General features: G+C 43.9%; 5 protein-coding genes and 2 long non-coding RNA genes across 22 annotated transcripts; 3 read left to right on the top strand and 4 right to left on the bottom strand.

Annotated features, from left to right (window-relative positions):
- The first annotated feature begins 14,778 nt into the window (after positions 1 to 14,778).
- On the top strand, positions 14,779 to 15,386 carry LOC143366247 (uncharacterized). Its single transcript, XR_013084710.1, has 2 exons — positions 14,779 to 15,124; positions 15,209 to 15,386. It is a non-coding gene; the product is annotated as an uncharacterized LOC143366247 (long non-coding RNA).
- Positions 15,387 to 18,163: 2,777 nt separating this feature from the next.
- Positions 18,164 to 18,855, top strand: LOC143378237 (uncharacterized). Its single transcript, XR_013087922.1, has 2 exons — positions 18,164 to 18,481; positions 18,545 to 18,855. It is a non-coding gene; the product is annotated as an uncharacterized LOC143378237 (long non-coding RNA).
- On the bottom strand, positions 18,592 to 21,539 carry Yeti (yeti). 5 transcript variants are annotated; one of them, XM_076829959.1, is made up of 3 exons: positions 21,221 to 21,539; positions 20,481 to 20,862; positions 18,592 to 20,409 (listed from the first exon to the last, which is right to left on the bottom strand). In XM_076829959.1, exons 2-3 carry the CDS (start codon positions 20,830 to 20,832, stop codon positions 19,892 to 19,894), a joined length of 870 nt encoding a protein of 289 aa, XP_076686074.1. In that variant the 5' UTR covers positions 20,833 to 20,862; positions 21,221 to 21,539; the 3' UTR covers positions 18,592 to 19,891. The 5 variants fall into 5 exon arrangements, with proteins under 5 accessions (XP_076686074.1, XP_076686005.1, XP_076686031.1 ...); XM_076829890.1 differs by having other exon boundaries at positions 20,481 to 20,844; XM_076829916.1 differs by having other exon boundaries at positions 20,481 to 20,844; positions 21,225 to 21,539.
- A 1,363-nt stretch (positions 21,540 to 22,902) lies between these two features.
- Positions 22,903 to 24,777, bottom strand: LOC143371085 (uncharacterized). The gene has a single exon (XM_076815952.1). The coding sequence runs from the start codon at positions 24,775 to 24,777 to the stop codon at positions 22,903 to 22,905; it is 1,875 nt and encodes a 624-aa protein (XP_076672067.1).
- Positions 24,778 to 29,719: 4,942 nt separating this feature from the next.
- On the top strand, positions 29,720 to 35,613 carry Hlh54f (basic helix-loop-helix domain-containing transcription factor HLH54F). Its single transcript, XM_076821755.1, has 3 exons — positions 29,720 to 32,703; positions 33,001 to 33,333; positions 35,154 to 35,613. Exons 2-3 carry the CDS (start codon positions 33,010 to 33,012, stop codon positions 35,349 to 35,351), a joined length of 522 nt encoding a protein of 173 aa, XP_076677870.1. The 5' UTR covers positions 29,720 to 32,703; positions 33,001 to 33,009; the 3' UTR covers positions 35,352 to 35,613.
- Positions 35,614 to 37,239: 1,626 nt separating this feature from the next.
- Positions 37,240 to 38,474, bottom strand: LOC143377429 (trafficking protein particle complex subunit 2-like protein). The gene is made up of 5 exons (XM_076828647.1): positions 38,114 to 38,474; positions 37,809 to 37,981; positions 37,642 to 37,729; positions 37,492 to 37,571; positions 37,240 to 37,412 (listed from the first exon to the last, which is right to left on the bottom strand). Exons 1-5 carry the CDS (start codon positions 38,144 to 38,146, stop codon positions 37,370 to 37,372), a joined length of 417 nt encoding a protein of 138 aa, XP_076684762.1. The 5' UTR covers positions 38,147 to 38,474; the 3' UTR covers positions 37,240 to 37,369.
- A 5,882-nt stretch (positions 38,475 to 44,356) lies between these two features.
- Positions 44,357 to 191,332, bottom strand: LOC143373994 (uncharacterized). Of its 12 annotated transcripts, none has more exons than XR_013086593.1 (5): positions 191,061 to 191,332; positions 168,497 to 168,638; positions 139,066 to 139,137; positions 49,800 to 50,006; positions 44,357 to 44,627 (listed from the first exon to the last, which is right to left on the bottom strand). XR_013086593.1 is itself a non-coding variant. In XM_076821776.1 (5 exons), exons 1-4 carry the CDS (start codon positions 189,803 to 189,805, stop codon positions 49,811 to 49,813), a joined length of 432 nt encoding a protein of 143 aa, XP_076677891.1. In that variant the 5' UTR covers positions 189,806 to 189,874; the 3' UTR covers positions 44,357 to 44,627; positions 49,788 to 49,810. The 12 variants fall into 12 exon arrangements, 7 of the variants coding, with proteins under 7 accessions (XP_076677891.1, XP_076677884.1, XP_076677928.1 ...); XR_013086592.1 differs by lacking the exon at positions 191,061 to 191,332 and adding an exon at positions 189,779 to 189,874; XM_076821776.1 differs by lacking the exon at positions 191,061 to 191,332 and adding an exon at positions 189,784 to 189,874 and having other exon boundaries at positions 49,788 to 50,006.
- Between the last annotated feature and the right edge of the window lie 93,980 nt (positions 191,333 to 285,312).

Genomic DNA, 285,312 nt, shown 5'->3' with positions numbered 1-285,312 from the left:
GTTTTTGTATGGTCTTAATTTTCAGTTATTATCAATGATTGTGGAATTCGCGTTAAAATAAAACATCTTGTGTAAGTACCTATTAAGTCTTTTATTTTAAAAATATTCAATGGAAAACAAAAGTAGGCATAAAAGTACAATCATTGGCACCCTAAAATTTGACGCTATATAGAAACACATATGTAGTTAAAAACGAAGTTTAAAGTATTTATACAGACTATTTCATTCGCAATTAAATACCTACGACACTTAGTAAATCTGCATTTCATTCCATTACTTAGTTATAAAGCGACATAATATACATACCTACCCCTTATCATAATTTTAAGAAAACGCCTAAAACTCAGTCCTTTGTCCCACTTTGTGGTGCTGCCAGATGTAAAATGTGTAATTCAACTACTGGGCTTCGCAGTGTTGTAGCGAAAGAAAAATAAGAAATTGTAAAAAACATACTTTCTAAGCTTTTACTTCTTAATATTTGGCTTTTTAATCAGGAGTGCTAATGATTAGTGCAGTACCAGCATTAGTGCAGTTTACCCTGCTAACAAGGAGAGTATTTTAGGTGTTCGCCTCCGATCATATTGATTTTTGGATATGTTATAGAGGACCGAAAAATAAGAAATACGTGTTTTTTCCCCCCGTTTTCATATTTAGGGGGTGACAACTACGTTCAAAGTTAGGGTTGAAAAATCATTTTTGTGGAATATCTCGAGAACTATTAGAGATAGGGGAATAGTGTCAATGGACGAATTTTGTGTCTTTGAATGCGAAATATGTCTGACTCACCAGATTTTCAGAAATCCACAAAAATGATTTTTCAACCCTAAGTTTGAACGCAGTTTTCACCCCCCCCAAATATGAAAACGGAGAAAAATAAAAAAACACGTATTTCTTATTCTTCGGACCTCTATAACATATCCAAAAACAAAATGATCGGAGGCGGACACCTAAAATACTCTCCTTGTAAGTAGCATTAAACGTCGAGTTATGCAAAAATTCTAATTCTTCGAGCGGTTCAATATATTTTTGCTCTGGTAAGTTTCTGCACTGGTAAGCCAAAAATCTATCAAACTTTTTATCCTGGCACACCTGTTTAATGCTGACGATAAGAGCGATTACATCACGGGGCGTGAGTCACTCGACCGATTCTCATCGGTGCCGGTGAATATATCGTGGATCGATGTCACTAAATGAGTCTTTCACGATGGGTAATATACCGGGGACGAACGACCACGGCTTTTGCCGAAAATGGCTCGCACGAATATCGTATCAGGTCGTTAAATTATGACAACTCATTCGACATTAACTTAACTGACTTTCCACTACATCATTAACGGCCACATTATCGTTGCGAAGCAGGCACTGCAGCAATCTGCTACACACGTGTAACACCACCGCGTAATTGCAAGAAATACGCTGCTACAACCATAACAGTTTTACGACAAAGTGCAACTTTAGTGCACCGAATGAATGGCACAACGATGACTAAAAATTCAATGAAAACGTTAGGTACTATTTTATATAACGAGGTCAGTAACGGATTTAACAGGGCGGCTGGTGAGCAGTTGGCCGCCTAGGCCCCTGCACAGAAGGGGAAAAAATTATTATTATGAATTAAGGAGCATTAAAGCAGCAAGTGGAAGATTCGATCTTGATGTAGAAATTAAAAAGAATGTGTTTCGTTTTACCAATAAACTGATGCTCTTGCAGTTCCAGCTTTTAGTAGGTACCCTGCATATGCAGGCACTAGAAGTTTTTTTATTAGCAGATTGCCATTTACTAGGAGCTCGTACACTCGACCAAGCTTACCCCTAGGGCCATATCTTAACAAAATTATGAATTTAACCAAACACTACATTTATTTTCGTACTACTACACTCGGCCCATTTTCAGTAAACTACCTCTTCATTCTCCCGGAATAATGGGCCCCTGCCCAGGACACCCCCAGGGGCCCCATCTTCAAAACAAAATTATATTTTTAACCAAACACTATATTTTTTTCTGTACTTCTACACTTGGCCTGTTTTTACTAAACTTCTTCATTTTTCTTTCAAAATGGACCCCTCAGAACGTTTGCCACCTGGGCCTTCTTTCTTAAATCCGCCACTGAACGAAGTACATTTTTCTTCCTTGGTGTTAGGTTTCAAAATCTGACCTCCAAATTTCAAGAATTATTCCATGACTACCACAGTTACTGTGGCGAGCGAGACACGCTATAGCAGTTTCGTGGAAAGAGCGCGGACCACAACAAACGGTCGCGAAGCGTGACCTCCCCCCGTCCTTAGGAGAGCCGTTGGAATTGCGAGGTGGTGGAGTCATGCGTGGCCCAGGCAGTTCGACGCGAGCTGGCAACGGCGAGTGACAGCGAGCGACTAACGAAATAAACGCATATATAGTATTTTATCTAAGAGCACAGTGCTATTATTAATTTCCTACTGCACCCCTACAGTTATCGTTTAATACCACAAGTAATACTTTCATATGTACAAACTCATTTATCTCTTAATAATTCCCCACACAGGGATGCACTACCATCAAGGACCCAGTTCCTGATCACTTAAGAGTAACTACCGCGGATTTTTAAACGTGTAAAGGGAAACCTTAACCAAATTTAAAAGATTTCTTGCTACTTCGGTAAATCTATGTTTTATCTTTAATTTGGTATTAAAAAAAGTGCACACATATTAATAATTATTTTACAATTTAACTTCGAAAGTGAAAAATGCAAAGGGAGCAGCTTCTGATCACTTTCACACGTTTTACTATGAGCTGTCAAATTTTCCGTATAAATTCCAAAACACCTCATAATTATTTAGTAATTTGTTAGAATAAATTTGCATCATAATAAGCTGAATATTTGGTTTATTTTCCTAAACTGATCAGGAATTGGGTTCTGATCAGGAACTGGGCCCTTGACGGTAGTATTTTTCGCACGACGAAAACCCAACCAGGCGCCTCGAAAAACCACTTTACGCAAACGGCAGCTAGACAAAAGCTAAATTAATTACGGAATCCGTTCGAATTCGCGTCTCCTTCCGTAACTTTCTACGACCTACATTTTATCCTCCGACAGAGAACGAGGGAGGGGTGGTTCTACGCGCATCATTGGCTTCCGGAATAATTCCCCGTCGAATTCCGCCCGCAGGGGGAGAGAATGGGGGGTATCGCCTCCTAATTCCAATATCTCATTTACGTTTACGTTCTTGGCTTGCTGGTAACAGCGGAGACGGAGGTGTACAGTAAGTGGCCGGTATATCCACGGAAGAGCTGGCGCCGCGAAACCTCTAGAAGGCCATCCATAAAACATGCCCGCTCGAACGAGCCGAACGAGGAGGGACGAGAGAAGACGGCGCCGCGGGAAGAAAAGGGGTGAACAGAGAGACCAAACATCTTCCCGCCACTTGTCTTCCGTAGCCACCGAGGAACGCTTAGGCGAAGGGAGCTCGTTTGCACGGAGGGTGTAACCGAGGGCCCGGCGAAACACCGGGGGAAGGAAAATGTTGAAAAATGACGACCAACGAGGGGCTTTTCCGCTCAGCTGGCTGGCGACAGTGACGGCACAGCGCTGTGCTAGGCTGTTTCTCAATGTAGCTCGGTGCATGTAGATTTTCGCTTCGAGCTTCGAGCGATACAGATCGGCTCTGTGAAGATACAGGGAGTAAAGGCAAGCAACCAACTGGGGTGCAGGAAGTATTTATTTTATTTATTTAGCGCGCACAATTTTCGCAGGAATATAACAAGAGGGGTATAAATGGGGTATAAAGGGTTTATTCGAGAGAGGAAATAAATATTTTCGATGCTGTATGTACACTGCGTTCCACATTAGAGCGTACTCGTTTCGCGCAGGGATACACTGTCGATTGGTAGTAAACCGGCAGGGTAAGTGCTAGGACCAATCGCGAAAGTGCTACGACCAATCGCGTCTGTCAGATCCGTGGGAGCTGCGCAAGTCGGTCGCAAATCGGTAGGGGCGTTGGTACGCTCTTATATGGAACGCAGTATAGTGCAAAGGGGGTTCGGGTAACGAAATTTAGGGACTCGTGCTAAGAAAGTGTTTAGTAAAGGCACGAATTGCGTCAGTCGCATGAAACCGCTTTGTACACGAGGTGCGAAGCGGAGGAAATGAAGAAGGAAGATAAATGATAGCGTTACATTAGGATAACGAGTTTCTTCCTACGAGAATGAAAAGTACGCGGCGAGCTGACGTCGCGTAATTGGCGCCATTCTATTACGCCGTAATTACAAGAGGAGCATCGGAACACAGAAAGGTAAACAATTTCAATAGCCTTTTACTCCGTCAAGTTCGTCGAAGAGGAGCGAAACGGATGCGGATTATGCATACAAAGTTGAAATGGAGATAAATTATACGGTACCTCGCGTAGCAAGGCAATTGGAGCCCGTTCCCTTTTAAAATCCACGCTCGACGACTTCTTGCGGGCCTTTCGCGCCGCGAAATAGATTCACGGAGTAGCAATCTTCCTTCCATCGAATGTCCCATTCATAAAACATGGCCTCTCGAACTCGTAAACGGAGACCAGACACTGCGGTGGCGGCGGGAGAGAAAAAGGGGGAAGCGTGGCAGGGAACGCGGAAAAGAGTAGTAACGCGCAAGAGATGCTTGTCGGAATATCTACCAGAATTCTTTTCTCTCCTTCGACAGTATATATACATCTTGCGGTATCTCTGTACACTCATCCCGCATATGCCAATAAAATTAAAAGCCATACAATTGGGAAGCTAGAATGCAAGACGAAGGAATATAGATAGATCCACAACTCCCGCGTAATAAATGCCCAATTACCCTTCCCAAAATGTAATCATTCGATTATTTATCCAGACGACGTCCACCGATTAGTTTCCGCGATCAAGGTTCCCCCCTGCGCAGCCCGGTTGACTGGGCGCAAGGGGCTGTCTCGACGTTCCTTTTCCCCGAGATCGAGTAGCACGAGTCTGAAGGTTAATTTTACCGTAAGGCGAACGGGGAAAATAAGAGAAGGCGGCACGAAGCAGGGAAAGAGGATATTGAGAAATGTCTGACAGGAAGGAGACTTTCCGTGAGTTAATCGAAAGCTGGAAATGCGCGGTTGGGCCCAGAGCAACGGCGACCGATGGTCCGGGGGTCGTTAACCGATATGATTGCTTGGTTGTTTCGTTGGAGGAAACGTGGAAATACAGAGCCATGCGTGTCTGTTGCGTGGACGGGGATCGAGCACTAAAGGACATCGCGCAAAAACTAGAGGAATGCCTCCACTTCGGATCCTCTTTTTCCCTGGGCCCTACCGTAGGCCCCTTGCTCGCATTAATTCGCGCCACGTTTCTTTCATATAATTGATCCACATACCGATCCAAGTGCTTTTAGGCACGAGTGGCCTCTGGGCTTTCGAGTGGACGTCTTCTTTTTACTTAGCGCCCTGAATGGGCCAGCCCGCCATCCGCTCTTCGATCCCTACGTTCGCCCTATTCGAACGGCAAAAACGTCCCTTCCCGAGATAAACGGCTGCGCTCGGGGGGAGGCGTTTTTAGCGTATTATGATTTTCATCCGCTCGAAACTTAACGCTCCGGACTGTGTAGCTTGTTTTCGTTCCGTGTCACTGTTCCAGGTTCCGTCGGCACGGATCGATGGAGGTGATTGAACAAGGGCAAGGTGACTTTGACGGAAGATGAGTATAAATAAAAATCCAGCGAGCAATTAATATTATTTCGATTATCGGCGAAACGATACACCTCGCTATTGTCGGGTAATCGATGATCTGTGAATTTTTTAAGCATTACAAGAGCTTAAGGATTCAAGTGACTGGTTTTTGATAAGATTGTAACTGGGAATTATAAGGCAGTCAGGGTAGGCGTTCGAAAGTCTTTTTATACTTTAGGAAAATGTAGACAATGGTACCTACAGTGGATAAAAAAAGTATTGACGCACCCTCTTTTTTTTAAATATCTTGGTATATTGAAATGATATATTGATACAAAATATGTCTTTTAATGTCTTCTAACATACAGAAGTAATGTATTTTTTTAGAACTCTGAATAATGTAATTTATGGGAATAACAAAAGAAAAACGAGAATTCCGTACTCAAAAAAGTATTGGCACACTTTAGACATAATTATTAGAGACACAGTTATTTGAATTGTTAAGTAGGATGCAAGTGTTTAATATTTTGTATGCATGCCTTCGGTATTAATTATAGCTTGCAATCGATTTGGCATCGATTCGACAAGTTTTTTGGTAGTTTCTTGAGGAATTTTTGACCACTCTTCTAATAGTGCCTTCTTTAAGTCATTTTTATTTCTTATTTTCCTTTTTCGAATTTCTAGATCTAATATATGCCAAAGGTTTTCTATGGGGTTAACATCCGGTGATTGGGGTGGTGTTGGAAGCTGTTTAGGTACATTATAAAGAAGCCATTCTCGTGTTCCGTGGGCCGTGTGCTTTGGGTCATTATCTTGCTGGAACCGAAATGTTTCTTTTATGCCTAATTTTGTTGCACTCTCTAATAAATTGTTCCGCAATATACCGATATACATCAGAGCATTCATTGCTAAATTTCCCACCCCATTATGTGACATGCAACCCCAAATCATTAGATGCCCGCCGCCATATTTCACGGTTGGCCGAATATTTTGCTTTTCCAGTTCGGTGTCTGGTCTCCTCCACACAAACTTCTTCCCATCGGAGCCGAAAATATTGAATTCACTCTCATCCGAGAATATAACATTTTTCCAAAATTCCATTGGCTTATTTATATACGCTTTAGCAAAGCCGAGCCGTTTCCGTCTATTAGTGACATTTATGAACGGCTTTTTTCTCGCCGCTCTGCCGTAAATTGTAGCAGAGTGTAGAACATTTCGTACAGTTCGAGCAGTAACTGTCTTTCCCGAAGATGTTGCAATATCGACAGACAAATTCTGAGCACTCACGCACGGGTTTCTTACGACTTTTCTTATGATATGTCGTCGCTCTCTTACTGTTAATACTTTCGGCCGCCCCGATCGTGGCCTGTTTTCCGTAGTAGCAGTCTCTTCATACTTTTTTTATCACATGTCTCACTGTAGAGATACTTAATTTTAACGCTTTACCGATTTTCCGATAACTCTCGCCACGTTTACGCAGGAAAATAATTTCAGGTCGCACGAAAGTAGACAATTCGCTTTTCTAAGCAACCATGGTTTCTTTACTAAGTGTAAACACAGACTAACTGGATCAATTGAGCGAAGTGCATCATGCAAACAATGTGTGCTTACATTCGTGCTCTTACAATTGTGTTTAAGATAAGCAAAAACAAGTAATCGTGGACTTTCTATTACAGTCGTAGGTGTGCCAATACTTTTTTCAGTAAGAAATTTTAGTTTTTCTTTTTTTAATTGTTTAAACTACATTATTCAGAGTTCTGAAAAAATACACTACTTCTGTATGCTAGGAGACATTAAACGACACATTTTGTATTAATATATTACTTAAATATATCAGGATATTAAAAAAAAAGTGGGTGTGCCAATACTTTTTCGAGTAACAAATTTTAGTTTTTCTTTTTTTACTTGTTTAAACTACATTATTCAGAGTTCTGAAAAAATACACTACTTCTGTATGCTAGGAGACATTAAACGACACATTTTGTATTAATATATTACTTAAATATATCAGGATATTAAAAAAAAAGTGGGTGTGCCAATACTTTTTCGAGTAAGAAATTTTAGTTTTTCTTTTTTTACTTGTTTAAACTACATTATTCAGAGTTCTGAAAAAATACACTACTTCTGTATGCTAGAAAACATTGAAGGACACATTTTGTATTAATATATTACTTAAATATATCAGGATATTAAAAAAAAAGTGGGTGTGCCAATACTTTTTTTACCCACTGTACCTAGTAATGAGTGATGACTTCCTAAACACTTGTCAATGCAGTTTCAACAGTAACACAGTAGTTACCGGACGAAACTTTAATCCTGAATCGTTGGCACGCAAGATGAAGCCAGACGGTGGAATCCTGGTAGCGCGAATCAATCTTATTGCTAGTCTCGTCTAGCCTGCTTCTGGCAAAAGGAATTCTTGGAATTTTATCAGTGGTGTATTCAAGGGGCGTAGTCGCGTGTAACGGCACCCCTCAAAGAGTACAACAAGAATGTGTTTACACTCGTAAAAAAAAAACATTGTTTTATGTTTCCTTTCGTGTTCACGTCATTCCACAACGTAGACATGAAATGAAGCACAGCTTGTCTCTATTTATAAAATTGAACGTGGAACTGAATATTTCTGTTTCGAATTCGCATTCGAAGATCGTTGGCAAGTTGGGCCTAGTTTGGATAGAAAAGAATGCAGATAATCATTTCCAGCGCCTTCAATAAAATTCCTTCTCGAATTCCTAATCGCTTCTCATTTCATTCGCACGCTCATTTCTTTCGGTCCTTGCTCGAATTTCATTTTTCCTTCACCGTTACTTTTACATGCTTCGATGACGCATCGCCCGATTCCTGCGTATACGCCACTGCAATTCCATTCCGCTGCAACGCGGGGGAAAAACCTTGGAAACCAGAGCGAAATTCCCGATCGCGAAGGCGGGACCACGATGAAAATAGAGCCCCTTGGTTTTGCCTTGTAGATTCCTTCAGGTGCACCGAAATTACATTTACCGAGAGGGAAGCGTCTCGAACGAATATAGCATCGATTATCCTACCGTTTGGCGTGCTGCTGGACAGACTCGTCCTGCAAAAAACGGCGCACCTCCAATTATGTAAATTAACAGCGGACCATGCAACGATGTCATCCCGTTTGCATATGCATGACCGAATAGAGTATAGAGGACCGGAAGAAACTGCAATTCAGTTAAACCCGACTAATTGTAAGAGCTTTGCTCCTATCCCCAGTGAAATAATACAACCCCTGGCAATAAGTTTGGAACCAAACGCAAAAATACGAAATTAACGAGAGACACCAATATTTTTTACGTATAATATGCAACGGTATATATATGAGACGCGTGGTAATGTTAAATTGGTCTATTTTAAAGTAAAAGCACCAAAAGTAATTAAGAATTTTCTTTATTATATAATACAAAATATGGAAGAAACAAAATGTGTCGGGGAAATAAGTATGGAACGGACCGATGTTCTGGAAAAAAAAGTATGTAACATTATGAATTTGCAAAGAAATTAACACATGACAGATTTATCGAGAAAATTAAGTGTCTTGTTCCAGTGCAGAGTGGAAATTACCTTTAACGTTATCTTACTGGGGCATTTGAACTTTATAACCCTTTGTGATTCGACAGCACAGTAATCCCAGTTGTCACGAGCAAAATATGGTATAACTCGCAAAATCACGAAAAATGGGCATTCCTCGTTTTTCCCCTTACCCTTCATTTACAGTGTCATCATGTTTAAACAATATTACCATTTTTAATGAGGCCTCGAAGATGTTTTACCTAACCCAGACCTCAAAATCAAATTGCGGGCCATTTGGACCCAGTGTGATCACCGACGGTGAAAGGACTAGAGACACTAATTTGTAAAAAATTCATAAATGGTTTAATTATAGTTCAAGAATTCCTACAGCAATTCCTACAATTTCAACACAATCCTTGTAAATATTATAACGACAAGCTATTACAGTGCATCAAGTTAGATCTATAATGGAATATAACGTACCAATAATCCCATATCTTCGAGGACCGATCCAATCTACTCTCTCTACAATCTACATCCCAGTCCCAGAAGAATTGAAAATCGAACAAGCCACGCGGTGTACGCCCTCCCTCCCCCATGTCCACTCATTATAATTTCATAGCAAGCCTTAAGAACCCCTTTTACACACAAAATAATAGTCCCCGGCGATTCGTTCCCATACATTTGCTCCTAGATTAACCGCGTAATCGAATACACGTAATTTCTCTTAAAGTCGGTGCTTCTATCGGTCCGCTTTCATAATTCATATCCGATGGAAACACTGGCGCAGAAGGGGCGTTCCCTTCGTGCGCCCTATGGCCCTCGATGAAAACTGGAAAGTTCCTTCTGCCGTAATTATCTTTGTTAAAGCCTCCGGTCGTAGACGCGGGCTTCCGTTTCTACAATTTCGCCGAAGAAGGACAAGAACGTTCTCACAATGCGTTTATAAAGTAGAGGATACAAACGGCGACCCGTTGCCGCTCGTTACGGCCTGTCCGACAGAAGGACACAAAGGGTCCATTTTCACGCGGGCCCATTATCGCGGCGGGCGCTGAAGTTCTTGTTTCGCGACGTTTAAAATAGGTGGTAATGATTTCGCGTACAACCGGGGGCGGCTCTTAATTATTAACACCCCGCGACAATGCGGAGCGATAAAATGCACTCGTGCGTGCGCTCGTCGCCGGGACAAGACCGTGCGAGTGAAATATCCTGGAGGAATTACGGGGGGCATGAAATGGGTTTAAATTTAAACGGTGACGACTCGAATGTCTCGCCTCGCGGACGGCGACATCGGGAAATTCTGCCGTAATTTCTGGTGGGCACTGGAAGCAACCGTGTGGAGGGTGGGTCACACGGAGAATACCACTGTACATCTACTTCCGTAGCTGTTCAAGTTACAAACAGTGAGGAGAACAAGCTCTCTTGACTTATAGCGATGGATCGCTTCTCTCCAGATTATGGCTCCCAAGTTTTGATCCAAACGTTGATCGATCTTCTTTATTAATGGAACAGTTTGTTATATATATATATATATATATTGTTTATCTATTATTAATCGTCTCTATTACTTGGTAAATATACGAATAACAGTAGTGCATAGAGCATAGAAGTAAAAGGCGAGGCTGCGGTACAAGACTGTTAGAAGCCTAACCGTAACTAAATAATTAAAACTGAAACTAAAGCTAGGAAAGGAAAGGAAAAAAAAGGAGAAAAGTTAAGAGGAACAATTTATGACGCATAAGCAAAATAAAAAGCATAGACGTAAATGGATAGACATGGACGAGACAAGAAAAAGAAAGAATATAGAGGTGGGTTAGGAGTAGTGTAGAGATGTATATCGTCGAGCTTTACATTTAAAATCAGGAAAGGAATTTAACCCTTGAATATCAGGAGGAAGGGAATTATAATAGTAAGCAGAAATATAGGCGAAGGAGGATTCGAATTTAGATGTAGAATGCATGTGTAAAGACGAATAATAATAATAATAATAATAATAATAATAATAATAATAATAATAATAATATTAACGTTCAAGTCACAGAGAAGTTAAGCACAACCTCAACTACACTCATATCTCCATCTACACTCTACACTCAAGTGTTAATTTGCCAATTTTAAAACTAACAGTTTTATAAAAAAAAAATATTTCAACCGAATGTTGATCTGTATCGAAGTTTTTGTTCTTCTTTTCATCTCTTCCTCTGTAACTTGTGTAACTTCCTCTGTAAAACCATCCCGTCACCAAATTCCAGTCAATACCTACAGGGAATTCTGAAATCTTCGCCGAGGATTCTCTGTATTCCACCTATGCCCTGTTCTCTGATAGATACGTGCCACTTCAGTACTCGTGTACCACCACTCCTCTGCTGGATCTAAGATCCTGCTCCGCCGGACCATTCTCTTATCAGCACCGACAAAGAGCCGCCTCCAAAAACTTCGCCGCCACGCGGTTCCGCGGGCGCGTTTGGGATTCAGCTAGCCAAGGTAATTGGATGGTCAAGGCGTGAGTCGTTAGCCCGATCATCGAGCTAATCTCGGCATGTACATCGGTCGCGTCGTGTCTTGAGCAACTGGGAAAGTAACGAATGCACTCCCTGCCAGAGGGTCTTGCTGCTCTGGAACGGACGGAGGTTGCCGAACGAACGAATGCCTCGGGAGATATTCAGGTTTGCGAATAAATTGCCGGTGGCAAGGCCACAACTAACGGCCGCCAGTCTGGCGTCGATATTCTTGCTGCCGTTTCGCGCACACATCGAACACGGGCTCGATAGGTGCACACGAACCGTTCCTCCGGTTCGCCCGTCTTCCTTCATTCCTCTTTTCCACCGAGCGCCCCTTTATCTTCGCCGCGGCTTTACAACGCTCGTGACACTTTCGCGATCCCGATCGCGCCACGGAAAAATGCGTACCCTTGCATCTGATAGCTCGTGCTCCCTGTCCCGGCAACGCTGATCACTTTTATTTGGCAGATTACGCTGCGACATGCTGCTTAATTAGTTCGGTATCTTGGTTAGTCGGGCTTGATTTATCTTCCTTTGATTTTGCCCGTGATCGAGAAGTGGGTGATTTGGTTTTTATGGCTTCTGCGGGGTACTTAATGTCGCGATCACTTCAAGGAGAGATGAATATTCTTGCACAGGATAGCTTCTGTTCCCTGTGCCCGTGATGTTGGTGAATTTTATTTGGGAGATCACGCTGCGACCTGCTGCTTAATTAATTTCACATTCGGTTAGTAGGGTGCGATTTATCTTTCTTTGATTTCGTCGTGATCGATCGGGAAGTGGATCTCTAAATCACTAGATCTATTCTAAATCTACTTACAAGGAGAGTATTTTAGGTGTCCGCCTCCGATCATTTTGATTTTTGGATATGTTATAGAGGTCCGAAAAATAAGAAATACGTGTTTTTTTATTTTTCCCCGTTTTCATGTTTGAGGGGTGAAAACTGCGTTCAAAGTTAGGGTTGAAAAATCATTTTTGTGGATTTTTGAAAATCTGGCGAGTCAGACATATTTCGCATTCAAAGACACAAAATTCGTCCATTGACACTATTCCCCTATCTCTAATAGTTCTCGAGATATTCCACAAAAATGATTTTTCAACCCTAACTTTGAACGCAGTTTTCACCCTCCCAAATATGAAAACGGGGAAAAATAAAAAAACACGTATTTCTTACTTTTCGATCCTCTATAACATATCCAAAAATCAAAATGATCGGAGGCGGACACCTAAAATACTCTCCTTGTTAGTCTCTAAATTATGATTCTTATTTGGGAGATTATGGTGCAACCAGTTGGTTAATTGAGATTTCTTCGTTTAATTTCATCGTGCTTGATCACTAAGTGAACTGTGATTTAATTTTACAATGACTGTGATATCCTTATGACTGTGATTACGAGCGGATAAGAAACAATTGTATTATTTTTTAAGCTAAAATACCTATGCCACGTTAATTGAAGGGTCGGATGCAATAAGGGGACTAGCGCTCGAAAATGGGAAAAATTATTGTCCAAACGCTAAGGATGATTGGAAAATTAAATGTTGTTAAACTGAATTTTAAAAAATATAGTGTTGTAAAGCTAAAAATTATTCGAGCATAAATTATAAACAAAAAATTGTTCATCGTCCAAAATCATTATTTCGTTAAACATAAATTGCGGTAACTCGAGTAAATATTACCGGATCCTTATGAGGCTTGAAACATAAAACTCAGAAACCTCTAGCGAAGCTGTAAAATGTATGCACAAAATCCTTATATTAAAAAATGTAATAATATTTAATTAAAAAGTAATACTGGACATAACCCATGTTTTTCAACGTACAGATAACTTGCAGCGACAATGTTTTTCCTTAAAATACAAGAAAGATTTTCACCATTTTTCACACTGGTTAATAAATAATTGTAGAAGATATGACGATATATATAAAGCTCGCGCGCCACCAGCAGTCAGCAGCTGCGTATAATGTGCTACTTAGCAGTCTTAGCACTCGCGTTGACTATTGGTGCCGCGCGGAATTTATATATATCGTCATATCTTCTACAATTATTTATTAATCAGTGTGAAAATTGGGGAAAATATTTCTTGTATATTAAGGATAAACTTTATCGCTGCAAGTTATATGTACCTCAAAATTGCCTCGATACTTTTCAACGGCGAACGTTGAAAAGCATGATTTATGTCCAGTATTACTTTTTAATTAAATATTATTATATTTGTTAACATAAGGGTTTTGCGCATACATTTTACGGCTTCGCTAGAGTTTCTTACAGTTATGTTTTAAGTTTCATAAGGATTCGTTAATATTTACTCAAGTTACCGCAATTTATATTTAACGAAATAATGATTTTGGACGATGAAGAATTTTTTGTTTATAATTTTTAGCTCGAATAGTAATGATTGGATGAACAAACTGTAAATAGAAAAAAATGTGTGTCGTGGCGAGCTTTACAATACTATATTTTTTAAAATTCAGTTTAACAACATTTAATTTCCCAATCTTTCTTAGCGTTTGGACAATTATTTTTCCCATTTTCGAGCGCTAAGTCCCGTTATTGCATCCGACCCTTCAATTGCACGCGATAGAGCAACCCTCTATGTCTTCCTCTATTCTCTGACCACTCATCTTATCATTATCAGTAAGTAGTAACAATTCAATGCCACAGAGATTGTGCAATTTTCCTTGCAATTTATAATTTTAAGTCGTCATGCAAGTACAGCTACTTATACGAACAATAATTAAATCTTTAATCGTCTACAATGACCCACATACCATCCTACCTACGTTGCATAAAAATTAATCTCCTTCGAGATAAGAATATGTTGTCTCTCCTTATATTATTCACAGCGACATTGTTTACGTCGCTATAAAAATTATTTATAGCATCACAAAGCGAAATCTCGTAATACCGTTACAATACAACGATACTCGGTTATCGCGAAGACTATATCGATCAGAATTATAAAAGTCTGCAATCACAAGAAGCGCAGCAACATCTCAGCCGCTTGTGTTTCAAAGGAAACTTCTTCCCAACCCCCCGATCACGGCGAACCAGATATTTAATAAAGCCGATTAGTTAACGCTGATACGTCAAGATAGTCATGTTGACGCGGGTCTTATTCCAGGTACATTTAACGCGAATGTGTCGCGCAAACGACATTATAATCGAACGTTCCCGCGATAATTGAACTCGAATCTTTCGAAGCAAGCTCTGAATCGGATCGCCTGTCACTGTAATGCATAATTAAAATCAATAGGTTACACGCAACTACACCTTAGAATAGACAGAATAAAATAATTCGCGCGCCGATCCATCATTATAAATTAGCAATGACAATGAACTCCAACGATTACTAAAATGAGCAAATATTTGGAGGAAGATGTACGAAAAACTAGAAGGAGAAGAAAATGTTGAGGCACGCGTATCCCCCTTGGTACCGGGAGGTTAATCAACGCCACTAGGTAATTATAAACTATATACAAAGTTTACCGTTCCCTTCCGAGATATTCGATCTCGATTATACGCGATGCCTATATTTCTTACAGATCAGAATTCCGTATAAAGTAACAGAAAATGCCCAAGAAATGTAACGATCCAATATGCCCGGCGAATAAGTATCTTGCGAGGTATAGAATAATTATTTTAAATCTGCTCGCACATACTTCAGTCCCTTCACCCATTCGTGTACAGCGCCAGCAAACCACGAAAGACTAAAACGAAGAAGACAAAGAAGCCCTCGCGGAAGATTTCAGCCACCACTTCGAGGGCACCAAAATCGGAAAGGAGAAGGTCCAAGTGCTCGAGGTCGAAAAAGAGATCACAAAATCGGGCGGAGAGATCGAGGACACCGAGTCGCATAAAGATTTGTAAAAAGTATTCAACCGTTCTTCAGTACATACTCCGAGGTCATTTCGCCTCCAGTAAAACGGCGAAAATGAAAATAAAGATATGCAGGAAGGTAAATGACCTCGTTAACGACCACGCACCCCTTATCGACCAACGCTTCCAAACACAAAGAGCTCGATGAAAAGAAGAAAAATTTCCATGTACTTTTCGGTATAATTCTGTTAGAAGAGTTCAATGTAATTTGAAAAGTGGAAGGCGGCAACGTTCTCGATAATCCTTCCTGTTAATTTCCCCTGTACGTTGGCACAAATTATTTGTCTCTGAAAGCCTGTATTGACACTTTCAGTTTAAGGGGACCTTCCGGTCTAGAGCCCCGAAAAATAGGTGATCTTTAGGAATTAATTAAAGGAAAACTACTTTATATAATTTAATGGGACTTTTTGCATTGCATTAAGGATGTCTTATATTATAGAAATATATTTTTTGTTTTATAAGTAATCATTGCAGACGGCACTGGGGAGTCATTAAAGTCAAGGCGTCAAAAAATTGATCCAAATCGGTGGGACCTGTATCTCCCAAAAGTTATTATCCGATTCGACTGAAACTTTTTTTATTTTGGAGAATATACTTCCGGCTAGGGGGGGGGGAGCCAGAAAAAATACAAAAATCACTTTTTTTTAGAAAATAACGACACTTGAAGTTTGAAATCACTTTTTCCCTATAGTTTTCATCCTTTCGACGCCTTAGAAAATTATAAATTTTCAATTTGTTGTATTTTTTTCTTGCATCCCCCCTAGCTAGAAGTATATTCTTCAAAATAAAAAAAGTTTCAGTTCAATCGGATAATAACTTTTGGGAATACAGGTCCCACCGTTTTGAGAACACTGTTTCGAGAAAAACGCTTTTAAAGTTTTACCTGGGCGCCGAGTGGCCGGTTGTAGCCCATGCATTCGCCGCTACTCAAATGCCTATAACTTCGGGAATTTTACGAATTCCAACAAATCCTTTTAAACACGTATTCCTAAAAGGTTGAACATTCGCAAAATGAAATAAAAAAAATCGACTTTTAGATCGGAAGGTCTCCTTAATATCCACAAGCGCGAATTTGAAATGAATTTTCAAAGGAAAAAAAAACAATTTGCGCGTTAATGGGTCGAGGCCATTTGCCTTGTATCCTCGGCAAAGTATTTTCCACGTTCAAAAATTGTCAGCTTTTTTTCAGCAAGAAATGCCAGGCCTCGAAGCCGGCGACAGAATATTCCACGTCGACGAACACGCAGCAGACGATACGGTGAGAGGCTAATAGCGAAATAAATAAATTACTGTCTTTGTTGCATACTCCCGTGAGAAGCACCAACAGACGCAACAGATCCTTTTCGACCTTGCATTCTCTAGGATCCTCATTCCCATGGCATTTCAATGAATCAACAGATAACCACCGATACCGAGCCTAGACATACCACTGGACACATTACCTAATCCTAACGCGATAAGCGAGCATTAACGAAATACAGGATGTCCCGAAATATGTACAATACCGGCGAAAAGTTTTGGAAGCACTTGAAATCACGTTGTATGATAAATATCTTTCTAATTAGAAGGATTTTAGTGGCGATTGCAGTGCTCCCGATTCCCATACATTTTCATTAGGGGTGGGTTCGAACCTAATTTTCAAATTCTCGAAACCCGAAAGTCTGTAAAGCTGCAAAACTCGAAACTCTGGAAATTTGCAAGTGCTAATTCTCTATTGTAAGTGTATAATATCTTGCTTTAGGAACTGAAGTGAACAAAACTTTCGCGCAAATCTCTATGGACCATAGTTAAGGAAAATAGAAAGAAAAATATAATATACAAATTCTCGAAGCACGCTGCAAACAATTTTATACATTTCCTTATCTGGTTTTCGAGAGTTTCGAATCACGAAGAAAAGTGCAAACTTTCGAATTCTCGAAAATTTCTTGGCGTTCGATGGCTCATCCCTAGTTTTAATATCTTACCACGCAAAGGGATTACTTACATTAGTTTTTTCAGGATAAAAACCTTGTTTCCTTCAATTCATAGGGTGCTTCCAAACTTTTCGCCGGTAGTGTACAGTGATTCCAGATAAAAAGAAGGTGGAAATTGCGACGTAAATTTTGTTCATAGAGTACTTGAGTTCTCAGGAGAACTCCGACGATGTTTCGTTTACAGTGTAAAGAGTAAGCGGTCTATGAAGTCAAGCAAATCCGGCCCAAGTTTCCTAGAACCACGGCCAGGTAAAAGGACCATTTGCCATTGCAAGAGGGAAGTGCCACGAAAACCTCGAAGCACGGCGACAAGGAGAAGGAAAAAGAAATCCTGTTCATGGTGTAAGAAGTCACGGGGAAGAGGAAGCGATCGGGACAACAAGCTCCTGAAATCACTTTGTATATGCGCCACAAGGTCCACTTCGAGGGGATGCAAGCGTCCCTCGTCTTGCGCCCTTCTATCGAAGTACAGCGAGTGTTGTTGCACGAAAAATACAGTAAAGAATCAAGTTTTACAGTAGTGACTTTCAATTCTTTTATTACATACAACGGACTTGTATTTTGTATCGCTATTCTCACTTTCAGGGGAAGCGAAACGCGAAGAGGAGCAAAAGGCGCTCGGATAAATCGGAAAGTATACTTTCGAGAGGAAGACTGCGTCCAGAAAAATGCCAATGCACACCCCCCACCGCAAAGTTAGAATTACTTAAATAATAACGCGTCCTGCTTGCGAAATGAAATGACTTTACCGGCGATTGAAACTTAGGAGACTTCAAAATATAATCAGACGCGGATGGTCCAGCGTGTGTCAGAGGATACAGAAACTGAGGAACTCTTTTTCCCGGCCTCAAACGTCAGTGCGTGGGAATTAAGGTTGAGTAGATATGCTTGCGAATATTTTTAAATTCACCTTATTTTAGGTGCGAATGTAGGCTGTGCTCCTCCAAAATTTCTGGAAACAGATCCGTAAGTGCTTATATAGCGTATAATAATTATACGAGTAAACTAAACCACTACCTTGCATTTCAGGGAAGGAGTGTGAAGTTCTGCAGATAGAGGTAATAATTCATCACTGCTCCTAGTAAGTGTCCTGTTTGTATTTGCTTACAAAATCAATTATAATCGCTCGCAGAAACATCATCGATTCGCGAACCAGCGTCCTGTATACTTAAGTATTAAGTAACACGAACATAACTCGATACTGCGTAAAGGTATTTAAGCAGTGTCCACAGGGTCAATCTCCTTACAGACCATTCGATCACGCAAAGATCTGTTTTCTGGTAAAAAAAAAGAAAGAAAGTACATAACCAAGCGAAGAAACGCCACATATACGACAAAAACGATAATAAACATACTACTCAATATTACTTTTGGCCACGTATCTGTAGACCTTGTCATAGTTATACGATCCTAAGAAGCCAAGACGCGATATATAACGACGAACATGAAGTAGTTGTTAAGTATCCATTATCTTTTATTTCACGATATTAAATAGCCCGCAAGCATGGCCTAGCCCTCGTACGTATCTGTGGGGATGCATTTTACACGTATCCTAGAAACTATAAACCTGAGTCAAGATTTGCAGAATTCAGATTAATTTCGATATCGTTGGAAAAGCAAAACGTTAGTCTGCAAGTAGCCTGCAAGCAACGATCAAAGTACATGGTTGGTTGCTACTATCGCTACGGAAATATAAAACGACTACTTTTAACTGTTGATCTTTAACGACGGTCCGTGCTCTCGGTTTCGTGTGGCTTGTTCGTAAATACGGTGTAACATGTTTCGCGTGACTCGCCAAAGGCAGTGATCGTAAATGAAACTAAAATGTCATGATTATTTCTACGACGCGTACTCGTATGTATTCATTCACCATTCAAACGAACTCTTATTAAATACCTAGACTATCTATACTGAGTCAACCATCCTTCTCCCTCCACTGAAACGGAATAAAAACGTTTCTGGAGCTCTGTATCGTTAGAATATACGGTGGTTTCCGAAGCATCAAGCTTCAAACAGCCTGCTTCGATGCGAAGTTCGGCGTTATAATGGACCGAGGCGAAGGCTCGCTGATGGTAAATTAAACTATTACACAGCATACTGTATTATCGTCAAATACATTGGAATGATCAGTCTCTTCTCACAGAGTTGGCCGTCGGGCCGCTTCTTCGTAAACAGATCCAGCCAATTGTCAAGCCAAGCGGGGGCGATCGTATCTCCGTACGTGTTACGAAATATTTAACGAGAGTTTCAGGAAATCGGATCAAACGGATGCTATAAGCGCCGGTAAATGGCACGTCTAGTGGGATACTTCTTTTAACGCAACCCTCGACTCTCGCCGCTAGGGAAGAGACACGTGTAAATCTTAAGATACAAAATTCACCGTGCACTGCGTCTGTTAGCGTTACGTAACTGTTTCTCAATCTCAAATTGCCGTAGATCCGCCCTTTGCAGAAAGTCCTGACGCTCTAAATACCCGTCTTTCCCTTTGTTATGAGTGCTAATCTCTTCCTCCAAGTTCTCTTCCTTCTTATAACTATCCCAATCCAATTTCGATTTCTCTAGCGTGCTAATCTTTGCCTTCTTCCCTAACTGACCAAGAACAGAGGAAATACCTCCTAAACCAGCCCGCTTAAAACCTTTCCCTCTCCCCGTGCCTCTGCCCGCAGGCGAAGCAGAATTCCCCGTCTTCTCAGAGTTCTCGGCGGAGGAGAGCGACAGTCTAGCTTCCGCCGAATCTGCTGACACTTCCTGTTCAACCTTCACTTCTTCGCCGGCAAATTCAAAGACCTTGGTTATCTTCACTTTCTCCTCCACCCTCGGTTTCTCCAATGGCGGCGACTTCTCTTTCAGTTTATTCGTCGAGTCTTGTGGGCTAGCTTTAGATACGACACCTGCTGCAGGAACACAAAAATATCAGTCGCAGAAGGAACAAACTTAATACGTACGATGAATTTAAATTGCTCGCCTGTGTCTTTCATGAAATCAGCCCAGAGAGAATCAGCTCGTTTCTTTTCTTCCTCTTCGGTGAGCTTCTTCTTCTCCGCAGACTCCTCCTTTTCCTCTTTCTCTTCGCGTTCGTCTTTAACATTCTTCCCTGATTTCCTACGCTTTTTTACTTTTGATCTTGCACCTTTGCCGCTCTGTCTTCCTCTCTTCTTGGTAGTTTCCCTCTTGTTTTCATCGTTCTCATCTTCGGGACCACTTTCCGCGTCGCCTTCGGACTCTACTTCCGAGACAGGCTCGCTATCAGCGCCGTCAGGAACATAATCTTCATCGTCTTCATCGGAATCGGAAGGCAGCTGATGTTCCTCGGTCATATTCAGTTAAAACTTAAATGATAAAAATTTCTACGATGAAATGTACCTCTCTTACAATAAGATTTAAATGCATTGACAAACGTTCATTTTCACTATTTCCTGATACTACCAAACAATCATAAAAGAACTTAATTACACCCACTATTGGCAACGAAATATAAAATACACCACAAATTGCAAGATTCTCCGAGTAACTTCATATCATATACATTAAATCAAAAGGAATTGTTTAATCTGCATAAAAAATGAGCAAAAACCTTCATCGAAATTGTAAACTTCTGTTTCGTTGCGTATACAAATATACACGCTAACCTCTTTGACGCACGCAATGCCCAGATAACCGCGAGCTAATAATTCAGTTATTGATCCACGCTACTTTGAAACTTACGTACTTTCTGTGAAAACACGGCCCGTCGTACGAAGAAATTCGGTTACACGACGAACCACCTTCCGGAACTTTCGTCAGAGTATTATGAACGTTCCTCTGGCTTCTTCGTTTATCACTTAATTTCTGCGCGCTAAACTAGAGATGAAAATTGTCCGTGTTTCACAGGTATGTAAAAGAAAAGGACACACTACTACACGTGGAAAAATCACGAAAAATTAACGACCGGAGACCAGGAATTGGCAGGAATCGACCGACGATTCGCAAGTGCGTTCAATGTTCATCGTCGAACATTTTCATTTGTGCCTCCGGCGCCGTCATTAGAGAAATTGCGAACTACAATGCAATATTTATGCAAAGCTGCATTACTGGTGTACACTAAACGTGCATAAGTATTCACTTGATGAAAGCTGTATTGCATATTTTTCAATGTAATAATATTGAGAGGAGAAATTATATTTTCTTAAATAAACAACATTTTTTAATATCGTGAATACAGGCACAGACGAGGTATAGAATATACCTCATTGAGCTATAAGAATACCTGCAGAGGGAAGCAGTGGGAAAAAGTAGAGGCGACAGCGGTCCGAGGGAAATAGAAGATAACGGGTGAACCTATCCCTCTCTATCTGTACTATATATGTTATGTATGTACTTTGTGTTCGCAGTAACTTCACTCGCACGCACTATACATTCATAGCCTGTTGTAAGACAGAGATAGATTCACCCGTTACTTCCCTCTTTCTCGAACCGGCCGCCATTGCTCTGTTCTCTCTCCAGGTATTCTTAGGGCGTTATTCTCAGTCGCTACTTAGGCTGTGTTTCGAATCACGCATACTGCGTATGAACCGCAGTAACGAAGCGGAACGGTTTTCTATGCGTTTGATGCTCGTGAGCTTGCGCGGGAATGTTCAAACTTACTTACAATTAGCTATACAGTTGGATAGATTACGATAAATTTAATTCGAGACATTTGGACGGTGGTCGAAGCACGCTTCCTAACTACATCGGTTACTTCGTCCTAAGGATCGGGGACCGACTCTTAACGAAATTTGATGGATTTATTGGTTTCTGGATTTTCTCAATCCGAGATTTTCTATTCTTCTTGAACAGCGATTCCATATTATTGAAAGCGAAGACCATATTTTATGAGTTTTACAGGACGAACTGTTGCTTACCCAGCGAGATTTGGTAAGCAGATGTGTAAATGAAAAATGAATTTATTTATTATCCGCGCCCGGGTTAAATTGAAGGTTAAGGTTAAGGTTAAGGTTAAGGTTAAGGTTAAGGTATTTATTCTCTTTCAGGCTACATAGTTCCCTACTAGATGGCACTTCAAGTTCTCTACTTATATAGCCCAACGAACAATAATCTCATCATTCAAATATCCCATTCTACATCCATTACTTATTCTAAACATCACATTGTTTTTAGTGTGCTTATCCTATTTAGCTTATACTACATTACATGTCATTTTCTCTTATATTATTGCATATTACATTCAATTTACGTGTACTTATGTTTCTATATCTATAACTTAATATAATATAATCTAATATAGTAATCAGTCTTTTGCTCCTTAAGAGCCCCTGTTTCGTCCTTTACCCGTGTTATGTTTCATTTACCTTAACGTATCTATCAATCACTAGGCACATTTTTTGTACTTATCCAGTTCCTATATTGCGTTATATGTCTTTTTTTATTTTATTTAAAAAACCTACCACTAATCTAGCTATACTAGGTTCAGTCTCATTTATTCTCTCCATAATTTCATCTCCCTCTTTGACGCCTTTTGGCGTCATTTTGTCTATCAGTTCCCCTCTCATTTCCTCATATTTATTGCACTTCCATAGTACATGGTTAATATCTTCGATTCCCTCCCCGCATTCACACTCTGGAGATTCTATTATCCCTTTCCTGTGCAGGGATTCCGCCAGGTTGTAGTGGTTTGCTCTCAGCCTATTAAGTGTGGTTATAGTTTTTCTTTCTATATTCTCTATCTTCCTAAACCAAGGTTTCCTTTTTCCAGTATTATTTATCCTTAAATTAAAATATTTGACTCCTTTCTCCTTTCCTTCTTCCCTCATATCCTTGGTTGACTTATCCCATGCCTTCTCCATTAGTGCTGTTCTAATGTCCTCCATCGGTATTTTCCACTGGTGTTCTGCATTTCCAGCCATTTGCTCTTTTGCTTTTTTATCCGCTCTTTCGTTTCCCTCTATACCTGTATGCGCAGGGACCCATGCTATTCTGATTTTCCCAATGTACCGTTCCGTACCGTTTCTTTCTCTCTTGTGTTGTCTCTCTCTCTCCAGCAGAAGTTTCCTTATTCTTCCAGTCCTATTATCTTGTTTTTCCCTGTTTCTGTGTATCTCGTAGTTACTAACTCCCTTGATCACGCTCATTGAGTCCGTTAATATCAGAACGTCTTTTTCCCTCCATTCTTCATTCGCATATTCAATAGCTTTTTCGATGGCTATTGCTTCCGTCGTATATATTGTCGCATTCTTATTGATTCCAAAGCCTCTGTCCTGCCATATTATATTTCCGTCATTTCTTTCCGCAATTACTATTCCCACTCCATTAGAATTTGCATTCTTCATTTTCGATCCGTCTGTATAGATTTCAACCTCTGTGCCCATATTGATGCCCATTTTCTCTTTGATCTCTTGGATCAATACGTTACCATCTTGTCTCGTTACTTCATCCCTCAGACCTCCCGCGTCCCATTCGATGAGGTCATCGATGTCGATATCCTCTTCCCCTTCCGATTCATCTTCTCGTAGTGTATCTATATTGTCCTCTTCCCTTTCCATTATTTCCTCCAGAAAGAGAGTGTCTTTCCACGCTTGTAATATATTGATCTGTGTGTCGTTGTCTCTCTCGTTCATGGTTTCTGCTAGGTGTTTAATAGCTCCTAGTGGTTCACTTTCCCTCTTATACCTTTGGTTGGTTATATATCTTTGAGTTATAAGCTTGCTTCTGTTCATTATGTCCATTACACCCGCTTCCACTGTCATCACATTGGTCGGAGTGGACATCCTATAGCCCATAGCCGTTCTAATTCCGGCATTATGTATTTTTTTCACTATATCTTCTATCTTGTTGTTCCTATTGGTATTATTGAAATAAATAGGCATCCCATATTCTATCACTGATCTAACCAGTGACTTGTACAATAGTATCATCGTTTCAGGATCGGCACCCTTTTTTACATGACTTATATATCTTAACATGGCTAGTCTCCTTTTGGCTTTCAGAGCCATTAGTTCTGTGTGTGTTTCAAAATTCAGTTTTCGGTCCAACGTGATTCCCAGGAATTTAATATTCTCCTCTTCTTTAATTTCCCGTCCCTTCACCACAATCCTAGCTTTTTCTCTCCTAGATGATTTATTCTTTTTAGAAAAGTTAATTAGGTTGGTCTTATCTTCAGCAATATCTAGTTTAATATTGTTTAAATTTTTGATTATTATCTCCATTGTGTCTTCAAGTACGCTTCTGTTTAGATCTCTCGCGTTGCTCGTGGTGTATACCACGATGTCATCCGCATATTGTAACATATTAACCTGCTGTAGGTTTATATTGTTTGCGATGTCTGCCGTATATATATTATACAAGATCGGGCTTAGTATTGCCCCCTGTGGGGCCATCGATCTCCCTGTACATGAAGCCTACTAAACCAAAGAGATGGATGGAAACAAAGTTCCATCGATCCCTTCGGTTTAGATATAGAATCTAGTGAACTGCCAAGCAATCACTCGATTAAAAAAAATTCAGGAAAGAAGGAAAGGCGAAGGGTAAGCGTGAAACAAGTATTGGACGGCGCAGTTCCTACCACCCTGCTGTCCAAGTCGAAAGGGAAAAGCGCTCGGCGCCTCCCAGACGATTCCTGTTGCTCCGATGCGACTCGTCAGGAGCAAACACTTGACCTGACTCAAGCCGTTCAACACGGAGATTGGGTAATCGAACCGGGTGACTTACGCAGGCAGTGTACCAAAAGGTGCACCCCCTACGCCCGAAACTTTTCCCTTTGGACAAGAACACCAAGGGATGAAACTGATCCACCCATACCGATTCCATGCTCAGTCACTTGCTTCCGCAAACGGAAGCAGCGGTAACCTCCTCATCACAGATGAGGAGCCAATAAACGAACAACAAAGTTAAGGATTTAGTGACTGCTTGGCAATTTTACATGGGACCTTAAATACTTCATACTATAATAAATTAGCCTAGGCTTCCTTAGATGTCTTCTTTCACTGTCACTTTGCACGATCACTTTTCACTAGTATCTTTTTAAATATATCGTGTTATTAACTCCATTCCCCGAGTAACGGTGAACCTGAAAAGCTGAAACAATCAACTACTATATGTTAGTAACGGTGTGGTCGGCCTGGAAAGAAATTAAGGAAAAGCTTATTGAGTTGGAGACGATCGAGATAATTTCGACCAACAGCAGAGCACGCACGAGCATGCAAAACCACCGCAGAGATAAGTACTTGAAGGAAAGAGCAGAGAATGTAGACCCATCGATGAGATGCATGACAGAGTGACAGAAGTCACAAAAAACCATCGAAGACATCGACGAGATGAAATAAATCAGGAAAAACCATCGAAGAAATTCACGAAAATGAAATAAATCATTTAAACCTATCGAAGAAATGCATCAAATAAAATAAATCATGCAAACCCATCGAAGAAATACACAAAATAGAACGACTCGCGCAAAATTCTCGAAAGTATGCATGGAAATAGGACAGATGATGGAAAACGACCGAAGAAATCAGATTTGACATTCGCAAAACAATAAAATTTTAAATGACTTACCGAACCCCAAAATTTCATCAGCACCAAGCGAATAAACGAACCCAGGCCAGAGGGGCGAGAGGCTGGCGGAAGAAGCAGGGTTGAAATCCTGACCAGGTCCCCAGCAAGTTCAGCAGTTCCGAATGGTCCAGGTGGCTCGGCAGCTCCGGGGGGAGGGGGAGGAAGAACCAGGTCCCCAGGAAGTCCAGTGGATCCATGTGGCTCGGCAGCTCCAGGGTTCGCGGAGGTCCTTCAAGCCCGGAGGACCGACGACGACTGAGTACATGAAGATCTGTGAGCTCCTTATGTAGACTTCGAGGAATGATGTCCCCCGATCAAAACAAGGTCGACGGTTAGTTACAATTGCGAAACCCAGCGAATTCTTCGGCAAAAATGGATTTTCGGCTAAAATATCCATTCCAGTGGCTAGTGCTGTGACAAATAATGTTAACAACATTTACACTAACCGCCCAGTATAAATTATTATTAACTATAATCGATAGAACTCGAGATATCAAGCAATTTGTAACATTTGGCCTTGGATTTGCAAATGATTTTCTGCGCGTTACTTTGTGCGATCTCTTTCAACGGCATGTTCTCCTGTTACAAAGCCCAATTTTGTGCATTCTGAAAATTTTCGCCAGATTTTGGCCAATATATCAGGAGAACATGAAGTGGAAACAGGTATTCTGAATTTCAGCTTCGAAGGCATCCTCGATTCTCTCTCCGAAGACGTTACTTTGTGCCATCTCTTTCGACGGCATGTTCTCCTGTTACAAAGCCCAATTTTGTGCATTCTGAAAATTTTCGCCAGATTTTGGCCCAGGTATCAGGAGAACACGAAGCGAAAGGAGGTACCCTGAATTTCAGCTTCGAAGGCATCCTCGATTCTCTCTCCGAAGACGTTACTTTGTGCCATCTCTTTCGACGGCATGTTCTCCTGTTACAAAGCCCAATTTTGTGCATTCTGAAAATTTTCGCCAGATTTTGGCCAATATATCAGGAGAACATGAAGTGGAAAGAGGTATTCTGAATTTCAGCTTCGAAGGCATCCTCGATTCTCTCTCCGAAGACGTTACTTTGTGCCATCTCTTTCGACGGCATGTTCTCCTGTTACAAAGCCCAATTTTGTGCATTCTGAAAATTTTCGCCAGATTTTGGCCAATATATCAGGAGAACATGAAGTGGAAAGAGGTATTCTGAATTTCAGCTTCGAAGGCATCCTCGATTCTCTCTCCGAAGACGTTACTTAGTGCCACCTCTTTCGACATCATGTTCTCCTGTTACAAAGCCCAATTTTGTGCATTCTGAAAATTTTCGCCAGATTTTGGCCAATATATCAGGAGAACGTGAAGTGGAAAAAGGTATACTAAAGGGTGTAGCCGGTTAAGATGGTAAAATGTGCCCTTGAACCGAATTCGACTCTCGATGAATCATTCGAAAGCTTATTAAAAAAGAAACATTTGTGGCAATTTTCAACTTCGTATCTCCACCCGGACGGTAGTAAAGGGCAAAAATAGGAAATCAGGTTTTTGTTGAATTTCTCCTATACTAGGGGATGAAAAATTTTGAAAAAAATCAGAGACATTTCTGTTATCGGGGCACATATTAGAGAATTGTTTCAGATTTTTAAATTGAAAAACCAAGCCGTGAAAACTAAAAAACGCCAAAAAATGCTGAAAAATGCCGATTGTGTATCGAAGCAGACTTGGCACTATAATTATATTTTTACTGAAAGTACGTATGATTGTTACTATTGTCCTGATTTTTTTTCAGATTTTTCAATTGAAAAACCAAGCCGTGAAAACTAAAAAACGCCAAAAAATGCTGAAAAATGCCGATTGTGCATCGAAGCAGGCTTGGCACTATAATTATATTTTTACTGAAAGTACGTATGATTGTTACTATTGTCCTGAATTTTTTTCAGATTTTTCAATTGAAAAACCAAGCTGTGAAAAATAAAAAACGCCAAAAAATGCTGAAAAATGCCGATTGTGCATCGAAGCAGGCATGGCACTATAATTATATTTTTACTGTAAGTACGTATGATTGTTACTATTGTCCTGAATTTTTTTCAGATTTTTAAATTGAAAAACCAAGCTGTGAAAAATAAAAAACGCCAAAAAATGCTGAAAAATGCCGATTGTGTATCGAAGCAGGCTTGGCACTATAATTATATTTTTACTGTAAGTACGTATGATTGTTACTATTGTCCTGAATTTTTTTCAGATTTTTCAATTCGGTGCGCCGCAGTTAAAAAAATTAAAAACCGATGTTTTCGTCGTTTTTTCCGTGTCAGAGTAACTTATACGTCGAATTGCTTCATGAAATAAGTGTTTTATGCGATCTTCAATGTTTATGCGTACAGCAAAACATCATAGGAATTAAAGAAACTGAAAAAACCGAATAATTTGAAACTGTTATACCCCTGACATTACTCTGACACGGAAAAAGCGACGAAAAATCGGTTTTTAATTTTTTTAACTGCGGCGCAACAAATTGAAAAATCTGAAAAAAATTCAGGACAATAGTAACAATCATACGTACTTACAGTAAAAATATAATTATAGTGCCAAGCCTGCTTCGATAGACAATCGACATTTTTCAGCATTTTTTGGTGTTTTTTATTTTTCACAGCTTCGTTTTTCAATTTAAAAATCTGAAACAATTCTCTAATATGTGCCCCGATAACAGAAATGCCTCTGATTTTTTTCAAAATTTTTCATCCCCTAGTATAGGAGAAATTCGGCAAAAACCTGATTTCCTATTTTTGCCCTTTACTACCCTCCGGGTGGAGATACGAAGTTGAAAATTGCCACAAATGTTTCTTTTTTAATAAGCTTTCGAATGATTCATCGTGAGTCGAATTCGGTTCAAGGACACATTTGACCATCTTAACCGGCTACACCCTTTCAGCTTCAAAGGCATCGCCTTATAGTTGCAAATAAGAGGCGTTCGAAAATTCTGCGTCTCTTCGTTAAACAGTCACTGTCTCGAAACATCTGCGCCACTTCTCGCTCTTTGATTTGCTCCCCGGAGACGTTACTTTGTGCCATCTCTTTCGACGGTGAAGCTATCGACAGCTATCGCTTCAGTTTTGCTATGAATCCACGTTGGCAGTCCTCCCGAGTAGGCGCCATCTCGTATCTACTACCTCAACTAAATTTGTCACGTGACTTGCTATGTATTATCGCCAATATAACAATAATATTTTGGAAGGATGTTAAGTTATAAAAAGTTGACAAATGTAGCGTAAAAAAAACGAAATATCTAATAAACATTTATTGTCATGTAGCATATATGTAGGTTACATTTTCTGTCACTTTGAGGAGAGGACCATAATTTGGTGCATGTTTTTCAAAGCGTGCGTAAAGTGGCATAAAGAAACAAATACGCATGCGCGCATAAGCTGCACGCTTCATGCGCTAGAAGTGGGAGAATTCTAGGGAATCCTATGTGCCACCAACGACACCAATGCGCGCATAGACTGAAACGGAACGGTTTTCTCTGCAGTCTATGCGCAGTATGAGTGATTCGGAACACAGCCTTATTCTTAAGCAAATGCTGCATCCGGCATCATTTACTAGCTACTAGGTTAGTACAGGATGCCGCATGCTTAAGCATTTGCTTAAGAATAAGTAGCGACTATGAATACCGGGAATATAGCTCTATGAATAAACCTAACATCTTATGGATTTTCGCGGTTCAACCACAGACTAGGTATAGGATAGACCTATCACGCAATGTAATTTTCTTACAATTTTCGTGTCACGTGCAGCGTTACCGGTGAAGTCTCGAAACAGATTGTAACGCTACGTGTGGTAGGAATTAGAATCCAAGAAGTGTAAAATTAGGTCATTCGAAACCCGCGATTTACAAATGATTTTCTTAGAGTAACAATTTTAAGATCGTTTTACAAATGTATTCCGTGCAACGACCGAGAAAGATGGATCACAACAAAACATGAACACACACGCCTTTTAACTTTGCTGTCCTATTCGGGTTAATTTAAGGCAAAACAAATTTATTTAACATACAAATTTATATAAACAACAACATTATTTGTGGAAGACATGCTTTCAAGATCTAACGTGGAAATTCCTCGCCAAGGAATTGTAACTTGGTATATTCTTTTTTTTGTTACCAAATGGATTTTATCCGTACAAGTGAAACAAACAAACAAACAAACAAGCAAACAAAAAAACACACAAACACGCAAACAAAGAAACAAAGAAACAAACAACAAACAACAAACAACAAACAACAAACAACAAACAACAAACAACAAACAACAAACAACAAACAACAAACAACAAACAACAAACAACAAACAAACAAACAAACAAATAAACAAACAAACAAACAACAAAGAAACAAATAAAAATATAAACAAATAAAAATATAAACAAATAAACAAATAAACAAATAAACAAATAAACAAATAAACAAATAAACAAATAAACAAATAAACAAATAAACAAATAAACAAATAAGCAAATAAACAAATAAACAAATAAACAAATAAACAAATAAACAAATAAACAAATAAACAAATAAACAAATAAACAAATAAACAAATAAACAAATATTTCAATAAAGTGCCGAAGCAGAGAGAACCTTAAAAATGGTCAAAAAGTTACATATTTTATTCATACATTCTACCATAGTATTGCAAGTTAAAGAAATTCTTACATCCGCCTAGAATATTTGACAATCACAGCTATCGGCTCGGTTCTCACCGATTACCAGGTCTCACCAGGAAGAGGTTGCTGCGCTTCGAGATCCGTAGAAAGATAGATGGAATCAACGCTCCATCGATCTCCCTGTACATGAAGCCCTTAGCCGACCAAACCAAAGAGAGGGATCGAAACAAAATTCAATCGATCTCTTCGGTTTAGATATAGAATCTAGGGAACTGCCAAGCGATCACTCGATTAAAAGAAATACTTCGTCGATGAGAAACGGTACTTATCTGTGGTCGGTAAATGTACGTATCGACATCTGGATGAAAAGACTGGAGATAGCTTGTGAAACTTTGGCTTTTGCGCTAAATTTTAAAAATATTCTACAATATTGGGCTTATTTAATAGAAAGAATCCTGGGATTAATTTTACATATTGATTGAAGCAGAATGAGAATATTTATACTTTCTACAGTTTCTATTAATACTAAAGTTCAAGTCCAATGTTGTCATCCTTTACAGTAAGGTATAGCAGGCAGAAACATATAGGTAACTTAATTTCTTGGTCAAATATGTCGCTTCGCTAAATCTTTTATGGAGTGCAATTTCCTCTTCTACAGTTTCTTAAACGTGGATTTTTATTACTTTAAAAATAGAAGAAAGAGGAACTTTTTCGATGCCGAAACAAAAGCATAATAATATAAATATGTAAATGAATATATTGTGAAAATCGACTTTGTGCTACGTAAGTCATTCGTTTCGAGAATTCTACTGTACGCAGATACCCATTAATGGGCATACCGAGAAGGGAGCGTAGCCAATTACATGGAAGGGTGTCGAATTGCTGTGGAACTTTCACGAATTTGTCGAGCAATAAGTCAGCTCCTTCTTCGGGATGTTAAGTAGGATCACCGGGGTCACCGCGAACCTCGTATTACAGGATCCATTTCGAGGTCCTCCTTTCAACGAAATGGATGGCAGCCCGTTCACAAGGATTTTAACCGGATTAATAGATCAAACGGTCGTTTCCTCCTAGACAACTGCCTCCGCGGAGAAAGTGCCAGAGGGAGGGAAACAGAAGTGGAAAGTGAAAAATTATTCCCCAATCCACTGTAAAATCGTTGCTCAAAAACGAAATATTTGAAAGCAATAGAAAATATGAAAGCAGCTTACAAATAACTAAAATAAACAAAGAGGATTAAAGTAACAGAATTAGATCCGATCCATTATCTCTTCATTTCTTATCACCTTCCTATCTGTAAAACACATTTTTCTGTTTGACGTATGTTAATAAATAAATACATATATGTCCTAATAAATTCACTCCTAAGTAACTAAATAACTAAAAGCACCCAACAAATACCTCTATAATCAGTTCACACTTCTCTCTCGCTAACGAAAGCTACTTCTTTTAAGAGTTTCCTCAATTATGTTCTATCATAAAACAACTAGCAAATCCATTTCACCTAAAGAGCGGCTAATAAGAACCAGCTCTTAATTACGTTCGACTCACTTGAAGAGAGGAGGAATCTGTAAATCAGTGGTTCGGTGGAACGTCGCGTATATCCGGAAGAGGAGCACCCAGGGTAAAGGTCAATTCCTCCCAAAGAAGAAGCATTGCCCGTGGCCGTGTGTGTTTCAGAGGAAGATGAGAGAGAAAAGGATGGGCCAGGTGGCTGCAGATGACGCAGAACAGAACGATTGGGCGAGAAGCTCCAGGAAAAGCGAAAGAGGAGGACGTGGCCAAGCCGATGGAAGATGCTTTTCGTATTCGTAAAGCTCCGCCCGATTTTCAGGGCGTCCCAAGCCTCCCTCTTCTCCACCTCCTCTTCTCCTTTCCTCTCTCTCATCTCTCCTCTCAGAGCATCCTCCTCTTCGCCCTCCTCTTCATCGTCGGGAGTTTTGACTTACGATTAGTTTCGCGCGAGCATCGCGGCCTATCGTGGCATTCCAATCACACGAGCCTCCGAAAAAAATCGAGCACTTCGAAAAGTGAAAGCAGGTGAGGAAATCGTGCCCTTCTGTCTTCGCCTTCCACCCTCGGGACCTTCAATGCTTCAAAAATAATAGACATCCCCCGCTCGACCCCCTTGCGTCTGCCAGATAAGTGTAGATTGATATACCTGAAGAGAGCTTGCCATCCTTTCCCTTGTTATTGGACCTCGGTCACTTAAAAGAAGCTCCCTCGCGAACCTTTCTTTCCTACCCTCCGACGAATACTTTCCTACTTTCCGAGGTGCTGAAGCTGGATAGTCCGAAGGGAATGGATCAGTGTTCGTAACGTGGTGTGGTTCAACAGTTGCAGAAGATGCCACGTAAGCGACGCGCCTCGACGCCGTCCCTCGAGGGCGACGAAGAAGAGTTCGCTTCGGAAGAGAAGTACAGTAAGGACGAATTAGAGAGCCGGGCGCCGAGGAACGCCGCGAACGCGAGGGAACGCGCTAGGATGAGGGTACTCAGCAAGGCCTTCTGCAGATTAAAGACCACTCTGCCCTGGGTACCAGCTGATACGAAGCTCAGCAAGCTGGATACGCTTCGCCTTGCCGCTACTTACATCGCTCATCTCCGAGCGGTCCTCAGGGACGACGGCGACGCGCACTCGGAGACCACCAGGTCGTTGTCCTTGGCACTGGTAGGTTTTAATTAAACAATGTAACAAAGTTCATGGAGAGGCTGGAGACGTCTGATTTCACTCTGTTCGTAATTTCGTTATTTATGAAGGTATTTGGCCTCGTTCGTTGCTTGATGAGGTGGACTTCACTGGTTTTAATTATTCCTGATTTAAGCGCGTCACTCGTTTTGGCATTTGTGATGGTTTGAATACTATTCGGACGAGTTTAACGGTCCTTCTCTTCTGTTTCGTGATTTACTCCTATTATTCTTATTTCTTTCTTCCTCTTTTGCTTGAAGTTCTCAAATATTTGAACTTACTACTTGGAACGCATCTACTGTGCTTATTATCGCTGTAGGTAGCTTAAGTATTGAGAAAATCGCGAAGGAATAAAGAAAATGCCTAGGTATGCAAGCTCTTCAAGTGTATTAGATTGTTGTTTGGATGTTGAATGAATATCTTGTTTCGGGATATCTTATTTGAGTACTTGGCATTGATATTACTGCTATAGATATTGTGTATTAGTGTTATTAGTTAGTTTATCTTAGAGTGGAATGCTTTGAAACTCTGCAAAGCGTAAGACTTGTTATGTTAAAAGTTGCTATTGGTTTAAAATTAATGAGTTTTTAAGTAGCTAGAGGAATATATTCTAGTCTAAACCCTTTCTTCTCGGCGCAATCGCGATTTTTGGTATCACGATTATGCCTTCGTAAAATAACAAAGGATCCAGGTGGATCCATTCGGCGCCGCAACGGCGAGCGTCGTCCTCGCAGACGCGTTCTCTGTTTACGTCTCTCCAGGTGGACCAAATCACTCTCAAAGCTTCCACCCACCCTTTCCACCATTAATTCTAAGTTAGTTCCGTTATTTGAAGAGCGACGTTTTATTCCTCTTGCGCTCAAAGATAATTGAGCTCTTATTTCTGTCCGCGTTTTCGTGATCACCGAGAACTAGTATGTAATAAAAGCACAAAATACTGTATAAAGGGAAACGGTTAAAATACTTCACAGATCAATGGTCATAGTTTTTAATTTTGGGAAATAGTAATAATGAAACGGGTCGGTGAGTAGTAATTGATCTGCTAGGTTCCTTTGCTAGAAGATCACTTTTTTTAAATAAATTCCTATAGTTCCGGTTAAGTCTAAAGTAAGATGAAATGCAAATTAATGAATTTCATTTCAAAGTTCTATATCGATCTAATTATAACGACTTACCTTTCTCAAACGACTACTCTGCGTGTTAAGGAGGAAGACTACTCTTCCTCGAGTTATAGAAGAAGTCTTGAATACTCTTCTCTTAGTTATAGAAGTCTTGAATACTCTTCTTCTAGTTATAGAAGAAGTCTTGAATACTCTTCTCTTAGTTATAGAAGTCTTGAATACTCTTCTTCTAGTTATAGAAGAAGTCTTGAATACTCTTCTTCTGGTTATAGAAGAAATCTTGAATACTCTTCTTCCAGTTATAGAAGAAGTCTTGAATACTCTTCTTTTAGTTATAGAAGTCTTGAATACTCTTCTTCTAGTTATAGAAGAAGTCTTGAATACTCTTCTTCTGGTTATAAAAGAAATCTTGAATACTCTTCTTCCAGTTATAGAAGAAATCTTGAATACTTTTCTTTTAGTTACAGAAGAAGTCTCGAACACTCTTCCTTTTAGCCAAAGAAAGAAGTCTTGAATACTATTCCTGTTAGTTGAAGAAAGAAGTCTTGAATAGTCCTTTTTTTACTTATACAAGAAGTCTTGAATACTCATTTTTTTACTTAAAGAAAGAGCCTCCTTTCGCTATCAAAAAGGTATCAATTTCTAGGAGAACCCTTAACGAAGTTTTTTAATACTTTTTAGTCATGGCCATTCGCTCTCCAAGGCGGCAACGGCTCGATGTTGATGAACAACAGTTGCAACGTGTCATCGTCAACGTCGCCGACTTCTAATCAGTACCGTGGTCAGCAGGGGACCCACGAAATCCAGAATTTCCATCACCCTGCACATCAGAACATGTCAATGCGTCACAATCACGAGTCTCAGCTCTCCTATTTCTGATACCTAATCCGAACCAAGGGATTAGAATTTTCCTTCTTATTATCGGCGAACGATGAACGTTCCATTGATGAACGAAAACTCCTATCGCTCGGGATCATACCAAATTGATGATATCGAAAACTATGTATATTTATTTCAGAGTGCCTTATATTGTTCTACTATTTATTGATCCGCTGACTAATACTTTAAGAAAGATTATTACGACAACTTCATTGTAATCATTATTGTAGCCAAAGCGTAAAAACTAGTCCAATAAAGTATTTCTACAATTATCTCACTTGAGGTTTTGCCGCACTCCAGAATAAAGCAGTGAGAGCAGTTGCCTCGAATTCATATAACACGGGCCAGCTCGGAAATACAAGAATTTCTTATTATATACATTACTGATAGGGAATTAAGAAATCAATGAACCCATACAGTTGATTCAGTAAATCTTAAGAATCAAAGTCAAGATAAAATTAGGCTCTGCAGATCGACAACTTAATTTTTCAGAGTTGAAAATATCAATGACAACATGTATTCGGTTTCCTGTACTCTGATTTAATTTAAAATTCCTGTTATAATATATACATATAGGCAATGAAGAATCCACACAGTAAAAAGTTCGAAAAATCAAGATCAATGTTTCCTCCGTTCCAGCGAATGCCAGAAATATTAATTTCACGGAAACAACGTAAACGGGAATCATGAGAGTGTTGGAAAAGCTGTTGCGCGACTTCCGGAAGGGAAACAGGAAGGACGCGGTAAGACAAGAAGGATAAAGAACGCCAAGTTAAATAAACAGCGCGAAGGGCCTTTTGTGTAAACCTGAAACTAAAATAATATATCTCGTTCCATCTACAAATCGGTCGAGGTCGGACACGTCGTTTGGGATCCTCGTGTGTCAATACAAACCATCTTTCGGGATTTATGAATCATATGTTTTCTCACATTTTCTGGTCGCTTGTGAAATTTTTTTTTTCAAACATACTTTCGTCTTTCTAAACCAATAATAATCACTTGACTTCTATGTACGCGATTTTTCTTATTATGGAAGTTTCATTGACTGTCATTATTATGGCAGAAAAATATTTCGAAGTCAATAAAGATAGTTAAATAACATTAGGGTTGTGTTTAAGGGGTTACCTACCGTCAGGAGGTAAAAAAAGAATCGATTCTTTGGGAATTTATTTCAGAAAGTACATGCATATTTTTATGCAATGGTTTTTGTATTCGGATGAGGAACACTTTAACAGCTTATTATACTATGTTTTGGTATAAAAATACTTAGTTATTGCAAAATTACAACTGATTTCCCGGAAGCTGTTTTTAGACCTGTGACCACGATTTCTTCAAAATCGCTTCACCAACCTTTCTGAAACTTTGTAGGTTTCTTCTAGACATTCAAATCTAGTCTTTAATCGAAGCATTTGTTTTTCCAATGCATAGTTTTTATTTTATGGATGAAAAATTAAGTTTTTTCTACGAAAGTCGATCATTTCACTTTAAACATCAGCCATTTTATCCCAGATTAATATTTTATAAAACGGAACGATTAAACACTAGATAAACTATTGTAGTAACTAAATCATCTTCGTTTCTTTATTTCAGATAACCCAGTTCTAAATAATGTTGGTCACCGCAAAACGTGTTTCTAAAAACCTAACCTGTTTAAGTGTTTCTCGCCTGAACACAAAAACCATTACATAAAAATATGCATGTACTTTCTGAAATAAATTCCCAAAGAATTGATTCTTTTTCTACCCCCTGACGGTAGGTAACCCCTTAATTGGGAAAAAGGGTGGAAACTGTTTGATAAAGTGAAATTGGAAGCAACTACATTATAATTACACTAAAAGGAATAAGGATGAACTTATTGAAGTATATTAACTCTTCAGTCTTTCGACCATCCATTAAATATTAATATATTTGTGGTATTTCACCTTAACTTTTATACAATTTGTTTGCGTTACTCTTCTTCCACACATAACTCCCTCAAATTCACATCTCCCTTTATACGTAGCACATTAGGAAGGAGGCTATATAATACCCATTATTTCCATTACTGATAAATCAAAGGACCTAAAAATTCGTACATATAAATTCCACTGTATCAAAGTCTCCTGTGCGATATAATGATTTACAGAATTGACGAGCTTACTTAGAATTGATTTGATCGCCTGGAATGTAAAATGGATTGCACACTGCATTGCAATAAGCAGCGTGTAATTTCTTAAAGATCTGTCGAAAGAACATTATCATTATACTGGCAATTGTACTCTTAACATCAAAGTATTTCCAAAACTATTACCATTTTTATATCGTTCTCTCGCTGTGCTACATTGGATGACGGTAATACAATAATGAATTTAATTTTTGTATTGGTAGCATAGCCGTATCTAAAATTGAAAGGCGCAACACTTAAATTTCCTTTCGACAAAATAAATACGTGTAAAAGAGAATATATACAGCACATACATTTTATATTCTTCAGTAGTGTACAGTAAACCTAAATACAAGTCTCGTATATCAACAGCTGTTTTATTACCAACATTCAGCTTCTCCTCTATTACATCTATAGATGTGTGAACTTTACAATGAAATTGCAGTGCCAATGACTCATCGGCGCATTTAATGTATTTCGGAGAATTCTGTATCAAGACATCTGATTTATTAAATATATCAGTAGTACTTTAAGAGTGAACAGTCATTATTGTTCCGCGAAATTTAGTTGTTCCTTCAGATTCCATTATAACCTCAAAACTATAAAAATCTCTACTTACATCCTTCCCGATTACTGCGATGCATACTGCCATATTTATATTCTTATAAACTTATATTCTCACGATATTATAATCCATAACAATGTTTGACAGATAAATCTAAGAATCTCAGTCAAAAGAAATGTTGCGAAATGCACTCTTGGTAATCATTACCAACAACAGTGCCTTCGCTTATTCAAATAGTAAATTCAATGCCCACACACTCGTGACGTTGCACGAAATTTTCTTAATTAAGTGATCCATTTTGAGAACATTCTCTTTATCTACAATAAAGATTAAACAAAGTTTTCTTTTTGAATGCTATTCGTTTATACAGTTTTCTACAAACGATTAAGTTCCTCGCAGTGTACCATCCATCCATAATGTCGCATTCTATTATATTAGCAAAATCTCCATGAACTATATACGATAAATTCCATTTCTAAAATCGTTTTATAGATGTCACTGCTAAAAACTCAAAAGTAGTGATCCTCTAGTAGGGAGTGATCGGTAGAACCGCAGCCATTTTGGAGCAAAACCGGAAATAACATAACCTAAACGTTTATCAATCTCTTTCTATTAGTATCACAGACGATGTATAGAGCTCGGCAGCTCCAGGGTCCTCCGAGGTCCTCCAGGCCAGGAAGACCGACGACGACTGAGCTCCGTGACCTCTCCACCTAGACTTCGAGAAACGATGTCCCCCGATCAAAACAAGGTCGACGGTTAATAACAATAGCGAAATCCAACGAATTCTTCGGCAAAAATGGATTTTCCGCTGAAATATCCACTAAAGTGGCTATTGCTTTGACAAATAATATTAACAACATTTACACTAACCGCCCAGTATAAATTATTATCAACTATGATCGATAGAACTCGAGATATCAAGCAATTAGTAACATTTGGCCATGGATTTGCAAATGATTTTGGGAGAGAAATCCGCGTGAGTCGTTGACAAACCGAGCCAAAGCATAGCGTAACAAGAGCCTACCCTCTTATGTCAAACTCTCTCTAAATAAGTCACACGTATACAAGTAAGCACACACCTTTCAGCATTTCAACACATTTCAGAGTAGTTGCTGAGTTGGACGCTGTTCATGAACAGAGGTCGCTAAATTCAGTCCTCAAATTATGGGTCGGTAACACAGATTGGGTGGCGACACGAAGTCCCATAAGGTGATGGGTCTATTCTATACCTCGTCTGTGCCACTACCTTCAGACCTAAAATTATGGATCGGTAATACAGTTTGGGTGGCGACATGAGCATCCATAAGGTGATAGGTCTATCCTATACCTCGTCTGGTTGATAATTTTTCACGTAGTAATGTATCATAGAACGATAAGTTATTTACATAAGTTAAAAGACACTGAGGACTGTATGTGCCCACGCAAGGTGATTCTACAACCCCTTCACAGATGTCAGTCTGTATTTTTGATATTCCTGTACCCTACATACTACTACCTTCTGCTTTCAAGCCGTGCTATACTTAATTAAGGTATAAAATACTTTTATTGCGTTCCACTAAGAGCACATTTTCATTACGCACAAGATTTGCAAGTACGGCTCTATGTTCTTTCACTGGGAAGATTTCAAACATGGGAAAAGGAACATTCTATACTAAACACGGTACTCATTTCTAGTATAATCGCATTTCACCACAATCGTTCGCGCAAAATTCTTCCTCTTAAGCATTACCTCTGTCCTCCCGAGGGTGTGTCGTTTGTCTCTCGATCCCGCGGGCTCCTTTTCAGTATTCGCCGCACACATACACAGAGCGAACAGGGACAGACGTCAGTTTAATTCGTATTACTTTCCTCATAAATCCGTCGGGATTCGCGGCCGTTGGAGGGATAGGGGGATGAGTGAAGTCCACGGGGGTAAGCGATATAATGTCGCATATAACGCGATAGAGGTATACAGGGTGTCACAGAAACAAGTGACCAAAGCTTGAGAACTTATTTGGTTTTCCTTCAGAGTTAATAAGGTACACACATTCGAGGACACTTTCTTTAGAGCCCCACCTATACTAAAGCTGGTACAGTTAGAAAGGGTACCTTTCTCCATCATTCTTTTGACTTCATATTGCCAGACCTCTGAGTTAGCATAACTCGAACAGAAAGCGTTCCAGAATACTAAGTAAATCATTCGACCTTCTTTCAACTCCAAGGCGAGTAGGGTATTCTCACAAACTTTGTCCACTTATTTCTGAGACACCCCGTGTGTACGCGATATGTACGGTTAGCTGCACCAGTCCACGTGAGAGGGGACCTCAGTCAGAAACTGGTGGTATAACTCCTCTTCTTCCCCTGGCCCGTTACAGCCACCCCCTTTTCCTCGGTTCTCCTTGAGCCGTGGCTGTACCGATTCCAGACAGTTTTTGCTGAAACATCGCGCCGTTGATCCGGCATTTTCCAGGCCGCTTGGTTTATCGCTCGGCCTGATCCCTCTGTTCGTACCGCGGTGTTACAAGCCCCTGCAATCGATGTTTTCATCCCATCTTCCTTACCCGACTCCCTCCGGTACCCCTGGCCCCGCCCCCACCGCCCCTTCTCGCCCGCTTTCCCAGCGATTCCAGTCTTCTACCGTATTTCTCTTTATCTTTCCCCTCCGCGCCCCGTCCCAGCCCCAAACGTTCCTTCGAGATAACCGCCGCCATTTGTCTCCCGGCGGCGGCGTGTACCGTAGCTACACGCGGCGATGTAAAGCTACCTACGATCTCCTGACCGTACACCGGAGACCTGGATCCGCTTGCGCCCGAGGAAAAAGAGGTCGATTCCCTGCGGCGACGGAGTCGGCAGCGGGAGCGCTCTGTCGAGGATTTCTGTTCCATGGGGTCCCGAGGAGCTTCGGAGGAGGGAACCGTGGCGCTTATCGATCTCCGTGTAGCATCGTCTCCTTCGATGTCACGGTACCCCTGGTGCCTACTGGCGAACGCAATGAGTTTTGGGCGATTAGTTCTCTGCGGATTTAAACCACTGGAGTGACCAAATTTGCAATTAGAGTGATTGATCCGGAGTGTCCAATTTTTATTTCAAGGTTTAAATCTAAGACTATTAGCTAAGAGTGTACTGCTTTCTTTAAATGTAGTTAACAGTCTCTGTAGTGCTGTTAGAATAATATAATTCCAAGTACATACTAAGAATAAGCTTGAAAGGCAAGAAGTTATAAGTTATCGCAGCTGTCGCTAACTGGATCATTTCACTTGCACAACTCTCCCCTAATCAATAAAGTCAGAATTCCATCCTCCCTTGTAACCCCGTATAGAAGCATGTAGAATGGCCCCGCCGTACAAAGACAACGAGATGCAAGAGCGCGGTTTCGGCCACCCCTGGGTCGCGGAGGGTGCTGAAACGGTCGTCGAATTTATACATCTATTTCCAATCACGTTCGGCCACGATAAAGGACTTTTCTCCGCGCGCGCGATCGTGTACCACCCCCTTCAGGCACAGGATTTTGTTTCCTGTGCCGTTCTCGCGTGCGCGCGCGCGCGCGACCGAATAAACACGCCAGGGACACGCGATCTGATATTCAATATCCTCGGCTTTCCCCTCGGGAGAGTTTGCCAGGATCTCCAGCTAGCATACGTCGTATCCAGTTTCCGCGTGTTTCGAGCCCGTCGGATATAATAGATACATTTCTCCATCTTCCAATATCACTGGCATATTGGTGCCGCGAACACTTTTCCGTCCAGCAATTATTCCAAGGAAATTTCCCTCTGTTAGTTTCTTCGTTTTCAGTGGAACGAGATGGTTGATACCCTTGGTAAATAAGCGAGACCATGATTCGCATTTTAATTACATGTTCGCGATTTACAATTAATTGGACATAAAAATGGGAGAAGAGAGGAGGAAAATAGGAAAACAACGAAACAGCCTCCCGGGGGGAAATCTGAAGTTCAAGGACTCATCTTCGTAGCTTCTAATCTTCTTGTCATATCAGAAGTAGTGTTCCTTCTCGAGAATGCTTTCCCGAGAATTTCTCGAGAAATTTTATAATTGCTTCTTTCTTATTTCTCGAGAAATACTATAATTTCTCGAGAAACTTAAGTCTAGGAAAAATATTATAAATCTCATTTATTTTCGTAAATGAATGTATTACTAGTTAATCGCGTACGTATAAACACATCTACAATTTATAATACATCTTATTAATAACATTAGAATCTATATAAATTCCAATAGAAAATCACGGTACAGAAGATTCGATATTATTAACTGCTGAAGGTGCTCTTAAATTCTTATTTAAAAATTTAGAAAAGTTGTATACTGAATTAAGTACCTAATGAGTTTTATTGTGGCTATTAAAGAATAAATATAGAAAGGAGGAGATAAGACTATTGTATCCCGTATAAAATTTTTGCATGATCCAGAATTTCTCCTCAAAGGGCCAAAAGATGGGTAAAAGATTTTGCCACAAAAAAAGAAATAGATTCGCTGACACTACATTAGACACATTGTGCTATTTAAAAATAAATTTTAAAACCAAAAAGTAATGTTTCGCTTTGTACAAATTTTGTATTAAATAAATTTACCAATTAGATTTAATATCTATTTTTCATCTACACAAGTTTTGTATAATTTAGTCAGGAATAATCATTTAGTTAAAGTTTTCTTGTATTTTGATAAATATTATCAACATTATTCCAAAAATACAATTTTTCCAATATTTTTTTTTTTCAATTTCTCGAGAATTCTCAAGAAATACGATCTCATTTCTGATTTCTCGAGAAACAAAAAATATGGAGAATTCAGGAACACTAATCAGAAGGAACCCGTTTCCGAGGGAGCGATGGTTGGGGTATAGCCAATAGTAGCGCAAAACAGGTCTATGCGCAGGTTCCTTCTTATATGACAGAGTATATAGCAGGATTTATTGTAAATCTCACAGATCACTCCATCTCCAAATACAACCCTCCACTCCAAAAACAGACCAGTTACACAGCACCGACGTTCCCTCTAATAACTAAGAACCGAAGTTCACAAAACTACATCTTCCTCGTCACAGATGAGACCCGAAACATTTCTCTGTTCAAATAAAAGAAATCCCCTATCGAATCACTCCCTCCACCCGACCCGCGACAAGTGTCCATCATCCGCTGTCAGCCGATTTCCTTGCGGGGTACGTATTTTGACAATTCCTTCGGGAACGAGGAGCACTCGGTCCCCGAACTCGCCGCGCCGTCCAGTGGATCCCGGTTGTCCATTAACTCGACGCCCTTTAATGCATCGTCCCGACGATGCCAGCAAACTGGCTCCACGGTGTTTTGACACTCGCCGATGCGTGACGCCTCGTCCGCTCCATACGTCGCCCGATCCATTTTGCACCGCGATTTATTCGCGTCAGCCCTCTCTCTCGGACACCCCCCTGGCTTTTCTCGCCGGTCGCAACCGCGAGAATCGTCGTCCGGAGCGACAGAGACACCGCCCTCGATATTTCATTCGAAAGGGGTGGGGGATGGGGAAGACAGGGAGAAAGATGTCATCTAGCGGTTCCGGAAGTGGACGAAGTGCTGCAATCCCGCAAGATGTGTGGCCCAGGCCGGAAGCGGGCCGCTGGAGGGTATAAATTGAATCGGGCCATCCGACGCGTAAAAGCGACTTCGCACGCCCTTTAAATTCCCGATGCGCGATTCTTTCCGTTCCACGGTGCACCGTGGCCGGCGACAACCATTACGAGCCGGAAAACGCCAATAATTCTGGCTGACAACGCGAGCTTATCTTCGCACTGTGCTGACCCCCCGCGGGAGCTCTTGCGGCTTCGGATTCGCGGAGTCCGATCTTCGAGGATGCTACGCGTGGCGATCTTGGCTGCAAGTATGTAGTTGCCCTCTTCTTTTATTTGTCTTTTTCCTGTTTCCAATGATATATGACCGGTTGAGGATTACGGAGGGTAACTGAGTGGCTGGATCGACTTTCGAATTTGGACAGTTCAGTTGAGGGGACTATGAGCATTCTAGGTTGATGGACTTATTCTAGTTTGGGTTTATTATCAAACTACCTATGGTATAATCTCTTTTGTGTGTTTGGAACAATAATATATTTGTTGAACTTAATTAAATACAATACTGGAAGGCTTTATATTACGTCACGTATAGTTATTAAGAAAAAGAATAAATAAAAGCAGAGCCTGCAACTACAAGCCTGAAGATTAAACTCATATCGAACCAACATCTTTGACAGGGCTCTCTATCTGAACTTAAGGTATCACTCTGAATTTCTTTGCACGAGTGCCTACTGGAGGGGATTGGAAATTGATAGCAGGTGGAATTAGCGAGACTCCATTTACTCGTCGAAGTTGCATTTAATTAAGCCTTCCTTACAAACGATGTCTTCATACCCTTACGTAATCAAACGTGGTTTAGTTGTTCATGCTGAGCTGCGTGCCTCTTCTAACAATCTCCTTCGAGGGTTGCTGACTAGTGTGCTCTTGAAGAAGGATATCAGAGGGTCGATCAGGCAGAGATCCGTGTCCTTCTAGGCCGACTAGGTCCATAATCCCGGATGACCATTATTTCGCAGAGCACATTCACGTCTACAAAGGGAAATATCCAAGTCTGATAAAATGAGCCTTCCAAACGTGCAGCTTTCATACAAATATTATAGCGATACAATATCACTATACTCCAAATTGTTCCTCGTTCAGGTATGAGATTACCTATACCCCGATATCCGAAGCTTTCTTCACAGATCGTACTCTATTCCCAGTTGTCGGGACTCGACCCAAGTTCACGAGTTTCCTTCCAATAGAACCATTGGAATTCTCTCGTGAAACTGGAGCCTGTGTTAGGTAAGAATGACCCAGAAAATCGCGCGGAGCAAAAGCCACGACCAGACGGACATTTATCGGACACGGTGGTCCACGGGATCAGGCTGGAATATTCTCGTCCGGGTTGCGGTAACCTGTGGCTAGCTCTCGGCTTAGATACACGGAGCTTAGATCCGCCTTGGGTTTGGTTTAGGACCCTCGCGGAGGCGATACGTCAACGTCATAATGGGGGCCATAAATCCGGCTCGCACGCGCCTAAACCTCGCTCGCGGAGACCGCACGCGGACCACGGTCCGCAACCGTTAATAATCCGCCCCCGTCGCTATGCCCCCAACTTAGTTTGCACGCTGACTTTGTTAGATATTGCTGCGTTCATCCATCACCACCGACGCGATCGCTCGGATCCTCGGGGCGCGGAATGCATCGTGGGAATGTAAATCACCCCCTCAGTGTCTTGGACATTAGAATCTTTGCAAGGAACAGGTTTGTGATTTCACTCTGTTGTTGCTGATTTTGGGGGTGGGAAACTGGGGAGGTAAGAGGGACACCTATGTGATTAATCTCCTCTGTTATTACATAGGCACCCTTGTGTACTATAGATGAATTGAAAATAGATTAAAGATAATAGTAAAGTTTCTACGCAGGAGCTAAGAAAGGGACCTTTATCACCCTTAGTTGTACCTTTAATATCTCCTCCATAATATCGATATTCCTTCAAAATTTGGGTCCCCATATATTTTCCTAAAAATACCACTACTTCCCTAAATAATTCAGTCTCCCGATACCCTTACAAAAACGTCAGCCACTTCCCCCCGCAAGCTCCACCACTTAAGCAACTCGACCCTCTTTTTTCTTGCAACAACCACTCGAAGAGCCTCGGCGCACGCACAAGCGTCGTATATTATCCTTGTGCCGGGTATCGCGATTCATTACATCGTGTTTAGATAATTAATAAAGCGCGGTCTACGTAAATAACGCGGCCCGGGTATCGCCCGTGATCGCGCGCGGCCCGGCGAGTAATTTTACTCGGCGTTTCCTTTTCCCTTTATCGTCGCACGGGCGAGCGTGTCCCGTGTTTCATTCGCAATCAGCGGAGCAGTAGCCCAGAAGGCTTGAACGGTGTGTCGTTCATGGCGGGGCGTAAGTGGTGGCAGTAACCTGAAAGTTATCGCGCGGCCAACAGGGTCGTAACGAGCACACCGCGTAGAATGCAGGTTACCGGTCGAAGGGAACGGCATTCTGCCTCGCTGTTATGGCCACTAAGGCTTGTTTACACTGACGTTGTGTCCACCCCGCGATAATAGCCCGCAGGCCGCGATCGCGCAGCTGGATACTGGATACTGGTCCCCCTGCACTTATCCCCGGACCCCTTTTTAATTTCCCGATAATCCACGATCGAGTGGGTGCAAATTAAGAGGTTATATACGAGTCGGTCGCCTCGTTATCATCGTTTCTTATACCGAGTAACGGCTCGGAGCGTCCGCCTGTACCGCTGCTGCGATCTCTTGGGACGTGCTTCACGATTTCTGTGTAACTTCTGTGACTTGGATTTATACAGCATGGGTGGAATCTTCGTGGAATTTCGCTGAAATAAAGGAGAGAATTTGGAGAAACGAGTATCATTCCCAGCGGCGGATTTGTATACATGGGGGTGGCAAGTTTACGGCGAAAGAAATTGAAAAAGGTAGCAAAATGTTTTTATTTTAGCTGCTTTGACCGGATGAGTTCACTTTGTTTTCGTATAGCAAATTAGCAATAACTCACTTGCCAGTTGTCATATTGAGTTAATTTTAAAATTGTCACAACTCTAAATTAAAATACTTGATGGTATATCACGAAACTGGCAGCAGACACTAGTCAGCCTAGGGGCGCCAAATCTCCAAATCTTCCCCTGATCATTTCCTCATTGTTCGTTGAGTAAAGGAGAGTAATACAGGCATGACGGAATTCCAAAGAATACAATTTTAAGAAGTAAGGGATGGAAGTTGTAGTAGCGTTTCCTCTGATCTTTGTGATCATTGTTTGGTAAATGCTTCAAATGCATCAGAACCCGGCAACAGGGTAACGTATCTGAACATCTATCCAAATGTATCTGAAAGAGCTTTGTATTTGTCAGCGTCGAAGAGGAGAATAGTTAGCGGTTGGGGTATCCAGGGGTAAGTGGTGTCTATGGAGGAAATTAATTCCAATTTTCGCCAGCATTGCAACCAACTCCACCTAGAGACCTGAGGATACGCTGATATATCGTATCGGTACATACAATTTCATCCTGTTCCGCTAGCTAACTACAGTGTTTCTGTTCATATTGTAAGTATCTACAACGAAGCTAAAAACATACAAATCAATTATCACTCTCGAGAATTTCAGTCTCTTCAATTCTTTCTATTTAATTATTTAATGTCCCATCCCCCGTTAGGGTATTAGTGACCACGACTTAAACATACACATTACAACTTCAATTCTTATTTACCTTCGTATTATTTAATGCAATTTGCTCGAAATTAACTTCATCAAGTTTCCATCTCCCACAGAGCAGCGTTGATGCCCACTTCGAGATAATTTCGCGTCTGAAATTATTATCTTCTTAACACGACTACCAATTACTCTCCAGATCGATGCTAAAGATCCTCCATGAGAAGTGAAGCGCGGGTGTCGGTGGGCAAAGTGTATTTTTAAGCGGCGCAGACTGCTCTCGACACGTCAGCTTGGAATGATCAGGGATGCCATAGGCGTCGCTCGTAACCGTGCGAATATTATTTCTGTCCCGGGAGGTTTTAAACCTTTTTAGTATGCAAACAGACGGTTCTCGGGGCAATATAACAGTGGCGTTAAGGGTTGAAAGTCACGGAGAATGTAGATGCGGGCCGGGAACACAGCTACACGGGGCGCGCCTTTTTACACGCGGCCGTTTAAATAATATCGCATTAGTCACGACGCCCGCAATTTCCATCCGTCGGCGCAATTTCTTTCCGCCGCTCCCGCGAATCACGTAATCGCACGCAACCGCTACTAATTCCATCGTTTGTTTCACATCAAATGAAATTGATTCCTAGGGGTGTATTATGTACTTGACGAAGGGGGGGTGCAGAGTTCTGGCAAATTTTAATTCAAACAGACTTCAGTTCGGTAAGACAATTCTACAAAATTCGAAACTACATTCGCTAAGAATTATGTGCAAATTAAACTTTCACGAGATTATCACTGACCCAAGGGATTCTCCGTTAAACTATTAATATAATACTAAAATCAGATTTCTTAATGTCTCCGTCGTTGCGTTAGAATTCAGTGAAAGGGAACGCAAACAGAGGAGATTGTAAGGACGCAGATTTTTCGTCCAGCCACCATTATCGTCGCGTTAGCGGACCAAAACCTGAAGTAAAACGTACGCGTCCGAGCTGACAGATGCATAGAATTTTTCTCGAGTCCTTCCGAGTCACCTCGACGCGAGTAACGGATGCCATGATTTCCCAGGGGTCGCGGGGTTACCGTATATTTTCATGCGAATGCTTGGCCCGCCCCCGCCCTCCTGTCATATAACGATGTAACCAGGCGACTGACCGTGGAATTTAAATGCCATTATGAATATTTTTCACCGAGCGAGCTAGTGCTTTACCGAACGTGCACGTAGAAATTGAATGGCACGTCGGTGAGAGTGTTCAAACATAACGCCCGTTCATTTGTATACGCTAGCTTTGTGAGTGGTATCACAACTGTCACATTATGCGCCCTTCAGCTCCTGTGTGAATTCTGCCTTACGGATACACACGCTCTGCGAAAGTAGAATGCGCAAGCAACGACAAACTGGACTCAAAGTCCCTTTGTGGCTATAAATCGTACGAATAAAGTGTGTAGAGGTGGGATGGTATACAGAGTGGGGAAAAAAGTCGCGAGAGTCAGCGAGAGAGAATAAATTTAATTTCCTTGAAAGCTACGGTCCAAGAAAAACCATCACGCGCAGGGGAGACTGGGGTGGGGGGCTGTCAATCTCCAAACGAATCGAAAAATTAATCTCACTGAACGAGCGAAATTCTTTGAAAAATTCTCGTCCCTCCTATGCGAAGCAAGGGTTGAGCGAACGAACTGTTATTGAGGATCGACAATTCATTCTCCACCGAGGCGTCTCCTTTCGCGCGAACTCTTTCATCACCGAGTGCCATACGAGTCCATAGTTTACATCCCTCGATGTCGATTACACAATATCCACTAACCCCCAATTACGCTCATACCAGGACCATTCCAAGCATACTACCGATCGCTGGGTGCTCGAGATCAATCAGAAGCTACAAACGAGTAAGGTGGGGGTGAGTCCTGCTGGTAGCGGACCGCTGCAGGGTAGTGTCGTCTGCTCAAAGACGACGACAACGTCGACGACGAGGACGACACTTGCTGGTCGCCAAGAGCAACGTAGCAACAACCCCGTTTAGTACTCTCGGCGTGTCTGCGCCGTAGAGGGTACAGAGGGACGCCGAGATGGTAACGCGACGTTCGTCGTAGTCGGCGGTGGTGGTGGTAGCGGTGGTGGTGGTGGAGGAAGAAGAACAGGGATAGCGGTGTGGTGGTGGTGGCCGCGATGGTGGTGGACGGGGAGATCCAGCTAGAGGCGTTGGGGGTGCGTGGGGTGAGAATAAGGGTGGCTGGAAGGCGAAGAGTGGGGTGGCAGGATGCGGGACGGCTGGTTACGGTGGTGTTGCGGGGTGTCGCGGGGGTGGTCGAAGCAGAGAGGCGCAGGAGGCAGACACGGAGGCTGGCAGGGACGGAAGGAGGGCCCGCTGCGGGGAAGAAGGCGGAGGAGGGTGGCCTGGGTGGTTGGTTGGTGATGCATTGCGCGAACTCCCCGCGGCGAGGTCACGTGACTCGTACCCCCGGCCTATCATTGATCGCTCCCCGGAGAAACGTCGGACACACTGTGCCCACCAAGCATTGTACCTTGCACCTTACCGCCGGCTTTCCTAGCGCATCCTCTGGCCAGAGGGTGGCGGAGGGGGTGGCCGAGGCGTTCCATCAGAAGCGCCCTCCGGGGCATCCAGCCGCTCCTCGTGATCTTTCGCGCTTTGTCCTCCCACGACGTTTCTCCTGGCCCTCTCCGTGCTCCTTCTTTTTCGGATCGACGCTCCCGTGTTGCGGCGACGTGTTTTCCAGTCCGACCTGTCGCGGCAGAAAAAGAGGAGAGGGAATGATTTGTACCTTTTCCTTGGACGCGCGTTTGACAGCGTTTTTGGGGATGTCGGACTTCCGTCGTTCCTTTTTGGGTCTTTTATGCTTGGAATGTGGGGAGGGGGCGAGATTGGTGGGCAGGATCCTTCGAAAATTGGACAGAGGTGGTTCAAGAAACAGCATCGTTAGGTGTACAGTTTCTAAAATATCTGGCTTTTTCGCTTTCACGAATTTCCCAAGTCCCCACGCGTAACACCGCCAACTACGACACTGTATAGTGTAGAGACTCCATGAAGCTTGGTAGCTGACAACGCGGCCGCAAAAAGGGAATTACTGCTGCTAGTAGTTCGCAGTAGTATACTGCTACCAGGGACAGCCAGCAAGAAGCACGCCATATTATATAATTCCTGCGTCCTTACACCGGGCTTCTCGTGTCCGATCGTGTTCATTAGACAAAAAGGTCTTGCACGTACGATTGATCTGCGTGCCAGGGCGATGCTCGTTCACCTGCAAAACCCTCGAAGCGCGTTCCTTTTAATTGATCCGCGAATTCGAGGAAGCGTGCCTTTCCAAGGAAGACGCTCGCTGGAACCGGCTGCGAGGGCACGGGAATTTCTCGGTTACAGGATCGTCGTAAGAACGGACGTCGTGGAAGTAGTTTCTCGTGTCTCTTCTCGTTAACAAATAGTATCTCTCACTTTCACAATTTCGCCTCTCGGAGAGCTGCTCCGGGTTACTCCTCGTGCACTGTCAACCGAGGCGTACGAATTATACGAAATTTCACTGTCACGACAAAATTACTAACTGCTGTCGAAAGAAATGCTCGAGAACCACAAGTGTCTCTGGGTCTGTTTATTAATTGGCAACCGTGTTGGTTAACGAGCCCGGCATCGGCAGTTTCCTTAGTGAGATAACATCGTCGAGGATGACTTTCTATTGAAATGTAGGACGGCGGTACAAGTTGCAGCTGAACTTTGGGAACAGCTACTATTCACCAGAATGAACAACCAAGTCTCAATTAATGTGGGTCTGAGAGTTATATAAGAGTGACCCTTGAAACGTCTAAATTACCGATTTTCAGGAATAATGGGGCCTAAGTAGTTATGCGAAAAGCTACCAACCCTTAAAACGACCAAATTCAGTTGAACACAGTACGGATTCCAAAATTTACAAAAAAACGAAAGCTACATTTAAAGCAATATTAATTATACTATCTACTCGCTATTAAATAACACATTAAAAAACATTGTAAAACAATAGCAAGAAATAAAATATACCCAACAGAAATAAAGCTACCCTTCATTAAAAATTAAAATCTTCAAACAACATTTTCACTCCAGTTCCAGATCATTAAGGGTTGGTAGCATTCGACTAACTAAAGCCATTAGTGGAGGCATTGGAATTAGATTTTTGCTGTCTGCAGTAGCAACTGTAAGGATTGCAGACCAGAGAAAATGTTTAAGCAACCAGCTTTCTCTTACAAGAATCAGAATTAGTGCCTAAAGAGCAAGGATGACGGAAGCTTCCTATGCAATAGAATTCAAACATAATCTCCATTAACAGTCTCTAATCACATCTACCTTCAAACAAGACACTCGTCTCACTCAGTTCCTCCCGAAAGCAGTTCCGCGCACACCCTCGTACTCCGCATTCGAAAACTTCGTCCCCAATTGTCTTCGGCACCCAACGTAACATCGAGAGCGTATCCGTGCACCATTCTCGATCGTCCACGTCCTGTTCGCAGTGGAGGCTCGCCGGCTGCCGTTGCCGTCCAAGCGGCGGCGCTAATTAGTAAACGATATTTAACGTGGCGTAATAACGATCTCGCGTGTCCGCCCTGGCGGCGCGCGTTTCCGCGTTTGTCCAACGTGTAATTATGAAAATTGCGTTTGCTTTACGAGCCGACGGTGATCGTTACACGTGTGAACGCCGCGACCAGATATTCCAGCGGTGATTGTGCCGCGCGTTTCATCGACGTTAACGCGATAACGGTCGAGCAGCTTATTAAGCGACTTGGAGCCGCGGAAACTCGCTCTGCTTGCGATCGGGGACGCGATCAGAGGAATGGAAAGGGACGAGGTCTGGCTAGGACGAGGTTGCCCAGCGCGCAGATTTTATTGCCCCGTCGCGTTTTTCTCGCGTCTCCGCGTCCAGATTTATTCGCCTGCCCCTCTGCTAGCGCGGGCCTGCGAATTCACTCAGCTCTGCAAAGTGGTCGGTGTGCGTGCACGTGGAAAGCAGAAGTCACGCGATTCCATCGAACCAGCGGGATAATTAAATCTGTCAGATAATTAATAGATTCTCCGCGGGAGCGAACGGCCGTGCTCTTCCAGCGAGCGATGAAAATTTATAAAGAGGCGATCTCCTATCGCGTTCCTCGACATTCCACCGTGACGGCAGTAGCGAAATCCCAGTCGAGACCGCCGTGCCTCGTTGCGCACCGAATGCTCGTTGTCCAACCAGACCAACGTATCAATTAAGGTAATAAATTGTACGCTGCGGAAGATTATTGCTCTTATCTAAGGGGCGGCTATCGAGCCGGTAGAACAAACACTGTGTTCTTTGCGAGCGAGTTTTCTAGTAGTCAAGCGCCGTGTAGGGTCTGGCGGACTGGTTGCTGCTGCAGGGGTTCGAGGGTGCTTCGAATTTAATCAACACGAATAGAAACGATTTTTAACGTAAAACGTGAGTGTTGTGTAGGAATGATTAATCTACGAGTGCATTAAAGCTCGACATTTATTCTTTAAGGGTACTCCTAAATCATCCCAAAATTATTTCTTATTATCTTCAAGGATGTCCAAATAAAGCCGAAGAAGTTTTGTAACTCTATGACGTTTACTTTTTTTTTTAAAATAAAATCCTAAAAATTATGTATTGTTGGAGTGATTCGATGAGGGGTGTTTTTAACCCGGGAGTAGGCGCATGTCGGTCTTTTCGACCGACGATTTCGTATGTTTTGAAACATGATCCATAGCGTTCGACTGTTTACTTTTTCCGTGGAGCTGTTCCTCTTTGAAGGAGTTCTTGACTTATTTACGTTACGGAGCGACACTTAGTGCACTCGTGTAGGTTTTAAATCGTACATATTTACGCGTCGGTCTTTTCGACCATAGCGCGCCTGCTAACGTTAGCCTCGTTCCATCTGTCGCGTACGACGCGTACTGTGTGGCAATCATGGCTAATACTAATTTCCGAGATTTCTTATGGATTGAAAACATTGAAGACGAGATCAGTGATTCCGCAGAAGATTCCGATTATGTTATATAATCCGATCACGATACAGATTCGGAAATTGATTCTGCGGATATAGAGATGTCAGATGTAGAGGAGGCGTGTACTTTGAGCGAAGGAAACGTCAGTATTTATTCTTTATTCTCAAGATGCAGTTCCTAATCCGAGGAAAATATAAATATTTAATACGTTTACGAAACCATAAATTTATAAGTATATTTTTTGAAAAACAAATATAAATATAAAATATATTAGATAATTGCTATTATTGAAAATTAAAAATCAAGTGATAAATTCAAATTGATAAATAGACAATGTAATTTTATATTTTGCATTCGCGCAACTTTTTGTATATAACATTTTATTTTTAAAATCAATTACAATGCATCATTTGTATAAAAATAAATTTTCCAGAACTCATAATATTATAATACGATTAATCACTTTATCATAAAAAAATGAAGATTATTTACGTATAACGATTCTGAAGTAAGTAAAATACAGTGTTATGCATTATTTATATTATTTTAGTCATTTTATTAAGTTATTTCTGATTACATTACCATCGGTCGAAATGAACGACGTGCGCCTACTAACGTAAATTATTTGGCGCGCCTACCCTCGGGTTAATGAGTGGATGCCAATCTTATAGGAAATCTTTAAGGATGGAAATACGGGAATAAAGTTAGAAATGAGATTGGGAAGAAGAATCGATTATTAGGTATTGATAAATCATTGCAGCTTTATTTAGCACCAACATTCGAATAAAGATTCTTGTTAGAAGTAATAGGAGAAGCTTCTGGGTGATCCTGTGACGTGGTTGGCCGGGAATCAGGGATTTCCTGCGGTCCTTTTGTGATGCAAAGGAAAGGAGGGATAAAAAGAGGCCAGGGAAATCGAGGCGTCGCGGTGTCTTTCGGAATTAAGTAGTTAGGCCGCCCTCAAAGGGTGCGCCTCTCTGACCCGTTCAGCTCGCAGCTTGCTTCTTTCCCGCGAAAACTCTTTAAATCGTGCCTTCTGCCTGCGGCAGGAGTTTATTAAAAGGGTGAAGTTCGGGGTGGAGCGCCGTGGAACGGACACCCCAGAGGCGGGCCCTGCTTTAATATATTTTGATTGATAGGATTAGCAGCCACTTAACGCGGGACGCCTCGGAAACTATGTTCGAAGGCAGAAAGAAAGAAAGAGGGATGAGGATTCTTTCGCGAGAGGGTGGCTGGCCGTGAGGGATGATCGACGGTGTCCAATTGAATTACTCGCGCCCTCTTCGAACTTCAATTAAGATATTCTCATCTCTACGTATTCTTCAATTTACAACTAAACTGTATCGATAGAATATCCCTACAGGCAGCACGTCTGCTCAGATATCTTAATACTTCACACATTCATTACTTATCTACGGAGAGGGACACGATTCGATCGATTTTAACGAAGCGATAAACGATTACTCCACTGCCAAACAGTGGCGTAGCTGGGATTTCATTCAGGGAGGGTGAATAAATAGTGAAACTGAATTTCGAATTCATGAACGCGGTTAGAAATCAATATAATCGGTATCGCGTAATGCAGAATTACTTCACTATTTAATTCATCCTTATTTTGTAATAAATTTATTTATTTTCTGACGAACGGCTAATTATCTTTTAGTGCCCACTCCTTTCCCACCTTCGCTATGCCCATGCTGCCCAAACACGTTGCGTCGCGATCTTTCAAATCGCAATCCCATTACCTCGGTTCCGCATAGGAATTCTCTTCACCTCCGACAACTGACGGCCCAATTACCACGATCTCGCTGCAAAGTGTCATCCGCGTCGGTTTACCCCAAACACATATACAACGGGAGAATATACGTATAAGTATATCCGCGGGTTTTTCAGGGATGCAAATGAATTCCCCGGCCTTGCCGTTCGTAATTCCATAAATTCGCTGTTCGTCTCAACCGGCTGACAGACGGAAAGACGGCGAAAGAGGCGGGCGAGGGCGAGCCGGATGGTGGCGACGCGGTAAAGCCGTGTTAGAGAGAACGAAAGAGGGAGGAAGAGGCGGCAGGCACCGAGGGGGATGGGGGTACAAGAATAATTGAAGACGAGTTTCCTTCGGTTCGGTGGATAGGGATGGTTGCGCGGCGTCAGGGGTGGGTTGTTGATGGAGGCAGCACCAGATGTTATCTTCCTCCTTGGGGTGACGCCATCAACTTTTAGACAATGCGAGGACTTTTCGGCGAAATATCAAACTTCGGTCGCGTCTTGTCGTTGCCAGCCACCCGGCCGCCACCCCCTCCGCCTGCTGCTCGTCGCCTAGCAGCTCGTGGAAGTCGGTGGCGGCCGATTGTTATTAAAATGTAAATTTCGCGGGAAATTTGTCCGGAGCGACGAAGCCGGCCTCCGCTTCTCGCTCGGATTGCGCGGACACGCTGACTACGCGTTCGCCTTCCAACTTTTCCAAGATGGATACACGCTTTCGGTTGGGGGTAGGGATTGCAATATCGGGAAACCGGTAAATCGCGAGAAATACCCTAAAATTTTTACCGGTAATTCGCCAAATTTTTACCGGTAATTCGATAAATTACATATAGCAATATAGCCCATATATGCGTTCATTAATTCCATCGACATTTACAACGTTATCAGTAAAAAAGAACACTTCATTTACTAATAAAGACGAAAACCGAAGTATCTCATGAAGAACCAACTCTGATCCAAAAGAAAACTAAGAATCTGAATCAGTCATGAAAACATGGACGTATTTTCAAGTAGAAAAAGTAAGGGGAAAATATATACTATGAATGGCATATGATTTCTTAATGCCTACCCGGCCAACAAGTGTAGAATCTGAGAGCGCTTTATCCGTGGCTGGATTATTTTGTACAAAAATTAGGTAGCGATCAGGACACCAAAGTTTAGACGAATTAGCTATGCTTTTGCGTGCTTATTTAATAAAAAGAATTGTTAAATAAAGAATATTTAATTATGTATGTAAGTTAAGATTCTTTTCATTGTTTTCGTGGTGACGATCCATATTAATAAGGATTGTCAATAGTTATACAAATATATCTATTTTGTGCTATATCATTTTATATTTTATGTTCAGAATAGTTTTATTTTCATATAATTTTTTATAATGCTCGATTAGAGTTAATAAAAAGTTTTCTTGTAATGTTTACTCTTATATTTTCAATACCTTAAAAAATACCGGTAAATTATCGGTAAACCGGTTTTGATTAAAAAATTTTACCGAATCACCGGTAATCGAAAAATTCGGTAATTTTGCAATCCCTAGTGGGGGGATGTGCTGACGGAGGTGAAAATTGTTAAATCGATTTTCAAAGAAATATATACCGGGTTATAGGTCCGCGGTCATGTTTGGCGGCATGTTCTGTATGTCGAATTAATCAGATAGGGTTGATTTAATTTAGCCACGGGGTTGTTAAGTGTATGTTTAGGTATTTGCAGTTGAAGTTTGCTGATATTTATACGGTGCTTCGGTTAAACTGTGTCAATCTTGTAGGATTCGACGGGTAAGTAGAATTGGAGGGTGATAGACAGACACGCCAGCCAAATCGTGTGCTCTATGAATCTTCAGAATCGATTTCCGAGGAAACGAGATACCCTTTCGCCCTACATCCTTGACTTGCTTCTACGCACAGCATCGCCTCTTTTTCAAGTGTTCCTCGAACCATTTCCTACCTCGCATGCAGACTCGTTCAACTTGAACACAAGGTTTTGGTACCCACCTAGCACCCCTAACAAATATTTCCAATATAAAAATAGTTTCGATTCTAATATTCTTCCTAATCTTGATTTCATATATATCCTTATCTTCTATTCTTTCCCCCTCCTCTTCGAAATTAAACCGTAGCGATATCAAAAGCTCCCCACCCGCGCTTCACTTCTCTCTCGCATCGTCCTTTCTCCATCTTCCACCTCGATTCAACAAATACCAGCTCGCCTGTTACAAGCTCATTATTCACCCAGTATTCGCCGTCAACGACTCGATTGCCGCGCTACGTCTACGCGATCTTCTGGTGGCCGCTCTGGAGCTAAAAGAGCCATCCGGTGCAGGGTGGAGGAGGAAGAGCACGGAGATAGGGCCGGGCGACCCTCTTTTACTCCGTGGATGTAGCAGCTCGGCGATTATGGCCGTTCGAGTCGTGGAAAGGAATCGAATGATTTGATCTCGGCGCGATAAGGGTCCCTAAGGTAAGCCTGCACGGCGGACCAGACGGAGAAAGAGAAACGAGGGGGTGAGGGTCCGGGCAGCGGGAGGAAGGTTAAAACACGACCGCCTTCCAGGGCGAGGGGTGAAGACCAGGTACCCCGAGGTTGGAAAAGGAGGCACGGACATTTCCGATGCAGAGCTGAAAGAGCTGGTGGTCGAGGAAACGACGCACAGTGGTCTAATTCGCCAAAAAGCTGGCCAAAATGCAACTTTCAAAGTATAAAACAGCGTTTTGCTACTATGGCACATTTGTTATATACATTGCAATGTAACAAATACTGTTTGAAAAAATCAAATACAGTAATCAGTTATTATTATATAAACCTTCAAAGTTGGCTTAATTTCTTGGTCCTTAATGTCTTGATATTTCTATCATTTTTAATGTATCACGCAAAGTTTCATTGAAGGAATTCATTTGTGAAATGTTTCACCATTAAAATATGTGTTATAAACATTAAATTTGCATAGCAGCAGTGCAAAATATTTGTACATTTACCCGTGTATTTCCCTTCCCAATATATCCTACATCTTAGTCCTCCCTTAATAAAGAACGAGGAAAAAAGTAATGTTATACGCTTTTATACGCAAAGAGAAGAAATTCTTTATTTCAAGTACACTGCCTAGAAGGATATGCAACTGAAAAATTTTGCTATAATTTGCTACCCTATGAGATATTTACATTTAAAGTGCTTAAGAGGGTCTTCTACAGTTATAGACAATTTTTTGCATTCTCCGGAATTTTTTTATAACGAAACTATGAAACTTCTTCCATTGACGTTTTTTTACATGTATTTGTTCATTTTTCAACAATACTTACAAATTTTTACAATGAGAAATAATGAAAATTGGTGGCAGTACACAGCCTCGTACGCAAAAGGGTGTACCGAAAGAATATTCTCATTGCTCTCATAAAATCTCAAGATCTACTTAACCGATTTCATTCAAATTTGGTGTGCATCTTCGATACACATGTTGCTATAGCCCGTACTAGAATGAAGTCAAGATTATTATTTTTTTCTACTTTTCCTTACTCTGGAAATGTTAACAAAAATTTCGAAAATTGGTATTTCAACTTCAAAATACCACTTTTTCTAATTGTCAATGTTTAACGAAAACAATTATTCTAAGCTAAAAATATGCCATTCATCGCCTATTGAACGAATAAATAATTAAACGTTCCATTGATTCTCGCAACATTAACACGTTTTACGAAAAAAACACGTAAAAGACAATATTTATGCAAGCGGTATTACATCCTCCATTATGAATATTACATTTTCGATGACACATTTGATATCAGCGACCACGAAAACTCTAAAGTACTAGGTGTCTGTTAAATTTGATATTTTTTCAGGTACTCAACCACCATTTCTTTTCTTTTTGCAACTTTCACTTCGGATTGTGAATCAGCGACCTCGGAAACCCTTGTATACCAGTTTTTCTACACCTCGGAAGATGCCTTCATATTTTGGCCAGCTTTTTGGCGAATCAGACCACTGTGCGACGACGGGGTGGGTGGGCTCGGCGTAGGGGCAGGCGGGTCAGGGGTTCGAGCACCTTTATCGACGCCGTTCTACTCGTAAATTGAATCAAAAGGAGCGAAATGAGCAAGGCAGAAGGCCGTGGAAGGGGGTGGGGTGGGTGGACGAGGATCGAGCGCGACTCAGTAGTATTTTAGCCGGAGTTAAAATGGCCCTTTAATCAATGTCCCTTCTTAACTACAAGCCATGAGATAAACGACCGGAAATGACGGCCCGATAAGAAAATTGCTTACCCGACGTCTCCCTGGGAATTGCCTCGATTTCCCAGGATCCCAGCGCCGCGAGTCTCCTGCTCTATCGCCCGGCTCCTTCGCGAATCGTTATCAAAATGGATGTCCTTCTCGGTGTCCTGTCGCCACTTGGCTCGTCGGCGATCCGCGCGGGTGCAGAGGGGACGGTTGGTCGGTAGTCGCCATTTCATCGCACGCAAACGAGATTTCCACGGGTTGCCTGCCTGCGCTCTATCGAACGGCCGTCGTTACTCTCGCGTTCTCCTTCGGATCGCTCGCCGACCTTTCCCCCCTCGAGTTTCCGTGCTTTCTCCTTTTTCTCCGTCCCTCTGTCTTTTTCTCCCCGCTTCCGCGGGGAGACGCGGCCGAGTTTAACCTCGACGCTTTACGAGAAAGCGTATTCCCGCGACGGGGACGGCTTGTTAACCGTGCAGCAGGTTACACCCTCGTTTACCGCGGCGACTTATTGCAGATATCAATCTCTGGTATGCGACCGCGGGGCTGTTGCATTTGCATGCACGGGCCGCGCTCGCCGGCGACAGGTGCACCCCGCTCGCAGATAAGTTGGCATTTTTGCGCCAATTATTGGCATTTCGCGGGGTCCCAGCCGCGGCGGATAAGCGGCGGCCTTAACGAGCATCGTGGCATAATGCGCTCGCCTCCTCTTTGTTCCGCGGGCTCTTCACTTTTCGAGCGTGACGCAGGTGCTGGCCGTTCGGTCGGAGTGGTAACGCCGCCGCTTGGAAATCGGCGGACTGGCGATTTCTCATCGGCGGAAACAATGTGGCTTTATTAACGGCCTGTAACGAACAGGATATTGTAGATTACTGTTCATGTTTCGTTACTAAGAACGAGCACCCGGGGCACGGTCTGGAATAATACACTATCTCTATAGTTATTTTTAGATCGGATCCGAAGGAAGATCTGTTCGGTTTGTGGTAGAATTCGCGCGGGGATTCCGAGCGAAAGGTTCTTGTCCCCTTTTACGAATCGAGCACGGTACATTTTTGCGTTAACCCTCGCATTGTTCGATGACCGAGCTCCTTTATCGTTAAAGGGATTCAGCGGATTAGCGCTGCAAACTGCATCGACCAAATATGTTCTGTTTTCCTGTAGGGGAGACCGGGGCTAGTTGATACGTTGTTCTGTTTTCAATTTTTTTTTCATTTTCGTTTGAATTAATTACTTGATAACAAATATGCTAAAATATACTTTGGTCCTTCCTCTTTAATATATTGCAAATGAAAAGTTGAGAAAATTCATGCGAAATGAATGAAAAAATGTTATTTGGACGAAGGTACAGTGTATCAATTTACCCCATTGCGGGGCTAATTGGTACGTTATTCTGTTATCAATTTTTTCATTATTTATTTGAATTAATTACTTAATAACAAATATGCCAAAATATGCTTCGGTCCTTCCTCTTTAATACATAGTAAGCGAAAACTTGAGAAAATACATACAAAACGAATGAAAAAATGTTATTTGGACGATCAATTTGGATGTATCAAAACTATTTACTTGTTCTCTGTATAAACGAAAACAGTTAAGCAACGATTTTTAACGTCAATGTACACAGGGATTCAATCCAAGCCTTCAAATTATTTTCAGATCTTTGGATAACACAATATAAGTGTTGAAAATCTGGATTAATTCTTTGCGATCGGTCTAACCTCGCATGACCATAAACATTTGCGAGTCTATAAGATCTTTGTATTAAAACATTTAACATTAAAATTGGTGACATTTGATACTGGTATTAGTTCTTCAATTGACATTTGCATTTATTTCGTCGAAATCAAAAATTTATTTTTGTGGTTTCGGCCATAAAATCGCGAAATTTCTCCACTGTGCGACGCTGCGTTGCTCGTCTGAATTGACTGTAAAAGTGGACATACCTGCAATATTTGTGCACTAAACCATCGATAAAATAACAGATTTTACATCGTAACAGATCAAAATCGACCCAGCGTCAGTCGCGGAGTCGAATTATGCACCGTCCGAGGCTTAAATCCAGCTCATCTTCTCCGCCCCCAGTCCCAAACCCTCCCGCCGTCACCCAGCCACCACCGAAATCACCTTCAAGGGTCCTCATTCAACACGATAGCCCCACGAAACGCAGCCGTTACAATATCAATTCATCGCGAGATCTGCGATCGCGGAGAACGATCAGGCAACATCCATTCGCGTCCCCACGAGGGGGCGAGCGCGCGGTACCCGCGCAAAATGTCTCCATAACACACGTAACGTACCCCCATAAATCGTGGCCGTGAAACGGGACAATAAGTGCCCCGACGCCTCGAACACGGTATCCACGAGATACGCGCGCTCGACATCGACCTCGAGAAATTGAAACAACAAGGGTCTGCCGGCGCCCGGCGAGCGAACCGTATCGTTTGATATTCATCCGTTCCTCGCGGAGGGCCTATCGATAAACGCATCGGGAACGGCGGACCGTGAGAAAGGCGCGCGCGTCTGTCCACTATACACCCAGCGAACGATGGAGACGTCGTCACCGCGTATCTGGAGCACCGCGGTTCGGCCGATTCGCGCGGCAATTATCATGCAAATAGCCTGGTCGTTCCGTAACCGCGGAATCGCGAGGAATTGAAACTGGCCGCGAGCCGTGGCAGACGCGGACGCCGGAACGGCCGCGAGGGTTGTCGGCATTTGAATGTCCTCCTTGGTCTCGGAGAGGCAGGGAGGGGAGAAGTGGATAGCTGTAAGTCAGTTTGTTGAAAGGGGTGGAGGAGCGAGAACGGGGAAAGGGGGAGAAAAGGAGCGAACGTGAGGAAGAGGAAGAGCCTGGATGCGAGAGGGAGCGAGGGGGGCAGGTTCGGACGTCGGGGCGAAGGGGGACGTCGTGCTGGAGGAACGAGCGGCTCGACACGCTGTTAAGTATGGGTTTACGGCAGATACATATCGCGACGTATATATCGCGTCTCGGCCGAGGAACTATGCGCCGGTGTCGGGGAGGTGTCGGCAGCCGACCGGCCACCGCGTCCAGAGATGCTTTCGATCGGCTGCGCCGCGATCATTTCATTAATTACTGGTTGAACAGAGGAGAGTATCGGTATCGCGGTGTTACCGACTTTGGTAGCATGTGGGGGTGCTGTTTCAAGGGAGCGCGAATGGGGAGGGATATAGAAACGTGCATTTTGACTATGTAGCGGTACCTCCGGCTCCACCGCAAGAGGGCGTTTCGACCGATCCCGCTTTCTCGCAAGTTCTCGCTCATCTACTCATTCGTATGTAAACCAGTTTCGCCGTACCTCCTAACATTACTACTCTTAACCCATTGGCGAAGCTATTTAAACTGCTCGGTCTGACCCCTGGAATCCAATTAATTAAATTGTCAAAAACTTAGCAGTGTTCTTGTGTAACATTTTATTTTGTGTAGAATAAATTACGATACCTACTGACAATTAAAACGGCATTGAAACGGTTGTTACGGAAACGTTCCGTAATGGATTGTTTTGTCCCTGTGGCGCCACTACCGAACTATTCTATAGCAACTGATTAATTGTCCTAGTGTTTTTGAAATTAAAATAACCGGTTTTATATGCTAGAGTTAATATGTAAAAATGGATTAATTATTTAATTCAAAACGATAACATTTTGATTTGAAATCGCCTCGGACATACACATATTGCAGTAGGTGGCAGTTTACTGTAAAACTAATCTACATGTGTTCACATTTTCGGAAGAAAAATACTAAATGAGAGAAAAATTTATATTTTGTACGGATTTTAGTTATTTTAGTTTTTTTTTTTTCATTTGCTTTGTATGGTGTGTATTTTATTGTGTTATATTCTTTGTTGATCCATAAATATTAAATGAACTCAAAAATTCTACGGATTTGTACGGATTTTAGTTAATTTAATTTTGTTTATTTATTTGGTTTTGTACAGATAGAATATATTTTATTTTGTTATATAAAAATATATTACAACAGTAATTTCATAAATATTAAAATAAAATAAATTAATTTTAAAATAAGTACAAATATTTATTTCCTATTTTAATTACATTTCTTGTGAAAAATCGAAAACTGGTTCTTTGGGAATAGTGGAATTCGGGAACTGGTTTGTTCAAAAGTCAGTTTATGTATAAACCCTCCACAGAATTCAAAACATAGTATTTTAATATATAAAAAACACTCGTTAACATCCCCGCGCTTAAGGCACGGCCGACTAGGGATAAGCCTTATCGATGAGTGCACTAGCCCCAGGTCCCCAGGCCCTTCAACTGTTCATCATCCCACGTCAAGACTATAAAGGTGTGTATCGACTTTGCGAGGCTTGCCGGAGCACATAACTATGTTATGTAAATAATAATTTAAATATTGCTTTAAAAAAAAACATTTCATTAAAGGAAACAGCTAAAATGGACTTCAAATTCGGTAATGGAGGTGTTATTTGTTTACAAAAAAAAAATATATAACACGTAAACTATTCATATGTACGAAAAGAGATTATCCAGAGGTATTTCAGCATACAATTACAAAATACAAAAACTTAATTTTAAGGGTTGGTGATGGAGGTAACTTGAAGAATATGGATTCTTCGAGAATTATTTTCACGCGGTTTTGTAGATATAAAAAAGGTGCAACTTTTGTTAAAAATTCTTTTCGATATCTCTCATCGTTCTCAACATATTCCCACGGAAAAGAAAGTTCTGCATCTTTTTCAAGAAGTGATTTCACCCTCCAAAACTGTGCTATGGCACCAACAAAAATATGGTTGCGTTACGGATCTACTTGCACACCGAGGTTCATAATTATCTGAATTTCCGGGTTGCCGAACGTCCGTTGTCAGAAACGGTAGAATCACCACGAGCCGCGAGCGGGAGACAGAAAAGGCGAGAAGGTGCGCGGTTGAAAGGCAAAGGGGACCAGCCAAAGACGGCAGAGGAATGAACGGTACGGGGCAAGGTACCAGGCGAAAACATGGAAGCTCGAATACCAGCGACTAAGTACGGACTCCGAAAAGCACGTTGCTATCGGTGGTACTCGGTCGCGGTATATAAATACATCGACGACGAACGAAGGGAGGGGGGGCGGGTAAGCCCTATAAAAGGGGTACGGAGAGAGAAGGATGACCGTTGGTCACCGTCGAACATCCTCGTGGCCGTCATGCCAGCGGCGGGCTCGCCGCTCGAGTGGCGTGCGCGCGCGCGCGTTCACCGGGGCCACAATGCTATCTCGCCGGTGGGATCAAATTGTCGAAGAAGGAACGAGCATATTTCGCGTGACCCCGCGGTAAAAGCGCAGCAGCTCGGAGCTCACCGCTGCGCGGTTCAATTCCTCTGGAATACCTCGATATATTTGTCGCCGTTCCTGCCGCACGGCCAGCCTGTATACACCAAGACGCAACCCTTCACCCTTTCCCTAACCTCCCCCCAGCCCCAGGACCCAGGTCCCTCTCGCGTTCTGCTCTCCACGACATTCCGCCGAGTATAAATCTCGGGGGAATGCGCCGCGGGGTTCGCCTGCTGGATGGAGCCGGGGATCAGCTTGGTACCGATACCGAACCGATCGAGGATAGGACAGAACGCGGTTGACGCGGAGGACCCAAAAATTTGCTCGGTGGAAGAGGAACGGTCGATTGTCCCGGAGTAATCGTTTATTGGTACCTATGCTCCGCGCGCACCCCTTTTTATATTAAAAAGTACTTTGGGTGTAAGAAGATTGCGCGTGAAGAGGCGCGATCAAGTTTATACTGGGATGTTTTGACGCACCGCGAAGTGTACGCTGAGATGCAAGGTGGATGTTTTGAATACCTCCAAAGTGGGAGTTCGAAGATGATTAGCTTTACACTGGAACAATTCGAAATTAGATATGCGATATATGTATGAATTTATTTTTTGACTCGGAACTGTTGAATCCTTCTCTGGAATAAGTTTGATAAGTTAGCCAGTTTATAACTTCAGGAATTACACCTAAAATTAATTATTAAATACAAGAGTACTGCTGTAATTTGTAATGTATATTCTGCAAAATATATGTGTACAATACGCAGTACCTAATACTTTTTTAAAGTAATCTTTGATCTGATTTAGGTTTGGATAATCGACGGTTCGGATAATTGACGCTCTATTGTGTCATATTCTGAATGTACAGTCTTCCCCGGATTATCGAGAAAGATTTGGGCCCGGGCAATTCTCGATAAACCGGGGCAGGGGAAGTAGTTAGCACCTAATAAACTGACCCTTGTCAGAGCCCTCGCCCGAACCGTCTGACAAGGAGACTGATCGACGTAAACCGAGCGGGAAACCCTCGGTCGACGACGAATAAAGTCATTCAGTATTAAATACGAAAATCTTCATATTACTGATTACACCCTGGTGAGAGTGTTACCGATGGATTGGTGAGTTTATGTCGACGAAAATGAGTCCAAACACGAAGCAATTCGGTGTCTGTTTTTCATTATGACAACACGATTAAAATTCCAGTTACCCGGTTTACAGGAAAAGCACGCTTCTGCTGATTAATTCACGATATTTCTCCTTCAATTACCAAAGTAATTTGCCAATCCTCGTGATACCAAATAGGTACTTAACATCCAGGCAATTTCTCCTGAAGGTTGCATTTAAGCAATTTTCAGCAGACACTTTACAATTTGGTGAAGTAGTTGATATTCTCTATTTAAATTCTCTTCTGCAGTATTAACGTAGTGACGTTCACAAAGAATGGACCGAATTGCTTCGCGTTTCAACTAATTTTCGTCCAGAAACCTTAAAAAATCCACTGGTAATACTTTCATGAACATTTATCAAAAACACGAACATTTTATTTTTCTGCACTAGGTGTTTTACCTAGTCCAATGGTTTTATTCCTCTCGGCAGTTAACGGGCGGCCTACCCGGGACCGCAGGCCCCCGCTCGCTGCGAGGAAGAAAAACTGTGGGGTGGGTGGGTCTTTCCCGATAATCCGTGGAAAAAAGCATTTCAATAATCCGAGGAAGACTGTACTAAGGTATTTAGTATTCGGAGGATTATCTCAGCGCCTAAGTAGTTTTCGGATGACTGAATGAAATTTTATGTGAACTTGCACCTTGAAATGGAAAGCGTTGCCATCCAACGACCACTGTGCTGTCAACCTTGACACATGCTATGATATAATCGTAAGACTACAATTTCCTGCGACCTGTTTCAATCCAGCGAAAGCGTTGCAACATTAGAACAGCTGTTACACGAGGACAGGACGTCTGCAGGAATTGCTTCTCAGATCTCCCCATTCGTTCCTCTCGTCTTCCCATTCCTTCCTCCGTCCCGATTTGGCCAACGATCTACGCGACGTCCTCGCATGTTTTAACACGTGTTTCGCGCAAAAATTCGCTCCCCGATCCGCCGATAAGCGGGCCGATCTTCAGGCGCGCCGCGGGACGCGCGCGGTGCCATTATACTCTCCAGCGGCGATTTTTGGATCCTCCTCGCTGTAAATATTCCCCCGGACACAACCACGATCCTCCACGCCGGGAGATTCCGATACTTTCCCTCCCTTTCGCCTCGCTGTTTCGAGAATGTCGCCCCGAGATCGCTATCGAGCTGACTTCTGCGTGAGCCTTTGGCTCTGCCTGTAGGTTTCACGGGCTGAGGATGCGCCTCGAACGGCGGTGAAATTAGGTTTCCACGCCTGCTAATATCGTGCCCCGAAATTATTTAGAGGGTGGTCCAAGAGTTGCTCGATTTTCTGTAGTTCTAGGGTCTGAATAATTTGGCGAAGCTTTCGAGTCCTTCTGCGTTCGAATGTCTAAGTTTCTGAAATCTTTTGAAATCCTTAAATTTTCGTATTGTTGCGCCGGGGCGTTTTCATCGCGGGCCACCCCGACGAAAAGGAGTAGAATAATAGACACGGACGCACACACGACTGAACTGTACTGTTACACAGGGAAATATCGGTTACAAAGGTGCGACTCGTAAGTCCGAACGCAATGGCGTTCGGTACCAGATCTCTTCTCGTCGGCCTCTCGATCGTCCTCTTGAAGGGGGCCAACCTTCTTCTATCTTCAGCTGCGAGCACCAGCAGGCTATGCACGGGCCTATGCTCGGTGCTCGCAGTATCATCCATATTTTAAATCTCTAAGTCTTCAAGTTTCGAATTTTCCAGGTAATAAGTTGAATGCAAATGTTAGTTACAATACCCATCTAGTGCTTTAAAGCTCCTAGACCATTTCGGTTGAAGACGGTATGTACCTATCTGAGTTCCGAAATCGTTCGATTCTGCCACGGATCTGTCGTTTAAATGTTCCTGGCTGCATCAAACTTTTGGGCGTTTGAATATTCAGTACTCGAGTCTTCGGCCGTCCAAGTTAAACGCGCTCATCGTTTATTTATTCGCGGCTTCTGCCCGGGAACGCGTGGCCAGCGGCAAGAGTTCGCGTTACCATAATTCAAAGCGCGGCAATCCCGATCTCTGACACGGCGCTTTATCATCGCCGCGTTACACCATTTATTTCGCGCCGCTTTTTTAATTCCGTTTCATGTTGAAACCGTGGTTATTTTTACGGTCGCCGGCCGCGCGGCGCTCGCTGCTACAGACACGTCATAAAATACATGCGTGTCGCAGGTTTTCGAGTGAACTCGAGCGACGGGGGAATCCATAAAAGTGACGAAGACACAGATCGGCCGGACGGATGTAACTTATCGCGCCCCTTTCGTCCGCAATTTTCCCGCTTTGTCTCAATTTATCCCCTGTAAAACACGCGCGAGCGAGCTGCATTAGTTGCACCACCTGTTCGGGCCTTTCTTGTTTCTATTTTTTTTTTTCAACCCGACCGCTCGCGTCTCCCAATTAGCGGGGCGAAAATTTTCATGAATTTATACAGTTTATCTTCGCTGGCGCAGAGTGTTCCATTTCAGTGATGTACTGAAAATTTTCCGGTGAAATAGAGAAAGCGCTTTTGAGAGTGGATGCGGCTGGTTTGCGGGTAAAAGTGTTTCAAATTTTTTACAGAAGTGGTTATTTTTTTTAAACAGAATTGTATAGGTTTTCCGCAAAGCGTTTGCGAAGACTCATTGTTTTGAATTCTTTGAGCGGTATTTTAGGTCACTTTGGATGTGTAATGGAATATTTTTGGAATGCTAGGAATTTAAGGAGGTAGGTTACCCTCAACAGCCCAAAATCAGGCCGTTCTTCAAACGCGCATTCTGAAGTAATAATTGAATATAGAGATAATTTTAAATATATTTATAGGGGAAAAAGTTATAAATATAAACCTGAGAGCGTCTACGCGATGCACCGTTTGATGGTGAACACGATTCCGGACAGGTGAATCACCTAGAACACAAAGTAAAGGCATTTTTATAATCTGTAAGACAGTATCCATTTTGTGCGGTAAGCAAAATTTTGTAAAAACAAATTAATACAATTTTTATGTTGATGTTTCTGATTGGTTCCTTTTTTGTAGGAAAAATATTTTTTATTTTGTTTTAAGAATTCATCTTGAAAATGTGCTTGCATCACATAGAGGGGAATAGTTTCCTGCAACTCCCATTAAATTTTCATTCAAATCGTTCGAGCGGTTTTCGAGATTTTATGTTCACCGTTTTGGAAAGCGTAGTTTCTGGGAAATCGCGTTTAAAGTTGGACATCGTTATCCGATCTCATGTGCAGGCTCGTACATTTTTTACTGTAATTCCTTCATTGTTTAGAATTTCGGGGCCCAGTTGCGCTTGAAATACATAGAAAAGATGCAGCCAGCGGAATATGCAAACATGCTAAAAACCAATTTTCGAAAATTTTTAGGGTAACCTACCCCCCGAGTGAAGTATCTTATTGTGACTAAACGATAACTCTCAGTCTTAAGAACAACTTTACTAACACATTGACGTATAAGTAATGCATCCAAATAATGACCCAGGTTTCCTAAACTTTCCATTGATTCATCCATCGAGAAGACACGAAGGCATTGAAAGTAGTTTAACGTACGAACGTTTCTCGATGAGGAGTAGATCGTTAGGTACTTAACCCACTCGCCATAATTCACGAGGGACCGCGAATTATGGAGTGGCTGCAGCCGCCGACGCCGTCGGACAACGCGCGTCTGCACCTGGAAAACGGCGACCCGATCGCGGGAGATTCAGCCGCGATCATTTCTCACTGTGGTCCTTACCGGGGTCGAGGAAATATTGTCCGACTTTGGAACTGCTTTATTAGACGTGGACGACGACGCCGCGAGATTCTTCTCCTGAAATTGTTCGTTGCTCGACGAACAGTGTGTTATATCAGTGAAGAATGTAAAAGTGGAATTAGTATGACGGTAGCAAAAATACTTGACGCGGATCTCGTTATACGTCGACTTACTATTGTGTGATCAGGGAGAACACGAGTAAGATCTAATGTAACAAGGGAAGATCTCCAACTCAGAATTTCCATAATTTATGAAACTTGGGGGATATTATGATTATTATTATTATTATGATTATGATTATTATTATTATTATTATTATTATTATTATTATTTTTATTTTAATATAAACGGTACAAAAAAACCCAATAGTTACAAAAATACATAAACGACGGCGCTAACAATGACTAATACTTATTCAACTAAATTTTCACCATAGATTTCATCCGACCGACTTTATAACAAAGACCGGAACGAACTTCTAGAGAGACAAAAAGGGTCCATGCCGTTAAAATATTGATTAGCCACACTCATGGCGCGATTTATGGGGTCAACCGAGTAGCGACGATATTGAGGTAGTCTCGGAACGAATAGAGGCCTGGATCGCAAATGCCTTGCGGTGCATTAAGAGAAACACTGGTTATTAGCGCAGAACAGTCTATGTGACCATTTAAGACATTATACAAAAACATCATATCCGCAATACGTCTACGATCCACGAGAGTAGGGATATTCAAGACAGCCATAATAGGGCCATAATTAATGGTCAGTACAGTCCATAGGCTTACCAACAATGCGAGCGGCAATCCTCAAAAATTTGTGTCGGGCCCTTTCAATCAAACTACTATATTTGCCATGCTTCGGATTCCAGATGACTGAAGCGTATTCAACATGCGGCCTAACAAGGGCAGCATATAATAGTTTAATTGCATCTATATTTCTAAAATGCCTCGCGAATCTGGAAAGGAATCCAAGGGTTCTTAATCCCTTACTGGTACAGCGTATGCAGTGGTTTCTGAAATCAAAGCATGGCACTATAGACACCCCCAGGTCAATCACCTCAGACACCTCTCTGAGAGTTTCGCCCGCAAGATTGTAAGGGAGGATCACCCTACAAGCACCACACACTTGGATGTGTGGAGCCTTGAACTATTCCTATTGTACCATTGCACGAACCTATCCAAATCATTCTGCAAAATGACTGCATCCCGCTGGCAATGGATTCTTTTAAAGACCTTAAGATCATCCGCATACAATAAAAATATATAGAAGATATGTAGAAGATACATATATACCTATGTATTACGCCATTTTTTTGCTGCCCAAATTCAGTCTAACAGGGTAAAATTGACCCCTGAAAATCTGGCTATTTTTTTATCTTGTGTTAGGTATATCCCGTGAATTTCCGGGTTGACGATCTTCCCTTGTAAGTGTCTGCCATTATAGTATAGTGACCGAGTTAAAGATGAATGAAACTGGACTTGTATCGGTGTCCATAAGAAACAGGTTGTAGCTTGTAGGTTTGATGGAGAGTCAGTCTTGATGAAAATAAAACCTTCTCGAGAAGGTAGCCTACTGTCTACTGTTGCAATTGGATAAGAGTCTAAAAGTGCTGAGTGTGCGCCGTTGCTTAAAGTGTCTTACGTATCTCTCACGATAATTTTATTTATTGATAAGTTGGTACCACCAAGTTGGTAGCAAAGCGACCACCTGTTAGACCAACCAGACAATGAGGAAGCAACAAAGCAAACTCTTAGAATCTTCAGAAACAATGAACCTTGGAACACCGCTGTATTCACAACCCGACTAGCCCCTTTTTAACTAAGGAAACACAAAAATCCCCAGAACTTCAATAAAACAGTTCCAACCGAGAATTTTATATTCCCTGTTGCCCCAACCAGCAACAACTCGCCTATTTTCTTCTTCCACCACCAAAAGCAGAACCCCACGTAGAAAGACCGCAACGCAAGCCACGAGGACCGTAGTTTTTCAGCGCGTTCGCGACACCGTGATCGCGGAGTCGCGCGAGTGCTAATTGAAAATGAGCGAGCCAACTCTCGTCCCGCTGCGTACACGCACGTGGGCGTCCGCGGGATAGGCGCGACAACTCGCAGCTGCAAGAAATCCGCGCCGTAATTCACGCCTCGCGGTGCCGCGACGTCCGTCTCGGCCGACCGCATTCGCTCACGTCGCCGCGGCCGCGTGGCTTTCGCCTTTTGCGAAGCGATCGCTGCTACCGAGCGGTCAGCTAATAGTCTAATTAGTCGCGGCGGCCCTCGCCATATAGAGGGGTGCGCGTCGCGGTGGCCTGCTACGAAACCGCGCGCGATGATGCGCGGAGACGTGCGCGTATCCCGATCGGGAACTGCCGCGATTGCGAGTTCTCTCCTTTCGAGTTTAACGCTCCTCGACCTGCTCGCTAATTGGAACTCGTTGCACTTTGTGTCGGTTCTGGGATCAACGTTTGTCCGCTGGAATGCTCGAGGTAAATTCGAGTAGAAGTGAAACGGCGTTGCGTCGGAGTTGGGATGTTAAGGAATGGAGTTAGACTCTAACTCCATAGTTAGGGTCTAGTTTTTCCGAGACACCATCTTCCTTTCGTATCTACGTTGGTGTAACGGCTAGTGGGTACTGTGTAGGAGATCCAAATTCCAGTAACAGTGGATGGAACATTCAGAGAGAAGGGAATAGTTTGGTATACTTTCAGGAGGACTGAGGCGGATTTGAGTATAAGCAGTGGGATTAGTGGTTGAATGAGCTTTGGCAGAGTAAGGGAAAAACAGAACGAGCGATGGGACTCGAACCCAAGATCTGCTGGTCCTCTGCGTACAGGCCAGCCGCGTTACCAATTCCCCAATCGCTGACTCTCCGATATACCCTTTTCCGAACTCTACATATACCCAAACTAAGGGGGCGCCACCTATATGCCAATTACTATTATTAAGCGTCTTTATTACACAAACAAAATAAGCAAGAGAAAAGAAGAGAAGAACAAGACTCTGGCAAATGCAAGGTTCAGTCTAAAGACTGTTTTTCCAACCTAACCCCTACTCCTCCTTCCAACCCAACCAATCGCACCATAGGCTGTTCCCAAACGCAGAATGCCTACAATAGTATCAAAAATCTGTCTAGTGTTATAACGAGATAGCAGGGAACAAGAGATGGTAGAGATCACAAATTACAACCTCCCATTCCCTCCCCATTTCAGTAGACACACTTACAACTCTATAATGTACCGAAAACCGAATAGTGACAGCTAGAGCATAATTAAAAGAACTCCTGAGGGAATAGAAGCTCTCAGGCGCACAGCACAATCACCAAACAAGTCTATGTTCCAGTACACAAGATTCACCCAAGATACTTCCAATGTTTCTTTGTTTGGGAGACTGCCGGAGGGGATCACCGAAGCCAGCAGGAGGAGCAAGTCATTTTATTAAATTGAAATCATACGCGGTTAGGCACACCCTGATTTATCGATATCGTTTTCTGCCGCGTCATTTACGATGTATTCGAGCGGACGGGACAGCTTCGATGATCGAACGAGCAGCGGAGTCGCAAAACACGGACGATCGACGCGCCAGAGGTACCCACGTCCGCTGCTGCTTTTTGTCCCCGGGACAGTATGTTCCTCGCGCACGGGGTCTAACGAATTAGAGGGACACGTTGTTAGCGAGCGGACGCTAAATTTCTTTACGATTCGCTCGGGGATAGTAATGGCGCGAGTATCGCGAGGGGAACGCGCGTCTGCAGATGCGGGTCGCTCCCGATACGCTTTACCAAATCACTTTCCTGTAAAAAGGATCGATCAATTTCAAATTGATGGCCCAGCCACGTTAATTAGTGAGCCCAAGTCCGCCGCGGCGAGAAAAAAAGCACCGCGTCGGCCATCAGCGTTGTCGGTAGGTCCAGGAGGCGGCGGGTCGACGGTTTTATGTTTTATATCGAGGCCTCGATACGTTTCGCGTATCGGAATGGACTATCGAGAGGGTAACAGGTGTAGTTACGGCGGTGGAGTTTTTGCTTGGCCTGAGCCGAACGTACTGGTGCTATAGGGTGATCGGGAAGGGTCGAGGAACTTGGACTCGCGTGTTGCTTCGCGAAATACATACGTGTCCGATTAATTGTGGGTTCAGGAGTCATCTGCGTCTGACAATTAGTCTCTTAGCGGATCTTCCTCTGGCTTCCTAGGAAAATAGAAATAGATAATGTTAGGTACATACCTAGAAGTTGAAGATAGCTAACTGTATGGAAGTGCAGACAGGGCGGATATTGCGTAGAAGTTGTTCCCATGATTTTAGAAAATTAGAGACAAAACTCGAAGTTGGGACCTCTTGAGCAAAACCATTGCATGATCTACTATTACTGCACAGAAAGAAGGCTCCTGACAGGCAGTGCAGATCGCCGCTGTGATGATTGCTTTTTTTTCACCGATTGGTGCACACTCATAAAGACAGGGCACACGTATTTTTGTTATTGGCGGAATCGGCCACATCTACTTACTGCAATGTAACAGACGGAGGTTCAGACGAAGCTAGCGGTGGACTGCGCCGCTTGCCAGGAACCTTCTTTCTGTACAGTAATAGTATATACCACGTGATTATTATAGCTTTTACTTAAAAATGGTGTTAAAACGGTGATCTTAGAATCCCTCAAATTACACCCAGATGGTCCATAGACCCAGTGTTCATTATTTCATAGTATTCACACAGATCTTCCACAATTCAGAAATACACAACGACCCCTTGGAATCCTTAATTTACACTCCAGCTATCCTCCACCTGCGTACCTTACACTTAATATCCTCGATTCTCATTGAACAGGACAAGACAAATTGCACTTGCAAATTGCACATTCACCCTCTCCACGCACAAAGCTTCGTACACTGCCTTGCAGAGGGAGGGCATTACCACTAATTCGACGGGACTGAACTTCAATTCAACCCTGATTACTTACAACCAAGAAAAGTATACATATAGTGCTTTGCTGGAATATAGCGATGTCATAAATATCCCAGAGACAAGTCCACCGTCCAGAGATAATGTCTAGACATCAGCACCTTAAAACTTAGGAACATGTGGAAACATCACCAAAAGAGTTCATAAAACCTCATAATAAGTGAGTATCATATTTGGTGATTTGCACCCAGAAGAATATTACTTCATCGCTACTTGACTTGCCAGGTTGGCCACCATATCTCTGCAAAACACTGCAGTCACTACACAGTTGAGAGCGTCACAAGCTTCCAGTCTGAACGACCACGAACGAAGCAAAGGTCGGTGAAATAAGAGGATGGTGGTACGTGTGAACCGTTATACCCCGAGAGGCCAGGATACAGATACAGATGGAAGGAATCTCCGAAGCTCGGGGCCAAGCTAGTTAGCGACACTCCTTCTGCACCCCGTCGCCGTGGGGCGGACAGGTGTGAAGCGTGTGTGAACGCGCGTCCGTACACGCACGCGTGGAACGTGGCCGTGTTAACACGCGCGCGAACCCGACGGGCTCAGCGGGGTGCAGAGGATGGCCTCTCTCGCCTCGTGATCCCTCTCTCGCCCGCTCCGTCCAGTTTATAATGGGACCGCGCGTCTCGTTGCTGAACTTGCTACATCTTGTTGCTCGTGTCCCGGGACCAGGGTGACTTAATGGTCAACAGCAATTGCCCGTCACGCAGTCCCAATTTCCCAAACTGCTCCCGCGTTCTGTTTGCAATCCGAATTCATGTTCGTGGTGGCTGGTGGCGCGTGTGGGTTTAGAAGAATTGATTGAATTAAAGTTGCTGGGTGTAGTGGGATACAGAGGGGGTGAAGTTGGGATGGTTAATTGGAGAGGAAGAATTGTGGGGGTATATGGTGTGTGATCCTTGAGCAGAGTTGTTCTTTTCGTGAAGGGAGGAATATATAATTGTATACAACTATCTCTGTTTCTAAGGATCCAGCTGGCACCTGGATCCCCTATGCTTCAGGGAAGCCTAATCTTATAAAAATCTCCTATAATATACTATAAACACTAATCCCAATTATACTACTGGGTCGCAGAGACCTAAACATTATTTACCAATATCACCACCATGTCCTTGAATGATCAAGAACCTCCTATTCGTCACTTCGCAAGCCAAAGATCCCCCGAAGAAAATCAATAGAGATTTGTCTCGAAAGAAGGTGACAGTTCGGGACTGAACGCCACCTTTATTAACGTTATTGCCTTATCGCGTAGAATGAGAGAGACTCCCCTCTCGCTCAGAGATGGGAAAATTTTATGTAAATCAAAATTTCGAATAACGAATAAAAGTTAAACAAAATATTCGTCATGTGTAGAATGAAAGTTAAAGTTAAAGTTAAAGTTAAAGTTAAAGTTAAAGTTAAAGTTAAAGTTAAAGTTAAAGTTAAAGTTAAAGTTAAAGTTAAAGTTAAAGTTAAAGTTAAAGTTAAAGTTAAAGTTAAAGTTAAAGTTAAAGTTAAAGTTAAAGTTAAAGTTGTCCACGCTGAAGTTGAAACGTTTGACGAATAAAAAATTAACTTTATTCGTCAAATAATCGAAAGTTAAAGTAACTTAGATTTGATCCACTATTTAAATAATTTTTTGTTTAGTTATTACCCAACTCTGCTCTAGGTCATACACACTCTGTGTGATTCTCCGCGGAAAGAACAGAAGAAGTGTAGGGGATAGCGCTCACCTTAGTTCGCGCCAGAAACCCCGCTCCTTAATTCCAAACAACACTGTACACTGGCACGGAAGCTGAAAGAAAGCCGAAGAACCAATACGCGAAAGTTTCTAATTGGCTGCAGCAAGTGGCGTAAATTCGTTATTCGTCCAGCGAGTTTCTAAACTCGTCAGACATCCCGAGCTGTCGATGGTATCGTCGGACGGGTAGGTATCAGCCAGACTTCCTGCCGAAGGAGAGCACCGAGCGAAACGCCGGCCTACTCGAAATATCGCTGCCTCGATGGCGGTGCCGACTCCGTATCTCACCCCTCGTTTCGCGGGGCGCCTGTGTGCGTGTCGGCTCTTCGTTTCCCTCCGTCTCCGCCCCCGCGAACGCCCCCTTTTCGAATTATGCGCCCCGTGCGTCGAGACACCTGTGCACACCGCACCTTAGGCATCCCCGACAGCGATAACGTATCATTTTCGAATCGATTTCGAGGAAACGCGGCTGCTGAACGTTTCCGACGAGAGACGCCGTGGTTTCGATCGTCCTTTCTCTGATTTCAGACTCAAAAACAGTGATTCCGTGGGAGGAGCGTTTAAGAATCCCGTGGGAGTTCCAGGGAGCCTGGTAAGAGTGGAGGTTTGCATAATTTCTGAATAACTACTTGACTCTTCTGATCAGCTGTTACTACTCCACTTTTACATACCACGTCGATACTTCAGATTCTTGGTAGTAAGAGTACAATTATTTGTAGGCGGAAAATGGGTCTCGAACCCAAGATCTGCGGGTCCTCTGCGTGACTGGCCAGCCGCGTTACCAATTCCCCCAACGCCGACTCCCCGATGTTACTCTTTTCCGAACTCGATGTATATGTATACCTAGGGGATATCCAATAAAACACGTCTAAACGGATAGAGGACACATTATATTCTGCATAAAATAACTGCTTTATAAATATTCATATCAAAATCTTAGATACCAATATGTACCATAAAAGGATAACTAAATATAAAATATTAATAACACACTGCGTTCATTCCATAAATTACAAATTCACGCGCAAACCAATCACACAGAGACAATTTGCCAAGCAGAAAATCGTACATACCAAAATCGCACCACAGGTCGTTCTCAAACGCCGAATGCATAAAAAATTTCAAATACCGTTAACACAGCCCTCAAATTACACAAATGCTTCTAATCTGATCAATGCTAACATCACATTGTTCCCGATTCAAATACTTTCCTCGAATCCCATCAGAAACGTAAGAACAGTTCACCCTTCGTTTGCAAGCGCTCCAGCAACCGAACCCCGCCATTCAATTACGAAATCGTGCACCCTGAACGGCCGACTGTTCTGCGCGACGTCTCAATGCAAGCCGGCTATCTGCTCGCGAGACAGGCGCAAAGGCTCGGTCGTAAGCAGTATCTCGTCGGGTCACCGTCGCCTGACAGTGTCCCGGAGACAAATTTCCGGGGCTGGGCAACAGCCCGCAATCACGTCCCTCGCGATGCCATGGACGGTGTCGCCTCCCTGTTGAGCCACAGGGGACGTAATCCCCGAAAGTTGCGCAGTCTGCGTCGCAGCGTCTGGGATCGCTGCGTTCACGAACATGTGTCTGACATTTTTAATCGTCGGATTAAAATAACTGATGCCCAAGGTGTAGCCTTGGAACCCATTATCCGGCGGATGAGCGGGACGGCCACCCAAAGTGTCGCGTGTCCCAGCAGACCTGCCATCCCGACGTGGCTCTAAGCTGCACCTCTCCTCCCCGTTTCCAGGTCCTTTTCGATTTTGCCAAGGGGAGAAGGTGGTCGGGGGTCGACGGACACGGTTTGGAACAAAAGAATTAAAAGGACAGAAGCGAAGCTATAAGCTGCTTCCTCGAACTCGGAATATTAAGTGGTATAATCGATGATATACAGCCCCGATATCGGGGAACGTGGCTCGAGTTCTCTGCTCCTCTCTCTTCTCTCCTCCCTTTACAAGCGCAGCCTCGAAATTCTCCGTTTCCGCGGACCGTTAATCTCGCCGAGGCTCTGTAAATGATTTCGTTCCCGCGTGAACGAGCCTTCGGAGACGGCTGGGGAGGTGATCGAGACCGGTTGACGAGCGACGAGCTTAATCAGATCAAATGTCCGCTGCACTGGGTGCGGATCGAGTAATGTCGAGGCTGTTTGAGTTCTCGCGAGGATACGGCCGGGACGCGTGAGATAGTGTTGTTCGGTAGGGATCATTTCATCGTTCTAGACGATCTAGACAAAAGACGGGGAGCGTGGGTAATGGAACAGAGCTCTTCGCCGGTTTACACGCGTGTATACGACGGGAACCAGGCGCTCGCCCACGGCAACTGGCCCGATCGAGAGATTTCTTTATTGCGGAGATAATAATGATCAGACCCTCGGCCGACTTAAGAGCTGCCCGGGGCCTCGGTTTACTGGCAAATTACTCGGCATCCTGCACCCACCGGTGTAACAGTCGTAAGCCTATTTTAAATAACCACCGGCTGCCTCGTTTAGCCCGTGATCCACCGCTGATTATCCTGCCCCGCACTCGCGCCCCTTCCAACTATCATACTTCTTCAAATCCTCTAGAAAGCGTAATGTTTATTCTTCCAGTGAGGTGATTAATACATTCGAGAGCTAAACGTGGAACTCTGTGGTCTTATTCTATTTAGAAATCTACTGTCGATGAAAAACAGTATTGAAGTCTCGACGTCCCGAACAGTTGCACTAGATACGAAGCGTAAGCTATTTTCCCGCTAATCGTACGTTTCGATATAATCCGCTACAAGTTTTACACTATTCAAATCGGTGAAATCTGACACAGCGTGGAAAGATAAAACGTAAGTCTGCCACTTTAATCGTTCAGCGATGCATTGTGAAATTGCTCGGCACTCGACAACTGTCATTCACCTCTTCCGTCTGCATCCATGAACTGACAAGTTGCGAGAGAACATAGCCACGTAACCGATAACCGTGCCACGATCAAAACCAGCAGCACATCCCCGCGTACAATCGTCTGCTCTCGTTTCAGGCTCCGCATTCATCCCCCGAAGAACGACCACCGCGCAATTAACACCCTCCTCGTGTCACGTCCTCGCGAGAGGATCTGCTCGCAAATTCATGTGTAGCCGTCGGAATCGGGCATCCACGCGTACCCCGAAGAGAAGATCATTATCCGCGCGAGCACGGCTGGCCGCCGAGAACTTTCTCGTGCCATTAGCCGCTAAACGTTGATCTTTTAACCGGTAGCTCGGCCATGGTGCCATAATTACGACGGTGAAACGCGGTTGGCACCTTGGGAACCCACCGTGGGCCGATATTCATTACGTAGCCGGGCACGGTCACGCGAGTACATTTGTCATTGATAGATGTGCACACACGACCCTCCGCTGCCGTCGAGCAAAACGGCACAGAGTGAAGCTGAAGGGGGCAGGGGAGAGGGTTGCGACAGGGCCGTACTTCCGGAGGGCGGTACCTCGAAGAGGCTGCAAGAGGGGCAATTGACCGTGCGTGTACGTGCGTGGCCTACCTGTGCATGGACAAGTGTTCCAGGTAAAACCCTATCGTCGGGGCGGCCATGTTCCTTGCACTTCTGTCGCACTTTCAGGTATTCGCACGCACTCGTCCGCGAACGGTGAGGTCGAGGCAAGGCATTTCTGATGACCCTTCGCGAACCTTTCACCGCACCACCATCTGTTCTTCTGTAATAGTGTCTTACGAACGTGTTCCTTTTTTTATTAAGCTTCTTATCAATCGATAGTATTTCTCTGTTTGGTATTGTAATGTATGTAGGGCGAGGGGAGGGGGAGAGGAGTCCCCTAATGGGAAGTCGAGTCAGTTCCTCGTTTATTCTTCGTTGTAGAAAATACTGTTCGATCAAGTACGTAATATTGTTAGTTTTAAAGTAATTCGCAGTCGATGGGTGAAGTTCGTTGAATTAGAGTAGAAATCGACACGGCGCACAGTGGTTCGAGTATACTACATGCTAGCTGGACAAAATTATTTTTTCGCGGTATTGGGTTTACATGGGGTTCAAATTGTTAGAAAACAAACCTGATTCGTATCACAGTTTATTGTTTCACTGAGAATATTAATAAAATAAAAATATGACTAATTCAATGAAGGAAAAAGAACGAAACGACAGTATTGTACTTTAACTATAATTATCAGTTATAACATTATGCCTATTCCTGTAATTTCTGAGTTTTTAAGTTTAGAACCTAGTTTTTGAAATCAGCTTTCTCTGCATCAATATTAAAACAGTGTTTTACTATTGTAGGAGGAATAATAATCACTGGTTTAATAGCAAGGTGTACTTTTCTCCATTCTTCACTTACCTCATTCAATAAATATATATATATATTATTGAATGAGGTAAGTGAAGAATATATATATATATATATATATATTTATTGAATGAGGTAAGTGGAGAATAGAGAAAAAGTATAAATTTCGATGTTCGCGCTTGCGACTCGCAACGGACTCTGCGGCAAGCGGCGCGTCGCCCGGCCACTTTTCAGAAAAGTGGCAACGTTAATCGACGTCATTTCGGTCGCTGGCAAAATAATGTCACGCTACGCATTTTCGGTCTACTTTGACCTTACTGCGCGCGCCCGCGTTAGTATTGGACTTCGCGGCCCTACACTATATGTTCCACGGCGTTCCACGCAACAAGGGTTGAATGTACGAAAAGTAGAGACTTTCTATTTTTTTTTTTTTTTTTTTAAGCAAATGATCGATCTGCAAAAATTTACAAAACTATATTTTGTGAATTGTTTTCAAGCGCGACACTCGGCAGCACAGTTGTTATACTTTAGACTCTATACGTAAATGTCCCCAAAAAAGCTCAGCTCGTTAACCCCCAAAATAATTGAGTTGTTAACGAATAATTCCACTGAAACTGCTCTGCAAAGAGAAGTTGCCAGCACCATTCTGCTTGATGAAGATGAGATATCATCACATTCTACTGAATGTTCTTCGGATGATTCAAGTAGTGAATAAGATTAGCGTGTATTGTAATTAACAAGAAATTAATTGTTATAAGGCACACTCATAGTTAAACTATATTACTGTCGTTTTGGTTTCTTTTACTTGATTAAATTAGTTACATTTTTATTCTATTAATATTTTTAGCGAAGTAACAAACTGTGATGCGAATCAGGTTTGTTTCGTAACAATTTGAACCCCATATGAACCCAATACCGCGAAAGAATAATTTTGTCCAGCTAGCTTGTACTCGAACCACGGTGCGGCGGTCTGTTTTATTTCCGTTAATTGGCGTAGGTTTTAACCGAGTTGGCTCTTTTTTAAATTGGAGCCGTGTTGCACAGCGTTAACATAAATATTCACGTGGACGGTAGTTCTAAACTCGATTCCAGCGGCGCGGCAACAGGCAGAACTTTCGCCACGGGGAAATAAGTACAAATAGAGAGCGAAGGTAAACGGTGGCTAGTGTCGACGGATGCCTATTTTGCAAGCTGGTAGCCGTGTTCTTCCTTCCAAGAAACCACTTGGACGTTTACCATGAGCACACTTTTGCTCTGTAGGGTACTCGGAGGCGCGGTCTTGCCAAAGTGGAGAAATAAGTCCCTCGCCAAAGGCGGCGCGCCGACCATAAATGCGTCAAAAATTAGCCCGGCTAATTCACGGTGAACGCTGCTCCAACGTCCGCCGTATTTCTCCTTTACATTCTTCTGCCGATGCACGACGGTCTTTGCGCTGGATCGTTACGATAATTTCTAAGGCTCTTGCAACTGAGGATGTAACGCTGGGTCCATTAGTTTGTAAAAGGTGCAAGTTATCGACGTGGTACTGGGCCTTGCAGGGATTCAACGATTAACCTGCGGCTCGGGCAAGTGGTGTGTAAAACAATATCCTCGAGGGTACAAACCAACAAATTTGATCCTCGCCATATATTACATGGCTGTAATTATTTTTAAGCTCTGAGGTTTAAGCACCGATTTTAAAAAATGATGCGGGATACATCCCTGGTGCAATGACTTGGGGGGAATATTTTATCAAGGCACCATACTATGCTACTTCGTTATTTAATCAAGTGTATTATCATTGTGCAGTAAAGTAAAAGCACCAGTAGAATTGTTTGCAGGATATCAATGGCAGATGCAGCTGCAATCATTCAATCATTATCCAATGTTCCGTGGTGTTTCAGTATATCATTACCACGTTTCAGCTCGATTGTATTTGAAATTGAGATCTTCTTGGATAAATTAGAAAATACAGTCGATGAACCTTGCACCTTCAGTAACGATTTTTGAACGTGGAATAAACGAATCTCTAGGGGAATAGAGTTATAATAGTGGAAAGATACGTAGAAGATGGATGCCGTATATTTAACCGTAAGAAAAATTAAGGTACAGTCACTAGAGCATTGCTGGCGCGAAGAGAAGTGTTTAAATCTCTAACAATAAGACAGAAAATTCTTAATTCACATCCCACCGACATAATTTCATCATTGGCCTGCTGATACTTGGCGTTTGCGCGGCCAGACCCTCGTTCTCCGTCGCTGGGAGGTTCCCCGTAATTAATGAACCCGCTAACTCATCCCACGCGAAATCAGCTCACAAAGAACGCACGTACGTGCGCACCTTCGAAAGCTGAAGGGTTAATCCCTTTCGAGACAGCAAATAAAGATGACGGTACAGGTAAATACGCCTCTACCGCTTTAATAAAATAAACGCTCCGCTTCCGGCGACAGCGACTCGCCCCATAAATACGTTCCATCGGACGTGGAGCGTCGCTTTGTCCAGCGAATTCGGCAAACAGCGACGCCTCGCGTCGAGCTTTTCGCCGTTTAATCAAAATTAAAATTCAGTTGGAAGTGCGTCCGCCCGCTCGCCCGCTCGCTCGCTCGCTCGCGCGGGCTCGAGCGGCCGCTCCGCGGCCGGGCGTATCCAATTAAAAAAATGAAGTGCTTTTTCATATTCATCTCTGCCTCGTTCCATCTCCCTCCCGCCCCCAAACTTCTCTCTGCTCCCATTTGTTCGTAAATAATAATTAAAAATACTCGTCCACGGTTGCCCGTCCGCGGGAACCGCTTGGCGCTCGCTAATATTAGTCGTCAGAGAAAGAAAGAAAAAGCCCCCGGCCGTCGCTCGAATATCCACATTTCCATCGCTTTCCCCATCCCTTATCCACCCGCTCCACCCCCTACCCACCCCTCCCCCCCCCACATCCCCCTTTACCCCCGCCGCTTCCGCCAAACGTAGCACTGCTCGTCATTCTCCTCGTTTGCATTCGGGACAGCTCGCGCTCGCGACGAATTTGCAAGCTTTTAATACAAACGCGACGCGTATACCGTCGAATTCGAGTGTTGTTGCCCGTCGCTCAGTCTCTCCCCGCTACCACCCCTCCCTCTGCTACCAGCCCGTTTATCCCAGTCCGCCGAGGGGGGCTTTCTACGTCAGTCCCTTTATGAATAAATCCGGCGCGAGTCGTTTTCACCTGCAATCGCCGCGGTGAAACGCGATATCCTGTCTCGCGACGTGGTTACCTTTCCATCGCCGAGGAAACGGTATCTCGATTTCAGCCCCGTTCCTACGTATGCAATTTGGATCGTGACGAAGGATTTGATGGTGGGGTCGGAGACTTGCGTTTAGGAGTTTACGGGCGTAACGATTTGTTCTATGGTAACGTGTATTTGATTATGTTTGATATTGCTGTTTGAAAGATAGTCGGGGGCGTTTCGAGTCGTGGTTGCGTCGATGGAATTTTGTACGATTTAATTGATGAGGGGTGCCTAGGTTGTAACGTGTATATCGGTTGAGGGGCCAGCTGTGAAAGAGAAGAGTTGGTCTTTTTTAAACAACGACAGTTCAGGAGCTAATGTGAAGTTTTACTCCCAAAAAGTCATTTTAATAATTTTCAGTCGGAGCACATGTTACTATCGGCACTTACGTACAATCTTCCTACCTCCTTGGCAATTGTACTTACATGAGCTTAGGTATCTCGAAGCAAACCTCTCGCAGCTAAAAACAAAGGTGAAACCCTTCCAACCCCCAAAATTCGTTCACTCGTCTCCCAATTATTTTTCATACGCAGATTTATATTAATGCCCCGCAATTTGTCAATGCTCCTCTGCGTCTTCGGCCCATAAATGAAAAATACAGGGCGGGGTGCAGAGAGGGGAGGGGGCAAGATTTATTATTCCACGGCATGTGTACGCGGCCTCGTTGAACCGGAACCGCGGCCGTATTTTGCCCGCGGGGCGCCCTAATGAACGGAACCGGGGGTCGAACACTCGGAATGGGGCACGGACGCGTGCGCGCGCGGTTTCGATGGCTTTTAAAAGTGGATGGGCGGGCGCGGCCACGTGCCGAAAGAAAACTCGACGAGCCACTGACCCACGTGGCCGGCCGTTTTTAGTCTTTCTATGCGCCAAAATGATTGATACACAGGGGTCTCGTGATCGCGATTTCGTGGGGAAGGGAAAAGCCTCCTATGTTACGAGTTTCGCTTGAGTTGCCAGGCTTTCAACGATTTCAGGGAGCTCTATGGAGATATTTAAGAAAAATCGAACTGTTAGGTCACAGATAGTGTTCCTTCTCGAGAATGCTTTGTCGAGAATTTCACGAGAAATTTTATAATTGCTAATCTCTTATTTCTCGAGAAATACTATAATTTCTCGAGAAACTTAAGTCTAGGAAAAATATTATAAAACTCATTTATTTTCGTAAATGAATGTATTACTAGTTAATCGCGAACGTATAAACACATCTACAATTTATAATACATCGTATTAATAACATTAGAACCTATATGAATTCCAATAGAAAATCACAGTAAATTCTTATGTAAAAATTTAGAAAAATTGTATACTGAATTAAGTATCTAATGAGTTTCTTGTGGCTATTAAAGAAGAAATATAGAAAAGAGGAGATAAGACTATTGTATCCCGTATAAAATTTTTGCATGATCCAGAATTTCTTCCAAAATGGTCAAAAGACGCATTTTTTCATTTAACAGCCAAGATGGCTATATATAAAACGTCAAACTATAAGAGTAAAAGATTTTGCCACAAAAAGAGAAATAGATTCGCTGCACCTTAACGAAATCGATAGTTCCTGTCATTTTTCATTTAGATCAAAGTTTCAGTTACTTTTAGTTTTCTTATTATTACAGAGAGTTTAAAATATAAAAGTTTATTAGTTTTCCTATGATATTATGCAGTTTCATTTGTTCCATCCTCTGCAGTAATGTTTTATTCGTCTTAAACAAACTGGTATTCCATACATACGCTTCCTCTAATAATATTCTACAGTGGAGGCTCAGTTCAGGAATACATCCAAGCGCAAAAAAGTTGTATGTAGGTACCTAAACCATTTTCAATCTTTCTTTTGGTTCGAACCTAATAGGTATCACCCTGTTCCATTCCATCTTCAGCAGAATAATATGTTGCAGTTAAGTGTACAGTTTAACAAAAAAAGAAAAAACGTTCATCAAAAAAGATCGTCCTTACAAACAACCCCCGATTTCAGAAGAAAGAGAGCAACTGCGAATGGAGGTGCGAGAAGCGTCGTGGGTCGAAAGGGTCAGGTGTATGGTCCGTTTCTCGCGCTATTCGTGCGAGGACTCGTCGAGCTAGAATCCCAGCGAGAGTCTAGGGTCGAGGGTTTAGTGCGCGCCTTCTCTCGTTGGCACACGACATCTTTGCTCCGACTGCTCGTAAGCACCCTAAACAAAGGGATATTGAGAGACTCCCGAGAGAGATAGGACTAAGAAGAGGATAAGGCGAGGCGAAGTGGCGGCCGCGGGGGCAGGAGGGAGGGTGGTACGAGGGTAGGGAAGACGAGCTACCCACCTTAGGATCGGGGTGACTCCGCCACAATGGTGCGTCGCCTGGAATCCAAGGGGTTTATTAAAGCCGCGGTTGGCGATACAGCTCACGTTCCCTGCTCTTCCACGGACCACCCTCGTTCTCTTTCGTCGTTCACCCCCCGCCCTGCCGACGGCCGATCTCGCCGTTCCTCTCTCCCAGCCCGACCGTGGATACGCTCTCTTAAGCGAGGGTGTCCGAAGTCGGGTCACCTACGTCCTACATCTACTCGGAGTTTAGAGGATACCGCTTTAAGCCTGATCCCTCGGACTCCTTTTAGAAGAAGCTCGAAACTAAATTTGAATTCATGGCCCCCCGCGAGCCGGCTTGCTGCATAATGCACGCCGCGGGAACGATCGAACTTCCGCGGTTTCCCGCTTTTTCCATTCAAATTCCCGACAGCCCTCGAGATCATTTCCGTTGTTGTAAACGTTCATTGTCCCTGTCCAGACGTCGTTTTGAATAAGAGATTCAAAAGGCTGCGCGTGCTGCACTGTTATATACCGGCGGTATTTATTTACCGCTTGCTTCTACACTCTTACTGCAACCCTTTAGTCTTTCCCTCCTATTCTATCAATTCCTTTAGACACTTGCAACCCCTGGCCTCTCATTTTCCCATCAGCCACATAGCAGCCTTTCTTACCCCTCCGCTGCCTCACACGCACATCTTGACCATTGTTTCCATTGTATCTTCCTCCGTCTACCTTCTCCATCTCCGCGCACCTTGGCCACCTCGATAATTCTCGCACCCTGGCGCCCATATCTCCCCCCCCCCCAGATCCTGTCCACTCTTCCTCGCCCGATCCGCGAGGCTGTCTAGCCGTCGACACTCTCCAAGTTTTATATTCATATCACGCGTAAATCAGAACATCGTCGGCCGGGAGCTTTTATCGACAGCGACGCCGCGCGAGCGGAGCAACAGACGCGTGTAAGAAGGCGACGCCGGGTAATCGGGAGCCAGGGAACACGTGTCTCACATCCCTCTGCCCAGGGCAGCCAGAAGCGTAGCCTGTCGATGGAGAAGGTCCCCGCGACAGTGAACGGTTCCCTTTTCCGCGACTGTACGAGCCGCCCCGTCGACACGGAACGCGCATTAGGCGCGACTGCATCCTCACGCCCCGCAGCTACTTCCACGATCTCGCCCCCCGAACAACCCCGGGAGCCTGAGACTCTGCGCTTCCCATCGTCGAAGTGCGCGTTATGATGGCTCGCGTATACTCATACACTAACGATTCCAAGGGCTCCGCGTTTGCCTTTCGCTTGTCCTTGGATTTGTGATCGCGGGGAGACCTCAAGATGGTGACTTTGTGCAGGTTATTAAAATTGAATTGTGGCCAGTGTATAGGTTTTAGGGAGTAGGTAGGATTGAGCTGATTTGTATTGACCATTAGCACATGAGTGATCACTTAAGGGAGGGAAGTGTACTTAAAAATTCAGCTGTGTGCCGCTGATACCATGATTAAAATGTTAAATTACAAAAATCAACAACTCTATTTAGCGTCCACTTCTGATAATGCCACGATAGGTATTTTTAACACAAGTCCATTAATAGGGAGTAGGTTTATTGGCCTTCGATAAAAATATATTGCAAACTCGTTAATAATAATAGAAAATAAGAAAATCTTTGACTTTAAAATATGCCGAAAATGTTCCTTTTACGACTAGGTAGTCTTAAATGGGACATTAGACGTCTTGAAAGGGACGCGTTAATGAAAACCCAAAATGCGAACAAAAGTAAGATCAGTTGTATAAAATATCATTAATACACACATAGAACAAAAAACGAAATTGGCTACACTATTTATTCCGTATGACTTATTGCCCCATTTTCCGAAAATTTTACAAACCGCTGCAGAAAGCTGAAGAAACTTTTCCTTTGACATCAGAAAACCATTAAAAATCTGTACTTTTTATGGCACCTCTCCCTAGTGTTCCTGATTTCTCGATATTTTTTGTTCCTCGAGAAATCAGAAATCAGATCATACTTCTCGAGAATTCTTGAGAAAATGAAAAAAATATTACAAAATTTATATTTTTGGAATAATGCTGATAATATTTATCAAAAACACAAGAAACCTTTAACTAATTGTGCATTCCTGTCTAATTTGCACAAACCTTGTATAAATGGAAAAACAGATATTAAATATAATTGATATATTTATTTATTTAATACAAAATTTGTGCAAAGCGAAACATTACTTTTTTATTTTAAAATAGTTTTTTAATCTGTTCCTTTTTTTTGGTGATGAAATCTGTAGCTGTGGAAAACTTTCTTTCGATTTCAGTGGATGTTGATTTGACCCTATGTAGCAGATACAAAAGTTGTGGTAAATTGGATGTCCTTCCAGTGGACTCAAAAATATGAAATTCCTTTGTTAAAGTCCGGAATTTATCGTGTTCTTGGTTGATCCTAATTTCTTGGAGGTTCTCTGCGATTGCTATCTCTAATTGTTTCCTTAATGGTAATTCTTCATTTTGAGGACCCGTAAATTTCTCAGTATTTTCAGTAGAATCATGGTTACTGTTATGTTCTCCGAAAAGTCTAGCTACTTAAAAATTGTTTTGCCATTATATACATATCTGTCGTGGATATTAAATGACAAACTCGTCTTTTGAATCTTTTTGAAGAGATTCTCCATTACCTATGCAACAATTTTATAGGGGATACAATAGTTTTGTCTCTTCTTTTCGATATTTCTTCTTTAATAGCCACAAGAAACTCATTACTTAATTCAGTTGGTGTACCATTTCTCTAAATTGTTAAATAAGAATTTAAGAGCACCTTCACCTGTCAATAATGTCGAATCTTCTCTACTGAGATTTTCTATTGTAATTCATATAGGTTCTAATGCTACTAACAAGATTTATTATAAATTTGTAAATGTGTGTATACGTTCGCGATTAACTAGTAATATACAATTTGAACTAACTGAAAATTCAATTCCGCAAATAAATGAGATTTATAATAATTTTCGTAAACTTAAGTTTCTCGAGAAAAATAGTATTTCTTGAGAAATAAGAAATAAGCATTTATAAAATTTCTCGAGAAATTCTCGAGAAAGAATTCTCCAGGAGGAACACTACCTCTCCCCTATGCACTGTTCAATTGAATCTATTACTTTTTATAAGATGTAGTGTTTTATAAATTCTTTTTAAGTTGTTAAGCGTGTTAGGTGCATATGATGCAAAGTGCAAGAGGTTAATGATACTAAAATATATCTTGAACTTATATCAAATCATTCAGCGATCATTCTTAACTCTCTAATCCACTTTCTAATAACTCTACTTTCCTATGTACGAATATACGATTCCTCAATCCCTTCACTCACAGAAACACTGTACATCTACTTGCATACTTGTACCATTGTAATTCGCAGCGATGGAATTCCGTGATTATCAACGAACAATATCACTCCCGCAGTCCCAGCAAACTCAATAGAAGTGAAGAACGATATTAGCTGTTGACTAAGTCAGTATAAAAGTTAATAACAGCCCGGGGGAAGCATAAAAGTTTAGAGCTCTCTCTGTTACGAGCGTCGCCCTACACGCGTATCCATCTGATTCCATCCTGTTTAACCGACGACGAGATGGCTCGTAGAGGACAAAAATCGCTGGAGCCGGAGAGGAGCGAACGATGAAACGATCCCACAAGCTAGGAACACAATGGACTCCGCGGGGCTTAATATAAATCGCGGTAACGATATTCAAACTGCTCGCTTCCGCAATTACTCCCAGTCTCCTCGATTGCGATTCCTGGATTCTCCCTCGCGACGACGATCACGACGAGAGGGATGAAATCTGTTTAATGTCGGTTATTGTAGTCGGATGAAATCAACTGAATTGTCTAATTGCCGAAAGTGCGATCGTTGGTAGCTAGAGCACAGGGATGAATAATAACTGCGTGCTTCAGCCGTTATTAGTAAATAAAAGCCGCGAAAAAGGTGCTGTAATTTGATCTATAAATGAATACGTGTCTGGCAACTGACGGGGGATGAACATATTTAACTTTTGAGCGACAGCAGGATATTCTAAGTAAATACTAATTACATATTTAAATTACATTGCGCGTCAAATTCCCATTAAATGTCTATTTTAAAATGTAGCACGAAGCCTCTTCTGACTCGCAAATTGCGAGATTTATGAATTGCTTGATGGACTCTTAATAATCCCTGGTACCTTTTATAGTTTCCAAGTTAAATAGTCATGCGATGTCCTACTTCATTCACTTATCAGCGAGAATCTTTCAGTGAAACTTAGTGGCGTCGCTTAAAAAGAGAACGCGTTCAGCAAGAGTGTGCAAGAGGTCTAAATAATCGGGATAGAGGATCGTTCCCGGGATAAACTTCCTCGAGGAAAGTTTCATACCCGGGGGTTGGTCAGAGCGCGGAGCATAAAGCCAGCCCGTACCATTCTCGATAGCTGGGGCGAATACCGTTAATTATGCCAACGCTGAACCAATGAAGTGCCGATAAAAAGTTGGAACGACCGGGCTGGCTGTGGTTGCAGCCGTTCCGGCGTCGTAACCGGCCAGCGCGGGAGTTAGGAGAGCGTAGTCGACGAAATAGGCCGTTCAGGATCCTTTAATAAAGACACGATCCTCGAGAACGAGGAGGAAGGGTATTCTTATTTCAAAGGAGCCGACCACTCGATGTTACGAGGCTGAAGGAGCACTCGCCGTTAAGGAAAGTATGAATGTCCTTTTGGATCAGAAAAGCACATCTAGGCACCGACCCCTCTTGCCGGGGCTCCAGGGTCCGCCATAATTGTGGCGCTTCTTCAGCAGGGGGAATTCTTTAAGATGCTAAGCAAATCCCCAGATTCGTTTTATGTAAGTGACGGTGACAATAAGAAATTGGAGTCACTCCAATTGGGAGTGCCCTGGGCCTCGAGTTTTAGGCAAATTCAAGAGCAATATGGATTCTGAATGTATATCGCAGATTCTTCAGAAAAGTCGACATAAATATTTCCTTGTAACAGAAGTATGTATCTAAGTTCTACCTCGTCCAATACTGGCCAGCATATTTTTCCAAAGCTGCATTATATGGATCCGTTTCGTTTAATTTGACAGAAATATGGCCGAGTGGAACCGTATTACCTATTCGGTACATTGAACTTTATTTAAAATTAAAATATACCGCTGGCCATATTCTCGACACCTCCAGTAGGAGGCACTTAAATATACCTCAATGTATCGAAATAATTTAATTCCGCCTGCATAAAGCTATCCATAGCCAGCGACGGTAGTTGGGTAAAAATTGTTCGCAGAGGGGATAACAAAATAGTCGGACCTGATAGACGGACTTTAAATCCCACGGAGGAGAAATAAATTCGTTTGAAAGAGGCACATCGATCCGATAGAAGGAAATCGTTGCTTGGATACGGAGCCTGTAGCTCTCGCTGGATTCCTATAGGAACAGGCTGTAAAACTGTTCCTAATACAAGCTGTATATCCCCGTCTCGTTTCTTCGAGGTTCGCCGGAACTTGCATTAGCGTCTCGTGGCTGGGACCAGAGGGCGGGGGAGCGGTGGTGCTATACTTCCTGGACAAAGTAACCGCGCCATTGTCGCAACAAACCACCCCCCTCGCCGGGCCGTCCTTTCACCCGCCTCACACCACCGAACCGCGCGCGTCCATTGTACTCGCGTCGTGTTAACTTATTTGCGCGATACGTACGACGCGACCCTGGCCAGAAACGCGTCCGCTGTTTCTACATTTAGTCCAGTTACGTGTCACAAGCATTTACAGCGGCGCAGGCCAATAGCGAGGCCCTCCGTCGAGTACACACGCACGGGGGATGAAAAAGTGGGGAAGAGGACTGGTGAGTTTCGAATCATCCTTGTACCTGCAGAAATTTCGAAGGGGAATTGCACTCGCCGAGCTTCCAGGTGAGCATGCGCATCGGAGACCTCACTATTCATTGGTACACTTGTACTTTTGTAAAGGGAATTTTTTTTAAGAAAATTCGCAAGCTGGTATTCAGGGAATCTTTAAATATCTGATAGGTGAATTCTAGATATTATATTTTGGGTATTTATTTTATTTGGCGGTATTGAAAGAGGATTCATAATTTTAGTAGATTTGGGGAATTGAAATAAAAAAGGAACTAACTCTAGCACTCGATCAACGGAGAAATAAGCGATCTAAATTAGGGTTTGAACGAAGGCTGTTCGAGTACTCGAATATTCGAGTTGCTTCAAGTTCGGACCGAGGCGAGTACCCGTAAAAACCGAGTAGCTCGAAAGAATCGATCGGCTCGATAAAACCGAGTAGCTCGAATTTTTTTCGAGCGGCTCGAATACACTTGGAGCAGATCGAAATTCTCGAGCAGGCCGACTGTGTGGAGTAGCTTGAAAATTGAAGCTTGAAATTTTCGGGCAATACGAATGTTTTGAATGTTTTAGGTTACGAAGAAAAAAGTAAGAAGAAAAGAAAGATAACATAAAGAGAAGTGTATGAATACGTTCATAAATACAAAAAAAAAAATGAAAAAAAGAAAGATTTGAATTTAGTACTCATTTTCAAAAGTTACAGAATATTTTCAGTTACAGCTAACATTTGAATTATTCACATTACTTATTGAGGACCATTATTTACATTCTCGTAGATAAACGTATCCTAAAATATTCGAAAGGTTCAAGCTTCAAGCTACTCGACACTGTCGGTCTGCTCGAATATTTCGATCTGCTCCAAGTATATTTGAGCCGCTCGAAAAAAAATCAAGCTTCTCGATTCTTTCGGGCCGCTCGAAAAAATTCGAGCTGCTCGGTTTTATCGAACCGCTCGGTTCTTTCGAGCCACTCGGGTTTTACGGGTACTCGGCACGGCTCGGCTCGCTTTTTCCGAGTACTCGAACAGCCTTAGTTTGAACGTTATTTTGTTTTGCAGACGTTGTTGCCACCGCAGTCATAATTTTTAGCTTCTGATACCATTCGAAATGCTTCCCAAAGAAGATATAAAGCCGGGAATCCACCGGGAAGCTAAGCTATGCTATGCGATGCTGTGCTACGTTTAAAAAAAATTAGCTTCATTTCATTTTGGTGGAAACGGTTTCATTTTTATTACCAAAATCTACGTTAAAACATAGCACCGCATAGCATAGCTTCGCCTAGCATCCCGGTGGATTCCCGGCTTAATTAATTTTCATAATGCTTATGCCATATTATTTAAAATTGAAAAAAGTAAGTTTTCTTATTTTCTATGATCAGTACATCCCATTAGAATACATTACTACTAACTCAATTTCGCAAACAAAGTGGGTTAGTCAATTTTTGTTTCAATGCCTCATTTATACCACAGCGATGGTAATGGACTCGAAACAATTGAGCCGTTTATTTTGAAAGTGGCGTAAGTCCATTTTCCAAAAAAATCGAGTTAGCTATCTTAATAGTTACATTTTTACACGATCTTTTCATTCTGAAGCAAATTGTTACTAACATATTTAAAGTCATTAAAATTTTGTGAAACGAAAATATGCTGGTTAATGAAGCGATGAAAAAGTTTATTTTGAAAGTGGCGTAAGTCCTATTGTGAGAGTTTCAAATGGATACGGAAAATATTGTGCAATAAAATTTGTCGAGATCACAGCTTTATGTTTAATTATCAAGACAGCAGTTTAATTATCAACGTGCCATGAATTTGTTATAAACAATTTAATCTCAAATTTCACTTTCGATCCGCTGACGGATTCACACGGGTCTCCGGATATGCCCTTGTAATTTTCAGCAATTTGTTTATAACAAATTAATTGCATATTACAAAGTAAATGTCTGCGAGACATAAAGCAGTCACAACTAAAACTACAGCAAACAAATAAAATGCACGAAAAATGTATTGGAATCCGCGACTTGGACAAGAAAAAAAAACGAGAAGAATCACACACCTAAAATATAAGGACTTAATGGATTTATTATATAATATACCACCTGCACACCATAATTATTTTAAATCACTCCCGCATACAAAGACTGGAGAAGACTGAATAATAATTAATAAAACATTATTAATTTTAATGTGAAAATTACTTAACAAAGAATAAAAGTTGAATATTTATTTTATTTTATAACAAAAGTGTGTACACTTATTTTTATTTCAAAGGAAATTTACTTTTTCTATGGACTTGTGCTTTCTTAAAAATTGAAAACGTCATTTCATCGATTTTGAAAGTGGCGAAAGTCCATTCGTAGCCATCAAACACATATTATTTCTTAAATAATGTTAATTATGCTAATTGGGATGATAAATTTGACACCCTTGGTAACCCAAAAACACGATACTACTATGTTATCTGTTACCCATATTTTTAAATTTAATCCAACGCAAACCCTTCGATATCTCGATTCGAACATAAATGGACTTACGCCACTTTCAAGATAAACGGCTCACATAGTCCTTCACCTTCAACGCCTATCATCCGCGACTCTTGATTCTTTGCTGGCGTCACCATCAGAGATCACTCTTGACGCGCTAATGTCCAGCCCTCCCCTACCCACGCGTAATTCCGCGTCGAGACAACTATTGCCTTTCTATGGTCATTTTTTATTGAACCGATTAACTTTTCCAACGAGTCAAGTTTTCCCCTTGAATAATCCATCCGACGGGCGAATTAAATTTCAACGACAAAAGGTCGATCAATGATGCACGGGACTTGAAACGACAGTTGTGTCGCGCGGTTCCATTAAAATACACGAGTTTCCCGTGCGCGGGGCATCGCGGCGTGTCTAAAAGGAGCGTGGAAAAAACCGAAATTATCCTAGCGGTATAAAATTCGATGCTGAAAATTGCACCTGGCCGAGCCACGTTTGTTCGATCCCGCCGCTGCCCACCGGAGGATCAGAGGCGGCGCGGAGGCAGCGGCGGGGAATATATTTATTGCTTAATTCGCGCTTCTTTGTTTCATAAAAGTGAGAAACAGCTTTAATAACCGGCTACGACGGGGATATAATGAGGGGTTGCGCTCCGAACGCCGGAGATGCTCTCCCCGGCGCGCGAAAGAAAGCGCCATCTTATAAGATATTATAAGATAACCCGTTTCGGTTTCACGAAACTGGCCGGGGACCGGTGGGTCCTTTATCGGGGAATACTTAAGCGCGCCGATTATAATTCAATAGCACCCCGCTCTCTTCAAACGAGATACTGATCCGACCGCACGGAAATCCCACTGTTGTACGACGAATCTCCGTCGATTATCTCGTGGGATTGGAGACTCGGCGCGAAGGAGAGCGTCCGCTATCCACCACGGATAATCTCGCATCGCGTTTAGGAAGTGTCTGGGAAAGGATTCGACTCTCCGCGAAGTTATAGCAGGTACTTGGGTGATTGTATATAGGTGCCTAAGACGTGGGAGCTGTTTAATGGGAATAAAGAACGGAACCAGGGGGTGAGTTTCTTCTTGTCCCTCGCAAGGAATAGAAAAAGGATCCTGGAGCTTGGGAAGTTGCTTGCGAGGGACTACTACAATCATCCTCCACTCTCCTCAGCTCCAACCTCTGATCACCACTCTACAGCCCCTCGATCGAAGCAGCATCTCACCCGCGAAATCCCCCGATACCGTCCTCGTTAATCGGAAGGCTCCATCTTCCCCGAGAGGCTCCCGGAGAGGGTGGGTGGGTGGGTGGAGCGACACGCGATTCGGGAGTCATAATTTCGACGGGTAGTCGGTCGACGCTGGATGACGCGGTCGTTGTCGCCATCGACGGAGGTGCCTCGTTTTAGGGCACGGCAGCAGCTCCTCGCCAGGGTGAAACGGTGGTGCGGAGAGCGGCGGGGGTGGCGCGCGAAGGAGGAGGGCGAGAAAGAAGAGGAAGCGGCAGCGAGGCGATTGTTCGAGGCGTGGAAGCGCGCCTTAGATGCGACAATTGAGGTTCCAGACTGTGAACCTGCAATCAATGCTTCGTCGCCGTGGCGCGGAAAGAGAGTCCACGAGGGGTGGAGAAGCTGCCGCGATGGGGAGGGGGAGGGGGGGATGGTTGGCAGCGAGCAAACGACGGAGGAAGCACGAGGAAGAGGCAGACGCGTTCGACAGAGAGACAGCGGGTGTTGGAGGAACAGCGGGAGGGTGAAGGGGGGAATAGGGAGGGTGCGAAGACTGGCGGAAAGGGCTGGCTTTGTCTGGCTGTGAAAGCTCCCGGAGGGTGCGCGAGAGGGAGGGTTCCTCGAGGAATACGCCTCGAAGGAAGCCGGCTAGCATATCGAGCCCCTCGCGTCGCGCATCCTTATTTCACGAACCGAGCCCAGGGAGCATCGGCTATCCACAAATCTGTCGATGTTCGACAAAAAAAAAAACGGAGGAAGAAGGGCAGGCAGGGAGGAACGACGGAGACGCGGCTGGGAAAACCGCGTTTCCGCTGTTTTGCTTCGTTCCGGGGAAATATAGCCGGCGTTGCCAATGAAAGTTATTGGAAATAATGCACTGACTGCGGCTGGGAAGCGAGTGTTACCGAAGACGGGAGAATATTCCTTGGAAGCGGCGCATTTCTTTGGTTGGACGAGTCTTTGCGCGAGGAGCAGGTCGCGTGGCTTTAGAATTCGTGTGGGCATGACGTAAGGGTGTACGTTTGAATTTTTGTGACGTGTAATGATGGCGGTGGTTGTTCCAGATATCAATGAACTGCTCTCGCAGAGTTGGTCCTGATAGTGTGAAGAGGAGACGTGTATAAAGATCTTTTCAACGCGTTCTACAATAAGTCACAATACATATTTATGAAAGTTTCGATAAAATTTTCAGCATGTATACAACTTACTTAAATCTGTCTGTGCAGGATTTTAAATTTTCATTATAGACTCAGGTAAAAACGTTGAAGAAGCGACCTTCACTTTTTTCTTCGCTATTCCGACCAACTGTGATTCTTTCCCAAAACGACGAAACACGTCATCTAGCTACTCAAAAAGCTCTAGTCGGTTGGACCAATTTTAAAAGAGGTATTCGGTTTTAAGGGGACTAGGCAGTCGAATAATCGGTTTTTATTGCATTTTCCGAAAGTACTATCTTTTCTCAATAAAATGCCGCTTGGTTTATAATAAAATTTGCAAAATTGTAGATTTGGCAGCTGAAAACGTCAAGCGGTAACCTATAGCGTCGCCTTTGCCCAGAAACTTTAAACGCGTTTTTCTCGAAAATTCGAGATTTTCATTAAAAAATTCGGTGACTTCTTAATTTTTTTTATGAAAATCTCGAATTTTGACGGACCATATCAGAGGTTTGCGCCGAAATGGCACATGTTTTACACGTCCTGTAATTTTTTCCAAGTCGATCTGAAACCTCAATTCGTTCGCAATCAGGAAAAAATGAAGGGGAGAAAATATTCGAGAAAAACGCGTTTAAAGTTTCTGGACAAGGGCGACACTATAGGTTACCGCTTGACGTTTTTAGCTGTCGAATCTACAATTTTGCGAATTTTACTATAAACCAAGCGGCATTTTATTCAGAAAAAAAATAGTACTTTCGGCGGATGCAATAAAAAAATCGATTTTTCGACTGCCTAGTCCCCTTGAAGGGTGTCCCAATACTATTGCCCGGCACTGTAGGTGGCGCCCCGTTAGTTTGGGTATTTGTAGAGTTAGGAAAAGAGTCCCATCGAAAAGTCGACGTTGGAAGAATTGGTAACGCGGCTGGTCAGTATGCAGAGGACAATTAGGAGCTCTCAGGAGCTACTAGTTGAAATTTGGAGCCCTACTGTGGATTGATAAATGTGAATTGTGGAAGGCTCAAATACTTATCCAACATTAATACCATCATCCAACCACAATCCTTTACACAATAATCTCCCCCTCCATTTAACCCCCTCAACTGTCATTTGTCTATAAAAAAACGCGATATAAATATTATAAATCGTGTATCAAAGATAACACCCAGACGATTCAACTAGGTATCCAAATACCCCCTTCAACCCTACAGGCCCAAAGCATGTCTACGAAGTTTCATGTTACCGAAGGAAATTATTTTTCAATTGAAATAGCGGCTGCACGGAATGGTGGTTCCCTGGAGAAGAAAAGCTGCGCGCGTACCATCTTTCAAGGGTTCAAGGCCCACTTCTTAACCGCAACCTTCGGCAATAATAGCCGATAATGATCGGCCGATCGATTCTTCCGTGTTATTGTAAGTTTTGGGCGGTTGTGCATCCGCGTGCCAGGGTGCACGATCCTCCTGATTATACGGGGTGCCGGGGAATTGCCGCGTTTAACGTGCATCGTGAAAGCGACTACAAGCGATTATCCGATCGCACCCATGTCGAAAGCATATCGCGATTATATGCAACAGCCACAATCTCGAGGAAGCACCTGCCCCCGACCGTCGTGGATCGACCGACCCACGTTTTCGGCGGAAAACGACGGCGCGTTAATATTATTGCGCAAACGTGCAGAGGAGTGACACGGCGATCCACTTTGTTCTCTCCGTAATTTGTTTCGACTTTAATGGGGGCAATTACAGTTTGCCGACCACGATCTTTAATACATTTATCGTTGTTCCATAAACATAAGTTAGCGGCTATTGGTTGTCGATTGCACTCCGTGTCAGCAATTATCGGGCTTTATAAACGACAAATTGCTTGAAATGAGATTGGCAGCAATTTGTACGACAGGCAGATAGAAATCTACGAAGAGTGATATGTTTTGTAAATACTCACTGCGGGAGGTCCCGCTGCTTAAGATCCGCTGATAACACTCATCACTCGAGGTTACTTATCAATCACAACTTCTATGTTACAGAATTCCAGTCTCTTTCCCAACTTGACCCAGTAGCGCACTCAGGATTTAACTCTACACTGCACACGTGAATAGCTCTCGTAGGGGAGACCGGGACAAAGTGGGACGGAAAAAGTTGAAGTCGAATAAAATTTTTCCCTTTCAATAAAAATGTTTGGAAATAGATTTATAATATAATTAAAACCTCACTATTGACAAATGACGAATAGCAATACTTAAAATAAACTTAGAGTATATTGAAAATCAACTTGAAAGAAATGATGCAGGAGGTATCAGTTTACCCCATGTATGGGGTAAAGTGAACTCCTGTCCGGGGTAAAGTGAGGTGCAACAAAATAAGAACTTTAATTAAGGATATAGGTAAATATTAACCCCTTGCGCTGGAATGACGTGTGTAGCACGGCAGCTTCTGGCTTTTTTTGCACCGTGGTTGTCAACAACTGTGGCAGATTTTTCACTTTTTTGAGGGTAGATTCTGTTCTATCACGCCGCGTGGTTTCCCAGCTAGCTGGCAGGTTAGGTTATTGCGCACATCACTCGCGCATCTTTTCTTTGCAACTCACTTTGCCCCGAATGTGTACTCAATGAAAAATGAATTATTTAATAATGTTAGGATTAATGTTTTCTTAAACGCGAGTACATGTATGTTTATAAGCGTGTTATAAACAAATTGGAGTTAAAATAACACACTTAAGACTCATCTATCCAAAAAGCTGAATTGAAAAAAAAACAATTTGGAAGTCTATAAAACTTAATTTTTAATTTTTTAAATGAATTTCCATTTTGCGATATCTGAATGTGTATAATTATCACTGTGGTATTACACACATTTATTACGTCACCAAAATTTCTAAATATATTCTATTGTTAAAGAATAAATTAAGAAAGCCCATTTTACCCCGAGGTTCACTTTGCCCCGGTCTCCCCTAATATTGAAAAGGATGGTAGTGTTAAAGAGATATTTGTTCAGTATTTCATTTCGTTATAAATATTTTTTTCGCAAAATAGCTATGCACTCCTAGATTTGGAAATATGGGCCTGTGAAGCCCAACGTGTGCAACAGTGTAATTTTAAATAACATGTGCACTGGAGGGTCAATTTTGGGGTGAGCAAATTCAATAAAATTCATCAGGTGATTATAAAAATTTATTTAAAGAATAAAATCCAGGTTTCTTTCTCCTTTTACAAAGCTTTTAAATCACTTTAGCCGTGGTTACAATAATCACCTTTTTCTTTTTCCTTGCGGGGTGCCAGGGCTCCTTGCCTTCCCCGCTAGGTGCAGCGCTGACTTGACCCACTGCCTAACTCATTTCTTTACCAGAAACCCACCGTGAGATCTCTTCAAAGCCCTCCAAAAAAAAATACATACACTAACATATACTAACCCACCATAGAACACAGAGCGCACGAAACTTCCAGCTATCAGAACACTCAAAGCATCCGCCAGAAGTGCCTGAAATGCTGACCTTAAACCCCCGAACAAAAAGCTCCCTCTGCTCGGAGGCGGCTGCAAAAGTTGCAGGGTTGAAACCCCCGAGTACGCTCCACAGACCCAATTACTACTCGCGAGGGTGCTCGATCTCGAGTTGTCGGCGAGGCGAGAGCTGTCTGCCGCGATTCCAGCGGCGAAACGAGCGAGATCGGTGCGACGGCGAAGGGGCGGGGGTTGGGATGCGATAAATTTACACGTGTCCAGCGAAGACGGAGCGTGTCGAGCAGACAGAATTGGTAGAGAGAGACGATCATGTGGCGGGATTACCTGTGCAACGCGAGCCATTAGCTGGCGTGTGTGCAATGTACTCGAGCGGACTTGTAGTCGGCAGGCGGCGCGGTGGGGGCGGGGGGTTGGGAAGAGGGAGCCCCGATTGTGTGCAAGCGCGACGGATAAACGCAGAAACACCAGGCGGAGGAGCTCGAAAGGGCTTTCCCTTCGATACGCCGGCCGATCGCCGGCCAAACAGCCGCGAGTTACACGGCCCTCCCTCGAAGACGCCTGAAAACGCCGCCGGTTTATGCACGTACGCGCCATATTAAGCGTAAATGAAGCGGCCGCGGGTATACGAGTCGGAGTCGCATTAAGCGGCTTGCGGGCTAATGGAGGTAGCGGTGCCGATGTTGGCCGAGCAATTAAGCCAGTCAGCGGTCGAACAGAGGATAAATAACGGATATACAGGTGGTTGGGCCTTGGAGCAGACGCCGTGGCTAGGAAGACGCTTGTTATTTGCCCGTTCGGGGACTCTGCGCTCAGCTCTAGGATATAAGGGTGTATATCTCCGTTCCTGATCGCTGAGAATTTTCGTCGGTTACGCATGCATATTTATGCCAGCTCGATGGGAGAGTTCTTTTCCCTGGATCGCGGAACGGTTCTATTGTGGAGCACGGAGGCCTGGGGAAGAGTATGGAATCGGGAGGGTGTTTCGAAGATGTGGTTCAGGTGTCTCGAGAATGCGTACGCGAAAGATGATTGTAACAGAGATGTGCAGAGGTGGTTATTGTGAATTTAGGGGCGGCTTGAAGGTGGCTTGGAATTTTGGATTGTGTGAGATTGGAGGAGAAGTGAGTAGGCTGAAAATTGGAACGTGTTTTAAGGAATTTTTTAGCAGTACCTGCAAGGGCCATAAAGGTAAGATTTTAAAAAAGGTGAGTCAATTTGGAGGATGAGAAAGTTAGGATGTAGTAGAGGAGCTCTTGACTTATTTCGAAAGTGACCATCTGAATTTAAACTGGTGCTACACAACGCCGAAGACTACCAGATAACACTAGTTTACAGTCATGTCGTGACGTAGACTCCGCTATGATATTCTTACGTATAGTGGTCCCCTAAACTCAAAAATCGATATGAGACGAAATCATGTGGATGCATTTTTGAGATATCGCCCGATGAATATTTTGGTAATTTTTTAAGAAGACGACCCGACGTTTTTGGCCATACCTGGCGTTAGAGTTCACTGATTTGATCGCGACGACTCTTAAATAAAGGGTAATTAAATTGCATACAACTCTTTCTTACAGTGTTTTCCAATCGGACCAATAGTTTAGACGGAATCGAGCGAACCTTAAGATAAATGTAATGTTTTGGCAAAACAAGCCTAACCTAAGCAAAATCTATGCACAAATAAGGAAGTTATGGGCGATAGAGCTGGGGTACCTGTTTTCAACTTATTCCCTAATTTTGCATTTCTTCCTGTTTCTTGGCGAATTACGTATTTGTCTTCAATGAAAATAAATTTAACTGTATTTTATTTTTTATTTTTGAAAAGCAATTTTGGCTCTTTCTGTTTCTTTTGCCCCCATTGAGATCAGTTTCTCTTACAAAGAACCAGTCGTAGTCACCCATCATTGACTTTTTATCTGCTGATTAAATCTCTAGCCATGTTCATCGCTTACAACACCAAGATTTTGTGGGATGAAATCCAAATGCGAATGGAGGTAATGGATCTTCAAAGACATGTTAACGCCTATATAGAGAGAATAAAGAAGTAAAAAACATGTTACAGCAGATGATCGATACAAATGAAATTATTCTTGGCAACGATAAAAGTCCGGACTTTGTAAAAAATCATCGATGATTTGCTAAAGAACTATAAGAAAATCGGTATGTAGTGCTTTTTGTAATAATTTCCTTTGTATCGATCTTCTGCTGTAACATGCTTTTTACTTCTTTATTCTCTCAATATAGGCGTTATCATGCCTTTGAAGATCCATTACCTCCACTCGCATTTAGATTTCATCCCACCAAATCTTGGTGTTGTAAGTGATGAACATGGGTAGAGATTTAATCAGCAGATGAAAAGTATCGAGAGCCGCTACCAAGCATTCTGGGATGAGTCAATGATGGGTGACTACGACTGGTTCTTTGTAAGAGCAACTGATCTCAATGGGGGCAAAAGAAACAGAAAGAGCCAGAATTGCTTTTCAAAAATAAAAAATAAAATAAAGTACATTTAAATTTGTTTTCATTGAAGACAAATACGTAATTCGCCAAGAAACAGGAAGAACTGCAAAAATAGGGAAAAAGTTGAAAATAGGCACTCCAGTTCTTTCGCCCATAACTTCCTTATTTGTGCATAGATTTTGCTTAGGTTGTGCTTGTTTTCTTCGTTAAGGTGCGCACTCTGCGTAAAAGGATAAGAAACTGGACGTCACATGATAATTTCTATGTCTTCCAGGCTATGTAGTGAATTTTCGATTTCAATTTCGGCCCCAAAACATTACATTCATCTTAAGTTTCGCTCGATTCCGCCTAAACTATTGATCCGATTGGAAAACACGGTAGGAAAGAGTTGTATGCAATTTAATTACCTTTTATTTAAGAGTCGTCGCGATCAAATCAGCGAATTATAACGCGAGATATGACCAAAAGCGTTTTCTTAAAAAATTACCAAAATATTCATCGGACGATATCTCAAAAATGTATCCATAGGATTTCGTCTTATGTCGATTTTTGAGTTTAGGGGACCAGCTTACATACGACTACCTTACATAAGAATTTCATAGTGTAGTCTCGATCAAAAATAATTTTTGGATTTTGTAAGCTGGTGTAATTATTTGCCGCAGGAAGGTCGAAAAATAATTGCAGATTTCCATCAGCGATTTAGTCCTCCATCAGAACCCCGCCATCAAACAGCTTTCAAGCAACAGGATCACCGAGTTAACGACTTGGGGTCAATTACCGGGAGAATCGGACCTTCCTCGAGTTTACGATACCTCGAGGTCCGCTTTGTTTCATAATCGATGCCTGCTCCTGTGTGAATACGCGACCCCGATGTTTAACCAAAACCGAGCGTTTTCCTCCACCTTCGCCGCGTATCTCTGTCCCGACAATTTCCAGCCTGACACGTGGCTACTCGCTTTTATGGCGATGGTGTACTCCTTTACGACTATCCTCGGCTAATTTCGAGGCCTGGGCACATGTTCCGCCAGAGGATTAATGCTTTATAGATGATACACATTTGTGGGCATGCTTCGTCTCCTCAGTGATGATTTTATTAGTGTCGATTATTGTCTCTTTGATTTAACAGTGCACTACAAGTGGTCACTTAAACATTACTCCTAAAATCCTCGGGGACTAAACTAGCCCCCGCAGGAATTAGAGACTTAGAGAAGCGAAGAGTAGCCTAACCAATCAGCCAATCAACAGATGCCTAACGCCAACAGCCTGCCACCAGCATTCTCCTCCTCCGCGCGCAACAAAGAATCAAACCTCTCCTCGATCACAACCACTGTAAAATCCTCTCCGCTCCAGTTCCCACCATCGAGCAAACTAAGTCACACCAGCAGCTATCACTCGCCGCCAGGAAACGCCGGCGAACCGCCGACTCCGGAGCCTCGGAGCAGCCCGCCACGCGTCGCTAACAACCCATCGCCGACTTCCTGTCAATCGAACTTCTTCAATTTCCAGTTCCGTTCGCCGTCGAGTCGCTTGGAAAGCGTGATATACGGGACGATGCGCGGCGGTAGGTTAGATTCCAGGAGACGCGGAGCGAGTACACAAAACGAGGGTAGGGAGTAGGGGTGGGACGCGTGGGCCCGAGGCCGACCATTAATGACGGTAGGTTCGCGGCACTCGTTCGCCTCGTTACCGTCGCCCTGGGGCACCCCCTGGCTGCGCGCCCCATCCCCCGTATCGCCCAACCCCTCGGTCTCCATCGACTCCTTTAGCGTAATGCGGCCAGGATATTATTTGTTTCCACTTGTTTGTGCGCGCACGGCAGAAGCTCCCGACAAACAAACAATCTTGCCTCTCCTGGAGAGCCACCGAGAGACCAACCGACTGGCTCGCTTCTCCCTTCCATTCTGCCCTTTCATCCTCCGCCACCGTCCGCGATGAGACGCCCTTTGTATCGTAAATAGATCAGGAAGAAAAAGAGAGCTGACATCGGCGGAGGGAGGAGGGGGCGACGTGCACCGAGCTCCGCCATCCGCCGACGACACACGGGCGCCTGGATGTGTAACGGGAACGAGGCATTCGCCAGCGCGCCCCTTTTCTGTCAATGCTACGATAATTATTTCTGTAGACCGGCCCATAATGGCTCATTCAGACGGTGTCGCCGGCTTTTTTCAATGGTAAATCGCGCCATTAAGCGGCCATAATGAACGCCATCGCCGGCAGCGCGACGCGACTCGCGATATTTGTCTACCAGAGAGATGGAGCGGGTCCCGGTCATCACCTACCCCCTTCCTCCCTGTTCGAGCCCTTCGGAACGGGTGAAATGGATACCCTGCTGGCGTGCTCTGGTAGGTGGTGGTAAAGGAGCGTTGACGAGGATTTTCAGGCGGCCGATCGGGGGGAATGGGGTGGAGATCGAGGACCGCGTTTGTGGAGTCGACAGTTAGCGATTCTTTGGGTTAATTTTGTTCGTGCGACTCTCTGATTCATACGTAGATTTTGGTGAAGTTAAGGAGTTTCCAGCAAAAGGGGTGCAGCCCCATCTTTACCAACTTCAAGTAAATTAGAAAACACTGTTTATAAAAATTATTGCCTTGACTTAACATTCAAAAGAGAACACTAATTGAAAAATATTTTTTTTTCTAGCAGCGTGCGAGTACTCGAAATTATGGAACTCGATTTGCGATTCGAGGACCGATTTTCTTGTGACTTTGCAGTGTGATCAGGTATATGAATTTTTGAGCTGGAAAATCGGTTCTCGGATTGCAAATCGAGTTACGTAATTTCGGGTACTCGCACACCCCTAGAAAAAATATTTTTTTCAATTAGTGTTCTCTTTCGAGTGTTAAGTCGAAGCAATAATTTTGTAACAAGTGTTTTCTAATTTATTTGAAGTTGGTAAAGATGGAGCTGCACCCCTCTTGCTTAAAGGTCCTCAATTTCACCAAAATCTACCAAAACTAAATTTTAAACCGAAAACTTTTAAGTTGTGATTTTGCAGCGTGATCAGGTATAAGAATTTTTAAGTAAGAAAATCGGTTCACGAATCGCAAATCGGTCCCGTAATTTCGGGTACTTGTACACCCCTAATATTTTGACACAATAAGTAGTAGTTATTCCATATGGAAGCAGATTTCTAATATACCTACCTACTATCGAAGGAATAATTTACTTTACTGTAATGCACATAGGGGAGACCGGGACAGATTGTAACACGGGGAAAATTGTAACATAAGTAAAATCTTTTGAACGACAAATCTGGTAACCCACAGCATCCGAGAGCTGCTTGACGATATCAGCACAGTCGGTTTAAGTGACACAAACAAGCGTTATGTTTTCAATTTGTGGTTATAGCACAAAATTTTAGTATTTAGAGCACGTAAATAAATGTTGTCTTAGCACTTTTGTTTCAATTAACCGTCATTAGAAACCGTTTGAATTTTTGCTTTTTTTGCAGCAAACGAATCAGTATACATTGGTTTATTATAATGTGTACGCATTTTAGTAATTTGATGTTTAGTTTCTCGTTTGCTGAGGTAAAACGCAAAAATTCAAGCTCGGGGTAAATTATAACAAGCTACTAGTTACTCCGCTTTAAATGGTGATAAAGCAAGCTATTTGTTGACACATCAGAAAAATATGCTCTAGACGCACAAGAGAACAATGGAGAATTCAAGAAGTATAAAAAAAAAGTATAAAGACAAAAATAAAGAAAGGGAAAAAGAAAACTTTGATAGAATCAGATGAAAAAGCAAATATTGTTTAACTCATGTATATCAAATGTTTGATAATGATATGTGTTTGCATTTATATTTTTTAGAAATGTTTATTGGTGTTCATATTTGTATTTAAATAAGTAAAATAGATGTGTTACAATTTACCCCAGGACTGGTGCACATTGTAACAAAGGTTCAGATTTGTTTAAGATGAAGCTAGATGTTTAAGTGTCCAAGACTTTGTCACGTACTTTCATGCAATTAGTTCACCAAATATGTAAGTAGTAAATCACGCAAATTATTTCCTGATTGAGGAAAACACTTTCGAGAAAAAACTGTGAAAACTTTTCTTGTTACATTCTGCCCCGGTCTCCCTTACCCTTATTTATTCACGACTCGCGGAAAAAGTTATATTGTAGGTATATCTCCGACTATCTCCGCAAGCATGAATCATATCAATTAATCAATCGCTACGTAATCGCAAGCACTATCATCCCTGCCATCCATCGTCATCCTATCCACTGCGACATCTTACAAAAGTCCTGCACTCCTCCCCTACCCCGTCATCTCATCTCTTACTCTCCGAAACCCTTAAAAACCCACTGCATTTCCTCAGCCTCGTGTATTCCTATTCCAAAAGCCACCAGGCACAGTGTAAGAAATTCAGATCCAACGTTATATATCTAACTTTTTACTTTACATTTTATCTTTGTGTCCATTTCATTCCCCCCCCCCCCCGCGTCGAACCCGAGGAAACATAAAACACCTCTGTTCTACGGACTATTAACGGTCGCTACATGCAAGATATCTAACAGAATTTTTTTTAAAGCCTCCCTCAATTAGGAAACACGACGGCGCGGTAAAGGAAGGAGCGCAAGGCGGAGTCGTGTACCGAACGAGTTTCAAACAAATTACGCGCGATCGTCGGCTGCTAGCCGCTTCCGTTCCGAGAATAATTGTATAAATCCATTCTAAGTGTGATAGAACACATTTTACGATCGTAACGGCCGGCTGTAAAATGAACCGCGAAAGGGAGGGCGGAAAAGCAGGAAAACTCGAACGGCAGATACCGCGTAGCGTTTATTGCCAGCCGTTGGCGGCGCGACGGCGAACGAGCGTAACAAGACGCGCTTTAATAGCGACAATGGAATAATATAATAAGCGCCGGCTTTAAATAACGCTGCCTTATCAGTGGCCAGGTAGAGGGAGCAATAAAACGCCGACGGGCGATCCGGGCCGCTTGTGCACCGTGCACGGCCATCGCGGAATGCATAATCGTGGATAAGAAGAGGAGGGTTTAACGACACGCAAGTTTGTATCTCTCCATCCTGCGGCCCCGTTAATTAGCTCGTTTTGTTTAGCGCACCACGAGTCATCAACACGAGAAACGTCGACTCGTTTCTTTTCGTACGTACCTACACTCGGAAACGATCCGCGAGCAGGAGGGGAGAGGAAGAAAGAGAGACAGCCGGCACGAAAAGAAGCCTCGCTACACATGTACAGCAGTGGACGCTTAAGATTCCACCTACTCGTTACTCGGCTTGCTAATTAGAAATCGCGGTTGGGCATCTCACGGTTTATTGTTACAACCTCTGTGTGAGAGGAGAGATAGCCGGGGCCTGTGTTCCCTGTCAGAAAATCTAGCCGCGGGATCTAACGAGAACCGCACCGGTTATTAAAACCGGGGGCCCGGGGACTTCAATTGCCGGGGCGTGCTTTCTTGTCACGCGTACGGGAATCGCCGATACGGATCTCGGGATCCTAAAAATCTAATTAGAGCGCCGTGGCGCGAGGTGAACGGGCGAGGGTCGAGGGTGGGCGGCGGGCGAGGGAGCCGGAGGAGCCGGAGAAATAAATTTCCATCTCGTTTCGACGGGCCGTATTAATTTGCGGAATGGGCGAATCTCGAGTGCCGGACCGCGGTGCTGCGAGAGATCGTGCCCGCGCCCTCGCGTCCAGACGTTACAAGTTAATTTTATCGTACAGGTTTGACGACCATGCCCCCAGGCCTTCTGTGTAAATCCAACGGATACTGCCCCGATGGGAGAAAAACCGCCTTATAATATATCGTGCCGGTTAATCTCGTGGAATTGCGTGTATCTTCTTGCCGTGCTGTCCGCGTTTACCACCTTGTCGCGTCGCGTTTAATATCCCCTGCGTGCGCGGATCGTACTTCTTACATGGCTGTTTAACTTGGACTGACAAGCCGTGTAACGCGAAGAAAACAAAACGGAGATATGAGCAGCATCGATTTGCGAGCTCACGTACCCCCAATGGAGCGTGTACCGTGAATGGTCTTTTTTAGGCGCGCTCCGGGGCATGGGACAGGAATCTGAAACGTGTTAGTTCTGTAACGCGGGTTCTTCATCGTGGAACCACGTGAGGGGTTGGGTAAGGTTTTGTGGGGATTGGGGGTGGGTTGAGTTTGGGGAGGAATTTAGTTTTTGAGTGGACCGCTTGGTGGGGGGCTTGGGAGAATTCACTATAGGTAGCTGTTCTTGTTTTTGGGAATAGCGTCATGAAAATGTAGGAGATAGGAAAATAGAGTGGTGTATGGAGATCATTCATTAATAATACAACCTTGATTATCCTCCTTGAGAACTCGTGGAAATATTTGACACGCATTTTTTTTACCAACATCGTCCACGTCGAGGGGGTGAAAACAGCACTCAAAGTTCGGGCTCGGATATTTTCTTGAACATCTCAGAAACAATTCGGTACAAGCGAAAAATTATAATTGCGAAATTGTGTAGTTTTAAACCACGAACTTAACTTATTTAAAAAATTTATTTACCTAGAAAATGTATTGAAAGGTAACAAGGTTATTAAAAGAGATTAAAGAAATCCACTACAAAGAGGTAAGAGTCATTCCAGACACTCATATCAGAAGAAAAATCTACTACGGGAGTCCGGGAGAGTTGAACCACCTTTTACTTGAAGGTCCATGAAATCTAGGGTATGAGATGCATGTATATTTATGTCACAGTAAAGCCTTGTTATCAGACTATAATTTGAGGGTTATATCATTTCAATAAGTTAATAAATAAGCACTAAATTAAATTTTATAAAAAATGAGATTTGGCTCATCTCTCCCCGAGTGCTGGGAGATATGATCCCCCATGTGGGTAGATTTGACCATACCCTAGTAACTCGGGAACAAATAAAAAACAAACTACAATTGGCTTTAGTTTATAATAAGTAGCCACAAACTTTAGACAATAATTATCTTATATACTTTAATTGAGCTTTTACTTTGTATTTCACTCTGACCACGAAGAAACAAGTTTTCCTGACTCACAGCTAAAGCGGACTACCGATCGTCACTTCGTTACATAACATGGTAACGGTAAAGAATTCGCACGCTATGGCCGCCCGTCTACCGCGAAATTTAAAACATATATTTGAAGCGGCTCAACTCTCCCATGTGGTCAACTGTCCCGGACTCCCTATACATAATAAAAATCACCTGAACCGCGCGCACTTGTACCTACAATTTCTAAGCACAAGCATTCTCCAGAGAGCGACTTCTCCCCGCCGCAACCCCGTCGATTCCGTCGAACGGAAAAATCAGCCAGCAAGAGAGCCGCGTTGCAGCACGGCGGAATCACAGGATTGGCGTTTTCGCGGGCCGATCCGATTAGTCGACGGAGCAAAGTCACGCCGCTTATTCGAGGCTGCCAAGGTGGCTGCTGGTGTCCCGATAAGGGGCCGCCGACAGGACGTCGTATCGGTGGAAAGCGCGGCCGTCAGGCCCTGAGAATTGAACGCGACAATCGAGGAACAATGGTGTCCCGGTGTCTCGTCGCGAGAGATCGCGATGCGCCGTTGCGCTCTGATAAAAGGGCGAACACGTCGCCGCGAGCCAGCTGGCTCACACTTCGCACCTGTTCGCCTGATTTTTTTAATCCGCCCCATAATCGCCCGTATTGGGAAGCTTCGGAGCAGCGGGGCCCGTCTATTTTCTTGAAATGGAGGCCACGCCACATGCTGGCCACGGTGTTGCTTGGAAAGATGGTGGCTTATCTTAACGAAGTGCGCGGGGCGATTTTCTTTTGATAGACGAAAGCGTGTTTCAGGCTCTTTTTAATGGCAGAGGCATCGGTGGATGGCTGATGGCAGAGGAGACACCTGGGACGAGTGGTCGATTAGTTTGTAGCTTGAACGGCGAGCAGTTGGGGTGGTGCAAGTGATGGCGATGACAGGTTACCGCGCGGGGTGAAGTTTGAGGATGGTAAATTCTGAAAGCGATTTTTTGGGATTGGTGTTTGCTTGGATTCTGATTCTTGGCAGCTCGTTGCCACTGTGGTGACTTCGCTTTGTACTCGTCAGGTGTTTCTTATCAGCCTGTACCATTTCTCGTCTGGAGAGATTCTCGGTACTTGAGGGACTCGGTGAAAATCGGACACATACCACTTTTGCATACTTCAATTTTTGTTTCTTCGTACCATTAATTCGTTCCTGCAATTTAGTGTAATTCCGCCACCTCCTAATATAATCATAAAACAGTCGCATGCGCCTATTTTCCACTGGGCCTCTCAATTTTGCTAGCTTAGCCTTCCCTGTGTGACTGGTCCACTCTCAAATAACCTGAACGTTCTTGGCAGTTCCACAAATGCTCTTTCACAGGACTATGCCTGGATAAAGCTCTGCATCAGTGTTTCCTTGTTGTGTTCACGGTAATTAACTATGATCCTCCGGAACCTACAATTCAATGGACGTTGCTACTTAGCGTACAAAGGCCTGCCAACTACTCTTCTCCTTTCACTACTGGCAACGCTATACTTCCTACATATTATATACACGAACTATCCGAAGTAAAAGGCTGAGTGACTTTTACACAATACGACTATCGACATACGTTACCTCAGATGAACAGTGATACATCAATATTCTCCGCTTGATTTCTGACAGTTTCCCTAACAACCTTATTCAGAGAATCAATGTACAACCCCACAGACATGAAACGGTGTAAATTCGAATCTCCAAGAAACCCACAGGTACAAACCACTCCAAGCCGGTCCCAGCAAAACACTCGTCACCTCCCAATCCCAACAAATCACCTCGAACTTACTAATCATCGACAAGCTGATCCAAAACGATCCAGTAACGTGTCATCGAAGAGCTGATTGCTCATTGCTTCCACACAAGCGGTCGGAATTCCAGGTATCCCCCGAGCAAGCCTTGACAATGCCTATCGCTGGACGGGACAGAAAGTTGCTTATCATCGAGCCGTGATCGATGATCGGCGACAGGGATCGACCGTCCGATCGATCAGCCGCGCGGAGGGGCGAGACTGGAATTCCGAGCTGTCATATTAAACGGGGGAACGAGTTTTTGGCGCGATGAGTAGGCGCAGGTTCGCGGAGAGGCAGCTCTCGAGAGGCTGACGATTGGGCGTATCGCGCGGTTGCTTAACGTCCGTTAATTAGCCCAATTAGAGTGACGGCGATCGTCAGCTAATTAATTCGGGGTATACGTAAGAATGGGCTGATCGCGTATGTATCTGCCCCCCTGATCGGCCGGGGCGGACGTCAGCGGATGTCACGCGCGCACGCGTGCTGGACATGATCGAGAGAGCGAACTACTTATGGTCCGTGCTCTGTAACAGAATATTTTCTGTAATTAACTCCTCGATTGCTCTATTACGCGTCCGCTCCTGGATGGCGGTTTCCTTCGAGCTGACCCCTTTCTTAATCCCTCAGCGTTTGAGACGGATATAGCCGTCACGCAGATGCGCGCTGTATACCCACCTCGGCGCTTAAGACGGATATATTGGCGTCAAATAAATTCGCGTGGAAGTGTGCAGATAAAGCATCAGGTCGAGGCACAGTCAGGTGGCCACGTTCTGGACGGACATTCGCAGCTACTTCTCTCGCGAAGGAAGCCTTGTAATGTTGTAATAAACAAATTTTATCCTACATTTTAGGTTCGCTTATTTATCGCTCTATCGCGAGTACGGGACACCCCATGTTTAATGCAGGAGCTCCTGCAGGAACCCCTATCTTGGGTCGAAATGTTAAGACGTAGATATCAAGTACATGATCAGTAACAACAGCTATATACTAAACGTGAATTCGTTATTATAGGGACCTATGTAGGAACAACAGCAATCTTTTACCAGGTGTTGAAGCTTTAACCATTCATAACAATCATGTACATATGAATGCGAAATTGTTTGTGTCCTGTCTTCAGTCCATTGTTTACTTACGGGTTGGGATCACAGTGCAGTGGCGCACTCAGGATTGAAATATTAAGGGTATAATATTTACTCGGGATAAAAATATTCTTAATGCAAATTCAATAAAATTCATTAGGTGATTATACAAATTTATTTAAAGAATAGATTATTAAATATTCTAAAGGGTAAGTAAATAAATTATTCTCAAGGGTTTCCCATCGATGATAATAATAATAAAATTGAATTTTCTTTTGTTTTTACAAAGCTCTTGAATTACTTCAGTCGTGCTCACATTAATCTCATTTTTCCTTTTTCTTTGGGGGTGCCAGGGCCCCCGAGCTTCCCCTCTGGGTGCGCCACTGTCACAGTATATTTTTCCGGTAGGCGGGCAAACGAGGAGAAGTCAAATTTCGATCAAAGCTTAAACAGCTTCTTTTTTGTCAGTTTGACAGTTTTCTTTTAACATATACGTTATTAACTTTCACGTCCAAAATGCAGCACCTGATCTTAGCACTTTAAATATTCTAAGTGTCGTCTTGCACAAATTAATAATTCTGATTCAACTCGTTTGCCCTCCCACCACAGGTTTAATCTAAATTGTACTATTTCCTTGGGTGACACCAGTCGCATCCCTCTCTACGATCTCTGTTAAACCGCGATGAACTACCGGTCCAAGTAGTCACGACCCCCGTCTAATGGGAGTTTGCGAGAAAGAGGAGCCACGTAATTTCCCGCGGACTCGTACAAGTGGATATTGTATCACTGTTCTACAAGGAAAAGTTTGATAGGGCACTCGAAGCCAGATAAGATGAGGATGTTGCGTGGAAGTGGAGGAATATAAAGTTAGCGTCCAGAACATCCTTACGGCCCGTTACCTGCCTGTTGTAGAACGGTTCTGAAGGAAATCATTTAGAATCCCCTTGTATCTCCCAGCGATTCCTCGCATACTGGTTTACGCGATAGGCAACAATGTATACTTCATGAGCAACCGGACACACCGCGGCTACATCCGGCGGTGGCGATGTGGAATGGCAATATTCTTAGTTAGAGCGGGGCAAAAAAGTGGAACCGAATGGAGGAAACGGTTTTCAGAGGGATATCCACGGGCCCCCGCTTCTGTGTTATTGTGTTAGAGTACGATACGGGACCGTATCGTCGGGCGGCATAAATTTTACGAGGTCAGATAACGAAGTGCTAATTAGTCGGCGTTCATATCCGCGCCGATACGATCTCGCGCGGTTACTTCATTTATACGATTAAGTTGCAGAACAAGTTTGAACATCGGCGTAGATCAGAAGCGACACGGGGCGCGCGAGGCGTGAAAATGAGATATTTTCCCGGACCGCGATAATCCCCCGCGGAGCCTGATATAATATTGCCAAGATTAAGGGCAAGAAATAATCAAATCTTTATTATACTATCAATCGCTTTAACAAGACCCCAAGTTCCAATTAAACGGTCGTGAAACTCGCTAGGGTGGAACAAAATTATTATGTAGCTACATGTTTCTTGTAAGATTTGCGTTACAAGCGTCCGGTCTTGTAAAACGTCTTTATATTTGCAGAGTTCGCAATTCTGAGCATCTTGCGCTGGTACAGTCATTCGTTTTATGGGCATCTGAATTGAATTCTCCTGTTTACAGAGAGTATCAATACATATCTACTTCTATCTGATGTGTTATAGGGGAGAGTAGGGGAATTACGAACACTTAAGGGAAAAGTTAAATTGAAACAAAAGTATTGATTCTAATTAGGTTCACTTTATAGATACACGAACTTTGGTTCATTATTTACAAACACAGCACAAAGAATTATAGATACTTTAATAAAGAAATGATTTTTTGAAAGAAAGATAATACTCTTTCTGCTCGCAATTATCCGCAGCTAGCGGGGTAAATGCGAACGGTTGCTTAAAGATCTCTTGGTTGTGGAAAACACTGGTGTTCTTCCACGCTGTGGGTCTGACACAGACTAACTTCTTGTTTGATCGAATTTTTGTTGTTCGTGGGATTGAATATTTATTTGTTGCGCGACTGATTGACCTTTATCAATCTTTAAACTCTTTCACGGGTATCTAAAGATCTTTCAACGAATATGCACGTATATTCTTTCTAATATAATTGTGGGATACTGGACACATAAAAACTTCGAAATGTTAAGAAAAAGGGGTAGATGCCATCGTCCGTAATAGCTCCAAACACGCTGTTCGTAATTACCCCAAATGGACAGAAATTAAGAAATTTAAAATAAACCAAATACGAACATGTATATATACAAAGTGATTAGATGATTTTATTTAGAATTAAGTAACGGAACTGCGAAAAAAATTATGCTTTGTTGGGTAGTATAGTTTTAATGCGCTATAGACTCAAAACACTCGAGCGTAAAATTATAAGAGAAGTTACGAAAACATTTCACGACCCTTATCCTCGCGGCTGCGCGCAGCCCTCCGTCGTGACAGTTCCCTTACAAGGAACACTATTCAATTGATGATGGAATGGCGCAGATTTTTTTATACAGATCGAAAGTATATGTTACAAAAGTCACAAAAATGTAAACTAAAGATGCTCCCGAAAGCTGGTCCGACCTTGAAAAATCGACAAAGGTGGAAGCCGGGAAAGAAGAAAAATGAGGGAAAGAGAATGACAAATCCGTGTGTTCAAATTTAATTATCTCTATTATATGAAAATACATTATAGTACATGAATGATAATAGATTAATGATAGATAGTAATTAGAAAAAATTAATGATAATACTAATGAAATCACAACAGTGGGTAATATTAACCATTACATTTATGATAATCTTGTCGACAAGAAGGTTTAAAAAAGTGATTGAAGCAATAATAAATTTCACAATGACTGCAACGAGCGAACACTGTTTCTTTCATACCTTGATCAACGAGACAGTCTAAACATGTCACTGACATCATTATTATCTTTTATTATCATTAACTTTTTCTAACTATTATCAATCATTAATGAACCTTCTTGTCGACAAGATTACTATAATGTATTTTTATATAATAGAGATATTTAAATTTGAACACACAGATTTGTTATTCTCTTTCCCTCATTTTTCTTTTTTCCCCTGTTCCACCTTTGTCGATTTTTCAATGTCAGACCAGCCGTTGGGAGCATCTTTAATTTACATTTTTGTGACCTTTGTGACACATACTTTCGGTCTATATAAAGAAATCTGCGTGATTCCATCATCAATTGAATAGTGTTCCTTGTTAGTGCTGAACATAGCTAATTACCAAATGTAACAATATCGCGGGAGAACAGGACAAGCGAATCCAGCGAATATCGCGGTGTTCGGATTTACCCCGCGTTCGCAATAATTCCCCTACTCTCCCTCACATATAATAATTTTTAATACTAATAAGAGTCTTGCAATATCATGTGTGGTACTCTGGGATAATGGTTTAGAATCAAGCTAACAAATAATAATTATTATTATGAGTATATGTCTTCATCGCACCGATTGAACTACAAATTATAATTATAACGGCGAATGGACGAGGTTCAGCATAACCGCTGCTTTACTACTATTACCTACTGCACGGAAAGAAGGCTCCTGGCAGGCAGTGCAGTCCACCGCTACCTCTGCCTGAACCTCCGTCTGTGCACATTGTAGTAAGTAGATGTAGCCGATTCCGCCAATAACAAAAACTTTCTTTCCGCGCAGTAATATTACCTAACCCAATCAGACGTTTAGCACAATAAAGAGAGTAGAAAGGCAGGAGAGAAGAAAGGTAGGACAGATTAAGGAAGTGCCAAGGCATAGAGAGAACCCTTTTCTCTTTTAACTTTAAGGGCTAATTCCACCCCTTTCAGAGAGTATTCTCACAAAAAAAATGCTCTTTCTACATTCACGCGACGATTCAATAAAATCTGAATACTTGAGTTGGGAACGTTCCCTTGTTACTTCGAAACACGAGCAGTTCTCCTACACCGTAGCAGCGTTCAACACTCCAGCCCCGCGAAGATTTCAATTCAACTGCACGGCGTGCATTCACGAGGACGAGTGATTCGACAATTAGCTGAACGCGCCTGTAACGTCCCCGGACCGTAGGATGTCGGGATCGGTTTATTGGCACTCGAGTCGTAAATTTTGCGCGGCTCGTGGTTCGCGCGCTAATTACCGCAATTTTTCTCAAATCACCGAGCGGGATCGCGTAACCAGGAAGAAGTTATGAAGAAGTTATGAGTTCCAAACGGCAATGGGCACCGTCTGCGGCCCGGTTTCGCAGGCAGGGCAATAAAACGTTAATGAGAGACTATTTTTCCAGATGCCGCGATAACGAGATTTGTTGGGTTACGTTTACGGGAGGCCGCGGATTATTAGAACTCTGTTCGTAATGAATAGTACGTGTTCAGCGTCGGCGTCCGCGTACCAAGGGAATCGGCCAGTGGAAACGTAATGGGCACCTGGCGATTGTAAAAGCTCGTTATTTCCGGAAACCCGGGGCCTCGTTAGGCCTCTGTCGCGTTCTGCCCCTGGCACAGGTGTATCGCCTCTTTCCAGCCATCTCGCCGCGCCAGGACCCGTTCACCCTTTAAAAGTGCGCGTGCGCACGCAGTGTCCCGCGTATAAAATTATGCGCGTCTACAGGGTGTACCGTGAATCACGCAAATTAATTATATCGCGATACACCTGCAACGTGTTCCAGCGACAGCTTTACTGCCAACGGAGCTTTATCGTACTGTGACCTGTGGCTTCGTGTTTTGGTGCTCCGTGAGTGGGACCATTGGACATATCGAAGCAAGGAAATTCACCATTTCACCGCCGGTTCCAGCGAAATAAAGGTCCAAGTCGCTCAAGCTTTCTCGACGAAATTTCCCATGCATTCTAGGAAATATAAACGAGAAAACAGGAGACAGCCACGTAGCAAGTGGAAATCTCTGGGCGCGAAAACACGGCCGCGTCGTTCGGAGTGTTAAGGCGTTGAAATGGTAAACGATGTAAGTGATGAAGAGATGAAAAAATATTTTTTCAGTGGAAAAGGTATGGCATTTTTTTATTTTAGTTTCTATAGCTGTGGGGAGGTAGAGCTGAGGTTATAAGTACCAACATTACATCATCTAACATATCACCTCCTCAATTTCTTTGTGAACTTAATGAACTCGTAAGAGGGATAAGCGTTCCTTTGGTGGTGATTAATGGAACAAGAGTAATCCGTAGTAACATCAAGCTTTGTGTGGAGAAGCATTATTCCACATGTTCCATTTACCTTTTCACTTAGAAAAATCGCCGTCCCTGTGTTATGTCACTATTTACTTACCGAGCACCTTAAACATCGATCGGATTGAAAAACGATATAACTCGTTAGGCTTAATCGGACGACAATGTTCGGTGCGCGGCAGGCGAAAGGAATCCCGCGGAACAAATTGCAAAATGACAAGCGTCAAGGGAGCGGCGCTCGTGTCGCGCGAAAAAATCCCCGTCGAATACCAATTACAGTCTATCAGAGGCTATCAACGTGCACGGTTTTTCGCTTCATTCCGCGTGCGGCATTAAATTCAGGAATCTAGCGGCGGAATGCCGCCACCCGATTCCAGCGGTTGGTAGTAGCAGGATCGGGCATAAGTAGACAATACTATTCATGGTAGGACATGATCGCGGCATTCTTTGCCAGCTAAGATCCGTTTCTAACCGTCGACGGCGGATTCGATCGCGGTCCCGCGATCGAGCGGCTCGGATCGTCGGTCCCGAGCCCTCAGGTGACGCGCTCCCCTTCATTTAATGGGGGACGAGGACGCGGCGAGATTAAGCCGCTCCTTTATACGGCCAAGTTATTTGTTAAAGAGGCTCTTGGTACCTGGATGCCAGCTGCGTGTGAACTGTTATCTTGGAACTCATAATGCACCTCTTTGGAACTCGGCCTCTCGCAAAACACCCGGTTCGCATACCGCCGCCATTAGTCCTCTGTCTTGCCTCGGTGGAGAGGAAAAAGGGTGCCGCGTTTAAAAAAGAAACTTCAGCAGGAGAGGTGTGCGACGATTCTTTTGAAAGTGCGCGAGATAGAAGAGGGATTTACTGGATCGACTCGCGGGAATTTATTGCTTAGCTGGATCACGTTTTTTGGGTAAGTGAAGTAGGTAATCGATAATGATGATTGTTTAAAAAAAAGGGGTAGTCTAGTGGGTTTGATGGAATTAGGTGAAGCGTGTACAGTTTTCAAGTGACTTTTAGAGCGCGACCTAATATGAGGCATTGAGAGAAAAAATGGACTAATCTATATTGAAAAAAATTAATTTTTCCTATTTTGTATGATTACTACAGCGTATTGAAATACACTATTGCTGTTAATTTCACAAAAATATGCGGGTTAGTCCGTTTTTGCTCTTGATGCCTCGTATCACAAGTGCGCTCGTTCTCTAAACCACCCAGCTGATAATTAAGGAGATTATTTTACTAGAATTTACTGCATGGCAACGCGGCACTTCAAAAGACTAATTTCCCCACTCGGTAATAATTGGAATAAACAAACCATTCTTTATTTCACCGTTTCCGATCACGATTCATTTTAAAGATAATTGGATTATTACACGGCGCTCGGCTCGCAGGCCACGGCCTCACAAAAATTAAGTACTTCATTCGTATCGTTCCCATCAGGCTATATACATATTTTACTCGCTTTTCGATCAACTCACGTACACACGTATACAGGGTGGGCCACATAACAGGAGCACCTTGGTTACTGTTAATATTAATCTTGGGCATTACTTCATCCAAAAAATTTCTTGGTTCATGTTGGAGTTCAACGAGTCTCAGTGTTAGGACTAAGGGGCTGCGTTTCTCTTTTTCTGGAGAAGAGGGGCGAAGGGTCTTGACCGGGGCATAAGGTGACGACCGTAGTCAGTCTGAAAATTGTGACCAAACCGTGCAGATCGCGTTCCGTCTCTTAAAGTTTCTTTTTTCTTGTATACTTTTATATATATAACCAACTAACACTAATACGTGGACACACTGTGTATTGTCTATCTATACAATAAACCATAGTTGTGTTTATAGAGTGACATTTATTTTCAACCTCTGCGGAGTAATTTCCAACAGTTCATTCACTTGTGATGAGGTCTTCCAATAGGCATGACCAAACAGAAGATAGCTCGGACTAGATCCGGGATTGGACAGATCAATTACCATCGAAGCATTACTATCAAACGTCTCCTCGGTTCTCCTGTATTACACACCCCCTCGTAACTACACCCACAAGCCCGCAAACCTCACTACTGCTTAGTCCACCTATACCTACCAACAACATTACCGTGAACTACTTAAATAAGAAGGTTCGGGGTTTGACAAGTGAACTACTATCGAAGCATTACTATCAAACCCCACCCCTTAGTACTCCTTTATGCCCACTATTCCTACTGCTCAGTCAACCTATACCTACCAACAACATTATCGAATATAAACCTCAAGATCCCACCTAAAAGCCCTCAAAGCGATCCTAGAGACCTCAAAGTCTCTAAAACAAGATGGCCCAAACGGAGGAAAGTGGAAACAATTCCCAGAGACTGTGCGCAATCAAAGGGCGATCAGGTTATGCGGTTCACCCTGTATATAAATTATCGCCAGGGTAGCTGCATAACCCGGTTCGATCGGGCACAATCGGCACTGTCCGAAAAGTAGACCGCGCCGATGCACGAGGCAGCTCGAGCACGTATTACCGGTCGTACATTACATTTAATGGGCCCCCGGTCGTAATGGCGAGCTCCTCTCCTACGTTTAAGCAATTTTACGCGGATACGCTCGGCCCCACGTAATCGCCACGATCGCCTGCTATACGCGTATCGATCCCGCGGAGGCCACGAGGAAGCCGAAATTGCCCTGGTCCTGCTCTTAAGGGCGCGCACTTACGGCGAAGATACGACGCCGGGGAGGCGTCCTTATAGGTGGTGTTGGATGGCGACTGGTAATTCGCGAACACGCGTTTCCCTTTTGTAATTGACAACGGGAGTCGTCCGGCAATTTACGCCCCGGCGCTGAGCAGCAGCGAGAGCGTGGCGAGATAACTTTGTAATCGAAACGTGTAATTGCAGCAGGCTACCAGGGGAGCAGGTTGGATTTTTTTTTTTTTTTTTAACAGACTTTTTAAGAAGATACACATGTGTTCAATTTGTTCGAGATAATTGGAGGATCATCTGCCCGAGGTGTTTCGTTGTTATTGGAGTGGATTCTTGAGGTTCTGGGGTCACCAGTAATTTCGGGTAAGAGGTGAAGGTATGGAGAGTTGATGAAATATCCGAAAGTGAAAGTAATTGTAGTATATGTGCATCAGACTTGAACATGGATAATCTTGAGAAAGGAATGACTATGGAGAATTTTTTTACTTTCGTTCCTTCTTATTTTTTTTTTCGTGCGTTCACAGCACGACCGAGCTGGTAAAGCTACCCTCGGTAATAATCCGCACCCTGGCCTCTACAAGCATCGATTTCTATCGCGATACATTTCTGCTCGTCAATTATTACCTCAATTTGCATTTGTAATTATAATGCACCGACGTGGAACGACGTATCGAAAATTGCCGCCGGCCCGGTAAAAGCGAGATCGTGCCCCCCTCGCCGCAATCACTGTCCACGTGTATCGGTGATAACGAACTAAATGTGCGAAGCATAAACGCCGCGTCCAGTATCGGCGACTGGATGAAGAAATAATTGCTGTCCAACGGGCCAGTGTACACAGTGTACACGGTTTCCTTTACCAGCTAATTAGACCCATTAATTTCGAGACGGCTGATCGGCACGCGACGCGCCCTTCGTCTACTACGTCTTGGCTTCTAAAATGCACCCATCATACAGTGCCAGAAAATTCCTCTTACTTATATAATACAATTGCAACACAGACTGGAAACGATTCAACTCGATTCGACTCGAGGGTGATGAGAAAAGTCTTTCTACTAATTTTTGGTGTTAAACTTATTGTTAGCTTTAAACCAATTGCAAGTTACCTTTCATCGAATCAATAAAATTCAAAATGTATTTTTGTACTTTTGTACATGTTTGTAAGGGAACGATTCGGGGGGAATTGGTAGTATATAATTTGTTCCATTAATTTTTCAGTACACCTGACATGGTACAACTTTTAAACCACAGCATGTAGGGTAATTATGGGAGAGTTGCCGCACTTTACCCAAAATTGTCACCGTGTCTAAATTTTGCAATGATAATTTTTTCCACGGGTACATATTATTAGTTAGATATCTTATGCTACTACTAGCATTAAAGAAAATCAACATTTTAATATTTGTCACCATTAAAAAATTGAAACGAAAAATCATCCATTTTCAGGAGAGACGCCGCACATGCGGGAGTGGTGACGCATTTCGAAAAACGTTTAATTTTCCATCTAAACTTTTTAATTTTAACTTTTTATTTAAAAAAAAATAGTAAAAGTAAAGTAAAATGACACATCTTTTTAATTCAGACAGTTATAAAATACAATAAAATTGGAAAAGTAAATAAGTACAGATATTATTTCTGCTTTTCTAAATTTAATTGTCTTTTCTTCTTCCTTCCACATTCATTACACATAAAATAAAAATGAAATGTGAAAAAAGAAGAGTAAAGAGCCCACAAATATATTTGGATTATCAGATTTGTCATTAAAAAAATAAATAATTTGCCTTGAGATATCGCGGTATCTACATTAAAACCCTTTTTTGTATTTTTAACATTAAAATCATGATTTGATCGACTTAGGTAACTTCCGATACAGTACGCTATCAATCCCGCATACAAGTGCCCGGGAGAGACCGAGCACTTTCGTATTTCCAAGTGCTATGTCGAATGTGACCTATTCAAGACCGAGAAATATTCCACAGAGTACCTTTACCGTATTCCAAAAGTAATATTACGAAAAAGTATGAATTTTTAACTACTACGATAGCAAAGGTTAACTCGACCTATAACTATTGAGGAAAAGTATGGTAGGCTTATCTCGAAAAATAGAATCTTTAAAAGTAATAAGGGAAACACGTTCTCGCTTATTAATCTAACCTAAACTAACAGCCTAAAGCAAATAAAATCGACAGTGTTGTATTTTATTACCGACAACCCTGAAATACCGAAAGTGCGGCATCTCTCCCATAATTATCCTACTCGCTATAAGCTCGCGACTCGAGACTGTCGACGAGCCTGCAACGTGTAGGATGCCTGAGAAAACTGAGGCCGCTTTCCTGTCACGTGATCAGAAAAGGCTTCCCCGATATCGCAGCGAAACAGAAGAGTGCAGGAAATTTTCCGCGAACTTTTTGCCGAGCGCCTGGTACGTATCTGTAAAGGCGATTAGGCGGCGAAAGACATCAGGGGGACGGACGTATCCAATTAGAGGGGGTGCGTGCACGGGCATAGACGGGTTTTAATGGACTCGGTCCGAATGCTCTTTACGTGGAGGGACAGCCGGAGTGGCGCGTTCGCAGCTCGCGTCAATCAGATAGCGATGGCGAAACTCGCGCGGACGCGGAAGGTCCGCTGAAGTGCCGATAGCCAGCGATCCGGCTTCCTGCTTTAATTTAATTGGACGATCGCCAGTCGCGCGTGCCGCCTGATAAATAATTAACGCGTCTGGTCCGGGGATCGATTATCAAACAGCCCCGGTCCCATGGATGAGGGATGCCGAGCGTATATGCCGGCGATGCGCCAGAGGGCTCAAGGGAAAGGTCCAACGATCGTCGTACCCTGTCGATCGATCGATCCTTGCGTCCGTCCACTGTTTACCCCGCGGCGTATCGACCGTTTTCGCGGCTTAATTGGCGTTCCTCCGTCCCGTTCTTCCATTAAACGCTTCCGACGCAATTAACCCAGGCCCGTGAAAAAAGATCGCGGCCCTGTTTTGTTCGATTAAAATTGCAAACGCGATCCACTTCGGGGGTTTTCGCGGAATCCCCTCACCGCCCCGCCGTACGGCGGGCAAATTTTTTGCCCCGCTGCACCGCGTCGCGTATCGAGGCTGGGCATTTTTAAGCGGACGGCATCTCGACGCGGGGAAGGTTCAAAGCCCCGTCGACCTTGATGAACTGTCGCGAACAGGGTTGAAATTTGGATGTTAGAGGGTTCTATTCGAAAAGGAGAACTCTGTCTCTGCAAGTGCAAAGTGACATGAACGCTCAATGCTTCAGAAGTCAAATTCTAATTCAATGAGCACTGGCTAAACAAGATTCCACTATAGGCACTTGTGTCCACGTTCGTCCACAGTCGGAGCAAAAGCTCGCGGAACGACCAATTTGAGTGTCCTTACTCCACGAATTCACCGCGCATATTGCGAATCAAAGAATCAGATTCAAAATCACCGAATGCCAGACAATCGTCCAGCTTGAAGAATATAAATTCGAAAGCAGGTCGAGGCGCAAACCCCGAAGAAGCGCCACGACGCATCGAGGTTCGATCGAAAACACCGAGACGCAGCCTGGCCCTGTCGTCTAATTACAAATTGAAAGCTTCCAGGCTGGAAACACCGCCGACAACGCGAGACTCCCCACGGGAGAGCGTAAAAAATTACATCGTGCTCGAGGACCAAGGTGGAATGCGAATTCGCGAGGGTCTGGCGCTGGAGGGCGGGGGCAGAGCGAGGGGGGGGAGGGAAGTCGATCGAGGTCCCCGGTGGTGCACGGGGCATTATACACCCCCGCAAACATATGGGGCACATTGTGCGCCCTCAGGGGCTCGGCGCACCCCCGACGTTTCCACCGTGGAGATACGAGCCGAGATACCGGCTGCCTTTATGGAACGTACACCATGTTTCTTCGGTGAAAAGCACCGCGCGAGGTGGCCTGAAAACCCGCCGACTCGCTGGCAATTTCTGGCTGAGGCAGGTGGCGGGTCTAGAGGGGCGAGGAGGGGTCGCGTGTGATTCGACAAGGAAGGTCGATGTCGCGAGTTCCGCGAATATGCACCAACTGAATAGATTTGCACAAATGAAGTTGGGGCCTCTCTCTCTCGCGTGGCGCTTGCGATCCTACGTCGCTAGCCCCCTCGCTTCTCCATCCGTTTTTGCGCGCCTGCCCCGGCTCGTTTTCACGTGGAACACGATGCAGTTTCGATTCGCGCTTTCTGACGAAGTAGATCGACGCGATAGTGTATTGGTACTTTGAATGGTTGTGAGGGGGTTGAGGTGATCGAGCTTAGCAGTAGATTTGCTCAAAGCTGCAGTGGTCGAATAAGGATATTCAAGAATAATCAAAGCAGCAATCATACAGAACCCAGAGACGAGTAAAGAAACGTACTCCAGGAATCGCCGTGTATGACATTTATCGAGACTGCGAATCACCGTTGGCGATCTCAGCCTACAACTCGATAAGGTTGTAAAACAGCGGGGCCGAGGCGGAGCCGGGGCCCTGTTCAACGAGGAACGATACAAAAAGAGAGGAAGTGAACGAGGGCTATCGCTCATCGCCGCTGGGTCCCTAGAGAGGGGGCAGGGGCAAGGAGAAGATATATCCTAGGGGCGGGCGAGACGCCGGGGTAAGGGCTGTCGAGGGAAGAGGAGTCAGACCACCGTTCCACCTTATCACCTACCAAATAATGGAGGCATATTGAATAGATACGCGAGCCCAAGCGATGTGTATCTGATCCACGTCGTCTCTGGGGGATATTAAGGAATCGGCCCTTTTCCACGCCCTTCGAGTATCGTCCCTGCGCGGAGCGCCATTCCCGACCGAGGCGGAGAAGTGTTTTCGAATAAATCCAAGAGTCCTCTCACGTCCGCGCGCCCTCTCGTCCTCGTTCGCCCGAATCCCGCCGTGGAAAAGGTTTCCCTCCACCCACGGGCTTTCTTCTGGTACAAACAAATTCCGTGTCGCCCCGTGAAATCGATCCGTGACAACTGATTTCCATGCAGCGAACACCGTGCTCTCCCTCCCAGCGGCGCGGTGACGCGAGACACGAACGTCGTCGTGTTACCGGCGTACTACTGCTGGCAAATGGAGACCGTGCCACGGTTTCGTTGCTCGCGGGATGGCGTCGAAACGTGCAACATTCTGCACCTCTAAGAACGAGGGTTTTAAGTCTTTGCAGGGGGTTGGAAATGGAAATGAGTTAACTTGATCCTGGACGAGCTGATATGAGTGGTCTAGAGCTGTATTAGAGGTGAATTGGACAGGTCTTGAGATTTGGGGGTGGATGTAGGGGTGACGATGCAAGGTATGGTTTAGGAACACGTGTGTCAGATTTCGTGATGTAACAACTAGGATTCAGTGGACGTGGGGAGTTTTAACCCTTCGTGGTCACACATTCTTATAATCACAAATTGACCACGTGGAGTTCACTGCATCCCCGCTTCATTTTTGAGACAGCATTTTTGTATTTTTTAGTCTTTTAACTCTTGAGTGATAAGTGTGCCATTCGTAATACTCATACAATCATGTCCCCATAGTTTTTTTTTCTGGGAATGTAAATTTTGATATGATGAAATTTGTAGTTGAAAAAATAGTTGTGAATAAAAGTAAAACAACTTTTTTGTTAAAACTCATGCGATTTTTAAATTTCAATATTAAGGTCTAAAAATTTACAGAAATATTGACAATGAAAAAAATTACCTGGAGGTGCGATACACCCCGTGTGACCACGAAGGGTCTTCACTGCACAACACAAGCAGAAAACAACAAAAAGGAAGTAAACAAAGACGAAAGCAAAGGCGAAGTTCAGTCGGGGACTGTTTTTCAACGAGGGTTAAATATGATTCGAAATGTTTGCTTGCGTAATCATCAGGCATTGAAACGTTACCACGTAGATCTAAGTAGAAGAAGTTTTATGCTGCTCCACCTGCAGTGTCTCAACCCTACTCTCAAGTACCTACTTATATCGCACGCCCTTCCCTTAACCCCGTTCGCAACCCGCCCTACCCTACCCACGTATGCAGCGGTAACACACGTCCACAAAATGAGTACACTTTTCCCGTGTGCATCTCGCGTAGACTCTCCCACTTCTCTACACTTCTGCAACGAACAAAGAAGAGAACCCTGAAGGCAAGGGGGCGGTGAACAGCGGCGGAATCGAAATCCGTGTGTTCGGTGGCCAGCAGCGTATTGGATTTGTTGGCGGTGTGTTGAACAAATGATTGCGCAGCTACCACCATGGAAAAACTTGGCTGGAAACGGCTGGATTCGACCGGTCCTGGCGTCTCTCTCGGCCTCCACCACCTCGAGACCGACCGAGGGTTGTCGAACCAAGAAAGTTTACGGGCTACAAAGCGCTGCCAGTGAAAGAGCCAAGAGTTAGAGGGAGAGAGCCGGCACAATCGCCCCGAACCACCCACTAAACCACCCCTGTCGGCCGCGTCCTTTCTATTCCATCCACACACGCGTGTATACGTGAGCGGCGAGGAAACGAAGTGTTCTGGTAGTAGTAGGTGACTACTAAAATTTCAGCCCCGCGTTCGATCGAGAGTCGCCGGGACTGTTAGCATTTTCCTGGACAAGTTGGTTACCGTGTCGTTGGCAGCGCGTGCACAGAAAAAGCTCCTCGTGAATGGCGCAGAGGAGCCTGAAATCTGGACTATCCACTTCCTTCCTTCCCTGATCTCTGAATAGTTTGACGCGTCGCTGGGAGTCGTGACAGGAGGAACGCAAAACAAGGGGATGGAAATCAGCACGTGCAGGAATTCTGCTGTTCCCTGGACCAGTCTTTCGTGGCAATTGCTGGGAAGAGGTTTGAGGCTCTCTTACACCTCAGATTAACCCTTCTACGATTTAAATTCCTAGATTATTAATTAAATTGAAAATTTGAATTTTGAAGTATTATGCATCACTTATTCTGTACCTCCCAGTGTGCACCACTTTTCCACCCTGTTTCCAAAGGGCTGTAAAGATTCTACTAATAAAGTAAAATGCCAATGCTAATATACCAAAGCAGCTTTTCACATCAGGAATCCCCTATGTTATCCTGAAACGCGCTGCAAAGCCTGTTCCTCACGAGTCAAGAGTCACCCAGCTTTAGCAATGCAGACGCAGTTGGCTGGTAATACCGTAGAATACGAAGTCGCTGGTAGAGGGAAGGAGGAAGAGACCGAAGAGCACCGGATCGATGTCAGGAAAGTACCGACAGCCGGGACCGACGAAAAATTAGACGGGACAAAGCTACTTGATGCGTCGAGGAGGGCCAAGGAAGGATCCCGTCTGGTCGGCGCAAACGCAAACGACAAACCGGCTCCTCTTCTACGCGGGTACAGGGCCGAAATATTATGTTTCGGCAAACAGACGAAAGTAGAATACAAATATGTAAAGTCTGCACTCGAAAGACCGCGCTTTACGTTTGGTCCCCCGCCGACCGTGGATTTGTCCCTGCGCCTCTCGACGTGTTGACGTTTTCAATCTCTTGTCTCTCGAGCCGCTCACGTAAATCCAGAGACATCTCTTCCTACCGGTGAACCGTGTAAATTGCGCAACAAAGGGCCGTCCCTCGTCTCCCGCTGACGTCGCACTGTCGAAATTCTCCCGTTTCCGGGGTCCTTCTAACGGAAACGGCGACTGTTCCCCTTTTCGAGGAATCGTTGATAGTTCTGAGCCGTGCGGGGGTTGAAATCGCAACTCGTTTGGAGTTTACTTCTATTCATGAAATTATAATACCATGGTTGTCGATAGTTGTCAATAATATTAATAATGCAGATGACTAAAAGGGCCATGTGACCCGAAGTAGAGTATTTCTCGCTTAAGGACACCAGGCCAGGTCAGAGCACTCAGTGTGTCGAAAAGATTCCACGAAAAGGCCATTATACCGTCATCGTCGGTGAAGAAAGCAGTCCCAAGAGCGAGCTATTAAAGCCGGCCCTCGGGAGGCGAAACGGGCAGGTTTACCGAGCACATACACTGCCGTGAATTTATCGACTCTGGTTGTCCCAAGGTTCATTCATAACGCGCGGAGAAACGGGCCTCGGGTAGATCGTAATGAAGCGATACGTAATCGAAACGAGCTCGATCGGTCGTATTCTCGAAAACTCCCTTATAATCGCTCGCTAATGATTATCCCCGGCCCTGTTATTTAAGAGGACAGTTCTGGGGAGCGTGCCCTCGCCGCGGATGCTCCACACGTCCAGCGTGTGCCCCGGATCGCCGATAAGAAACGCCGCCGAGCAGTTGGGCGATTTTAATTGACGAGACGCAACGACGCGGTTCGTGGCGAACGGGGACTTTATGACGCGGGCCAAGTCGCGGATGCCTCCGAGGATCGGCCACCCGCCGCGCGGTAATTAAGCTTCCGCGGTTTGTCGCGCTAATGAGGAGGTTATCTTACGACCCTGGCTGGGACGGCTGGCTCCTCGCTCGCGCGCACGGATCCTCGTCGCTTCTATTCTACGCGCGAAGAAAAATAAAAGCGGAGGAGGCTCGCGAGGCGACTCTGCTTCAACCATATAATTAACGAAACGGAGCGCCGATCTGACAATGAGGCGGCGGGGTTGCAGCTCCTGCAGATTTTTCGGGGGTTGGTGTGAATTTATATGCGGAGAGACTGCATCAATTTGTGTTATAGTTCTCAGTAAAATATTGTAATAGATGGTCGGTGCTAATTGCGTTGGTTCTGAATTCTAAAAATTCTTGGCTGCTGGAAGGATATTGGAGGTCGCTATTTTCAGATGAAACTGAGTTTGAAAGGTGGATTAATGAGTACGATATCTGAGAACACGAACCTGGGGTTGAAATGGTTCCGAAAATAACTGTTTCAAACTGTAAATATATATCGGTTCTGACTGAAACAGGTATGAAGAAACGATATTCTGAATAAGTGTTATAAGGAACCGAAATTTCGGACTGTATCGATTTCGGTTACGGATCTACAGAACCGATATTACATCGATTCCATAACAGTTATATCGGTTTTAGAATAGTAATGTATGTATCCGTTCTCAGAGTCTACTGTACAACTGATATAAATCGTTATTATATCGGTTCTATAGAGCCGGAACCGCAACCGATATATGCCAAAACTGTTTTCAAGATTATTTCGGTTCTTATAACTGTTTCGAGAACCGAGAATGATATTAGAACCATTTTCAACCCCTGTTATTGGTCCACCACTTCAAAGTCACATCCACATTCCTCCCTTTCTAAATTATCATTTTCACAGATACCTCTGCGCCTAACACTAACATAATTCAGATAAAATCACTGCTCACGCCGCCTGCAAAAAGCGAATACATATCTATATGCAAAATACTAGTCGTTAGCCACAGAACTGCATCCTATAAAACCGCCCTTAGAATCAATGCCCCAACTAATTGTAAGTATCTCCATCCCTCGACTCACAATCCCACCTATTCCAATCAAAGAGACTTCGCTCGGCATGTTAAAATTCTTCACCCTCCAATCCCACTCTATAACCAAACCAACCCCAGGAACACAACAATTTGCGCAGCCATCGAATCTATCACTGGACTCGAGAGTCGAATCCTCCCAAGATCCAGATCGGGGCAGCGCGAACGCTAATAGTCCGCGGAGCTGCTGATCAGCTTCCAGTGCAGCGTCCCCCGCGGGTGGAAATGGTAGGAAAGAGTCTACCAGACGGAAAATCCGGTGATCAAGATGCGGCGCGAGATCCCGTCGAGGTATTTCGAAGGACGACGAGGCAATCGGATTGCTCGTACGGCACGCATACCCGATGAACCGCCGTCGAGCCGGCCGACGCTAGGGGGTGGGGAACGTTCTTGGCGTCGTTTATATTAATTTGCGCCGTCGGCGTCGCGGTGCCCGGCGTCGTCGATTCAGCATGCGAGACCGCACGCGTCCACGCTTTTTGTCGGCCCGCTCGCATTATATTAAGTTTGATCCGTGCATTCCAGCCAAGCTACACCGATTGAATAATGCGGCCAGATTTTATTCCTCGCGGGGCCCTTTCAGCCGAGGATCTCGTCTGCGATCTCTCTATAGCCCGAGCTGCTGCTCGTCCCCTGGTGTGCGCCGCGCCCGCTCGTACGTGCACGGCCCTGGCCGATGTGAGCGGGCAGCTGGACCGAGATAAAACAACGGCAGCTCGCTGAATATTGAATCGCGCTGCGGGCCTCATCGCGTCGCGGACCGTGCATCGTGTTGAACCAGCGTCTTGTCGCTTTCGAGGATGAACCAGAAACGAGGGCCATTTGGCATGCACGGAGGAGGTTGACACTTGGGTGGGGATGCGCTGCAGGTGTTTGCATGACGGATGCAGGGGTTGGATTTGGAGACGGGGATGTTTTGGTTTTGAATAGATTGAAATGGGGTGCTGTATTTTGAGGGTGGGTATAGCGGAAGAGTATTGTTTTCTGGGAAAAAATGGCATTAATTCTTAACCGGTGACGTCTTACTTTGTGACATAAACGGTGACGTGGAATCTCACAGACTCCTCTATAATAATTTGAAACTGTCAAGTCTAAATTTATTATTAACGTACACTAGAGTTATTACTGACTTTGCTACATATTTGACAAGACTTTTGCATGCTTTGTTCAACAGCACTGCAAGTTGTTTTCATCACACGATATATTGTGAAACATGGTCGAATGAGAAGAAAGAAATTATAGGAAAACTAATTCTGCCGGAGTCTGAAAGACTCCTCGTCACCGGTTAAGGGTTAAGGGTAAGCGGTGTGAGTGGTTTTCCTGGGTTGGTAAGATGGATATTTTGGGAGGGGTATGTTAAGAGCTTGCGATGGTATTTGGTAGGACCGTATCATTTCACTGATTGTTGAGTGGCTAGTATTTTACTTACTTACTGTGTACTACATGTTATTGTACTGTACCTTTTTGTGAAGTACATGGGAGTGTTTTGAACTAATTAGTGAATTTTAATTACTGTACCTCTTTGGAAATCTGTTAAAACAATGTGAAATTTCAGGAACCTCGACACCTGTACGAGTTTCACGCGAAATTGTGCTTAGTTGATTCGAATGCACGAGTATGTAGGTGTGTGCGGGCTTGAGACGTGGAGGAATCTGATAAAAGGAGATTGGAAACGGTCTACCTGACGCAGACGAAAATAAGGCTACAGTAATGGAAATAAAATTGAAAGCACGAAAGGAACTCGTCAAATGATTGATTCCAATTACACAGGGTACACGCCAACACCACAAATAAGGCAAATGTCCCAATTAGCTACACAGTCCCAATTATTGACACTTTATCCTTTATATTTAAATATGACTTTTTTCGGTTCGGAACGGGCGTTAAAAGTATTGAATTCGATTCGTGAATATTCAAAGTATCTTGCTGATGGTTTCGCTAATGTATATCATAACATATAATTAAGTAATTAATAAACGTGTGAAAAAGTAGTTTCTTGTTACCGAACTTAAGAACGGCCAAAATTTAGGTATTAAGTATTTCTTGCATGAGTATATTAATGTAAGAAAAATATATTCAAATAACTTCAAAAATAATTGTAAATTCACTATTTCAAAAAATTAATTATGGGGGTTAATAATCGGTAATTGACACGAGATGCCATATCATCTTTCCATCATTCCATCTTACATGTTTTGTCAGTTTGCACCAAAACAATAAGTAAAGATGGCTAGTAAAGACTAAATAATATAACCGACGTAAAAACTATTCGCAACAACAATTGGAAAATGCTTTGGCAGCTATTAAATCTTCTCGTAGCATTAAAACTGTTGCAAATTAATTTGTTTTGTATTAATTATTTTATAAACATCCATTTCCGATGCAGTCATTAATTGGGACATTAGATTGCATGTCCCGACCAATTACACGGTATTCCACGCATTATGTACGAGTCAATGATTCGGTCCGACCATAGGTCACTACTTGAAACGAAGAGAGAATTGAAGGTCCAAAACAGGTACACGTACACCATTATATTCGAACAATTTCATCATAAAAAGGGGCCTTTTTCATACTGGGAAAGAACCAGCCATATGATAGGCTATTAATGAGTAACTGCGACAAATACTTTTAATATGTAAATATGTTAGAACGCGCGAGTTGATCTTACAGGGTCTTGGGTACTGGGACATTTACCTTAGTACAGCAAGAGCAATATCGAGGGCCGTACAGTGGCGCCATCAGCTCCAACATGAACCCACTTTCCCCCTCGATTACAAAAAGGACGATCTATATAGCTATCCAAACAGAACACTACTATTATTCAAATTACCAATTCTCACGAAGGAAACATCCAAAAGCCATTAATATATACTGCGATAAACTTCCTGAACCTAAACAATTTCCAGCACCGCTGTCCGATACGTATTTGCCACATCCAATGCGTATTTTCAAATTTTAAAAGAAACCAACCAGTGGCCAATTATTTCTACTCTCAACGCATTAAATGTTCCGGATACTCAAGCTTCAATAAACCCTCATAGAGTAATCAAGAAGACATACTGCAATATTCAACCGTGGAAAACAATCAAGCTACCTCAAATCCCACACAGTCTCATTCTCTCTCTATCTTGTTTCAACACCCAATCAAACATACTATCAACGAACCATGACCACGTGCCACAATCCACACACGTCAAACCTAACATACCAATCACATCTAACAGATCACTGCACTCACTATGCAGAATCCCACTCCTCTTCTGCTCTGCCTACACAAGAAGCACCCTTTCAACAGTGTGCCACATATTTCAAACGAATAAAAACAGAAGAATCAACAACCCCCACACAGAGGTATCGAAACCTCCAAACTCCACTGGTCCCTATTTCCGCCCACTGCCAATGATTCTTCCCACTCACCCTAGACACTGCCGAGTCCTCCAGCTCCTGGTTCCCTAGATACCACCGAGTCCTCGAGCTCCCTGTGCCGACGGTCTCCGCTGGCGATCCAGCTGATCTCTCGCGTAACCGCGGTGGCGAGAGGTCGAAACGGACGCGAACGGGCCGAGCGAAATTCGGGAATCGTCGCGAGCGGATCGCACGCGTGTCGGTTGCGGCAGGTAGCATCTGGGCACTGAAACCACCGCGGTGGATCGCCAGCTCGAAGGTAGAACGAGTTGCACGGGTAGAGGAAAGAAGGCGAGCAGGAACGGAAGAGGCGAGCGAGAGAGAGTCCTTTATGGCGGATGCACCGAGGGCTGCCCACCCGTTCGGCTCCTCTCCGCTGGGCTTCTTTCGATATACACCACGGAATGTTAATGAGTCGTCGCATCCGCGCAACGGGCGAGCGATCGAATTATTCGCTACTGGCCGGCTGGATCAGATAAATCTCTCCGTAGGCGGATGGTTTTGCCCCTCGCGGCAAGTAAAACCCGCGTTTCGTCCAATGGATCATCCGCGGACGTGTAACGCGAATTATGTTGATCGGCGGGATATGATAGAGAGCGGCTCGGGTCGTTAACGGAATCCGTGGATGTCGGGGGAAATCGTTATTCCGCACGGTCACGATCGCGAAGGGAATATTCAAGGCGATCGCTGGGCCGATTTCGCGACGCGATAGTCGAACAACCGAGCGGTCCTGTTTCTTTTGATATGGGACAAGTTGGAAATTAAAGATTTCTGATAGATATTATGATGCATTCCCGACAGTGTCTCGAGAAACCTGCTTGCTATTCAGACGTCCTCCACTGGAGGAAGAAATGTGTTTTAATTCGCTGCGTTGTGTTGGGAGAACGAGAGGGAAGAGGAGGTATCTTGTCCTAGGAAATTCATGCCTTTTTTAAGTAGCAGGTTGTTGAGGATAGTGTTTGAAAGAAGTCACATTTTAACCCTTCGTAATCGGAGTCTGAAGTATGCCTGTGCGAGCTCTTGATAAGTAAAACTCACCATAGAAGGGTGGTATCAACCCTCGATTGTCACACTGGATCAAAATGGCCCCCAATTTGAGACTGAGGTAAAATATCTTTGAGGCATAATTGCAAGTGGCGCTACTGTTTAAACATGATGGTGCTTTAAATGTTACTTTTCAACGATGAAATTATATCCTACAATGTTAAAAATTTATCTCAGAACTTTTGCGACTTAATTCAATAGATAGTTTTTAAACAGATGCTGATTGAATACCCAAAACAGGTGTGGCAACCAAGGGTTAAGGTTCCAGACTTTGTTCGATACGTTTACAGTAAGAATCTGTGTTTAGGCCTATCAACTTAGTCCCACCATGGATATAAAATATCCGAGAGCACACAAGAACAAGGATTCCAATAGCGATGAAGATTCGATCAAGAAATAGCCAAGGAAAAGCTGCTTGCCCTTATCGCTCGCCATTTCGTGCCCCCGTCATCGGCCCTTGCCACGCCACCATCGAACGTCCTAAGAACACTCCATTCCAAAATTCCCTCGATCGCAGAACTATCAGTTCTGCCCCCAACAAAAGCCTCTTCACACTTTGAACACGATAGAAACGATGCAATATTGAGAATAAAGAGAAGCATCGAATTCAAGACTACTTCCCCCCCGCCCCCCTCATTCTTCTCCCACCGCAATCCTCAATCTCTTATTCCACTTACCGAAGAGGCGAACCCCAAGCGCGTCACACATGTATTTCGCGTACATATTTGCTGGCGCTGCGTGATCACTGGCGACTCTCTTAACGGGCATTAATATGGAGCTTGCTCTCGTCTGGAAGCGAAGCAGCTCGGTGTCTCTGGACCAGCGGGCATTTACATACCAGCCAGACCGTAGGAACAAGTCGGTTCTCACGCGAGGACACGCGTTTCGGTCGGTCTGCTCCGTCGTCCGTATCCCCTGATGACGGACGCATGCGATCGAGGCGGCTTTTCTTCTTCTGCCCCGTTCCATCGCGCATTAATTATCCGTAAGGAGGGCTCAGGAGTCAGCGAGCGGGCCGCAGAGTGACGCGGGGGGGGGCCCGGGGATGCAGCGAATATTCAAATGGAAAAAGAAGGCCGGGCCGAGGAGAAGAAGCATCCTCGCGTCCGAGGAACGTGTCCGGCATTGGATATTCCCGTGGTTCCGTAGCCAAATTTATTTCCAAGCCGGCCGGCCGAATTACCGGCGCGGCGGACGAATTACGCGCATTATCGAGCCCGGCCAGAAATCCAAGCTGAAATAGCGCGACATTACAGTCACGGCACGACCGGTTGCGGATGTCATAGATACCCGCATTATTGACGTAACACGCGGTTGTAGGTCGTTACATGTATCTTGTTCACCGGACGGTTAGCTTAATTCGTGCCTGCACGTGGATACGCATCTGTCACGGGTGTCACTCGACCGTCGAGTAGTTGCTTTGCTGTTGAAAATGTAATTGGAAAAATCGGACGTTGCATCGCTGGGCAGGGGGGAATTAGAAAGTTGCGCTTTAAGCGGGCATGTGACTGGAAGGAACTGTTTCCTTCGGGCCTTTTCGCGAGATAGCAATCGAGGAGTTGAAATGGTACCTCGGTAAAGGATGTAAGTGCCAAAGAAATGAAGAATAATTTATTTGTTAGGAAACCATGTAAATTTCATGCTGAATACAGTGGTGAATGCTGAAAGTGGTAGAATAATTTGTTTTAGTTTCTTGGGCTGTTGCAAGATAGAACTGAGATCATAAGTGGTTAAAAAGAGAATACTGGGAATTTTCTCTTCTGGCACTTACATCAGTTACCATTTCAATGCCAAAGAAATGAAGAATAATTTATTTGTTAGGAAACCATGTAAATTTCATGCTGAATACAGTGGTGAATGCTGAAAGTGGTAGAATAATTTGTTTTAGTTTCTTGGGCTGTTGCAAAATAGAACTGAGATCATAAGTGGTTAAAAAGAGAATACTGGAAATTTTCTCTTCTGGCACTTACATCAGTTACCATTTCAATGCCAAAGAAATGAAGAATAATTTATTTGTTATGAAAGTATGTAAATTTCATGCTGAATACGGTGGTGAATGCTGTAAGTGGTAGAATAATTTGTTTTAGTTTCTAGGGCTGTTGCACGATAGAACTGAGATCATAAGTGGTTAAAAAGAGAATATTGGAAATTTTCTCTTCTGGCACTTACATCAGTTACCATTTCAATTCCTCAATTATTGAGTCTCCAATAAGTTACTTGATAAAACTGTACCAAGTAGTACTGAGATCTCGAATGCTCATGCGCAAATAAAAGTAACCTCCACAGGCTCCAATGAAATTCCTCTTTCTCCTACTCCTCTTCTTGGCTCCTCCCACAAATCTCGCTACTGCTCTCATGCAACGTAATCGATAACCGAGGGTATCAAGCAAAATTCAAGCATAATTCTGGTGTGAGTCGCCGAGGTGATCGCTTTCTAAGTTCCGTGTACCTACGTATTTTGCCGTCGAAATTCAGAAAGGGCAGGCATCCGGGCACGACGTCACGGGACGCCAGTTATGCGGCCCGCAATAAATCAAATCGACTTTTTCAGGGCAACGTCCGCTGCGGGGCACGGAATCGTAATGAAAACCGGCGGACGATACAGGCGCGATAACATTCCCCGCGGCCGCGTGTCCCGCTCGCGACGATGCCAACGACGACAAGCACGGCCGCGACGACGACGAATCGTCGCTGCAAAACCGACTCTGCCTCGCATCCCTCGCATTCTCTCATTGTCCGTTCGCGATCATACGTTACGCGTGCCCCCTTGCTCCGTCCTGCCCCCCGCGCACATGCACGTGGACCGAGGCGGAGGAGCGGCCCTCTCTGCCTCGCTTTTACTCCCAGCACTCAGACACTTGGGAATACCGATAACTTTCGACTTCAATTTTCTTGAAATGTCAACACTCCGTGCGACTGCACTCCAAGGGTTTTGTGGGAAACTTTTGGTCACCTCCGGGGAATGTCGAGTAGAGAAGAATTGTAGAGACTAATTCTGAGTGGACTGGTATTCCTGAGCATTAGGGTTTATGCAAAAACCGACTTTGGAAAAACCGATTTTCGAATTCCACTATTCCCCAAAAAACGGTTAAACCGGTTTTCGAAATTTTCACAAAAAAATGTAATTAAAATAGCAAAATAAATATTTGTACTTATTTTTATAAAAATGATTTTTTTTTAAATATTTATAGAATTACAAAAATATAACAAAATAAAATATATTCTATCTATACAAAACCAAATAAATAAAAAATTAAAAGAATGAAAATCCATACAAATTCCTATAATTTTTTAGTTCATTTATTATTTATGTATCGACGAAAATATAACACAATAAAATACACTGCATATAAAACCAAATTTAAAAAAATAAAATAACTAAAATCCATGCAAAATATAAATTATAAATATTTACCTATCTCTTTTAGTATTTTTCTTCTGAAAATATGAACTCATGAAGATTAGTTTTACAGTAAACTGCTACCTACTACAATATGCTTGTGTCCGAGGCGGTTTCAAGTCAAAATGTTATCGTTTTTAAACTCGGTTTTTAAAAACCGACAAACCCTACTAAGCACCAGGTTCAATATGCTTGATACATTAATTGCCACAGAATATCCCGTGTTGTACAAGTAACATAGGCTCAGAGGGTTAATAGAACTAAAAAGGGAACCGCACGAACCCACACTCACCGATTGGAACGCAACTTTGTGGGTATATAAAGTGACTTAAGACAAGAACAACGGTCTACTTCATTCGTGCCCTACCGCCCTTTAAGGGTATGAAAACTAACTTAAAACTCAAATAGGCACTCTCACTCTTTCGCGTATAGCTCCTAAAGTACAAGAGAAGAAAAACTGTTTCAAACCCGAGTTTAATGGTGCCACATGCGCTGCGAACTTGCGTTAACAAAATTTTGAGAAAAGTTTCTTCCGTCAGGTATTTCTTTTCAAACTTTTTTCAAAATTTATTGCATCAATAAACTTTTGCTTCAAACATTTTTTCTGTCTCTTGTACTTTAGGAGTTATACACAAAAAAGTAGAAGTGCCATTTTGATTTTGAGGTTAATTTTCACACCCTTAAAGGGGCGATTGAGCACGAATGAAACATACCGTTGTTCTCGTCTTGCGTCACTTTATATACCCACAAAGTTGCGTTGCAATTGGTGAGTGCGGGTTGGCGGTGTTTCCTTGTAACAAGCTACTACTGTTTCCACTGTTACCTGTCAGCCCCGAAGAACAGTTTAAACGCCACAGTAAGGTATTGTACGGCGAGGTGGATCGGTTACGATTGTCTATTATTACCCGAAATCTCTGATCGAGGGCCCGTGTAGAGATGATCGATAAAAGTAGGCCAGGTGGTTGCTGACCAGCTGATCGATGACCCTTGCCAAGAAGTTTAGCACGTCCGAAGTGCCGATAATTCTAGCTCAGGAGCCTGTCCTCGTTATTAGGGAACGATCTGATACGCCTCTCGATGGAACGGCGCAGCGACGGATTTATCGATCAATGGAGAACACAGGGACGCGAGGGCAGACGATAAATTAGCGGAATCGAAGAATTTCAAAACCGTTCGCCGGCCTGTTACGCGGTTTCTTTTGGGGGCAGGCTGCAACTGGTTCCCCATACTCCCCCCATTCCGTTTAAGTGGTTCTCCTTGCGTCTATCTACCCCGATCTTACATAAGAATATAAATATAGACTCATGCTGGACTGTTCGAAACGCTGGGAGCAGTTAAACGATCAATTCCTCGGCGAACGTGAATGGAATCGGGGAAGGCTCTTCCCCGTAACATTTATTACCAACGTTTATTGCACACCTTTACCTCCCAACCGACAAATCCCTCCCTTCAGTTCGCTCTTTCTTCGGGCGAGCATTGTTCAAATTACCAATGACGTTGGGGAATTTTTTGAGTAGATAATAATTTCCAGAGGGAATTTGCATAATGGAAGGAACTTCCCGTATCGATGGTATTTTTTAAGTGGAACCGTGATCCATATCATGTTACTAATTAAAATAGTAACTACGTACCTTTGAGCAGGTACACACATTCCTGGGGTGGAGTGAATCGTGGTAGTCTTCGATTGTTTAAACTGACTCCACCTGCAAACAGATTTACTTGTATTAGTATTAGCTCCTTTCAATAATTTCAACTAGCATCTGGATACATCAGAAAGTTAATATACACTGCCGTTCATAAGTGTTAGAATTTAGAACACCTGCTGCATTTGCAGAAAATATATTTTCTGCAGATTGAATACTCTTCACTGCTTTTAATTTAAAATACCAAATAAAATAAATTTTCTTAGAGTTCTTCAATAAATTTGCAGCATTTTTCACAATTATTCCACACAGTGTAGATGTCCCAATACTTATGAGCACGTATCTCCTTAATATTTAAAGATATAAAAAATTCGAATTACGAAGGTCCCAGGTTTTCGATTAAGTTCACCGTTTAATATTTTCTCTCGCAACGTACAGTGGGGAAATTTCGCGATTTCATGGCCAAAACCACAAAAATAAATTTTTCAACCACAAAATAAATGCAAATGTCATTTGAAGTACTAATATGAGTATCAAATGCCACCAATTTTACTGTTAAATGTTTTAATACAAAGCTCGTATAGATTCACAAATGTTTATGTTCATGTGATGTTAGACCGATCGCAAAGAATTAATCCAGATTTTCAAGTTGCTTCAAACACTTATATTGTGTTATCCAATGATCTGAAAATAATTTCAAGGCATGGATTCAATTCCGGGTGGTGCTTAAGATATCTTTTGATCCTCACAATAATTATGTTTCGGTTTTTAATAAGTAATTTATACAATTTTTAAAGTAGTGTTTTAGAAATAACTTTTCATATAAGAATCAATTTTCAATACATAAAATACTTATCAAACCCATAATATCCTGCAATGATTTTCATTCCTATTTTACGTTGGACTATTTTGATTCTATAAATGCAATTATTAATTGCTAATAGTTGTTAATCTTGTAATTGTATGCATTTTTTTTAAGCACATGTTATACATTACAAACCTTTTTATTCTTTTTTAAACGATTTTATTCAGCTTCGATCCTGTGCTTGATTGTTTGTATTATGTATGTTTGTTTTGTTTTAAACACGTGTTATATATTACAAACCTTTTTATTCTTTTTTAAACGATTTTATTCAGCTTCGATCCTCTGCTTGATTGTTTGTATTATGTATGTTTGTTTGTCGTCAGAAGCGATAATCCTTCTGATATGCCCTGCTGCACTGTAGCAGAGGCATGCTCTAACAAAGAAAATAGTGTATAAATGTAAATAATAAAAAAATCTTTATCGTTCGTAATTTTTGTAAGTGCTGTTTTTCGGATAATTCAGTTTCTCATATATTAGAACGTAAAAGTGCCGAATTTTATATATTAAAAATATGTTTTGAGGTTTTGACCACGAAAATGGGTATAGTTCTTCAATTGGCATTTGCATTAAATTTGTAAAATTCAAAAATTTCATTTCCGTAATTTTGGCCAAAAAATCGCAAAATTTCCCCACTGTGCAACGGAGCTGGTGCATTCGCGAGCAAGGGGTGCCAGCCCCCCGTCACTAACTCTTACATTTGTCACTTTGTTAATCCCTATTAGATCAGGCCGGATTTGAAACCCAGCCACTCGCCCCACGGCTGTGTGCTCTTTGCCAGGCGAAGAGTAAGCTCGTTTGAAAAGTGAGCACGCCCCGCGGTGTCGTGTCGAACACTCCCGGAAGAGAGAAGGGACAACCGTACAGGAGCGAAAGAATCGACACCCTCCAGGCCCGCTTCGCATCGAAAACTACTGCAGATCTATCCACCTTTCATTGTCGGGGCACTGTTGCGAGTGACGTGTGCGACGAGTCGTGTGATCGTTAAAAAAAAAGGGACAGAACTCGTCAAAGTGGGATGCTTGCCGAGTTAATCCTGACAGCAATGTGGTTTGATCCTTGAAGGACCGAGGGCAGGGACTGCCCTGTGGGAGCTCGTTTCGAGAATGAATTAAATTGATGTAAAGCTAGAACAAAGAAAATAAAAGTAATAGTACATACTCTTTCAATGGAGAAGCTGACTGCAACTTTTCCCACCCGTGAGGTCACCAGCACATGTGGTGTTTAAATTATCTTATTTTACTTCTTAATCTTTATTTCTATAATTATTATTGCTATTATTATTAACTATTATTAATTATATAATTTATATATATACAAAAAATAATTTTGCAAAATGATATTAGAAGTCAACTTTACCGTAAAAATTTTTCAAACATTTTATAATATTTTATAATTTACTCCTTTTGTCGTCATTTTAATTTTGAAATCAACAGTCAATTTTACCCCCTGCGTTGATCTTTGCGCCAGGTTCCCGATGGTTCTGAAATAAATGATATTCCTATTCAACAGCTTTACACAAATATTCGATAAACAAAACAAGTGACACCGAATTCGTTATATCCTACTTCCTATCCTCCCATCGGATTTCAATAAAGCTACTCCGCAGCGAGGTCATCGACTTCGCGCTACAAGGGAACCGAAGGAGCCACTTGTCAGCGCGTCCATCCTCCGAAGCCAGACGCCCCGAAGACTACAGTTAATCCCGTGTTAAAAACAGCCCGCGCGGATCTCCTCGGGGGAATGAAAAATAAACGCGTCCCGGGGCAAGATCGAACGTTATCCAATCGCGGTGCTGATCCCCGCGTATCTCAGAGAAATCAGTCCGGCGACAAGGCCACCGACCTCGAGGTCTCGCGGATCCACGTTGACGGGCACCCAGCGCAGAGGCAGCGTCCATCGACGCGGCCTGGGATCGTGTCCTTCGGCTTGTCCGTGCGAAACGGACAAGCTGCAGGCGGACCAGCGACACGTCCTAATACCCATCGTGAGTTACTAATCCTTTAAACGGATTACCAATTAAACGTGTCGCCCTGTTTCGTTGGCGGAGGGAACGCGCGACACTGACGCAGGGGCCCGACCGTCGGGGGATAGTTCTCTGAAGGGGGGAGAGCGGGGGCGGCTGGATTGGAAGAGCCAAGAGTTGTCGGCGCTCCGCGAAATCTCGCTCTCCTCTCCCGTAACGGGTGTTACGTTTCAAATCTCAACCTAGCCGCTTAGGTGCGTCCACACAGCTGCCAAGTGACGCATACTCGCTGTCACGTCGCGAAACTCGACACGGCCCACCCCATCGTCCCGTCCGTTCCGCCCGCGAACCGTTCCTTCCTCCTTCGACACTTCTGACGGCCAAAACCGTCATCGGCCCATGGTGTTCTTCGTGTCTGGCCTCGGCAACTCGTTATTCGCGCTGCTGACAGTCTCTCTGGTCGCGAACGAGGGGTAGCGTGAATGGACGCGGCGGCGGCCACCGAACTTTTGGTGCTGAGGGTGCTGTCAGGGGGCGGTGTAGGGATGAATCTAGTCTAGACCCTTTTAAATTTTATGCGCGAGGTACAGATGCGCGTGATATGCGCGAAATATTAGTCTAAGATGCATTCAGGGGTTGAGGAGCAGGAGGAGCAAGTTGGTGATGATACAGTTGCTAAATCTTACTCTTGGTATCTTAGTTTGAATTAGAAATCGTTCCAAGGTGACTTTTAGAGGGTTTTACGAAATTATTTCCGTGATTTTCATCCAATCACTTCGTATTTTCCATCGACGCCAGCCGAAGCGTTCCCAAAACACTTTCCCAATCGCTCGCCACGCGATGTGGTTCAGGGAAAGGCAGCTCTTTCGGCTTATCGACCGCAGCAGCTTCAATCAAACGCACCCCTGACGCGAATCCCTTTCCGCCTGGAGGAATCGCGCGCGATTCCACGGATCCGCCCCCGGAAACGGAACGGGCGTATTTGTATACAAATGTTTATACACGGAGCTCGATGCTGCAGCCGGTCTCCGTTGGCAAGCGAATCGTAAAATACCGTTATGTGGATCAGAACCGATCCCGCCAGATCATGAGATTACGTAAAAGCGCAGGAGGGGTGGAGGGTGGCTCTCTGCAAATTGGTCGAGGACGAAGAGAAACGCGGAGCCCCGAGCTTCTTCTACATGGAGGGGTAGGGGCGCAGAGACAGACCGATCAAAGTCACACACTTTTATGCGCTATATCCGATCTGGCTGCTCTTTGCGCTTGCTCCCGAGGCCGGGATGAATTCACCGCGGAAAATATGTCAATCACTTGGCGCGACCCCAGCGCGTGCACGCTCTGATTGACATCGTTTCGCATCTGTTGCCGAATGTACACGACTGGCTTTGTTAACGAGATACAGCCTCGACGCGTAGACACGATCTACGCCTCTGCCCCCCCTCGCTCCATCTCCTTCGTCTTTGTCACCCCGCCGTTGGATTGCGTCTCGTATAATACCGTTGACACGATTATTCGAGTTGCTACTAGAACCGCAACAGAGCAGTTCGGTTATTGTCGAGCTTGTCTCTCGTAGCTGGGACAGTGGTACCGCCGAAATGGAGATGGCTTTCAAAGACGAGCGCGGGGTTCGCTGCATGTTGGTCGACGCACAGTGGGACGGATCGACGTTTAGGTAGGCATTCATTTCATTTCTTACATATTTCATCATTTAATGATTATAATCTAAGATTACAGGTAATATATTGTATAATAAATACAATAATCATTTTTTTTTCTCGTCGCTCTTTTTAATAATGGGACTTCAAGAGTACCTTCATGTTGATTTCCATATATATGGACCGGGGCTTATTAATAAATTATTTAAAACATCTTGATTTGTCATTTTTCGGCTGCTCTTTTTGCGTATAATTTGCAGTAGTTTTTAAAATCATTATTTCGGACGTTCTGGGCTTGCTCGGTTAAATATTCTAAGAAAAATTTTAGATTTCCATTTTTAGAAAATGATCAGCTTTATTTTTTTATTACAAGGAAAAGACTAACTAAAACTATTCCAATGTGTAAAAGCTGATGAAATATGTAAGAAATGAACTGAATGCCTACCTAAACGTCGATCCCTCCCACTGTGCGGCGTGGACGTCGAGTTAGCGATCGTGAAGGGGCTACGGGGGTGTGAAGTGTGAATTAAATCGCACTTCGATGGAAAATTAAGGCCGCGGAGTATTTTGGCAAAGCGAATCGAAGAAATTAATAGTAATTAATCAATTGTCGCTGCGCTCTAATTCAATTCCTTTTTTTTCTCTTTCTTATCCTTTGCTTAGCTATCGGAATGTTTGCTATACGCACTACTCGTGTAGTTCGTTCCACCTAGCAGAAGGTAGATAGCGAAAGATTATTACTTACAATTAGTAAACAATAGATTCCACTTGTCTACATGAACACATCACCCGTTTTGATTATCACCTTCAGTTCAATGAACTTCAGAATAACGTTGCTTCGAAGAAGCGTTGATCATTCTGACCTGAGATCATTCAGAGTTAAGGTAAGCGTGCAACCATTACTAAGCGAATAATTCCACGCGGGAAAGTCGAGTACAAGATGTTCGAAATCATCGAGTACACGCTTCCCTGCCACGATGATATTCATGATTACCCTCGGAGCGGCGAGTTCCCAAGAAAACAGTCTTGTTACCGGTACAATCGTTGCGCGGATTGTTCCAATGTGCAAATACTCACGCTGCCAATGTAGACGTCACGGCGGACGAAGGAAGTGTAGGGAAGCGAAGGAGGGACGAGCGGAATCAGCGAAAAGTCACGCTGGATGATGAGTAATACGCGTTATCGTCCTTCCACCGAGCTTTTTCTTCGGATACAATGCGGCACGGTAATCGCGATGAGTCATTGCGTGTCAGCGATCAATCACCTAACGCCGATCAGTCTCGGGACCGCCGGTACAAAACCGCACACGTGTACGCCCCGCGTACAATCGTGTTTTCTATATCGGCATTTATTCCGGGAATTCATTGCTCGAGACGTTTTATCCACGTGCTTGTCTGTTTTAAGGTACAACGACAGTGTACAACATAGGTACACAATTTCAGTGCCGCACTCAGGATTCAATCTTGCGGGGAGCCGAGTTAAAGGGATACAAATATTTTTAATACAAATTCAATAAGGCGAAAATTCATTAGGTGATTATAAAATTTATTTAAAAAATAAAATCCTGCCAGTTTTCTTTTCTTTTTACAAAGCTCTTGAATTACTTCAGTCATGATTACATTAAGGGGTTATATATCTAGTCAGGCGGCCGAAAAGAGGCGAATGTTTTTGATTTTTTTTTTTAAAGCGGAAGTATATAATCTTACAGAACTTTTTACACTTAAAAGAGCAACATTTAAAGAACATTTGGTAATTTTTTCATAGAAATATATTTACGTTTATAATAAAATAACAACACATATTCAAGAAGCCTGTTTAAAAATTTGGTTTTGCGGTGAGCACTGCCATTCGGAACCAAATTATCTCAAATTAAAAAATAAAAACGATTTCGTTAGTATATTAATGTATCTTCCGATTGGCGGAGAGAATTTTCCGAAATAATAATTTTATACAAAATGGCGGCTATTTAGAGTTGAAATCCTGATTTTTTTCGCGTGATTTATGCAAGAAAAAATCAGGACTTCAACTCTAAATAGCCGCTATTTTGTTTTAAATTATTATTTCGGAAAATTCTCTCCGTCAATCGGAAGCAAATTTTTAAAAATGCTTCTTGGATGTAGGTTGTTAATTTATTATAAACGTAATATTTTTCTACGAAAAAATTACCAAATGTTCTTTAAATGTTGCTCTTTTAAGCGCAAAAAGTTTTGTAAAAATATACGCTTTCGCTTCTTCAAAAAAAATTCACAAATATTCGCCTCTTTTCGGCCGCCTGACTAGGTATAACCCCCTAAGGGTTCTCCCTACTTTGACGGCCTGAAAAGGAACACGATATTTGCGATTTTTTGAAGAGAAACCCACAAAGTTTATTAATTGAAAACTTTATGCCTATATTTGTACATGTTTAGGCAACGATTAAAAAAAAATAATTAAAAAAACGATACCTACTTAAAATTTTAAACGCGTTTTAGTCAAAACAATGTTTTTCGAATTGGTTAGCATATCTAAAAAACCAATCACCCGATTTACTTCAAACTTGGTATATATCTTCAGTAGATGTCCCATTCTCGCTGGTATTAAAACTAAGTCGATTTTTGCAAAATTAGACATTTGCGACTTAAAAAACCAGCGAATTTTTTACAGAAATCGATGTCTATTTTAGACGCTGCCATTTGTTTTACTTTCCAGTATTTCTCATTTAATCTAGTTCAGACGATAGCCACACTCATACAGATTACACCAATTTTTAAATTTTCTATTTTAGACATCTACAACGGCTAACTATTTTGTGCTAACTATGCACATATGATTTTTGTAAGTCGTTCAAATATGAAGAACTATAACTCCGGATATAACCACTATATTTACATACAATTTTTTCCCCATATTCTCTAAAGATTGACAAATGAAACCACGAAGCTGCAAGTAAATATATTTAATGGTATTGTTTTAAAAAATTCCCAAATTTCGCATTATTTTTCGTCCGTCAAGGTAGAGAAACCCCTTACCTTAATCTCCATTTTCTTTTTTATCTCTTAAAACTTACTTGAAAATCATCTGAAGGTTATCCAAAAATTCCCTTCAATTTTACTGCAAATTCCTATTGTAAGTATACCTTATTGAAACCATTCCTTTACATGCCTACTCGATATCTAAATACCTCAGACTTGAACCATATCAATACTACAATCAGAGAATACTAATCAAGCTTTCAAGTGCCCGAAAGCACACGAGCAATCGGTAATACAAACATTCGAAGAAGAAGGACCGGGAAGAAGAGGTACAGAGAAAGAGTAATTTACACAAGAGATGTATAAAATTCCTGTCCCTGAGCGTTAACAATGGGGCACGATGAAAAACAGTAGCTTCGTCACGGTGCATTCTCCGCGTGTAGCTCGCGAGGGCCCCGAAGAGGTTACAGTCATCGTCCCAGAAGAGATACCACGAAGGAGACCTAACCCAGCTTCTCGCGTGTCTGCTCCTGGCGACGAGCACGGATGATAGATGATCGGTCCGCCGATATTATCTCAGGTGACGAAGTCACGCGTGTACGAGCTCACGCACTCACGCGTGCCGATGTCGTAACGACTGGATGGGACTGGGAGTGTAGGCGGCCCCATCCCTGCGCGGGGTTAGTTACCTCGAGGGTCGGGCCAGCGCTTCATCGGGCAGAGGTGAGACGAGAGCAGCCCTGAAAGAAGCGCTTAACGAACTGACGACGACATTATTGTTGTTGCTCGGTCCTGGACGCATTCGGCTGGCTACCCCGTTCCTTTTATCGGATGAGGCCAGAAGGCAAGCCCTCCCCCATGCCCGATGTACCGGCGATTTTCTCTGTCCCTTCGCTCGGCCAGGCAGCAAGAAAGGGTGGAAGGGAGGCGGCGGAGCATAGGGGAGGGCGAGGAACGGAGAAAGAACGGAACAAGGGGCCAGCGAGCGACGATTTCACTCTAATGCCGGCGAGAGGGTTTTAATTAACTCGCTGCTATCTTCCCCCTTTTCATCCTGGTATTTACGTGTGTCAGCGGCTTTAGTTCGCCACCTTGCCTGGTCCGACTGGGGGTCCTCAGGAAAAAGTCCTATTGTAGCGCAGTGATCCCAAATGAAAGCAAACATTTCCCATCATCATTTCCCTGCGCCACTCGAGCACTACGTACTTTAAACTCTACTCACTGAACTGGTGGAACTGATCAAGTTCAGCTCGTTTAAGTTTGTACGCGGTACCTTTTAAGCCAGTTTAAGGTCAAATGTAACTGGAGATCTATGCATTCCATCGAAATGAAATTGATCCACCATTACCACATCGCTTGTCCCAGTGACGAACCATCGTACACCGTTTCGCGCCCGTTCGTGTTCGAACGCCACGGTACCGTTGCCGCGCAATCAACTTGCGCACCCGTGCCATTCGATGCGCGTTCACGCTCCGCGATTTATCGCGTTTGATTCTTCATTCGCTGGCTCGCAATGAGAGTCCATTTTATATACCCGGCGGAGGAGCTCCTCTTCACGCGGCACGCACTCGCAAATGACTGTCAAGGGTGTGTAATTAATGTGCTTCGATACCCGCGCGCGCGCTTTGATAAACTTTCCCTGAAACAGGGGGAAGACGGGTAGGGCCACGGTTCGCCGGCTCCGTGTATACGTTTTCTCGTGTACCTGGAAACGGTTCCGCGGAGAATTGACTTAATACAAGGGTGCGGATAGGGATCTGCATGAGCGTTGCGCAACACGCCAAGAGGATAGACTCGTTTTCTACCTTTTCCTCTGTTCCCATGGGTACCGCTGGCAATAATTGCCAGCGATTCGTTCGCGATTTCCAACGTTTTGAGGCCCAGCCACCGGGAACATACGTAATTGCTTCTGGCGTGGTAATTCAGGCGCGTTGCGCCGGTGCGCCTTCTGTGGAACCGCGGGGTGGATAAGAAAGTGACGAGACTAAATGATCCTCTACAATCTACATAGTGGCTCTGTAGTTGAGCTAATTATACAGGGACTTGGTGTAATGCTCCGTCGTTTTAATGAGTACCTACTCGCACGTTTTTATCGGCCAGTCGTTGTATCGCGAATAAGAATCAGAACACATTTAACCAAACTGGGCTAAATTTAACGACTGTTTACTTGATTTAACCCTCGTCACACGGCGTAGGTACAATTGTAACTTTTACGTTTTTAAATTGCAATAACATTTTTTCGAGAAGCTGGAGAGGGCTGAAGTTTCGTGACATCTCTAAATTTTTGGTCTAGATTATATAGACCAAATTTCAGAGAAATATCTCAACCCCCTTCCGAGATAGGGGGTCGAGTCGAGGGTTGTATCCATAACAGCGGCATAGGCACAGTGGCGCCCCCATATATTTTGTATAAAGATAATGCAAGAAAAAAAGAATACGATTTTTTTTAATGATAATGTTATTTTATTATAAAAAAGTAAAAAAATAGATAATTTACATTATAAAAGAAAAATTGGGATTTTTTTTTATCAATTTTCATTGAGTCTAAATGTTGTCAATTTATCGTACAAATTATACCGACAGTGAGAATATTCATGTACAATATGTGAGGGTGCAATTGTGCCTCTGCCGTCCGTTAACGTTGTAAAATTGTGCCGTCTGACGAGGGTTAAAGGCGCAGGTGACGTTGGCGACAGAAAAACTATGTTGTAAATTTGCATTGTCTGCTTGGTTATGAAGAAGGTACTAGACGGACCTTTTTTGTAAGGTCAACAAGACGGACTGGATTACTATAATCTCATAATCGAAATTTACCATTCCTATGCATCTCGAGTTACTCGTTTCAGAGGGAACCCAAAAATCTAAAATACTATTCTAAGTTCCAAAATTAAGACTTGCAAGACTTCAAGAATTTAATTGCAAAACTAAGGGAAATTTGAACCCCCACCAGTCGCAAACTTACATCTACCAAATTAGGACTTGGTAGACTTTAAGAATTTAATTGGAAAAGTAAGAGAAATTAGAACCCCCACCATCACGCTTACAAACTTTCATCTACAAAATTAGAACTCGGAAGACGTTAAGAATTTAATTGCAAAAGTAAGAAAAATTAGAACCCACGCTATTCCTCTCCACCACTTTGCCCACGATTAATTGGCAACGGGTAGAAGCCCCAGATCGCGACACGGAGAAACGAGCCGCGAAATTATTCATTAAACCGTGGCCATTATGAGGACCGTGTCCCCGATGTCTCTATCGGTTGTATCGAGCGTAAGCGGATAGAGCGTATATCGTGGCGCGGCAGGCGGGCGAGGGACAATACTATCGTGGTCGTGACGGGGCCATCTTCCTCCCGGATTCATTAAAGACTTTTATCGGGAGAACACAGTGCCGCCTATGTACCAATTCACTTAACGTAACCAATCTAAAAATGCTCATCAGCAATTTAAAGCGGGCGAGGGTCTCCGCGAAGGACAGCCGCGAGGGCTCAAGGGACGTCGGAGCGGCGGCGAGTGGCTTCCACCGAGGACGAGGGAAACAGACAACCAGCTAGAAGGATCGACGAGTGGCTTGGCTAAAAGAGGACACGGGACCTGAGGTGGAAAGAATACAAGGGGGGAGGGAGCCAAGAGCGCTGAGATGATCGGTGAAAGAAAGACGAGCGAAGGAGAGAGGAGCAGAGAAAGTCAGGTTAGGAAGAAGAACGAAGCGATAAAAATGGGAAGGAGAGGGCAGAGGGAGAGGACGGAAAGAGGGCGAAAGAGAGACATCGGTGGTGAACCGCTTCCACCGGGACGCTCACGGAAAAGAGAGAAAAAAAATCGAGACACGAGTGGGACGGGTTCGAAAGAGTGGAAAACGCGCGGGAGGGGGAGGAAAGAGACAGATCCATTTGCGAAATGCTCATCGACCGTCGTCGGCCCTTTTCTCGACCCGGGCTATATTCCCTGTTCGCTCCTCACCCTCCCGACCCCCCCTCAAAAGCCTCGAGCACACAAGAGGGTAAGGGGGGGTTTTCGAGAACGCGTCGAGGAGGATTACTCTGATTCGTTTTGGCTTGCAGATTTCGCCTTTCCCGACCGTCCCGTCCCCGTCGACATCCTCGCCCCTACGATTTGCCCGCGGAACCGAAAGAGGAGCGGGAATGAAAACCAACCGGAGGGAACAATATGGCTGAAACAACCCTGGAACAGCGCCCGATCGAAATTCTACTCGTCGCTCGTCCGCGAACACAATTAGACCGGTACTGCGATGAAACGAACTTTTTCGCGTCCCCCTTTCCAACGGAACTGATTGTGAGAATGCGAAGGAGAGAATGATGGAGTAATTTGAAATTGACGACTCGAATTTGGGGGCTGAAAAGTTACTGATTGCAGTTCCGAGATACTATTCAAGGCACTATTCGCTGTTATCCTGCAGGAGTTGGGTATGGATTAGCAAAACAAGCGTAACACTACCGAAGCTTAGTGTAACACCCATGGTTGCAGGGAACCAGTGCTGCAAGCTGCAACTGCGCGCAGCTATATCGAGGCATCCTCTCCGATACATAATGCATAACACTTTAAGACCAAAACTTTCACTCACACTAGCAAGTCGAGCTGCTCTCTGTCAGACGATCACCTCCGCCTCTTCTGAATAAAATAGGACGGAGGTCCGCGTGCGGATTTCAGGATTCCGTCGTACTCTATTTGCCCCTTAAACGTCACAGATACACACGCATCGAATATCCCCACTCAGCCAGCAAAATTTCAATCGGACCTACGTTGAACAGGCAGATCGTCCTCCATCAGTGGTCCCAATCACCGATGGTATCGTCCTCCACGGCGCATACGACTTTATCCAATAATCGCCGGGGGATGAAGCGGTGGAAGCGAGGGCTCTGCATCCCGAATCAAGACGTAATGCGATCCGTCACGATGGAGCCGAGAGATAAAACCGTTGTCGCGGCCACGGTTATCGGTGGCACGCAAGCAAAAACTCGAGCCCCGTAATGCGTCCGCGTGGCCGTAAATCATGGTGTTTGCATAAAATATTAATAAGTGACACGAGTCAATCCGGGATTAAGCAGCGGGCAGGCGACGGGCGCGCGAAGAGGGTGCTTCCCGCGGGCCAACCCCTCGGAGACTAGCGCCACTTTATCTATCTCTATTTTATTTTGTTTGTGTTGGCCTTTCCCACGAAGGGTCGCCCGACGCCCTCCCCTTGCCCCTTCCCCCTTTCGCGTTGCTCCTTCGCCGCACGGCCGCGGGCTCTTCGACAAATAGTAATAATGCGAATTGACACGTGACGCCGTTGTCGTAACAACGGCAAACACTCGGACATGCGAGGAGGGGTTGGTGCTCTCGAGGTGCGCAGGGGTGGGCCCCGTGCCTCCAGAGATGGTCGTTTACAAACCAAATGCTCGACGAACGACACGCTTTCCCGTCGCGCGTCACTTCTTCGTCGATCTGGCTACCCTTGACGAGGACGATGGACAGCCACGAGTTTGGAGTGCCGAGAATGGGCTTGCTTCAACGGTGGTCGTTTGATGGATCGATTCGACGAGTCCCTTACAGAATGTAGTGGTGGCTCGTTTTAAATCTTTCTGTTTGGAAAATTCAGGATCAGAACGAGAATTGGGATTGCGATTATCTTTGTTTTTACGAAGCGTGTGAATTTATTAGCGCTGCAAGACGATATGAAAATGTTTTCAAATTGAACAGAAGTTAATAGACCATTATTGTGGATTATTAAATTACATAAGGAACGATCACTTGCCCCGTGCAATTCAAAAGCTTCACCTCAACTTTTCAACCTCGATAAATAAAACACATGCTCAAATTCGTAATTAATGCCAATTGTGCCAGAAGTGAAAATTTCCAGTATTTTCTTTTAAACCACCTTGGTACCTATGATCGCAGCTTTATCTGGTGACAGCCCAATAAACTACAATAATTTACTCCAGCACTTACAGCGATTGCCATAGTATTCATCATAAAATTTACATCCTTTAGTGGCTTTTCCACTAAAAAAAAGTAAATTTTGATTTCTGTGGCACTTACACCGTTCATCATTCCAATTCCTGAATTTTCAACGCGTTACTTCGTACGCGGGAGACTGCACGGAATCCTTAGATATAGCGACCGTTGACTTCGCACCGTAAGACGATTACAATTTGCTTCTCCATTTCGAAGTGGGCTCGCCGCACAGTGGTCTGATTCGCCGAAAAGCGAACCGGTCAACAGTGAGTTAATAGTAAAAATGCTTATTTTCCAAAACAAGGTGAAGGAAATCAAATTTGTATGCAAACTATTTTCAAAAATCTTCTAAAATGAAATTATACTGAATTCATTATTTTGAATGCTTCTTTTTTAGCGAAAACAGAGAAATCATCACGTTGTACGAAAAAATACGTAAAAGACAATATTTATGCAAGCGGTATTACATTCTCCATTATGAATTTTATATTTTCGATGAGACATTTGATATCAGCGACCACGAAAACTCTAAAGTACTAGGTGTCTGTTAAATTTGATATTTTTTTCAGGTACTCGACCACCGTTTCTTTTCTTTTTGCAATTTTGACGCCAGATTCTGAATCAGCGAACTCGGAAACCCTTGTATACCAATTTTTGTACAAATCGGAAGATGCCTTCACATTTTGGCCAGCTTCTTGACGAATTAGACCACTGTGCGCCGTTTCTCCGGGCAATTTACATTGTACAGCCTTGAGCGACGGGTAATTAAGGAGCTACCTAATTCCGGCCGTGCCGGAACCAGGAGAAGATTATCGTCCCGATTGGCTGTTGCTTTCGCAGCGACGTGTGTAGCGTAATTGCGAACGGCTGTATCAGTGACCCGCAGCCCGTTCGACACGTGTCGGCTCGTGGCGCGCTCCTCTTATCTCGCGACTGCTTTTGCGCCGAACTCGCTGTTTCCATTATCCGTAATAATATATTCTTCTTTATAACACCGGGCGCCCTTTCCAGCCGACGCTGGCAGGCGCGGAGGAAACGAGACAGGGGAAAAACAAAGGGGATGGAGATTGGGTGCGATAGAGAAAGAGGGCGGCGGGGGAGGGTAGACAAAGTGGCTGCTGCACACGCGTTTGTCAATGTTTGCCGGTGTCGACACCCACCTACTTATGCAAATCATTTAATTTAACCCCTCCATACCGGGTATCCCGAGAGAGATCGTATCTCGAAACCTATTCGTATTCATTGCCTGAGCGATGGGGAGAGCGAGCGAGCGGCTCGGTCCGCAGAGCAGCCATACGATCGCGTTTCTCTTGTCCTGATCCTGCCACCAACTAGCTTTATACGTTACGTCGGTAGAAACCTTTGCCATGGGGCATCCGTGGCCCTTGCTGGACCGATCGCGTGGGACGAGAGGGATGATGGAACGGGCAGCTCGGTGTACGAAAGGAGACTCTTAAGGGTATGTGTACTGCAGGAGTGGAAATAAGGGTAATGTGGCTTGGTACAAGTCACGGCTACATTGCAGTCTCTCTGTATTCCCTGAATACGTTAGCCATTCTAAGTTCTTTTCGGTAGATCTGTACATCTTATGAAACACCTATGAACGATTAAAGGCGGATTCGCATATGAAGGATTCAGAAGCCCATCAGTTCCCGTAAGATCAGCGAAGTTAAACATCACGGGGCGGCGTACTGGGGAAAGATGGGTGACCATCACCTGTCTCCCGGTGCGTCGCTGCTGCTGGGACCCGAAGGAGAGAGGAGGGAAAAAGGAAAAATGACTATCGTTCGTTGGGCAATATAAGCGAAATGCTTGAAAGGCCATCCTGTGTGTTAGGAACACACAGGAAAACAAAGAAATACAAATACAAATACAATAGAAGCCCATCAGTGTAAGTCCATTAACATTGAAACCGAGATTTACATTGTTTGTCCTGTGAATAGTTTTTCCTAAGTAGTAATTCCGTGGCCAATATACGTACCGCCATGTACTGCTTAGATAAGTTGGACCTACACTGATTAGCTTCTGAACCCTCCATATATCAGTTCTGTCAATATTCAATGGCGACAGTGTCACAGACCGCTGAAGAAAAAATATATTTTTTATCACTGAACCGTCACGAAACTGACACCTATGTATAAATCCGCAAACGTAGACACCTCAGGTCGGAGTACAGAACCTCCCCAGGGAAGCCTTACACCGAAGTCTGCATGTTCAGTGAAATTTGAAATTTCATTGAATCAAGTCCAATCGGATGAGCGACAGGGTGTTAATTGGTCAGAGCATCGATTCCACAAACACCACTCCGTAATCCCTCTAGCATATACGTACCATCGATCACCCATCCACTTTCCAAGAAGGTATAACACGCTAAACCAGCCGTCCGAAAGCACGCCGGTCCCCCCGAAATAGCAAAAAGGACAAAAGCGATCGCGCATCATGCGGACACGCACCTGTATCGGCGGGAACGCGGCGATCACGGGGCAGTTTGATTACGCTGCGTGGAAATCGGGAGTCAGCGATTACGATTTAGCCGGGGATGATCGTGTCGGCAGCTCGTTTCGGTGCGCGGCGGTCGTGAACATCGCGGAATGACGTATCGGTCGTGCGGTCGTTTCAACCGTTTTAACGGCCAGCGAGAAACGAGTGTCGCCAGCCACGCCGAAAGCCGTGTGTACACGTGGTGCACACGGCCGAAAAACAGAGGAGGCGGGGAAGGGGGAGCTTGGAGGATCGGGGCTCAAAACGCTGCAGCGTCACGATATCGATTCCAATTCACGCAGCGTTGGATCTGCGCGGGCAGGGGGCACGCGCTGCTGAATTAGTAGGATTGTTAATGCAGTAATCGAGTGTTTCATCGTTCGATGATTCCAGGGAGGGGGCGGACGGGCGATGGACGCTCGGGAGGTGGGCGCGCTGGTAAACCCGACGTGGATGACGAGAGGGCGCAGGTGTGTGTACCCAGCATGTGATACAACGTGTTGTCATTCGACCAAACGTGTATATCGATGCTGAGCGGCGAAATTTTTGTCGTCGGGGGTAATGCACTGTGCGCGACGAGCGGCGGAGGGGTGTGAAAGGTGGATGAATGTGGCGTGTGCTGGATGCGAATGATGAGTGTTCGGGAAAAGAGATCCAAGTATTTTGAAGTAGATGCCCATTGGAAAGTGGGCGTTTCAATGGGGTTTTAAGAATGTGGGGATTTTGAGTGTGAAGTGTGGCACGAGTGTCACGCGAGGGTAGTTAAAACTGCATTAGAGACTCGTGTAGATATCAAAGCATCTTCGTTTTCTTATATAGCGGTGCATCTTATCAGTCCTTCAAACATGCAGTGCGGCAGCACATTCTCCAACACTTTTAATGTTAGTTCCACTTCCTCATGTTCTCATGTCTTCCCTTACTAGCCCATGGGAATTGTGATCCATGGGATTGTGTCGTAATCTGCGCATTTACCGCTAACGTTCATTATTAATTATTCTTCCCATCTCATACTCCATTGTTGAAATTAGTATTAAGTGATGTTCAGTACTAGTATTTACTTAGTATTAAGTAGTTAAGTAATGTTTAGTAGTATAGTATGATTAGGCGTATTAACAGTTTTTAAAACTGCGGCCTCGCCTTTACTCGCATCCTACTTTCTCCTACTTTTTTCTTATGTGCTATACTTTCTGTCAATGAGTAATAAAGTCGAAATAATAATAATAATAATAATAATAATATAACAGTTGGCGCAGAAGGTGGACCTAATATTTTTAATTTCAGGTGCCTATATGTCAACGATGTTTTGACATTTCAATAGCAAAGACTAGCAAGATTAATTGTCCATAAAGCTGAATAAGTATACGTGATAAGTACAACTACCCTTCAAGAACACAGAGAAATTGTGACAATGTTTTTTACGTAATAATTCGTCAGTGGTTTCAACACATTTAGACGAATGTTTAAAGACTTCTCTCTTTGGGCCTATTTGAAGGCACTGGTTTACGTGAATAACCCACAGACTTTACAACAATTAAAGGACAATATTCAACACGAAATCAAAAATCTAACCCACAAATTCTTCACAATACCATGTAGAATGCAATAAAAAGATCCCAAAGCATGAATTCGAACGATGGACATTTGTTGGATATGTATTATCGTCATAAAATTTATAAGTCTCGATAAATTGCACCACAAGAAAACGCCACGTTGTTTCGTTTTAACCCAAAGTTATAGACTAAGACAATCGGACGATGACTTTTGCTTCCACTTTTACATACGTCTATCCAGGAACAGTGAGATCTCTAATACACCCGCCTAAACACAAATTGGAAAAGTGGGTGGAAGGATCGATATCCTCAATTCTACAATACAAATTCCCCGCGAAGACCCATGACTAGATTCCAGGTTCGGCAGGCGATCTAGTATCGAGGTTTCGATGTTAGATGGTTAAGAAGCGTACTCCTACCACTAATTCTACATCCAGACATGCTATTTCTTAAATTAAGCCCCTCTTCTCTCTTTTACAGTAATTGCCCCCTCCCCCCAACGGAAATTTCGTCACTCGCGCTCGTTCCAGCAAACACCAGCCCCTGTTGCCCTCCCGCCAGCTGTAAAACGCGAGCGTAGCGGGCGATGTAAAATGTTAATGCCGTTGTTATTATTTAGCCACTCGGGCGAGGCGGAATTCGCTGCGGAGGAGGCGGGCGTAATCGTTTATATAAATCCAACGCGGAAGGCGAGGAACGCGGATATTAAAATTTCATAGCGCGCCGCTTTAGAGTTCGTAAAAGAGTCGAACTATTCGCAGCTGGAGCGGAACCGGCGCGCGACCTGCCGCGGAATTATCCGTCGACGAACAATGATTTGTTTTAATACTCGTACGGGCGATTCGCGGGCGGGTCGAGCACGCGAAATGGAAACGGGAACCTGGCCCGAAATAAAACGCTCGGTCGTGTATTCGTGTACGCGACGTGTACCCGGCCGTTTATCGTCGCGCCGATTTTCGCTCGCTTTTGCCCGCCGAAATGAAAAAGTCATCGTGACACCGGTGCTTCGTCTGTCAGGGTGACGATTCGCGCTTTTGCACACCGAGAATGTGGTCCTACAGAGTTTCCTTTGTTGTCAGAAGATGTTTATCAACAAAAGATTTGTATTTTACGTAGAAGTATTGACAAGATTACAAAAACACTTTCTTCTCCTTCGGATTGACGAATTAAGCGACTGTGAGGTAGGGTGGATGAAGATAACACAGAGATTTCAGTGACAACTCCTCCTTTTGTTTTAGTTTAAGGGACAATGTGACTACCAAAATTATCTTCACAGATATGCCTCTTTGAATTTTTTCTACTAATTTCAAGATAACCCTTGCGTCCAGATGACGGACCAGTGAAAGCTTCAAGTAGCCCCTGATCGCGCAATATTTCGCCACTGTTGTATTATTGTGATCGCAGCGCGGCTGTTGGCCGAATAAAACGCATAAACGCCAGCTCCGGTATTCGTGTACGCGACGTGTACTCGCCGTTTGTCGTCAGGAGCGACGTTCATTCGTTTTTCCGGGGCAAATGAAAAAGCTGGCGGTGCATAGCTGCACAGCGTGCACGGTGCAACCGGGGGTAGGGTTCACGCGCGCCTCCACACCACCCCGCCAACCCTCCCCGTGCCGCGTTTGTCAAAACTCTTTATTGCCGTTCTACGGACGCTGTATTCAAAGCGAGGACTCGAATACACGGCGCGGCTGGAAAAGTGCGCCGCTTCAGTTTTATATAGAACGCGGGCTGGTTCCGGTTTTATTATTACCTCCCCTGTCGCGTGGGGTGGAAAATATGCGACGATGTCCCTCTTTGACGCTTCCAGCGTTCACAGCGTTCTTCAGAGTCAGTTCTTCTGATAGAGTTTCAGTCTGATAGAATCTGATACTCATGTGTGTGGGTGGGTGTGTGCGATATCATGCAAATTAAGCACGGTGTAGTTGTGAAGACTTCGGTAGCTGGGAAATCGCTTTATTGTGGAAAAAGCTGGAGCAGGGATACTTTGACTGCATCGCGTTGGAAACTGATGTTCAAAGAATCGTAAGATAAACTTCGGAATTCATTCGTTTTTTCTCAAAGTAGGATTGCATAAGTCTTACTTATTTCGCAAGATGTCGCATGATGGATAAATTATTGAATTGTAATTATTGAGGGATGCGTGTATAAGGATTTGAGGTTTTTCGATGTTTGTTAAAGTAGACACCGTTATATTCACGGTGAAATGTAGATGGCGGAGAGCAACGTCTATGTATGTAACATGTAACAGTTTCACACATGTGTGTGAATAAATGTGTGAACAGCTGACAAAGAGCGTGAGGCATTAGTAGAATAAAACAGTCGTGACACCGACTATGTTCAACACGCCCGCCGGTTGTGCGAGATTTCGTTTCTACAGCGGTCGCTCACGAGCCGTGGTAAATTTTCATTTTTTTCACCCCCGATCCCCCGGGCCATTTCGCCTGCAAATGAAGGTGCGTCCGTTGTATCAACCCCGTGACAGTCGAGCACTTGAAAAAATCTGTAATATGGCGAAAAAGAGGTTGGAGATATAACAGAATTAAGGGATCCCATGAAAGGTATGTGATAATAAAGTACATGCGTTACTCTGTACAGTATGCAGTGATTAGAATTGAAATAGCTATGCAATGAATTTAAAATTTATCAGGTGCTGTATGTTAAGCACGACACTCAGCAGAAAGGAGCGAATATGTATTCAGAATCCTAAATCACAGTTTAGTTAAATCTCTTCAACCACAATACAATCCCATTGATGATTATTCACTTAGTTACTCACAAGGGAAGATCCCGAACCAGAAAATTAAAAAAATTATGAAACTTTGTGAATATGTAGGGGATTTCCTCCTGATTACAACGCAATTTTGTTGGCTGCCCAAATTCACTCGAAGGGGGTGAAATTAACCCCTGAAAATTCGTAAATTTTTCGATTTTGTGTTGTAACTCGCGAACTGTAAAAGATAGAAAAAACGTTTCAAGACAAAAGTTACTTCTTTTAATTAGATCTATCATTTATTAAACAATTATTTTACAGTTCACGAGTTATAATACAAAATCGGAAAATAACCGGATTTTCAGGGGTCAATTACACCCTCTTAGAGTGAATTTGGGCAGCAAACAAAAATTGCGTTATAATCGGGAGGAAATTCCCTACATATTCACAAGGTTTCAAAATTTTTTGTATTTCTGGGTTCGGGGTGTTCTCTTGTCAGTTACTGTACCTACGCTACTTCGCGAGTAAAATGTTATCAAGCTTCGAATCCTCGCCATTCAGAGGATACCGAAGCAAGATTCCTCAAGCCCACTTCCAAACGATACAATTCTAAAGTACATATATGTATATCTATGCTTCCCGAAAAAAATGTACGTACGTCTATGCTACCTAACTGAAATATACCTATATATAACTATGTTTCCTAAATGAAACATATATTTCCTAATGCTTCCTAAATGAAATATATGTATAATATATAATATAATATAATATAATATAATGTAATATATAATATAACATTATATATATATATAGCATTAGGAAATATATGTTTCATTTAGGAAACATAGTTATATATAGGTATATTTCAGTTAGGTAGCATAGACGTACGTACATTTTTTTCGGGAAGCATAGATATACATATATGTACTTTAGAATTGTATCGTTTATGCTTCCTAAATAAAATATATGTATATCTATGCTTCCTAAATTAAATATATGTATATCTATGCTTCCTAAATGAAATATATGTATATCTATGCTTCCAAAATGAAATATATGTATATACCTATATCTATACTTGCAGGTAAGAGCTAGTACCTACGCAAATAAACCCCGATTTATTCCGCTGACGTTCTTCGGTGCGTCCCCGTGTTGCTCAGACACCGGCTTGAAAAAGAAAGTGACGGACGATCTCAGGGAACTATGTATTAAGAGCCGTATAATTCGATGATAAAACGACACGTATGTATGAGTATCACGAAGGGAGAAGAGCACGGACGCCGATGACGCGCGTCTCCTGAAAGCGGGAAGCTGACAGTGAAGATTGCTAGTGCGGGGAATCGTTAAGTGCAGCACGACATAAATTAGCGTGGCGATATAACGGGGCGAGACACGGGAAAATATTATTGCAGCGCGTCAAGCGGAGGAGTTTCGCACAAGTTGGCTGCGCCAGGGATAGTGGCATTCGATAATAAAATGCTCCCTTTGTCCTCGCCACTCGGACGGGCGTATAACTTCTGTGTGACGCGCTGCTCGTCCTCTCAACCCCCTCGTTTTTCATCGCACTCGATCTCTCTCTCGCCTCCATCCTTCCCGCTGCTACGTGTGTACGTATGTATATATCCAAAGGATTTCGACAAGGACCCGTGTGTCCTGCGAAGGAAAGGGGAATGGAAGCAGCGGGGAGATAGGCTGGTAATGAAGAAATCACCAGCCGTGACGTGCCTTCGGATACACGCGACTGTTACGTCGACTACGGTTCCAGCTCGAGCGTCAATATTATCCGTTTCGTCGTTTGTAAAATGATAAAACCCTTCGTTGAGGAATGACGGCGATTATGAGCGCGGGTCTGTGCTCTACTGGATTTTTAGCGGGGGCTGTGAATCTTTGGTAGCTCGTGTATTGAACAGTTGCTTGGAGGGTCAGAGAGGTTATTTGAACCTATAGTGGTGGACTATTTGTGGCATTTTTTAGGTGGTAATTGGATTCAGAATTTCTGAATGTAATGGTGAGGAAGCTGATGTGAAAGGTCACTGTCAGATGGGTATAAATTGATTAAAGTGTCGTAGGTATGAGGTTTGATATACCTTCAACGAGCTGGAAATAAAAATACAATCTTCTGTATAAATAGCAGAATCAAGGAGTTGAAATGATAAATGGTGTAAGTGTTAGAATAATTTGTTTTAGTTTCTAGGGATGTTGCAAGTTAAAGCAGATATAAGTAGGTATTTACCAACATTACAATGGTTGAGAAGAAAATAATAAAAATCTCACATCCCGCGTTTGCATCACGTGCCATTTCAGCTCCTCAATTTATCTTTCACATCTCGAAAGGGACTTCAATTTACACAGGAGAAACTGAAGCATCCCTTTACTGATACCACTTTATATACTTTTAAAGCTTCTTAAATACTCTCAAATTCCCTGCTCCTTCCCCATAAATCATCACCCAAAAATTGAATTTAGGTACTAATCGCGCTGTCCAAATCTCCACAAATTAACGCTTACCTACCAAAAGCTACATAAAGAACTACGAATAAGCAGAAAACACATTTCCCTAGAATTTCACAGCAGATGAAAGCAATGCATATCGCAAAGAATACAAACACATCGCCTACCATACGTCATGGTTTTATAAAGCAGCGATGGGGTTGGAAAATACCATCGGGGGAAGAGTGACGTCGCAACAAGAGCAAGGCGATGCAGTAGCACGTTGCACCCTCGCCGAAAGTGCACAGAGGCTGCGTGCGCGATCCTCTGGCATTGGGGTCGTTGCACACAATGGGCATGAAATCCGAAAAAGGGAGAGACTGCAGATAATTGGCCGGTGCGTTTGCACAGCGTCAAATCGCGAGGTCAATCCGATCTCACCCTCCTCGGTTCCCCGGCTATCCCCGTTCCTCCCCTCGCCGCCCCTGCGCTCATCCCCGCTTCGGTTCACAGGGGTGAAAATCGAGGTCGAATACCTGGGAATATGGACGACTGCTCGGTCATTCGCGAGCGTCTCCTCGTCTCCATAGCCCGGCGTACACGTGCTTTTGTGTGTAGCCGGATCGACGAAAACCCTCCCCCCAATTTCTCTGTTTTCGCAAAAAAAAAAAAAGAGGATTGCACCCTGGCATTGTTGGTTTTTATTGGAGACCGAGCTGGGATTTTCTTGGCATTAATTCGGAGCACGGAGCGGGGAAATAGGCGGAAGGGGGAGGGCTTCGAGCTGAATCCGATGCATAACTCGTTTTTGTTTCGCGATATCGTATTTGCTTTTTTCCCCCCGAAAGCTCGGGGGTACGTGTCGGAGGCTCGAAGCAGCGCTTTGTTTGGCAATGAATCCGGCGTGGTTCAAAGCAGAGAATTTACAAGCTTGAAAATGATTTTATGGACCCAGGGTGGTTATCAAATATATTTAGGAGACAGGTTCTTGAAAGATCGATATATTCTCATGTAATTACACGGGAGACTTTTTAGTAGATAATTAATAATTTGTTTTTATTTTCGAAAAATTTCCCCGGTATTATTTAGCGATGTAAATCGCGTAATGTAAATTTCGAATTTCGTGTTGCAGTTACGAATCTGTCGGATTTAAAGCAGGTAAACGAGTGTCTGCTTTTGGTACACGGCGGACGGGCTCGTCGCACGTAGTCCGCGCATTATTTATGAGATTACCGGAGATTATGGGAAACGTGATTCTGATGCCGAGTGGCTCGTTCCCAAGACCGATTACTATGCCACACATAATAATGCACGCGCGTACACGACGTGTTAATGGTGGAATGCTGTTACGTTCGACTTGGAAGAATTGAAATCGAGCTAGCCTGTCGGATAACTTTACTTTCCAGTGTAAAAACCCACAGCGTCTATTCTTTTCACCGACTATCCAACTCCTACCTTTGACATAATCTTCAACCACCTCGATGTGCAGGCTGGTCAAGATCGCTTACAGTTGGAATTATTAATGATGTAATTAGTAGATCCTACATTTTCAAGTTAATCGAATTTGAATAAACTGTCCCGCTTTAGCACTCGAATTAATAATCTCATGATCATAGTTCACTCAATGCAGAGTTCAAGCCTTAGTTAAACTTTAAGGTCTTTCTATTGTTACAGCTGGAAAAAAAAATATTTTTCAGAAAAGAAACAGTATTGCACGTATCATTTTGCGCGTTTACAGCTTTCTTCTGTCCCCTTTTAAGACTATAAAAAATTGTAAGTAAAAATATTCATTTATAGCGGAATAGGGGCATCGCGATGAGAACAATATCCTTCCGGATTCCAGACCTGATTGCCAAAAAACCAAGTGTGCCGATCCATTTCAGACATATCAGGCATACTCGGTAGATGCTACTGTATCGTTCGAGCTAGAATTTTGCAAATGTTTGCAAAACTGAATTACTACGATACAAAATAATTTTTTTTTTTGCTAAAATTGATAAACTTTTTTTAAGACGGTGCCATTTCTTTGTTTCTCAATATTTTCTCTTTTTGCTGGTTCAGATTGCCAACCTTTTTTAATTTTTTGTTTGAGCTAACTACAATTTCTGATATCAGGCAAACGGAATACTTGACAACTCCTTTAATATTCTGTTCTTCAATAAATAATAAGTATCATCCTCACAGTTTTATTCAATCAAACTCTGCCACGTAAACCACCCTTTGCACCCCATAAATAACTAAATCATCCACGCAACCCAAAGAAGCACCACCCACCAAAAAAGCTCAAGGATCACCGCCCCTTCCACAACTATCCCCAATACCCCCAAAAAATTCATTTCCACCCTCAAGAGGCCTGCAATAATCCTCAAGCCCGCGTACTAACCGTGCGCAAACAACGAGAATATACGTGTCCAGGCTTGTACAAGTAAATATTAACGAAAACGCTTCACCCTCGTCACATTGTATCTGCGTGCACGCACATTCGTCACTTCCTCGGCGTTGTCGCCCGGGGGGTCGCGATTCTTCTCGGCGTGACGCGCCGCGTAGAGTGTCGTTCTCTCGTCTATCACGCGTGTGTCTATTATGCGTCCATAGAGCCGCGAGAAAGATACACACAGGGGCACGGCTAATCTGGCGTGCTCTTAGGGGTGGATTCGTCGTGGCATTGCCACTCCGATAAATAAATCAACTCGTAAGCAGCCACCATTAGGGCGCTGCGGTGTGTACGCAACTCACGCCCCACGCACTCTTCTTCATCCTCCAACGTTTTACCACCCCCCGTCTCTGTCTCACCTTCGCCATCCACCGCTTCTCCTTCCCGCCGGGTGCCCAGGAATCTCTCCTCCCGCCACGAGGCGTTTTAACGATGTCGGTTTTATGCACGCATAAAAATCACCCGAGGGGGGCTGAACCGTATGCGCCGCGTTTTTACCCGCGCCGCTTGACGCGTTTACGGTTGTAGCGGAATCACGCCGCGGCAGCGTATCCGGGGGAGGTGGAGGAAGTGGAACGTTAAGTGGCGCTAACGAATGGGAAGCAGGAGTCGCGTTAACGGCGCTAACAGTGGCGGATGGTGGTGGATGAAATGTACGCTGCTTTTGGGGGATGAAAGGTGGAGGGTGGAATTTGAATTGAAAGGATCGAAACTTGCTGTTTCCGATACCAGTGGCCTTAGGAGAGTAAAAATCTGAGAAACTAACATGGTGTCGTTCCTCTCGAATTTTGGAAGTCGTTCCGTATAAGAAAGTCATCGCGGAAGGTACTCGTATGTAGAGAAAACGACTATTCGTTTAAGTTCGACACGATGAAGCAGTGGAATAGAGGCAAGAAGAGATTGGTAAGCAGAAGATTTGTTACACGATGGAAGGCGAGGTCTCAGGGCGGTTCAAGCAGAATAATCCCCGTCACCGTGCCGTCTAGCATCGTCGACAAGGGTGGAAGAAGTGGATAACCCCGGTCGGGAAGCTGGCTAAGATGATGAATCTAGCGCGGAAGCACTTATGACGTACGACTCGGAAAAGCTTGGTAGGGTGACTCGTCGCACCCTGCAGCTTTGTTTTCCGCATCACTGGCGCCGCCCCAGCTCGGATTACCCGGGGTGATCAGCTATGAAATTAACTCGCTCACCGTTTCTCCCTCTATCACCATCCCCCCCCTCATCGCCCCTCCCCTAGACTTTACATTCTTCAGTCCAGTTAATCGAACGATCCTCCAAGAATCAAGAAGCTCTAATATTTGCACAGAGTCTCAAGATTCTTAAAGATTCTTAAACAGAGGCGAGAAATTGTCTAAAAGAAGCGCCACGATAAAAAGTATCCCCGTAAAGGAGGAGATAAGCAAAGAAATTCAAGATGGATCCGCTCCCTTATGGTATCCAGAAGGATCCCCTTGTTCCATTACACTGTTCAACACCTTTTTGATCTGTAAGATTCAATAGCCGTTTCTTATAGATTTTTGTGCGCTGAACACGAATCTGCAAACCGTTTGTCGCCATCACCCTCAGTTTTTGAGAAATTCGATTTTGAAAAAAAACTGCAAATTTTCAAATTTGAACATCTATTGTGTCGAAACGGTATTACTTATTCGGTTGCTTGTTACGCCAAATTATTCTATGAACCCTCCCGAATACAACGCTATAAGTTATTATTGGATTATGAACATTTAAATCTGTTTAAACAACGATCAAAGGAAAAAGAACACCCGAATTGCACCCACTTTTGCAGATATCTTTAAATTTATTTCCAAAACTAAGGGTCTAGGAGAAAATCTGACCATTCCACGCGATGCAGCAGACATTTTTCCTTCGGAAAGCATCAGCAGAAGTGGTAAAACACATTTTGTTTTCAATACAGAAGCAAAACAGTTTGGCAAAACGTGCGGCGTCGACAGTGGTAGTCAACGGCGGCACGCGATATACAGCCGCTCAGCGTCGCACAATCGCTTAACGCGCGTGAATACCACTGTCGACAGCACACGTTTTGACAAACTATTTCGCTTCTGTATTGAAAACAAAACGTGACTTACCACTTCTGTCGGTGGTTCCCGAAAGAAAAATTTCTGCTGCGTCGCGTGGAGCAGTTAAATTTTCTCCTAGACCCTTAGTTATTAAAATATATAGCAAGATATACGCAAAAATTGGTGCATTTCGGGTGTCCTTTTCCCTTTGATCGTTCTTTAAACTTATATCTTTGTATTCGCTAGGGTTCATAGAATAATTTGACCGACCATGCAACCGAATAACTATTATTGTTTGCACACAAAAGACGTGCAAAGTTGAAAATTTGCATTTCTTTTCCAAAATCGAATTTATCGAAAACCGAGGGTGATGGTGATAAACGGTTTGCGCATTCGTTTCCAGCGCACAGAAATCTATAAGACGCGGCTATTGAACGTTACAGAACAGAAAAAAAGTTTAATTTTGTTGGACAGTGTTATCGGTCGTCCTGTAGCAATCGCCGGCTCGTCCATCAGATTCCTCACGGGCGCCTCGTTATAGCATTCGATCGATTCATTCCACTCGGAGTGGCGACGTATTGTGCGTTTAAGCAAACAAGCTTGGAAACATTCAACGCGTCGAATTCCGTTGAATGGCCGCTTAATTCGCCACGCTCGGGCGAGGAGAGGAGGAACGAAATAACGCGGTTAGGACGAACTCTGGGAGCCGTACCGAATACACGGCGTACACCCCTTCCTCCTCACGTCCGACCGATCACCACGGGGATAGAAAAAGGTCTCGTCATCGCGGAGAAGAGGGCCTCCTCGATCATCCCCCCCCCCCCCGCCCCTGCGCCTCTCGTACGTCTGCTGTATAAATATCTCCTTCCTGCCTATAAAAGATACCCGTAATTACGGCGCCTTCGGGCAGAAACACGTCCAGACACTTCTGCCGAGTCGATACATCCCGTTGGACGTGGAGGAACGGGGTGGCGTCGGGCGCGGGGGATGTTCCACGGCGGCTCGAGAGCTGCTGCGGTTGCGTCACGCCGTGAGATCCGCGGATCAGAGTCCGTGGCACGTTCGTGGCCGCGAGAAAAAAAAAAGAAGGTAGAAGAGCGACGAGGAAACGATGGAATAATCATCCACCTCGAGCGGCTCGAAAGGAGCGTGACGCGGTAGGAACCGTTGTAACACGCGTGTCTCTTGAGGCGAGGGTTCGTCAGCCGGGACACTGGGATTAAGAGGACGTGGCACGGTGCTCTTTGTCGAGGAACGAGCCTCGTTTCGAGTAGTAATTTCGTATTTGGAATTTGTGGGAACCGTTTCTGGCGAATGCTATTGCCGATAGGGAAGCGATACGAACTTATAGTTAATTCGCTTCTTATTTGCTTGTCTTTGGAATTGAGGGGCCTAGCGGGAAGCAGACACATGCCACCGTTTTAGGATTTTAGAGGAGAAGCAAATTGAAGGAGAAATTGCTTTCATAGACAATGCGGTGCGAAATTGTAATTAGTTTAAATGGCACTTGAATTAGATGGTAAATGGCAACTACTATCAAATTTTGGCTGAAAAATTAATTTTATTAGGTCATGTGTCTCTGAGGAGCCGAGTGGGCCCTTTTTTCTACTACGCATTTGTTTCTTCTCAGCGCGAAGAAAATTCAATATGATCCTGCTCGGCGAAACGTCCTACAAGCTGTTATATCAGGAGGAGATAGAATTACACTGCATTGCAGGGACGAATTAATGGTACGAAGAAGTTGAAATTTATGCATAGGTATGTGGCATGTGCCTGTTTTCCACTAGGCTCCCCAATTCTAACGAAGTTGACATCGTTTTCACTTTGTGATTAGAGATTTTTGATAAGGTCACGCTTTCAGGAATGCTTCAGTTCGTTTTGATTTAAAAAAAACAGCATTCCATACTTAAATATTCATATCTACGGAATGTTATCTTCAGGATCAATAAACGATAAACGACCTGGAGGTGTCGTTACAGCCGCTTACTCTTCGGTTACATGTATCGCTAAAATATTTACACCGAGAGCAAGAGGCTGCGGATTAACCACCCCGACGGCTAATTGAGCGACAAAAGGGGCACAATGGGGCCCGCGGTTCGTGCTCCGTCACGCGTGAGAAGAGGCAGGGCTGTATATTTATTCAGATCGTTCCGCAAAATCGGCGGATCCGTGCAGCTGCCCTTTCCCCGCCACGTATTATACGAACGCCATCTGCATCTTTTTCGTGCGAATGCATGAATGCGGAATTGAAGTCGTGGGTGCCCCTCCCGGCGCGACACCAGCATCAAAAAGTTTTCAGGGCGGCGTCTCGGCTGCGGGAACACGCGAGCAGAGTGTCGTTTCCTCGAGATCGTCGCGCAATTTGGCCAACTTCTTTAAAATCTCTTCGTCGCCCTTACCTGACCCGACCTGGCTGCAATCGGGGAAACTTTTCCAGCTGGATCCCGTCGAAAGCCAATTTTGCGGTCCCGCGAAGCTGCAAACTTTCGATCCGCCATTTTTTCAGGATCTCCCGGGATCTCGGCAAATGATCTGTACTATCTGGAAAGAGATTGGTGGCGTTTTAAGCAGGATTCCGAAGAATAACAATGTCGTTTCAGCTATATAGTAACGACATGGTTGTACGGGGATGTATTCGTTCGTTTCGATTGCATTTCTATCTAAAAAAGAAAATAGCACCTAGAGACCAAGAAGTTAAAGCAACTTGGTTAAGTAGAAGGGTGGTTTCCACCTGTCGAATAAAAATTCGCATCCACAGAACCTGCCAAAAATAGTGTTACATTTTAATAAAATACTGAAATTATCAAGCTTTTAATGTCAACTAAAATCCATCACAGAACACCCTACGACTCTCTTCGTCGTCTGTAATAGCTCCTAATGAACACAGAGAGATCTTCTCTTTGATCACACTCCGGCTAACAAATATTGTTACATCGAAACAACGCGTAGCACCCGCTTTCACGCTTTAACCATCCTTAAACCGTGTTAGCGGTCCAGAATTAGTGGAGCAGCTCCCGCGTGGGCGCACATGCTAATTTTTCCCGCGAGTCTGGAGACCGTTAGATCCATAGAGGTTACTTACGACGCAGGTAAGTAGCGATGTAAGTGGTTGTAGACAACCGGGTCCCTGCGTCATAAGCAGCAGCCGCTGCCTAATGAAACTACAAATCTCTCCGCCCTTTAGGCACCACCTGTTCTTAGCGAACACATCCGCTCCCGCAACAACGCGCTTGCATGTGACACGCTGCTTATGAGGCCGGGTGGATTATTTCTCAGCCCGATTCCACACGCTGACGCCACGAAGGCGCCTTCAAGAAGGGCCTTCTTCCCTCCGGGCGCGACCCGTTGGCCGTTTACGCAGCGAATTCCTGCTTGGAAATTTGTAAGGGGTGCTTGGGACATGCTGCAGCGTCGCGAGTGTTCACGGATGCATTTCTCTGTGGGATTTAAAATACGAGGACTGACTTTGTGCCTCGGTGTATTCGGGGTGCTTGTAAACCCGCGGGCAGATCAGCTACTTTGAGAGGGAAGATTAGTAGGTACACCGAGGCATTAAGGGGGGAGCCTGGTGTAGCGGATCGAAGAAACCGATTTTTTTTTTTTGCATAAATCAATAGTTGAACGTCACGATAATATGCTCCCAAAGCAGCAAAACGAAATTCGAAAAATTAAAGCGGATATAGCCGATTTTGCTACGGAGCGCCAGGCTACCACACAACTTTAAATGCGTTTTTCTCGAAACGACAGTTTTACACTTTGCGGGCAATGTAACTCAAAAAATATTCAACCAATCGACTTGGCCTTGTGCACGGATATTTGTGAACATTTTCTTCATAGTACTAAGTTATTAGTATAATGATATTGTTTAAATAAATAACTTTTTTTTAGACATTTAAGGCAAAATTTCGTTGGAAACAGTGAACTTTTTATTCCAGAGGCCGCCATTTGTTCATTTTGCATCTTTTAAGTTTCAAATTTCTTCATTCTGTGCGTACACTCATGAACTAAAAGAAAATTGTTCGATTTTTGGTTTCAGATGAAACCAAAAGACGCTACGTTGCCCGCAGTGCAATAATTGCGTCGCCAACGAACTGGGCATAACTTTGTTATTTGCCGCTCTTTTTTAATCAATTTTTTTTTTTGTTATATACCTTAACCTGTTAATACAATATCCTGAAAGTTTCAGAAAGATCTATCCAATACTTTCTTTAAAAAAAAATCCCGAAAATGCCTCGATTTTCATTTAGTTACACCAGGCTCCCCCCTTAAGGGAAATATCAGATTAGGCAAGGTAAGTGATGAACTTGAATTGATGAATGTGTCGAAATTGCCCGACCGGCGCATTGGTACTGACTATTCAAGTAGCAAGATTCAAGACAATAGGTTCGAAACAGGGAGTGAGACAGTGGAACATAGCGCTGAACATGAAATTAAAATTAGTTCAAGTTCTTTATTATAGACTGCACGCAGATGTTTCACTTTGAAGGAGGGAACGAGCACAGGCCAGAGAAAATATCAACTTAAAATGCATTCAGGTTACATATAAATGTCGAACAGATGCTTCACTTTCGAAAAGGGGACATGTCAAAGAACGCCAAATTAAAAACAAAGTAAACAAACTAAAATCTGCTTACTTCTCCTAGCCTGCCACTTCTCAATCTGCACTGAGAAAACCAGAAGAATCAGTCGCAAACACAAAAAGTAATGTCGAAATACCAAACAAGGAACGAGGGCAACGATCAATAAAAGTATCGACCAACGGAGCATCTGCTATTCCCGTATTCCAGCGGCCTTTCGATTCTCACGCAATCGGTTCCGTGTCGCTGGGACTCGTTTCCCCGTATACATATCTCGTAAACAACCGGTTCGATGCGTCGAACAATAATAATTATTCGCGAATGATCGCGTTTCCAACCCCCCTCTCTCTTTCTCTCGCTTTCCCTCCCCTCCCCCCCCCCGTCCGTCTCTTTTTGTCGTTTGGTCGATCGGCCGAAAAGGGCGCGTAGGCGTGCATACATCCCGCGCGTAGCTGTTCGAGAGAGGTTTTACGTAGCCGCACCCGGCTCTCTATCGGCGGCGCCGCCGTTGTAAAACAATTATACGGTGTCGTTGGCCGCGAGCAATCGATATATCATCAATTCCCATTGTCATTGCCGGGCAATCCAGCGTGTCATGATTATTGTTTGCAGCCCGCGGGTACAATGAAACCGCCCCCTTCTGCGCGGCTCGTCCCTGTCGCTGTTCCCTGCGGAAAAGCGTGGGTGGATTTTACTCGGCAGTGGAACGCGGAACGGCGGCGAGGGGGTCGAGGGGGGCTGATAAACTGCACCCATTATCAACCGACGATTTCGTACTTTTCACGAACACGCTCGTTCCGCCCTTGCTTCCCCTTGCACTTCGTTGGTTTGTGTTCCCCTCCCTCTCTCCCACCCTTCGATGCTGTCTATGTTTATTTCTGTTTTTCTTGCACTGTTTCGGTCTCATATCGATCTTTCCAGATGTATGGTTTTGAGGGGGGTGGTAGTTTTTGTGTCGAAGCATCAAGTTCAAATATTTCGGGATGAGGCGGGTTTTGGGGAGAAATGCAGATTATGGAGGGGGATTAATTGATTTTGGAAGTTATAGAAGGAGGGATGTATTGACGAGTTCAGTGCTTCTGCTTCGCCCTCTTCAACTTTCTTTCGTGGTTGTCTTTTTGGATCCTTTCGTGTTCCTATCGTTTGTGATATTATTAATAATCGTTGCACCATTGTATTTATACCAATGTACACTCCAGACGATAATTGAAGTTCGATATCACAATAGGTATATTCCAGGAGCAACAAAATCCAAGTAACATTTCTTCATTCATTTTGTATCTACCTTCTCAAGCTTTCACTTGCAATATATTAACTTTTCACTTGCGATTATCCTCTTGGAAGGACCAGAGTATATTTCAGCACGTTCGTTATTAAGTAATTAATTCGAATAAAAATCACAAAAATTGAAAACTGAAAAACGTAGGGGAGACCGGGGCTAGTTGTTACAGGGGCAGGTTGTTACAAAGCAGTTTAAATTTTTTTCGCACGCGCTATCACTTCGACGATGAAGTGGCTGATGTGTTTCAACCATACACAGGTGTGTATGTTGTTTGTTTGTAGTCGGTTCACGCGTTGTCACTTTATTACAGTTTGTTTGTGTTTTCGGTACTAATAGTAACTTTTCTCTTTCTACTTCAATCTTTTCTACCGAACAGGCAGATAAATGTATGTAAATTAATATTACCACGTTTGAATCAGTGTTCCTTTAGCTACAGATTGGCAACAAGAACGTAAGAATACACCCAACTGGTATGAACTTATAGCTTTTTATACACAATGGTGTCAACCGGGGCAAGTTGTTACATACGAAAAGGGGCACGTTGTTACAGAGGGAAAGGGGCATATTGTTACATTGTATTTAGTAACTAATTTATTAATTTAATCCTTTAGTTACCACGAGTCACTATAGTGGTTTCCCGCTAAATGATTTTTTGGAACAGAACGCCACTATGGTGGCTCTCTTCCACATAATTTAGATAAAACTATAATCGAGGGGGAATCTCCTCAGAATAAAATAGTGTCCCAGTTTATAATTATTGATACGTCTGAACCGTCTACAAGTTTTGCCAACTCATGTCAACCACATGTAACTCCTGAACAAGTAAAACCGTATCCTGTAGCGGAAAAAAGACCACAATTGTACGAAGAAAGAAGATGAAATCAGAAATTTTAACGAACACGCCTGTAAGAGAATCCATACGTCAGGAACAACTGTTAAAAGAAAAAACGAAAAGTAACAAATCAAAACCTAAAAAGATTTTATTAAAAAGTTTTAGAAAGTAAACTGATGACATAAAAATAAAAAAAACATACAGTAAAGAAAAGGCAGATGAAAAATAAATCCACCACAAATAATAGACACTCCTCCTCCGAAGATGAAGAATGCGTTTGCTTGCACTGTCTCTCTCCTTTTTCAAATTCAAAGAGGGGCTCCACAAAGTGGTTTCAGTGCATGGAATGCAAAAAGTGGGCACATGAGAAGTGTGCAACACCGAAGAATCACTTTAATGTGTGCATTAATTGCGAGTCCCTGTATGAAACGGATGACGATAATTAGTGCAACTGACTTCAGTAGTTTTTATTATTTTCCAAATATATTTTTTATTGTATATTTATTGTAACAGATTCTTAATATTAATAAACTTGCTTTTGTTCAAGAAAATATAATTATATTATTCATAATAAGCCTCGTTTCGTAAAATTTAATTCTGTAACAACTTGCCCCGTATTGCGTAACAACTAGCCCCGAGTAGGGGCTAGTTGTTACAACATGTCTCGACTTTCAAAATGGCTTGTTTCAAAGCCATGGTTTTCGTTTAATTACATGCGATAGCGGTCATCGGTAGAGGAAAGAACGTACTTTAAATCAGAGTCATTGATAGTATTGAAAATGGAATGCAAAGAAAAATAAAAAATAAAAAACTGAAATGTGTAACAACTAGCCCCGGTCTCCCCTACTTCTTCCCTCCTCACAAACCACCCCCCTTAACTTCCTCCAGCCACCAAAATCGACGACTTGAACGACGCAGCAGCAGAGCGTCAGAAGAGCCTGCGTCCCTGGGTGCCATTCCGAACACAGCGAATTTCCTCCGAAGTCGACGGGGCGATCGTGAATTAATGCCGCGCGCGTACACGCGAGCCACGCGAAAAGTGAATAGCACGGTCGGCATTAGTATGCATTAATGTCGATTGCAGCCACGCTCGAATCGCCGACAGTCACGAACGGTTGCTCCCTTTTCAAGTTCGAGCGCGCCGGATACACAGGGTAAAGCGCAGGCCATTGGCCGTTAGAAATTTGAAGTGTCTATAAACGTTACGGCCGTGTCCAGCTTCCTATCACCGGCTTCCCTGGGCCGGATGATGGAGCTCTGTCCAGCGAGTGGTCGAACATACGCGGCGCGAATATAAATCAATAGCGCGGGGCCGGACGGTGGAGGGCAAGCTTGTTTTAATGCCTCGGCCCGCGGAAAGACGACGTCGGTACGAGAGGAGAATAAATGCGCGAGCGGTGGGTGTGGCAGGGCGCAGCGAGAAAAACCCGATGGATCGTAAAATGATTAATTGGATGAGTTTCCGGGACGAGCGCTACGCGGCGTGCGGAGCCTTGTTTGCCCGGGGGGCAGTAAAACTCTGTTTGCGCCGTTTCGAAATGGACGCCGGCGATGATGATTCCGTGGCCACGTAAACGAGATCGCCGCTTTTAAGACGCTTAATTCAATCGTCCTGCCGCAGCTGGAACGTTCCGAGCACACACGTCGTAAAACCGTGAACGCGGCTGGCACTGGTCGGGATCGTAAATGACTCATAATGCCGGAGTGGATGTCGTGGCGCGGCAAGTGCCGTTTCGGGGACAGGACCCGATGACGAAGGGTAGTTGGCTCTTCCTGTGTAGGTACTTTCTTCTGCGCCATGTAACGAGTAACTATGGCAGAGTGGGGCAGGAGAAGTTGGATGAAGTGAATTTTTTTTATAAATTCATGTCGAGTGACTTTGTCGCAGTGGACGAGGTATAGCAAGGGTCCTGTGCGTTCTCGTCGCCACCCCTGTAGCCCTAAGAATTTCGAAGAAGACACCGATCCTGACCCGAGCAATTTCCGTCAGGCTCGGATCCTTGAATAATAGCTCGGCGAGGGACACGATGACGAATAACGTTCGGGAAGGGCAGGAGCGAGAGGACGACTACTCTACAGCCGCAGAGATGCGATTCCTCCTGGCGAGCAGCTGACGAGACGTTTCCTACATGACGGTGAAAGCCGTGGGGCTCTCTTTATCTCGTCGCCTCCGTCGTCGTCGGTGGCTGGAGACGCGGGGCATCAAATATTCAAGATTTCGCCCGATGGCGTCAGCCACGCCTGTCACACCTCGCGTTACACAGGTTTCCACCCCCCTGGCTGCCAGCCATTTAGCTGATTTAGCGACTGCGAGAGTGGAACACCCTCCACTTTTCCGGCTCTCAGCGTGTTCCGCGTGCCGTGACACGCGAATCGAATTTGTCAAAGATGCCGTCCTCTGCCTACTTATGCCATTTTCTCCCTTCCACCCTTATTCCGCTCTGCTCTTCGCTAGCTATCCCCGCCTCCCTTTCCTTCCATCCTCGCGCCTTCATCCAGCTACCCGCCGTGCTATCCGAAGAATAAAGCAGCTGTCGACGCCGCGTACACTCGTCGGGACGCTGAACCATCGGCTCCCACTGGATCCTCTTGCCGTGAGAGCAATGATCGATGACACGTACGGGGAACGGAGATGGAAGTTCATTAGCATCGGACACGTAAAGACTCTTCTGAGGAGGAAGACAGAAATGCTCCTGGCCACCAGCCGGGGCTGATAACCACACTTCGGTGGATCGTTTAACCTGGAATCGTTCTTACTTTCCGATGTTTCGCGCGAGACGATACTTTGCCAGGTGGGGCATTAAGAGTGTTTCTCTTCTTATGCTCTCTTAATAGAAAAATAATTTCCCTCTCGAAATCGAGAATAGGCTATCTTGGGTATTCAGTTCAATAAAATGATTTAAATTCGATAGTCATTCCTTGCGAAGAGATAAGGATTCAATATAATTCCATTAGAGTTAGGGTTGCAGCTGCTATTTAATCAGCAGTGGTAAGAATGAAATAAAATGTGGTCGGTGCCATATCATTATACACTCTCTGTCCAATAATGCTTAATAGGGTAAAGGCAGGTAATATGGAACAGCAGGTAATATGGAACTTCGTAATATTTCGGTAAATAAATAACGAACTCTTCTGGTAATTGTCTATACTGGATTCCTAGGCACAATAGACGATGATAAGGTGAATGTTCCAATTTCTGATCATGTTCCCATTTCTGCTCATTTCGTATTTTTCTTATTATTATAAGCGCCACGTTTGTACTATAGTTACAACAATATAATTCTAAATTATTTGAACATTTACGCGAGTATTGCACGAGCATGGTGCTAATCAAAGTGCAGCATAAGATACGAAAAACTTTTAAAATGATAGACTCATGATTTTTCGACCGTGTTTTAGCTGGTTGTGGTAGGGAACAGGGTCACTATTAGTATTCGATAATTGGGCAGAGAATAGTTTTTGCAGTAAACGTTCTTATTTAATAACAAACGCAGATACCACAATGTGTTCTGGATTTAGGTTTTTTACTATTTTTGATTATTTTAAGTAGAAAACAGGTGATTAGGATTAGGGTCAAGTGTCCGCATTTCTACTCACCAAAATTTTAGCAACATAATCTCAAAATTCAATATATGCTGTAACCTCTATTTCTATTCGAAGGCATTTTAATTTTTGTTTATCCATTATTTTATACTTTACTGTTGTGTTATGAAACATTTCCATAAAAGATGTAACTTATTTTAACCTGAAAAGGCAACATATTATGTGAGTAGAAAGTGGTACAAATGGTGAATTGAAATACATACATTGCTATTTTTCGTGAGCAGAAATGCGGACATTTAGAGCATTATATTTAATTACAAATTACTAGTAGTTAAACATCTTGAAATATCTTTCTTAAATAGTTTTCGACTGGTTGATTTATTATTAAAGAATTAATCAAATACTCTGCAAATTTTGATCGCAAACAAATTTTTTACACCTGCTTTCTGACGAGTAACCTTTTAAATGAGCAGAAATTGGGACATTCACCTTACTGACAATTATTGAGCACTAGTCGAACATCCATCACTGAAAGAGAAACGTTTATATTTTTCGTGGTGTGTAAAAGTTTCTGAAGAGTGCATCAAACAGTTAAGTATTGTAGTGAAGGTAAGTTACAAAGTATTATTCTGGTATAATCTATTATTACATATGTGTGTTCTTGATTATTCAACAATAGTTTACCACAAAATTACTTTCTCCTTAGTATATTTCTTAATTTCTTATCGGAACATGTGTGTATGTAATATGGAACATACCGACTAACATACATGAAGTCGACTTTGCGATGGTAATTATAAAAATGATGACAATGAAAAGTGGACCCAATCTATTCGCTGCTTTTAGTGGGCATACGAAGAATGTGGGGCTTCCGACGTATTATTCACGTGCCCAACGTGGAGGAGATGCAGAAAGCAGAAACAAATTCCAAAAATGATGTATATTTGTTTATTTGTACCTTCTAGTTAATAAATCTTCATTTTTATTAAGAAAAGTAAAGATTTTTCAGTTTTCTTTACAAATTTCCTAGGTGTTCCACATTAGGTACCATTTTTTTCAAACAGCTGATTTTCACTCCTTTCGTTTTTTCTACTTTAATTGGAAATCAATTAGATATATTTTACATTTGACGATGTAAATATAATTACACATTAGTTCCTCCGTCCCCTCGTGTCAGTTTTATTAAAAAAAAAAAAATTCCCCTACTTTTGACAAGCTTTTAAAATCAGGTGTTCCATATTACCAGCCTTTACCCTACACCACAGATTCCACACAAAAAAAGAAACTAATGCGTCCACGAAATATCTTCAACACATCCATCCCCATAAAATGGTCCTATCATCTATAATAGCGCAAATTGCACAATCAGCCGTGAGATTCCGCAGACAGCGCGCACAATGGGCAATAACGAAGACAATCCATCAATTGAAATCCCGAAATTCCATAATCTCCATACAAAACCTTGCCACGAGCAGAAATATATATATTCACTGCCTCTCAACGCGCGCGCGCAGCAGAATCATCCAGTCACGATCCTTAACTGGAATAATTGGATGAGTGTAATCTCCGATAGCCGTAAAATCGTGAATAACAACCGTGGCCATTATTCCAAAGCAACACTGGTAAGATGACGCCGCGAGTCGAACGGTCGAGCTGTCTGCGTGGATTCACCGTGGCCATGTTCGTCGCGTCTAAATACCTTTAATCGCGATCCGCGTGGAAGCATGCGCGGAGCATTGGCCCGATTCTGTCGCCCGCTCCGCGATCTCACGCGCAACAGCTACACGCTGGACCGGCTATCCGCGGGGCGACTTAACAGACGAGATTAACGTTCAAAGGATTCCTCGATCGGCGCCACGATATAATCGGATCAACGTCCACTAACGCGCGATCGAGCCGGTCCTTGAGGTGAATCAGAAGCGGCGTTTCAACGGGCAGAAATTAAGTTCCACAGAGAGAACCGGTGACACTCGCGACCGTCTCTTGCCTGTCGCTTCGAATCACCCGTTTATATTAATATTCGACCGAATAATATTAATTCCCAGTCACCGTTACCGATCGACCTCGTTAAGCCATTTAGTAATAAATGTCTTTTAAATCTCTTTTCCTCAATGCGATGGCAGGCTCACAGAAATAAAATAGACGTTCGAGATACGCCATCGAATTTGCTACTCGACTTGATGGATCGTCCACCACTTAAAGATGGACTTCAGCTGTAATTCATCCCCCTCGTGCACCAGCACACGTACTCCCGTCTTTCCTAGCCGATCAGCATACATATTTGTATGCACTTGCGCTCGCGGGTGAAAACGAGTTCTAAACGATGGGTAATTTGAGAAGAGACTGATCCAACGAGCCAGTGGTGCCACCCCCGTGGCTCATAGCAGAGGCGAGTATTATACGCGGGGCTCTGCGTACATAAAAGGGGGCGACGAGCTACGGCTACGTAAGTAATATAGGGGCGACCCTTCCGCACAAGGGTTGTATTCTAAGAGGGCATGAATTTGGCCGAGCCTGCCGACCCCCGTTGCACCCGCCGCCCTCTGCTCTCTTCTTCCAGCGGGACGTTTTGCGTTGCATAAGTAACGCCGCCAACCCCTCCACCCTCCACTGTAAACCGTGCTTATTTGCCCCGGCGGAGCGAGCGAGCTCGGCCTGAAAATAGGCGGACGAGACCATTTGTCGAGCGTGCGTCACTTGCTCCACTGACGGCTGCCACTGGAAAAATGTCTACGAGCCACTACCAGAGGCTTCAGGGTGTAAGCTGTGTCCTAGCCGGGGGAATATTCCCGGCGTCTCGCCAGCATTGTAGTTATGTAGTTTTGTCAGGGCTCTTAGGACATAACGATCGTACGACTCATATTTGCTGAACCTGCTAACCGGGAAGAGGAGCTAACTCGTCCTCGGGAAATGCCTTTGCATTGGGGAAGAGTTTTTCTCGGAACTGCGACGTGCCTCAAATGGCGATGGAATATGGATACTTCGTGGTCACTCGATTTAGTTGAGCGATGAGGAGCAGAGGATAAGAGACGTGAGATAGTTAGCTTGTAGAACTACGCAAATGAGGCAATAAGAATGGCACTTACAAGGAGAGTATTTTAAGTGTCCGCCTCCGATCATTTTGATTTTTAAATATGTTATAGAGGACCGAAAAATAAGAAATACGTGTTTTTTATTTTTCCCCGTTTTCATATTTGGGGGGTGAAAACTGCGTTCAAAGTTAGGGTTGCAAAATCATAACAATTTTTTATGTATTATTTAAACAAATGGACTTTTTGAAAATCTGGTGATGCAGTCATATTTCGCATTTAAAGACACAAAATTCGTCCATTGACACTATTCCCCTATCTCTAATAGTTCTCGAGATATTCCACAAAAATGATTTTTCAACCCTAACTTTGAACGGCAGTGTTCACCCCCAAATGTGAAAACGGGGAAAAATAAAAAAACACGTATTTCTTATTTTTCGGTCCTCTATAACATATCCCAAAATCAAAATGATCGGAGGCGGACACCTAAAATACTCTCCTTGTTAGTGAGGACGACACAAGAGGAGTGAATATGTCATAGCGATATACATGTGTAGTAGTTTCCGTGGACCAAACATGGAATTCGACTGCAATTACCATTCTCAAGTTTTCTAATTTATCAGTTGACTAATCAATGATAGTTTAAAGTAGCTTCTTCAATAATTCTACAGGAAGGTTATTCCGAAAAAAATTAATTATTTCTCTAAATTGAGATGTAGCGTATACTATCGACTTTCCATCGACTGAACTGCAGTTTAATGCTCGATAGCATCGACCACTGTTTAAGTATTATATCCACTCCATGCGCAATTAACAAATATTCGCGATCCCATATAAGCTCATGGCATTTACGACATCCACTAAACTGTCGATCGGCAAAAAGTGGATGGTATGCGCGAGGCTTAATTAAAAACGTACAGTAAGACTTGCGCAGCTAGTTGGCTGGTGTCTACGAGGGCAGAGTAAGTTGAAGCTCGAGCATGTGGAAGCGTTTCCAATGAATGGACGAGTCCTGGAGGGTTGGTAATTAGTCTGTTTTTCGTCCGCGACTTCGAAAGTAACGGGAAACTATAAATCGAGACGCTGTTCTGGAATTTTAATCGCGACCGACCGGTAAATTTGCCTACCCCTTTTTTCGCCAAGAGACGCTGTTAATTGGAGTACACCTGTTAGACCGCCTAGCCGAGCGAGTAATTTAAATTCCGTGTGAAAAGTCGTGAAAGAGAGAGATCGGCTCGAAGCCGTACCGCGAAACTGGTTGCGTCCGTGGGACAGGAAAATTTCATCGATCAACAAGGCATCGGCGAGATTCGAACGTCGATACGGTCACGTCGATCGTCCTGCTGCTAATTGGATGTTTTTAGAGTAATTTCATGTGACTCGTTTTATGGATGTATTAAGTGCTGTAATAAATGTAATTCTGAGTTACAGCCCGTGTATTTTATTGATTTTTGATAAATACTATGTTGACGTGTTATATTCCAGGGAAACCGGGGCTATTATTTGGGCTGCTTGTACTCGGGTTGCATAGGGATATAAGCAACAGTTTTGAAATGTTTTTTCAGTACCGCCATGATCGATTCATAATTGGGTCTAGTTGGGCAGACAGCTACCAATCCTCCAAGTAACAAAAAATTAGTTAAACGAAGTATGATCTCATAATTTTGTGATCTTTATTTTGCAAAAAATTACCAACCCATAGATTGATAAAAGTACCAAGTTGCATTTTAGGCTTAAGAAACAAAAGCTACAGAAAATTTAAAATAATATTAATTACACTACTCACTATTAAACATTCCATTATTAAACTTTGTAAAAAAATAACAAGAAATAAAACTATTTTTCTTTATCAATTAAAATCTTCAGACTAAATTTACCTACTCAGTTTCAGATCGTTGAGGGTTGATACTTTTCTGCGTAACTAACAATAAGTAGGCCTTATTCCTACTACATAGATTGTCCCATTTACCTTTTTCTACGATTTCGATATATTCCTCGAATCGGGGTCCCGAAATCCTAAAGTATAAACATGCAGGGCGTCCTAAACCCGCAAGAATCTTTCGAACAACATTGAAATAGCTATTTGAACAAAGCCAAGAATATCCCAAGGTTCAACAGAGAGATCACAAGTATCAAACTCTGACATTTATCTTTGAACTAACGGTACACGGTCCAATATTGTTAATCCCCGTAGGTAATAAGGAACGACTCTAAGTCTGCGTCACGGTTCGACACGCGGGAGTTACGAACGGCGTGGAAAACTAACGAAGACCCGAGGACGTTTTATCCAAACGGGACGAACGGCGTATAAACGACCTATTAACACGAACGAACGCGAATCAGTACCGGTCCACTGTGAAAATTTAATCCCGCCGAAGCGCCATAGCGAGGTGAACGTATGATAATTCGACGCGACGAAATACAAAACCCCGCGTCCGACGAGAATACGAAATGAACTGGCGCAATTACGGCGCGCGGTTACGATCTATCGAGCTGACGTCCAAGATGCGTTCGACATTAAGCGAGCCTCCGCAGCGCGATATTTCCACGCGTACAGGGACAGCATCGTCTCACGGAAGCCTGATCAATTTCCAGGACTTCCAGGGGCGCGATTAGAGCTCGCCAGCCCCGAAGAGGAACTCGACCGAACCGTTCCCAGGGAGCAGGAACCAGAATATCTGTTCACGGTTCGACAAGCTGGAGACGCGACACACAGAAGTGGGCTCGAGTCAGCCTTATTTCTCAAACCCCCCCGCCGTTATACATTCACACCTACCGAGAAGAATCAAGCCCCCTCAGGTAGAGGGAAAGGTTAATTCCCGGCTCGATTCGGATGCCCGTTTCGAGAAAGCAAATAGTCGACCAACTTACCCGTCCAATTTCGTTCACGGCTAGACTACGGTGGGATCCGTGGAGCCACGGGTGTCGAGGGGGGGAAAAAAGGGAGAACAAGAGGGACCCCAGCGACTTCGAAAAAGGCAAGGTGGGAGTGTTGGCGAGGCGGAGGAGAGGTGAAAAGCGGTGGTAGCGTGTAAACATGTTTTTAACAGATCGATCCACGGGACCCACAGCCCCGGCGTCGGTACCCTCCCCCTGACAGTCAGACAGTCTTTCAGGTTCCTGAGTGACAGTCCGCCTTCTCCTTGACAAGCTAATACCAACCTACGTCCGTACGCACAATAAAAGACGGGTAAGAGAGGAGAGGGGAGGCTCTAGCGTCTCGCTGGCCGTCCCCGCCTCGTCGTTCTGCCAGAGACGTGTTAATCAAAATGTTAGACAAGCCACTTACACGGGCACCGTGACGTTCCCATTTAGCCAGGGGGGACGTGCTCGATACCTGGATCTCGTGAGCAACGATAACGCCTGCTAATTAATAGTTATTACAAATGGCGGGGCGCGATCATCCTCCGCTCCGCAGGATCTTGCCTTTTTTGCGTGCACGCCAGCCTCGCGTGATTATCAGCGTCCATCGGTATCCTTTTGTTTGAACGTCATCCAGTGCCTCGTACGACCTGGATATACCCGTATCGGGGGTAATTGATCTACAGCTGTACGACGTGCACAGGGTGTTCCTTAAATTTGAATTCTCGTGCCCGAGGGATGGTTGCGAAGGTGCATCGTTCGCGGATTGCAAATTTGATGGAGGGTCGACGAGTGAACGCGTGGTCGGTTTTGTGGAGTTTATCGATGCAGTTGAGTCGGTTACGTTTGATTCTGTAATGTGGAGTGGATTGTTTTTCTTTAGATGCAGATGATACTAAATAGTGGAGAGTGGAGTTGAAGGAAGAGCTGTTTTAATCTGTGGGTGGATGTAGGTTGAAAAGTCAAATACATATTCAGTTGGAGAAATCAGGGCCCGATCTAGGAGGGCGCAAGCTGGGCAACTGCCCAAAGCAGCAAATTTGGTTAATTGGTACTTCATGAGTATTACATTTTTTATCAAACAAAAGGGTTTTGTTATTCAACAAGTACCTAGGAAAAGTTTCACTCACTGCCAAAAATTATATTTTAAAATAATTATTTATAAAGAGCGGTAAGGATGATTTTTGTTCAGGGAGGAGGAAGAGCTAGATCTGCTCTGGGGGAAATTAATTGAGATGGGGACTTGGCGAGTTAAGCTCGCCGCTAACCAATGCATACTATTTCGTTAATCAGGTGTACGTGGGCAAATATCAAAAACCCAGTCCTCGTTAAATGTAGGAGAGCACAGTAGTTCTTCAAACGCGATTTCCTCAAAAAAAATTAAGACTCTCCGTGGAGATTTTGATTTATTTTTGCAGAAGGAATAATTCCACCTCCTTTACCACCGTATCCTGCATAGTACACAGGTGAATGATAAACAGTGGCTGCAGCGCAAAGGCAAAGGTAGCCAATAACCGTAGCAGGGGACGCGCGGACACGGTCGAAAGGAAGAATGGACGACAAAGCACGAAAGAAGGAAAGAAGCTGCTGTGGGAGGACCCCGGGAGTGCAGATGAAGAGGTCGACGACGCCCCAAGGTATGCAGCCCAGCGAACTTGGCCGCGCGGATAGTAGCAAAACAAGCATCCCTCCCCGCGCCAGCCTCTTTCCCTCTTTTTCACGGTGCCCCCCGTCTCGTCTCGGTTTCGCCGTGTTTGCCGAAGCGACAGAGTTGTTTCGGACGAGGCAGACGGGCGGAACGAGCCGGGGCCGCGACGAGTGTTTGTCAAATGTTTGAACAAAATGTTTGTCGTTTCCTGCGGACGCCGGGAGCCCAAATTAAATGCGATGCCCCCGATTGCCAATATTCGGAATGTGTATGCACCGGCCTCGTTATTTGCAACGCTCGGATAGAAAGTCACCGGGAGTGGCCGAATATAAACGCGACGGTGTAATCACGGGCGAATACCGCGGATCCTGTGCACCCTCGCGCTTTCAAACACGCAGCGGCGGGTGTACACGCGTCCCGCGGCGAGCCCCCTTTTATACTTACTTGCCCGGGTTGCGCGCGATTCGGTGGATTCATTGGAGACAATTATTGGAACGTTATTTCGTTTCCAGTAATGAGATGAACGATAAATAGTTGCCTGGTGTGGCGCTGGGAAACGTGGGGAGACGTGAGGGTTGTTGGGGGTGGTGAAAATTTAATGAAATCGAATGAGAGAAACGTGCAGGGTGAGGTATGGAATTACGTAATAGTAGCGAGGGCGTCAAAACCGTGGAGGGTAAATATGGGAACACTTTTGAATACTTAGAACGAATTGTTGTAAGTGGAGAGCAAAAGATGTGAAGACTATTGATCTCGAAGATCACACAAATGTTAACACAAATATGCATTGAGTATCTACGTATATTCTACATGTAGGCATTCGGCATTTGGGAACGGCCTATAGTGCGATTGGCACATAGGTGACGAAACGTTAGTTTGAGTACCTATTTGTAGAGTTCGGAAAAGAGTAGCATAGCAGAGTAGGCGTTGGGCACGGTTGTGCTAATTGAATTAAACTGTAATTTAATTACATTGTATTGCAATTACATACTAATTCAATTACGTTGTAACACAATTACATAATTCAAAATTTTCCATTAGTTGAATTAATAATTACTGTAATTGTGCGTGCAATTGAGTTACAATGTAATTGAAACACAATATAATTAAATTACAGCTCAAAACTCTGAAGAAGTGAGAAAAAAATGGAAAAAATGTAACAAAGGGGTTTATTTCCCTTTATATATTATAAATTTATGAATAATACCACATTCAGCACACGTAATAATTTTTTTCTGTTCGAAACCTTTATCCACATATTTCTTTCCACCTCTTATTACCTCTCAATTTGGTTACCTCTTAATTCGTAATTACAATTAAATTACACTGTACTATGCAGTTGCAAATACATTGCAATTACGAATTGCGATGTATTTTAATTGAATGCGAGATCTGAATTACGAATTACAACGTAATTGAATACGATGTAACTGAATTATTTTGTAATTATAATTAATGGAGTAATTCAATTGTAATTCTGCACAACTCTGGCGTTGGGGGAACTGGTAACGCGGCAAACCAGTACACAGAGAACCCACAGATCTTGGGTGCGAGTCCCATCGCTCGAGGCTCGCTTTTTCACCTACATAAACTAAATATATCACAGTCTGCATTTTCCAAACACCAGCCCGCAAGTAGAAACAGTGAGCGCTAGACAGACATGTGTTAACCAAAGCATACTCAATCGCGCAAGAGGAAGTTATCTTCAAAATAGCTTTAAAAAAAGTCTCTTTCTACGTATTAAGTTTATTCCCACACAAAGAATCATCCCCTGCAAGTTCAAGCCACCAATCAGATTCTACCCCGTACTTTCCAAATCTAATAAACTCTAGCAGATCAGCTAGCCGTCGAAGTCGAAAGTCACCGTGACGGCGTAAAAAATCAGTGGTGCCTTCGCGACAGACCCCGAAAAGCATCATTGTCCGCGAGCGTGTTGTTCCCGTGCCGAAAATCATCCGAGCAGCCAAACTCAAAGGTCGACGCGGCTGTCAGCGGATAATGAAGACGTTCTCCAGCGAGACGGACGCCCTGCGTACGGTTGCGCCCGTACCCTCCCCGACAGCCCCGTCTTATCCCGGGATCCCTCGCAATCAGGTGTACGGCGTGTATATATGCCGTTATTACTCGTGGCAGCCAGCCACTGAAACGTTCAATTATCTACGCTGGCCGCGTCACGGCACCATTGGCTGCCTTATTCTGCCGCTGAAAAGAGGCTGCCTCGAAAGGTTAACCTGAATGAACGTCAAACGTCCGAGAAGACCGGGGATCTCATCTTCCTCCTCTGGCGTTTTGGGCCTCGTCGTCCTCCCTCGGCCTCTCTCGCGTCTTTCAGAGGTCTCGTTGATCCAGCGTCGATGGCTTCGGCGATCCACGCGTCGCTAATCAGATCCTTCAGAAGCTCCTCTCCGCTATTTTATACGTCCACCTCTCATCTTTGCCACGGCGTTGTATTTTGACGCGGTGAAGAATGGCGGACCAATTACGAGGCGCCGCGGGACCTGACGCCTGAATGCGCCGCATTCCTCCTACGGTCATTATGCCGCTGGCAAAGAGAGTCCGCCCGGCTCGAAGGTTAACGAGCGATAAATCGCCTGGATCGGGAGCCTTCACGGGAGCGCGGCGCGTCTTCGAGCGTGCCTTCGACGACGGGTGTACACGAGGGAGCAGACGTAACGCGATCGAGATCTCCAGGATCCACGACCGGCGTGCACGCGCGCGCGCTGCGGTGATGCGTCTCCAGCGGACGTGAGATCGATAATTGGCTGTTAATCGAGGGGGGCTTGTCATTTTACGGTCAGATAATGAGCGGCGAGGATAGACACTTCCGGGTGGCTGGAGAATCTCCGAAGCTGATGAGCAATTGCTCCTTTTCCGCGCGGGGTTTCAGAAAGGGAGTTAAATTGCGGCTTGGGGGTGGTAATTTTGCAGCGTGAGGCGGGAAATTGCTCTTGTGATTGAAAAATGTTCTTCTTAATGTTTGCGTTTAAGGAGGACTTCAGGTCAGAATCATGGAGTCACGTTGAGCTCCCGGAATAACGCGTAAGAGAAGCCGCTCGATAAATTGTCCAAGACACTCCACACGAAGTTTTTCACCCGGTTTGTCCGCGTCGCGGGTTCAAAGTCCGGGCGGAGGAGATATTGCGCGTTCAAGGGCTAATATCTAGTCGCGTTGGCAGGCGAGCACAGTTCTAAGATGGCAATAAACGCAACATCCTCGTATAACTACGCGGGATTCTTGGTCTCCAGTGTTTCCTGGCCGCTGATGCTCGCCCGCCCTGCTGCTTCTCCTTTAGATAGAGAGCAGACGTCCGACGCAAAGTTAGGCGAATGAAAAAAGTTGGCGGGAGCCCTCGAGGGAGCTCGACGGAGTAGTTAGCAGACTTCGGAATAATCTTCATTGAAAAAGTTCGTCTAAACCTTAGAACGGCCCGGCACACGAGCCCAGCCGGATATGAAGGGGGCGAGAGGTAACCGTGGAGATCTCTCGAGGAAACCGCGACAACCTAAGTTCCTAAATAAGTTCACCGTCGTACCCATCTTCGGGCAGCACCGCCACTCCACGCGCAAGAGGAACATTCGGTCAACACAGCTGCGCCATTTGCATCCCCGTCTAATCTCTAAATCCGTCGAACGAAATACAATACGAGGCATCGCTCCACGCCTAATATCGCGGCCGAGTTTGGAGAGGCTCGTTTCACGAAGGGTGATTTCTCGGTCAAGTTCTCTCGTGTCACTTTCCTCCAGGTAGAAACGCAGAGGAGCTCTCGTTCCGCTCGGCGAGAACAAAGGGAAATTCCGCTCCACTTATAAACACGCCTCACGAACCCTTCGTAAACAAATCCTACGCGTCCCTTGGAAACCGTGACGCGGAATACCGATCCCTCCATCTGCGCCGTCTACCTTCTGTGTGTCTTTCCATGCAGGTGAAAACACTGACTACACGTAGAGCCGCTCGGGAACTGAACGTTCGTTTCACCGAAGAGTGCCTCGATATTCGACATTCGATTTTTTCCCTGTATTCTTTATTTCATTTTTAAAGATGCAACAACAGATTGGGTTATTAGCAATCCCGTTAATTTACATAAAACTGAAGGTAACTATGCGTATTGGATTTGGTTAAATTTAAATTAAATTGAATGAAAGATTTTAACATGTTTCAAGAATTTCAATACACTTGAATTTGTAGTTCGAGTCGCTTCTGCAGGATTTACGCTGAATTGGTATAACATTCTTTCGCATTGATATTTACGGTAATAAGAATTCTAAAGGTGCCGAAAATAATTAGGAAAGCGTGTACTTGTCATTAAGGTATTACATCATCCTACTACATTATACGACTTTTATGTCTCCGATATGACTAACACGTGTATTTTTCTTATGGGTCTTTCCTTTACGAAGCGAGTACCTGCCCGAAACTTTCCAATTAATCGAGCGTCGATCTCAGGATGGAATATTGAAACTCGGAGTGACTGAATGATCGATGCCTTTAAAATCCGTGCATAATCGTCCACGGTTCCGACTCGTTAGGACGTCGATTGCCTGAGACAAATAACTGCTGGGAGTGATTGACAGGCTTTATATGAAATTTCGAGTGCCTGACTAATAGCTAAAACACGATATGCGAGGAGCGAGCATGCATGGTCGGCCGCGTGCATTCACATCTGCTTCCAGGGTAATGTGGGCAAGAGAGAGAGAAGAGAGAAGAGAGAGAGAGAGAGAGAGAGAGAGAGGGAGAGAGAGGTTTAAGTGCTCGACACGACCCTGTCAAGTCAAGGTCGTGGAGCATAGGAACGACCGCATAATCAGGAATAATGCAGTGCAAGTGCGAACGGTTCGCGTAACTTATAGTTACAAATTTCTGAACAAGTTGTGGAATGGTTATTAGTTTCGAAATTCTTTGTTAAGACTGAAAATTGTCACGTACGAAAAAGCTGGGGAAATTGATGAAAATTTCTGGGAGAATGGAGAACTCCAGGAGTTTATCGAAGAAAGCCAAGGAATTTATTTACAACATCCCTTAGCTGGAATTGGGGCGCGCAACTTACGACATTTAATAATTTGGTTGACGCCACGAACATCTGCCGCTCTCCCGACAACCCTTTGCAACTCCCTGAACCTTCCGCCTCCCACTATCCCCCTTCGCCGGCCTTCCCCACTCCCCTACCACGGTATTGTTTAATTAATCATGTTGTATTAATAAAAGCTCGCCTAATTGAATTCGCTGATTTCACACCGTTAATACGAGTTTCATTTAAATTGAATGAAGTATCGCCCCTTCCCGTCAGCTTCCTTCTACCACCCCTATTTTGTCCACCCTTCTTCGCAGCCACCGTCGCCTTGAAACCGGAGCCACCCTCAAATCGTTCTTTTTCTCTCGCTGTTTTATTGATCTTCATTCCCTACGGCTACAGTCCTCTAAAACGGTTCACTAAAAGGTAACCTATTTTTCATTGCCGCTGCCAGCGGCATACCGAACGATTCTACCGTCCACTGCCACCCACATGCCGATTTCTGAAACTAAATCGCCACTTCGGCCCGGTGTCTGTACACGTTGTGTTTCAACGCTCGATTTCACCGTGAGACAGCATTGAGAACCGTTGTTTACAAGCTTAATACTTTGTCAGTGGTTTGATCTCGTTAAAAAGATTTGAAATAATGAAGATGGATCGACTATTACTGTTATTCTGCAATAGCCTGACAGAAAGAACGTAATTGTAAATACCACTGCAATTTGATGAATGAATAATGAATTTTGATAATGAATGTTTAATTGATTTCCATGACGCAAGATATTTACGAATAAATTCTCATTGAGAAATCGAAATCTTAACCTGTCATTTCTTTAGATTGCAAGTAATTATCAAAGCTTGGTAAATGACAAATATTATGTAAAACAGGTTATACGTACCTCACCTACAATCCCACAATGTTTCATATCCAATTATCATTCTCCAACAATCATTTAACTTTTCACACAACTTGAACTAAACACGCACGAACCAGTTTCTACTAATGGCGCCATATTGGTGCATGAAAATAACTTGCACGGAACTAGCAGCAAGACCTATAGGGGCTACCGCCACAATTAGAATAATACCTATGACTTAACTTGCAGTTATATACCGTATGGGGATTTTAGTTGAGTATCTACACATTTGTATTCGAGAATATATTACGAAAACACCGTTTCATAATGCATACAAAAATATTGTTCTTTAATTGAAACTTTCTGTAATATGTAGTGCATATATTTCTCCAAGAAAAATTTATAATGCCTCTGTAATCCCCTAGTCTAGTAACATGTTTAGCACGATCCAGTGGCGCTGAACGCGATCCACTGAAAGCCGTGGGGGAGCCTACGGGCGAGATGAATAATAGGCCAAGATGGCGAAGCTCTTAATTATTGTGATTAAGTTCCAGGTGGTAGTAGGCATCCATCTTGGTAGACGCGCGTGACTGTTTATAAGTTGAAAATGTAAGACACCGTGAACGGTCTGTAACAACGTGGTGGAAAATCAAATCCTGGAGCATTTTACGCGATAATAACCTACTCGCGAGTGTGCAGTGTTTATCGTTCGAGTTGAATTCGTTGCGTACCCACGAGTAATTAAACTCTAGTGAAAACAACGTCGAGGTAAACAACGCTGGAAAAAAGCGCGATCCCCGAGCCTCGTGTTTTGTGAAACGGTATGTAATTCCGAGCGTATTAATTCGTTCCATTTGAAAAGGAATGTTTTTATCGTTCGATCATCGTTTACCAATTTAAATGTCGTATTTGCGCTCGCTCGCCAGTGTTTGCCGTGATTCCGAAGCTACTTGGAAAAAATGCCCATCACCACGACAGAAATTTTAGGTTATCGATAATACTTGTTCTGCAGTATTACTTCGTCCACATTTTTCTCATGGTAATTGGTCTGCGGACAGCCTGCTATACCCACGTTCCCGTTTCCAAGCCTCACATTTACACATTCATAATTAAACCTGAATTGGCAGGTGCAATGGCAGTGCCTGTCAAAATGTAGAGAGCGAAAAGTCTCATTCATGTCCCTTTCTTTATAAGCAATCTCCTATGTACCGAGATCTATTCCAACTTCCTATGCAGCACAATATTATCGACAGCTGTCGATAGCCGTGTTACAGGTCCGTTCCCGCCAAATTTGAGAGACAAAGAACATAATCGAATACTGTACCTACGCGTGCGACGGCAGCAAGCGGTGCCTTTGGATCCGGCCGTGACCCTCGACGTCTATCGAAATCCTTAACGACGAATCAATATTAATGGAGACCGTGAACACTCCGTTCACTCATAGCAGTTCGTGGAAAGAATGACCGGGAAGAAACCGGCACCGAACGACGACAGATCCGCGGGCCTCGGCCCCTGTCAGTGGAATAGGTGCCGGCTCGTTTGCGAAACGCGCCGCCAGGGCGCGCCACGGTGTCTCGTTGCGAGCTTCTGAGATCCATAGGCGCCGCTCGGCGACTGTGCCCGCGGGCAGCTTCCGAGCTTATGGGAGGAGCGTGCGAGAAGGCCGCACCTCGAACTCCGCCTCTATCGAATTTTCCTGCTGCCTGAGGTGGCGCTGCGAACGCGGCCACCGCGAATACCGCGCTCCACTCGACGTCGACCTGCCGCGGTGTCCTCTCTCATACTTCCTTGCGATTGCCTTTTTACGACATCCGATTCGATTGACCCTTTCCCGAGCTGTAATAGGTAGCTAGATTTATTGACTACGAAAGGTACCCCTCGTGGACGTACGATGGTAATTTTACAAAGGATATGGCAGGAATAAGTAGAGTACAATGGATTAATGTAGAAAAGCTGGTGTTAGATGGGGCAATTTGTGGCTCGCGATTGCTACTTTGTATACGCTCGGTTGGCAGAGATGGCGCTGACTTGGTAAGGATGGTAAAGTGGATAGAAGTGTCAAGCGCGAGCCATAAGTAAATGCCCCGAGTAGTTATGATAATGTAAGTGATAGTAATGTTGAGGACACTACTGTAAGGGAAAGAAAAGTGGCTATGCTGGAGTGAGATTTGAACGCCGAACTTTCGTTTACCAGACGACTGGGCGAGTTATCCATTCTGTAGAAGAATTCTGCTCTTCTGAGTCTCATAACCTATCAAGGTACCGCCTGTATAGTTTCATAGTAAGAATAATGATAGGAGTAGTGCTAAGCAGTGTTGGTTGCAGTAAGAGAGCTGTATAGTTTCGTAAAAGGATAAATTGAAAACTATTACCATTGTCATTGCTTTTTTATCATACCGCATAATATGTAAAGTTGAAATATGTTCGTTGTAAGGAATTGAAAGATGCCAGGGATTGTAATCGCCGCCTAACCCTAACCTGAATCCGGTTAACCAAGGGAAGGTTACTGCAACCCGTAGTAACCCCGAAGGAACGGCTTCCAAAAAGTACAGAGAGCCGGTTAACCCGCTCAGAGCGGGTTACAAGTGACATACGACATTCTACGTCCAAAATCCGACTATGGTCGCTCCGCGCTCGGCCACCGCTGCGATGCAACTGCAATTTTAATAAGAACTGGGTTGCATGCAATGACGTCAATGACTTGCAGGGTTTTGTTTCTCGGTCTAATTTTTAATCTCTCGAAGAAAAATGTGATGAATTTTCTTGAGTTATACCCACGACATTACATGCAAATCGTTTCTTGGTCAAATTGCATCACCGTGGTGGATGAATGTAATTTATTTATTTCTAATAAAACTAATATATTTTATAACACAACTATTATATACGAAATTCAAAGAATATTGTCATTTTTTCAAATTTAGAAACATGTCACCCTCGTGGAGAAATTTGCAAAATAAAAATTTGTTTATAATTTGACGTTACATAAATAATTTTACAATTTCAAAAAAATATTATTCAAATAGGCAAAACCTTCTACATTAAAATAAAAAAGAATGAACCTAATGCGATATATAGTTTCTCAGATAAAAACTCATAAGTACAGCTCGATTTCACGAACTTAGAGAAAAACTACGCCCTCTACCGTATTACTGCAACCCGCTCTCAGAACGGGTTAACCGGGTAACTCTGTGCCTGGATTCTTCGGGTTACTCGGTTATGCGGGTCAGCCTACGGTGCTGAGAACCGAACCGGCTTAGGGTTACGGTAACAATCCCTGAAAGATACACAAACCTTGCACGCGCTATTTATTTTGACGGTTATCATATTGTTCGTTGAAAATATTGGACTAGATTCTCCGTTATCCAAACTGTAATACTAGGAAGTCCAGATTGCTCCGAGAGCAGAACATTCACGTTTGTAATGTTGATCGTTCCGCCTTTAAGATAAAGTGACATGCATGCGAGCAGTAGAAGCAGAACAGAAATATTATGAAGAAGTAATTTTTATAATGATTTACATCACACTCTTAAATCACACAAGTTCTTTTAATCTGACCACTTTGACAATCAATCCACCGTTATAAAAAGCTACTTCAGTGACTCGGAGAGAAACGTAATATCCCAGTAATACATTCGAATAAATACGTAACATTTTAATATTAGAGCAGCCTGGTAACGAAGGTTCGAATAACGAAGCCTCCACTGTATAGTTTATTTCACCGTCACTTAGCGTATCTAGAACGAGATTACGCTATTATGATAATGCAGGAATAAAAATTGCCGCCAGTACGTTGCCTATCGACTGCTACCGCTTCGCTGTTATTTAATAAAGCCAGTCATAACGTCGCATAATACGCGGACTTACAGCGGCGTATCAATATGCATATTCATAACGACGTTACGTAAACGGCGCACGAACGTAACGTGCCCTCCTCCTGCCAGGAATATTTCCATATAAAAATATTCGAAAAAAAAACTCAATTTTCGTCGTATCGCATTTTTTTTTGTATGAGACTCGCATCCGTACGCGCGTAGCTTAGCCCCGCGAGTTAACTTCTGACCTATCGAAGCGTGCGGCCGCTCCGCTCGAAAACACTCCCTCCTCCGCCGCGTGGAAACTTCGCCGGGCACGGGGGTGTGGCAAGGCTGGGGGTAGGTGGATGGGCGAGACTCTTAAAAAGTCTGAAAAGTGGGCACGGCTTCTCGGGCTTGTAAAAGGCGGAAAGTATCGAGCGTTAATACGAGGTATCAAGGGAACTTTACTTTTGACCGTCGCGAACAAACAGCCCCCGACCCTCCTGCCGACGTTTCATCGCGGCGAGCGAGCGGTGAAAAGAATGCTAGCATCGGAGGGGCATCAGGCGCAGCGGGCTCGCCCTCCGTTCTCTTTATTTCCGCGGCGGAGCTTTTCAGCCCGGTTGTCCGGTTTTTCCAAGTTCTCCTAGGGTCGGCCGCCAAGTTTATTCAGTCCGCCAAACTTTGTAGTACACCGTGTCGACCGCCAGAGGGCAGTACACCGACGGACAAGAGGTGGGAACCGGAACCGAACGGCTGGCTCCGGACATAACCACCTTTTCACCCTCCCGAGCCCCGTCCACCCCCTCGGCCCCTACTCTCTCTCTCTGCCTGCGCCGCGGAGCTCCTCCACCTCCAGCCGTGGGCGCGCTCGCGCGCACACATACACGAGTCGCGCTTTGTCCGGTCTCTCGGACGCAATTAGGGTGGGTCTCGGCCTTCAACCCCCTTGGGGGTGGCCGTTCGCTAAGTAGAAAAGCGTGTATCCACCTCCGACCTCGAAAGGCGGTGGGGTTTGTGTCTGGCTGTAACAGACTGCGGACCACGACCGACCAAGCCATGGACAGACGGACGGATGGACTGGACTGACAGCAGCTGACTACCACCTCGACCTACCCCTCCGTCCACCACCTCCGGTCCTCTCTCCTCTGTCGTCCAGTCCCGCTTCCTGGACTTGGCCTCGCTCTCCTACATCCAGCCTCCAAGACAAACATCCTCTCCTAGAGAACTCTGCGAGTCCACTGCCCGTCCACCCCTCTTTCGTTCGCCCACCCCTACCGTCTCTCTGTCTCGCCTCCACTTCAGCCGGCGTGCACCGGTCCCTCCTGTTACGCTGGATCGTTCTAACCGTATAGAACAGTTTCCACGGCGCGTTTAGAGAGTGTGTACTGGTAGTTGGTCGGACTGGGCTGAGAAGTTAAGTATGTTAATCGGCCGGGCTCCGATTCTGTACTCGCATTAGCGGTGAGGGCAATTGGAAAATTTTGGTCGATAGCCGGGTGATTCGGTCTGCTTACAAGCGTCGGTTTAACCGAATATTCGCTCGCGGAATTGGATCGCTTTCCACTGCCTTTCATCGCTACTGTATCCGGCCGGTCTCGCGCGGGAAGTGGCATTGCCGCGGCGTATCGATGTTCCCCGATGTACATTTAATGCAAATGTTCGCGAAGGAAATGGAAATTAACGGATGCATGGCTTCTCCAGTATCTTAACACGCCCCTCCCGCCCGCAGTAGTATTGCACGGGCGTTTAGAACGCGACTGGTGTTTGTAATATCGCCGCGCTTGCAGAGCACGCGGAGTTTTTGCGTTTTACGACGGCGCATAATTCCACCGTAACGCACGGGAAATATTCGAATATGTGATGCTAGACACAGCGAAAGGCGGTCTTAACACGGGCGCGAGCACGTAGTCAAATTGAACGTGTAATGGAGGTAACTCCTCGCTCATCATTCCTCTACCCCCGAGCTAACGGCACGGAAACTGCGAGCGGCGTGTAATATTACGGAATACCTACATACCATTACACGTCCTGCGTTATATAAAGTGGCGGGGCTGCGGGCGATGCTCTTACCATCGTCGGCGTAACACGATCGTGGATACAAAAGGATGAAATTCAGGCCGTAATGAAAACGATTCCAGATAATTATTCTTCCTTCGAATTACCGCCGGATAAACTGGTTGCGCGATTAATCGCGCACCGGCACTCTCGACTATTTGGAAATTACGTGAACGCGTCATTAGGGATAGTAAATAGTCTGGATGGGATGTTATCGCGTCGCTAGTGGCAATACCTGTTCTTAGGATCGCGTATCTGCATTAACGACTCCTCCATGTGTACTTGCATTCAGTTCCACGGTATTCGCGTGCTCTCGCACAATTCTTTTCAATTACCCCGGCCAGATCCCCGAGATACGCCCGCGTCGTATTACCCGGCGGTGTTAGGTCAGCCCTAAATTGAACGAATAACAGAAGTAACTCTCGCTAATCATCTCCCTCCTCGAACATAACTGGGCTGACAAACTGCGGGGGAGGTCTAATATTACGCGAGTACGTACATACTATTACACATCCTGCTGGCAATGGCCAGGCGCCGACGATACGCTCGGTTGGTAGGATATCCTTTGGAACACCCCACAAGGGGCTCGTTTGTCTAACCAGCCCACCCCTACCCCGGCTTCGTTGCCGGCGTATCCACGAGCACGTGGTTATGCCCACTTCGTCATCGGCCGCGGAAGGCACGAATGGAAGAGGAAGAGGGGTCGTAGCCCCGTGCTACCAGGCCGCAGGCCACCCCTTCGCGCCGCTGCCACCGCCAGGCGGCGACGCTATCTTCCCGGTGGCCCATTCCGCCCCTAAATTGTGAGTAATGCTGATTATGTAAAAAGACTTTACGGGACGTTATTACCGTCGTTGCGATTACGATGTTATACGAGCCACAGGGCGCGCGCAGCCCCGTGGCGCTCGTAACTCCCGCACCCCCTAACACCCCTCTTCCTTGGCCACCTTCGCGCTCGATGTTCTGTCTACTCGCGTCTCAGCTTCGAATTTCACCTCGTAAATACCACATCGCTGATTCGTTTAGTTACGACGTTTCCGTGTATCTAGGGTCCCTTCTCGCGACTCCGCGGAGTAGTTCCTTGGGGCCGGATTATATGGTGAAGGCAGGTAATATGGAACATCTGGTTTCAAAAGCTTGTCAAAAGTAGGGGAATTTATTTTTTTTTTAATAAAACTGACATGAGGGGACGAAGGAAGTAATGCATAATCATACCCCCATAAACATGACTCATGTATGAAAGAAGCTAATTCCCTTTAATTCGCGAAAAAAGTTCTCACGCAAAGATTGTGAAATCATCTTTGCTAATTCCAATTGTACCTTTAATTCACGAAAAACATTAGAAACATTCCCACGCAAAGATTGTGAAATCAACTTTGCTAATTCCAATTGTATTCTCGTTCTCCGTTCGAACACTGATTCCTCTGTCACTTTTTATACTTGACGTTCCTTTATTGGCCACAAATCAATTCAGTGCTCGGATTTTCAGCTTCGGTTTTAAGGAATTAGCGGGCGAGGCCTGTAGTTGACACAAAAACTTTTGTAAGAGGGACATCTTCTGTTAAAAATGTCGTATTAAAATCGTTTTACGATGGAAAATAATGAGAACTTGGTAGAGACTAATTTAAACGAATGAAAGTCGGTAATAGATTAATAGCACATTCGCCAGCCTGCACTAGTGATATGAAACATGTTGTTTTAAGTCGACTTCATAGTTTTTTCTTATACGACGCCCGCTAATTCCTTAAAACCGAAGCTGAAAATCTGAGCACTGAATTGTCAATTTCGCTATCTTTCGTGTATAGAGACATGGTCGCTCAGTGTGCCTATGGGTAGAGGGAAAGGGGGATTTAGCTTCCAGACGCGACCGCGTCTGTTGATTTACATCGTCAAATGTAAAAAAATCCAATTGTTTTGTAATTATAGTAAAAAAAAAAACTGAAAAGAGGAGAAAAAACCGGCTGTTCGAAAAAATGGGTCCTAATATGGAATTCCCAAGAAATTTGTAAAGAAAACTAAAAAATCTTTACTTTTTTCTTTACTAGAAATGAAGATTTATTAAGTAGAAGATACAAATAAATATACAGCATTTTTGGAATTTATTCCTGCTTTTTGCGTCTCCTACACTTTGGGCACGTGAATAATACGTCGGAAGCCCCACATTTCTCGTGTGCCCATTGAAAGCAGCGACTACACTAGGTCCACTTTCTGTTGTCATTATTTTTATAATTATCATCGCAAAATAAGCATTTGGCACCATCGTCGACATCGTCATTATCAACTTCATTTATGTTACTCGGTATGTTCAAGAAATTAAGAATTATACTAAGAAGAAAGTAACTTTATTGGTAAACTATTGTTGAATGATCAAGAACACCCATATTTAATGATAAATTTTATAAAAATCATACTTTGTAACATACCTTCGCTACAATATTTAACTGTTTGATGCACTCTTGAGAAACTTTTACACCCCACGAAAAATATAAACGTTTCTCTTTCAATAATGGATGCCCGACTGATAATCAATTGTGAGTATCATCGTCTATTGTGTCTAGGGATCTAGTATACCCAGTTGCCTGAAGAGTTCGTCATTTCGTTATCGAAATTTTACGAAATTCCATATTACGTGCCGTTCCATATTACCTGCCTTTACCCTACACTTGGAAGCAGTGTTTGGAACTTTATGACGATGGGTACATTCTCCGTGGCTGTAATTTGCAAGGGATTTCTTAGACGCTTTTGCTTCTTAAGTTGGTCACACGTGCAATGGCACCGAAGACTTCAGAATCCTTAACCTAGAAGAAGGTTCCAAAATAGCCCCCGCGAGAGATGATGAATTATCGATCGACGCACTTGACGGCCATTGACAGTCCGCGGAGATACAACATCGGCCAGTTGTCCGGTGGTCGTCAAAGTCGGCTACCAGGAAGCTATTGCCGGCGTCAATCCGTTGGAACGAGTGGACGGCAATTACATTCTGCGCGCGACAGATAGACGCCCGGACGAAAATGGCCAATTACACGCAACCTTACCACCTACCGCGGCGATCGCCACCAGTGAAGTTTCGTTATCGATCCACGGTCGACATACTCGCGCGTTAATGAGGAAATCCGTGTGTACGCGCGGCGCGGAGGGGTCTAGGGAGGTGTGGATCGTGGGAGTTGAAGTGTTGTTGACGCGTTTCTACCGGTGAAACACAACAGAGGATGAGACAACGGGAGAAGGACATCGTCGAACACGGGCTGGTGGAAAGAGGAAGAGAGGATCGAGGCGGTGGTCGAACTGGCCCGGAGGGGAAGACCTCTCTCTCTCTCTCTTTCTCTCTCCCTCTCTCTCTCCCTGTCCCTCTGTCTGGTACGGCACAGGGTGTAGCCGTGGACGATGATGCGCCAGCGAGATAGGGTAGATTGCAGGCCTGCCCCGCGTCCTGTTGGTATCCGTTGGTATTCGTGCGCCTGGTCAGAGCTGATACGGTCAGCCCTGGGATAAAGTAGATATTAACACGAGATGATCCGTTAATGAAGCGTATGTTCTACGCCGCGCATACGCCTAGTTCCCTCCACCCTCCCCTCGTTCGCTCTTCCGTTCTTCTCGCGCTCTCTAGTCCGCGACAGGCCCTCTTCTCTTTCCGCGTCTCTTTCGCCCCCGTCTGCCTCGGTTTCCCGCTTTCCTGCGCGCCCCTCTCTTTCCATGGCCCATCGGTGGTCATGTGCCGCACCTACCACCTATTACCAACAGCCTTTCCTGTTATCTTATCCGAACACCGCCACCCCGGCCGCGAATTATTATTAAACCGCGACCGCGCCATACTGCCACCCCCTGCGCCCTCGGTCAGCTCGTCAACGTTTTCGTTACCGTGTACACTGGCTTCACGATTATGTTACTGGTGGTCTGGGGCGCTGCTGGGAGCTGGCGTCATGGGACCTCGCTGCTGAATGGTGGGACGTTTAACGATGGACGGAAGAAAGAGTGGAAGATCAGTGGTGGATAAAATGACACTGTTTGGCAGGAAGTTTGTGTAACTGTGCTGGGTAGGGTTGAGGAAATTTCTTGGAATAGAGTAACTGATGTCGGAAGTAAAGAATGTGGAATTTTAATCGAGATGGGCTTGAAGCTTTAAAAATAGCAAATGGACTGGGGTATAGTCCCTCAAAGGTTGTTATAAAGAGTAGATACCTACCTAGATCTGTTGGTACTTCCAAGACCTTTCCCCCCTTTTCCCTTGTACCCTTTAGTGACATATAGATTCTTTCTAGTGCGCCCTACGACTCACTTCTATAGTTACAGTCAGCACTAAAGTATAATAGCAAAAGTTCATCTAAAACAGTAGCCCCTTTGACCTTTTTAAATTAGAGCCCTTTTTTTATTTCGGTCGCCCTTTAATTGCCAACAGTCCATTGTCCCTTGACAAAGTCGCGACGGTTTTATCCATGAACGGGGATTGCATTTCCATCAAGCGCGTCATAAGTATCACGCCGTTCCGCTAATACCCCTATAACCTTGTTACCTTAATAGACTATTAATACGAATGGTCGGCTCACAGGCTGACTGGTTTCAACACGATCTTTGGATGCCGCTCAGCCATCACCTGCCAACTATTTTAAAGGTAACAGTGTACCTACTTATATCCCTGTACTCCTGTCAGACATCGTCACAACATCGCTTTCCGCTCGTATGACGAAATTAGGTTGCAACCAAGTGACACGAAATATGGTCCCACGACAAAAACCATGTCCCCATCTATTGTCACCTAAGAATACCCTATACCAAACGTGAGATTGTAAGATCTCGCAACTACCAATCACTCAGAACCCTCGCAAACCTGGGCATACCACACTTACAGCCTAAGAACGCGCCACAAAATCTACCAAACGGATACTTCATCAGCAATTCCCCATCGCACCAGCAGCATTTATATCCACATACTGCTCCACTGCAAAATCCCCAATCCTCCGCTAATTTATACCAATGTAACTCTTCTTCACAAGCACCACTAGAAGGTTACTGTTGACGCCACAGTAACCATTCGCGTAACTTATTTATAATTCCCTTTGTAGAAGCGATCGTAAATGCTAGATATTAATAAGGGAACCTCTTGGCCCTCTGTGCAGCCGGTCGCGCGCGGGCCTCGTTGAAAACGCGAGAATGACTGCGCGCTTAGGGCTATTAATAATTGGTCCAGTAACTGTCGGTGAGATGAAAACGGGTGGCTAACGAGCTGCCAGCAATAAAGATTCTTGCGCGGGCGAGTACATCGCGGGCTGATTAGAAGACGCTCGAGAACCCACGAACACGCGTACCTGCACGGCCGGCGCGCGCCAATTGGATGATAAATCGGGATTGTCTTTTGCGAAATGTTCGCTGCGCTTGGCATCGATTTTCGAATCTGTCGTGGCAAAACGTGCTCCCCGAATACTCGCTAAGGTGAATGTCCCAATTTCTGCTCATTTAAGAGATAACTCGTCAGAAAGAAGGTGTACAAAATTTGTTTGTCATCCAAATTTGCAGAGTAATTGATTAATTCTTTAATAATAAATCAGCCAGTCGATAACTATTTAAGAAAGATATTTCAAGATGTTTAATTACGAGTAATTTGTAATTAAATATAATGCTCTAAATGTCCGCACTTCTGCTCACGAAAAATAGCGATGTATGTATTTCAATTCACCATTTGTACCAATTTCTGCTCACATAATACGTTGCCTTTTCAGGTTAAAATAAGTTGCACCTTTTATGGGAATGTTTTATAACACAACAGTAAAGCATAAAATAATGATAAACAAAAAATAAAATGCCTTCGAATAGAAATAGAGGTTACAGCATATATTGAATTTTGAGGATATGGTGTTAAAATTTTGGTGAGTAGAAACGCGGACGGTGATTCACTTGATCCTAAAACTAATCACCTGTTTTCTAATTAAAAAAATTAAAAATAGTAAAATAATCGACATCCAGAGCACATTACGGCACCTGTTTTTGGTATTAAATAAGAACCTTTACTGCGAAAACTATTTTCTGCCCAATTATCGAATACCAATAGTTCCTTACCACAACCAGCTAAAACACGGTGGAAAAATCATGAGTCCCTCATTTTAAAAGTTTTTCGTTGCTTATGCCGCACTTTCATTTACTCGCGTAAATGTTCAATTAACTTAGAATTATTTTGTTGCAACTACAGTACAAACGTGTATAATAATAAGAAAAATACGAAATGAGCAGAAATTGGGACATTCACCTTATTATGTCGAGAAAAATCTTATCAGGGCGGCAGCTCGTTTTTACCGTGATTTCGTCGGCAGCCGATAAACATTTCAAGTAACAACGCGGGCATTTAATGTGACAATGTTTGGCGATATCGGGGCAATTTTTCAACGGTTCCGGCAACAGGGGATAAATTCACGTCGGCCCTGTAACGATATCGGACACGTTCTTTATCTGACGTAATTATCGCGAATTTAATAGGCGGACGGTGTATCGGGTGAGTGCAGTCGGCATGATTAAAGAATTAATCATTTACCATTGACGTGTAGGTAATTTTACTAAATGACAGGTTCGCGCAAATTGTCCTACGGGTACCCGAGTTTCACGAAGACCGGTGCCCCCTTGCATCTTTCCATCGATATTATCGCCGCGGCAAAAATTGAATACCCGTCTGGTCGATCTCCCCGATCGATTTTTCCTTGTCGTCCCGGTTGGCTTTCTACGCCGCGATCTTGTACATTATCGTTTAAATTTTTTCACTCCCCTTTTGCCTGTGGTTCCCTTTTTTCCCCCGGCCCCTTATCGAACGTCATCATCGCCGGTCGATTCCCGAATCCATAAAACGAGCGGAACAATAAATGGTTTTTGTTCGGCACACGGGGCTCGGGTCATTCGGATATTCGCGTGTAAGCTGATAACGACCTACATAAACGAGTCATCGAACACTGGACTCATTCACACGGCTGTCCCCGCTGTTGACCACCCACGACATCGATCATTCAACCGTTCTCGACCTATCCATGTCGAACCAGCTGAATGGCGATTTTGAAACTCATTGAGCAAATATAAAGCAAATGGAAGTGCGTACCTTCCACCGATTTAGCTACAGCTAGACACCACGCGAACCCTATGTACAGCTGGGCAATTAAATTGCCACGTACCTGCGAAGTCTGTTTTGGTCTGCTAATGGGTGCTACGGGAGCTTTACTTAATTATCTGAATTATACTGTACAAGCTGATTCTACAGAAACTGCTTTACATTACGATAGATAGAATGGTTGATGTTTGTTTCAAAAGATAGAATTGGGGACCTCGCAGCCCCATCCAGGGGTGCAGGTTCGTATTTACCAACTTCGAGTGAATTAGAAAAAACTGTTTAACATTAAAAAGAGAACACTAAGTGAAAAATATATATTTCCACGCAATAAGTAGTAGTTATTGAGTAGATAAGTTTTTGTTTCTATTTTTGGCGAACTTTTCAAATCTGAGGCATACGTATCGCGCAAAACAGAAATAAGTGCAGAATTAAAATCTGTAATTAATCGCTCATTTGTTATCGGATTTGCATCAAACGTGCGCCAACCGATGGAGATTTTTTTTTACATATACAATCTAGAGACGCGGTAGCGACAAACTGTTTTTTATTTGTAACTAAACTGAGGACTTTATGTATATATATAATCGAAGCGTAAAATGATGCTGTGACTGGATTTATCCTTAATTCTGTCCCGTGATAATTTGTAAGTTATAATATTAAAAATTATCTCAAGTCATTCGCTATGCAAATTATCTTTGTAAAAAGAAGTGAGATCCCCATAAAAAACTTAAATTTTTTTTTAAAAAAATACGCCAAGTACATGAAATCAAATAAATCACAAAAGAATAGAAGGTAATAATAATTAGAATATAAAAGAAGATGCGAAATCAAAATGAGCTGCAAGTACATAAAGGTGCTTTCCAACTGCGCTTAAGATGACACAACTACATATACACAGCTAAAATACTGTGTTCATACATTCCGTTACCCATATCGCGGACATTTTAATAATGCGAAGATAAAATGTAACATCTAGACATTTGCCTAGATGTCCGCGGCCTGGAAGTCAAATACTTATTAATTATTATTATCTTCTATTCTTTTGTGATTTATATGATACCTATTACACGTCATAACTCAAGAACTGTCCAAAATGGAGCTGCACCCTTGAAACCTAATTCGATTCTTTTTATACGTATAGAATGGTGCTCCCTGTTTTTAAATCCAGAAATATGAGGCACATGGTCCATCGTTTCTTTTGTAATCTGTTGTAATCGGTGTGTAAATGTAGAACGATGATCGAGGATGAAAAAGGGTTGCAGCGACGGTTTCTTATTACCTACCATCGGATTCTGTCGAACGCGAAGGAACGTTTCTTTTTTCTCGAGCGTATCGGGCATCGCGAGATCGGCCGACACCAGGACGCTCGATTCGATCGATCGAACGTAAAACTCGGTTTCTCCCGGTGTAAAAAGGCGGCTGGAGCAAGGGGGACGAAGGTGAGAGAGCGGCCACGAGCCGGCTGGAAGTTTTCAGGCGCGATATCAAAGCGGGCATCTCGAACGGCGCCAAGGCCATAGTTAACGAGGTCCTCGTCTGGCCATTCAGCAGCAGAGTTCCCTTGTCGTCGTCGTTGTCGTCGTTGTCGTCGTCGATTCGGTACGTACCTGTGCGCTTACCTGGGCCCCCGTTCATTGCATCCCTAACCCGGACCAGAAAACGACGCGCGCTGTTAAACCTGGCGGGTTTCGTTCGAACAAAACCGCCCACTCGACGACCACCGTGCTACGCTTTCTCGTTCTTTCTCGTTCCCTCTCGTTCGAGGCGTGTGTAACACGGCCAGAGAAAAAACGGACAGGCATCTTCACGGGTCGCGCGGATGATGCCGATTACTCGAGGACTCGAACATAGAGATTCTAAATAGAGAAGTTGGACTCTGCTACAGTTCTTGATGTCCGCTAAGAATCTTCTTATAAATCTCGCTCATCTCTCACTCGTATCTATATCACCTCCATCTGTTCCATTCACGATTTTTCGACTGTACCATTTTTACCTGTTAACATCGCGAAGTTAGATGATTCGACCCGTACATGAACAGCCAATGACCGTAGTAGTCGTGGTCGCAGCAAAAGGAACAGCGGCCGAGACGAGTCCTCGAAGACACTCTCCAGGGAGCTGCGGAGAGGACGGAGGCAGCAAGGAGACACCGATCTCAGCCCCTGGTTAAAGGAGCGAGGAGGAGGCAGGGAGAGGAGTCACTAAACCTACCATTCACGCGAGGCCGCGGGCCCCAAGAGTACCTGGAAACGGTGCTAATGATATGCCCGGGCCCAGGCTGGTGAATGGAACCTTTCGGGAATTCTCCGACGGTTTCGTAGAATTAGGAATTCCGAGGACGGGTCTCCTCGCCACCACGAAGTTCCTCACCTCCGTTCCCCACCTTCCCCCATCGCTCTCCCTCTATGCCCCTCTGAAAGGCTCGCTCCATCTTTCTGGCCTCCGCGGCTCGCGGATCAGAGCTGACTCCATAAAGAGGTGGTTTGCAGCGGCAAAGAGGCGGGTGGAACGCTTTGTGGGAAACGTTTCTCCCCAACCCCCTGCTAGCTCCCTTTCCCTCACCCTCTATCGCGTCTTCTTTCTCTCCTCTCTCTGTCTATCTCTCGCCTTCTCCCCTCCCTGGTTCTCTCGTTTTCTTCCCTCAGCTCGTCTATTCCAGCAGGCTCTTTCTCCGGCTGAACGACGCCACCGCTCCCGGGGCTGAGATTTATAAGCGCGAACGAGCCTTTCAGGGACGAGCCACCGACGCTCATCCTCGAATGGGAACAATTTAGAGAATAAGGACGCGGCAGCGCGGAAGCCGCGAGGGCAGGCGAAGAGAGGAGCCCGTCGAACTGTCGCAAAAATTGCTCCCCGCGATTGTGCTCCCACCACCCTCCCCTTTCCACCCCAACGCTGCCGGGTGGAATCACCGTCGCGGAGAGATCGGAACGGGAATGCAGAGTTTATGAGATCCGAATCCACCGAGGCGAGTTCTTTGTAGCGACACGCATCTCGCTGCCCCCCCCCCCCAGCCACCGGAACCCCTTATCCCCCTCTGATTTCGCCCCATAAGAGTCGTATTTCCTGTCTCACCCACGAGTCAGCCCCACAGGTTTTACCCGATTAATCCTCGCGAAGCGTGGAACGATAGGGCTCGTTAGAGTACGCTTGCGGAGGACGCCAGGACTGATTTCTAAACGGAGCGTCTCTCATTCAGTCGGGCGATGAACGTGGCCCCCGGGAGGATTTCGACGGTGGCTGGCGAAGTAGAAAACAGGTTCACCAGGATACTCCTTGATTCCCCGAGCGCGTCAATTGTTTTATGGCCTGTTCCTCTGCCCACGTCCCCCTGGCCAGATCCTCTTCGGCCAGCCCTACCGACACTCTCGCTTTCTTCGTCTTTTACGCTCCTGTTCGGTTGCCACCGCCGTCGAGGTGGCGCCACGTTGTACCACGCTGCCCCCCTTCCGGCAAAATAAAAACTCCTTTCGGGGGTATTGTCTTAGGTACCCTTGTCCGACCGCCACTGTCGTGGCTCGATCAAACGATCTCGATTGCGACCAGCAAGAATTTCGGGGCTTCGTATTCACTGTTCAAAGAAAAAGGAACATTTTTGTAAGCGACGCGGTGGCTTCAATTACTTACAAATAGATTTCATTAAAGGGCCTTACTAGTATGACAGCTGAAAAAAGATGAATTCTTGGGGAATTAAAAAAAGAAACAGGTATATAAGGTGAGTGTCTCAATTTCTGCTCATTTAAGAGGTTACTCGTCAGAAAGAAGAAGTAAAAAATTTGTGATCAAAATTTGCAGAGTATTTGATTAATTCTTTAATAATAAATCAACCAGTCGAAAATTGTTTAAGAAAGATATTTCAAGATGGTTAATTACGAGTAATTTGTAATTAAATATAATGCTCTAAATGTCCGCATTTCTGCTCACGAAAAATAGCAATGTATGTATTTCAATTCACCATTTGTACCACTTTCTACTCACATAATATGTTGCCTTTTCAGGTTAAAATAAGTTACATCTTTTATGGAAATGTTTTATAACACAACAGTAAAGTATAAAATAATGGATAAACAAGAAATAAAATGCCTTCGAATAGAAATAGAGGTTACAGCATATATTGAATTGTGAGGATATGGTGTTAAAATTTTGGTGAGTAGAAATTCGGACATGACGGTGATTCACTAGATCCTAAATCTAATCACCTGTTTTCTAAATAAAAAAATTAAAAATAGTAAAATAATCCACATCCAGAGCACAATACGGTACCTGTTCTTGTTATTAAATAACAACCTTTACTGCGAAAACTATTTTCTGCCCAATTAACAAATACCAATAGTGACCCTATTCTTTACCACAACCAGCTAAAACACAGTCGAAAAATCATGAGTCTCTCATTTTAAAAGTTTTTTGTTGCTTATGCTGCACTTTGATTAGCCCCAAGTTCGCATAAATGTTCAAATAATTTAGAATTACTTTGTTGTAACTATAGTACAAACGTAATGCTTATAATAATAAGAAAAATGCTAAATACGCAGAAATGGGGACATGAGCAGAAATTGGGACATTCACTTTATTGCATGTATCATTTTGCACGTTTGCAGCTTCATTCTATCACCTTTAAGGTGAATGTCCCAATTTCTGCTCCTTTAAGAGATAACTCGTCATAAGGAAGGTGTAAAAAATTTGTTTGTGAGCAAAATTTGCAGATTAATTGATTAAGTCTTTAATAATAATTCAACCAATTCCAAAACTATTTAAGAAATATATTTCAAGATGTTTAACTACTAGTAATTTGTAATTAAATATATAATGCTCTAAATGTCCGTATTTCTGCTCATGAAAAATAGCGACGTATGTATTACCCCAAGCTCGTGCTGCAGCACTCGCGGAAAAGTTTAAATAATTTGTAATTATTTTGTTACAACTGTAATACAAACGTAACGCATATAATAATAAGAAAAATACGAAATGATCAGAAATGGGGACATGAGCAGAAATTGGGACATTCACCTTAAGACAATAAAAAAAATTTGTAATTGAAAATATCAATTTGTAGCAGAATAGGAGCATCGCGAAGAGAACGATATCGTTACGGATGCCAGCTTAAAACTCTACACTTCCCAGGGTGCCTCCATGCAAATTACTCACCATTAAATTCTCTGTTATCTGAAACTAGCATCTGTTCAATCGCAAGAAGATTTTCTTCACACATTCTGCGCCGACTTTGTCCCCTCGCTACCTACTTTCTTAACATCTAAAAAACCGCGAGCAATTTTCTCGAGCTGTGTACCGCGATTACGCGCAATCGTTGCGGAAATCTAACGCGTGCACAGCACGTGCTGCTCGGCCGAGGTTGCACGTTCCAAGTTCCACTGAAGGGTTCCCAGAACGGATACGCCCCGGTAAATGTGTCGTCCCGTTTCATCGGGCGCGCACCGCGGCCGAATCGCGGACGCCACGGTTCGCGGAAACGGAAAAAGAGCAGGCTGAGCGAACGTGGCCAGGGAAACGGTGCCGAGGAGGCCGCGAGTTTTCGCCGCTTCTTTCGTTTCCTTTCCCCGGCTAACGAACCTATAAATATGCATCACTTTGAACTCCCGTGTGACTCGCGCGCACGCGATTGAATAACCGGAAAGGCCCCGGAGGCCTCGCGCAGCGGCACGTTTTATGCGCGACGAGCGATGTCCCGATAATTATAGAGGTGTACCGGGCGATAATGAGCGGGCTTGTACCCGCCAGTATAAGCTGAATGAGCCACGCCTCGGAAAACGAGACTCATGTGCGAAATTTCTGGTAGTGTACTATCATAGGAGGGAGCCAAAGAGCGAGGCCTTTCTGTGGTTCAGAAGTGATGTTTGTGAGTGGCAGGTTTTATTGTAAGGGCGTGTGATTGTACAAGGTAATTGGGGAATCGAAAAAGAAGTATATAATTTTTTTTAATTTATTTAAGAAATGTTCACTTACGGGCAAAGGTCCTTTGGTGTTGAATGCATAAGTACATGAGACGAAGTATTTAAGAGCACCTAATTTATGTTATCAATTACGCAGTTTATACATTTCAATATTTCATTTTTGTTAGATGCTTCTATCTTTTGGAGCATGTCTGACTAATGCAATACTGTTTCACTTGCTCTGTGCATACCTATCTCCTGACGAATATAAAAAGGTTCTATTCAGTGGGTAGGTATTTTCTCTGCTTTCTTGTTTTCAAATTGAAATGTGCAATTCCAGAGAAAACAGACGTGTCACAGTAAAATTAGATGATTTAGAAACAGTAGTACAAACGATTATACAATAAAATGGGCCTTTTCTAAATAGGCGCAGGTTTTCACTTATAACTCTAAAGCAGCCTGCATTTAACTTCCAAGATTCCCCATCCTCTGATTCCCATCGTCAACGCTTTGATGTAAGCGTAATTGGGTACGAAGGGAAGCCGGAGGGTGTCGATTTTGACGCGCTGGCAAATTTTCTACCGCCCCGAGAAGAAAAGGAAGAAAAAAGAGGGAGCCAAGGGCGCGATCCTCTCTCCTTATCGCGGTGGCTGGTGTTTACCTCCCTCGTTCTCCGCTCGTTGGCGCCGAATGAAAAGGAGAGGGCAGTCCGTTTTATTTTATCAGACCGATGGAACAGCGTGAGAATTCGTTTACCTTTTTCCCATTAAGGAGCGACGGTGTCGGGCGGGGTCGGGCTTTGCGGAACCGGGGTTGCCGTGTCATCAACGTTTTATTTCCAGCCCCCTCCCTCTCCGCCAGCGCCCCGGGAACGAACGCAAAAGTTTAATTAATTTCGAGCCACGGCATTAAGTGGCGGTATCGGGAAGCCTCCCCCGCGACTTCTCCTCTCCCCGTCGCTCGAGAACGCCTCCTCGAGAACTTTCTTCCTCTCTCTCGTTCACACTCAGCGGCGCTGGAATAAGCGATCTGGCAGCGTACCGTGGCTTGCTCGATTAAAAATTAGCCCCGTTCGCGGAGCAGCCGGCCATGATAAAGTCGAGTCGTCTGTCATAGTCCGAGTACTCGTTCGGATTACGCGCGTCGGATGCTGTGAGATGCTATAAATAGCTGGCAAGCTGAATCGTGACTGGTGTTTCAAATATTTGCAACTTCGTTCACCGGGGTCCCTCTTCTTCAGATCGTCCTCAGGACTCTGCATTACCCTTTCGCCGCCTAAGAAAGTTCTTTGCACTCTGAAATATGGTACACAGGGGGTATTAACGTAATATGTGGAGTCTATTTCAAATATTAAGTTCATAGACACTTATACCTGTCCGAATTCGTCTTGGTTCCAGGTGATAGTGAACTCCAAATGAAACGTTTCATAGAATGCCATCAGATGTTCCTCAGAGAATACTTAGCATGGCGACTTAACAGGCGAATATAATCAGAATGTGAAACACAGAATTTTGAAACACACATAACTCTTTTTATTACGAATACCAAATTCGTCTCTGAAGTTCATTCTCGAGCTCCACATATGCTATGTGGCGAGCTACCCCACCCCATACGATCCCCAACCCCCATACCAAACCAATTTACTTCCTCACTGCTCGAGCTCATCTACCACCGCCGACACCTAGAACATTAAACCAGGATACAAACGCAGGCCACAGACCGATCCTCGAATCAAGCCCATCGCTAGCCGCGGGTTCACAGCCCGAGACAGCCGCATTCCCCGTCGTCCGGAGAGAGACCAAGAGGCGTCGTCGTCGTCTTCGTCGTGGTGTTCGTCGTCGATGTCGCCTCGTCGACGAAACTATTCCCGTCCGCTCGACCCATGAATCTTTCCCACCGTCCTCCCCTTCGGACCCACCGTGAAAGCTTTTCGAGGCCCGCGTCCCTCGGTGACCGCGCGCAAGCACGCGGCTCACCGCGACGGCCAGTCGATGATTTGTTATCGAGGCGTGCCACGGAGGCGTAAGCGCGTCGCATGCTCCATCTACGCGCGCGAAAAGGCCGCGCGCGCCACGAGGGTGAATCCTCGCTGTCGCCATCAACGACCCCTCGCTCGGCACTGTCCCGTAACAACCGTGTTCCGCGGACGTTGAAGACACGCCGCCGAGACGGACACGTGTTTCGAGCGGCTCGTACACCACGTTCCGCGAGGGACAACTGTCTCTGGGAGTGGCGCGTGCTTTCAACGCGAGCGTTTGCGGTTAGCTACGATTCCGCGTACGATTCTTTGATGTTCGAGTGGCTGGTCCGATCGAGCGAGCCTCTTTTTGTCGGCGGAAATAGGCACCGAGGAAAGCGACGAGGCGGTCGGGTGGATGCAGAAGGACGTTGATTTTCGTTCAGCTAGGGACCAGTCAGTTTTGTAGTTCCGCGTGACATAGTGACGCGTATACGTTTGACCGCGTTCTTTCCGGCTAATGCGACCTTACTTCGCACTTAAGAGGGTGCTGTCGTCGACCTGTAAGGGCGGTATTTGACCACGACGCCACGTAAGCCACGACCGCGACCCCTGTCCTCGAGGATTTGCCGCGGAAACCCTTCTCGGTTTCGTAGGTGATCAGTCACTCGGTACCCTCAGCATCCAGACGGAGAACAAAGAAACTTACCTACGTTCGGCTTGACCGTGGGGTGGAGGCGGAGGTGCGGCGTAAACGAGGTGTCAAAGCTTTGACGAATTCGTGGCAAGAGTATCCTGTCGTTACGAGGTTGATGGTGAAACTGGTGGGGAAGGTCGAAGAGCAAAGAGGGCTAATAGCCGGGCAGTTCGTGGTTCTACTGGTATTCCCTTCTTGGATGTAGTGACCCTGACGTTACCTTCTTCCAGAGTTGGGCAAAATTTTTATTTAAATGAAATTTCGAGGAATGAATGAAAGTTAAACAAATTATTCGTCATGTATCCAATACAGTTAACTCGGGTTAACGAACGAATAACCGATAATTTTTTTCACTTTTATTCGTTATTCGAAATTTTATTTAACCCATTAACTGCCTAATTTTTTTTTTTTAATTTTTCGCCGGATAAGTTATATATATGCACAAAAAGTTGTGTAACAGTATAATTATATTCAACTTATGTTTTGTTTTGAAAATATTCGATATTTTTGAAAAAGTCCCAAATGGGGATTGTGGCAGGTTGCACGAAAGAAAACTAATAAGAAACAATTTCTTTTATTATATGCTTTATCTGATACATACAAAAATAGCTGTTATTTATGCCATTTTTCCATACAGTCCACATGTAACCCGACGATTTACCACATTGTTTTCATACATTTGTTTTGCACACTGCGCATTTTATTTGTTTTCCTTCAGGAGTTCTTTTTTAGTAATGCCCTATTGAGTTCGTCCTTACGCTTTGGGAAACGCGTTTTGAAGCTTGCTTTTGTAGAGAAGGTCTACCATGATTTTTAGGATTAGAAGGAGACGCTCGATTTGTTGCTACTTCTCTTTATTATTCGAATTTTCCTTATAAATTGCAAACGAAAAGTTTCTCAAACATTTTGCTTAAACCACTGTAAAGGACTTTAAATAAGGTACCAAATAAACAGAATTAATTTTTTTTAACACAAATAAGTTAAAAATATTAAAAAATAAGTAAATAAATTAATGTAAAAGATATTAAATTACACATCATTAGAAGGGAATAATTTTTTCCTATTTTTAGGCGTAAATTTCATTCCGATATCTTAAAAGGAAGACCCGAAAGGTGGGAAATTTTAAATCCGGCCCAGTGCGCGCCGCGACGCTCGAGTGAGCGCGCTCCTCGGCCGCCGCGGGTACGCGTATATTTTCCGCGACGTCGGTCCATCCATCAAGCCTGGGCTTTGGCTTCCACGGCGCCACGGCTCTCAGAGGTTAGAAGTCAGGTAGAGGAACGAAAGTCGACGAATTGCTCGGCCCGCTTATAGGATTAGAATAGGTGAAGATCAAACGGCCGACGCTCGCGAGAAACCCACGAAATTTGTCTGGCGAATTTCAAACGATCGCGACCCGCGAGGAGAGGCTGCCTGATAAAGATTAATCGAGGGGGAGTAATTGTGGCCAGTTGCGTCTTGCGAGGGCTATAAGTGGATTTGAATCCGCTGGCGATGAAGACGCCTGAGAGAGAATGTTGTGTAGGTGCGTCTCCTGGTCTTACAATCGGTTGATGTGGCTTTTAATCGAGAAGTTGGATGAGTGGTCTGGAGATTGATAGTTGGGGTAGGTAGAAGGTAGTGAAGAAAAGTATTCCTGCTATTTTTTAAATGACATACACTTTGCACTAAAAGATAGGTAGGTACAAGGTTCCAATTATTTTAAAGAATTATTTAGATAAACATCCAATTTTCCGCAAAGCTTCAGGATAAATGTCCCCTCCGTATTAAAAATGAAAGCAGAGGGGATCAAGGAGATTCAAAGATACTAACCTGCAGTAGCTCTAGCTTCAGCCTGCCATCTCCTATTCCTGACAGAAATAAAACTAAACTCATCTAAATCCACAATTTCCATCGGCGTAACAAGGAGGAATGAGTGGAACGACGATCCTGGAAAGAACGCCACGATATTGAAGCGATAACATCCAGGAGGACTCCGTTATTAGTCGACCAGAAGGGAGCAGCGTTCCAACCATGGCCCGCTACATTTCCTGCAGCGTGTCCGGTCCATTAAACGGCCCAGAAATATCTCCGATGACTGATGAAAAGAATCTTTGTAACAAGTTGCGCGCAGAAACAAGCCGGGGCACGCCGGACGACGCTAATCCGAGTACATTTTCGCGGGCCGTTCATTAATCATTCGCTGGCCTCGGCTGGACGCGTCTCACGGTGGTGCCTCGTTGTAAGGGCAGAGGTCTCGATGAGTTATCGGTGGCCGCGGTTGTGTAGCAAGAGCAGCGCGAGCAGGCCTTCCTAGAGGAGAGGTTCGTGATCGCTTTGAACCCCGGCGGCCGCGTCAGCGCATCGCCGCTGACAACTTCGTTCCACGAGCTAGTTCGCAATCCATTAGAGCGAGAATGCGAAACGAGCCGTGTACGACGACCGCAGGATACATTCGCCTCGCTAGACAAATGAATTTCCAGCCCCCAGCCCTGCTCCTGCCCCTGCGCCCTTGTCCGGTGACAGGCGCTGATTTTTCCAGTCGCTTGGCCTCTTAGCGGAGATAGACTCCCTGGTCGCTGCGCTGCCAGGAGGGGAAGAGCATTTCAGGTATATCGACGGTGTAGGTGTGCCAAGGAGTGGTGGTGAATTTTACGACGTCTACATATGCACGTGGTCAAAGAGAAGAGAGAGATAATGTTTAACAGTGACCTTCTTCACCTTTGCTTCCCTCCTCGTAACTCCTCTAGCGAGCCTCGCTACTGGTCGATACAGTTCACCCAATTCATCTTATCGGCAGTGAATAAACTACCTAGCCACGTTAAAAAGGACACCCTCTACACACCCTCCCGCACAAAGGGGTTAATCGCTCGTCCCAGATGCGCCTCACGAAGTATTGAAGCCGACCGAAATGCCCCATCCAAAAGCCATAAGCTAACCGATGAAATATTAAGTAGAACCGCCCGGGCATAGCCACGCAGCTATTAATTGCACGCTCCATTTTGCACCGCAACGTAATGCGTCTCTGTTTATGCGGCTGACAGAGGCTGCGTCGCAGAGGAACGCGAAAGAGAGCGCGGCGGCGGTGGCTTTGACGGTCCTGCGATTTTCCAACCCCCCCGTGATCCCTCGGAGCAGGCGGGGACGCGGGGTTCGCCACGCTGAAAGTGACGTCGCTGGGCGCTGGGGGTGGCGGAGGCGGAAAAGACGATCGGCATCGAACGCGGAAGAAAACCCCTTTCGCGCTGTTGCCTCGACGGGAATTATTTAAATGGATTACCGCGGCAACTCCGTGGCAAAGTTTTCCGGGGGATTCGCTGATCCGCTCTTAAAATTTAGATGGATTATAAGGAGGGAAGGAGAGATACCAGCCACGCGAGAAGACGGAGACGAGAGATCGAGGGAGGAACGTCGGCTGGGCGAGCAGACTTCGTACTTATTATACTTAACGGGGGACGGCGTCTTTTTAAAGGGGCTAACAATGAGGGATGGTGCTCGCAACCCACTCCTCCCTCTGTCGCGGACCACCCACCCACCCGTCTTCAAGAAAATGTTTAATGCCGCGGAAAGTAAGATGCGGTAATTAATATCCATTATCTCCTACGCTGGCGACCTCCATCCAATTAGCTGCGCGGATTCCACGACGCGGAAACCAAGACGCATTAGGGGGGGACTTGGTGGGGCTGAGGTGATCTGGAAATCAAGACCATCGGTGTACTTTTCGGTGGAAGGCCGTCGATGTGCCTTCGGTGACTTTGAGATAGATGTGTAATTATGCATAAGTAGGTAATTTAACGCGTAGATATTCTCATACATGCAGGGAAAAGGAAATGTAACGTTGGGTGCCACAGTTCAGGAAAGGGTGATAGAAGTTTCAACACTGTGATTTTTTAATTTACGTATTTCCGTCTATTTCTTCACTGAAATTGCTGGGCCACATAGTTTATCTTTCATATGTCGCGTATCACTGTCTATTGTAGAGGAAATCCAAGATGAAATCAGGGCTTCCAGATGATATCAGGCATCTACTCGATGGTACATTTACGCGACAACAAGGAACTCATTAAGCTCCCAGGGATGAAGGCGTAGGGACGCTACAATCGAGTTCCACGAGAGTGTTATCGCCCTCGGAACGTCGAGAATTAATCCAGACGAGGTTGATGCGTTCACGAGAGAATCCCGCAACAATACGACAGATCCGACGATCTGCAAGACTGCCGTTTCCACCGGCGTACTAGCAGACGGTGTGTAGTCGTGGTTAAACGCGGTTGTAATCTTAGAAATTGCCGTGACGGGGATCTATCGTTGTATAACGCACACGCATGTATCTGCCTCAGCATTCTAGATGGAAGTACTTACCTATGTGTAGAGATTGGGTACATTTCACGAGCATTTGCAAAGCTTTCGCGAATTCATTAATGTAATATGAGATGCAAATATTAGTTGATCGGGGCAATCAAGCAGTGAAAGAACGATTCAGATTTAACTCATGGTCCAGTAGTCTTCTATTCCATTTTCATTTCACTTACAAAACATTTTTGTATTCGCATTTAGTGTTACTTGAGAAGTGAGATCTTTTGTATGACATTACTTGGAGGCTGATTATTTGACGAAGCTAGCAATATCTTACACGAAGATAAACCCAATTAGGTGTAGGTACCTACACATGTGTTTAACTGATTGAATGGTCAAATCATTGAGCCTGTGTAGTTGTCATTACTGAAGGTCATTAGTAGTTATAATGTATTTAATTTTATAATTAGGGGAGAGGTGCTATAAAAGGGGCTGTTTTAAGTGGGACAAATCGAATTGCCAAAATTCTAAACGCATTACACGTGCAAGTTATTTTCCTGTTTATTATGTCAACAGTAGTGTCCAGTCATTTGACGTAAAATTCACTGCGGTCTCACTTGCACAGAGTAGTAATCCGCGGTTGATGTTTTTCGGCAGTAAAAGAAAAATTTTCGTTGGTTTTCTGTGTCGTTTTCTGAGATCAGGATATATACAAATTGTTAAAGTGTTATATCATTATAATAGCCTGTATTGAGCTGAAACGAAAATACTTAAAAGGGAAACTTAGTTGACTATTTCCTTTGTTTTTAAGTTATTTTATATTAAACTCATTTATAGTCTTAAGTGGGACAGCATAACAAGTGTTAATGGGATGACCGTTTCATGGGTGCCCCTCTCATACACATGTACTTAGTGATGGGACTGATACCGTATCGATATCGTTCTACAAATTTCAATCTGGTATTAATAGATATCAAAGTCAAAGGTATCAAAAGGAATCGATGTTTATTTGATACTTACATATGCGAATGTATCGATACCTGTTTGATACCTACACAAAAATATCGATACCTATTTGATACCTATACGAGAATATCGATATCAGTTTGATACCTACACGTAAATATTGAAATCTATTTGATACCTACCTGAAAATGTCGATATCTATTTATCTACTTGAAAATATGTATATAATACCTGCTTCATACTTGTAATACATTCTCGTAAAGAATGCCGAATGCTTAAGCATTTGCTTAGGAATCAGTAGCGACTATGAATACCGACCTATATGTATTTTACTTTCCTGTAAAGTTATTAGTGTATCATCTGATACATAGATGACATTATATTATATTATCAATTATTAGTTGATGGCGAATTGTTTCAAATTTTAGAATTAATAAAGTGACTATTCAAAGCGACAAACTTTATCGTCAAAAATTAATAATAAAATCTTCAATCTGCAATATGAAAACGTACCTACCTATTTTAGTACAATTGATCTTGTTTGTATTCAAGTAGAATTTAATTCTCAACTATTTTATTATTTAAGTGTTTTATAGATTTTTTATATACTTATATTTACCACTCGTGGGTATTCCTATGACATAAATTTTATAATAAATATTACTTTATAACAAAAAAAGCTGCTAAAGCATTAACGATAAGTCACACCGTATGAAGGTAGTCAAAAATATTGATGATTTATATTACAGAGTTAATTTTTTCACAGATTCCAATGCTTTGTATCATTAAGATTTACAGTTATAATTGTAATACTTAATAATGATTATTTTTATTAACGTGTCCCTTTCACGACTTATAATGTCCCATTTAAAACCACCTAGTCGCAAAACAGTCATTTCGCACTTATTTGAAAATTGAAGATTTTGTTATTTTCTATTAGAATTTATGAGTTTGTAATGTATACTTTTACGGAAGGAAATTAAACACGCTTTCAATTGGTGCACTTGATTTTTAAATACCTATAATCACATTGTCAGGAATGCACACTAAACAGAAGTGTCCCTTTTATAGCACCTCTCTCTCCTACTACCTAAACCGAATAAAGAAAAACTACATCCAATATCGTTTTCTTCATCTCTCTGAATGCTGTCTTTTGCGATGCACCCGACTATTACCAATCCTTCCCCACCACGAACCAACCACAATGATACACCAATCTAAATCTCTTGCTAACCATCCCACGAACCTTTCCAAAAAGTAGATCCACCGTCACGACCCCGAAAACCTCCCCAGAAACCGAAAACGAGGCATCTCGAGCCCCTTTGCCGAACGACACCACCTATCGGCGCCCGTCCACGCGGAAACGCTCCCGGAAGATAATTTAGCGGGCGACATCGAAACTCGATACACGCGGTGATAATTAAGAGTGGCGACAATTAAACCGTAACACGACCCCGTCCAATTAACGTAGGAAGGCGTCGGATGCGTGGCCTGCCCCTCTGCCTCCTGGATATAGCTATAACGCGAACGACACTAGGAAAGCGGCGATAAAGGGGGTGCTCTGCCGGCCTGCTCGGAAGGTAGGGGAGTGGGAGAGAGAGGGAGGGAGGGGCCGAGCACAGGTAGCGTGCCACGATAATAACACCGATTATCGCGGTATTCGGGAAATTACTGGTAAGCGGCGGGCCCGGTACATAATTGAACACTGGCCAGATACTATTCCGCGGGCGAATGCGTGTGCGCGCATAACGAGAGACAGCAACATCGTTTCGTAGAGTGCACGCGCGCGAGACCGTACTTTCGCGTTCACACTTCCGCGGCCGTTCGATGCACGGGGGGTACGCGGCGGCACAGACAACACGCAGGGACAGCCGAGCCGCGCACAGGGTCCGCCGTGTGTGTGTGTGTGTGTGCGCGTGTGCTCGCTTACACCCGCACCGAAACACGGCTATCTATCCGGCGGAGGTTTATACGCGTGTTGCCGCTGTAAACTCGCGCCCCGGGTACCGGCTACGTAATCGTACGAGATCCCATTGCATGAATATAATTTGCATACAAGTTGGTTATATGGCGGGGGCCGGCATCAGCTGGCTCGCCCGTATAAACGATTATATGGAGCCAACAGATGTAGGCGGACCCGCGACCCCGCGTACTCCGCGATTGGCGTTGTACCTTTTACACCACCCCCTCTCCCGCTGCTTCTGCACCTCGACGCTTGGCGTTATCACCGAACGCCCTGCTAATGGCAACGGCCTTATACAATTTACGGTGGCCCCTTGTCGCAGCGCCGGTGCACCCCCTTTTCGCGCGCTTCCGGCCAACGACGCGCCAGGTCGCTCGCTCCTTTTCCGCTTCCCAAGAACGCTACTCGATGTGCAGCCCGATGGGGTGTTGGCTTTATCTACCCTCGTGTTTTCACCGCGGTGAGTCAAGCATTTTACGAGTCACCGTGCTTCTGTAGGAGTTCCCGAGTTAGTTTTTGTATAATACGTTTGTACGATTTTCCCGGAATTGCGCCATGGAAAAGGGCTGCTGTTAACGCACCGGAGATACCAATGGAAGTATCCCCGACTCTTACCGCAAAGGGTCCATACTTGAGCAACGCGAAACGAATTCCGAATTAATCGCACCGAGAGATGGACGCAGAGGTGACGAGCCGGTGCACAGTGGGGTATTCGCACCGAAAAGCCGGACATGGCGAGTTTAAAATTTGCTCCATCTTTAAATTCCCATAACTTCGTGAAAATTCATTCAAAATGAATCAAACGAAAACCATTTTAAAGTTTGCGCTGTCTACTTTTTGATTCTTTTAATTACTTTCATCGTAATGGTATGTAAAAAGTAAAAATGGCTTTAAAGTGGAGTATATCACATTGTCAAAAGTTCTCGATATCTGTTAAGTTTACGGGCTGCAAACAATGGTCCTTGCAAGTTTTATCTGTGCGATTGTAGAATATGATCGTTTGTCTTTAATATAAGTCAAACTTAATTGCAGAAAGATGTTTCTTAACAAAGATATAGGCATTTAAATGAACTAATGCGTAATAGTAACTAATTAAATAGATACTAACTAATATGGGCAACAAATAATTAAATAAATAATAAATAAGTGATTAAATAAGTCACGAATGATACACGAACCCCAATCCTAGCAAAATTTATAACAGTCAAAACTTCAATCGTCACCAACTGACAGATTAAGTCGCTATAGCTTAGCAAGAAATAGGCAGCAGCAGACGTATACAGGTCAATTTTATTTTGGAATATTAAAAATTTGTATTTATAGTATATAAAATGTTTAAGCATACTTGCCAAGTATAGGTGAAATGAAATTCAATATGAAAACAAAAAGAAAAAGGCACTTAAACTTGTAATATAAATATGCACTAAATATATACATAAAACAATACTTAAACTGAAAGAGAAACTAAAATATAAGATATAATTATGTAAAAGACACTTTGAATATATCGCTCTGCAGTCTCTGAAGGCATTGTTTCAACAGAATGCACGCAGAAAGAAAAGGCCCAGGTCGAAGTCTTATTTGTAACGCATCATAAACATTGAATGGGTGTTCGTCTCTTTTTGTAAACAGATCCTTCGACGAGTTTCATAGCGCAGCGTCTCGCGGAAGCCCAGCGAAAGCAAACGTACAGGCCTATGTGAAATCCTGCGAGCACCATATCTACTTAACGAAATTAGCTATAAAAATTGAACTGGGACCAATAGGGATCCAATTTTTTTTTGCACCGAGATCACAAATCTTTACCAAATCTACTGACACCTGCAAAAGTATCGGGACGTGCCCGGAAGTATAACAAAATTTTTAATAAAGTTTTACAATCGTCAAAAATGTTAGTAAATTATTAATTATCTTCAGATATTAATTTATACGCTAGTATAGATGATAACAGCTTGAAAACTGTTCGAAACTGCTGTTTACACGTACCTGAAAAGCTTCTACAATGACAAAGTTTACACAATTCCAGTAGAACACTTGAAAATCACGAATAAGCGAGCGCTGTTTCAGAGAGTGGTTGGGATTGTAAAGTGTGCTATGGTCTCTTGACTATCTCTTGACTTTCGATTAACTATACTACCTTGTGAGTGCACAAATTTAAAAAAGAATACCCCGATGTATTGTCCCTCAGGCATTCATCTACCTTTGATACTAAAAATTTTACGGCTTACTCAAAATTTTTGAAATCCACTAACGTCCGGCTTTTCGGTGCGAATACCCCACTGTGCGGTGCGTCGCTGGGACGAGACGAAGAAGAAGCATCGCGAGGCGCGTTCGGGGGGAGCGTAGAATCGGATCGCTAGCGCGGCGCATCATTAAGCGAGAGTAGTCTTGTCGCGGGCCTCCGTTTCGTTCCTTTTTTCCTCCCCCCGCTCCACGCCGTCGTTTCGCGTCCGTGTCGAGTTAGGCGAGCCTCTTTTTCGTTCGCCGCGGCATCCCGCGCCGAACACATCTAATCTAATGGGTAGAGACTCCGCCGGACGAAGGTGTGGGCATTTTAGGAGAAAATACCGCGGCGACCCGATTGTCACTCGCTCGATACAGGGAGAGAGAAAGAGACGGAGCGGAGGTAGAGGGCCGGGGTGCACGGGACAGGAGCGAGAGAGCAAGGTGGAAAGATCCTTTGAAGGAGCCGCCACCACTTGTTGGTCGATCAGCGGCCCCCTTTAAATCCGATCGCCAGTCACCCTCCCCTCTGCGTTGCGGCTGCTGTTGCTGCTGCTCCTTCTTCTTCTTCTTCTTCTTCTTCTCCTCCATCGACAGGATAGGCGCCCTTTTAGGGGAGGACACTGCGTTCCCGTGCACGCCTCGACGGCCACGCCGGGCGTTACAGACTTTCGTTTACATTTAGAAGGCCGAAACGCGCCAATAAATTCCACGGCGCCCCCGTCGGCCCTTTAGCGCCACGCACTACACGAACCGTCTCCTCTCGTCGATCGCGTTCAAAGAGAACGGACCGCCCGGGCCCGAGCCCCGGGCCCGTCCATCGGAATGCCCCTCGACGATTCGATGGATGGTTAATTGTTCTAGAACAGTGCTGTCCGAGTTCTCCGCTGCTTAGGCACCCTCTCCCATTTCTATCTTCGTTACCCCGCAGACGAAGCTCCACGCTCTGTGAACGCGCTCCATACGAGAACGTGGCGCGTTGAAGGGCACGAAGGTGGCTCTGAGGCACCGTTCAGGACACTGGGCTACAGCTTCGATTAGTCGGGTCAAATTTTCAGGGAGTTCCACTGCAAATATCTTGCACGGTGGATGTATTGTCAGAGTATTCATGAGGTATGATCTATTGTGTCCTCCGGACCTTTTGGAATGATGGGCCACTCAAGATTGTACCTTGTGGCTCACAGTAAATTGATGGTGTAAGCGGAATATGGTTGTTATATTGTAAGTGTAGTCGTTCTTGCTGTCTACCGTGAGATCAAACGTGCTGTAATAGAGATTTAACAAAATCTAGGGTGCCAGAGTACATGATTGTAATTTAGTGTCGAATTGGTTAATAATATTAAAAAACGAAGAATCGTGATAACTTTGAGGGCTGAACTCAGCCCTTCACAGTGAATTTTCGCAGAAGAAATGTCTCCTTGTATGAAGAACACTCTACATTCCCACGAAGTTTCATTAAAAGCAGAATTTTCGAGTTAGGAACGTTTCCTTGCACGCCAATTCAAGTTAAAGCACGAATTTCTCCTATCACCTGTAAATAATACAGCAGCGATCAATGCTAAACCTTGCCCAATCACCGCTGCCTAGGCCACTTCTTCTTATCACCCTTCTGTTCGTTCTAAACTCCTCAGGTCTCCTCAGGTCGCCCTAGGAAGCGGCAATATAAGAGCATCACGTCGATCTTCCGAAGCCAGATAGGAAGCAAATCCCCTACGCATCATAAGGTGTTCCATTTAAAAAAAAAACGGACGGCTCTGCACTTCGAGACGCATCGATCGACAGGGGTGAGTCCAACTCGAATAGGTTAAAGTAATATGAACTCTAGAGCGCGGTGATATCGCGGTCGTAAAGTAGAAGGCTCTTTGCCGTGCCTGCCGTCTCCACCCGAACTTGTAAGAGCCTTCCTCCGCGCATTCGTCGGGCGCGAGTCCTTCGTGGTATGAAGCAATTTACATGAGGGTCGACGCGTGGCCTACCCCCGCGCGCATGGCCAGGATCCAGGATCCTCGACGAGCTGCCCTCTTGTCAGAGTGCCAGGGGCCATTTGCCTTTGAAAAGAAAGGACCTGGGAATCGGGAAATGTGCCTGTACTACAAATACCCTTAATTCGACCGCATGCCGCGGCTGTTCGTTGGCCGAATTTTAAAACTTATTCCATATTTTGTGACAAAGGAATGGGACCCAGTGGTTTACCTATGGGAGGGATAGAAATTAGGTGTATGAATTATTTAGAGTATCTAGAAATTGTTATTTTGCACAGTGTATTTAGTAGGTGTTTTGTAGTAGGCCCTTTATTTATAATACCTATATTTATTCGAGATTTTTGATGTCCTTACTCTGAATTTGTATTCGTAGCTTATAATATTTATAGTACGACTTGTAATGTTTCCTTTGAAACTTTATTTAAAATAAATGCCAACAATGAAACTACCATTCTGCGCCCCTTTATCCTTGTATGTACTCGGGGATAATAATTTCTTATACTTTTCCTGCAGCCACCAACGAGGAAATTTCAATTTTAGCGTTGACCGGGGAATTTGCTTGGAAATTCATTTTATTAGCAAGTAAAGTCGCATGCGGGCATTCTTAGATGTTGTAGGACGTGGCCATTACGTGGAAACGGGGCCTAGAATTACACAGGGCTAATCTACTCCGCCAGCGCGTTCTGCAAGCTGATACAGATATCGTGACCCACTTATAAATGCCTAGATGTCGTGTTTCTCAACCTTTAAACTTATCGTGTAATCAATACAACGTTCACATGCGACTGCCTGCCGTCTGATAATTCGTATCAGGTGACTAAGCCACCCGATATCGGCCTGGTTCAAAAGTACCGCGGGAACCGCCGTTAGGGTATCAATAACGCACAGAATGGAATATATTCGAGTGGCCGGGCAGAAACGGCGCCCCTACACCCTCAGCAAAGTCGATTTCGGAACTCTTCTTAGCATTGATCGCCTCCAAAGCACAAAATTCTTTGGTTCGTTCGTTAAAAAGACATTCTAATTTGAGAACGTAAAAATTGGAAATATAGAGGAAGTGGTCATTGAATAAAGAATGGATTTTGTAGCGGGTTGTATTTGGGGACGTTGAAATTTTTTGCAGGCGAATTCTTACTTATCTATCTATTCCTGTGAACTTTTCCCTAAAAATTTCACGAGTACTCGACATTTTCCATTCTGTATTATTCAAATGAAATGTCGATGTGTCTCTTACACTCCAGAACAGAAATACGTCTGTCCAGACATCTACACTTCCCACCTGGTCCTAAACGACAGCACATCTAAATCGAACAATTTTTCCATAAATAGTAGTCCCACAATAACGCTGCGATTACACCACATTAAAGTTACCTGAACCAGGCAGCAATGAAACTGGTGCCATCCCCAAGTACCAGACCATAAGTTGATCCTGCTTCCGGTGAAGATCATTGGTCCAAGGCAACCACTTCATCAGAAGCAAACTTCGCGGTCATAATCGCATCAGACGAAACAGAAAACGTCCCCAACAGAATGGCCAGCGTCTAAGCTTGATGAAGCAAGCAAGAAGGCAAGGCACCAGAATGCCGCGGAGCGTCAAACAGTCGGGGGCCTGAGCTGAGGGACCACGGACAAGGAGATCGCCGCGGAAGCCGTCCTGCAAGGACTACCTATCTATAAGCGACGTGTACTCGATAATGTCCGAACAAAGTGTTGTCGGCCGGGCCGATTACACGAATACTCGAAAAGCGACGGCGGAGCGGCCGTTTCGAGGAAGGGGCGAAGGAAGAGGACAGGAAGCGAAGGTGTACGACGGCCAAGGTCGACAAAAGGTGAGGGAAGTCGGCCATATTGAAAGAGGGTGGACATAGAGCGAGCAGAGGTGAGAGGGAGTGAGAGAGAAAGAGATAGACGACGAGAGGTAGAGGAAGAGTAAGAGGAGAGGCGCCGTTTGGTCGCGTCCTCGATGGAAAGAGACCACGAGGAAGACCTTGCCGCGAGCACGCCACGGTGTTGAGAGTGAGCACCATCTTGTTAACAGTCGAGTTCTTTTTCCATCGGCGTCGGCTCCGATAGGCCTGCGGGACCATGGTGGGCGTTCTTCCTCGTCTTCCTATTTTGTCCACTCGTTCATGCTCCGCCTCGTGTGGTAGCCTCGGTTTCTCCTGCACGTCGATCGGTTGCTCGGTACGCCGTGCATCGGCTCCCTTATACGACTCGCTAACCGATCCGCGAGGCTAGCCACCAGGAGCTCTTTGACCGCGCAGTTGCCGGGGGAGCCGCGACACAAGTCGCCCTGGTACCACCTGTCCATCGGGTAACGAGGCTTCTTAATCCCTTGCTCGCGTTACCAAGGAGCACCGAGAGATAAGGGAGCCACTCGGCAGGCTTTCCATAAGAAATTGGTTCGAGACGAGTCGATTGGCGGAAACGGGGACGTTATTGAGAGGCACTTGAAACTTTCACGGGCTGGAGCCGGTGGTGCTGTTTCCAGCTGTAACTTGCATCATTTTGGAACAATATATGTATCCGAGGTCTGAAGATACGCATGCAAATGCTGGTATCTGGGTCACGGGTAATTGATACCAACCGCAGGTCTTCCATTCTCTGCGCGATTAATTAAAACTAAAGGAAACTTCTGAGTCTCTTGATAGGTCATCTCTAAATTTGAATGCCCACCGCCGGTTATACGCGTTGAGCCATGCATCGCGGTTTATTTTCAAACGATATCTCGGATTAAAAGACACGAATATAATTACGGGTATCCCGATAGTGCCGGCTCGCGTATTAAAGCCGTTCCCGTGAGCTGCAGGATCGAGAAAGGTCGGGGGCAATCCTAACCCGATCCCACGATAGATTACCGCGATTTCCATAATTCGTTACGCCTTAAGTGGCCGCTGGGCCAGAATTTCGGGGCCTTAATCGCGAGATCGCGATACATTAAAGTATCGTATATCAAACTCGTCATCCCCGAGGATGGGTCCCGTGGTCGACAACCCTAATTACCGGGGTCGGGCGGTTTGGTCACGCGATCGATGTTCCGCACGGCCGATCGATCCCTCGCAGATCCTCTTCCAGTTTTATCGAGTAGCGACGGCCTCCCTTCAGGGACAGGTGCGGGTAACCTTGAGATAAGGTTAGTCGTCCAGCTGCGTTCGCCAGGAACGGGTCGTCGTTACCTCGGTAAACGGGGCATGGGGTGGCGGAGAGAGGGCGGGCGGGCGGTCGAGGAGGCGAGAAAACCGGAGGAATAGGGGAAGATACACATCCATTACCATCAGCATGCAAATTAGATCGAGGATTACCGCAAATCCTTTCGTAACAATCCACCCGCGGAGAGCCCACTGCGGGCGAGCGAACGGACGAGGGGGGGGGGGGGGAGAAAAAGGGTAGGAGGAGGACGCTGCCGGGAGATAAAGGTTCGAAAGAGAGAGAGCAACTCTCTGCAAACTCTCGCCTGGAACTTAATTATCGTCTGCCATTGCCGTCGGGATGGTTTACGAGCCACTGCGGTGTATCAAGAAAGCCTCCCTTAACACGTTCGCGTGCTTACGATTGGGTAGATCCTACTGCTTTTCTGACGCAACGCTCAACGATCAGGTCAGTTTTACTTAGTTTCAGACGTAGAACTAAGAAAATGGCTGGTGGTGAGGCTTCAGTTGTCGCGGGTGATAATTACCCGTCCAGGGCGAATTACCGTTGTAATTGGCGAGAAAGAAGTCCCGTCTAGCCTGGGGGATCGATTGACGCTCGATTTTCCGCGTCGAAGCGTTTATCCCGCGTCCGCGCAAGTGGGAGACGGACAAGCTTCCTCAATTATGCGCGTCGAGCGTAAAACGTCGCTGAATAATCCACGCGGGCGTCGCCTGGAAAAACACGCGCTCACCATCACAATAACCTCATTGTGCCCCTCGCTCGCTTCCCGAGGCGCTCGTCCTCCGTTGACATAATTTCCATCGCGGCGAAATAAGGCCCCTCTTGTTCTCCAGAAACCGATCCCCGATGTCCGGTCAACGGTCAATCGGCGAACTCAAGGAACCTGCGGCATAAATATCGGCTCTAACCGCGTTAATCGGAACAACAGCGTGCATTCAGATCGTGACATTCGTTTGCCGGTATCTGAGGCTGGTATCGGTGAACGAAGTTTCTCGAAATTAATAGTACCGGAAGAGCAGTGAAGAGCCTTCATTCATCGCACGAACCACTCGCGTACATACTTCATTCAACGATATTGGTTGCTCGTTTTCCTTTGGATCCCTCTCGTCCTCCTCTCTTTGTCGCGCAACGTCTGAGTCCCTGTTGCTCTGGTTATCGTAAAGGTTTATGGTTATTGTTCTCGCGTCGACGTACACGGTTGTTGAGCAGCGCCAGCAGCAGCTGAAAGGGAGCTCGGGTGGTTTTAATGGGCCTGCACGACCTATGCCGTCCGAAAGACCAGAGGAGAAATGGAACTCTGGGGGTATCATCGCGAATCGGGAGATACTTTATGGGGCTGGTGGCTGGAGATGGAGAATTTCGATATTGGTGCACGAACGAGTGATGAAAATGGTGTGCATTGAGTTGTAATGGGAGTTTCTCCTTTGTTGATTCATCTGTTGGGGAGAAGTGTAGAAATAGTCACGTGCTCTTTCAACGTAAGATGTTTGAGAGGTACCTACTTCTAGTTTAGATGTGACTTTTGTCGGTGGTAGTTAGACACTTGGAGGTACCTATAGTTCCTAGAATAGGTCCATCGAAGTTGTAAAAATAATAGTAGTAAGTATTCTTCAGTGTTGGCCTTTGTTATGAGTTGCCTAAAAATACGTAAATCAAAACAGCCGTCTAATAGTAAACACAAATCTAGTCACCATTAGCTACTCGCTGACGGATCACTTGGGCTCGTTCATGACTCCGACGCCTTATCAAAAGGGTTCGTGTCACGGCAGACACGTCGCATCACCCTGTACCCCACCACCAAAAGGTACATGTAGTAGGACCCCAAAAACAAGAACGGTCAGTTCCAAAACGTGACACTAAGCGAGTCGTCATTATTACTAAGTTATTCACGCGCAGCAGAGTATCCGAGGAGTATCCAGAGTATCCCATCCCTGATTTAATTGAGTGTATTCTATGATTAAAGTTACTTGTTTGAAATAAAAGTGTAATTAGCGAACCCGAGGGCTTCCACTTCACTTCACCTGGTATCACCATCCATAGTTCAGAGTCACATTGAAGCTTTACGCTTTGAGTATGTCCCAATTATAAGTACATACACCCAGCAGCAGTAATGTCTTCAAATACCAGCTTATACAGATTGATTGAGATGACCTGCTTATGTAGATTCGAGGTTTCACAAGCCATCCACTCCCTCGTCCTCCCAACTCCTCCCACAAGCCTCGCTATCACTCCGCACACCTATACCTACATGTTCCACCAACTGGAACAAGAACTGAACCTTATTTCAACACACACAGCATTCATCCGCAAATCACGATAACACTGTTATCACGTTCCATTGCAAACCAGATTCTTCCGTTCTAATAGCCAGTCCCCGTGTCCACCATCCCACTTAATACAAACATGAACACCATCCCAAAGATCCGATACCGCAAACCTCTCCATCTGCCTAAAAACCCAGCAGCAATCGACAGCGATCGCCAAGTAGCTCCGTCTCCCCTCCGCGCCGCGCAGGCTACACCAACCCGATAGCGGTGAATCATTATCGGGGCCAAAAATCGTTCTGCGAGAGGTGCAAAGTGAGACTGGCTGCCGGTTCAGCAGCATGCCCTTGTGCAGCGATCGTTCGCAGCCGGCATTCCAACGGCAGGAGGCGCATTAGACAAATGGCGTAATTAACAGCTGCTCCCTGGCACGATGTTTCGCGTTAAACAGATAAGTGCTGTACAAAGTGCGTGGCGACGTTGCGCGTTACACGCACACCTTCTGCCACGGTGAGCCGTGGCGTAGCGTTCGTATACCCGAGATGGAAAGCAGAGAAAAAGGAATCCGGTAGCCGAAAGCAGCGTCGCTCCGCTGGCCAGAACTGGATCTATAAAGATAAGGCTCCGCCTCTCCGGCAGGTTCTCGCGCGAGAACTCGCCCCGCGCTTTCATCACCGGCCCCGATATTAAGCGGCCCTGGACAGCTTCGGCTAAGATTCCGAACAAATCGCGCAATTAGCGGCCGAGTACCTCGAATGGTAGATCGAGCGGAACGGCAGAGCGGAGCGAAACACGCATCGAGCCGCGCGGAGTGGCTGTGAACGCCGATGTCACGGATAAGATGCGGTCGTGATCGTTTTCCATCGAACGGGCTAACGATGGGAAAGCCAACCAGCTCCAGTGGAAATCTACCCGTATAGAGAACGCCGTACGTAATGCTGGAGCATCGAATCATCGACGGCTATACTGTACGGACGATAAACGAATGACACGGGGAGCACACTGATTTTCTCATTCTTCGATGCGCAGAATCGCGTGCGTGGAGCAGTGGTGTAGGAATTCTAACTCGCTGCACGGAGGAAGTAGATTCTCGGCGTTAAGTCGACTAGAACTTTCCCAGTGGTGGTTTTCTGTGAAATCTGACTCTTTGGAAGTTGAGAGTTGCTCGGTATGAATATCAGGCTATCGACAAATTCAGTTCTTAATACATTGAGCTGATAGTACTGATACTGACTTACAAGGGAAGTTAGGCAACCCGGAAATTCAGAAAATTATGCAATTTTGTGCGCGAGTATCTCATCCGTAACACAACCCTATTTTTTGTTGGTGCCATAGTGCGTTTTAGGGGGTGAAATCACCCTTTGAAAAGATGCAGAGCTTTCTTTATCGTGGAATATCTTGCGAACGGTGGGAGATATTGGAAAGAAGTTTAAATAAAAGTTGCATCTTTTTTTTATATCTGTAAAACTATGTAATAGTAATTATCGAATTAAGGATTGGTGGTGAGGGTAACTTGAAATGAATGGAGTTTCCGATAATTATTTTCAGGCAGTTTTGTAGATATAAAAAGAAGATGCAACTTTTGTTGAAACTTCTTTTCGATATCTATCACCGTTCTCGAGATATTCTACGAACAAGAAAATCCTGCATTTTTTTTCAAGGGGTGATTTCACCCACCAAAACCGCAAAATGGCACCAACAAAAAATAGTTGCACATAAGGTTGCACGGTGGCAGATATCGAGAAGGAGTTTAAACAACAGTTGCAACTTCTTTTAGATCTACAAAACTGCGTAAAAATAATTATCCTGCTTGCATGCAAAGTCGCATAATTTTCTGAATTTTCGGGTTGCCAATGTTCCCTTGTTAGAATTTTTCCAGTGTTGTATAAACACTGTGTTATATTGGTATATGTATGACTCTCATTCCTGCTGAGATAGTTCACTAGCAAGCCTTTCCCGTAGCAATCAAGTCTCCACACGTTACATCCGAACCACAACGTACAGTAGATACACCCCATATTAGGGGTGTTCTATTCCGATTCGTTTCTTCAGATTGTTTGGTATCCGATTTTCCCCAGAATCGATTCTTTGATGTAAGAATCGTCAATCGATTTTTTTGCCGTCAGGAGGAATTAATTGCCATTAGTGAAAGGACCAATCAAACTGCTCTTTGCGTAGGTTTTCCTGGTCTTATACGTTTCTCGCCATTTATACACGATTCTCGCCAAATTTATAAACGATTCTTATGTTCTGGATGATTCTGGACAGTTCTGGATCTTTCTTTACCATTCTTCCTTCTTCCTTCCTCGTCTATTTTCCAAAGCCGGAAATATTTTAACTGATCACAGAAATAGTTTATCACCTGAACATTTACAGCAATTATTGTTTTTATATCGATTCTTTCAAAATTATTCAAATCCGACTTCTACGTGCATGTACTAATTTTGGAGAAAAATTTTTTATGGCGATTCTTTTCATCTCGATTCATCCAGAATCGATTCTTCGATTCAGATTTTCTATAAGGATCTATTCTTATAATTCGATTTTGCATCGATTCAAGAATCTATTCTTTGGGGTGAATCGAACAGCCCTACCCCATATACGATCAAGAATACCCACGCACCGTTGTTCAGGTTAAAATCAGCCCTGGCGAGAAGCAGTCCCGAAATTGACGCTTTAAGCGCGCTCCCTAATATAAAACATGTCGCGGGCAGATAAACAAAGTGTCAGGCGAGGAAGTTTCGCCGCGTGAAAGGAAATATGGCGGTGCGGAGGCGATCGACGCTGGGATAACGAGGCGATGCTTCGATCGAGGCTTAAGGAAGTTTCATTATGCGAGCGAGGCTGATAAGGGGGAAAAAGGGTGAATAAAATCGACACCGTCGCGGACGTAAATAATGGATGTTTGAGCGATCGCCGCGTCTTGACGGGGGACGCAAGAAGCCACGAAAAGCATATAAACCCCCGGCTACGAGGGTGAGCTTTCATTAGGAGCAGCCTTGTCAACGACACACCCTCCAAGGGAAGAAACAGTGCGGTAAGGGTTGCGGGTCGTGCGCGATAAATAACCCCGCCGGTGACTTAGCGCCCTCGCGAAACTTCTTTCGATCCTCCCGCTGACAGACGTACCCATGCCTCGCCGGCAACGCTCTTTCGTTCCGTTTAAACGCCGCTTTGCGGTACGCTCGCGTGAAAAACAGCTTTTCGATGGGAATGTTTCTTCTTTATTCTTCCCAGAGATCTTGGAGGGCTACCGGAGCTACGAGAGGTTGATACTGTTATAAATATTGCGAATAACTCTGAGAACGTGTTCTGCAGGGATCCTTTCTGAAACGGTGACTAACAAGAAAACGTTCGCAACTCAGAAATTCTGATTTTAATGAAATATCGGACTCCGCAAATAGCAATTTTTCATTCCTGTGGAAATTCACCCTGGAAGGGTGAAATCAACCCTTGAAAATATCGCGTTTTTTTTAACATAATTTTATAACGATGCAGGCCACTATATTCGTGCAAAGTAGAAGTAAAACTATTTCACTTAAATAGTTTTAAACACTCTACCTCCCCATTGTCTTTTGTCACAGAACCCTACTTTCTTCACTTCCCTAGGTACCCAATGCACTTCTTTCCGCCCCTCAAAAGCGCCGGGCCACTATTAAAAGTAAAACGCTTTATTTACAATAGAATTCTCACCGAAACTCGCGACTCGACTTCCAATAGCCTCGTTCTCCATTCTCCAGAGAAACGAATGGAGTCGAAGGGAGGATGCCACGCCAGCAGCGCGGCTCCCTGAGCGGAAGTTAATGATTCTGGAGATTTTCGTTATCAAAGGGTCGGAGCAAGGGTGCTGGAAGGCAAAAGTGGCGAGTGCTGCGGACGTTGGACCAAGTCCAAACGATTCTCTCCGGCTATAAAGCACCGCGAAAGTCCTTGAGGTGTATCCATTAAGCTTCGGGCAAACAAACTCGAAGAGCGTCAACGACCCGCCACTTTGCCGCGGTAATATATTACCACGTGACTAACGCACGCTAAATCGCGGCCGCTTAAGCATCGCCTATACGCGCTCGTCAGATTGTATTTTATAAGTAAACAGATCAGGGGGGAATTTATTTCCAGCTGTCGAGCGCCGCGTCTTATCCTCGCTATCGTAAATCCACTGTGCCTGATTTATTCGCTTAATATAGAGCATCGCCTACTAGCCATCCCACGATAAATTTCCAGCCGTTCGAATATCATCTAGCGGCGGCTGCCGAGCGCGCGAAGTAACGAATGACACGTTTCGAGTAACAAATACATTGTGTTCCCTGTTACATATCAACCGTTCCGAAACAGTGAAAGCCGTCGATTCCCATTAGACTTTGTCGCTAATATTCTCGGCTTAAAGCGTCCACTTCGAAGCCTCGGGAAATTGCTACCTGCCTCGTTTTAAATTACCAGCTGACATCTAAAAACCAGCAAAACTGTCCTCGGCATTGCCGTGAAAATATTCCGTCTCGCCGTTCGACGCACGGTTACGGTTACGGCTAACGAATGGAAATCCCATGCAAACGAATACTTCGTCGCGAGCTTGTAAATCCAGCGGTGGCACCAAGTACTGACTTCCATTATCGCGTAATTATTCGCCGGTTATAATTACGGCGCTGGTCATTACACAAGTTGCTTCTCATTGAACGTGGAAGAGACATTATAGCAGAACGTCACTTACTCGGCAAGTCAAATTCGTCGGCGGGCAGGAAGTCGCGGCACGGTGATTTCCTCCTTCCTTGCGCGCATGCCCAGGCAGTTTACCGTCGTTTGTTGCACGGGAAAGAATCGAACGACCGAGTTACTTATTAAAATACGAATCCTCTGTCGCAATTCGCGCGCTATCGGCGTTTCGCGAGCTAAGATCGCGCGATGATACCTCGAGATGATTTCCTATCTGCATTCAAATAAGTGATAACCTTCCCTTCTCTCGGAACGCAGGAATGGTGTGCTCGAGTTTTACCCTGCTACCTTTAACGCATAATCGTGACGATATTGGTAAAATGAAACGGGATACCGGTCGGTGTTAGGCTTTAGATGCTCATTAACGGGTGTGCGTAATGAGCGTGCAACATTGTCGGAAAGGGGAGATAGGAATGAATTAAAATTCATATGGAGAAATAGACCAGTCATTGTATAATTAATATTAAACGGATTAAGAGTGCAAATTTCTGGTGCTTCCTGGTTTCGAACGAGGAACTGGTGCATACATACGTGAATAGGAATGAGCATTGCGTGAATGCAACATTTTCTAGTCGCCCTGCTTTGTGAACAGTGTTGCAAATGTAATCGGAATTGCATTGGACACGAACGTCAAAGACTGCTGCATGCAATTACATAAATCGCTCGACTGAAGTTTCTGGAACATTCTAATTGCGAGTATTCTTTAGTTGTACGCACCTTCGATAAACTGTTATTGCACAATGTGGAGCAGCAATTAGTGTGAGCTTGCTGGCTGGAGTAGCTGTTGGCATGAATAATATTGAAAGATGTAGGGCGATAGCAAAGTCCCACAAGAAATTCAATTTTTTCATTTAACACTACCTACTTTTGCGCTGTGAGACTAGGTATTAAGTGGCACTACTCTTCTAAAATTCTATCAAGCCAGGGATCGAGTGAAACTGTTAATACTTTCAATTAATTATGGAACAGCTGTAATTTTATGATTATTATCTTTACTGTACCGGGGCAGGAAATAACTTATAAAATGCAGTGTATTAACTGAAACCTTTATTCCTTACATTTTCGTGCGAATAAAAAACTTTGGATATTATTCCGAAAGGTACCTTTGACCGATCGAGACGAGGTTTGGGGAGAGGGGTGGGGAGGGGGTGTGGACCCTAAATCTAAAATTGTAGCTTCGGGTATTTACTAGTTTCCGAAATATTAATAACAAATTATTATTAATTTTTTCTTTTGGAATTTTTTTTGGACGTTGGTGCAGGTGTAAAGGACACAAGGGTAATTTAAACTATCGTTTTTACGAATAATACTTATAAAGATATTTATTCAATTTGAAGTAAGAATATTGGAGATTCAACTGTTTTAACTTGACTCCGTGACTGACACTGGTGGCTTTTGGAATAGTAATGCTGCAGGATAAGGGACTGTGATGAGTTTTAAAGGTTTTTGAATGTAAGAGAGGGGATGACGGGATAGGGCAGAATCGCAGGATTTTGGATAGGTGACGCATTGGCTAAGGTAACGATGGGTAGCAGGGATGACGCTGTATTTACATTTACGCAGCATTTGGGTAATTAGTGTGAATCGTATTTACAGAGAAAGTCGGAGAAAAACGATAAGAAAGGGTCAGTACATTACACAGACCCCCCTACCGGGGAACCCTCCCGCCCTGGCATTTTTAATTTTTGAACTTTGGTAACCTGTCTTATTTTTAGCATTGCCAAGTCACATCGGTTCGCTACCATGCTTTACGCGCCCGCGAGTGGGCGCGCGCCCCCCAATCTAGCCCCAACCAATACCCGGGACAAGTTGGAAAGTTGAATGCGTTGAGTCGGTATAAGTTAACAGAAATATTGTTAAGAGGGTAGACCGTGGTAAAGTGATTAAAAAAAAATCGGTAAGGTGTACCCTTTTATGCACAATTACCCCTGTATCTTTTGAACGCATTAATTGCCGAAGCTAAAATTTTATATTTGGGTTCTTACCACACCCCTCGCAATACCCACCAAGTTTCATCTCGATCGGGCACCGATCCCTTTCAGAAGTACAGCCAAAACTTTCTTTCCCCTGAAAGTAGACAAATATTCAAGTTCAACAGGAACATTTAGTCTGTTGTGAAAAAGTTAGATAAATTTGATTGCGAAGTTGAAACCTTAAACCGTTCAGTGAAAATAGTTACCTACCTAAAAATCCCAATTGGCTTCCTCTTCTATATTTATCCTGCTCCCAATTCCTTAAATAATGCTAATCAAAAAAGTATTCCTAACTCTTGTATTTTACCCTGAAATATCTGTTGAAAAGTATACGACCCTCCAGAACTGTTATTAATCGAACATAAAATACTTGTTAAAACTGAACTCTTACAATAGAGTTAGTGTACAAAGTTGACTTAAAACGGAAAAGAAATTATTTAAAGGTTAAACGTTCGATAAATAACTTTTATTCATAAAAGTTAACAGTTTCATTCGACCCTGTATCAGACAAATAATTTTCAAGTAAAATTGGGGCACACCATTATTCTCCTTTCTCATCAACCAAATTTCTTGGCGATTCAGAACCGCAATAAAACTAATCCATCAACGTAAAAAAACCCAACTCCTTTGATTCTCGAAACGTAGTTGCGACATTCGCACGGCTTTTCCCGTATCCGAAGTGGAAGTATTCGATTCCGAAGTAGGCGGACCTGTACAAGAATGCACGGTGTCGTACGTGTCCGTAGAACGATCGCAATCGCGAGAGGTCACCGTCGAAGATCGTCCAAGGTTCGACGAGAGGATGGCCACGAGATCGCCCTGGGAATCCCTTGGAAATTTACGAGGCCAATCGTCGATAATCGTTCCTCGATCGCCGATAATTGAATATACATCCGCCCCCGCTGGCCCTTCGTGAATTATGCCCGGGCTCCAGCGTTGTACGCTACGCGCGTAGCGGGCATTTCCGCGTGTGGTTTCCTGCGTGCACATTACGCCCGTCTATGTAGTTACACGCGAATTCATTCCCGTGGCTATTAACGCGGTTCGCGATATCTCTTTCGATTATGCCTCGATTCCCACGCGGTTATCATGCTTGTGGGGTTCTGTCACTCGTTTTCTCCTTCGTTCCTGTTTCGCGAACAATATTTATATTTATATTTATATTTATATTTATATTTATATTTATATTTATATTTATATTTATATTTATACTTATATTTATATTTATATTTATATTTATATTTATATTTATATTTATATTTATATTTATATTTATATTTATATTTATATTTATATATTTTATATTTATTTAAGTATATCAACGGGGTAAACCCTTTGTTATAAAAATTACAAATCGCAGTCACACAAGGACAGAACAAACAATTAGAAAGTACAAAAGAAAAATAATTAAAAGAAACAAAAGGAGAAGTAAGCGCAAAAGAACCATTAATGATAGTGACAAACTAGGTAGATATAAAAAATCATAGTAATAATAATAGCAGCAAACATAATAGTAAAAGTTCAGGGGCATGTGAACTACGAACAGCGATTAGAGCAAAGTGATTGAAGGAATTATAGGAATTATTAAAGAAGTGAACAGAGTTACAGTACTGATTCGAAGTTATCAGAAGTCGATTAAGACTATTATAGTAGCCCTAGAGTGTACAATGTGCCTCAGGAAGGAAGAGAGTATGTTTTCTAAGGCAACGCACTTAGGTGCATAAAAAGTAAGTTTTTCAAGGATTTGAGGACACGAGATAGAATCGTCGGTGAGTTTATATACAAATAAAAGGTCGGCAACGGCACGGCGTTGATCAACATTGGGGCATGTGTTACTGTGCAAAAAGGAGAGGGATAGGAGTGTGACGAATAACTTAAATACCAGTGGACTGATATTCTTAAGACGTAAATTAGAAAAATTACACACTGTTTTGTTGAATTTCTGTGGGTAGAAGGGATTCGGTAGATAGGTATAGGTATACCGGGCAAAAATCAGGTTAGTGAGAGTCAAGTGGAGGGGAAGGTGTACCTACTAATGCTTCGAAACTAGATCACCCGCAGAATCTCGAATCTAATCCTCGCTATCCTAAAGATTTCACGCTGTGTAATCGAGTAACTCAAAAACTCCACGCACTTTCTCACCTTCCCTTGGAGCATGTGCACTGGGGACTTCACTATTGCTCTATAAGTACACAGACTTCACTCCAAAACATTACCTACTCCGTTTAAGGGATTATACCTAGTCAGTCAGGCGGCCGAAAAGAAGCGAATGTTTGTGAATTTTTTTTGAAGAAGCTCTAGCATATATTCTTAGAGAACTTTTTGCACTTAAGAGAGCAACATTTAAAGAACATTTGGTAATTTTTTCGTAGAAAAATATTTGCGTTTGTAATAAAATAACAACCCTCAGCTAAGAAACCTTTTTAAAAATTTGGTTTTGCGGTGGGCAATGCCATTCGGAACCAGATTATCTAAAATCAAAAAACAAAAAAGATTTCGTTAGTATATTAATGTATCCTCAGGTTGACGGTGGGAATTTTCTGAAATATTAATTTAAAACAAAATGGCGGCTATTTAAAGTTGAAATCCTGATATTTTCGTGCAAAAATCACGCGAAAAAAATCAGGATTTCAAATTTAAATAGCCGCCATCTTGTTTTAAATTAATATTTCAGAAATATCCCTCCGCCGATCTGAGGATATATTAATATATTAACGAACTCCTTTTTTGTATTTAGATTTTAGATAATCTGGTTCCGAATGGCAGTGCCCACCGCAAAAGCAAAATTTTAAAAAGGCTTCTTGAATGTGGGTTGTTATTTTATTATAAACGCAAATATTTTTCTACGAAAAAATTACCAAATGTTCTTTAAATGTTGCTCTCTTAAGTGCAAAAAGTTCTGTAAGAATATATGCTTCCGCTTTTTCAAAAAAAATTCACAAACATTCGCTTCTTTTCGGTCGCCCAACTAGGTACAACCCCTTAAGTATCAGCTGATGATCATCCTTAGCTATAAATTAAATCAACCAGCATATTCTGCACTTGTCGCCTCTTCCCACTCTTTAATCCCCAGATAGCAACCTAAAGCTCTATTCGCTTCCTTACGAAACTTCCCCCACAAAATCATATATTATCCGCTATTTAGAGCTTCCACTCGATACTGTTGCGGTCGTAACGTATGCTAATTTGACAAATTGCGAAGGGAACGCGTGTACACGGTGCGCGTATGACGTGTCCCATGACGAACGCGCGTTATCGACCGGCATCGTGGATCGCGCGTCGCGGGGACGGCTGAAAGAATCCAAGGCTCGCGCGCTGCTGGAAGCTGTTCAAGACGTGTATAAGACACGGGCCATCTCTCATCCGGTCGTCGAATATATCTGCACGCGTGATATCGATCGGCGAGCGTGCACGCGATCAGATATCGCGCCCACGCGCGTTTCTTCCCTCGCGCGCTCGCGGCACTCGGCGAGGGACACGCACCTACTCGCCGTCCACGATAATTCCTCAAATTAAACGCGATTTCTGCAAATTACAGCCCGTCCCTCGGTTGGCAATCTGTTAGGAAAAAACGAGGAGTTCCTTCTGTGTTCCCATGCACGGTGACAATTAATTATTAAATATCAATTTTCAATCTCAAAGAACGTGGTGCTGGGGGGACAATTACAGTTGTCTGTTTGGAGGAGGCTGCTTTGCAGAAATAGCTAATTATTTAAATTACCTCGTTCAGTGGGGTCACCATTTCCGTCCAGCAGTATTAATCTTAGAATCGTAAAACAGTGCAAAGTTACAGAACACTTGAATGCTTAACACGAGCAAGAGCTAAACACTCTGCACCCTCTCGAGTCTATGCTCGTTCTGGAGCCCTTAATTCAGATACGAGGAAACGCCTTGACATTCTATACACAAGAGGGGAAGAAACGAGGTACAGAGAAAAGCTATCTTTCTCGTTCAACACCGTTACTGGAGAACCAAGTCATCATCCTTGAGCCTAGAACCCGTCATTCGCTAAATTACCCACGACCTCTGAATGCAACGCTTTCGAGGTCCCTATACAGGCCTCGGTCTGAACAGAATTTTTTTTTCTGCTTTCGTAATTTGGTCCTCGAAAGAGTCAGAGGAGACGAAAGACTGGAGTGGCCATGGTGAAATGGCGGGAAGCACGAGGGGGATAGAAAAGGGACAAGTTCCTCGCCTTTAACTGTCTCCTTCCACGTTTTGGTTTTCGCGTCTGGTTAGTGTCGCCGAGGCTCTCGCGGCCGACTTATCGGTGTTTATGTTAAACCGACGCATTTAACAGCCAGAACGGTTTATCTCGCCGATAAATAACACGGGAAAGGGAGAAAAAGAGCGGGAAAGAGAGAGAGAGAGAGGTTGTGCCAGAGCTCGTGTTCACCACTTGGGACAAGAGGCCCGCGGTTCTCGCGTCCGTTATTGTTCCTCGAGCGATCCTGAAGGACCAAGCTCGGGCCCCGTTGCACCGACGGTATCTCGATGGAACCCTATCGATGAGAAATGCCTTCTTCTAATCTGTACGGTGACCCCTGGCCGCACCGATTCCTACCCTCTAACCTCTTCTCAGCCTTTGTTCTGCTATCTCGCCCAGCGACTGTCCGTTTCCAGGAAGCTGACGCTAGCTGCTCCTCTCGATTCCGTGGAATCGTATATTTCACGCCTTCTCATCCACCCCCTTTCCTTCTTCGACTCGTCCCGGGGCGCGTCGTAAATTCGATAGCGGGGATGGTTACGGGGTGGAACGTTGGATGCTAATCATCGTGGAGGATGAAGGATGATTTCGGGTCGATTATCGCTGCACTCTTGCTGTCTTCGTTAAGCCTTACTAATCTCTTCGTACAAATCGAAGGGGCCGCTACTCTGGCATAGAGTTTGAAGAGTAGGTACGTAAAGTGTTAAGAAGTATACACGGAGCATAGTTTCAGAGTTCATTTCACAAATCTCGAGTCCTCGCACTATTTAATATTCGCCTGCTCTAATCAGCTGCTGATTAACTGTTGTATTCCGTATTTTTCGTGTTACTTTTATTTTATCAAATAACTTTATACAAATAACGGAAACTAAGACGATTACAGATAAATACTAGATTATAGATTCAGAACTAGATTCTCGTGTCAGACTATTCGGACTGAAGTGCTCAAGTGCTTCTGCCTGGAAGAATTGCGTGTAATATATATATATATACGTACGGTTTTCGGTAAGCTGAAAAGTGGGGGTTGTCCTGAGTTTAACGGTCGTTAAGGGATGAGGCATAGAGATCGAGGCTCAAGGATGAGTAATAGGGTACGGATAAGGTCATAGAAGAAGGACTTCAGGATGCTTACTATTGCTATCTGGAAAAACTAACGCGCTGACTAATACTTTATGTACAGAAATATATTTAAATGACGTTGGTATACAACATAACGACTGGCACCCTAATCTTCAACTCAACACAGTCTCTCTCTCTCTCTCTCTCTCTCTCTCTCTCTCTCTCTCTCTCTCTTATCCTAGAATATAAAAACTGACGAACGAACCCGATTTATGTTTCGCATGAATTGCGAAGAGTAAGAACATATTCCCCCAAAATCTTCGATTATCTGTCAGAGGGAAGTCTGACGGAGATTGAGTAGCATCGTCTGTTCGCGCCAGAGCGTTCGGTGTTAGCACAGAAAGAAACGGTGCGCTTAGCGTCGCGAAACCGGGAATAAACCGCGCGGCCGTCTCGGTATTTATAAGCAGCAAATGAGGAAGGTGACATGGCGAGAAAATCATGCTACGTTCCGAATTTATGTTCCGCCGTCAAACGAAATAGCTGGCGCGTTCCTCGCGACGAGCCAGCGCCGCGTCTGAAAATACTTGGCATCGGGCTGGGACACGCATGTACGTGCCCGATACACGTGTACACGTGGACATCTAATGTTATCTCCTTGTCGTTCCCTCGGTCGGTTTGCAACGATTTACAAGGAAATTGCATTTCCACCCTGGGTCCACCCGTTATTCTAAATCGCCCGCCCTTTCCAGCTCCGACTGCGCCTCAACAGTCGCAGCTCTAAGCGCGGAATGTAAGTACGATACGCTTATAGACAGGAGAAAGTTTAATGCTGGGCGATCATTTTGACGCCTGTTGATGGTTTATTGAGCGACAAGTAGGGTAGACCGGGTCGAATCGGATCAAAATAAGAATTTAGTCCGTATTTCTTGTATCGCGATAGAAATGAGCATTCCAATTGTTCGTAGTACCTCGTCCCTCTTCCCCGCATCTACTGCAAAAGCCCGTCAATTGTTTTAAATCATTGTTTAGAGCTGGCATACGTTTTCAGTGAGGTGGACGCGTGCGAACGTTTCAATTCTGGTCTGAATCTAACCTACGTAATCTGCAGTTTCGTATTTAAAATAAAAAAGTAAGCTGGAAGATTCAAATGCCTTCATTGCTATTAGTTTGCACGGTGTCCAAGTTTAGTATTTGATGTATTTTAGACTATCGTATCATAATATGTTTATGTGATCTACAACCATTGAAATACTTACATATGGGGCTAATCGGATCACGTTATTTGGGGCGAATCGGATTACTCTTATTTTTCATTTGAGTATTTTTATTATTATAAATATGATAATTGTTTATATACAGATGGTTCGTACGTACATAAAAACAGCATTCAGGGATCATGGTGTCAAAACAAAAAAAATAATAAAGGAAGCTGTGATAATAATTAAATCTAAAGAAATGACGAAAACAATTAATTAATTAATGATCTTAAGAAGTTGGCATTGTATTTACTGTGGTGAAAAATTAACTCGTCCACTTTCAGAAGATTGTCTGAGACGAGTATTGTGCTGACAGAGGCGGTAAAAAGGGACAATATGTATATGAATTATAATTTTCGAAGTTAATTCCAAAGATTTGTTATTAAAATTTCAGTTTTACCAGAGATTCTTGGGTTATCCGATTCGCCCCAAGATTCGGGACGAATCGGATATTTCTCACTTTTTCGTTTTTTATTTATAAAATTTTTTTTTATGTTTAGTTTTAATTTTTATATATTCATGTTAAAGCCAAAGGTGTACTGGTCACGAATATATATTAAAAATTAGTTTTTTAATGTCTGATTATTATTTTTTTACCATCAAACACAAAGTGATCCGATTCGACTCGGCCTACCCTACTATAAGTAGGTTTCGAGGATGAGTAACGCTTTGTGCTCCAACAAGTGTTTCTCGCGGTTGCTTTCATTAGGACCCGAGTGTCAGAAGTTTAATACAGGGTGGAAGAAAATTACTTTAATTTTAATCATATCGTTCATAGGCAGCTCCTCTGATTTCTTTTCGTATATACCTCTCCGAGGATAGTGCTTTTCATGATTTACCTTATTAAGGAATTCTTTTCCCATGAAATCTCGCCTTGAGTGGGTAATAAACATCTAAGAGAAGCTTAATTCTCTTAATCCCCTTCAACAAACTTTAGCATTTCGTCGATGATAGTGCAAAACTGCGTATGAGGAATTTGTAAATACCGCGGTTCTGCATTTTACCGATTTTACAGGAGGAAGAAAAAACTTGGTATTTCAGCCATTTTAAGGGGGTTTTCTTTGACTGAACTTTTTTGGCACAGTTTTAGCACCCCAGCCAGACAATTTACAGCAAATTTGCGTAACGTTTATCGAATATCAAATCACGTAATGCAACAGTGTTGTGCGCTTTGTGAGTGCTCACCTTGGCGTTAAATTTAAGACATGTAATGATGCAATTAGAACAGAAAATACTGTAGCAATCTTTATACACTCGATGAGGATATTCTGTTCAGGTCATATTTGAATGATATTTGAGTCATGACGTGCAGCTAATATTTACGCAAAATGAAAAATTATCCGATCATTCTCGAAAGCGGATTGCGAACGTTCCCGCGTCAGACCGTCATCTATTTATCTTATATTTGCGCAAAATTTACCTACAGTTTTGCATTGAAAAATAGGGATCATATTTGAATCACATTTGCAGCAATCAATGCAGCACACAATGATTGCAAATTGCCATCATCACTTTACATTATATTTACAACATATGTTTTAGTCATATTTAGTAAATTAACATGATTCTAACGATGTAGCAATATTGATTAAACATTTAGTAAATGTATTGGTTCATTGCGTGATCAAGAATTTAACTCATGATACGATGTAAAATTTGGGTAAATTTGATGTTATATATTTATGCAAAAAGAATTTACTGTATATCGCTTTAAATTTTCGATAAATTCATTTCGGCATCTCAGGACGATCTCGTGAATTCACTTTAAAGTCTATCTGGGACTCCTTGCAATAAATACTAACATCAATTCGTCATAAAAAAGCTTAATTTCTGCGTAAAGTCACTTTCACGCACCAAACGTGCCGTCACTTCACCTGATTTCTCTGTAAATGCGCGGTTTTGTCGCCAACTTGCTAAGAGACTCGCACTATCCTCGAACCTGCTGGTTCCGTTGGTAAAAAGGCGGCTTCCTACAGGCTATTCCACATGGCGTGACTTTTAAAAAAATAGCGAAACAGCGCTTGGCAACCGTGGGCACGAAATCTCAATTTTGCTACTTTTGCAGATACGCGGTATTTACAAACTGCTCATACGCGGTTTTGCACTATCATCGACGATATTCAGTATCGATCCTGCGTGAACTTGCAATGGCCCCTTTGGCTACGAAAACACAGTTTGAATATTCGAATAAAAGTAATCTGAACTCTAACACAGTATCAAACAAAGCTGTCTCAGTTCCCTCCTCTCGAAGCAGTCACAGAATCCCTTCCAGCGCGGCCTTCGAAGGAGGATGCCCTCGAAAACCGGAGGACCCTCCGCGACAGGAAGGAAACATCGCGTCGCCGTGATCGACCGCGGAAAAAGGAAACGCCGTGTCGCGTTTTATCGCTTATTTAACAAGTGACACGAAGGACGCGCGCGTGTTGGTGCGCGTGACACGGCCGGCCGTGAAATCACCGCGAGGCCCAACGAGCGTTGACAGACGCGGAACATGCGCTCACGAGTGTAGCCGCTTTTTGTCACTTTTACGGCCACGGGGCCCCGAAAATATGGCCATTAAGGCCCGCCAAGAGAAACACGCTTGTCGAGAAAGACCCGTAAACACGACACGAGAGAGATCGGGTAGGGCCACGGACTCGTATTACACGAGTTTGTTACAATACGTCGCCAGAAGGACCTCCCTGGTCGTCTTCCTCCCCGAAACGCCTGACACGCGCTATCGCCAACAGGGCAATATGTTACCAGAGCTTGCGCACGTCACGGGATCGAATGAACTCGTACGCAGGCCCATTTTCGTTGGGACTGCTCAGCTCTGGTCAGAACATGGAATTCGAGCAACTCCAAATATACGAAGGCGAAAGCTGTGAATTCTGATGCATCGATAGCAGGAAGTGCTTGTTATTCGGGAATATCTATTGCGTCACAGTTGGAGGCGAATTTGAAGACTTCGCGCACCTAGGCTGACAAACGTCCGTGGCCCTTTCCGCGAAATGTAATAAAATATTTTAATTTAAAAGAGTCGAGCCAATTTCAAAATTAATTCAATATAACAACCCACATCTGAGCCATTGCTAATTCGCTATATGAAATAGAAGTGAATTGTTTTTAAAGTTGCATCAAGCCTTCGTGTTTAAACCTTTTCGAATTTCTTTCGTTCAAAATTTGTCGCCTAGTTTGCCGTTTCCCAAAATTTGTCACTCCCCAAAATTTCATGCTCCCCAAAACTTATCGCTGAGAATTTGATTCTCCCCAAAATTTATCGCTCCTCAGAATTTAATTCTACCCAAAATTTATCGCTCCTTAAAATTTGCCACTCCTCAAAATTTGCCACTCCTCAAAATTTGCCGCTTCCCAAAATTTGTCGCTCAAAATTTTCCGCCCCCAAGAATTTGGCCGGACTTTTACTCAGGCCTATAGTGAAATCCGCCCCTGGTTACAATAAGGTTCCAAGCGTGCACACGTGTCGAAGTAAAATTTGATATTCTGATTCGCAGCGGTCATTACAGTCATATTAAATAGTTAGCTATGCACAATGCGCTCGACGAAGGAAACGCGTACAGTGTGACAATTGCGTTAACAAGGTTCACCAGAGGTATGGGAAAACTCTGATTGGTCGTCGGATTATTTCAATATCCATTCTTCGCGAGTTTCCCAGCATTGGTTATGCGCATTCGGTGGCATGTGCGGCGTTAGGTAATCAATTCGTCGAACTATGTATCATAATTACCAGTCATTAAGCAGGCAACTTTGTCTATGCCACTCGAATGTCATTAACCATCGTTCGAGGAACAGGAATTATCAGGCTTTTCTCGTGTACGTCAATGGGACACGCGGTCAGAGACGAAGCCTCTGGGATGCAGGGGTTCGGTTCAAGCATAAATTAGTGGCCGCTGAGTACGAGCGTGCAATTAAGCACGACTGCGTCGATCGGCAGGGGTCCGCGTGCACGAAAATTATTGTCTTCTGGAAAACTAGCGGGACACGTGTACTCCCATGGGTGGCCGTATCGTTTCGTGCTAGGGAAAAAATACGGTGGAATGGATCGTCTGTCAGAAAGTCAGAACCGAAATGAAAACACGTGTGACGTTTATCTCGTTGAGTTCTTTTACGTCTTCCGTCCCATCGTACATCTGTAAACTCGGCTGTTATTATGACACATCTTCAACCTTTAATATATTGGAAACATTAGCTCCTATATCGTGGTACATAATTAAAAGAAGTCACATGGTACTGGAGTAATCTAATATCGAACGTAGAGAATTTTTAGTTTGGTGTTTCACCGGTCTGTGTGGGTAGCTGCGATATGCATAATTCAAAGTTGCCTCGATTAAGAGTTTTCTATAAGCAATGGAAGTAATATTATAATATTCTGAATTTATAAGACCGGCCACTAATCAATTCTCAATTTCAGCTGCCATTCTTTTTAGTACCTACTCTTGGATATCATCTCAGGAATTATAATTAAAGCAACATAATATTTATGAATTTATAGCTACACGCTGCGTATAGCATATCCCTACAGCGAAATCGCAAAGAAACACTTGGTTTCTTGAAAAGAAATACAAGACTTCATACCGAATGCTTAAAGGCCTACGCACGCAATTCAGTTCCATGACGGTGCCATCAGTGTAAGTGGAAAAATTTATCTGTTTTGGAATGGAGCAGTTCACGCTACTTAGGACTATAACGAATATTCGAATGATCTAACTAACAAGGAAACATATCGAACCCGAAAATTCTGATTGTAGTGAAACTCCGTACGATTGTAGAGCATGTCGGAGTATGTAAGAAACGATTTTTTTTTCTGCGGAAAAACACAGTTATAATTCGCAATGGTTTACTAAAATGTAAAAGGAAAAAATTTTGGTTCATTTGTTTATTTCTTTACAAATATTTTCCGCCTTTGTCCATATTACTACCATCTGCCACTTGACAATCGAGGATTTTTTTTATTTATAAATTATTATATATCGCGCGTTATACACTGAACATTTTGTCCATTTACGGTTTTCTTCTACCTCGCACCGTTACAAAGTTATACTCGAAAAACGAAAAATCGCTGAAAATTTGGGGGCTGATTTCACCCCCTCAGAGTGTTTTTCCGCAGAAAAATAATCGTTTCTTACATACTCCGACATGCTCTACAATCGTACGGAGTTTCATTACAATCAGAATTTTCGGGTTCGATATGTTTCCTTGTAAGTATTCGAATACCAGAGAATTCGAATTTTCGACTCAAATTATTCGAAGAAATTATTCCAACTAATCGAATATTCGCATATTTACAGCTCTGGTGCAGACTTATCCGTGCCAGTTACTGACCCTGAAACAAAAAGACCATTGACACTGACAGCACTAAACCCTCAAGAAACGTATGCGTGGGTGGACCTTAAAACAGAGCGTACCGAAACCACACCACATATTTCAATACTAAACACTAAACACGCGACACCGAGATATAATAATTCCATCACCCGCGCCCCCGTAATCTACCCTAACGACGAACAGAGACGAAAGGAAAAGTGAAGTGCCCTTACGTTCCCGCAACTAAAGTAAACCAACGTTCACAAGTGCGTCCGTAATAGTAAGCTCGTTGACGAGAGTCCCGTAGTTTTGCACGCAGGGCGGGCGGCGGTTCCAGCGCGAAATCGCCCCGCGTTTTGTCTACATAGAACGTTTGTCGAGAGAAGTTGTTGCGGCTCGAGTAGGGTTCTAAGGGCGAAATATGTTCGCGGGCCCTGGCCCCGGCGCAGTTTACACGTACGCGCGATGTTTCCAGCTTTATCAGCCAACACACTTGACTCGAGTTTAAATCCGTCAGTTTTTGCTTGAACAACCCGGCCAACTCTCCGCTCCCCCCGCGCAAACACGCTGCACCGCGGCCCTCCGGGACAAACACGGTCGCGCGGATTTTTCGAGTCACTTTTGACCAGCCCCCCTCCCCCTCCCCCTACCTACCCCCGTGCTCCTCTAAGAATATACGTGTGACCGGGTGTTTGTCGAGGGATCAAGATATTTGCGCGGCCCGCTCTCCGCTATCTACTTTCGCCCGTGTGTCGTGGCTAGACAAACACCCCGAACTTCAGGTGGCCCCTCGGAGTTTCGGCGAGCAACTTCGGGGAACATCCACGCGGAAAAGTTACCCAGACCGCGGGTGTATCTTCTATTCTCTAAATTAACGAGGCTCGCGTCGAAAGGGGAACGTTCGGAGGGTTGCTACGCACGAAAATTAATTTAATCACGTTTCACTTGTTATTCTGATTATGCTTAACCCTGCACTATAATTTATTCCCTCGAATACGGCAAATCACAAAGTACAGTAATTTCAGGATTAATAATACAGTTGATTCCACGAATTACGAAGTCTTTGTGTTTAACAACATTCAGTTATCGCTACGTAGGGGAGACCGGGACAGATTGTAACACGGGGTAAATTGTAACATAAGTAAAATCTTTTCAACGACAAATCTGGTAACACACAGCAGCCGAGAGCTGCTTGACGATATCAGCACCGTCGGTTTCAGTGACACAAACAAGCGTTGTGCATTCAATTTGTAGTTATAGCCTAGAATTTTAGTATTTAGAGCACGCAAGTAAATGTTGTCTTAGCGCTTTTGTTTCAATTAACCGTCATTAGAAACCGTTTGAATTTTTGCTTTTTTTTGTAGCAAACGAATCAGTTCGCATTGGTTTATTATAATGTGTACGCATTTTAGTAATTTGATGTTTCGTTTCTCGTTTGCTGAGGTAAAACGCAAAAATTCAAGCTCGGGGTAAATTGTAACATGCTACTAGTTACTCCGCTGTAAATGGTGATAAAGCAAGCTATTTGCTGACACAACAGAAAAAAGATGCTCTAGACGCACAAGAGAAAATCGAGAATACAAAAAGTATAAAAAAAAGTATAAAGACAAAAATAAAGAAAGAGAAAAAGAAGACTTTGATAGAATCAGATGAATAAGCAATTATTGTTTAACTCGTGTATATCAAATGTTTAAGAATGATACGTGTTTTCATTTATATTTTTTTAGAAATGTTTATTTGTGCTTATATTTGTATTTAAATAAGTAAAACAGATGTGTTATAATTTACCCCGGACTGGAGCACATTGTAACAAAGGTTCAGATTTGTTTAAGATGAAGCTAGATGTTTAAGTGTCCAAGATTTTGTCACGTACTTTCACGCAATTAGTTCACCACATATGTAAGTAGTAAATCACGCAAATTGTTCCCTGATTGAAGAAAACACTTTCGAGAGAATACTGTGAAAACATTTTTTGTTACAATTTGCCCCGGTCTCCCCTAACATTAATTTATACTTCGGTGTGGTTGAGATGTATAATTGGAGTGCGCCCTTTTGCAAAATAAACAACGAAATAAGGAATCATGTAAAGCCCTGTTCAAAGACACATCGAAGGAGCAATGTTTGGTTAGACAGACGCGTTCGTGACGTTAGCGTTCGATCGACGCCGCGTCAATGCCTTCTTCAGGGACCCAGGCACGATTACCTAGGGCTTATCGAAATCAATTACCGGGGGAAAGGGGGACGGGGTCCGGTGGCATGATTTCGAAGGAAATGCAGCGCGGATGCGCCTCGTGCAATTCGTGAAATATCAGACAGGATCTACGGTCACGCCGCGCGGTAAATCAAGCCAGGGGTTACCGGGCGACCGCGACCGGCGATACAGAAATACAAAGCACGCGCATTCTGATTCAGACCGCCCGTAATCGTCGAGAAACGAGGCTTACGGCAGATGGAGAAACCGTACTCGGTTGCCTCGTACAGGGTGCTTCAAGGGAATCGACGCCATCACGAGGAAAATCGGTGTGCTCGCTTCCCATACCTCAATTCGTGTAAAATGTCACTTGTGCATCTAGTAACTAAGGGTCTACATTCGTCCTCTCGCTCTAAATAACAATGTATAGGTGGATTTAGCAGTAATGAGGTCCACAATGCCCATGTGCAAACAGAAGATGACGGAATAGGGTCATTCCACGCGAAGTCGGACACTTTTCGGAGTAACATTTCGGATTTTGGTGCAACTTGGATATGTCTTTAGGGGTATATAAACATATCTCGAGGGATTTTTCGAAATGTCAAAAATTGTGGATGTTACAGCTCTTTGAAATATAGTGTTTACTATTGTTCCAAAAATTATAACTGTTGAACTAATAAACTGATAAAAATCACCTTTTGGGTGCTTACAGTGTAGAGTACCTAATAAAAATTATTTCAATTAATAAAAACGAATATTTTACCATTTGTTTAGTAATTGTTCTAAACAAATGCAATTTTATAGTTGAAGGCACCTTTTTAAAAATTTGGAAAAAATAGGAGGATAAAGCCTTGTTTCTCCTCTTTATGGACATGTTTTGAAAAACGTGGACTTATATCTGCACTGTAAGCACCCAAAAGGTCATTTTTATCAGTTTATTAGTTCAACAGTTATAATTTTTGGAAAAATAGTAAACACTATATTTCAAAGAGCTGTAACATCCACAACTTTTGACATTTCGAAAAATCCTTCCAGTTATGTTTATATACCCCTAAAGACTACAACATATCCAAGTTGCACCAAAATCCGAAATGTTACTCCGAAAAGTGTCCGACTTCGCGTGGAATGACCCAATAGGTAGAGGTACCGTCAGTAACACACTCAGGATTTAACCTTATGGGGGAGCCGATTTGAACGGTTAAAAAGATTTTTAATGCAAATACAATAAACTTCATTAGGTAATTATAAAAATTTATTTAAAGAACAGACTGACTAAAATCCAGTTTTCTTTTCTTTTTACAAAATCCTTGAATTACTTCAGTACCTTGATATCTTCAGAGACTGGCTGTCGAAGTTTTGACTAGATTCAGTAAAAAGGACTTGACGAACAGTCAACGCACTTCAATATGTACTAGTGTTGCCTCGTTTTTCAAGAATGTCTAACTTGCAACCCCCGTCTCAAAGTAAGAGCTGTTATCAGAATAGGATATCGGTCCTCAAGTCCCTTACCCGAGTCCTCCGTTCGACAGGGCCTGTAGACACGCATGAATTTCAGGACGGGATGAGCCAGGAGGACTGTCTCCAGTTTGCGAATATCTGGCGGCTATCTCGTGGCTATCGGGGGAAGTCATCGCCTAGGTTCCCTGTGTAAGTACGCGCCTACAGGTATATCGAGGTGGCAGGGAGCAGGGAAGGGATAAGACAGAAACGGCGAGGAAGAAAAGATGAGCGAAAGGGGGAAAGGCGGAAGGAGAAAGGGAAGGAAAAGTCGCGGTGGTTGGGGGGGGGGGGTGAGGATGGGAAAGGATCCTCGAGGAACAACGGTGTATGTACACCGAGGGCGAAGGACGTAGGTTAGGACAGCGAAAGGTGGGAAGATAGAGGCGAAAGAAGGTGGAAGGGCAGGGAGGGCCAGAGGATGAGGGCACGCTGGGCTACAAGCTGTCGGGCGACGATAGCATCGCCTATCGACCCCTAGGATCGCCCGAAGAGGTTTTCCATGTTCTTCTTCGTTATACGATCTTGTACGAGGAGCGGTGGTACGAGGGTGTGCAGGTAACAAACACCCCCAATTATGTCAGCCTGAATTAGTAGTGGTCCAACTATTTCGAAGCTAACGAGTTGCCTCTGTCCGCGCGCCGTGTCCTCCCGACGCGTTTCTTTTCTGCCCAGTCGCTCGGGGCCCAGTCCGTGCCCCCGTCTCTCCGTCCCCGGCCGTCCCTACCCACGCGCCCCCTCGCCCAACGATTTTTCATTTGTCCACAGCCGCCGCCGGTAGCCGTATTCTGGAAATAAATTTTTCCCCTCGACAACGAACCTCGCTTACGAGCTGTCACGGTACGGGCCGCGATTACGCGGGACACGAGCGTCGCTTGTTTCCGTAAGTGGCTGTTTCAATGAGTAACGAGCTCCTCGATGGAGCTCCACAGCGACGCCGCTGTCGCGCTTCCACGTCGATTTTTGATCGCGAGCTGGGAATCGCTGCGCAGCCAGCGAGGATCGGTAATGTCGATCAATTGGCTCAATCGACTGGCAATCGACTAGTGCTTCAAACTACAGGGCGCCGCAAAGTGCTCGGTCCAGAGTGTAGGTCGGAATTCTGTGTAATAAGAAGTTCGTATAGGCCTGTATGAGGAGAGACTTCCCTGTCCAGCTGCGAAGTTCTATGATTTAATTCCAGATCCATTTTGATACCCACAACTCGAACGCAAAGTTGCGACCGATATTCTTGAAAAGTCCTGTATAATACAAGCTTGATTACACCACCTATGTTACGATACTTCCCAGATATATTGGTCAATCGCCTCAGCAGGTGTTCGAAGCTCAGCAACACTCATTCTAACTGAGTTACATGATCAGACTAAACAGGCACGTGATTGTACTTCCTTGCCCACCTGTACGCCCCGGGGGAAGTCTCCAAGGCCCCCTGATCATAAAAGTTTGAGTGAAACGCCCGCGCGTCGTCTTGGCCCTCGTAGATGTAGACGTAGCGACTTCAAAGAAACGGAGACGACAGCTCTTTAGGCACGCTGCGTCGGTGAACACGGTTTTTTCCTTTCGGAGTGGGACGATGCCGTTTTACCCCTACTGTGAGCGGCGGCGGTATAAAACCAGGAAAGTCCGGCCGCCAATTTGTTGGCCGGCAGCGGTGGACACTTCCCGTGGCGGGGGCCCCTGACGTCGCAGCATATTTCTACTTTGCCTCCGTCCACCAAATGACAACCGTCTTCCTCGTATTCCCGTGTGTCGAGGGAAAGGACTAAAAGGTTTTGCCTGCGGGAGGTGGTCCTCGTAGCGAGGCATAGACGGTTGGCTCCGCTTTCATTGTGCAATTGGAACAGCGCCCCGTTGTATCGGCCCCAGCCTCCGTTGGCTCTCTTTCTCTCCGATGGTCAACCAGAGCTTCTCTTCGTTTTACACGCGTTCGTGCACGTCCGTTATCTCGTACCATTGTAACCATTAGACTTCGCAGGCTTCTTGGATGGGAGAGCTGGGAAAGCTTCGCTGAGCGATGGGAGTTGTGAAGCAACGCGAATTCTAGCATGCGGGTTTGATGCTGAGAGGAGTCTTTTCCTTTATTTTGCATAATTTTATCCTTCTTAATTGGCAGAGATATTTATTTTCCATAAGTAGCGCTCCTTGCCAACTTGCATCTGATCTACTTTCTTGCATCCATCATCTGTTTAATGCTTTGGTGTATGGCTTAAAAAATTGTAATTTTCTGAATCAATTTTCAAAGTAGTCTGCAATAACTCCGTTAGATTCCCTTATAGGTACCAGCGTCCAGCGTGGCCTGACCAGACCGTTGCGAGCAGCCCCCTCGAAGGGTCCAACGAAACGGTGGCCCGGTTTCCGACAGGATCCTTGAACGGTGCTGCCATCGGGATGACCGACGGTCACCTGTGCAACGATCGCCCGGTTCGCCCACGCGTACCTGTTCACCACGTCCTCGTGCATTCTCCGCGAGACAATGCGACGCGGTTGCACGGTGCGCGCGGCGCAACGAAGAAGTGTGCGCACCTCGGCCGCGGCAGAGGGGGGCAATCTTAAGTGCGCTGCTTTACAAGATAAGGAATTAAGTACGAATACCCCTTGGTGACCAGCAACCACCCAGCGGGATAAGATAAGGCTCGCGCGTACGTGGCCGCATACCAGAGTATCGGTTCGACCGGTATTCAGGTGAAATCGCACGTGGAAACCGTTGCTCCCCCCTCAACCAGCTCCCCCTGTGTCGATTTTAATGCGAGTACACGCGGCTCTTTATCGACTGCCTCTACGAGCCTGATAAAAAGCCCAGAGACGGGTACCAGATAAGGAAGCTGGATTATTGTTTTGGATAAGGTCCATTTGAATTGCGGGGAGTTTGGGCAACGTGATTTTTGGTGGAGGATACTCGGAGGGGTCTTGAATCTTTCCGTTTGTCGACGGGGAATGGTGTGACGCTTAAGTATTGTGTGATTGGGGTAATTATTAACCTTCTAAGAAAGGGTGATTATCTTTAGTTGAGGGTAGTCACTGAGCTTTGAGGGTGGATAGGTATAGTATCATAACTATTGGAGATGTTACCATAATGGGGTTCAGGTACGAAGTCAGATTTTGCCTAACTCTTGATCTCCAATTGCATTAAGGGTGCCCTCTGTTCAAGACGCTTGAAAAATACGCGATTTTCATGAATTAAAAAAAAAAGAAACTGAAGGGCATACAGTAAAAATGCTTTTTGGACTTTGTTACTTTATATTTGAAGATTAACAAAAAATTATTAGACGCCACTGTAAAATGCTCAATTAGGTATGAACCGATTTAAAAAAACTCTTACAGCATTCTATTCATAATTAGACTTGTTATCGTCTTATCCGCAATGAGCAATTTTCCGCAAAGATCACCCTATTTTTTTCATGGACAGATTTATGCGTAGGAAAACTGCTTTTTTGCAACATTGTGTTTAAACATGTACTAAAAATCGCCGGATTGTTTGTTTGCAATGAAGACGGATAAGGCGATAACCATTCACGTATATTTTAAGAATATTTTTAGTTTTTTTATTTCAGACGATCCTGTCATGAGTTCTGATGGCGCCCGTCAAGATCTTTAATTTTTACACTGGTACAATGAATGCTGCATATCTAATGCAAAAATTGATAAAATTCAAAGAATAATTTTTTTGCTTGCTCCGCAAATGTGTAGTAATAATGTCCAAAAAGCTTTTTTACTCTATGTTGTTCAGTTTCTTTTTCTTCAATTTGAAGACTTTTTTTAAATAAACGGTAGTATATTCGAAAGTATATATTTTAAAGTTCTTGTAGTTTTTTTTGCAATGCGATAACTAAATAAATAATGGAATTATAAGCGATCTCCCGACAGCGCTTTTTTTATTACGGTGATCACTATAGCTACGACCTGGTTCATCAGAAATAAAAAATTCGACCAAATTTAGTCAGTATATTAGATTAGCTTGTCCTTAATCGTGGGTTATTCACATCCGTTGTGTAGTTGTTATTTTACAGATGGAAAATGATGAAACACGAGCGCGATTCTGTGGTGAAAATCGATACTTTTGCTATGAGAAGTTGCCATTTTGTAGCAAATTAATATCTTGGGATAATAAACGATTAAGGACAAGATAATCCAATATACTAACTAAATTCCCGCGAATTCTTTATTTCAGACGAACCAGGTCGGAATTAGAATGTTCACCGCAAACTACTGACAAAAAAATCGCTGCCGAATGATCGCTAATATATTTTTTTTATTTATGTATATTTTCCATCGCAAAAATTACCACAAGTAGTTTAACATGTACAGTTTCGAATACATAAAGGTTTATTTAAAAAAAAAGCCTTCGAGTATTTTAAAAAAATCCCGAAAATACTTGTGTTTTCAGACCTTGCAGGTAGGCATAACCCCTTAATACCTCCAACGCTTTTATCTCACAGTACCCAATTCTAAGCACTTCTTCCCACCGAAAGTGAACCTTCGCACCAACAAATTCACACACACACACACGCCTGTCCGCCGATGACAATCGTCCACCGCAAAGTTGAAACGCGATGAACCGATCAAAGTCGAGATTAAATCTCTCGCAAAAGCGGAGTGGTTGAAACGCACAATGGCTGCGCGGAAGGGCAGAGCGGCTGTAAACAAATCGTAAAAAGAAAGCGGAAAGCCGTGCGCCTTCGTTTCGCTATTCAGCGCTCGTAATAGTCGCCAGGGCCGGGGTAGACCCTTATAAAGTCGATCTTCGTTTCGGTGACTACTTCCTTTTTAATGCGGCCAGCGATCGTTACAGCCGTAAAAGTCGAATCGTTTCGGGAACGAGAATTCTTTTTCAGCGCCGGGCGCCCTCGAGGGTTGGCAGCGGCGGGGGAGGGAGGCAACCGCCGAGGAAACGTCCGTTTTACCAGGGATTAGGGTAAATGATCTTCGCCAGTGATATCGACAGTCTCGTTGTTCGACCCTCGATAACGGAGCGCGCGATCATTTTTTATTTTCCGCGCGCGCGCGCCCCTCGCTCGAAGACGGGTTGGAACCGCTGCGAGTCCCTTGTCGGACAGAAAGTAGTTTCTCATGTCTACTTCGAAGCAAAGTGTTGTAAATTAAGTTAATTTCCCGCAGTCACGTTGATCAATAATGCCGCGGAGGACCGAGAGTTCATCGTCTCTCATCCGTCTGTCCCCGAGTAATTCGATCAGCGGGATATTAATTTTCCACGGCGCGCGTTACACGTACGGTCCCGCACATATCTCGCCGCATATTTCAGCGTCTTCGGGCCAGGAACGAAAGCTGGTGCACGCGTGACTGAAATATCTTATCCGCGGCTCTCTCTAAGCCAATATCAATAGAGGTCCGGTGTCGCGGTAGTAATGAAAGTTAAATATCACCACGTCCGTTGCTCGCGCTCGAGCTTCCACCGGTCGAATCAATGTTTCATGGATATTCGTGCCGTGAGTCTGCCTTCTAGGATTAATTAACTATAGTTCCCGCGATGAGTGCCGTGCTGGTAAACACCTGTCCTATGTTTTAAGCACGATTCGTAAATAACCGATTCGCTTGTTCTAGTATTGATAGGGTGTTTTGGTGGCTGATTGAACGGACGGACAGTTCCAGTTCTAATGGTTGTCGAGTCGAGAGTAATCGCGCGAAATGTTGGGTCATATTTCTAATTAATTTGGGGCAGGAGTAGGTACAGGTTGTTGAGGGTGATTGGGGTCAAATTGTAGGGATATGTGCTACTTACGCTTAAGAAGGTACTTTTAATCATTTTTTGTTTTGTCTTTTTGTGTCTCCAGTTTCTATATCTTTCGCAAGACGTGTGTTTATTTATTTCATCAGTAAACACACTTGTAATTGTAAGTAAAAGGGTCTATATTTCTGAGGTGGGGTTTCAGTTTTGTATTTAGCGAATTGAAGAGTCCTTGTAGAAAACACTGCAAGTGGAAACGATACAATTTGTTTTTGTAATTTTGACACTTAAGGAGGTAGGTTACCCTCAACAGCCCAAAGTCGGGCCCCTCTTCAAACGCACATTCTGAAGTAATAAATGAATGTAGAGATAATTTTTGTTTTACTTTTTAAGCGTCATTTCGTTGGCTTTAATGCGCAAAAAGAAAATGTTAAATATGTTTATAGGGAAAAAAGTTATAAATATTAATGTACGAGCGTGTACGCGATGCACCGTTTGATGGTGAACACGATTCCGGACAGATGAATTACCTAAAACACAAAGTAAAGGCATTTTAATAATCTGTAAGACAGTGTCCATCTTGTGCAGGAAGCAAAATTTTGTTAAACAAATTAATACAATTTTTGTGTTGATGTTTCTGATTTTTTCCTTTTTTCTTGTAGGAAAAATATTTTGTATCTTTTTTTTAAGAATTTATATTGAAAATGTGCTCCCAATACATGGAGGGGAATATTTTCCTGCTACTCCCTGTAAATTTTCATTCAAATCGTTCCAGCGGTTTTCGAGATAGTATTTTCACCGTTTTGGAAAACGTAGTTTCCGGGAAATCGCGTTTAAAGTTGGACATCGTTATCCGATCTCATGTGCAGGCTCGTACATTTTTTACTGTAATTCCTCCATTTTTTTAGAATTTCGGGGCCCGGTTGCGCTTAAAATACGTAGAAAAGATGTAGCTAGCGGAACATGCAAACATCCTAAAAAAAAACAATTTTCGAAAATGTTGAGGGTAACCTACCCCCTTAAGTGACACCACAAAGACTCTTAAATTATTTTCGTGTCTTCTCATAAGCTATTTTAGTCGCTGAAGGTTTCGCCGTTAATTCTATAATAACCAGTGCAGCATATTGCACCCCCCACCGGGCGATAAAGTCACTCTTCTAAACGACTGCAATTAATCCCAGCATTGTATAAATAGTACACGCCGAGTGATCTTCAGATCCGTTTCTAGAATCGAACGACCCTGTCAGGCACCAAATTATTACCCCAACCACCGAACATTGTCCCACGCGGTATTAAGAAAAGGGACATATTGGGGGCCGAATTACAATACAAAGGGCCGTTCGACATCTGCGATCGTTGACCACCGCGATCATCGATACACGTTTATTCCTTTCGAGCACAATATCGCATTGAGCACTATCACGAGGACGAGACAGATGCCCCAACTATACATTCATCTCGCCGTTCGAACTGTCCCCGTACGATCGACGTCCCTTTCTTACGCACCGATTAATCATCCGCCCAATGTCTGCGCATACACCCATAAACACCGCCGGCCGTCGACGAAGCGCTGTATCAAAATATTTGTACACATTCGTCCAGCGTGAAGCAATAGTCGCGTTAACCAGAAGCTTGCCTCCTAAATCTGCGGCCGAAGGTGAACGAGGGGGTCCTTCGAGGCTCTCGATTATCTCGTAAAATACGCGCGACAGCCGTAGTCCTTAGTTATTACCGGAAGCAGCGGACCCAGGCCCGCATGGGCCAGCTTAGGCGCGCGCGTGTGTGCATAGGAAAAGCCGGTGCGTGGGTAAACACGCGTTAGTTACGTGACCAGTCTTTATCGCGCGAGTCCTTTAAGACGAGACGATAGGGCCGGAGGGACGAACGGCGCGACGGGGGAGGGTATCTGATTCGAAATATAAATCGAGGTGGCCCGTTCCTTTCCGGTCGTTCGTTAAGCCTATTACAGTCGGGCCGGGGCTCCGCGGGCCCTAAAGGGGCCCATTCAGTGACACCGTCGCGAGTCGCGAGCATCCATAATCCTCGTGCGTGTGTATTTACAAGCTACGAAAAGCCCCGCGCATAATACGGCCACGATACTGGTCGTGGGCCACCGGGGCTGAACATCGCTTTTCTCTTTTCTTGCTGGCCTCTGTGTTTCGTTTCCTTTTTTCTTTATCCGTCCCTCCCCTCCTCTTCGTCTCTTCTTCTGCCCTGGCCGTCCTTTACGACCTACCGGGAACAGCGCAGGGAGGAAAGGGGAGACACCACGCGAGGGAACGACCACGAAGCAGGTCCAGGTTCCGGGAATGGAAGGACTCCTTCTTCATTGAGGATCCAGGACGCGGCTACCTGTTCCTCGGGCCGCTCCCCCCCCTCCTTTTCTCTCGCTGGTCCCGCCGTGGTCATCAGTCATCCCGGATCGCTTTTCTCGTACATCACGCTGCGCTGAATCCTGGAACGAACCGTCCAGGAGGGCCCCCCATTATTCGTCATTACACGGTCACTCGTGAAAACACATTTCGAATGACTCCACCGGACCCCTCCCCCGCCGACCCACATCCCGCGCCCCCATTCTCCGGCTAGCCTCCGTGCCCCCTGTCGCCGCCCGCGTGTTTGTGGCCCCCGAGAGGTGACTGCGCTCGTGTTTCACATTCACACGCAGCATTCAGGCCTCGCCTTTCGAGGAAGTTTCGGTGGGATTGCGGTGGGCTGACGGCGTCAATATTTGGAATCCGCTTGTCTGCAGGGATGATCGAGCGGCGATCCAACGCGTCACCCTTCGTGGAATAATGGATCTTGGTACGTTAGGCGAGGTCCAAGTGGATGTTGTTGCAACCAGGGAATTACACGGACCTGGTGGATGCAGTTCCGCAGGGTAGATGCACCTAGTTGAAGTTTCGTTGGCAAAATTACGGTTTATTTGAAATTTGCGGGTTGGGAGGATGGACCAGGTCCTTTTTGAAGTGGTTAGTGACAATCGAGATTACTTTGCGTGACTATATTGTTGTGTTTGGCTGTTAGTGTAGCTTGTTGCTTGTAATGGCAGGGCTTAAATTGTGTATAGGATGTTTTGTTGTTAGGCATAACTGTGGGGGTGAATTCAGCATCCCGTATTTAAGGGAAGATTGGGATAGCTCTGAAAAGATAGTTGTTTGCGGCACATAGTCGTAAAATCGTATATGAAATGAGGCATTAAGAGGAAAAACGGTGTAACCCACATTGAAAAAAAATTAATTTTTCGTGTTTTTCATGATTAGTAGAGCTTATTGCATTACATTATTGCTACTAACTCGATTTCGCAGATAATGTGGGTTCTTAATGGCTCGAATGTGGTGTGGAACGAAACAGATTTCAGCCGTTTAGTTTGAAAGTGGCGTAAGTCCATTTATGTTCGAATCGAGATATTGAAGGGTTTGCGTTGGATTAAATTTAAAAATATGGGTAACAGTATAATGTATAGTTAAAACTAAAATAGTATAACTAAAAATGTAGTATAATATTTTTCGGTTTCCAAGGGTGTCAAATTTATCATCCCAATTAGCATGATTAACTTTATTTAACCCTCGAGCGGGCGCGCTTTGTGAAGTCCGTTCGCCGATCTGCGTATTTCCTTCATTAGGTCTCGGTTAGACAAACATTCTCTCCACGCGATCGTGGTGTGTTTCAAGAACTTGTGCCAGTTGATTTTCATTTTTTATTTTAATAATGTTTTACATATACTATTTTTGTGTTTTTAAATACATTTACTGCATTTTTGAATACATTGATAATATTTTCCCAACATAATTTAATTTAATTTACCACTGTCAACAGAGAAACTGTTTCTGAAGTGTAATATATAAGGGGGTTAAAATGATTATTTGCAACTGATGAACTGAGTTCATCACGCGCCTGCTCGTGTACCTCTCATTGGCGCGCCCGCCCGAGGGTTAAGAAATAATATGTGTTTGATGGCTATTTTCAATTCTTAAAAAAGTACAAGTCCATAGGAAAAGTAAATTTCCCTTGAAATAAAAAGAAGTGTACATACTTTTATGTTATAAAATCAAAAGAATATTCAACTTTTATTCTTTGTCAAGTAAATTTTACATAAAAATTAATAATGTTTTATTAATTATTATTCAGTCTTCTCCAGTTTTTGTATGCGGGAGTGATTTAAAATAATTACGGTGTGCTGGTGGTATATAATATAATAAATCCATTAAGTCTTTATATTTTAGATTGTGATCGATCTCGTTTTTTTTCGTCCAAGTCGCGTATTCCAATACATTTTTCCTGCATTTTATCTGTTTGCTGTAGTTTTAGTTGTGACTCCTTTATGTCCCGCAGACATTTACTTTGTAATATTCAATTAATTTGTTACAAACAAATTGCTGAAAATCACAAGGGCATATCCGGAAACCCGTATGAATCGAAAGTGAAAATTGAGATTAAATTGTTCATAACAAATTCATTGCACATTGACAATTAAACTGCCACCTTGATAATTAAACATAAAGCTGTGATCTCAAAAATTTGTAATGCACAATATTTTCCATATCCATTTGAAACAATGTGACTTACGCCACTGTCAAATTAAACTGTTTTATCACTTCATTACCCAGCATATTTTCGTTTTACAAAATTTTAATGATTTTAAATATATTAGTAACAATTTGCTTCAGACTGAAAAGATCATGTAAAATTGTAACTATTAAGACAGTTAACTGGATTTTTTTGGAAAATGGACTTGCGTCACTTTCGAAATAAACGGCTCATTTATAGAAACTAGGTACACAACGTCTGTAGGTAACTGGCAAAAGCGTGTCGTTCAAGTTTCACCGCATTACATTTGGTCTCATTCGGTACACTTCAATCTCCAAACACCGAGCGAAGAATACTCACCAACTATACCCACTGCTCCCTCCATTCTCAATGAAACACCTAAGTTCATACAGTCTCGTATGCGAGGCGTTTCTCCCGGTCCGATTAGTTACACCAAAATTACCTACCCTGGAACCTCGTCGCGAGAAAACCTCCACAAACAGATGGGCAAAAGGTGAGGTTGAAAGCTGCGCTCGATTTCACAGACTAATCGCTCCTTTGCATGCACGAATCGTCCCCATCAAGCCCCGGCATGGAATTAGTATCTCGGTTAATCCAATCGGGCGAGGATCCTTACGTCCTCCGTTTCATTTGGCCGATCCACGCGCACTTCGCCCGCGACATTATACCGAGTAACGACTGCCGGGAGGATCTCCAGGCGTAATTGAAGCCGGGTCCGACTTCGGCCGAGATAAGTTCGAGAATCGTAGGAGGCCAATGCCCAGTCTAATCACAAGTTGCCGCGGAGGGCACGCGCCGGGCTGATGGGTTCATTAGGCGTCGGGACGCCTGCCGCATCCAGATCTCACTTTTCTGTCGGTAATGGCGGCTCGTTCCGCCGCTATCCTCGCCATCCTCTCTATCCTCGCGGGATTGCTCCGACTTGTACGCGACCGGATTGCTTATCGCGGTCGACGCCACGTCGATCGAAGAGCCGGGGGTGGGAACCACGGGAATATTCCCGCCAGATGATCGCGACTGATTGGCTGAGTGCCTGATTCGTGGACACGGACACGTTCCAAGAAGCTGGGTCGCAGAATCGTGAAGCTACCGTGGCGATGATGAGAACAGCAATCCCCGCACGAGCTCTGCTTTTCAAGGTGACGTCGTGGGGCAAGTTGTTGGGAAATTGAGTTATAGCTTGCGGGGACTTGCTAGGGGTGTCTATTCTTTCTTTCTAAATGGCGCACGACTAATAGGAAATTGAATCTACCTAAGTAGATCTTTACTCTTAAAGTTACTCCCCGGAGCTGTTCAGTCGAGTCTTCAAGGTTCAAGATTTTTCAATTATACATTAGTAATGAAACGACGAAATAGAGTTCCCCAAGTGCTTGCGCGACAATGAAGGCGAAACGGTGAACGTGGGTACACATACCGTGAAAGAACAAAACTAAAACCACTAAAGTATAGAGGTACGTATTAAGCAGGAAGTGAACCGAATCGGGTATAATCGCGGCGAGTCAATTGGAAAACGAACGCCAGCAGACGGTTTAAAAGGTGAATGAATAACGGGTGGGCTTCTGGGCCGGGTAAATGCGTCCGATAATGGCTTATTTCTGCTTGATCATTCCCCGCGGTAATGGATAGAACGTTTCTACCGCGAGGTTTTCGGCTGCACTTTGAGTGTCCATCCCCCGGGGGAGCAAAGATTGACAAGCCAATAATTGCGCTATTTTTCCCTTTAATTTATTTCATTACGGGCGACTAGGGCAGTTTCTGGCACTCGTTATTCATCGACTTCGCCCTGTAATTGGGGAAACCATTAAACGTTCCCTCTCTCCTTCTTTCCGCCGCTCTTCGTCGCCCTTTAAACTCCTTTAATGAATTGAGCCTAACTGCGATTATACCATCACGATGGGGTAACGCCTCTCCTTTGAAGGGACGCGGACCCTCCGAGATTCGACGTTTAATTTCCTCGCGCCTCGTCGTCGTCGTCTTCTTTTCACGGCTGTAAAGTACTCTCTCAGTAGCTGCTCGAGAATTTAGCAATATACCAGAGCTAACCCCCCCTCCCCCCCTGAAAAATATATCGCGGCTGCCAGGCTGGATAAATAGCGGAGCAAATTTGACGGCGGTCCCTGACGCGTTCGCTCTCTTGTCTGTTCCACTTCCGCTCCAACGATCGGCAAATTATTCACCTGCCTTTGGTAGGGGGTGTACACAAAAAGGAATACTGACACTGATCGCCTGAAATTTTTTCTTCTATTCTTTCGAGTAGGTACTGGAAAATCTTGAAGATTGAAAGGGGTGTGGAGAGTGAGAGAAGGACAGCAGGTTTATAAAAGCAGTAGGTTGCGAAGGTGGAATAAAAAACCTAGAGTAGCGCTAGAGGGTTATGTAGTGTTGACCAGGAATCAACTGATCTGGCCCTTACTGTCTTCACTTCCACCCCCATTACTCTTATTCCTTCGCTCTCTCATCCACGCAATAATCGTTCAATACACTCACGAATCCCACTCGATCTAGATCGACCACGTCGGTGAGAAAAAGAATATCCGAACGTTGCCCGCGACCACCTCGCGAGCCACTCAACCCCCGTGACCAGCGAATAGCCGCGCGGCGAGTGTTTATGCGACAGAGGAAGAAGGATCGGCGGAATAAAAGCAGAGCGAGCTGAACGAGATCAAAACGGAAAAAATCGAATGGAACAGAAAACGGCTAGAAGCGAACGGGAGGAGGGGGAGGAGAAAGGGTGGGCAAGAGAAAGGGAGTGAAAAAACGAAGAAAAACGGCAGGAAACAAAGGTGTACGTACGGTCGGCCGTGCCGAAAATCGGTCGGACGATCGGGCCTGGTAACCGTCGGAGCGGCAATCGACGCCCTCGGCGGAATAAATAATTCGCTCGTATGCACGGGGGGAGAGATAGAGAGAGGGAGAGAGAGAGAGAGAGAGAGAGAGAGAGAGGGGTATACCAGCCCCCGCGTACTCTCATATATACGTGTACACACATGGACAGGTCCGGGGTAGGTATAATACGTAGGTGAACGAACGTAGGGAACGTATAGCGATTTCATTGCCGGCGCAGAGTGGCGTTTGACCGACGTGTGATATGCAGCGACGAGCCGTGATGGAGGCGGCGCGGCGGTTCCAGCCGAGCAGGTGGTGCGCGGGGGTGGCGTGAGGGGGTAGCGTGGGCAGCGTGTGACGCCACCCAGCGTTACACCCTCCTCTCTTTTTCGTTCGCTGTCGGTCCCGGTTGCACCGAGCCAGCCGATTCCCTCATACCCATTCGGAATCCCTCTGCCGGAGCGGCACTCTCGTCGTTGCAGCAGCCCTTTCAAACGGCCGATGCAATATTCAGCGGCTCTTGGCAGTCGCCAGTGGGGGAGGCTCGCTGGGGTGGGCGTCCAGTTCTCGTCTCCCACCACCCCCCCCCCCCTAGTTCCCTCTAACCGAAAAAAAAGAGCCCCACGTGGCCGGAGTCTCCGACCGTCAAATTGGCGCCGCTGTCCATCAACCGGTGCGCGAGCAATCGCCTCTCTTTCGCTCTTTTCCCCACTTCCCGCCGTCTCTTTCCCCCGGTGCACGTATCTCGCCTTTTTGCTCACCCTTGCCGCGTCGGCCATTCCACCGACGCGCGTCCATGCGAGCTCCGAGTAGGTGGTAACGAGATACGCGAGGGGGGAGGTGGTTCAGAGATTCTTCCACGTTTCGCTGACTTTTTCCAGGTCCTCCTTTTGTGTTTGTATTTATTTATTTAAACGGGATAACCCCGTTGAAGTGCAATGGTAACACAAAAGAAAATTACATAACGGTCCATCAGTTCGTTTCACAATTTGAACAGTTAATCGTTTCAACAGGTGTACACGCAAGAAGTCAGATGAGCAAGAGAATAGATCAATGTCATACACGAGAGAATTCGCAAATAGCATGGCTCTATTCAGTGGGTCGATTGAGTAATGCCTATAGTGCGGTAGCTTGGTATCAAATAAGGGACGAATCCTCCGGTCTCTAGTAAGAGTTTTAAGGCACACAAGCCCCACCAGCTCCGAACAATCGAATAGATTATTAATAATCTTGTGTAAAAATAATAAGTCCGCAATCACCCTACGATTCGCTAACGCAGAGAGACCCAAAGCTCCCCGGATAGGACCATAGTCGTGATCCCTTACCCCTCTAGGTTCCCAAAGTGCGCGCAGCAAACCGGAGGAATCTCTGCTGAACACTTTCCAATATCAATATCAGGATATCTTGTTAAGCTTTGGTCAATGGTGTGCATGCAATGGTATGAAGCTTAATTTGAAAAAAGTGTGTTGTGTTGAGAGCAACGCGTGCCGCACATGAAATTGATTTCCCTTACGAATTGTGTAATACTCTTCTTGATGCGGTAGACGAGGTGATCGACCTAGGTGCTTCCACTAAGTCGTGTCTCGATTTTAGGAACCATATCATTGCTAGTGAAGCTTGTAGAACTTTAGGTGTAATAGCTAGGTATGCCAGAGGCTTTAGGAATAAGGATCCTTTAAAATTACTATATACTGTACTGCTTCGGCCGCAACTCGAGTATGCATCGGTAATTTGGAACCCGAAACATAGCAAATAGGGGAGAGTAGCCTATATTGGACCGGCTCCTTAATTGGACCTATCGTGTATCTCGATAAACAAATATATTTGCGGTGGTTCTTTCGGCTACACTGATTTAGGATTAACCTCCTCAAGCTTGGCGAAAACCACTGCGGGAAGGAGGTACGCCTAACAACGCATAGAGGAACGAAAGCTCAGATTGCAATCCAAAGATGCTGATACAAGAAGCGCACTCCAACATCAGGGTTCTTACCCGCTGTACCCAAGTCCCAATTCACTGAGTTTAAGTAGTTAACAATATTAGAATAATCAACTCTCTTGGAATCATAGAAGACAGCATTGCAACGATTCCCGCTCGTCCGCTCAAAAGTCGCATTACTTCTAAAAATTAGTGCCGGATGGTATGTATCCTGAGCTATTTGGCAGTTTACGCTACCCTCAACCAACAAGCCAACATCCGTTGTAAATATCAAATCAAGCATATTGCCGTTGTGGTTACAAATCGTATTCGCCTGATACAAGTTCAGATAGTTACCACTCTTCAGGAGAAGGTCAATCGCATCAGATTCATTAGCCGAAATTCCCACCTTTTTGATGCAAGATAAACTGCCTCCATTACTCCAAATCGCATGTGGAAGATTAAAGTCACCACAAACTAATAACCTATCGGCACTGTACACATGATCAATTTCCGATAAACTGTCCGCATACGCTTGAAAAAGTTCCGAACGAGAAGAAGGAGGTAGATAAATAGCACCTATGACCATGTGGTCTTTATTAAGATTTAAACGCACAAACAGTTGCTGAATATTATTGTTACTTGTGGTCAATAACACACGGGGAAATAATTTCCTAACAGCAATTAGTACAACTTCCCTCCCTGGAAAAGCGACTCGTAAGGTAAGACCTGTCGTTCCGAAATACATTGTAATCACTTAAGCCCAACTCGAACGACGAAATACAATCATTTAACCATGTCTCGGTGAGAATAATTACATTATATTGATTAGACGAGCATAGTATCGAGGTACTTAATTAATCGATTTTAGTCCGCAACCCCGGAACATTCTGGTAGTACATAATGAGCCTAATGAATAAAGTGTAAGCAATTCCTTTTTCTTAATATTTTACTAGGAATTGCTTAAATTCGTGTGATAAAACCCCAAGCATTTGTTTATCTTGTGGGAATTCCTAAACTGACAAGGAATTACTTAAATGAATCGCTTTTCCTGAATTTTTTAAGGAATTGCTTACTAATCAAATGAATAAAGTGTAAGCAATAGCTTCTTTTTTTAATATTTTACTAGGAATTGCTTAAATTCATGCGAATAAAAACACAAGCATTTGTTTATCTTGTAGGAATTCCTAAACTGACAAGGAATTACTTACATGAATCGCTTTTGCTTAATTTTGTAAGAAATTGCTTACTAAACGAATGAATAAAAGAAGCAATTACTTTTGCTAAATAAGCAATTCCTTAAGAATTTTTAAGACTGCTGTACCGCATGGTAACATTTGCTTAAAGGACCAATTACTTCATCAGTATGTATTAGAGAGGAAGCGTGTGAATAAATGGTACATGGTACGATAATTAATTGTAGCCATTTCAAATTCATATATGTATTATACATGGGTGATTTCAGGAAACTTCTCGATGCTCGGCGTTTCTCGAAGTTTCCTTTTCGGCATTCAACAGTCGTAATTGGAAATGGCGCAGTTCTTAAATATACGGAAAGAAAAATTTTATAATGTGCGAAACAAATGCCAAAATGAAGATCTTCGAAAATTATATCGGTTTAATCGCGAAAACGTTGAATAGCTGGCTAACTATTTTTTGGAAGGTACTGGTGAAAAACGCGGTGGGGCATTGCTACCAGTTGATAAAATGAAAATCTTTCTTCGTGTAGTGTCTGATCCTGGTTTCCAGAATGGAGTAGCTGAAGAACTTGGTATACACCAGACCACTGTTTCGAAAACTTTTACTTTGGTGATGAATCAGATTCTAAATAAGGCGCATATATGGATAAGATTTCCAAGAACTTCTGCAGAAATTGTTGAAGCTAAAACCTTATGGACACAAATGTACACATTTTCAAATGCTATTGGTGTGATTGACCGCACTCACGTAAGAATTCCCAAATGGAATGGTTTTGGTGATGAGTATGTAAACAGAAAAGGATTCGCAAGTATAAATATGCAGGCAACGTGTAACGCTGAAGAAATATTTACGAGTATAGATTGTCAGTGGCCAGGTTCTGTTCATGATAGCAGAATTTTTAAGAACTCTGACATATATGACTGTAAAGTATAAAGACTGCAATGCGTGGTAGTTGATAGTATTCCAGGTTCTAGCCGGCTACGTTAAGCTAAATTTTTCCGAGTCCACCTGAACTTACAAAAGTTAGAATGTGTACTCTTCTACAAGGTCTTGCATCCCCAAGTTTCTATCAGAGTCGACGTCGGAGGTCGTCGATATTTAAACGATAACCGGTGGAAACGCGGGGCAGTGGGTGTACCCTTTCAGCGGGCAGTTGCAACAAATTGCTTTCCACCCGAAATTGACAAAATGTATCGCCAAGGGCGAACGATGTTTCCGTTGAGCGCGGTACACGCGGCGAACGATGTCCCGTCGCTCGACACGGCTCCAGCGAAATTTTCGAAACAATATTCCGCGCCCGGTCGGGGATGATTACACGAGTAGAACAACGTCGGGGTTGGCCGGCTGCCAGCCGTTCTGTCTGCTCCGAATTCCCCGCGAGCAAAGTCAATTTTGTAACAACGCCAAGGCGTCGACGACAAGGAAAGTGACGGGGCCCGCCCTCGCTGCGGTCGAGCGAGCATCCGAGCCCACCCGCCACCCATCCCCTCGGCGACAACCGAGGAACGACGAAATAAGAAGAGGAGAAGAAGCGTGGCCGCTTCGACAAAGCCGAGTAAGACTGCTGCGTGTATATTACCACCTCGAGGAGACGCGGGTAGCGAGCAGGGCTGACGGCGAAAGAGGGAAACCGTGGTGGAAGAAAAAGAAGAGGAGGGCTGAAGGCTGTCGGGCAGAGAGCCGGGGAGGGAGCATAAAAGACTCGACACTCCGTTATAATAAAGTCCACCCTTGGAAGCCTTCCGCCTCGCCCAGCGCCAACCCTCCTCCGCTCCTCTCTTGGCAGCAGCAGCATTACGCCATTCAACTTACTTTGTTCCTCAACTTTATTAATTTTTCCCTCGGTCTTGGGGGACCTGCCGTCCCTCCTCCGACCCCTCGCCCACGCGCCCCGGTTATATCGGGAACCTTAGCCAGGCGCCGTAGTCGGGGGAGGAAGAGGGGAAGCTGGGAGGTGGAAGAGAGGAGGAAGGAGAAAAGGGTGAAAGAAGGGAACGGTCCGAGGTGGGAGGCTTTCTTGTGACGGGAAATTTAAAAATCTGTCTACGCGTTGTCGAACCACCCGAGGAAACTTTATTATTAGCGCCGACCTACCCTGCCAGCCGCCCACCCCAAGGGGTGGCGGCGACGTAGACGTCGACGACCAGGCTGTGGCGGTTCGACGAACTACACCACGAACGAAGATATTGCCTTTATAAACTCATTTGCAGCCGCGGCCCGACCCGGCCCCGAGGAAGTTTTGACCCCGCCGCGATACCAGAACCCCCATGTTCGCGGGCAACACTTACGCCGCCCGTTGACAACGTTCTGGTGATTGATGCGTCCCACGGACTAAAGACTCGCTGATGCCGAATAATTAGGGGGTGGCTCTTCGACACTTCGCCGGAGGTGTTGGCTTTTTTTCGTGCCCCCTTTAGACTTTGCTGGGACGAGTTTAATAGAAGTCGCCGGAATCTTCGTACATAATGGCGATTAGGGGACGAAGTTGCGATTTCTCTAAGTCGCACAGTGGCGCGGCACGTGTTCAAAAAGCAAAAACTTGAGTTTTCAAATTTTGTATTTCATTTCATGGAATTGGTAGTAAACAGTCGTCAGACATAAGAACATCGTAACTTAGTAACGTAAGTAAAGGATTTAAGATCGGTAATTACATTCAAAGTTGAATAACCCAACGCAAGCTGCCACAGACTGCACATAGGAAATATTTACCCACTCCATTTCTGTTGTATTTATAAGTTCCTTTCTTTCTTTCTTTTTTGAAAATAAACAAAATATATCCTTCTTTCGTTTTATTAATTAAAAATCCTTGCATTTAAAGATATCGATACGTACCAGTGGCTCAAAATATACAGTTCGACAAAATTTGACTCTTTTCGGACTTGTAAGATTCAATAGCCGTTTCTTATAGGTTTTCAGGCCCTGAAAACGAATCCGTAAAACGTTTGTCGCCATCACCCTCAGTTTTTGAGGAATTTGGTTTTGAAAAAAAAAATGCACATTTTCAATTTTGAACATCTTTGTGTCGAAACGGTAATACTTATTCGGTTGCCCGTTGCGTCAAATTATTCTATGAACCCTACCGAATACAACGATATATAAATTATTATTGCATTATGAACATTTAAATATGTTTAAACATCGATCACAGGGAAAAGGACACCCGAATGCACCCACTTTTGAAGATATCTTTCAATTTATTTCCAAAACTAAGGGTCTAGGAGAAAATCTGATCATTCCACGCGCTGCAGCAGACATTTTTCCTTCGGAAAGCATTAACAGAAGTGGAAAGTCACGTTTTGTTTTCAATACAGAAGCGAAATAGTTTGACAAAACGCGCGGTGCCGACAGTGGCAGTCACGCGCGTTAAGCGATTGTGTGACGTTGAGCGGCAGTATATCACGCGCTGCCGTTGACTACCACTGTCGACGCCGCACGTTTTGCCAAACTATTTCGCTTCTGTATTGAAAACAAAACATGACTTACCACTTCTGTTAATGCTTTCCGAAGGCAAAATGTCTGCTGCGTCGCGTGGAATGATCAGATTTTCTCTTAGACCCTTAGTTTTGGAAATAAATTGAAAGATATCTTCAAAAATGGGTGCATTTCGCGGGTCCTTTTCCCTTTGATCGATGTTTAAACACATTTAAATGTTCATAATGCAATAATAATTTATATATCGTTGTATTCGGGAGGGTTCATAGAATAATTTCACGCAACGAGCAACCGAATAAGTATTACCGTTTCGACACAAAAGAAATTTAAAATTGAAAATTTGCAGTTTTTTTCAAATTCGAATTTCTCAAAAACTGAGGGTGATGGCGACAAATGGTTTGCGGATTCGTTTTCATGGCACGAAAACGTATAAAAAAAGGCTATTGAAGAATGTTACAAGTCCAGATGGCTGTCGAACTGTGTTATTACTTTTTTTTGTCGCATCTTCTAACTTCTGGAGAGAATTAAAAAAAAAACGAAACATATAGGTTCGTTCATTTCTTTACTACAATTAGTTCTTTTTATACCTTTTAATTTGGTGTAAATTTTATCTGCTCCCGAGTGCTCCCACATGAGAAGTAATACATTAATAAAACGAATATTTAGACAACTCTATGCTAGAATATTTATCTTTAAAAGACACTGAGCCTTGAATTCCTTCAGATTCAACTGATAGTGAAGAAGATGTATAATAAGAATGAATAATTTAAAATTTATTATCAATACAAATTATTTAAAAAATTAATTTTGTATAATTGTTTCATATGTTTGTTATTAATTTGTGTTTAAATGTATTTAAAAAAATATTTTTTTTATTTGTTTTACAAAAGGATGCACGATATGATTAACTAATAAAAATTATGTTCAAAAATATATTTTAATGAATTATTTTATGTTGAAAATTATTTTCTTTTCGTGTACAAGTATGATTAACATATCAATTGCATGTAAATAACTGTATCTTAATGGAAAATTTATTTTTGATTTTTTTTCTTATATACTCGTTACACTGTGAGTCGGCTAGGATAGAGTTTCGGTTACCGAATTTCGTCAACGTATTTTTCAGGGGACATTACTTCTGTTATACCTAGATACAAAATATCGGGGCTGCAAGGTTCGATACTACACGGTGAGAACTGGTGAACTCGAATCTCGATTCTTGGACCCCGAAATCCAATGAACCTTTTCAAAGGTTTTGGTCGGTACCCCGTCAGCAACTTGTCAAGGATTGCCAGGGGCCCGGGAACATTGACGTTCACGTGGAAATCCAGATCGGCGGGGATTTCTTGGAGAGGGTCGTGGATCGTGTCGCGAGAGCCGCCCCCGGTGAAAGGATCCAATTGTGACGACATTCGTGAACCGATTAGCGGTGGCCGCACATCCACGCGGGTTTTCTGCAACATAAATATTTACGACTCATTCACGGGAAGCTAATATAAATGCGATTTGGGCGTTTGCTCTTTTTAGTGCACGCTCTAATCCGATTAGGCCCGGGCCCGCTACAATGGGCCGCGGCTGCTCGCACCATTGTGCCCCCTCTAGAGCGAAGAAAAGCCTCTAACCCTCCGTGCACACGGGACTATACGCGTCCCCTTACCTGCCCCCCCCCCCCTGGCCCCTGTTCGACTATTTTTGACCGGTGACGCGGATTTAGTCGCTTTACGACTGCTCCATACACACCGGAACATAAGTCGACGCGTCGCTCCTGATGCTCCTTTCGTGAGACGCGATCGAGTCTGTCGACTGGGGATCGCGTTAGGGGCGCTCATTGTTACCTCTCTATATGGACTTAAATGCCCACGGTTCTGCTGCGCGTGTTGGAGCCTTTTGACGCGAGATAGCTCGGTGGCTCGCGACTGGGAGCTGGAAGATTGCTTCTGCTCCTAAGCAATAATTTTTACGGGTTGATTGTTATATAGGAACGTTGGAGTGATTGTATAATCGTTGACAGTAGGCAGACCCGGCGCTGCAAGAGAAAAAGACCTAAAAAGATATGAGATATTAAATATGCATGGCATGCTATGATGCTATAAACTAAAGCATAACTAAGATCATATCGTAAAGAGGTTCTCATTTGCTTTTCATGTCCTCTTCGTTTTACTCGCAATTTACTCGAAATTTTTTTTTGGGAAGGCATCAAACATTTATCTCACACACATGAAAAGCAATAGGTGTATCGAGGAGGTAAAGTTGGAAATGATGAAGGCAGACAACAGTGAACAAAAATCGAAGTTTAGCAAGCAATCTATTAGTATTGAGGTGTTCCTATTAAAGAGACGAAGATCCCCTCTGAAACTCGTTTATTTCTCACCTCCATCCCTTAATTCATACATACAAGCTTGAACCCTCTTGTAGGGTGTTACGTATTCAACTCTAGACTTGGCAACCAAATCTAGTAATTAGATCATCTAAAGTTGTCCAGCGATAGCAAACACGTCGTCCTTCAGGGCCAGTCCCTTGAAATTCAAAGAACCATTTTCTCGCCGCGATGCAAAAAAAAAAACAGAGGCAAGGCACGGAGTCCAACCCTCGGGGCGAAGGGCTTTCTGACCAAGCGCGACGAGTCGGTAATTTGTGCGGAGGCCAGCAGTGGGTTCTCCGCCGAACGGCGGGAGTGGTCCCGAAATGCTGGAACACGGGCATTCTCATTACACGGCCGCGCGCGTTCTCTTGCAGGAGCAGACGGAGGAAACGCGTAGGGGACGAGGAGGGGCCGCGCAGAGGATACAGGGCGGCCGGTGTAAGCGACTCTCCACCCCATTGTCAGCCGGAGCCTTTTCAGAGACGCATTTGTTATCCTTTGAATGAGGAGCAAGCTATTATTTATTCCATTCTTATTTTTTGTCAGCCACCCGTTGTGTAGTAAATGGATATAAGTCAGCGCGGGCGAGCAGTGGCTCTGTCATTTTTATCGCCTCTCCCTGAATTAAGAAGGTGGAGCCGCGACTTCCTCCTCCTGTCGCCTCCCTCGCCCGTCCTGTCTCTTTCTCCTCTTGCATTTTCTCTCTTACCACACACACACATATATCTAGAGAGAAATAGAGAGAGAGAGAGAGAGAGAGAAAGGGAGAGAATTTCTAGTCTCCCGTTTCCTCTTTTTCTCCCTCTTTCCACGATTTCCTCCTCGTCCTCTTCCTATCTCTCGACTAACCGACGAACCGAATCGAGCAGGAGGACCGCCATATTTCTGCCTCGCCTGCTAGGGTACACTCTCCGCGTCATTGTTCCGATTGTGACCAGACCGAAACGAGCTGGGCGTTACTACTTTGCTGAACGCAGGATTTATAGGATCGAGTTAGCTCGAGAGCGGTGAAGAGAGTTGCAAAACTGCTGGCTTGTCCGCTATTGGCCTCCGCTGGCTACCGTTTTTCTTTGACGTCGAGGAGACGGGAAACGGGTCGTGGCTGCGTCGAGACCCGATCACCACCCGGCCGCGGGGATTTAAATCAGTCGCTTTGGTGCTTTATTGCGAATGGAAGATATACGGTGCGCTTGTAAAAGCCAACAGTGCCGACATGTCGAAAGCCAAGAGTCCAAAGATGCAGTTTGTGTAATTTGGAGCATTGCTGCAATTAAGCGGCGGGGTACCACCGAGATGAACGTTCATTCTGGGTCTTTTGCTCTATGATAAATATAACGATAGTACGTGGGCCCCATGAATATTGTTATGGTTCCGGCTCGGCATAGCAGAAGTTTAATGCGAAAGTACAATAGAAGCAATAGAACATTAACAAGAACAGGGTAACAGATAAACCGTATACAATCACAAACGCGCGAGAAATATGTATGTGTTCTTCTCGCTGTCCTCTTGTTCTTGTCACGAGCACCAGCAGGCCCTGGATTCCAACCGAAGGGTGCTCGCAACAATATCAAAGATTGCTATTCCGGTACCCATCTTCTGTTAACATCATTTATAGCGCAGGCACACCTTGGCCAGAAGTCACAGAAAAGCCTGATTTTCGGATCCCAGATATCGGCAATGGTCGTATCCGCCACTTTCATCTGAAATTTGCATGGGACCAGCTTCCAGACTGGCGTCCGCCCCACGAGAAAGTTGGCTGGACATTGGTCGTTCGAGGGTCCATGTGCTCGCCCGGCCGAGGCAACGTCTTACAGCGATCTTCACTCCGTACCGTCAATAATAGATCGCGCCCCTCGCGCCCAAGTCCGCGTATAATGCGGCTACGTGTCGGAACAGTGTTCGAGATGTCGTTGTCCGCCGGCTAAGCCTTCTTTTTCCCTCCGAGGGCGAGCCCTCGGTTCAGGTCCCGTGTCCAGGCGCGACGGTCGCGCTGCCAGAGCTCTGATATCGCGACGAGGGATCCAATAACATATTTGACGGTCGACGGAGGGTCCGTGAAATCGGATTGACCAGTGTCCATATTGGCTATCCTCCTTTCCGAACCAGACACTTCCTTTCTCGCGGTCGACCCTCCGAGGATTACCCGGCTGGACAGACGTCCTTCGGCTGTTACGAGAAATATGGCATAGATACGCTTCAAAGGGTTGAAAATTTACTGTCAGCCCAATCGTTTCTTCCTTTGGGACGGTTTTCTTGGTTATTAGGAAGTACAGTTGTGTCGCGTGGGCGATTTTTAGGGGCTTCTGTGGTTTCCTCTGGTTTTAAAGGTGCTGAGGGCTCTTTGAGGATTTATAGGAATTGTAGATAACGAGATTTTTGTCTTCTATCCGTGGCACGAAAGTTTCAGGCGCTGTGTGCAGAGAGGGAGAGAAAGAAAGTGTGTGTGCGAGAGAGAGAGAGAGAGAGAGAGAGAGAGAGAAAAGGATGAAGCCGTGCGTTAGCTGTGCCTAATTGAAGCGATAAGTAGTCCCAGTACCAGAGTTGTGCAGAATTACAATTGAATTACTCCATGAATTATAATTACAAAATAATTCAATTACATCGTATTCAATTACATTGTAATTCGTAATTCAGATCTCGCATTGAATTAAAATACATCGCAATTCGTAATTGCAATGTATTTGCAATTGTAATCGTATAGTACAATGTAATTGAATTGTAATTACGAATTAAGAGGTAACCAAACTGAGAGGTAATGAAATATGTAGGTAAAGGTGGAAAAGAAATGTGTAGGAAAAGGTTTCGAACAGAAAAAAATTATTACGAGTGCTGAATATGGTATTATGCTTAAATTTATAATATATAAAGAGAAATAAACTCCTTTGCTACATTTCTTCCACTTCTTTCTCACTTCTTCAGTGCTTTGAGCTGTAATTTAATTACATTGTATTTCAATTACATTGTTATTCAATTGCACGCCCAATCACAGTAATTAGGAATTGAATTAATTGAAAAGTTTGAATTATGTAATTGAGTTACAACGTAATTAAATTACTATGTAATTGAGTTACAACGTAATTAAATTACTATGTAATTGAAATACAGTGTAATTAAATTACGATGTAATTGAAATACAGTGTAATTAAATTACGATGTAATTGAAATATAGTGTAATTAAATTACAGTTTAATTCAATTAGCACAACTGTGCCCAGTGATAGCGGACAGTCGCAGTTGTACAACAGAGTGTAAAACAGTTCAGAGAGTACCTTCTGGGAGTTCAAATTACTAAATACATATCTTCTACGTTTTAAGAGGTTGCGTATCAGAAGCTATGCTTCTAATAGTGGCAATTGAAGGTTCATTATGAAACAGTGTCTACTTCATAGCTCCCCTAATGGATCAGTTGCTTATTTGAAATACAGTGATAGGTACACCTTCTGCTCAATCGATCCCACAACGATCCACGCTCCCTCCATTCGTCATCCTAGAGATACAGCTATTCTAATTTACTTAAGGCTTGTGGCCCCAAGCCCAATATTTCCCCCACGAGCCTATTATTCCCGCTCGACCACAAAAGCTGAAATCTCAAAGGGAGCCACGCGCGAAGCCTCCTCGTTTAAGAGCCTCCCGGTAAACTGCCGGCAAGGGCCACTTAAACAAACCCAATTTATTCCATCGCGTAGCGTTCGCGCTCGAAACAACCCCCGAGATCGCGGCGGTAGTCTCGAGAAGCGACTACGTCTTAAGTGGCAACTTGATCGTCTGGTTGAACGACGAAAAGATACTCTCCTACGGTTAACTGGAGGCTGGCGGAGGGAGATGGGTGGGGTGGCGCGAACGGGACGGGCACGAGGAGCGATGGAGAAGGCTGGTGGAAGAAGAAGAAGAGAGCGAACGGGCTCGGGATTAGCCGGTGGTAATAACCGTCTCCGCGGTTTCGAAAGCTCGCCAACCAGCAGCCGCAAGCCCGTCTCTTCCGCGAGGACCGGCTAGGGAGGAAAGAGGAACGCTGCGGGAGAAAGTGGCGAAAGCGTGGGGCGGCCGGGTAGGGGGGAGCGAGCGAGCGGGGAGGGTGGATTCACGGGGATGATTTTACGCGGCGAGGCACAAACGCGGGCCTACACGGCAGTCGGTGGCCGTGTCGGTAGGCGGTCTGAGGCAATCTTGTTGATTAAAAGGTGGGGCATCGACCCAAATAAACTCACCATTAAACCAGATGAGTCTCCGCGCGATCGCACTTCAACCCTGTTCTACGTTTCCACAAGTGTCCCCGTGTGTATGCGTCTGTGAGAGGGGGTGCAGAGATAGGGACGGAGAGGGAGGAAGATAAAGGGAGAGGGCTGGTTTGTATCCGCGGTGACGACGTATTTGTACGTGTGTATACGCGGCGTACCCCCTTTCTCCCTTCCATCGTGCCAAGCCACGGACGCAAAGGAGAATCGAAGAGGGGTGGCGCCCGCCGCGGGGAGGGGAGAATAAATTGATTTCGTTGACTCAACCAGCCGTAACGCCCCCTCAGCATGATATCAACCCTAAGCCTCGGTTATCTTTATTTAAGCTTTACGAGAGTCTACGCCGACGAATCGGGGGAAGCTTCTCCGGAGGCTTCTTCCCTTCTTCCTTCGCCCACGCAACCCCCGTTCGTGGCTTATAAGCGGCCGTGCAGCGAGAAGGAAAAAATCGGTAGTATTCCTTCGCTGCTGTCTTCCGAGCAAAAATATCACGCGTGCACTAGCTCCGTTCTTATAGGAGAGACCGGGGTGAAAAAGTTTGAAGTCGAATAAAATTTTTTCCTTTCAATGAAAATGCGTGGAAATAGATTTACAATATAATTTTAACATTACTATTCATAAATGACGAATAGCAATACTTAAAATAAACTTAAAGTATATTAAAATTCAACTTGAAAAGAAAATGCCAAAACGACCAGTTTACCCTATATATAGGGTAAAGTAAAATGAGCTGCTATCTGGGGTAAAGTGAGCTGAAATAAAATACGAATTTTAATTAAGGATATAGGCAATTATTAATTGCTTGCGCTGGGATGACGTATGTAGCACGTCAGTTTCTGGATTTTCTAAACCGTGGTTGTCAAAAACTGTGGCGGATTTTTCATTTTTTTTGAGGATAGATTCTGCTCCATCACGTCGCGTGGTTTCTCAGTTAGCTGACAGGTTAGGTTATTGCGTAAGGATTAATGTTTTCTCAAACGCGTGTAAGGTGAGTGTCCCAATTTCTGCTCATGTCCTCATTTCTGCTCATTTCGCATTTTTCTTATTATTATATGCGTTAAGTTTGTACTACAGTTGCAACAAAATAATTCTAAATTATTTAAACATTTACGCGAGTGTTGCACGAGTTTGGGGCAATACATTTAGAGGATTATATATTTAATTACAAATTACTAATAGTTAAACATCTTGAAATATCTTTCTTAAATAGTTTTTGAATCGGTTGATTTATTCTTAAAGAACAAATTTGTTACACCTTCTTTATAACGAGTTACCTCTTAAATGAACAGAAATTGGAACATTCACATTACATGTATGTTTATAAGCTTGTTATAAAAACGCAGAAAAAAATTGTAATTAAAATAACACATTTAAGACTCATTTATCCAAAAAGCTAAATGGAAAAGAAGACGAATTGGAAGTCTCTAAAACTTCATTTTTAATTTGTTAAATGAATTTCCATTTTTCGAGTGTGCATAATTATCATTGTGGTATTACACACATTTACTACGTCACCAAAATTTGCAAAAATATTCTATTGTTAAAGAATAAATTAAGAAAGCTCATTTTACCCCGAGGTTCACTTTGCCCCGGTCTCCCCTACCTAGACATCTTTGTTGAATCCGAATCTTTCGAATTCATGCAACGTCCTAATCCATTTCAGACTCAATCTGGTATCACTTTTACCTCTCATCAGCTCAACCAGCGCAATTCCAGATCGTCTTCGCCGTCGAATCCCATCCACTCGCACAAAACGAACGTAACACGGGAACGTCTATCTCCACCGCGAAATGCATTGAATAGCACGAGATCCCCTTTTAAAGGTATCGATGCACAGGCGCTTCGTCCACACCCGAGCAAAGTGTCTCCCATCCAAGCTTCCTAAATCGGCATGATTAAACAGCGTGGCAACTCGGGGCAGCTGATTCGCCATCTACGGCAACTCACCTCGCGCGCTCGCTCGTCAACGCCGCTCAGCTATCCTCTGACGCTGGCGCACACCGTCGAACACAGGATTCCACGGCCTGGCATTTGCTAATGAGGCCCCCGACGGGCGGGATACGCGAAACGTCGCTGTACACACCTGGTGGATGTAACGCGTGGGTACCGATGACACCTCGCGTTGTAAGTATGCCGATGGGTTATCAGGGCCGTGCCGTACACGCCCGCTACCACTGTATTCAGGTATTACATCTAGTAGACGAGTGTTCCGCTGGCTTATACAGAGCCTCTCGCCCTCCCGTGCCCGCAAATCCTCGCCAACCTAACGTCCCTTTTGCCCCTATCGCGCCGCCTCTCTCTGGTCCGCGTCGTCTCGCTCGCAGTCGCACGACAACGCTTCGAACACAGCTTTAATTAATCGCAGCCTGCGCGCCCGTTTACCGTAATCAACAGTCTACTTATCGGCCACTCTCTCCTCCGTCCGTTGCGCGTGTACAGAGGTTTCACCTTCTTTCGCCGGCTCGTGGTCCTCCGTTTCTTTGGGATTAACTTCGAGGGGCGCAGCTTCCGACTTGCTTCGTGCTAGGGGCAGGCACTGTCGGAATGGAAATGGCACTTAATGCGGGGTAGGATCGAGTCTTTTTCTAGTCGTGGTTATTTAGCTGGTTAGGCTGCTCGAGTGGAGCTAATAGTGGCGACCTTGGAATAGTAGGTACTGTAGGACTCAGAATTACTAGAATTTATTTCGGACTTGTAAATTCTCTCAAACTCGACGCGCCAAATACGAGAAAGCCTATGGGCATTTATATCCCCATTCTGCTTTCACCAGTCCCCGTAGAACATTACGCAAATCAGCCACAGAATACGTTCACGCGTGCGAGACCAGCGATCGGGCGCGTCACGTAGCGTCTCTGGGAACAAATGACGCTGAGACGTGCTTGCGAATATAATGGGAATCGCTCGTACTCGCTCGTCGTCGACGGCAGGACGATATTATAATAACCAGGCCTAGTCATTTCTCAGTGTGTCAACTGCATTGAGTGGAAGGACAGCCGGTCGTGTCCAGGGAAGAACGACGCCGCGTCTAACATCCCTCGAGGGTGTCGTGAGCCTCGGAGCGAAGGGGGATGTCCCCGTGCAGCTTCATCAACGGATATTAAAGGATTTGCATGAAGTATTATTATCGTTATTGCGAACGTATATCCGATGGGACGGTGAAGGGCGTCGGGCGAAACGATAATTTTATTCGACATCCCGATCCGCTTGTCGGCTTTCTACCAGCCGAGAGTGCGATTCCGTGTTGCTCCCGGCTAATTTTCGCGATATTTAATTGCCGGGATATTATGATTGACTCGCATCCTAGAAATATATCGTATCCCCCATCTGTGGACCGTCAAAGGAAACATCGTCGGGACATCGTTGGCTAAGGAGATAATATTAATCAAACCCATACGTCTGTCGGCTATACAAACAACTAAACATTCAGTGGCGATGATTACGATGGGATATCGATGATTTTTGCTGAATAATGCCAACGACCACGTTTCTTAGGCCTTTAAGGGGTTATGCCAACCTGTGAGGTCTGAAAAAAAACATGTCTACACGGGAATTTTTGAGGGAAAAACTTGAAGACTTTTTTCATCAAACCTTTATGTATTCAAAAGTGTACATGTTAAACTACTTATACTAATTTTTTCGATGGATAATATAAATAAATGAAAGAAATATCAGCGATCTCCCCGCAGCGATTTTTCTTCTGTAGTTTGCAGTGACCAGTTTAATTTCGACCTAGTTCATCCGAAATAAAAAATTCGCGGGAATTTAGTTAGTATATTAGATTATTCAGTCCTTAATCGTTTATTGTCAAGAAAAATTAATCTGCTACAAAATTGCGGCTTTTCATAGCAAAAATATCGACTTTCGCCATAGAATCGCTCTCATTGTTCATAATTTTTCATCTATAAAATAAAAACTAGGCAACGGAAATGGAAAGGCCACGATTAAGGACTAATCTAATGTACTAACTAAAGTTCGTCAAATTTTCTATTTCTAATGAACCAGGTCAAAGCTAGTGGTCACCGTAATAAAAAAACGCTGGCGGGAGATCCCTTATAATTCCATTATTTATTTAGATGTTGCATTGCAAAAGAACTACCAGAACTTTAATATTTATACTCTCGAATATAGTACCGTTTATTTAAAAAAGGCTTCAGCTTTAAAAAAAATCCCGAAAATACTTGTGTCTTCAAACCTTACAGGTAGGCATAACCCCTTAACATAGACAAGGGGTTGATTGGGACGACGAAGGAACGTTATAAAGGTCTTTAGAAGTTAATGAAGTACCAGGGATATTTAATGCTGGGATACAGGACGAATGCAAAGAGAAGGCAGGGGCAGAACTTGAAAGTAAAGCAGTGGCACGAGTATTGTATGATATCGAGTACAGGGGGTGTTAGCAGGAAATAAATATTACGGTTATTTGAAAGTGATATCTACGCCAGTTTCCACCACGAAGCCTCGATCCTACAATCGCGAATTAATTAAACTCGGAGGCAGCAATTCCGCCTACGAGGTTGCTATCGGTGTGGGCGGCATTTTTACCAGATTTTAATACGAGCAGAGCATTATAGGCGATTCGGATGAATGACATTAAATTATATGGGGTGCTGTACAGTAAGTAACGAGACGGGGGTCGCGAATAGCAAGCCACATCTGTGGCCCCGTCGAGGGTGTAACTGTTATAAGGGACGAGGGCGCCGACTCGCTACCTTCCCTCTCCCTTTTCGCCCCCCTTTCAGCCCCCCCACATCGCTTGCCTTCTCTTCACTCGACTCGGCACTAACTTTATTGCGTGGCAATTTGCTTATTAACTCGCAGTTAGTCTCGGCTGCGCGTCGATTAATTAATACGCGCCGAGTCGCCAGATGGAGACACGCCCAGAATCCACCCTCGACACCGAGACGGCCGAGATTGTGCGTACCGTTTGCCCTTAAAGATTTGCCAGCTAGTTAAACGGATCGTTGAATCACTGAATGACAGATTGTTGCGCTAACAATTACTATTAGTCGTTTCGGCCACTGTAGCCAGGGGACAGTGTTATGTTTATGGAAGAACTTTGGACGAAGGGGGTGTGCCGTGATCGGTATATATTTTTGGGAAGCTCTTGTCAGGGGGAATCGAGGGGAAGTAGTATTAGGTACGTTAACAAAAAACAGATTTGATTAGTGGAGTATTTTACTGTATTTATTTCAAGTGGTATAAGAGTGTTCCATAAGTATGTATAGGTATTGCTATTGCTTTAAAAATTTTGTTAATTACAAAAATTTCTGGACTTCGACTGGGTCGGCTGACAAACTTATTTGCATGATCCTGAATCATATTAAGTAGCAAGATTTCCTACGGAGAGCTACCAGAAACAATAAAACAATGTGACATCTATGAAAAGATTGGTTACAAGTAGGGCTGGGACTATTCGAATAATTTAATATTCGAATATTTCATAAGTATTCAAATGCTACGAATAAACTTCGAATATTTGAGTATTCGAATGTTATTATTCGAATATTTGTGTATTCGAATGTTATTATTCGAATATTTGAGTATTCGAATGTTATTATTCGAATATTTGAGTATTCGAATATTATTATTCGAATACTATTCGAATACTGAGGTATACTGATGTGTTCGAATAGTATGATGTGAAGTAGGTCAAATTTAGCTTATAAGATTTCACCCTGACAAATGAACCTAAAGAACTTGATTTATAATTTACACCATACTAATCGAATACTTAAATATTCGAATAGCATTCGAATACTTAAATATTCGAATAGCATTCGAATACTTAAATATTCGAATAGCATTCAAATACTTAAATATTCGAATAGCATTCGATTACTTAAATATTCGAATAGCATTCGAATACTTAAATATTCGAATAGCATTCGAATACTTAAATATTCGAATAGCATTCGAATACTTGGATAAACGAATTATATTCGCCTAATAAAATAATAATAATTGAGCAACTGAAGTACTCGAATATTCGAATACCGAAAAATTCGACAAATAATCCTAGCCCTAGTTACAAGATTTATTTGAATTTAGAGTAACTGCTCATGGAGTGACTAAACTCTCGGTACCTGTAGCACGGAATACAACTAAATGAGTTTTCGCCTAATTGTTTCAAATTGAGCGCAATAACCCCAGAACACTCTGCATCCAAAAATACACTTACACAGTTAACACTGTCCCTTTCTGCGTCCCTATTCAGAAAGTGTCAACGAAACTTCCGTCCCCTTGCAGAAAATGGAAAAAAAATTTGCAGGAAAGTTCTAAAAGAAATCACGGCATACACTCAGTTCTGCGAGCGATCGTCAATATTTGCCAAGGGGAGAAGGTCGACGGCTACCGTGCACGTCTTTCATCATTACGAGCGATTCCGAGCGATGCACTGTCACCCCCCTGTCTTCACCTGTGCTCAGTCAACCGTCGATTTATGTATACGCGGCCCCGCAGTTAACATCCAGTCGCGTAAACGCGTCGGGAGCAAACATTTGAGCAGGTTCCTTCGTCGGCAAACTCGAACCTCGGCGAATATAGGCTCGGCGAGCACACAACCGGCTACCGAAGGGTGCTTTGACGTTACCATTCCGCTGAAGGATCGATCGCGCTGCTAATTTGGCGGCTGAGGTGTTCGTGCACCTTGTCGAGAACCTATACCCCGCGATTGCCGTTCCAAAGCCTCTTATTGGGGGGGCTAGTTTTATCCTGTTGGAGAACAAGAAGGATGTTGGCTTGGGCGAGTGTCCTGGGATCGTTTAAATAAGGGTGGATTGGCAAAAAACGCTTGGTACCATTCGTCGCTATATTCATTTGTGTAAAAAGTGACGTTGGTAATCTCTAATGCTTAGTTTACACCTGACGAGTGTTCGGCCGAGTGAACCCACTGGGCCGAGCACTCGCCCAGTCTGAACGCATATTCTAGTACTCGGCCGAGTAATCCGGCGTGGAAGATTTTCACTCGGCCGAGTAGCAGACCCGGGTGTAAACCCAGCTTTAAGCCTAGTTTACATTAGTCAAGTAAACGGTACAGTAGAGTGGCGAGTGTGAAAAAGCATATCTAACTCGACTAGTGTAAACAGTTGGTCGAGTAAAAAAGTGGAGTAAACGGGCGAGTATTAGTCGAGTCGAGTGGTAGAGCGGACAGCATAGTAGCTGGGCCGTGCATTGGATTCAGTTCACTAGGCAGAGTTACTTGGCTAATGTAAACTAGGCTTTACTGATTTTGGAGTTGGTCTTTGTACCTATTCTATTTCCTTTTTAAAACCTGCTACAAACTTTCCATATCCAAAATCCCAACCAAAAGACACACTCCCACCCCTTGACCACCCTTCTCAAATTAAATACAATTTCCCTACACCTCCCAAAAAAAACACACCTTCTCGACCCCAATCGCCACAACACATTTAACCAAAGAACCATTAAACACACAACCCATGCATCTCGATGCAACAAATTACCGCCTGCCGGATAACAGTCCTCGACAGCCCGCGCAACAAACTTGAACCAGGCGGTAATAAAGTCTGGAACAGAGGGGGGGATCCGCTGTCGAAGCAGAAGACAATAATATTTTATCGCCGTGGAGCTTTGCAGCACGCGTATCACCGGGACAGGATTTCATTTCACGGGGAACCACCCCCTTGGCACGGTGGCCAGCGTGGAGCAACGTCGCCTGCACGCGCGCGTGTACGTGGAAATACAGGGAACAAGCGGCGCGGAGCCGAGGAGAGAAATCATATTGACCCCGAGCCATATACGACTCGGCCGACGGCTACGAATCAATAAAGATTTCCCATCGCGAGCCTCCATCCGAACGGGAGAATATTTCAAACATCCGCACCACCCCTCCCGCACCCTTCCGCGCCCCGCGATCGTCGCCCTCCACTTATTCGCACTTTTATTATCTCGGCGCGAGAAACATTTTTTATCGACTGCCCACGCGCCACCAGGCTCGGACACGGCCTGTAAACTTTTCCTCCCCTTTAGCCTACAAGCTCTCTCCGTGGCTCGACCCCCGCGTCTTCTCCTTTTTCCATGTCCACGTCCCTTTTTCCCCCTTGCTCCTACCCAGCTCGCCTTTCCCCCGGCACGTTGCACTGGCATGAATACATGAAGGCTGGTTTATGCTCATGAAATGGCGAGAGATATTTGAGAATTCTCAGCTTCCAAGGCATTTTAAGGGGTCGTGCTCAGTCAGCAGGCCGAAGAAAGGGTGATCTTTGGAAAATTTTTTACTCAAAAGCTATAACACATTTCTCAAAAAATCGTTTTTCCTTTTAAGGATTGCATCTAGTACCGCGCATCGTAATTTTTTTATTTAAAAATATTTAGCAATAACTAAGTTATTGTCCATCACTCGAAGGTTCTCTAAAAAAAGGCTTCTGCGGTGACCACTGCTGCTCGAAAGTGGATCATCTAAAATAAAAAATTCAAAAGAATTTACTTATTATATTATATTATCTAGTATTTGAACGAAGGGTTTTTTATCCGATGCTTAGTTTTCTCTTAATTGACGAAAATCAGGCACGATTTATGATAAAAATTGAAACTTTTACACATCAGCCATTTTTTCCAAATCAATATTTCGAAAAATCCTTCCTTCAAAATTACTAGATAATATAAGATAGTAAGTAAATTCTTTCGAATTTTTTATTTTAGATGATCGACTTTCGAGCAGCAGTGGTAACCGCAGAAACCTTTTTTTAGAGAACCTCTTTTTAGTAATGGACAATAACTTAGTTATTGCTAAATATTTTTAAATAAAAAAATTACGATGCGCGGTACTAGATGCAATCCTTAAAAGGAAAAAAGATTTTTTGAGAAATGTGTTATAGCTTTTGAGTACAAAATTTTCCAAAGATCACCCTTTCTTCGGCCT

This window comes from Andrena cerasifolii, chromosome 1 (assembly GCF_050908995.1).
Source record: "Andrena cerasifolii isolate SP2316 chromosome 1, iyAndCera1_principal, whole genome shotgun sequence".
Classification (NCBI taxonomy): Eukaryota; Metazoa; Arthropoda; class Insecta; order Hymenoptera; family Andrenidae; genus Andrena; species Andrena cerasifolii.
The sequence above is the reverse complement of the archived record's forward strand: the minus strand, read 5'-3'. Positions and strand labels throughout refer to the sequence as shown.

Bases quoted from the DNA above. Each gene is read 5' to 3' on its own strand.
- Yeti (XM_076829959.1), bottom strand. From the start codon at position 20,832: ATGACCGAGGAACATCAGCTGCCTTCCGATTCCGATGAAGACGATGAA. The intron at 20,410-20,480 runs GCGAGCAATTTA...GTGTTCCTGCAG, and splicing joins TGATTTCATGAAAGACACAG to CAGGTGTCGTATCTAAAGCT.
- LOC143371085 (XM_076815952.1), bottom strand. From the start codon at position 24,777: ATGTTACAATATGCGGATGACATCGTGGTATACACCACGAGCAACGCG.
- Hlh54f (XM_076821755.1), top strand. From the start codon at position 33,010: ATGCCACGTAAGCGACGCGCCTCGACGCCGTCCCTCGAGGGCGACGAA. The intron at 33,334-35,153 runs GTAGGTTTTAAT...AATACTTTTTAG, and splicing joins GGTCGTTGTCCTTGGCACTG to TCATGGCCATTCGCTCTCCA.
- LOC143377429 (XM_076828647.1), bottom strand. From the start codon at position 38,146: ATGGCAGTATGCATCGCAGTAATCGGGAAGGAT. The intron at 37,982-38,113 runs GTAAGTAGAGAT...GTCTTGATACAG, and splicing joins TCGCAGTAATCGGGAAGGAT to AATTCTCCGAAATACATTAA. The intron at 37,730-37,808 runs GTATGTGCTGTA...TTTCAATTTTAG, and splicing joins ACTACTGAAGAATATAAAAT to ATACGGCTATGCTACCAATA.
- LOC143373994 (XM_076821776.1), bottom strand. From the start codon at position 189,805: ATGAAACATTGTGGGATTGTAG. The intron at 168,639-189,783 runs GTGAGGTACGTA...ATCTCTTTCCAG, and splicing joins GAAACATTGTGGGATTGTAG to ATAGTACAGATCATTTGCCG. The intron at 139,138-168,496 runs GTAAGGGCGACG...ATCTGTTTGCAG, and splicing joins TTGCAGCCAGGTCGGGTCAG to GTGGAGTCAGTTTAAACAAT.